Source organism: Ochotona curzoniae, unplaced genomic scaffold, assembly GCF_017591425.1.
Source record: "Ochotona curzoniae isolate NIBS_2020 unplaced genomic scaffold, NIBS_Ocur_1.0 contig_517, whole genome shotgun sequence".
In the NCBI taxonomy this organism is placed as follows: Eukaryota; Metazoa; Chordata; class Mammalia; order Lagomorpha; family Ochotonidae; genus Ochotona; species Ochotona curzoniae.
In genome coordinates, this window is record NW_024466454.1 from 1,781,779 (window position 1) to 2,070,136 (window position 288,358).

At 42.5% G+C, this 288,358-nt stretch overlaps 2 protein-coding genes and 1 pseudogene across 5 annotated transcripts; all 3 read right to left on the bottom strand.

The window, feature by feature from the left end:
* Window positions 1-104,490: 104,490 nt before the first annotated feature.
* On the bottom strand, window positions 104,491-214,877 carry INSC (INSC spindle orientation adaptor protein). Of its 3 annotated transcripts, XM_040988936.1 has the most exons (13): window positions 214,782-214,877; window positions 184,182-184,282; window positions 160,910-161,255; window positions 159,895-159,947; window positions 158,627-158,750; window positions 147,323-147,436; window positions 141,900-142,025; window positions 124,140-124,311; window positions 120,264-120,442; window positions 112,990-113,056; window positions 111,373-111,528; window positions 110,013-110,089; window positions 104,491-104,622 (listed from the first exon to the last, which is right to left on the bottom strand). In XM_040988936.1, the coding sequence occupies exons 1-13, from the start codon at window positions 214,875-214,877 to the stop codon at window positions 104,494-104,496; spliced, it is 1,740 nt and encodes a 579-aa protein (XP_040844870.1). In that variant the 3' UTR covers window positions 104,491-104,493. The 3 variants fall into 3 exon arrangements, with proteins under 3 accessions (XP_040844870.1, XP_040844871.1, XP_040844872.1); XM_040988937.1 differs by lacking the exon at window positions 214,782-214,877 and having other exon boundaries at window positions 184,182-184,295; XM_040988938.1 differs by lacking the exons at window positions 141,900-142,025; window positions 214,782-214,877 and having other exon boundaries at window positions 184,182-184,295.
* On the bottom strand, window positions 192,360-192,517 carry LOC121162245 (annotated as a pseudogene).
* Window positions 214,878-232,833: 17,956 nt separating the features above from the next.
* On the bottom strand, window positions 232,834-234,532 carry CALCB (calcitonin related polypeptide beta). 2 transcript variants are annotated; one of them, XM_040988941.1, is made up of 3 exons: window positions 234,444-234,532; window positions 234,050-234,187; window positions 232,834-232,993 (listed from the first exon to the last, which is right to left on the bottom strand). In XM_040988941.1, the coding sequence occupies exons 1-3, from the start codon at window positions 234,527-234,529 to the stop codon at window positions 232,834-232,836; spliced, it is 384 nt and encodes a 127-aa protein (XP_040844875.1). In that variant the 5' UTR covers window positions 234,530-234,532. The 2 variants fall into 2 exon arrangements, with proteins under 2 accessions (XP_040844875.1, XP_040844873.1); XM_040988939.1 differs by having other exon boundaries at window positions 232,834-232,996.
* Window positions 234,533-288,358: the final 53,826 nt, after the last annotated feature.

The following is a 288,358-nucleotide window of genomic DNA, read 5'->3' on the forward strand; positions in this document are numbered from 1 at the left end:
CTTAAGCATGCACCATTGCTTGGACATGGGCCCATTTAGGTATATTAATTTTTGCTCCACTTATCAGAGTGGTCACTCAATTAAATGTCTTCAGTTGTTTTATTAGAAAAAGACAGACCACCCAACCACCCCCTTCCTGGGCATTCCTCCTTCCCACTTAAGTCCTCTGTTGTGCTTTGAATTTAAACATACTATTTGTTGCTTTCCATGCAGTTCATTTGTAACCTCAATGCCACAGCATTTATAGGAACTGATATTAAAAAGTAATATCCGAGACTAAAGTCACTAGACTGTTTAGTAGATTTTTAAATTGAAACCAAAATTATACAGATTTTTCATTCTGATAATTCCACCAATTCACTAATTCTTTAATCTTTACAGGTCATTGAACAGTTCCACATTAATGAGATGTAGTTAAGAACAAATTTTACACTTTTCCTTTTTTTTTCTTGAAAAATGTTTCCTATCATTTGTAAATTAGAAAGAACTTGTTCCATTTATGGTCCATTTATTTAAAATAATCGAATGCATGGGATCTGACTGAACACTGTGTGTAATGATGCTTTTAAACAAATTACCATTTATTTATAAGCAAGAAATAGACTTTTGAAAAGCACCAAGACTTGGTTGCATTATGGATGGGTTTCTCCAGGTCCCACAGTTCAAGCATAGGCATGCGTGTATACAGCATATGTATACGCATGCAGGTACCTCCTCAGGTGTGGAATTCATTCCAATGAAAACACTAAGGATTTGGGAATTAGACAAAAAAACACTTCCAGTAAAGCATTAGCTTCTATTTTTAGAAAGTCACAAGCATTGGTGAAATCCAGTCCTCTATTCTCCCAAATACTCAATGTAAACATGTGGCTGTCATTACAAATTATCCAAAGCTAAAGCAGAGTTAGTGTAACTCACAAACAGAAATCCCTTATCCCAGCTAATGCAGATGCATGTGCAGGTATGCAAAATTCACCTCTTCTATCAGCAGGCTGAGTGTTCTTACTCAGAGAATAATTGCAGTCTCATGAAATGCTGGAGAGTTAATTGCTTGTATTCAAGTATTGTAAATTACTATTATTCCTAACCACATGCTACCGCAGGGAGGAAAATGTTTATCCTGTTAAGTGTTATTTAAAGAGCGTGAGTTGTAGAGAACCAAGGGAGATGGTTGACTATGCTAAGAATTAATGGGTAGAATTATTCTGGCTTCAACTGCTTTGGCCCTATCCATTGATAAGACGGTTTCCATTCTCTTTCTCTTATCCCCAGTTGAAGAATAAGAAAACAGTAGATGTTTCCTGGAACATGCAGTATTCAATTCCAGCCCCACTCTTAGCCCCAAAACACACACACTAGCATTTCCAGCACATATGCAGTCCTCAGAGGTCACTTGCCAATTCCAATGAAATTACTGAAATAGCCCTATTCAGAGAAAAATTTTTAATCTCTGAAAGGAGGATCTCTAAGTCTTGAAAGAGTTAAGGAATGAAACTCACATAAATGAAGGAAAAAGAAAATGAGAGAGGAAAGAGAAAGGATGAACATGAGTAGAAGGCAGAGGGGGAGAAGTACAGCTGCAATCTCAGAGGAAGGAATACTCAGTCTCCTAACCCAGAAGAATATGTAGTCATGTTCTTTCACGATGTTTTCTAAAAATCATGAAAAAGAGTAAAGATAAGATGACTGAATGCAATGACAAATCCTTGTATGTCAGCAACAAGAATAGTACCTGGCATAAAATAGGCAGTCCATACATATGTATTAAAAAATACATGAATGAGGTTGTACTGGTTTTCCTAAAGATAAGGAAGCAGATATACATGCTGGGGTTAACTACCGTTAAGAAAAAGAGAGGTTTATTGTTAAGATAATAGTTTTGAAAACTTAGAAAGCAATTGATAATGGCTAGACCCCTAAAAGACAAATCACACCAAATTGATTTTGTGACTTTTTTTTTCACCAAGTTTTCAGTAAGGCAGATATATCTTATTTTCACTTAAGTGTTTGCCAAAATATATTGCATTATTGCCTCAAAGAGGGAACAGTAGGAACCTGTTCCATGATTGATTAAACATCTATATTGAAGATGATAACAGTTATTGGGTAATATTGCATGGTAGATGCTTAAGGCCCGTTGACTATCATTTTATACCCACAAGTAAAAATAGAAGAAGCGAGTGTCTGTGAGTGGGACCATCCCCTCGTTCGTTAGACAGAAGTCTGGTTGTAAGCATTTGGACTGTTGATCAAGATGCTTGCATCTTGGGGTGGGCATTTGGCATGAGCATTAAGTCATCAATTGGGATACTTCCTCCCCTGTTAGATTGTCTGATTCGAGTCCCAACTACTCCACTTCTGATGCAGCACCTGGGTCCTCGACACCTAGGTCACAGCCAGACTGAGTTTTGGGGTCTTGGGGTTAGCCATGCCCAGCCCCCAGCTAGTGTGGCATTCGCTAAGGGAACCAGCAGATACAAGATAGTGGATTCCTCTCTACTCTGAATGAAAATAAAAATTTGTTAAATGTTCTAGATGCCCACATTCCATATGCAGTAACAGACTCCATTCCCAACTCCAGCTTCTCCACCACTTTCGACTGCAAGCTCTGAGAAGTAGCAGTAATGTCTCAGGTGCTCGGCTTCCTGCAAACCACTGGAGATGTCAATTAAGTTTCTAGTTCTTGGGCCCGGCGCAGTGGCGCAGTGGTTAAGGTCCTCACCTTGCACGCCCGGGATCCCATATGGGCGCTGGTTCTATCCCTGGCAGCCCTGCTTCCCTTCCAGCTCCCTGCCTGTGGCCCGGGAAAGCAGTCAAGGACGGCCCAAGGCTTTGGGAACCTGCACCCGCGTGGGAGACCCGGAAGAGGCTCCTGGCTTCGGATCAGCATAGCATCAGCCGTTGTGCTCACTTGGGGAGTGAATCATCGGATGGAAGATCTTCCTCTCTGTCCATCCGCCTTTCCAATAAAAAAAATAATAAAAATAAATCTTTAAGAAAAAAAAAGTTTCTAGTTCTTGGCTTTGGCCCTGTTGGTCCAAATTGTTGAAGGTATCTGGGGAGTGAGTCAAAGGATGAGCATGTTCTCTCTCGCTCTCTTTCTTTCTCTCCTCTCTGTGTGTCTGTGTGTGTGTCTTCATCAGTCTCTGCCTTTCAAACAAATAAAAAGTTATTTTTAAAGTCTGAAGTTTATAGCCAACCTTAGCAATAGGGTTCTGTTATTGGCCCTAACATTTAATATTGTACCAGTATTTTTAAAGAAGTACAGACAGTACATTCATCAAAAATCTGCAGATGCCAAAGGGTGGGAGGGTTGCTAGATAACTGAATGAAACTCAATATACAAAAGCTGTATAATACAATTACCACGTAACCACATGTTGCTGGTGTTTGTATTCACAGCGATGACCACCGGCAGATAACAGTCGGCTATAGAAAATGGAAGATTGTATTACAGAGGCAAGGAAAGCCTGTAGTAAGAAATGGCTATCATCTAAATATAAAGGGCTGTTTTCTACAAAAGAAAGAAGATGTGTCCTTTGCTGCCCCACAGAGGAATGTTTCAGGTAGATAGGTCAAGAAAAGAAATAATATAATTTGTGAGAAGTGCTATTCAGTAAGATGTTGGATGCCCCCTGGAGGGAAAGTTGAGAAGATGGCTTCCCAAAGGGTTCCAATTGGTTGCTAAGATCTGGAATGTTGTGAGAGGCTGATTCTATGGTTCATACATACAAGTTGGGTCTAACATGTGTTGTATAGAGTTAAATGTAGGTGGTTGCCAGTAAAATAAAAACAAATTAGAAAAACTGGCATCATGTTTTCAACTTTTTTATTTTCTAACTTAAAAAAAAAACTTAATTGGAAATAACAAGGAACATACTGTAAAACTTCTATAAATTTATAAAATTCAGGGTTTGAGGGTAAATTACATATCCACCACTAGAAACATTTACTTTTTCCTTGTTTTAGGAAAAATTCAAATATGACGCTCTTCTTTAAGATACAATTAATTATTGACAAGAATACTCACTCTAGTGTGCTGTAGAACATTGAGTTATTCTTCCTAGCCAAAAACACACCCTTATCTATGAACCACCCCCTCTACATCCGCCACCCCCAAACCCCAGCCTTCAGTAGTCACCACTCCGCTCCCTGCTTCTATGAGATCAACTCATCTTAGCTTCCACAAATAAGTGGGAATATGTGTCACCTTATTACACTACCATTTAATTATAAATAGACATTACCAAATACCAAATTCATCACTTGTCAGAGGAATATTTTTAATACTGGAATTTAAAATAAACAAAATCTTAGGAAAAGGATAATTTCTTAATTTTGTTTTTAATGGACAAGTAAAATCTGTGTATACAAATATTTGTGGTCTAAAACATGATATTTGATATGTATAAACATTGTCAAATGGCGCAACTAAGTTATTTAACAAATGTAGTATCTCAGACTTATACATTTATACTGAAAACACTTAAGATATTTTAATAGACAATTTAAAGTATATAATGCTGTTATTAACCAAGATTTTATGGATCTTTTTTAACTCATCCCTCTTGTCTAGTGGATATTTTTATATCCTTTGCCAGTATCTCCCTAGTTCACCTACCTCAGACTCTGCTAACAAACTTTTACTGTGTTTCTCTGAGTTCATTTGTTTAGATTCTACATGTAATACCTGAGGTCATATGGTATCCATCTCTATATTCCTGGATTATTTTACTTATAAACTAATGTCCTCCAAGTTCATTCATACAGTTCCAAATTAAGTTATTTTCTACATTGTAAATTCTTAATGATAGTCCATTCTCTCTCTCTCTCTCTCTCTCTCTCTCTCACACACACACACACACACACACACACACACACACTACTTACTTTCACTTTCTTTTAGATAAATATTTAGCTTTAGTTTGTATTTATCCCATCTCTTTGCTATCGCAAGCAATGCTGCTGTGATAACCCTTTGATGTGTTGGTTTCCTCTCCTTTGGCTCTATAGCCAGCAGTCAGATAGACAGATAACATGATAGCTCTTTGTACTGGAAAAACTGCCTCACAGCATGGGGCGTAAGTGTTACAGAGGCATGCGCTCTCAAAATGGTAGCCATGGTTTGGTTACAAGCAGGTTCTAAGTCTGGATAGTATGGAAGCCTATGAACTTTGGGAAGGTCTGACCATTAAACCACTCAGGGTCAATAGTGTGCAACCTGCCTATCCTATTTCCCTGGCCTTCTAACTACTGTCATACCACCTATCACACTTCAGTCCATGATAGGCTGCACATGTGACAATGGTCCTTTAAGATTATAACTGAGCTGGAAGATGCCTATCAGAGAATTATATAACAGCCAACATAATGTTATAGCCTGACTACTGCACATTACTTGCTTCTGTAGGAATGCTACTGTAAACAACCCAGTTTGAAAATGTTCATGCACATAAATATTTATTGCTATAATTGTCTACAATACAAAACAATGTTGTATCGTGCGTAACCTAAGAGCAATCAATTACATCCTATAGCCTAGTTGTGTTAAGGATGGTGTATGCTCTACAATCCAGGTTGGTATAAATACACTCTATGATGAGACACAATGACAAAATCGCCTAATGACACATTTCTTAGAAAGCATCCTAATTGTTAAGCAGTGCATGACTGAATGTAGTTCAGAATCAGCTACACTGACACTGGAAACCCATCCTGAGCATGTTTGAGACAAGAGTGCCATTTAGAGCTTAAAGTGGGGAATCTACAGTTTGCCTCTGCAAGGTGTGGACTAAATTTGCAAAGATACTCTCTGGTATAAACCATTCCACCTCTTTTTTCTCTCAAAAATATCATGGTGTGGAGGCCTAGCACATGCCAGAATCCCATATGAGCGCCAGTTCTAATCCTGGAAGCTCCACTTTCCATCCAGCTTCCTGCTTGTGACCTAGAAAAGCAGTTGAGGATGGCCCAACCCCTTGGACAGATCTTCCTCTCTGTCTCTCCTCTTTTCTGTGTATCTGCCTTTCCAATAAAAGTAATTTTAAAAATAAATCTTTTTTAAAATGTCTGGATGAAGGATTCCTTCATGCTCACCCCTGAGACATCTGCTCATCAGCCTATGGGCATCTGTCTAATGATGCCTTAGCAAAGCAATCCAGTGGGGGGGAGGCGAATGTGATATCACAGTGGCTAAAGTCCTCAGCTCGCATGTGCCAATATCCCATATAGGTGCCAGTTCTAATCCTGGTGGCCCCACTTCCCACCCAGGTCCCTGCTTGTGGCCTGGGAAAGCAGTTGAGAATGGCCCAAAGCTTTGGGACCCTGAAACCACTTGGGAGACCCAGAAGAGGTTCCCTGGCTTTGGATCGGCACAGCTCTAGCCATGGCATCCTCTTGGGGTATGAATCAGTGAATGGATTCATTCCTCCTCTCTGTACATCTGACTTTCCAAAAAAAAAAAAACAAAAAGCAACCCAGGACAAAGCTGAAAGCATCCCTCTGAGCTCCAGAATATGGCGGGGGGGAGGCGGTATGGGAAAAGGTGGGAACGATGCAAAAATGGCAGAGAATGTCCACCAAAGCTCTTCAAGATTACTTCTCGTCACACCCAAGGAAATCCAGCTATGTAAATAGGCATGTCTTTTGGTTCAGATGCTTGAGTATTCCCAAGATGGAACCAGATGAAGTGTACTAGGAAAACGCTTTCTACCATCCAAGGGGTTCACTGACTCTAGGATTCCCAGTAGAACTGAGTTGCATTTTCTCCAAGAAAGTGCAGGGCAGAAGTTGACACCTTCCTAGGTGCCACACCTTGCTCTTAAAATTGAAATATAGTTCCTAGTGATGCTGGTGTCATCTGAAATTCTAACCACGGAGTCTAACCAACCCAAATTCATGCCCAGCTTGAACCTTCAGTCTGGCTAAATACTAACTTTTCCAGTCATTGGAAAGTGAACCAAAGAATAGGACGGTTCTCCTGCCCTGTGTGTGTGTGTGCATGTGTGTGTGTGTATGTATGGGGGTGTGTCTTACTTTCTCTCAAATAAATAAGAAAATACAGAATTTAAAGAAAGGAATTGAGAGAAATGTAGCCTTTGCAAGTATAAGAATTTCACAAGCCAATTTCTCTGCTAATCTCATTTTATAGCATGGAATTTGGGGCCAGAGAAGGGAACAAGCCAAGCCAAGGCCAGGGCCAGCTTGAGAAATTCTCCTCCCACCCCTTCACGGTGTCTTTCAACTGTACCATCCCCAAGCCTGTCTTGGCATAACTCAATAACTGCAAATTGTGAATTAAAGTAATCAGAACCACTTGGAAATCAGTGGGAACGAGATGTATTGCTCTTGTCCTGATATTGTTCAATCTGCTCAGAGAAAAATCTCAGGAGATTTTGTGATAAAGTACTTCAGGGATGAAGCAGTAGCATAAATGGGGTAGATTTGAGGGTCTATGACTCAGGTGCCTGTGTACCTTACGGAGGCAGGCAACTCCTACTTGCCTCCAGTTGTTTGTCACTTCCATGCTGCTACCACCCTGGTGGTAGCTGCTGTCATCCCCTAACCTCTGCTACTTACTACAGTAGTTGCATCTTCTAACTGGTCTCTCCTTTGTGCCCGGTTGTCCCACAGTTAATACCCAGATCAATGATCAGAGTGGTCCCTTTCTAACATGAGTCAACTTGTGTCATCACTCTATTCAAAATCTAGAAAAGATCACTTTCTCTCACATCTTGGCAGGCTCACTTGGAATGGTCTGCATCATTCACCTCCATCCTCTTTTTACTTTGATGCAATGTACATTACTGTCAGATGTCTGCTGAGCCTGAGCTGGCAAAGACATCTTTACTTCCCTCCTGCTCGTTGCCTGACGTATAAGCAGCCCCAACAGAAACTGGCCTCACAGCGCTGAATAGAGGAGGACATGCATGGGCTTCTGCTTTTGCAGCTTTACGGCAGGACTGAAAAGGCTAAGGGAAATGGAATTAAAAGTTCAGGGAAGGGGTGTTTATCATAGCATTCAAGAACCCACTTGGGTTACTTATAACCCACATTGGACAGCTTGAGTTCAAATTCTAGCTCATCTTTTAATTCCAGTTTCCTGCTAATGCAGACCCTGAGAAAAACAAGGTAATGGTTCAAGCAGTTAAGTACCTGCCACTCATATGGAAGACCCTGTTGAAATTCTTGGGTTGGTTCCTGACTTTGGTCTGGCTCAGCCCTGGTTGCTGTGGCCTTTAGGGAGTGAACTAATGGGTGGTAAATATTTTTCTCTGTCTCCATTTTCAAGTCACAGAAACAAATATATATTAAAATATAAGTGTATTTGGGAGCAAAGTGATTTTGAAATCCACATTTTTATAATACATATTTTTCATTGTTTTTTTATTTTAATTTTAATTTTAATTTTTCATTAAGTTTTAATAAAGTCTCTTCATATGCATTTATTTCATTTTTTGTACAAAAATAAACATCATTTAATTCCATTTTCCACAAATTTTTAAAGACTGTTTCAGGAAGAATCACAGTTGAGGACATCAAGACATACTAGAGGGCAATGGTCATCAAATCAGTCTGGTACTGTTGCAGAAGCAGAGAAGATCAATGGAACAGAATTGAAACCCCAATAGTGAGCCCACACTTGTATAACTAACTAATCTTCAAGAAGATAACTGAAAACAATCCAGGGGAAAAGGTTGGTCTCTTAAATGCTATTGGTACAACTGTATAGCAGCCTACAGAGCTAAGAGGCAAGACTCCCACCTGTCACCTTATACAAAAATCAGCTTTAATGGATCAAGGACATAAATCTGCACCCAGAAACCATAAAACTATTAGAGGAAAAGATAAGAAGCATTCTCCAAGATATAGGCTGTGGTAAAGACTGCCTAGAAAAGAACCCAAAAGCACAGTCAAAGTTGAAAGAAACAGAACTACATGTAACTAGGAAGCTTTTGTACAACAAAGGACAGCCATTTTTCAAAAGAAAAAGTTCAAATGGCTGTTGAAATATGGAAAAAAAAATGCTCAGGCTCCTTAGCTACTGGGAAATACAAGTAAAAACAACAAACTCCAGTGAGACTGACCTATATTCAGAACTCTAACACCTGCTGGTGTAAATGTGTGGAGAGAGGTTCCCTAGTCACTGTGGTGGGAGTGCAGGCTAGTACAGACACTTCGGAACTCAGTATGGAGAATACTAAGAGAACTGAAATTTGATCTACTGTATAATCTAAATGTCCTGCTTCTAGGAATATATTTAAAGGAAACAAAGTCTGCACATGAGGGAGTGAACTGAATTCCTATATTCACAGCAGCACAACCTACAATAACAAAGATATAAACAACCTAGATGCCCATCAAAAAAGAGGATAAAGAAACTGTGGCACATCTACTCTATGGAATACTACTCAGCTATTAAAAAGAATGAAATTCTACCGTTCACAACCAAATGACCCAAACTGTAGCCCATTATGTTCAGTGAAATAAGCCAATCCCAAAAGCACAAATATCTTAAGTTCTCTCTGATATAAGGCAAACTTCATGCAAAATACAAGATCAATAACTATGTAAATTCATATATTCATCTAGAGGAACTTTTAATGGAGACTAGCATACCGAGAAGTAAAGCTATATTGCAGTATACATCTCTACTCCCAAATAAAAGATGGACTCACAATGAAATTGGTAAATATAGCTTGACACTAGGGTGCTGGACTTTCTACCATTAGACAATGGTATACATACCTACAATGTCATGATACACTTGAATAGCAGACTGATGGACCTTTGACAGTTGTTGAAGGACTATACTATTTTGATAATATAAGGGAAAATGGGTTTGGGGGGAATGAGGAGGGTAGAAAGAAAATCCCTGAGCCTAAAGAACTGTATCATGAAAAATAAAAAAAAAATTTTAAAAAGACTTTCACATTTAATAATGCTACATGTGGCATTTCTAGGCACCCACAGAATGCAGAACTTTCCAGGCATCTCTGAAACTGCCTATTATTCTTTTGTGCCTAAAAGTCAAGGGTAACTTGACTCTACTACCATAGTGCAAAGAGACCCGGGCCCACACTCAGGCCAGGTCTGCCTGACAGAGACAGAAGGAAGCCAAGAAACAGCAGAGGCAGTCTCAAGGTCAGAATCAGCACACGTGTTTCCAAAAAGATTCTTAAAGAATAAATACACTTGAAATTCCAGCATTTTTTTGCATCTGCACAAGATGATTCAGAATAAGAATAGCCATAGTGAAGATAGAAACCGTAAGATGGGAAACCAAAGGGAGAAAAGTGAGAATTAGTGAAGTTATACCTGTTTTCGAAAGAGCAACAAATCCTGCAAATCCAATAGAAAATGGAAAACAGAAAGGAGCATCTGAGAGAGCATCCATCTAAGATGGAAGAAGTTTAATACATTCAGAGACTGTGAGGGACAGAGATGAGTTGATTTATCCACAATAGGCCAGGATTCCCTAATCCCATATGAAGAGGGATTGGGGCTATGAGTACATGAAAGGATGTTTAAGGATCTCAACACTTAGAAAAACCACAATGAAAACCAAAACCACAACGAGTCATGACTTCACATACACTAGGACTATAGTAATAATCTTTGAAAAGACAATAAATAAATAAATAAATAAATAAACAAACAAACAAATAAATAATGAAAAATTGAACCACCTTAAACTTCGGTAGATCCTTAATGGACCACATCCTTCAATTTTATAATTTGATGAAATACAGATTCCTTGATCTACCAAGATCAGATCTACCCAGATCAACAAAATCAAACTGTATTGCAATCTGAGTGTTTAATAAACACACTGGAAGTTTCCAAGGCAGCCAGGGTTCATGTGGGTTCTGCACTTCCAGTTTGAAACATTCTTCTTTTTTTGTGTTTATAGACCCTCATGTAAAAAATGCAGCCCTGTGTATTGATGCTTGGTCCATGCAAATCATAGTTTTAGGTAAAGAATCACTGCATAAACTAGTTTCAGTGAGTACCTTCCAGGAGACAAAAAAGGGTAAAGAGAAAATGAAAGCATTTTACTGCAATTATTTCTGTTTAGTTTGACTTCTCTGACCTTGTCTGTGCATCACTCATAAAGCAGCAATAGTGATTACCTGGACAGGGAGTTTCAGGCCCATGATTTCCTGGTTTGTTAAAGCTCTTCAAACCACAGCAAATTTTAGAATTCATTCAAACGATACTTAATTGAATCTCTACTGTTGCCAGACATCACTTTAACTATGTTAGACGCAGCATTTATAGATGAATCCACAATCAGGCCTAAACTATTCGCTTTATAAATGACATGTAATTCAGACCCTGTACACAACCATTAACAAAATTTTCATTTTAATAATAGAGTTTCAAGTAAGAGTCCCACTAGGTGGGTGGGATGATCATCAGGATGAAGTAAGGCCAGTTGACAGGTACAGTCATAACCCAGAAACCACAGCATACTTCCCTTAAACAATGAGATATGGAAAGGGCTTATTCTTTCCTACTGTGCTGAATATGATTAATGCAGTAGGATCAGCTTGGATACTCATAATTATAGGCATTTAGTATTGGAATATAAGATAAAAATGAGGATAGAAAATGAAATTAAAACACAATATTACGTGACTGGCATGAGATATAAGAATTTAAATTTTCCTTTCCCTTTTCCTACAAGTAAGGTATCATCATGTACTTTCTTTGGAGAGAACAAATGGAAAATAAGCAGAAAATTTCCTATTTGGGAAAATTCCCCTCTCAATATGTTGCATCAGATCCCCTTATATAAGTACTTCTTGTTGTATGATTTGCATTAAAAGATGTAACTTTGAGTTTTCTTTCATAATACAGTACACAGAATTCTCAGAAAGTCTTAAAATTAAAAAGTAAATTCTAAGAATATCCATAAACATTATCATCATCACCCTCAATGATGTCACCAACAATTAATATCTGAGCAATAATCAAATGGTAGGTGGCACAATAAATGCTTATATAATATCAACCCTCCCAACCTCATGAGATCAATATTATCATGTTTGTTTTTTAGAGAAGAAACACATAGAAGCCATGTGATAAGTTCAAGGCCAAATAGCACACTCATTATCAACCATGTCTCCAAACTCTTCAGTCTCACCCCCTCCCGCTCTGTGCCTAGCTTCCTTTGTAGTCATGAATGTGTTTCTTAGAATAATAATCATAATTATAATAATAATAATAAAGGTAAATCTAAACATAAAAAGGAAGTGCAGAGTTAACCACAGAGTTCCATCCTGGTTACAATCAATTCTGCAAATGGAGATTACAAGCCCATCTTACAGAGATAAAGCTATCATCATTGGGTTCCTTCCTGGTAAAGCCTGCCTCTGTCCATCAGAGCTAGCCAGGCCCAGAGCAGCCAGAGTTTTGTCCTGTGGCCCATTATGCATCTCAGCTGGTTTTGTCTCACCCTTTCTGGCCTCGTTTCCTCTTGCCACTTCTCTCTTCTTCCCTCTCTCTTCCCTCTCACTCAGGAGAAAGATGAAGTGAGCCTGCACAGGGACAATGAAGTAGAAACAGCACCACCAGAATGCAAGTAAGGAGGACTTCGGAGAGAGCATTGAAGGAATTGTCTGCTCAAAAGTTCTCTCAGGAGAGTCCAAAGCTCATAAAAACCATCTATTGGAACACAGAAGTATCCCTGTTAACTGTCCAGTGTGTCTTTTTAAAGGAAACTCGCTGACATCACAGTCTTAAACTTGAGGATAAGAAAACACCTGTATATGCATCATCCTGAATCAAAATGCCTAACCCTTGATCAATGTCCCTTAAGCAAGATTCCTATGATTCATATATCCCTGCTTCTTACTTGCTCTGAGAATCATTGTCCCCTGAAAATGTATTACAGTCTAAGAAAAAGCTAAAATAGAAGGAACATAGTAAACGGAGATAAAGGCTGAGATTGGGGTTTTCTTCATTTGTTTGTTTTTAAGATTTATTTTCTTTATTTTAAGGGACGGATTAGAGAGAGGCAAGGAGAGATGCTTTCCATACTCTGGTTCTCTACCAAAATGACCATAACAGTCAGCACTCAGCCAGGTCAAAACCAGGAACATCTTCCTGGTCTCTCACAGAGGTGCAAGAGCCCAGACAGATGGAGTGCCTTCTGCTGCTCTCTCACATTGGCAGGGAGCTAAATGAGGAGAACCACCAGGACTCAAGCAGGCATATCCGGGATGCCAGAGTCACAGGTAGCAGGTTAACCCTCTATACAACAGCACCTGTCCTGATGGCCAAGTTGTCTATTTATTAATTCAATCAATAAATCTTTTCAAAACACATAGGAAGGAGCAGAAATTTGGTACATTTAAGATGATGCTTGCAGGACCTGGCATGAGAGCCTAGCAGCTAAAAGCCTCGCCAAGCATGTGCCAGGATCCCTTGTGAGTGCCATATTCTGGCAACTCCACTTCCCACCCAGCTCTCTGTTTGTGGCCTGGGAAGCCAGTAGAGGATGGCCCAAAGCCTAGGGACCCTGGACCCACATGGGAGACCCAGAAGAAGCTCCTGGCTCCTGGCTCCTGGCTTTGAATTGGCTCAGCTCTGGCTGTTGTAGCCACTTGGGGCGTGAGTCAGTGAATAGATATTTCTGTCTCTCTTTCTCTCTGTATATCTGACTTTCCAATAAAAATAAATCTTTTTAAAAATGATGCTTGGGATGCCAATATCCTTTGTTGGGATGTCCAGTCTCAAGTCCCAGTTTTGCTTTCAATTTCAGCTTCTGCTGATACAGACCCTGTGGGCAGCTGGTGCTGCCTCCATTAATTGAGTCCCCGCCATCTATGTGAGATTTGGAGTTCCCTGCTCCAAGCTTTGGCCTCACCTAGTACCAGCCATTGTGAACATTTGAGAAGTGAACCATCAGATAGGGTATCTGTGTGTGTGTGTGTGTCTTTCTCTGAAATAAAAGAACAATAACTTTGAAAAATACCAAAGAGGGAGTGCCTATTCGTTATCTCCTTCTAGGTACAAGTAATTTAGTGCTTTCTATTGGTTCAGATTTCCCTCTCAGGAGAGGGTTAGTTATGACAAGCATACATAAAGAAATGAACAAACAAGACTATTCCAGAGAGCAATAAAGATTTTAAAGACAATCAAAAAGAAAAATTGAAACAAAGTGACGTGAGGGCTGATTTCTGCTTCAGAGAGGTGAGTGGGTTTCCAGAAAATGGACAGAGTAGGGCCAAGTTTTCTAAGATAAAAACAGGTTCATTATATGCAAAGTTCAGAAGGAAGGGCAATGAGAGAGTACAGACAAGAATGGTGCAAGGAGAAACTAGACAAGTGGGAGGGGCCACATCTGGCAGGACCTGATTCAGGCCATGGTAAGACTCGGGTTTGGAGATTATTCTGATTTCAGTGGGATGTCATGAAAAGTTGTCTAAGGAAAGATGTGATTTCATCTCTTTTACATTTTAAAAGATCACTCTGGGTGCACCAAGGAGAGGAGATAGAAGCAAGGTTGAAAATGCAAAAGAAGTTAGAAGGCCAATTAATTTTCGCTACTTATGGTTCTGTGACAAGTGGAAGGTTGCTGAGAAATTTGTTAAAAATTCTGATAATACTTTTAATATATTCTCTCTCTCATACTCTCCCTCTCTCTTTCTCTTTCTCTCTTTACAAAAATATAACACAACTTTCCTGCAAAGAAAGAAAAACAATTTTCATTTTCTCCCAAGTATTTTCTCCTGTGTGAGTAGGTCTGATAAAAGGCCCCATTAACTAGGTTTTCCCCTTGGATCTTTCATGAATACTTCACTGGTAATTGCTTAGGTCCCTTCACAACAGGAAGAGGATTACCCAGCGTGATATCCATTGCTGTCAGGAACACACAGAAATTGCTGATATTGAAGAGATAAATGGGGTAAAAATCACTCCCACCACCCACCTACCTCTGGGGAGTGACTAGGCCTCTCCATGGGTGAAGGCACAAAGTGGGAAGAATTGTGGCCTGTCTGAGTTCTTGAAGCAGTCTACAGCCACCCACAGGAGGCCAGAGTCTTGTACTGCCCAGATTTTATTAACTGCTCCTAATATCGGGAATAGTCACTGACTCTTTAGACACGACTGGAATTGCAAAGACCACGAGGATAAATACTATTATTATTTCTCCCAAGAACTTATGTAACTCCACATTAAGGTTGACTAGCACAAGTCTTTGTAAAACCTGTTTTAATGAATAAAGAACTTGTCGAATAGCTCACTGATTTGATTCCGTTATTTCTTTGCTCTTTTTCAAACAAGAATTAAAAGTGGCTGCTATCACTTGATTTGGAAAAAGAGTAGGTTGTGGTCATGGGATTGGATCATCTTAAGGTGGTTTGCATTCTTCTTAAGTCCTGTTACACTTTCCACGTGCTGGGTAAACTTTCAGAAATAGCCGACATACCAAAATTAGCACTACTGTAGTGTAAATTCACCATTATTGATACAGAAAAATAAGTCTTATAGATAATATATTGAAAATCACTAGCATTAATGACTTTAATGAGTCTGGCACATGAAGAGTTGCCCAAATCTTTGAGAAACCAATCTCCAGCAAGGACAGTCAAATGTCCAAGGAAGAATGTACCCTGGACCCTACATCATTCTCGGATATCTATCTGCGTCACAGAAGCAATAAGAAACTCAAATATAATAATTCAATCAATTTTCCTGCTTTTACTAGATGGGCAAACTGAGATGCAGTTTGCCAAAGAAGCTTCCTCAGGCTTCCACAAGTGTATGTACACATGGCCAACCACCAGGATCTCCTGACTCTTAAGATTGTGTCACAATGCCATATTTTCTTTATAATCCCTCAGATTTCACACCCAACTTTGCCTTAGGCGGGTGTATCATAGGGAATGTAGGATTGTATGAACATCATTTGAACACAGAAACAACCACGTTCCTAAGACATGCAGGGAATCTTGCAGGGAAGAGAAATTACAGCAAGTTTGAAACTCCCTAGCCTTCCCCCCTCCGCCAAATCCACATGGAATTCTCTGCATTCTAGTCACTCAGCATTACAATTCACCAGTTCTTGGTGTGGGTTTATCAATGAGCTGGGCTTTCTAACTGAATTCTAACTGAAACTTCTAGCTGAAACTTTCTAAATGAAACTTCACAGAACCCAAGCGACCACATGGAGTGGTGAACTTCACAGACCGATGCCTGCATGTGAATCCCATCTGCCCCTTCTTAGTAGCTCTGTGAAACTACCTTCTCTATTCAATGGGAATAACAATGCCAATTCCAAAAAATTGCTTTGACAATTAAAAAACTGAGTGCGAGTGAAGTAATTTGGAAGACATCGAACAAATCACAAATATGTAGTAAGTGTTGCAATCATGATTTCTTTTTACGGATAAACGGAATGAAGCTAAGAGAGCAACCAGGTTAAAACTGCATAAGACAGAATAGTTGCATCTGCAACCAGCCTATATACATATGTATATAGGTATACATGTATACAGTGAAAGCCTCTTATTAGCCACCCTTCTACACCTGCTCCGTCTAAATTGAAGTGAATACAGTTTTTGCCCTGAGTCCCGTAGGTGGTCCCATAGGAAAATGACTCCCTGGAACCAACAAGGAGAGACACAGGCTGGAGAACAAATGTGAAAGCTGCCTCCTCATCTGACTTAGCCCACCTTTCCTCCCCTCAGCACCACTGAGATGCAGACTCACTGGGGTGCCTTGCCTTATGTCAACAACCTTCATATTTTTATGACTCCAAGTGTTTTTTCCCATGAAGTCCCCTTGCCTAGAATTTTCTGTGTACTTCTTCCTCTTACACCATTTTCTCTCACAAATTGCATCCCTGCTTCCTGTACCTTGGACAGAATCAATCACTGCCTGGAAGATTGACCAGAGAAGTTGATGGGCTCAGCCGGGGGAGGAGTCAAATCTCCTTTCCGATCTTTCCAAGCTTAGAAAATGAGGAAAATCACCTTGTCTTTCATAAACTGCTTGAGTAGCTCTCAAACAGGGTTAGTGTTGCCTTTGCTAGATTTTGTAGAAAATAATTAACATAATATACATAAAACTTCCTGGCATATGGTGGGGTCTCAAGCAATGATAGGCCTTATGGACATATTTTTATATAAGCTTTGCCAAATCCTTATTAGGGACTTGACATGTAGTTCAGATATTCACACGTAGTGCTTCATACACAAGGATATGAACTGCTAAAGTTCACCTTCGTGACATCTTCAAGATATAGGATAGCGCCTAACATGGAGTGGATGGTCAACATGTTTATTAAATTGATTGAAGCCATCACTTGCTTCATTCACCTTTCCATAGAACAGTCATTAGAGACTACAGGAAAAGGTGTTTTCAATAGAACTCAAATCCCTATGGAGAATTAGAATAAAGAATGTCTTACATCAGTGATTTTCATCTTTAATATCTAAATCACCTGCAAAGCTTTTTAAACTGCAGATTGCTGGCTCCTATTCCTAGAGGGTACGATTCAGTAGGTCTAAAATGGTGCTTGTTCAATTGCATTTCTAGCAAGTTCCAAGGTAATACAGAAAGGTTGGTTCACAGACCACACTAAGTGAACCTCTGCCTGCCTGGCTTGCTAGATGCTGTCCCTAAGCATCTGCTGACAAAACCAATTCAGTTGAGTTCAATTGAGCAGTTTCATTGAGAACATTAAGTGTGCGGACTGGACGCAAAAGGCAGCCTGCAAGCCTTTCTTAGCTCAGTAAAAAGAACAAACCAATATACAAATGAGGTTAGCCTTGTAATTTTAAAAGGCTTCTCTTGAAATAAAAGATCACCATTAAAAAACTACTATATAACTGCTGCAGGCAAGATCCACTGATAAATGTGGAAATTGGTGGGCAGAAGATTAAAGAAAAATATTCTTAATGTGTCTCCTCCAAATATTTATTTACGGCTGGAGTGGGTTTTAATGCTTGCTCCCAAGTTGTTTTAAACCCCTCCTTTCCAAAGGAAGACTTCCTTTTCCTCCCACTGGCTTGGCTGGACCTACCACTTACTACAAATAACTGTATGCAGAGAAAACTATAGTAACCTCATTTTTGAAAAAGCTAACACACCGTCCTCATCAACTGGTCAAGATAAGGCCCTGGCAATAAATTATGACAAGACCATCATGCATCCCTGATGTGCCTTCCTGAAGTCATCTCACTTCTGGAGTATTGTTTTCCAAAAACTCATGAGCTCCATCTCATCAAGAGAAAACAGACCAACCCAATTTAAAAAACGTTCCACAAAATAACATAACAGGAGTCTTCAGATGTTTCAACTTCCAACACAGAAAGATGAAAAAAATGTCATAAATTAGAAACTAGCAAGACTTGACACCTAAATGCAACATGACACCCTAGACTGTATTCTGGAACAGGGGAAAAAATGGTACAAAAAATGGTAAAATTGCACCATTCAATGTTAACACCTTAGTTTTGATAAAGGTACAATGGTTATACAAGATGTTAGCAGGACCAGACATAAAATTTGTAAGGCCCAGTATAAAACAAATTATTAAATCACTTATTGAAAAATTAAGATTTCAGAGCTGATGCTTTCAGATTAACCTGCTGCCTATAGCACCATCATCCCATATGGGTTCCAGTTTGATTGCTGGTTGCTCCACTTGTCATCCAATTCCCTACTCATGCTCCTACAAAAGCAGCAGAGGACAGTCCAAGCTCTTGGGTCCCTGCAGCTACACCTGAGACTCAAAAGAAGCTCCTGGCTTCAGCCCAGCCAAGCCCCAGCTGTTAAAGCAATTTGGGAAATTCATCAGCAGATGGAAAATCTCTGTCTCTTTTTCCTTCCCTCCATACCCCTCCCTTTCTCTCTCTTTCTCCCTCTCTGTCTCTTTCTCTCTCTTTCTCATTGGCTCTTTCAAATAAATAATATAAAAATCTTCTTAAAAATTGGGATTTTAAGATGGTAACCGCAAATAAAACCCCCACCGAGCGTGGTATAAGACTGCACAGGACTACGGCCATGAACCTGGCCCTTAAGTTGGGATAGCTGGTTAGAACATCCTGTCGTAAGCTTAGCATAGTTGGGAGAGGGAGCACTGAGATGTCAGGCAGTGGGAGCAGTCAATTAGAGCACAGGCCTCCCCAACCCCATAAAAAAATTGAGAAAATGAGAGTAAAGTAGTTGACTTAATATATTTTCCATCACTATAACAACCTGCCCTGGATCATGTATAAAGAAAACATCTATATTTAACTCACAGTTGTGAAGGTCCCAAAGCACAGTGCCAGTTTCTGCTTAGCTCTGTTGCAAAGACTTCTCCATTCCATCAGCAAAAGATGTCACAATAGCTGGAGCATAGCTGAAGAGATCACATAGTGAATTAAGAAGCCAGAGAGAGCTATTGGTCAGCCGCCCTCTCTTTACAACCCACTATCTTGAAAACCAACTTATTTCTCTAAGACCAGCATTGGTTCCTTCTGAGAGAAGTGCCCCATGGTGAGCTAAATACCTCTCCTCAGGCCCCACCACTTAAAGGTCTCCTCACATCACCACAGTAGATACAAACCTCCAACACGTGAAACCTGGTGCACATGCTCAACTCATATGGAAACACAATAGCCTTTAGTCACATACTGTGATAATACTGTTGTTGGTGGAAGCATAGGTTAGTGCAACCATTATGGAAGTCAGTATGGAGAGTGGTAAGAGAGCTGAAAATTGCCCTGCTGTATGACCCAGATATCCCTCTTGTAGGAATATATCCAAAGGAACTGAAATCCGCACATGAGAAAAGAATCTGTAATCCTATATTTGTAGCAGCACAATCTACAATAGCGCAGACATGGAAACCACCCAGATGCCCCTCAAAAGAGTAGTGAATAAAGAAACTGTGGCACACCTACTCCATGGAATACTATTCAGCTATTAAAAAGAATGAAAATCTACCATTTGCAACCAAATGGCCCCAACTGTAGACCATTATGTTCAATGAAACAAACCAATCCCCAAAGGATAAATATCCTATGTACTTTGATATAAGGCAACCTTCATGCAAAATATGATATCAATATTCCTTTCAATACTATTTTTGCTACATCTCAAGGAGTTTGATATTTTTGTTTCTATTTTCACTCGTTCAAAAAAGTTTCTGCTTTTCTTATTAATTTCCTCACTGACTCATAGCTCACACAATAGCATCATTTACTTGAGGAAGCTCTTTGATTTTATTTTTCATTTTTTTCAGCGACACATTGGTCATTCAGCAGCATGTTACTTCACGTTGTTGTAAATTTTCTATTTTTCTCTTTATTGCTGATTTTGTTTAATGGCTTTTCTTTTATGGGCATATATGGTAACTATGTAGCAATCGAGACTATCATATGCAGATGTGAAGATACACTGTAGTGTGCATCTCTACTTCCAAATCAAACACAGATTCCCAGTGCAACTGTTGAATGTATCTTGACAATAACATGCCGGGTTCTCGGCCATTGTCCACGTCTATAATGTCACGATACACTTAAATAGCAAAATGATGGACTTTTGACAGATTATGAAGGACTATACTGTTGTAATAACTTGGGGAAAATCAGTGCAGGGGTGGATTTTGGGAGGGGAGAAGAGAAATCCTGGAGCCTATGTAACTGTATCATGCAATAATTAAATAAAAACATTTTTTAAAAAGCAAGAGGCTGCAGCTAGAAACAGCTGTGAGCCCTGTAGGGCAATGCGGGAAAGGCCAGGTGGGACACTTTCACTGGGGCCAAGAAGAGGGTGAGATTTTAGAAGTACAGGTACCGAGTCTGAGTGAGGCAAAGTGTCACAAGTTTTTCATTCAATACATACACAACCCATAAAGAGGTTTAGCAAAACACACCTGAAGGGAAGATGGCCTCAGAAACCTGGAAAGAAGGTGCTAGAGTGAGGAAGACAAATATGGGAAAGACCACGACTGCCCAGGAGGTATAAAGCCCTTGACTGAGACCCTCTGCAGAGATGGTGAGGTGCTGGCCATGTATCCAGTCTAACAGGGCAGGACTCCTTTGATGCCTGCCAGGAGAGGCCTCTGTCATTGCCTATGGTCAAGTCCAAAACTCACATGTAGAGTGTTAACTAAGAAGAGAAATCTGCAGTATGTGAAACTTTTTTTTTTACTACTCTTGAAACTCTTATAAATCTAAAGTTAGCTCAAAGTAAGCAGCCTACAACTAAGAAAAAGACCCTTCTCTCCATTCCATCATCCTTCATCTCCCAGGCCTACACACAGCACTATTTGAAACCGAGCCTCCATAAGCTAGTTTCTTTGCCCCTGCTTTAACAGGTCTTTAACATGAATCACCAGGGCTCCTCTAGGGACCTTGTGAGTCCTTGGGCAATCTCCCACTCGCCCCCTTCTCCTCTCCCTACAAGCAAACTGCTTTCTGAAATGCAAATAATCAACCCAAATCATCTAACTTCAGAAGCCTTGCTTTTAATCACTGGGCTACCTAACAACTGTGAAAATGTGCATTTTACCAAGTATGATATAAATTAGAACATTTCTACTTAATAGAAAATTTTGGTTTCTGTCGAGGTACTGACTTGTCTTCTCACTTTCCTCCAAAATTCACACCAATAGACTTGAAGGAGCAAGAAAAAAATGTGAATTTCAAGAACAAACACCAACAAAATATGAACTCCCATGCAGAAATGCTGCTTGGGCCTGGCTTGCGTTGGGGTTGGGCCAACTGCATGGAGCTGAAGGCAGCCCTAGATGGATGAAATGCCAGCCAAGATGTGGAAAGCAATCTGGGAAGTGCTGTTTTTACCTCCCACTACGCTGCCTTGAGCAAACCGCCTTCTGCACCTGTACAGCTCAACCAGGCTAAAGCTTAGCCAGCAGGAAACCTTCTCACTAAATTGGTCAAAAATAGGTTAGGGAGACAGTGGCTCAACAGTCTAATTCTCCCACCTGCAGCACTGGCATCCCATAAAGGCATCAGTTCTGGTCTCAGCTGCTCCATTGCTGATACAGTTCCCTGATAATGTGCCTGGGAAAGCAGCAGAAGATGGTCCAAGGATTTGGGAAGACTCATGTGGGAGACCTAGATCCCAGCTTCAGTTCATCTGTACTCTAAGCACTGAGGTCATTTGGGGAATGGGCCAGCAGATGGAAGATCTCTCTTCTCTCTGTATGTCTCTTTTTCTCTCTATAATTCTGCCTTTCAGATAAAAATAAGTGAATCTGAAAGAAGAAAGAAAGAAAGAAAGAAAGAAAGAAAGAAAGAAAGAAAGAAAGAAAGAAAGAAAGAAAGAAAGAAAGAAAGAAAGAAAGAAAGAAAGAAAGAAAGAAAGAAAGAAAGAAAGAAAGGAAGGAAGAAAGGAAGAAAGAAAGAAAGGAAGAAAGAAAGAAAAAGAGAAAGAAAGAAAGAAAGAAGAGAAAGAAAGAAGAAAGAAAGAAAGAAAGAAAGAAAGAAAGAAAGAAAGAAAGAAAGAAAGAAAGAAAGAAAGAAAGAAAGAAAGAAAGAAAGAAAGAAAGAAAGAAAGAAAGGAGGAAGAAAGGAAGGAGGGAGGGAGGGAAAAAGGAAGAGAGAGAGGAAGAAGGAAGAAAAAGAAAGAGAAAGAAAATAGGTCTGGTCTGTTCTGTGGCCTGTAGGCTGTCACACCTGCGCCAGACCCAGCTCAGTCTAGGGAACACCCTCTACTTTGTCACTTCACCTTCACATTTACACGTGAAACCTCAACCTACGGGCTGAAGGGCTCTGGTTTCTGCCCTGGGACTAATCTGTTGCCCTCTCTCCTTGAAGCTGAACTTGCACTTTGCCCCAGGACATGTTACCAAAGCAACAGCCCAGGGGAAACTTTCACTTCTTTAACCAAAATCTCTACAGTTGAGGATATGATTACTCCCAAGAAAGACAAACAGAACAACCCCTGAAGTAGAATAATTGAAATTAATGGTCCAATTAAAAATACAAAGCCCATGTATCTGTTGCCTACAGGAGACATATCAAACCAAAAGAGATCAACAGAATCTGTATCTCACGGATTTTGATGTTTTTGTTTTTATTTCAGTTTCTTCAAAGCAGTTTTCTTTTTCTCATTAAATTCTTCACTGACTCATAGGTCATACCATGTCTTCAAGAAGGTTCTTGATATTTTTCATTGTTGCAGTTACATATTAGTCACACAGTGACAAGTTATTTAACTTCATTATGCTATAAATTTCTGTTTTTCTTACTGTGGTTGCTTTTGTATTATGGCTTTTTACTTAGTGGGATGTGGAGTAAATGTGAAATGGAGACTATCATATCCAGATGTGAGGACACAGTGCAGTATGCATCTCTACTTCCGGATCTTGACGATGGGATGCTGGACTCTACCACAGTACATGCCCTCAATGATGGATTTGTGACTGTTTATGGAGAACTGTATTACTGTATTAATACAATGGAAATCTGGGGGGGGGGCATTTTTAGGGAGGTGGGAAAGGGAAATCCCAAAACCTATGGAACTGTATCATAAAGTAATATTAATAAAAAGAAATTAATGGTCCAAAAACAAATTAGGCAGACTAAATACACTTAAAGAGATCTAGGAAGTAAAGTGAGCAAATAATTAGCAAGAACAAAGAATCTACAAAAGGTATCAGGTGGAAATTATAAGTACAAAAAGCACATAGAGACAATGTCAACCATGCAATTAGTGGGGGAACAAATGCATTAAGGGCCCAGCACAATAGCTTAGTGGTTAAAGTCCTTGACTTGAACACGCTGGGATCCCACATGGGCACTGGTTCTAATCCCAGCGGCCCTGCTTCCCATTTAGCTCCCTGCCTATGTCCTGGGAATGCAGTTGAGGACGGCCCAAAGCTTTAGAACCATGGACTTGTGTGGGAGACCCAGAAGAAGCTCCTGGCTTTGGACTGGCTCAGCTCCAGCCATTGTGGCCACTTGGGGAGTGAATCATCAGAAGGAAAATCTTCCTCTCTGTCTTTCCTCCTCTCTGTATATTTGCCTTTCCAATAAAAATAAATAAATCTTTAAAAAAAAAGATGAATTAAAAGGAAAAAAAAAACTTAGACCAAAAAAGGCTGGACTGAGAAAGTATAAGCAGAAAATATAAGCAGTGTAAGAATCCCAGGGACACTTTGAGAAGGTAAAACAGCATCCCAAGCTCTGTAAGGAAAACAAGGGGAAAGCCCGATATAGGTGGACATCTGTGATGTAAAGAATAATAGCAGTTAGACCTGTGGGCATGGAAAGGAAAGACATGGAGCTGGCTGGCATTGTGATGCAGCGAATTAAGTCATCACCTTGACTCCAGAAAGACATATGGATGCCACTATGAGTTCTGGATGCTCAGCTTTTGATCCAGCTCCCTGCTAATGCAGTTGGAAAAGCAACAGAAAATGGTCCACATTCCTGGACCCCTGCTACACGTGTGGGAGATCCAGATAACACTCCTGGCTTCAGCCCAGCCCTGGCCCTTGTGGCCACTGGGGGAGTGTACCAGCAGATGGAAGATGTCTCAGTTTCTCTCCTCTCTCTGTGAATTTGCTTTTCAAAAAAGGAAGAAATCCAAAAAGGAAGAAAAGAAGAAAGAAAAAATGGAGGGAGGGAGAGAGGGAAGAGAGAAAGGAAGGCAGGCAAGTATTAAGTGAGGGAGAAGTGAGAGAGGGAGGGAGGGAGGGAGAAAGGACAGTAAGTGCAATGCAGGGAGGCACACATCAAAATGATGAATATGATCTAGAAGTGGCTCGTACTCTAGTGTGTCTAGATCAATGACTATTTGAAGAAGTCAGTGAGAGATAATGTTGAAAGGTAAGCAAGGGGCAGATCAGGATGGGACTGCTCCCATTTTAAGTTTGAGGAGACTCAGTGAAGGTCAGATGTGCCCAGTGAGTCCCAACTGGACTCTTGCTCATTCTTGCATTTGTCCTTCCACTTAACAATTCTTGCATTTACATAGCTTAGGGATATTGGTATTTCTCATAGTCAGTTGAAAATTAAAAAGTAGGGACTGGCACTGTGTTATAGCAGAATAAACTGCCTCATAGGAGTGTCAGTTCAATTCCTGCCTGCTCCACTTCGGAGCTGACTTCTCGCTAGTGCACCTGGGAAAGCAACAGAGCATGGCCAAATGCATGAGCCCTTACCACTCACATGAAAGGCGTGAATGGTGCCAGGACCAGCCCTGGCTAAAGCAGTCATTTGCTGAGTGAACCAGCAAGTACAAGATCGATCTCTCTCTCTCACTCAGTCTCACTCTCATTCTTTCAAATTAATACATAAGTCTTAAGACTTATGAAGAGCTACACGAATCATCGGTTTAGGAACAAATGGGTGTTTTTTCTGATGTGCTGTGGTATACAGTTGATAATTAGTAGTTCAGGATTAAAAGAAAGATCAAGACTACATAAAGTTATAAATCTGGGAATCAACAGGATATAGAGGTATGTGTATTCATGATAGTGAATGGAGCTGCAACGGTGCCAAAAGGTTAGAAAACATTCTCTCAGAATAGAAACCCAAATTGAGAGAAGGAATCTTGAGTTTCAGATGTCTTTTCTTCAGGAAGTATCTATGATGACTTACATCTTACAAATGAGGAAACTGATTCTGACAGAAGTTAAAGTACTTGCCCAAGTTCCAGAGTTGCTAAAGGATAAGTGGATCGACTCCAGAACCTGTTAGGTGGACATGAAACATGACCAAGTGCTGAGTATACACAGCAACCATTCTCAAAGCCCAGTATTCAGAGTGAGTCAGGAGGTAGATGTCCATGTCCTTGGTCCTATGAAGTTTGAGAGTTGAGGTAAGCACTGATGAGGAAGAATGAGCCCTGAGCTGTAGGCTTTTCATAACTTGCTATGTGACTATAACCAAGTCACTTTTCCTATATAGTCCCCATTCTCTCTTTACATGGAAGATTCTGTGCCTAGCAAGAAGCTTTCCTTAGGTCCCAAACTCCACATACCAGGGCTATAGCTACCATTTCCCTTCTTCTCATGTTTCCCCTCCCCTCCATTTCAGCCAGCCATTGCAGCTTGGGCTTCCCAGCTGATAGTGGGTACGGATTGTTTGAAAAGACATATGGCATCCCAGTGTAGCCGAGAGTCCAATCTCAAGAGGAAACCATTGTTCATTCATCTGGACCAAGTGACATTCTTTATGCAAGAATAACTCTTGATTAAAGGGTGAGTTTTAATGGAAACTAATTAGGCAAACTCTTTAGCCTAGGCATAATGATCAAATGAGCTGTCACACTGTACCTGATACAATGATCTCACTCGCTACAAGATTTTATTCCTTAGCAATTACACTCCCACATGGCACTGCGTGCCGTTATTGCCTGGAGCACACATGTCAAATTAAAGAGCAACTTATGCACCTGATATTTAATTATTGCCTAGTACTACAGACACCCGGGGAATGTCAAAGTGAGCAATCCTGCACGAGAGAAACGAAAACTGAAATCTTCTGCAAGGGAGCAAAAAAAAAAAAAATAGGGATAAAATATGTATAGGCTACTATAGTTTCTTATTCAGCCATCTTACAATTCACAGCTACAAAACCAGCTCTCCCCAACCTTGAATAATTTACCATTTTTTTTTCTGCGTCCAGAAAAGTCAGCAGAAGGAGAGTTGCAGTTGAAATATCTATTGATACTTGTTTACTTATGTGACTGGGTCTGGTCAAAGTTGAGCTCTCTGGCCAAGACATTCTTTCCCTAACAGGCTCTGACAGGGAAGAGGATCCTCACTAGCCCAGAGGGAAATGCTTGCCCGCAAGGCTAAGCACTCGGGAAGCTCCATGTTGCACTTCGCTCACACTTGGTGGTAAACTTGAAAAGTTGACCAAAGTTTCTCCCCAGTGCATCTGTCCAAGATCTCGGACGGTGGCTTCGCACTGCGCTGTCAGGTTCAGTCTCAACTTAGGCTGCACACTAGAATAACCTAGAGAACTTCTCAAATATACTGATGCGCACAATCCCATCACAGATGTGTTCAGTTAAAATCTGGGGCTAGGTATCTTTGAAAGATCCTCAGACGATTCTCACAATTAAGTACACTTGAGCATCTCCAGGCTGGACAGCAACCAGCCAGACTTAAAAGGATGCTTCATATGGCAACTCTATTTGGTCCTCCAAGTGACAGGCTCCCATGCCTCTGTCCCTTTGCACATGGCTGGTGTTTTCTCTGGACTGGTCATTCCTCTTCCCTTCTTTCTACCTGGAAAAGAAAACATTTATCCCTCCTCAACGTCAAGTGAAAACGTCACTTTGCCTAGGAAGCCTTGCCTAATTACCTCAGGAAGAGCTGCTTTACCAGGAGTCAGACACAGGCTCCCTCCAAGGACAATTAAATCCCACTACCCTCCCACAGGAGGACCAAGAAAGGATTCCCTGTGACTCCAGCCACCATCTGTGTCCTCCAGCTGAGCAAATTCTGGGAGTGCCTTCTTCCCTCTGCTCCAGATAACGGAATTCAATTATCCATTCTCAGAATCGTACCGCCTAATACTAAAAGGCCTTAATAAGAGTGCTTTTGTATTTAGTAAACTGCACAGCTTGTGAAAACCCCCTCCAAACATCTGGCAGGAGGCCCAGCAGAGGTAAGGCTGGAACCTCTAATGATGGCAACATGTAAACAAGTGTTTTGTTTCGACTGATAGTCATTAACTTCCAGTGTCAGCTTTATCCCCAGAGGTCTGCTTCCTCAGCCTTGCAAAGGCTTCTGGGAAACAGCAGCCCAGGGCGGGATCTATGAACACCCAAGGAGGCTGAGGGAGGAGGGACGGAGGGAGGCTGAATGCCACTAACGGAAGGGGTAGATCTGAAGAATACCCTCCCCTTCCAGAGACTTCCATGCTAGATGAGGGTTGACCTCAGCCAAGACACCTCAATTTCTCTATCAAATGGTATTATCTAGGATCTCTGCTGCACAGAGCATTTGTGAGAAAATGTGCAACAGCATGGCTCTCAGCACAGTGCTGGCTTCCAGGAGGTCGTCAACCAGGGAAATGCCTCTCTCTGGACTTCCCTTCAGACATCTAAAGTTGGACGCAGACCAGTCACATGGCCCCTTTTTTCTAACTCAATCAGTTAAGGTTACTTGACCCCCATAATCACTGGGCTGGAGTCTGGGTGTCTGTGCACATGAATACTTAAATAAATCCCATAAGGGAACATGGTCTTTATCCTCTCTGACCACCACCAATGAAACTGCTCTTGAGTAATACTTCAAACTTGAACTTAGGTCCAAATACCAATGCATTCAACAAAGGTTAACCTATTAGCTACTACATCCCAAGTGTCATGCGCTCTAAGATCATCTAGAGCAAGTCCATAGCTTGTGTTGGAAGTCAGACATGGAGATACACATTAGGGAGGACAGTGAGGAAAGAATGTGTTTAGGACCTGGATCTGTGCAAGAGAAATGTTACTGCTAGAAATGTGTTCCCCTAAATCTGAATGCTGAAGATGGAGCCCATGCTCAATCAGGTGACACCGATGAGGGCCCTAATCCCATACAGCTGTTGTCTCCAAAGAAGGGAGACCCGAGAGCACCCTCTCCACCTGTGTCCAGAGGCAAGGCCGCATGAAGACTCAGCGAGAGGAAGCCCTCAACTGCAATTTAGGAGGAGAGGCCTCTCCCAAACTGTAATCTTGACAGCTCTTTCATCTTAAACTATGAGAAACTGAGGCTCCAGAACTGTGAGAAATTAAATTCCTATTGTCCACCTAGTTGTTGATAGTCTGCCATGGTCCTGGAAAGATTAACTATAATGCAGGCCTAGAAAAGACCTCTTGCTGATCCCATGGGGAGCCCTGAAGTTGGGCTCATCACTTAGTTGTTTCCAACTGCAGTGGGGGGCTGTGCTCTTACCTCCCTATCTGTTCCCCTAGTACATCAGCTGTTAGAAACGCATGGAGAAGCGGTTTATTCCAGCACTCAGCAGCCACAGGCAGCCTGTCCCTGGGATGTTATCCACAGAGCAAGAGACCCAGATCCTTTCTCCAGGGCCCGCCATATTCCAGAACCATCACCCATTTGAACTTCACAGCAGGTCTTTGAGATAATACCTGTTTTATAGAGACAGCCAAGTTTGTCCAAAGCCTCGAAGGTGACATACAACAAAGATGGTGTTGAAGGAGACCTCTTTTCCCCAATGACCCTACTCTGCACTTCATTGTGCTGCTTTTGACATCAAGCTTTCATTGTCGACAAGAAACACTCTGTCATCCCCAGCAGTTAAGTGTTCCAGTGTACCTTGTACATCTTTCTATAAAACCCATATCACTTGGCCTTAACACCATCATATTATTTGGTATCCATTTTTCACTTACCTGTCCTTGGCACCACATAGCACTTTTCATTTATTTCTTTATTTAATCTTCCTGACTGTCCTCTAACATTTGGTTTGTATCATTCCTATTTTATGATGAGAAGGTTCATAAGACACAGCACAGTTAAGGGCTTACCAAACATATCTGACCACGACTTAAACCCAGAAGCTTTGCTTCTGCACAGAGTGGCCACGTCCACTACCTGAGAAATGTGGTTGCGTCTCGTTCAGTTTTCCCACTCCAGTGCCTGACCTACGCTTCATACAAACCAAATTCTTTGTAATACTGCTAAAAAAAATTGAATGGTATCTTACACATGAACATTTTTGAGTAATTTGAGTTGATTTGCATGAACAAAGATTTGAAGAAAAAAGAAAATGTGTTTGCCCTGTCAAAAATGTTCAGATCATGAATGAATTTGATTCCTTAAATATCTGGAGATGAACACAGTATTGATTGTTGAGAGTTCAACACGCATGGTACAAATTTCCTTTCCATTGTTTATCATTGTTACGAGAAGAAACCTATTACATTCCTGATTGCATTGCTGATGGAGTACAGGCCCTACAGGATCTAATATAGGTAAGAATCCAAGGAGAACAGTACAGCCAAATCAGTTCTAATGGGAAAATATCAAAGTGCTTATCAACACTACAACTTTGAAGTGACATGTAAATTGACACCTGCATGCAAGAAATAGCCAACAATCTGGGGAGAGAGTCTTTGAGTCATGTGGGGTAGAGTGGAGTGGTGCAAAGGCCCTGAGGCAGGAGTAAACGTTTTGGTGTTCCTAGGGACAGAAGGAAGATCACTGTGCTTGGGGCAAAGGGGTAAACTTGGGAAGGAGGGGGAGATGGAGAGGAGTAACTCAGAAGACACTAAGGTCTGACCACATGGACCCTATAAAGCTCGGGAAAGATTGGTATTTTATTTATTGCCCAGTGGGAAAATATTGCAAGAATTTAACCAAAAGAGAAATGTAATACAGCTCAAAAGATTACCCCAGTGAAGAATCCATAATAGAGGCAACAAAAATGGAATAAGAGATTCAGTTTGCTTTCTCCTAGGTGTCCAGCCTGCTTATTTGGCTCCTGCTTCCAACCCTACTAAGCAATTTACATTCCCTGGGTCTTCCTATCCGCATCCAAGCTTTGCATAGACTCAACCCTGTCATGCTATTATTGGCTACTTCAGCCACCCTCCTGCCTTCCGACGTGGCTCTGCACAACTTGAAGCTGCATGGATCTTCTGGATTTCAAACAGTATCAAGGGTTGTATAAGATACACGTAAAAGCAGAACAGGAGTTGATACTGGTCCTCTTTTTTTTTTCTATTCCCACACAAAATAAAAACTCTGGAGATACTGGTCTGGTGAAAGATTGATAGATACAAGTGTGTGGCGTTCTTCTTGTCTGGATGTGAGGAAAGGAACCTCCAGGGATAGAAGAGTCCTAGGGAAAAGTCATAAGGGAGGTGCACCCCGGCAGACAGCACCTGCTCTTCAAGGCCCATGTTAACCGGGTTGGAGCTGTCCAGGGGTCCCTCTTGGAGTCAGGTGGGGACCCACTAGGCTGAATGGCTGGTTTATTAGCGGCCTGACATTACACATCCACAACTGAGTAATTTCTATGTTAACGACCACCTCCAAGCCATAAGGAGTGTTCATATAAAACCGATTATGCATTGGCATAGAATTCATAATAAAGGGGTAGTGATTATGAACTGTGCTTGCGAGTCCATGGTGTACTATTGTAATATTCAACACAGGCCTACCACCCATGTGGATGGATGTGAACTGACAAAGAACATGTAAGTTGGTAGGAGAGGGAGCTACGTGAGTGGGACTCCCATTGAACAAAAAATGTTTCTGGGATATGTCATTGTTGTGTCCTGGTACTAACCTGCAGGTGAGAACTTGAAACAAACTTGGAGCTTGAGGAGAGCATGAATCTAAAGGCAAAGCATATTTTAGAACTCTCTTCCATTTTTTAAAAAAATTTTTATTGGAAAAGCAGATTTACAGAGAGAAGAGACAAAGAGAAAGATCTTCCATCGATTGGTTCACTGCTTAAATGGCTGCATCTGCTGGAGCTAAAGCTAGGAAGCTAGGAACCAGGAGCGTCTTCCGAGACTCGCATGCAGGCACAAGGACCCAAGGCTTTGGGCAGTGCTTGACTGCTTTCCCAGGCCACAAACAGGGAGCTGGATGGGAAGTGGAGCAGCCAGGGCACAATCTGGTGCCTATAAGGGATACCAGGGTTAACTTGTAGACACATTGTGCTGATCCTCTCTTTCTTTTTTGTTTTTGTTTGTTTGTTTTGTTTTAAGGTTTTTTAAATTTTAATTAGAAAAATATACAAAGAGGAGGAGAGACAGAGGGGAAGATCTTCCATGTGCTGATTCACTCCCCAAGCAGCTGCAATGGTCATAGCTGAGCCAATCCGAAGCCAGAATTTGGGAGCTTCTTCTGGGTCTCCCACGTGGGTGCAGGGTCCCAAAGCTTTGGGCCATTCTTGACTACTTTCCCAGGTCACAAGCAGGAAGCTGGATGGGACACAGAGCCACCAAGATTAGAACCGGAGCCCATATGGGATCCTGGTGCATGCAAGATGAGGATATTAGCCACTAGGCTACTGCGCTGGGCCCTGGCCTGTTTCATCTTTTGTTTTCTTAATCTCTATTGTACTCACATGGATACATAAGTAATATATTTCTTTTCTAGAGTTTTACTTAAGAGGAGGCCATCTCTCATACCTGGGTTTGGTAATAGGGCAATAAAAGATATCAGAAGACTGCCATAATCTGAATCCATAAACTTGGGATTCTATCGCCTATCCTACCACTTACTATGTTACTATGAATCAATTGTATTGCCTTGCAGAGTCTCAAGTTCCTTATTCATAAAATGAGAAAACAGAAGAACCATTCCTCCAGTTTGGGCAGGGTTGTTTTAACAATTAGAGCATAACAATAATAGCATGATTTGGCACTTAGTTTCGGGCACTTTGTGTGTGTTTATTCATTTAAACTTCTCAGCAACCCTCTGGGGTGGGCAATAGTAGCATTTCTAGCCTTCATGTGTGGGTACTGAAAGGTTAGTTAGGGTGTTGGCTCGAGGTCACAGAGCTCGTTAGTCAAGGAGCTAGCACTGGAAGCTCCTACAGCCTAATTCCTAAGCTGAAGAACAAACCCAGTAGTTGAGGCAGAGTGAGATTAACTAAACAAAAGCACCCATCACCTTCCTATATATCAGCTGCAAACCATCTCTTCCACCATCATCATCAGACCTTAGGTATAGTTCATGATCATTAATAATGGAAAAGAAGTGACACTGAAGGCTTTGGTAAGGCAGAGCATGTGTCTAATACCCCAGGATGCTATGTGGGCCTGGGCTACTTGGGCAGCAGATACAGCCCCTTTCTTCAAAGTAAGATGGAGTCTAGGTTAGTGAAAAATACCACAGGGAGTGAAACAAGAGATCTGGGTTCCAGTGCTTGCCTGATTATCAGCCACCTGCCACAGGACTGAGGATGGTGCACACCCCACAGATTGCCCAGTGTGAACTGGCACTGGGATCTAGCTATGACAAGTAAAATGTTGAGGAAAGAAGCCAAGATGTTCTTATTGAAATGTGACATAGATCAAGCAAGGGGCCCTGGGCCCCATTTCACTCCAATGTTCCTTGTATCAATCATGACGCATATTTAGATAATATTGCCACTTGTCCTCTGTAGGCCCTTGGCTCAGACCTGGAGACCTAAGCGGACAAGATGGGAACCCAAACTCCATCCCTGACTTCCAGAGTCTTCAGTACACCCGGCTCCATCAGAGCTCCATTCTGGCCTCATTCTCTCCACCACCACCATGTGTAAAATGAGGTCGATTAAGCAAATTCTATTGCCTCCAACATCTTGAAAATTCCACATCCACAAGCCTCACTTCATCCACAACCATATACTAATATCCTTGGGGCAAAGCAGTTTCATTTGAGTCAAATGTTTTCCCTGCACATAAACAGGAATGTAACAAAGGCCTCCTTTCTCTGACTTGTTAGTGTTCTCACACACACACACACACACACACACACACACACACACACGCTCCTACACCCTTACAATGCTAGCACAGCCCACCCCCTCCGCAGTCATGCACAAAGGCACGCACACAGCCCAGGCGAGAAGAGGCACAAACACCTGGACTCTCCAAGCTGCTCCTACACCCCCACCCCCAATCTTACTCCCTACCCAACCCCCCTCTCAAACTCCCCTGCTGGGAAGCAGAGGGGGTCTTATGTGCCACTGTGAGCTACTTAACCTGATGGGCTGGTGCCACCCAATGGTCAGGTTCAGAAGTGCAACCTTCATTCCAACGACAGAACAGGTACTGGAAAGTGCCCAGGATAAATTCAGTCCATCTCTCTCTTTCTAATATGGCTGTATCACAAACTGTCCTAAATAGATAAGGCTGAATATGGTCTCTAAAACAATTCAGATAAGGGTTCACTTATTTGATTCCTCTAATTCTTTCCAAAGTTCAAAGGATTGCCTTGACAGGACAGCCTCGAGTTAGGGCCTAAGCATAATAGGGTGCTGACTATATATGCTCAGCTCCATGCTAGATGCTTTATCCAAGATGCATTTTTATGGAATACACCTACCGTGTGGAGGATATGCATTGCTGCCTTCATTTTTAAGACTACAACCAAGATGACTCCTGTTCTGACTCCAAAACCAGTGCTCTTTCTGGCAGCTGCGTGGACACCTGAATACCTGTCTTGTTATTTGTCCCTGATTGGTTCCAGCCATTCCTTCAGTTATTAATTACATTGATTATTAATTGATTGATCACCTTTTGTAGACCAGGGTTAGGGACCGAGAATTCAGTTAACACGAGGCGTGACCCCCGTCCTTAAAGAAAACTTGCTGTTTGGAAACCCAAGAACCGCATGTCTTGTTAACTCCCTGATCCTAGGACCTACGTGGATATTCTTTGCCAAGTTGGACAAAGATTCTAAGAAACGGCAAAGGGGAAAAAAGTGAGCAAGTCCTAGCTCAGGAGAGACAAAGCAGCTACCCACAGAGGAAGAGGGAAATCAGCAGCCTTGCCCAAGAGCCCTTCATCCATCCACACCCTGCTGGTTAGAAAGTGTCTCAAATCTTCCCAGGGTCCGACCCACTTGTGAAGCAAGGGAAAGGGAATGCAGGTGAATGGCTTCAGAGCAGGTGCTTCTCATACCATCCATGAGGGGTCAGAACCAAAATTATCAGAAACACATCAGGAGCTGAAGGACGCAGAGACGACAACTGCGGTTCTTACTTCAGAATGTTATTCTAACCTTCCTGGTCCCTGTACCCCGATCCCCACCCAGAATCTAGTCCTCTTCAACGATTTCTGCCTAGAGTTTCACTGCACCAGCTTTCCTTCCAATGCCCCAAACACACGACCAATGACTAACTTTTGCTCTTTCTTTTACTGATCAATACACACAAAAAAGGGAATATGGAATTCTGGAATGCCATACACATGACGAAATAATCCTGTCCAAACTTTTGTGGAGGAGAATGTCCAGAGAGGAAAAAGGACTTGTTAAAGATCTCACACCAAGAGTATAGTGCAGTCTAACCAATAGTATAATTGGGCCTAGATTCAAGTACTGCTCCCTAGTGTGAAGACCCCTTGCTTTCCGTCCATGCACAATTTGACATTTATGCAAGTCTACTTTCTTGACATTTATCCAAGTCTACTTTCTTTCTGAAAAGTTGTTCCATCTTCCCTTTTCCTGCTCCTAGTTCAAGCCCTGCTAAAGCATAATCCTTAAGGTAGAAATTATCCTTTGCTTTATGGCCTTAATTTTTAGCAGAATTATTGACATGTAAATGTTTAAGATTGTATGAATGGAAAAGCCTATGAATAACTGGATGGGAGGATGGATGGATGAGTAGATAGTTGGATGGCCAGAAAGAAGCATAGATAGGTATAGCCTTTAGTACTGAAATATCTGGACCCACATCTTGCCTAGTCTTCCTGATTCCAATTTCACCACAATCTGGCCTGTCCATCACAGTGGAATTTTAATAACCAGTTTGACATCAGGCAAGATAATACTTCTGAACCTATTTTCTTGACCTACTTGCTAGACTCCATAGCATTATGGTCCAGCTCTTTATATAACAAATAAGTTAATGATACCAAGATTAGAACATCTTGGATTAACTAGGTAGACCTAACTTCAATGACAGCTATCTGTATGAAGGATGAAATAGCAGATACAAAGGAAAAGGTTGTGTAGAGGAAACAGAGGTTGGAGGAACATAGTCACAAGTTAGGGCTCCCAGAATCAGTAGCAGCTGAGAAAAAAGAATCCTCCCCTAGAGCTTCCAAAGTTCAACCTTCATGACACCTGTTTTGTTTGTATGTTTGTTTTGCTTTTTTTGTTTGTTTTTTTTTAAGATTTCAAGACTCCAACACTTGAGAGTTTATTCCTCTTGTTTTAAACAACTGAATTCATGGCAATTCATTTGGGAAAATAATACACAGGTGTTATTTTCCTGGTTTAAAGAAATAATACAGCCAAGGCTATGGGAAAGTAACCCACATGGTCACTGAACCAGAATATGGCAGAGCTGAGTTTGAACAGAAGTGTTTATAACAGCCTATCGGGCCCGGCGCGGTGGCGCAAGTGGTTAAAGGTCCTCACCTTGCACGCCCGGGATCCCATATGGGTGCCGGTTCTAATCCCGGCAGCCCCGCTTCCCTTCCAGCTCCCTGCCTGTGGCCCGGGAAAGCAGTCGAGGACGGCCCAAAGCCTTGGGAACCTGCACCCACGTGCGAGACCCGGAAGAGGCTCCTGGCTTCGGATTGGCATAGTACCGGCCCGTTGCGCTCACTTGGGGAGTGAATCATCGGATGGAAGATCTTCCTCTTTGTCTCTCCTCTCTATATATCCGCCTTTCCAATAAAAAAAAATAATAATAAAAATAAATCTTTAAAAAAAAAAACAGCTTATCGGGCCCGGCGCGGTGGCGCAAGTGGTTAAGGTCCTCACCTAGCACGCCCGGGATCCCATATGGGCGCCGGTTCTAATCCCGGCAGCCCCGCTTCCCTTCCAGCTCCCTGCCTGTGGCCTGGGAAAGCAGTCGAGGACGAGGACGGCCCAAAGCTTTGGGACCCTGCACCCGCGTGGGAGACCCGGAAGAGGCTCCTGGCTTCGGACCGGCATAGAATCGGCCCGTTGCACTCACTTGGGGAGTGAATCATCGGACGGAAGATCTTCCTCTCTGTCTCTCCTCTCTGTATATCCGCCTTTCCAATGAAAAAATAATAAAAATAAATCTTTAAAAAAAAAAAAACAGCTTATCAGTCATTCTCCAGTGCAACGAGCAGCACAATGCACCTTGCACTGTGTCAGGTAGACATACAATCACAGCTTAAATTCACTTGTGCTGTCTAAACCTTTCCTTCCTGTTGTCCATCCTACCCATTAACTATTACAAAGTGGCTGAGAGTTACTCACTTAACCTGCTAAATCATGAGCTGTTACCTCATTTCTCCTGGAGGGAGCTTCCACCTGGGACACATTTACTCATGTCAAAAGATCCCTAAGAATTGACTTCTCTGATAAGTATTTCAACTCCATGGCAGCTGGTAAAAAAGACTGGGGCCTGTGCTTTGAGTTAATGTCACTTTAAATTGAAGATGTGCCAACCTCATCAGAACAGATTCTTTAATTAACCTGCTAATCCTGTCAGGGATTGGGTTCACTCCCTTTCTCCAGAAATGTGTTATGTGTCTCTTTCACCACTTCGTCATTTTCTCTATTTCAGCGTCAAGGTGTCCTTTAAGTTATGCTTAAGAAGACTGTTCGCAAGACAACAGCTTTTGCAAAAGTGGCCCCTCAAACACTGTCTCATTGCTTAACTATCAAAGCTTTTGTCACGGTACCTGCTCATTGAAAATAGTCAGCAATTTCAACTTAATCAATACGTATCCATCAGCAGTTGTGTGTCTGGCCCGATCCTCTGTATGGCCAGGTCCTATGAATGAGCTACAGTCAGGCGCTACCTTCCAGGGAGCGTAAAATAAAGGTGTGACCAGAGCGTTTTCCAAATTTTTCACTTCATTGCAGGCACAGAAAATAACAATAATTTTAAGGGACGATAAGGATAAATTTGCAAGCCTATTTGTGGTCAGAAGCAATCAGGTCAAGGTCTTCTGCTCTCCAGGGCCTGCCAAATCATACTGCAAAACTTGAGAAACAAGGAACTCTACTGACAAATCATTCCACCAGCGTGTGCTAATTTGGAAGATACGTTAGGAAAAAACTCTAGTTGTTCCTTGAGCTCTTTGCAGCCATCTTTGTACTGCATACAGATCCTGCAGCTGAAATTCAACATTGGCAGTACTTTTCCAATTTGTATAACCTAATCTATTAATGAGGATTTTTTTTCTTTTTTGTCAGCTACAAACTTCAGCTTCTTACTTTTTTTCTTTAAAACTTCAGACCCATTTACCTCTGGGCTGATAGACCGGGCTCACAGGAAACAAAATGAGTGAGAAAGAAATAATTCCTGGGTAAGCTTAGAAGAGATTGATAATGTGATGAAATCAGAGAGGGATGATGTACAGTTTGTTTCTGATGATGCTTAAAAAAAGAATCTACCAAAGATCCCCAATTCTGATTTCTAGGGATCCACCAATCTGAATCTTTTATTTTAAAATAGAACTAATTAATAAAACTAGTTAATAACAAATAATATAGTTGATTAATAGGACTAATTATTTCTGTCCCCAAAAAAGAACAAATTGGTGCTCTGAAGATTATAAAATTTCAGTGTATAATGAGTGAATGGGTGACGACATTTGCTCTCAAATTCATCCTTAGTTGTACTCAATGTTAACCTGTTGTTTTCATATACATGCAGGAGAGCGAGTAGGGCAATCAAGTCAGCATCATGAGGGACATCGTGAGAGGGACAACACAGACCCCAGGGGCTTCCTGGGAAGAGAACAGAAAAACTGTGTTCAATAGAAAATGTCTGATACGTCATAGCCTGCAACACAGATGACGTAATGTGATCTAGCATATGTCAGCGTCTTCAAGCCAAGGACTCCTCCCATGTAAAAGGAAAATAGAAGCTCATAAAAACTAAATGCAAGATATGATCTTGAATTGGACCCAAAACTAGGGGCAGGAAATAGCAAGGATACTATAAGAGACAATATATATGGGACAATGGGTAACAATTGAATAATGTCTTTGACTTAATGTCAATGTTACATTTTGTGATTGTTGATAATTGTACTCCAGTTACACCAGAAATGACCACCTTCTTAGCAAAAACACATCGAAATACTAAGGCAGAACTGTGTACATTTCCTAAGAAAGAGTAATATATATGTACACACACACATATAGAATGGTAACAGGAGGGTGGCAAATGTGACAGCTGTTAACAATTGATGAAACTGGGTGAAAGGCATGAGAGCTTTTTGTTACCAAAAATTCTCTATAAAATTGAAATGATTTCAAGTCGAAAAAGGTTAAAGAATTGAATGATTGGTACGTCAACCCTGAAAACTTACAACTTGCATTTTCTGATGCTTCTGAGTTTCTCTCCCACTCACAATGTCACGCTGCATTTCAAATAAATAAGTAAATCTTAGAAACAAAAAGGAGAACAATACTAACCTTGCAGTGGAACTAACCTGCGAGTGAGAGTGAGGATCAAGCTCACCACAGGTCTCTCAGTTGCAATGGAGTGGAGAAGGAAGAGGAGATGGAGATAGGGGTAATTACTTAAACTTGGGGCTATTCTGCCCACAATTAGGATGTGCCCTGGAGGAAGGCTGAGAGGGGAAATTGCTGTGAATAACTACTCCCCCAATCGCTCGGTTCCCACAGGCTTTCATCATGGAGCTCCTCTCCGTTCTCCTGAGTGTGATTCTATGACATTTTCAAGGGTTGTTTTGGTTCTGAGATTTTTGCCTCACACTTTAGGCACAGACACACACTTTCTAAGGTGAAATCCACTGATATGGCCAATTGGTGGGTTTATGATCAAGCCTAAATTTGGTGTTTAAGGGTGAGAGTAGTCCATTTATAGCAAACTTTAAAAACTCACTTTCTGTCCCTCGGTTCCTTTCACTAATGTTTCCCTGTTTAAGAAAGCAAAGTGTTTCAAGTGCAGGCTGAATCTATCATAGTTTCAAAGGACTTGACCAACCAAAGGAAGGATTACAAGGCGTATGAATGTAATCCAAACTATAAAGTCAAATGAAGCTGGACTAAAATAAAATCTAGCAATATCAGGGTTCTGTCCCAGTTCCAAGCCCATAAGTGGCACTCAGCTGCAATCTGTTGGCTAAATATATACATATATATGTATATATTGTGATGCATGTATTCATTTCTCTTCCATATAAGAGTGACAGTTTCCATTTGTGATGATCAGCCACAACATAGATGCAAATACGCTAAGTAAAATTAGGTATAACAGAGCAACTTTTCATAAAAGACCGTTTTACATCCTAACCCAGCCAGCCGAGAATTATTCCTGCTCTATGTACTATATGCAAATGCTCAGATTATAGCTAATTATAATGTTGCAAAGCAGAGCCAAGAAACTGCTACAATACTTGTAGTCTCCTTGGGGAACACACCATGAAAAGAACTTTTTTTTTCTCCTCCTTTGTAAATTACACTATGATATAATTGGGTCTCACTGTTCATGTAACACTTCGCTCAGGGATAACACAAGAGAAGCGAACAATGTCTTACTAAGTCCCTGTTAAGATCATTAAATGTGGATCACAACACACTTGCAAGTTCCCAAATCTTAACATGTCACAGTAACAAAACTGGGAAAAGGAAAAAGTGACAAGTTGCGTCATATTATTTTTCTCGTACAATGGTGTTTAAGGTAATAAAGTGTTAATGAATTCGGCCCTGTGTGGTTGGCATTGTGAGGGAACTTTTTTTTATACTTTTACTACATTGTAGGAAAAATTGTCATATTCTGTTAAGCAGCTGTTTAGAGAAAAGCTTTGACAGAATATAATTGACTCTATTTTTACTGCATTTTCATATGGCATTGTTAGGATTATATACTGTACTGAGTACTGCTTTTCAGTTTTACACACCAAGAAAATTTTCACATGGACAGTTTTTCAATGGGTGGGAGGGTGAATTAGCCAGTCAAAAACAGCACATCCACAGCTTCTCCCACTGGACTGCTTAACAGTAGATCTTGAATAACTCTCATAGCCATTTAAGCTGTAAGAGACCTTTAAGAAGCACTACCGGGAGAGAAATACAAAAATACATTCCTAAAATTATACACATAGAGCTAGCAAGGTGGTCACAGTTGTTCTCAGAGGTGTATTCTAGCAAGTAAGACTTTGAAAATTAAAGATGACATTTCCCTTTTAGTGTTTGTTCAGGTTTTTGCGGTCTGCTAACCTGTTTTAGGCAATAGCACCTTGCTTTCCTAAGCGAGCGATGTCCGTAACGAGTCGTCTTCTCCAATTCATCTCCCTGTTTGCTCCTCTTCTGCCATGCTGAGCAGGAATTGCAAACACACTCGCTTACTTCATTCCTAAGATCTTGGGCATTTTTCTTTCAGTTCCCTTTTATTTTTAGTTCCTTTTACACCCAAATCTGTGTCACTGTGTCCAATAAGACATGCCATATCTGTCTCTTCTTTCTACTTACCTCTGACTGCCATGAGGCAATGTGGCCTGCAGTTGAGAAGAGCAGTGGTGGTACAACTACCAAATAATCATGCCAGGGTATCCACCCATCAGACGCCACCTGTTCTGCCAATCTGGCTGAGCATCAGCCGCAGGTAAGATCATTGCCTTTGGAGCCAGACAGACTTGTGCCCGAGTCTGGTTCACAGTACACATCGGCCAAATAATCTCAGTCCAGTTAACTTCTGAATACCCTTTCAAATCATTCTTCCAAGTATATGACACTTAAATGGGTTAATGCGCTTATAAAGCACTTAGTAATGTGACCTGCACACAGTGTGAGCATGCAGTGAGTGAGTGTGCAGGCTGTTATGACCCAAAACGGACAAGAAACCAGGGCATTTTTAAAAAACCAAAACAAAGACATTCATTCTTATAGGTTGACAAACTGTAAGTTGATTGTCTGATTTTGCTACTCCCATACCATTTTTTTTCCCTTGCCGATTCATAATTTTCGGTAAACTTGTCATTGCCGCCAAATGTGTAGAGCAAAATGGGAGCTTAGTTTATTTGAAAATGCATATGTCATTGTCACACTATGAAAAAGGTGTCATCACTCAGGCCATCACTTCCCATCACACACATGAGTAAACACACACAACACCACACACATACACATGGACAAAACATATGTTATTTTTCTGAATCACTGTGCAGCTCTCCAAAGGAAAAAAAAATGCCGCTCTTTCTCACTGTAGGAATGAGCCTGTGCAGAAGTGAAGAGGTGATGTTAATAGTGATGTCAATAGTGACAACATGTAACATGTTTACGAAAGAGGACCCGGGTTGGGATTCACACCCAACTGGTCTAGCTTCAGGAGTGTGCTTTTACTGTTCCCAACAATATAACATCAGCTCCTTAGTGACTAGTATGTCTGTGTTTTTTGTATTTCATTTATTCAGACTTACTTAACCTCAAAGAGTTATTGAGGAATAAAACTCAGCTCTACACTCATGCCCACCTGATTCCAAAGCTATGTGGGTAGCCTCTGGCTTCCACTGGGTCCCAAGTGGCGGGCAGCTCTGAAAGAATCTCTACAAGACCCACTTTGAATGCTACTTCCCTTAGAGATGTTCCCATCGGCCATCGGCACCTGCCATGCTTAGAGCTGGGACTGTTGCTCTAATAATGTGATGTTGCTCTAAAGATGTGTTATGTGGGCTCACTAGAGCCCACATAATAGCTCAAGACTTGATGTCTTTTGGTTCCATGATTGTTTCACATAGGTTACTTAACACTCTCCAAGGAATAGATTATGTCACTTGAAAGTTAAGCTCCATTTCCTGTCTTGCATCCCTGGGAAAGTGGTATAAAATTTGGCATACAATGGATTATTCTCACGTTTGGAACACATCTGAAGCCTAGGAGCTGTATCTACACACACAAAAAAAAAAGATCTGGTCAATCTTTATATGATGAATCATCATTCTTTGTCCACGCCTTTGGATCAGCTCAGCTCTGCCCATTGTGGCCACTTAGGGAGTGAATCAGCAGACAGAAGATCTTTCTCTATGTCTCTCCTTCTCACTGTATATCTGGGTTTCGATGAAAAATAGATAAATCTTTATTTAAAAAATCTACACTATGAGATTCATGTTTGACTCCAGACTCTGCATTATGGACACCCTGAATAGAGTGGTCAATAGTGCAAAGTCCAAGAAGCTCCAGGGTGGAGGTGTGAGAGCGTGGAGAAGCGGGGTGTATCTCCTGGCTTTGTGGGAGAAGCCCATGCTATAGCTTTCTCGGTTGGGACTTGGGCCTGTGGCTCAAGGTTGGATTTGCATGGTTCTGGTCCTACAGTTCTGTGTGTGAGTGTAATCTCACACCCACTAACCTCAGCTGTCATTTTTGTCCTTTTGTGCTTGTTCGAATTTCCTGATACCTAGATACAGTGTTCCTCTGCCTGAAGAGTTTGCTCTAATCCTATTCTTTATTCAGCTAATTTCACATCCCTATAAACCCAACTCAATATCTCTTTTTCTGAAAAGTTATATATCAAAGTCTTGGACCAGAGTTTCTCAACAGCACTGTTCTTTTGGGCAATTTGGTTCTTCATTATGGGAAACCATCTTAGGTCGTAGTGGACGCTGAATAACAGTCTAAGCCTCTGCCTTGTAGATGCCAGATGAGAACTCCTACTACAGTTGTGACAAATAAAATATGTCTTCAGACACTGTAAAAGTCATCTACAGTTGAGGACCCCCACTTCGGGTAGAGAAAGATAGCTCTTCCCCATGCAGTAGCATTTATCATATTTGGTTGTAATGGCCAACTTCCCTTATTATCATGTAACAAGAGGAGAAGGCTCTCTACTGGCATATTGCACATAACTAGCATATAACAATCTTTCATACATGTGAGTGAATGTAGGAAAGTTAGACCCTCTGAAAATGCAGCAAATGTTTCTCATCTCCCCTTACTTCCCTTCAGTTCATCTGACATGACTTTCTGTCTATTCTTCTTCGAATAAATTCTCACTTTATTGGAATTCCCAAGAGGTTGGATTTTATGATTACAGGTGCTTTGGCCACAGTCTGCATTTTTGCTTTTGATGAGCATCGTCATGAAAATAGTTGAGATAAAACCAATTATGAAAGGCAGAGAATCATAAAGAGAAAAGATCTTCTGTCTGTTGGTGCACTCTCAAATGTCTGCAACAGCCGGAGCTGGATCAAGCTGAAACCAGGAACCCAGATTCCATAGAGAGCTCCGTGTGGATGACAGCTATTCAATATTCCATCCACCCGCTGCCGCCTTCCTAGATATGTCAACCAGAAACTGGATCAGAAGCGGATGAGCTGGCACTGTTGCTCTAATATGTGAGACTGTCATCACAACGAGAGGTTTAACCACCAGGCTGCCATGCCAGCCCCCAAAGTTTAAAACGTTTTGCTTTTTTAATGAATCTGTCAAATTTAAATTCAAGCTTATAAACTTTGCTTCTTCCCTTCCCCAATCAGGCACAGTGTCAATCCTTAAACCTCAGCTCCTTGAGCAGCCCTGTTCTATTCTCTGCTCACACCCAGAAAGCCAGTATTACCTTCTGTATATGCAGATGCACATGGAAAGTGAGCAGAGCCATTTTTCTGAATATTGAACAAACACATGCCACACTAAACCCTGAGAAAGCAAGAATGCTGTCTGTTCGCCACTGACTCCCCCAAGCTGTTAGCCCATAGGTGAATGAATGAATATTTCCTGAGCTCTGTTTTCATATCTTAGCTGCTATTAAGCACATGCATCCCTCCAGGGAGGAAAAGAACAAGAACACAGAGCCACCCTTGAAGAGCAAAACTGACAAGCTCATCTGTCTGAAGAAGCAAGCAAGATAAGAAGGGAGCTTGGAATGAGTGCAGAAGAGGACAAGTTGAAACTACATGGTTCGAGGCAGCAGTAACAGCCTGTAACTCCACAGCCACGCAGGGTTGCACGAAGAAGGCTTAGACCCATTTTGTGTTTTTCCAAAGAACAATACAGAACAGAAGACACAGGTGGAGGGTCAGTAATAGTATGGAATTTTTTGTAGTCAGCATTGAGGAGAAATGGAAGGAGAAGGAAGAGAAAGGAAACAGGACATGAGCTGTCTCAGGTGGGTCTCTCCAACAACTTCCTGAGGAGAGGGTGCTCAACACAGGCGAGTCACTCTTAGTCATTTGCTTATTGTTGGCTCAGCTGATTCTTCAAGTTTCTGCAATCCCAGGAATCCCTGATTCTCACTCAGAAAGCCCCCAAGTGTGATACTTCCCTTCTTTGCAGCAATTTTGTCGTCTCACCTCCATCGACCTTCACTGCTGTCTCTTCAATCCTTCCAGCTCACCAATTCAAAATACTCTCCTAACACATGACAATAAAGTGAAAATAGCAGAAATCAAGTCCCAAGTTTCTGTCAAACCACCTAATCATAAAACTGCCAAAGTCAAATGCAGAATGTCTGTTGATTAAAGTTCCCTATTACAACAATGAATTCCTGACCCAGCAGGGAGTGACATTGGTCCACAGAAGGCTGTACATAAACAGTCTTTCCAAAAATACTTCCCATATTTTTTGCCCCAGGCTAGCTCCCACAGTGGCTGTCCCAGCACCACTACTGATGCCTAGGTGGGCCTAAGCATGTTTCCTTCCCTTTCAAGGAAACAAAGCAGGATAAAGTCCAGACAGGTAGATGCAGCTTCAGGATGTAAACCCTGAGGAATGTTATTATGACAATAATCTCCACCATACATCAGGTTCAGTCAGGATATGTCCCTGCAGAATGGAAGCGCTCATAATTAATACTATTTTTCACATTATTCTCAGTCACTGTTTGTGCAGCATATATGCATGTACCCAAGAATAGCGCAGCATACTCAATCAAAAAATACTCATGAAGCAGCTACTGTGTGACAGGAAAATCCCTGCACATGTGTTATGCATATAGTGAACATACCTCTGTTGTTAAACAGGATTCCAAGGACATAGGTAGACACACCAAGCTGCACAGACACACACATTCCAAACATTGCGCACGTGGTTACATACAAATATGGTTACGCATGAAACATCACAATGTAATTCACCCATTTGTGCAATCACACAGAAGCATGCATATAATACTACAGTCTTGGTGCAAGTGACAGAAACTGGATTGATAATTGGCTTTATTAGATGAATTTGTTGCTTACACAATCAAAATGTGCTAAGACCAATCTCATTAGATTGGAGGCAAGACAAGAATTGTCAACTGAACTCAGCACTATAGGTTTAATCAACTCCATAATCCACTTCAATCTCTTTTCCTCTGATCTGTATTTCTTTCCTTGTCTGTTTAATTTTATCTATTTATTTTATCTATTTGAAGTCCAGAGGGAGAGACAGACACAAAGAAATTTCCCATTCACTGGTTCAATCCCCAAATGTCTGCCATAGCCAGCCAAGCAGACAGGAACCCACGACTGAATTCAGATCTTCCACGTCAGTTACAGGTACCCATACACCTGTGCCATCCTCTGCTATGTCCTTGGGTGCACATTATCAGGAAACTAATGGAGAGTAAGCCAGGATACAAACTCAGACACACACTCAATAACATGGGATACAAGTTTCTCAAACAGCAGTTAAATGCTGCTCTAAATTCTTGCTCCTCTGATCTCTGTTTTTCTCTGTGCTTGCTTCATAAGAAATTGTGGGCATAGCCAAATGCAGAAAAATAGTCACAGTCCAGCATGGATTACAATCGATCGAAATTACTCTAGTACAAGCTGGTTCCAAGACCAAACATCTAAGGTAAAGAATGATTGATTGATCTTAACACTCATCTGTTCTAGTCAGCTTAGTGCAGGTTATACTGTTGTAACAAAAATAATGAAAAAGGCTTAAAATATCTCAGGTTTATTACCTTAAGATTTCTCCCTTATGGCACCTGTTTATCATGAGCTCGCCATGGCTCTACTCTTGCCACCCAATGCCATCTCTTTTCTGGGATCCATGATCCCAGAACAGCCTTTGTTTAAATATCACAAGTCTCATGTCAGAAGGAAAGAAGAGGTAGGAAACTTCTGCTCAAGGATGAAATGTGGCATGTGAAATCTCATGTCACAGGCCAGAGTCACTCAGCCTTGCTTTAATGAGGGGAAGAAAGCAGTAAAACTGCTTTTTAAAAGAGTAATTCAGTCTACCACACCATCATCCCCTGACATTGATGACCAAATGGATGGGTGCTGGAACTGACTCATCCCTTGATCCAGGAGTCAGGATCAGATTGATCTACTAAAAATAAAGAAGAGAGGTAGTTGTGGTAAGTGGGGAGTGCTAGGCAGACAATTGCCCTGTGTTGCAGAGACATCTAAATGGGTTGGTGCGCAAAACTGCACTTGGCCCAACAAGCCACATCGCATACACATCACCCTTATGCACATTGACATAGTTACAAACATGCAGCCATGTGCACACATGTAAACCCATAGTGATGCCTATGTGAGATTGCATATATGCACACACTGGCTTCCAGTATACCTTCATTTACATGTGAACCCACACACAGTTGCCACCCTCAGGCACACATGCACACTCTAGCTCAGCAGGGAGTGGCTGCTTCTTTGGCTGGAGAGATCAAAGGCAGCTGCTCCCTCTGCATATTTAAGGAGCCCCTGCTGCTTCCCTGTAGCTCTTAGCTGAGCCCCCTGCCAAGCTAGAGCCCCACTCTGGGAAATGCCTCCCACCGCCCAACTCTACCCCAGGGAAAAGGCTTGGGAATCTAATCACTTCCTTCCCCAAGCCTTTTAGGAAAGACCCAGAGAAAGAGTCCAGGCAGTCCTGAGGAAGTGACCTGGTCCCAGAGTCCACTGGCTGTAGTCAAGCACAATGGGCATCCCCTCTGGGGCAGCCAAACTCTATGCCAGGGAAGAAAGGCAACTGGTATTGCCCAGTCACAGAGAATACTGATGCTGCCCAGAGGTTTGAAGTAGGAATTTAATCTTTGTGGAACAAATCCCAAACATGAAGCGAAGCCCTAGGCCACATTCCTGGCTTTGGCACAGGCTCATCTGGACAATTCCATTCCTGCTCCAAGTCAAATTCCTAGAACTGTAGAAATTAAGAGCTAATAGAAACTATCCAGTCCAGGAATAGCAAACACCTGGCACACCTATCCCTTCTACAACACGTTCTCTGTCAGACATCAGTAATAGCAAGCACAGTGTCCTTTCTAGCCATCTCTGGAGGTAGCCAACAAACAACTGCTTTTTTACAAAATACTTTTCATGTAGATACTAACTCATCAAAGCAAACACATGAACAGAAATTTCTCATCAATCTTGATGTGATTATAAGAAGTCATTGAATCCAGGAGGAAAATGAAGCTCCTAAGGAAAAAGGGGTCTTCTTTAAATCCCCTAGACATATGTTAGGAGGTTGAAATAGATGAACCCTTCCTCCTTGCCTCCTCCTACACTCCTCCAGCTTATTTCTTGTCTCTGATTAGTTGGCAATTGCTATACGAAATACCATGTTGAGAATACCCTCAAAACAAATCCTTGGCTCTGTAGAAAAGGGTACTGCGATCCGTTACCAATGCTGCCATCAGCACTAGCGTGCAGAGTGGCATGCCAGGCCCCATTCCAAGTGAAGCCTCTTGTTTATATGGGAATGAATAATACCTTCCTGTCTGCGTATCCAGCCTACCTGCAAGTAGAAATTTGCTTTGTCCCAGGAATACAGTCGTTGTGAATTGAGTGCTAGTGGTTTGTTAAGTGTCTGTTTAAAACGCTATTGTCAAGGACAAAAACCACGGGCTCAATAGGCAACTACCATGTCCTTATTCCTGAGAACCCGCAAAGCTCCATTTTCATTACTGACTCAATCTGCAATCAGAAAATACAGCTGCTGTACTTGTATCCACACTCTCCAATTCCATTAATGTGATGATATCAGCAAAACAATAATCATAACAATTTACTGAGCATCTACTTTATATTGAGTACTACTCTTGGCTCTTTACACACTAAGTTATCTCAACATCATCCAATTCTCTACATCACTAAAGCCTAGAGTTTATATTGCACTTCACAGATGGAGAAATGGTTCATTAAAGAAGTTATGACCTCTTCAATGCCATTAGGTAGTGAAAAGGTAGGATTTGAGTCCATATCTGTCTGATGCTAATAAAGTTTTCTTTTTCATTATACTAAATAATAGTCAGGTCTAGGTCAAAATGAGAGACATAATGAGATCTGTAAGAAACCCAGACAGCTTTGGAAAGAAGTGGAAAGAACATTGATATTGTTATCTATCTCTTGGTACTGTTTTCCCATGTCTTACTTCTTAATTGCTGCATCCATTTTCATGAATCCATCAGTATTACCAGATTGACAGCATTTGAGAAAATTTATATTATGAAACTTTCATTCAAATTGCTTGAAAACAGTACTATATAACTTATTTAATTTTTTTGTAGCAAGAGGTTTATACCACCTATAAAAATAGACAAAACACAAAAAAGCACGTAGAAAAAAATAAGAAACACTCCTAATTTCCTGCTCCCTCTATCAGAAATAATCAAGGTTAGAACATTGATGTACAATCCTCCAGAACCGTTCCCATGCATTTTGTTTACATGGTAAGCTTGTACCTCAATACTGTTGTTTAAGTTTCCTTTTCTTTTAATGATGTCTGATGTTATTCACTTACAGAACGACTTTATGTCAATGTTTACTCAACATTTACTAGCCCATTGTGTATATATATATATCACAGTTATTTAATAACTACCTACAATCGGCACTTGGGTTGCTTCCAATGAAAAATCACCATCATATGAAATATTATTATAACTAAATCTCCGTACATTTTCATAATGATTAATTTCCTTAGAATAAGTTGCTAAAATTTGGGGCTCAGATGCATGAATATTTTCAAAATTTTGATACTTAATCCAAATTACTCACAAGAAAAATGTGTATCAAATTACCAATTCTATTAACCCTCTAGATCTTTGCCCAAACTTGACATTTCACTTTAAAACTTTACTTCTTAACACTTGTGAACATGAAAACAGAGTGATGCACTTTGGAAAAGTCCCATGAGGCACCCACGGGCAAAGGCACTGGCTGCGGAATGGAAGTGTTGATTTATTTAAGTGGACAAGTGTCAGCACAACTTGAAACAAAGGTGTTGATCATGTGACAACACTCCACACAATGGCACTGCTCTCCTCAGATCTGACACACAGTGGGGTGCTGTCTTCCGAGTCAGAGACCAAGCCCTATGAGGGCAGAGTCAATGCCACATCTCCAAAATTTACTGGCGCTTAGAGTGGGGACCCAACAAGAGGTAGCATTTCTAAATACAGCATCTTTATTTCTGTCAATATTGAGACTTACAGCACTAGAAACACTAGAAAGGGAAATGGCTTGGTTCGGGAAAGCAGACATGGTATTTGTCTTCAGAAGTTAGGAACTCAAGTTCCGGCCCCTCTACTTTCTTTTGAAAAGTTCCTTAACCTTTCTAAGACTACCTGACTAGAAATCATAATAATGATAATAATGATAATAATTATTATTATTATTATTTCACCAGGTTTGGGTAATTAATAAGATAATGCAAGTGAAATTCTTTGCACATAACAGACACAATTCGTTAAACTGGTCATACTGATCATTGGCAATTGATTTATGGATGCCTCTCACCTGAGGTATGAGGGTAAACACAAAATTCATCAGTTCAAAAATCTCTTTTTTAAAGATCCAAATAGGATCAGGCATTTGCATAGAAGTAAGATGCCACTTGGAATACCTATATTCCGTACCAGGGTGCCAAAGGTCAAGTCTCACATTTACTTCCAACCCTGCTTCTTTCTAATCCCCATCCTGGAAATCATCAGGTGAGGGACGAAGTCTTCCATGTGGAAGGTTTAGTTTGCACTCTGGGCTCCTGGATTGATTAAACCCTGTTATTGCAAACATCTGGAGACAGAGCCAGCAAGTAGAAGACTCTCTCCTTTCTCTCTCTCTCTTTCTCCCCTTCCCTCTCTTCTTCTTCCTCCTCCTCCCTTCCTTCCAAATGAGTTTAAAAATATATTTTTTAAAAGTCTCCCCCAAATTTATCAAGGTAGGGTTTCTAGGTTTTGTGCCCTTGATCAAAACACATAATAAGTCTTTTGAGTTTCGGTTATTCTTAACTATAAACTGGGAAAGACAAAGAAGAGATAATACATCTGATATAAATACTCCTAAGTCACATAAGTGTGAAAGCTCAGCCCAGCCTGGAGGAGAAGCAAGAATCAAAGAAATATACCTTCCTACTTTCTAACAACTGTAAACTGGACATCCCCTATAAACTAGTTTCAAAATCCCAGCTGTAATTGTGTGTGTGTGTGTGTGTGTGTGTGTGTGTGTGTGTGTGTGTGTAAGAAATCACCCTAAAAGTTATGTGCTTAGAATAACAACCAGGCATTTAGCTCAGAATTCTGTGAAAGGGTAATAAGTGCTAGCATCGGTGGAGAGGTTCTTCTGTTGGTCTCCACCAGGCTCATTCTTGTGGCTGCAGTCAATGACCTGGAGTGTCAGCAAGAGCAAGCTGGAGAGCGGGGTGTTGGGCAGGGGGAACTGTGGGTAACTGCTCTTTGGGTCTCATCATCCAGTAGGCTATCTTGGGTTCATTCAAATGAAGTTGCCTGCAGATTTCCAAGAGCAACAATAGTAAAAGTCACTGAGATCATGCTTACTCATGCCCGTTGGCCAAAACTACCACACCACAAAGCCCAAATTCAGAAGATAAGGAAGTAGATATCACCTCCAAGTGGGAGGACTCCAAAGTCTTATTAGACAGTGGCCTACATACTGTGAAAGAATAATTTGTAGCTATTTTGTAATTTATTTTAGAGGTGAGTGCCTCTTCCAAGGCTATCTATAGTCTAGGATCTAATTGCTTATCCAGAAAGTAAATCTCCTTTGTGTTCATCAAAATAAGACTTTTACATCTTTCCCAACGTTCCCTCAAATCAGTTCCAAAGTGGTGCCATGATCTCTAGCCTAGAAGCCTGCTGCGTAGGAAATGGAGACAAAAGAACAAATGCTTAAATTATCTGATGAATGTCAGATACATTAAACTAATTTATGTAATAATGTAAGCACAGTGATGGGAAGGTAATATGAGAGACATAAATTATACATTATTATTGTCAGCTCTAGCACTTATCTTAGTAGCGTGTCAAAATACATCCTGATATGTTAACATTTATAGAAATGAACAACAAGTGCTTGTGCTCAGAGATCCAGCAGTGAGAAGCTGGATGTCATTTGCATGTGTGCACCAAGCTATCATTGTCTTTCCCAGGACTGACAAGGTGGGGAGAAAAGGAGTCCCTGTGTGTGTATCTTCCCTAGAAAGCCTGGGGCTGGAATCCTTTGGTCACAGGTTCCAGGGTATATTCATTGTGGGGAGACATTAAAGAATACCCCTTTAGAATCATACTCACAGTTGACCTGGTATTTAGTCCAAACCACTTCACCCCTCCAAACATCAATTTCCATACCTACCAATTAGAAATAGTAAATGCGCCTTTGAAAGATTCCATAAGGTTCAATAAGATGATTTTGCTTTTCTTTTCTCTGAGGCATTTCAGCGCAGTATATTAAAAGTGATGATAAACATTGTAAGCGAAAGGAAGGCTGTTTGGATCTATCTCAAGCTAACGACTAATGACTCTGGCTATTGTTTTGTTTATTTATCTCCACTACATCCACCAATTACTTTCTGATGGTCTCTATTCCCTGTTGTGTTATGGCCAGACTGTAATTCTCATATCCAGAATTTAACACCAGGAAGCTCCTAATTATTAACATCCTAGGCTGGCAACATCTACAGGGAACTGTGCATTTATCTTGGGCATATTCAGGTGGGACTTAAAGTCTGAGAAACAAAAAGCCCTAATAAGTATCAGAAAATAGAACAGAAGCACGGAAGCACAGCCCTGGGAAGAGAATCTGGCATGCAAGTTCAGACAGATGAGCAGCCATTCTCAGAAAAGATAACTCAAGGATGACAGCCCTGGCCCACACACATACTCTGACATTGGAACAGAGAACCAAGTACAGGTTTATAGCTAAAGCAAAATCAAACCGGGATCCTAATATGCCATGAGAAGAGGCAGGCAGATACTCAGGGGAGATCCCTAGAGGTACAATATCTATAGCCCCAGCAAGGATAGAAGCAGACAAAGCCACTTAACATTTTGTCTGCCCAGTATGCCCACTGATCTGGATATATATGAGGGCTGCATCTATATTGAAAATGGAAGGGTCAGTGACCCCAAAACTGAAGAATTGGGGAAGATAGAAGCCAAGGGTAGCACAGGAGGTCAGCGATGGTCTTGAGTTGGAGACTGGATCCATGGAATCTGCTGCCTTCCTCTATTGTTTTTTTAAGACTGCTCCCTTTAGGGTCTAATAGGGCTTCCTCAGTTTCATGTTGGGCCAGTCCAAATCCCCTTCTAGAACCTCATTTCTCCATTCAAAACATGAACTGAAGAGTTCTTGTCTCCTGGTCTATGTTTTCTTCTGGAGCAGGAGAACCTAAATGAAGTCTCCTTAACCATGGGAACTTAGAGTCCTTGTCTGCCACACACTATGCTGGCCCTGCCCCTCTCCAACTACTATGACTTGTGTGATGTGTCCAGGGATTGCAGGATTGAATCCTTTGAAGTTTCCAGAAAAACTCTTAACACCACTCAGGCTCTGCTCTACTATACACCTAGACTTTTGACTCAACAAGTTTTTAAAAAGCAAATACTGGCATTCGCTACAATAGTAGATTCTAAAGAAAGAACTCCATCATCAGGACATGACCTCTTCAAGATCAGGATTTTTTTTTTCTTTAAAGAACTATATATGTTGGGGTTGGTGTAGTGGCATAGCAAACTGTACCTGCAATGTCAGTATCCCCATGTGGGTGCCAGTTCGTGTCCCGGTTGCCCCACTTCCCATCCAGCTACCGGCTTGTGATCTGGGAAAACAGCAGAGGATAGTCTTAGTCCTTGGGACCCTGGACCCACATGGGAGACCCGGAAAAAGCTCTTGGTTCTTGGCTCCTGGCTTCAGATCAGCTCAGCTCCAGCCACTGCAGCCATGTGAAGAGTGAGCCAGCAGATGGAAGACCCCTCTTTATCTGTCTCTCCTTCTTTCTGTAACTACCTTTCAAATAAAAATAAAATAATCTTTTAATGGAACTATAATATCACCATTTGCCTAGTAGTGCTTTCACACTTGAGAAAAAATGTCTGAAACTGTTAGATTCCCAAGAAGCCATAATTCTTTCCCAAGAGATACTTAATTGAGAAGACACCTGTTTTTGTTGAGTGCCTTCTGATTAGAGTGTCCAAATCAACACATAACATTTAGCTACAGCATGGTTCAGCAAACTAACTTCAGTGAGGTGGGGGGAGAACTTCGTTTCATTTTTTAAATGTTAAAGAACAGCGATCCCAACTTTTAATCCATGGCTTCTTTCATACAACAGTGACAGAGTTGAGTGATTGCCATGTACAGAAAGTTTAATCTGTGAACCAAAACTCCTGGAATACAAGGCATAGTCAAGCGTAAAGTTGGCCATGAACAGATCCCGAGAGCTAAATATCTTCTCTGCTACAGCATGCTGGTTACTTCAGTTTTTCCAGACCCTGTGTTGGTATAAAGACCACAAACTCCCTCACTCCACAAGGACACACTAGCAGATGGGGATGCCCAGGAAGCAGGCTGTAGCTGGTAGGACGACAATCCCCCCTCATCTGATCTACAACCCCCCTGACACCCACCCAGCAGTATCATTTTCCCCATCCCCTAGCAAAGCCAAGCAACTTTGCCCACCCATTTGCCATTCGACAAAGTCTTTTAAACAGATGACTTTTAATAAGTTAATCCATTCATTGTCTGGCGCTCTGAAAACTGACATAAAAGCACAATGACGCCTAATTAAACTTGTTCTGTGAAAACTAATTTGTCAAACCCAGAAGCACAGTTCATAGATAAATGCTAATATTTGAAAGTCAAATTAAAGTTGAAAAGGTTTGTAATAACAGTTAATTAACTCTTGTTTTGTTTTCCTTCACTGCAAACTTGAACCAACTGCATTGCGGGCACCTCTTTAACATTTTGGACCACAAAGATAAAATTCAAAGCTTTGAGATACGCCTTTGATGTTGGTATTCTCTGCAGATTCGATATTATTTTAAGTCTCTTTGTTTAAAAATTCATTTTTGTTATCCCTGCATGAAATGCATGGCAATTCCCCAAATAACGAGCCATCAGTGCAATTAACATCGTCGATCGACACCAGCGTCCTGATAATTAATACAGACGCGCTGCCTCCCCAGCGAGAACTGTGAGGGCTTGATTTTTCAGAGCAACTGTTCATTTACAGACTCAGCTTCAACCTAATGAAAATGGATTGTGAAACTTTAATGAACAAGACTTTGCTGTCATAATAATAAAGACTTTGAAACAACGCGGAGGCCTCCATAGCAAGCGTCTGGCGCTGTGCTCGTTGCTACGGTACATCAAACCAATTAAGCCATATGATGAATATTTACACCGAGGTTTTTTTTCAACTCTATGACATAAGATAAACTCGTAAAAGTGAGCATTAATTCTGCATCAACAGTTTCTGACATTACATCGCAGCAAAAGACACATTCGCCTAGCCAAGAGGCTGTCTGCCCACCTCTGTTTTGTCTTAATAAATGTCAACAAAGGATTAGAACGTTCTGAAAATCCAATTTGCATACACAGGTTGTGGGTACAAGTGAAGGGAAATTATCTTCCTGGAGGGGTGTTGGAGTGTGTGTGTGTGTTTATGTTGCTCATGTGATATGTGTAATGTGCCTCCTGTGGGCTGTGTTTCAATTTGCATATCTCTGTACTTGGGGGAGGTGTGCCTGCTTTGTACCTGTGGCTCAACGGGTATGAACGAATCATCGCTTATGAACTTGCCCCTCTGGACATACATTTGTGTAAATATGCATATTGCAAGCAATGGGTATATCAGAGTGATTTTATAGGTTGGTCTTTGTGTGACTATTTGTTGTATTTAGTTAAGAGTTTTATTGAGTATCTGTTATATACCAGACATGCTGAGTTATAACAATGATAAAATTCTTGTAGTCATCTCTACTCAGGGAGTTATGGTCTGGAAGGGAGGCTCTACCTGTCAATTAACAATCAATAATAGTCATGCAGCAGAAGTGCTAAGATGGAAGAAGGAGAGTGTTTTGGATCTGTATAAGTGGAACATACAACTTAAACTAAAATAAAATGGTGAAGAGTTTCTCAAAAGAAGTGGTGCTTGAGCCAGGCCTTGGAAATACAAAAGATTATTCAAGTAAAAGAAAGGTGGCAGGTGAAGAAGATGTACTGAGGTGCCTTTGAGTCGGTATGTGTACCTGGGTATACATCAGACGGTGCGTGTACATACGTGCTCCTCTGCATACTCAGGTGTCAGTACCTAGGAATGGCAGGCCTCCTCACCAGACACCATCTCCAAACCAGCCACCATTCCTCTTGGTCATTAATGGTCACAGAGAGACAGTGCAGTGCCACACCTCAAGAAGGAAGCAGGAAACAACTCTGAAGATCTGTCGCTCCCGTTTCTGTCCTAACCCAGGTTTGCAAGTCAAACCTGTCCATGCCCACCACTGGGATGGCCTTTAGTTACGAATGTCTGAGCTTCCCAGGGCTTAATAGATGAATTTGTTCTCTGGTGTCGAAAACAAGCTCATTAGCTTAGGATTTTTCAAGTCACATATTTCCAAACTTTTTCTAGAAGTGTCATATATAAACCAACTTCCGTTAACTTCTGAGCCCAGCTGTATCCCAGCCACACACAACTATGCACATGTGTGGACATAAATGTGAAAGTCCCTACACTAGTACAGCTTTTAAGCAAATCAGGGAGTTATCACTGCTGCTCACCTATCCATATGCCACTTAGATAAACTGCATCAGATTCATCTAATATTCCATAATTTATTTTCCAGTTGGAAGTTGCATTATTTACCCGTGCATCCAGAGTACATCCAGGCACAAGGAAGGAAGCAAACAAAAGCCAAACCATCCAAAAGAGTTGTCAGGAACCCATGTACTTTATCCAAAGGGAGCCTTTCATGCATTTGTAAACTAATTTGATTCACAACATTCTCGCATGTTATTTTCCCAGCCTACAAAAGAGCAGAGGCAGCCAATTAAGTTGGTCAAGAAAAGCTACAATTCACAGATGCAATAAACAGAAGCGGTGATTGAAAAGTTTGTTCTGAAGTCATCTATCATAGAAGCCAAGACCTCCCCACCTTCCCAAGTCACACTAAGCAGTAGTGGGTGTCTATCATGACATCCCTGAGCCACCCAGAGGCCATTGGTCACACTCAGTTTCCTCTGGCATAGAAGAATATAAAGATCTGTAACAGGATAATTCTTTAGTCTGAAGGTTTATCTGTTAGCCATGAAGAAATCACAAATTTAGCTTCACTAGCATATACCAGTGTCAATTCAGCATCCGGCTCGCTATTTCCAACAACACCTTGCAAAGTCTTTATGGAAATACTCTGAAGTGGGATTTATTACTCCCCATTTTAGAAAAAGGAAAACAGATTCAGAGAAGAGCTGTGTGGTAAAGGACCGGGCTGGATCTAATTTTTTAGTTTCTGCTCTTTCTACCTCCTAATACTTCTTCCAAAGCAAGTGGGCTCAGGGTACTTACAAAGTCTGCTTACAATCTCCCTGCACATCACCTGGCAATGCCATCTTCTCAAGAGGCTCTTTTCCTTTTCATTTATACACGTTCTCAGGAAGCATCCCAGTCCCCACACAGCGCCCCCATATCAAAACCAGCATAAATGGGAGCTTCTAAAAGTTGAGTGTTAAGAAAGACATGAAGCTGGTCATAGTGACATAGCACAATGGCTTAATGAGATCCATGCTTCCCTATTCTCCTATTACTTCACACAATATAGCTATTGCACTTATGAGAGGTAATCAAAAAATCATGGAAAACATACATAGGAAAAATATATATTCATTGAAAACATATAAAGGAAAAAATACATGGCTTTCAATTTCTTTGTACCAAAATCAGATTGTCTTTGACTTCCCTTTCCTAGGAATATTTAAAAATACGCACACATGCTGATGTGCTATATGAACTCATCTATGCATTACCTTTCATCTTCCCACTCTAGCAGTTGTATCTCTACTCTTTAGAATTTAGATAGTATGACTCCAAGAACTGTGAGATACAGAGAAATTTAACAAGCCGCCCAAAGTAGTAAAATTATAAATGTTAAAGCCGGAATTTAACATAAGGAAGCCTAACTGCAAGATAGCTAGACATATCATTCCATGATAATCATTCTACCTCTCAGAACAAGTCGTACGTCTGAAAGGGATAAGTCCAGCACATCTACACAAAGTCCTTCCAGTTCTGTGGTCATGGCACAGAGAAAGAAGGTGGATTGTCACTTATCATGGGCTCCCCAGGTAAGCCCACCTCCCCGCTGAAGGCTCTGAAATCTGAGAGGGTGTGGACAAAACACCTGTTTCTACACTTCCTGAAGGCAAGACATCTTATGAGGCAGTCTTGTCAGATCCAAGGTCTCCCAGAGTCCTGGGAGCTCCAAATCTCTTATTGTCTAACACCTCATTGTCCAAGCTGCCTCCTTATTGAAAAAAAAAAATGTGGGTAGTTGAGAACTCACCTTGATCATGGTTTCTATCATTTAGTGTGACTAAGATGAGGACAGGTGCTCTGGTCAGGTTAGAGCCTTAGCAGCCTCCAGCGGTCAAGACTTCACCTCCCACACCCCATATAATGTTGCTTTCCATCCGATATCATCTCTCCACCTTCAACACTGCGGTACAGGACCCTTAGGAATCATCACCCTCAAGGGTTGAGTATCCACAGAGTGTAAAGTACCCCAGAAGGAGAATCCACTTAGTATATATTATTGTTACTATCATTGTTATTTAAATAGCATAGCAAGGTAATTAGCAAGGAGTAAAACTGATGCTTCCTGAAGACCTTAACTTGTATTTGATGAACACAAATTTGCTGAAAAGGGGTTCTGGGTTTTAATCACAATTCCATCATCAAGATGATGAAGAGGAGGAAGTGGAGAAGGAAAAACAGACGGAAAGTGTTGATTTGATAATTAGAGATACAATTTCATCTAAGAAACCGGCATATTAAATAGGATGCTTGTATTCAATTAGAATGTAAGAGCTGGTAATCTTATTTCCCCTCATTTTACAGATAAGGAAACTGAGATTTGTAGAGTTAAGGAACTTGCAAAAGTCGCATTAACCGTACGAGGTGGGATCAGAATCCTGGTGATCCACGAGTCCCTGAAACCTACCTGTTAACTGCTGTGTCTGTTTCCTGTCAGTCACTGCTGTGTGAGTTTGAGTAAAACAGTTCTTTCTGGGCTTGAAGTTGCTCATAATCCAAGATTTTTTTTTTCACAGCTCCAACAGGCAAAAGAATTCCCCAGAGTCAGTAGGGGAATCCTGGGGAAGTCAAGTTGTGCCAATTGGGTGCACCGCCCTCTACTCTCCCGTGTATGAATTCCCTTCCCGACTGCCAGGGCCGCTATTGGTCTCAGCTGAACATGCAAATCAAAATGAATTATTCAAAACCAGGGCTACTTTGCATACCAATTCCATGTTCTTCTGTGTGGGAAGGTTCTCACCCCTTTTAACAGTTTAGAATAATGTGCATCAAATCTCAAAAATGGAAATAAAAGTGTAACTGGAAACTGCAGCAAGAGGAATAAGCTGGCTGCGTTGCTAGTTTCTCTCTGGCTGGGGGCTGGGCTGAAACTACCCAAAAACCAGAGGGCAAAGGACCTGCAGGATGGCAAGACTGATCAAGGATATCTTTGAGAATCAAACAAATAAATGAAGCCATGGACTCTTCACTTCCAGAAAAAAAAAAAAAAGCAAACACAAAACATGTCACACAATGGTTGGATGTTCTCTGAAACACTGAAGCACAAAAACAAACCCCTGGCTCAAGTGAGAAAAAAGGGCTCAAAAAACAAGAATGATGGAATTGAAGGACCATCAGACTACTGAGCATGCAGCTGTGACAATGAGCTTTAAGGAGGATGCGTGAGGCTGTGACATCCCACCGCCCCACCGCCCAAGTTAGACATAGTTCACCTGAGTGGCCTAAGACTTCTGCATCTTTAATTGAGACAAAGGAGTGCTCTCCAGGTAGCAGAGCCTTGATGTGCTCAACAGAGAATATAAGCTTCATGGCAGGTGTCTTCAATCAAGCTTTACACAAAAGATATAGAAATATTAAATCCGGGCCCGGCGGCGTGGCCTAGTGGCTAAAGTCCTCTCCTTGAACGCACCTGGGATCCCATATGGATGCCAGTTCTAATCCCAGCAGCTCCACTTCCAAGCCAGCTCCGTGCTTGTGGCCTGGGAAAGCAGGAGAGGACAGCCCAAAGCTTTGGGACCCTGCACCCATGTGCGAGACCTGGAAGAGGTTCCTGGTTCCTGGCTTCGGATCGGTGCAGCTCTGGCTGTTGCGCTCACTTGGGGAGTGAATCATCGGACAAAAGATCTTCCTCTCTGTCTCTCCTCCTCTCTGTATATCTGACTTTGTAATAAAAATAAATAAATCTTTAAAAAATATTAATTCCAAATCATACTCTTTCATATCACCACAACTACAAGAAGATCCACACAGGAGCAAAGGTGAGAAGTAAATAAGTCATTTTCATAGCAGTTACCTTTGTATAGAGTTAAGAATGAATCCTATTTTTCTTTTTGCTCATTCTGCAACCTTTTTTTCTAGCTTTCCACAATGAAAGTTTTATGATAAAAAGAAATGATCAAGTTGAAATTAAAAATTAAAAAGTAAGACCTTTAGGTGGTACAAGACTAGGCTCTCAGATCACATACAAATGGATTCCACTATAATACTATGTAGTACAATGAAAGAAAATGACAAATCATAGCATGGAGTTAGCATAGAAGAAAGCTATTCTGAGATGAATGGAAAAGAAACATGAAATGAGTAATACGCTCAGGGAGAGATGGGCAGAAGGAACGGCTCTCTGCTCTCCCTAGAGAAGAATGGCACCCCTGGCTTCTAACCCTCTCAGAAGACCTTGCTATGATTCCCTCCAGAGTTCTATAACACAGTTTGAATCTTTCTCATAAACCTTTGCCCAACCTGGTTTGACAAAATAATACTTAAGACGGTGTGGAGGTAAATAGAACCAGCCTGTCCACATGGGGTGGAGTGTCAGTGACATCTGCGTGAGTGAGGGTGAAGTCTGAGAAATTCTGTGTAACATCTGCCTGCGTGTGTTTGCGTAGCAGGCTGAGTGTGTGTAACATCGAAGCATTTGTGACATCTTGAGAGGGAGTGTGTGCGAGATCAAAGTACGGGCATGTAACACTGGAATAAGTATGCATACTTAGCTGGAGTCAATAAATGTTTAAATCTGTGACCTGTCAGTTATGATTTCTATCAATTTCCTCACTACAATCTGGTCTTATCCTCAGCCCAACGGTCCCTCCCATCTTTTCAATCTTCACTAGGGCAGATGTTTTCTGGAAGCTTTTCTGCCTGGACTCATGGACCAGCACAGAGAAGAGCATCTTGTCAAATCCCCCCACTCCTTGCTCTTCAGCCAGTGTCAGCTGATTCCCTGTAACGCTTTTTGAAAGCAGACAGCTCAACCTTGGTCATAGGACCAGGGCAAGGTCACACCTGATGTGCAAAGCAACCTTGGATGCACTCAGAGTAGAGGTAAATATTCTGAGTCACTGGTACACAAAAATGAGGTGCATGGCCATGAGTGGAGTTGTCCATATCATGCAGGTTAGGAACAGATAGGATCTGGACCCTGTTCTGAATCTAGAGTCTTCCCATTTTGTCACATTCCTTTCAGGTAGACTCTGCAGATATACTGGTCATCTTTCTTCAGCCCTCTCTAGGCCTTAGCTCACTTTCAAGTTCCTACCAAGAGACTTAATTTGCTGGTAACTTTGAGCCCATTAGTACTGAGGTTGACACAGGAGTGAAGAACACTGCACCTGCCAAATGAGCAGGGCCGTACCTGAGAAACACTGGGAAGTCAGGTTCACTCTGCTAGTTTCTTGGGATCTGGCTTCATTTGGAAAACAAGTAACTTAGAGGTTGCTTCAAGGAAAGCCCTTTCCCAAGGGCCACATCAGCCTTGTTTCAGTAAGACTGTGCAGAATCCAAAAAGCCCACAAAGCAGGTGGCTTGGCTGAGCACTTTTAGTGGCTATGTTTCTAGAGCTCTACCTGAAAACTGAGGAGACTGTAGCGATGCCCCATAGACACTAGAGAAGCATCTTTCTTGACAGAGACCTGAAATAATGGATGGTGTCACCATGTGTTGAGATCTCTTAAGGAGTGTGGCACGTGGAGTTGACCTTATTGACTATTGCCTCCTCCCAGTTAGGCCCAAGAAAGAACCACATTGCCCATAGGCGCACCAACAATTGTGTGGGTTAATTCCTAGTTCATTCTCCCAAAAGTGTCTGTCATTCTCAGAATTTCTCAATGAGACTTCAAACTCCCAGGAGTTTCTCACTGCAAAATGAGCTCTCTGATTTCACCCACTGTCTCCCACCAGGGATTATCCAGAACTATATACATACCTGATACTTCACCTGATGCAGTCATGGAATAAACACATCAGCATCTCTCCTGGCAACAGAGTTTTATAAAAGGTTGTTGGGAACACATTCCAAACCTGGCCAAGGTGAGGGAAAAGTAGAGGACATGGAAACCGGAAGGCCACAAGCTAAAAGTCCAGAAGCTAGCACTGAGTAACATCTGAATGTGACGGAGGCCTGTTCATTCACACAGTGGGGACACTTATGATCGAGCCGTAATGAAACAATTTCTGTCTGTTGGACACAGTTTTAAACACTTCATGTATATTGACTCTCTTAATATCTTTTCTATTCATTTCTTGGACTCACTGCTTTGCTCCAATAAAGTAATTCATGAGCTAAAAGATAAAGTGGCGAAAATGAAATGATATTGAAGTCAGAAAAAAAAAACCCACAAAGAAAATAGCCTACAAATTAACACATTTGTGTCATTTTTATTAGTTTGGAAAACATTTTCCTATTAATATATATATAAACTATTTTCACTATATCTTTTTTATCCTGTATTTTTTTTCCGCTTGGTTACAAGACCATAAATTGAAAAATGGTAGATTTCTATTAGAAATAAAAGACAAAACCACCAGTACCACTATTAATGAGGTGCTTTAAATATATACATATATATTTTCAATCAAGAGTAATTGAGGCTGAGCAGAGTAAGTCATGGAAAATTATAAACTATGCCCATTCTAGGGCAAGACTGACTATTAAAATCTTTTTCACACCATTGCCTAGAGCAAGCAGCTGGGCACGATGCCACCATGGAGGTAGCAACAGAACGGCCTCATTCCCTGGCCAGCTTAGCAAAGAAGAGGACAATCAGATAGGTTACAAATTCAAACTTAACTCTTCTCACACCACACCAAAATGTATTTTTTTTTGACAAAGAACAACTGAGTTGATTTCTCAAGAGTAAATCTTGCATAGCTTAGTTATTTTGGAAACATTTATCAGATACATTCATTAGTTAGCCACTATGTGATTTTGTATTAGTTATCCTGTTTTATCCTCAAAAAGAAGGACATGCGGCCCATTTTATTCAATCTCATTTAGAAAAGCAGAGACTGGAGTTAAGAGAAGTCAAAGTGCCCCATCCAGTGTCACAGAGTCGATTTGTAGCGAAGCAGGCAATTACATCCTTATATCTCAACTCCATTCCCAGAGTTCTCCTGACCCCACAATTGTCCATCCCCAACCGTGGCTCAAGCCCACCAAATCCAAGTTAACCAGAAATTCCTGCATTAGAGATTTCCTTTCACTTCACTTTGCACTTTACTCAGACATATGAAGACCATTTCTGTTACATCTTTGATAGCTGAACAGCTAACAATGTCCAGATCTCTTCTGGTACTGGCTAATACAGAGTATGTGGGACATTAAAGCATTGCTCAAAAGGAACTATTTGCAGAAACCATCTCTTTGCAAGTATTTGCCACTGTCCAGGACTGTGAGTGGATTTGAAGGGAGGGTGGGAATCTCAGGACCCCAAAATATCCAAGTTTCCTTATGTAGCCCCTTATCTTCTTATCAGCCTCCCCTTCCTCCTGCCCATACTCCCCATATTATAAATTGGGACCTACAAGGAGACAGAAGCCTAAATTACTAGGATGGCAGCTGATTATAGCATGTGTGCTTTGTTTCTTTTTAAAAATTCCTAAATATAAACTGATTCATTAAATTATGCCCTCTGTATGTTAAAAAAAAAAGTAAATTTCTACTTACAGGAACTATTTGAACTATTTTATTAACTGGAGCCTATTTTGTCAAAGTTTGAAGATCCATTGTATGGTGAAAAGAACTCTGAGTCAAGCATTAATTAACAAAAAATTTTAGCCTCAAATTCACCCTTGATTACTTGTAAGATCATGGAACATGCATTTTAAAAATATACGTCTTAATCTCTTCAATTTCAGGCAACAATGAAAAAGGTGGCCATGAAAATCAAGTAACACAATTAATATGAAGATATCCGGAACATTCACAAGGTGTGTGAAACTTGCACATATCCCAGCTCAAGTCAAGCATTACCTGAACCATAAGCAGAGCAGCATGAAGAGCAAAGGTTATGGGATGAGACCAATGTTGGTTCAAGTGGGGATTCTGCCGATGACTATGTTTGGATGCCGTGAAACAAATCAACTGCCCTGAGTTTCAGTCTTTTCACCTACAAAAGCAAAATAGCAATGTTTTCCCTAGCCCTATGGAGCGTTACAGTTGTGTGCATAGCCGATCAGCAGCAATAGCAAAAACTGCTGTTTCCAGCTTTTACTGATGATTGTGGTTTGAACATTTTCACCTGCCTGACCTCCAGTCATCAACATGGTGACACTGTCAGATTAGAAAATGGAGGCCACAGCTGGCACGCCCAGGTGGTGAGCCTGAGTCCCTCAGATCAGATAAATTCATGAAGACCTGGGACAGGTTTCGCTGTCAGGGGAAATCAGTAACTGTTTGTTCACTTTATGCTGTTTGGACTTTATTCTCCACAGGTCAGAATCTGGGGCAAACCATGAAGCAAACTGAAAACAAATCTAGACTCATCACTAGAGTAAAGAACATGAGGGTGATGACTTAGGTGGCGGGGAATCCTGGTGCCATTAAGAGGACTAGACAACTAGAGGAGGATGATCAACAGAACAACGAGAAAGCCCCTCCCATTCCCTGTGCCTAGGCACAGTGAAGGATCTGGAATTCATGCCCAACTCTCGGAACCATTCAAACCCTCCTCATTCTACCATCACCTAGGTAACTGGGGCAGGGTGGGATTTGTTGCCCGGCAACAATGCCTACCTCTCCACTCTTCTACAAGCCATGTACCCTGACTTATAGTGACATTCCTTCCACAGACTACTGCATGGTTCAGCTGCTCATCCCAGGCTTAGCCAGACCCACGGGCCATTTTCCAGAATCTGCCTACCCAGAAATGAACAGTTTTTCCTGTTTGCCTACAGGCAAGGCTTCAGAGATTCTAGGCAAGTAACCACGAGACTAGCTCCACACAGGACTGGCTGCAATGAGACCCTGAGCAGGTTGTTTGCTCTGAGTTTGTGTCAGCTGAATGAGGATGCTTCCTCAATCTTCACAGTGGAGGATTCTTTATCCTCTTCTTGGAGTGTAGTATCTGTAGTGCCCCCACACAAAGGCGTCTTTGAACTCATGTGTGTGACCAGTCCTCTTCAGTGTATCAAATGTAACAAAGATAAACTCCAGCGTCTCCTGAGTTTCCCCAAACTTGGCTGAGGCCTTGGGCACCAGGAAACCAAGAGACAGTTGAAGCAAAATCTCTTCCAGAACAAAACAGGTGACATGCTCTAGTGGACCCTCAAGAGGGTGTGTGCTCCTGCCCTGACCCATTGTGGAATCATCTGTCCTGGCAGCCCGGATTCCTGCCCAACAGCTCTTTCTGTCCGAGAAGGAAATTGGCAGCCCAGGGAAGTGAGCAGCTCTCAGGTTGGACTTGATTAGGAACCAATTTGGGCCTGTTAGCCAAGCCTCCAGTATCATCTCAGCCAATTACTGACCCAGCCTGGCCTGCAGCTGGCTGCTCCCTTCCAAGCTGGACTCTTTTTATTTCCAGCAGAGCTCTCTCATGTGCCTGAGGCAAGAGACCAGGGTGACTGTGCCCCATTAACAAGATGGAGAGAGAAATAACTCAGAGAAGTAATGGTGTGGGTGGGGCTTGAGCTGGAGCTTTAATTAAAAGAAAATTCTCAATAAACTGTCTTGTGGCATGCACATAATAAGTATGGGAATTTATAAACTCTCCCCAGCTATGGGGCTCTGATGGCTATTAAACTTCCCATCTGGCAGAGAAATTTTGGCCTGATGGACTAAGTGTGCTATTCCATCTCTGCCAAACCAAACAGGCTGGCAACCCAGGAGGGAGGCCCCTGAAACACTATTCAGACCTCCTCTGTGTCTCCCTCCTTCAAGGGTTTCTTGGGTTGGGCTGTCCCTCAAACAAGGCTGGCCCTTGGAAGAACAACTGTCTGCCAAAAGACTCTGCTTCCTGCCCCTTTCCCAGCCATGGAGGAATCTGTGCTCATTCTTGCCTCCCTTCAACAAGCTATTACTCCAAGGAATGCAAGAGAGAAGCACCAAATCTCACAACAGCCAGCTGTGTCTTCTCCAAGGCTGGTGCTGCCTGGAGGGCTTAGCATCCCTTACTCTTCAACACACCATTCAAATCTATCCAATGTCTGGTGCCTTGTTACTCTTTCTTGCCACCCTCTGCTTCCTATCTACCCACCCAGGTACTCTTGTCTTGCCTGTGAGACTTCGCTCTTACTATTGCTTGTAGAATATCCACATCCTTATATTTTTGTTTGCTGTAGAGAAGCTGTTAAAGGTATGGACTTCTGGGCCAACCATCTCTACCACTCATCAACTGTTCAACTAGTGGGCAGGTTGCTTCATCATTAGTGCCTTGCATCCCTCAATGAGGAAACAGACATGAAGATACCTGTATCATACGGTTATTACAAGGATTAAAATGAATGTATGAGTGTGTGTTATATTTGATACATGTTATATTTCTATCTGTGTATTATTATTATCCTTTAAGACTTTCCTGTCTTCATCCAGATGATTTCATTGGAGCAGAGCCACACACCATATGCTTATCTATGACTACACTGCTGCTATAATAGCAGAGTTGAACACATATGACAGATTATATAGACCAGAAAGTCCATTGTTGTTTGCATCTTTTCCAAATAATCCCATTGACTTTTACTTTGAGATTCAGTTCAAGAAGATGTCAAAACAAATGGCTCCTATCACACAGCATTACAGAACCTCCCTCATGCTGCTGTGCCCCCATGCCTTTCTCCTTTGCATGCTTTGTTGCAGTAGTACAGTGGCCCAGTGAAGCATCTGCTCCCAATTTCCACCAGGAGCCCTTCAAGGGAAGGAAACATGGTTTCTTCATTTATTCCCCTACCCAGGGTACACTGTGTGCATTCTGTACACTTGACGACCTATGTAGGGGCCACATAGAGACATGAGCACAAAGCTGGAGGGCTAAATGATGCTGCTGGATTTAGAATGAATCAGGTCCACTTTGTTGAGTGAGGACTCCAGTGATATTTACATGAGGAACCCTGGATTTGTCTGTGTTCCCCAAGTCTAAGCCATTTCAGAGTAGACGTTTAAGCACACAAGTTGATGAGGAATGAGGAATAAAATCTTGATGTCCACACACATTTTTCATTGGTATTAAATAAAAAGATTTCCTTACTCTCTCTCTTTCTGGACATTAGTGTGATACTCAGAGGAGCTGCCCAAGCTTTTTGTATGCTGCTGAAGGAATGGTGATGATACAGCAGGAATGGGGCCAGACCCTTAGAACAATAGCAAAAGAAAAATTAACATTCCTTATACAAAATCTGAGTAAATGAAGAAACAACCTAGGATGAAGTTTTCCAGAACTGCTTTCTGTCTGCCCGTGTCAAGAAAAAGAATGACATGTAAGCTTGAAGAGAAATATGACCTTGATGTACACACCTAATGTCAGATGTGTACCTTCAAACAGGAGCTACTAATTTACAGCCTTGGAAGAAACCACACACCCCTGACCCCACCTACAGTATTCTACATGCACAGCGGTTAGCAAGGAATTTGGCCATAGGTAAGAAAACAGAAAATGAAGCTCAGTCTCTGCCTCCAGGGAGTCCATCATTGCATGAGTTTAAAGCCAGCAGGACTGTAATGGCCTTCATAAACTTAACGGAAACCCAAGCAACACAGTACAAAAAACTCTGACTTTGGATAGTTCCTGTAACTGTGAAATCTCAGATTAACCAGATTCTCACCCAGTGATGCACTCATTGTGAGCACTATCTGAAACAATAAAATCTCCCACAACAGAGAAACAATTCAAAGATGCCCTTGGGATTTTTTTGCAAAATAATTGAGTTTAGATAAATGCTTGCTGCATAAATTGAATATTCGAGAACATTGAACAAAGGACCAAGTGAGATATGATGTGACAGTTGCCAAGAGAATCATGGGCAGCAGCAGAAATCACAGAACTAGAATTCATCATAATCTCTGTATTTCTTTCTAAGTATTTTCCTTGGGATATTTCTAGACATGTTACCTGGAAATTGCTTAAAAGAGTCTTTGCAATGAAAGTCTTAGTGTTCTGTTACAGCATGATTCTTAGAAAGAGAGGGAACATAGATTATTCCTTAAGTATTTCTCATTAATTGGGCCAGTAAACATTCTTCTGTAGAGGATCACCAAGCTCTCATATTCTGTGCATAATTGGCAATCATGGTGTTGGCAACACAGTGAGTTCTTTAAGGAAAGGGTGACTCATCTTTTTTTGGCATTACCGCTGCCCAGGACAGAACTTGGAACACACAAAGTGCTTATAAAATGTCAGTGTTTGGAACTGACGTAAAGTAAGAGTCTGATGCCCTGTATGTAAGTCATGAAACTTACACCTGTATGGATCCTCCCTCTCTCAGAGAGGATAGAGACAAATGTATTGAGGATGCTGCTATGGTTTCTGGACTCCAAATAAGCTCAACTGAGAACACTGGGTGATTTCCAGAAGAAATTTGGATAGCCCAGGTACTTATTCCAACCGCTTTAGAGGAAGGCTATAAAAGTTCCTAAAAGATAATCAGAAATAGTGAGGGCCTATGGCCCTCCTTCAGAAAGCCCTGGTGGTCACTCAGCTCATGTGTCAATTTCATCTGAAATTAACAGATTTTTTCCAAACTGGAAGCATTTTATATAATGTTTTAGCAAAAATGCTCATGCCAGATACAAATAAGTTTCAAATGATTTCCACAAACAAGATTTCACAACATTCTTCCTGTAACCCTTACATACACTATTGAAGTCCCTGAAAATTATAGAAACTCTTTTATCAGCTTGCATTAATTTCCTCTTGAGACATCTCAACACATCAATTCAAAATTACGCATCGAGATTCTGCTGTTGCATTTAAATATATTAATAATCATAGGTAAACAAACCCAAGGCTGAAATCGTCCACAAAGAATGGAGGGCAGCTTGTTGGAGGTTCAAAACACAATGTAGGATAATTATATGCTAAAACACTTAACCTTGGGAACACACAGAAAATTTACAAACATCAATTGCTCATAGAAAAAGAAAAAGTTTTTAATCAAATGAGAGAGTTATCTGGTAAATGGTTTAGAAAATTGATGGGAATTCCATTTTGATTTGATTAGTTGTACTATTTTTGTATCTTTCGTAAACAGAATTTGATTATACCACTGAGCTCCATTTCTGCAGAAATATTACAAACCCATTAGTGGCTAACAAGCAAATGTAGATGGAGGTTTTAGAAAACAATTTTAAAATTACAACCCACCTTGTTATCTCCTCTCCTTGTTTTCCAGCTGCATTAATTTGCTACGATTGCAATAACAAATACTTCAGGCTGGGTGACTTCAACAACACAAAATGATTTGTTCATAATTCGAGAGTCCAGAAGTCAGAGATTGAGGAGTCAACAAAGTAGGTTCCTTTGTAGCATTTCTCAATGACAGCAGTCGTATTAGCTGTGAGACAACCCATACAACCACGCCTTATTTTAATTATCTGCTTGAAGACCTGACTCAAAATTCAATCATATTCTAGGTTGGGACTTCAACATATGAACTTGGGCGTGACACTAGCGGGCACTAATATTTTCTTGCCCTCCTTTGTAAGCAAGATTCTCACTGGAAAGAAGTTTGTGTATTTACAAACCTATCACCCACTTCAAATGACATATGTCTCCATTTGTCCTTCCTCATATAGGTGTTTGCTCAAAGCTATATATTCAAATATCCAAAAGTCCATAAAAACTATCAGCTGTATTTCTTTAGATTTAACCAAAGGAACAAGGATCAGAACACCACACACACACTTGGAAGGATATTTTTGTAGTATTTTTTTTCCAACACAGAAAATTTAAAATGACCCAAATCTCTAAGATTAGAAGACTAGTTAAATAAACTCTGGATGTATGTCCATGCATTATGATATCTGTAATCATATGAAAGAAGCAGGGAATACACTTACCGACAATGAAAATGTATATGTTGTCATTTAAATTTTTTTTAAAAAATAGCCTTATGGTTCAGATGTCCACACCCCACCTCCAACTCCCTTGTGTGCTCTGAATTCCCATGTAAGCCCTGGGAGGCCAAAGTGATGGCTCAAACCAGTAGGCCTCTGTCAGCCACAGGGGAGACTCAAATTGAGTTCCAGCTTCCACCTGGCCCTGCACCAGTGCTTTAAGGCATTTGTAAAGTGAGCCAAAGCATGTGAGACTTTCCTTGTCCAAAAATCAAATAGAGAAATAGCATAACTTTTTTAACATGGAGAAATTTCCTTACATAAAGTGGCCTATACAAATTTACGAAGAATAGAATTATAAATAGGTATAGACCAAATTGTTACCGGTGGTTGCCTTTGTTTGAATGTGATTAAAAGTGAATTTTTATTCATTTATCTGCATTTTCCAATTATTTAAAATTACATATTGCTCATGTAATAAAGAAATTAATGCTTAAAAAACAAAACTTCTGTTTCCTACATCTTCAACCTGTAAGTTCAAATCTGATATCAAAAAAGCATACAAAGGTCTTCACCTGGAACCAGTCTATTTCCCAGATGCAGCTCCGCTGGGTCCATCCCAGCGTTCCCTGTTCCCCTAAGTGTCATGCTGTTTCTTTCCCAAGTTTCTTCTCTCTGCTAGATTGTTTTTCCTCATACTCTTTGACTAGTAAACTCCTAATTTCTTTAAACTTATTCTTTAAGACTCATATCAAATGTCATTTTCATTTCTTCTGAAGTTTTCTCTACCCTCCTTCTAGATGCCCACAGTTCTCTGTTTATGCTTCTCCAAGTCCCTTCTTCCATTTTGATTATATTCTGTTCCCCACTCTGTGGGAACTTCTGAGACCATATTGAGAACCTGAGAGTTGAGTATCCCTGGCGGCATTGGTTCCCTCCACTACCGAGGTAGCCTTGATGTAGAGTGGAATGAGATAACTGAATAAAGTCCAAGCCCTATCACAAAGTGGAACTTCACATCTCCTTGTCCTTAACCACCCAAACTGGATACATTCAGATTGTGGACCAAGGAAATCTAACACCATGTCTACCATCAGCCATTCCCCTTGGAATAAAGAAACCAGCACATAAAAACCTGGCTCCTCGTGAGCCATTCTCTCAGCCAATATGGGGTCCATTGAGAGAATCTTGCAGCCATTATCTATACACCTCTTATGATGCTGGCTCCAAGTCACAAAGATTAGCAAATACTGTACACACTTGATGTTAGCCACAAAAGTACTTTAAATGGTATGTGAAAACACTGAATTAGAGGATAACTTTATTGTGGTGCAAAAAAAGCTGAAATTCACACATGATTTCCTCTTCATAATATACCACCTTCCGTAAATATTCTGAAGACCCCTCGTGCACTCTCCAGATACCTGACTCCATTCCTCACCTACAGCCATTCTCCCTAATTTTCACAACGTGGTTTCTGCTGTTGAAATGTAGGAAGAGTCTCATCAGTTGCTCTTACAGGGTGATGTAATTACTCTTTCTCTTCTTTATTATATAGCAGATCTGTTATTAATGTGCATCTCCTATGTGTATGATCTTAGGCGCGCAGGTGGATTTCTCTGGGGTGGGAATGGGCCCTGGAAGAGTAAAAGAAAGGCAGTGTGGGCCATTCCATGTAAATTACCACATTCCCACTTGCATTTGAATGGACGTTCACAGATTCCCTAAAGGAGATTCGGACAGGATAGGATCACCAGACAAGAAAAAAATAGACATCTGTAGGTCTGAGATCCCATCCCTGTATACTTAAACTCACACAGAGATGGGTCACAAAGGGAATCAGGGAAGAATGGTGAGAAATATTAAGCCAATTTAGTGAGGAACAAAGGAAAAGGATGTATTGAATAACTAACCAGAGACAGCCTGTATGACACGTACCTATAGAAGTGTATGATGGTCTTCCTAAATCCCAGCAACAATATCAAGAGGTATTGTTATCCCCTCTTAGGATGGAGGAAGACCAGGCCAGAACTCAAACTCCACTTGGTCTAAGCAGGAGTGGGTGAAGGAGACTCCCAGCTCAGCTTTGCAGATCCCAAACCTTGTTCTGTCCTACACTGGTGCTTGGATCTAGCAACTCTGCATGTATTCTCTGCTGGGATCTAGGACAGAAGTAGATACGGTTCACTCTGAAATCCTATGTATCTTAGTTAGAACAGAATCCTTGAAGGTGAATTAAAAAAGAGTCATCTTGTGTGCACATCTTTATTGCCCCTGAGCACTGTAGTGACCTGAAGGGAATATGTCTATGTTAGTTACAAAAGAGAGGCCAGAAGGCTGAGAGAAACATATTCCAAGGTTTAGACTGCAATCACCATAGAAGCATCAAAAGGAACCTACAGGATATCTCCAAAAACCCTCAACAGCCTAGAGCTGCTACATATACGTACTCAGCCCCAGACAAGTCCCTAAACAGCTCACATCCAGGATTGCTTCCTCACCAAAAAGGACGTATAACAGGAAGAAGAGATGCTGCATGTGGGACAGCAAATAAAACCAGGGGCTGTGGAACAGACGTACGGAATTCAAGTCCTCCGTGACCCCAGGAAAATTCTCTTTAGGTTTGATTTTGCTCAACCAATATATGGAAATATTAAGAATGTTTACCTCAAGGGGTTCTAGTTAGAAAAAGCAATGGAAGGTGTCCTGGAACACTTGTTTCAGAGGCTGTTTTCCAGAATGCTGGGGAGACACTGAGCTGTGAATTTGGAAGCAAAACAAAGCTTGGATTTTCTGCTGGAGAGCTGCTTTATAACAACCTTGTCTACAGGTAAATGCCAGAGTGTTCTTAATTATTTCTTCAGAAAGAAATGGTGATTTGGAACAGGCTGTTCCTTACAAATCACAGGCACTTGGATTTGATATGTCATTATCTTGGTCCATTTGGGCTGCCATAGTAAACTCTCAAAGACTGGGTGATTTCTGAACAGCAGCACACTTACTCCTCTCGTTCCAGAGGTTAGGGAGACCAAGATTAGGTCACTGGCAAACTTGGTGTCTGCAGAGGGCTGGTTTTGCAAGTGATAACTTATTTGCTCTGGAAAGGGCAAGGCACTCTCTAGGGTTTTTTCAGAAGGGTATTCATCCCAGAGTTCATGACTTACCTCTCAGGGGCTTCTCTTACTACCATCACATTGGAGGTGAAGACTTCAGTATGTACATTTTGGCAGGACACTAATGTCCAGATCATAATGATCACGTTTCTCAGTCTGCATTTACTAATTTGTAAAAATGTCACCTTAAAACAAAACCAATCCTCATGGGACTCTCATTAATATCGCTCATTCTGCATTTCCCACCATCTGTCACCTTGGCCAGTGGGAGGCCCAAGTACACGGCTGAATTCAGTCATCATTTTCTTGTAGTGAGACTTCTCAGAGAAAGATGTAACTCTCTGGTTTTCATTCTGGGGGAGTTTTCTTACCTACCTGACCATAGGTAGCAAAGAGTCCATAGGGCAACACCAGCCCACGCATCTCACTTTGCATGATTTGTTAAATACATTCCACCATAGACATTCATTTGAAGTTGAACAAAACCCTGAATGTGCTGCATAAGGGACTGTGACATTTCTTCGACTCCTTTCAGGACCATCGCAAGGATGCAGACCAGAATGCAAGCACAGAAAGAAACGAGTCAGGATGAAATGTTAACACTGGCTTTCACAGGGCAGCAGGACATAAGATATTCTTTCCATAATTTACTGTGGTTTCTAAATTTTCTTTATTGAGTGTGCATCGTGCCATTGCAACAATATGGCATTGTTTGTTTTAAGGAAAAACACAGAACAAGATGTGCGCAACAGAACATGAGAAAACCTCAAGCTGAGTTTTATCATGGATGCATGCAGTCATAACCCCATGGCCTGCAAAAGATGCACAGCGTCATGGGAAGCCAAGGGAGTCCCAATGGCCAGTCTCTTTCAGGGTTCACAGGACCTTTACCCATCTGGGAACAATCAGAAGTCTTTGGCCCAAATAGACTGCAGAGTCCCCTGCTCAGCAAGATCCCTTGGCCTTCAGGAGCAAAGTAGCTGCACCCCCACGCAGAGGAAGGTTTCAGAGTCCCTCCTGCTAATTGAGAACAGTTGTCTTGGCCTCAACTGTCTGTTTTGCTTTGTCCTCAAATAACCTGACTTTAGCATCCTTGCAACCTTCATCTGAAAAGCCCTCGGTATCAACAGTCTCTCTTGAAATACACTTGCAGCGGCTGACCACGGCCCCTAGGAATGACTGCACTGTGCAGGTCTGTATAGGGACTATCATGTCCTTTTTTATGAATGTTATAGCCTCATTAATGCCAGTATCCAATTACAGTGGAAAAGTTCAGAAGAGTCTCAAGCCAGACTGCCTCCCTTTATTTCCGAACCAGTTGCATAATGTTGGTCAAGATCTCTGCTTCCTCTGTGCCCATACCCCTCATGTAAAGTGGTGCTGATGACAGCACCAGTCTCAGAGCATAGATGGAGAGAGAAGAGGTTCATCCACGTAGAGTACTTAGAGCAGCACCTGGCACAAGACCAACATCATGTACCTGCTCACTGTGATCACCATCATGACAGAAAAGGCACTGGCTTTCTTTCAACCTCTTCTTTTGTTGTTTCTATGAGGAGAGAGGAGACTAGCTCCCAGGATTCCCCACTGGTAGACACTAAGATTAAAGTTAAAGTGCCTCCAGCCCCAGATTCTCCCCACCTAAGGATTGTGTGATTGATTATTGAACCTACTAGCAACAAAACGAATTTGCATTTTTCCCAGAGAAATTCAGGAGAGAAAGTGAGAGGGAGATGAGAAGCAACGGTGATAGAGAGGCAGGCGGCTGAGAGGAGAGGCAGAGACACAAATGGTGCATTGAAACTGCTAGCTTGGCCTCAGGAATGAGAGCCTCCTCGGAAAAGATGTTCATTTCCCAGCTGGATTTTGTTTTTGTGGATTTTTTTTTTCCTTTCTTCATTTGTGTTCACACTTCCCCCTCTTGTGGCGCATCAGAAAAATCACAGGTGCTCCTTATCTTTCCAAAGGATCTGTAAACTAGCGAACATTCAAGGCTGGCAATCCCAACCAAGGCAGCTGAGTAAAGCCCTACCTGAAGCCAAAGGAGAAACAGGTTGAGAAAGAGACAAGCTATTACCTTCTCCTTACTTTTGCTGTAGCCAGAATCTATTCCTTCTCTCTGTTATAGGGGAGAATCCCCAGAATGACTTACAGTGCCAAGCCTTCTCAGGGCTACCACCCGAGCCCTTTGAGTGAGAGGTGGGTTCAGTTGGGGTCAGATCTAGAAGGAGAGAAAAACAAACAGGTGCAGCGAATCCATCCTCACTCCTACTAACCCTGCTCCAAGCAACTTCCTGTCTTTCCCCATACTACATTCTTACCAGAATTGCCCCTCATTCAAGGGCTAGGGTGTCACCTTTTAAGATATATTTATTTTTATTGGAAAGTGAGATATACAGAGAGGAGGAAAGGCAGAGAGGAAGATATTCCGTCTGTTGATTCACTCCCCAAGTGACTGCAACAGCCCGAGCTGCAGCAATCCGAAGCTTCCTCCAGATCTCCCAAACGGGTGCAGGGTCCCAAGGCTTTGGGCTGTCCTGGACTGCTTTGCCAGACCACAAGCAGGGAGCTGGATGGTAAGCAGGGCCACTGGGATTAGAACCGGTGCCCATATGGGATCTTGGTGCATTCAAGATGAGGACTTTAGCCACTAGGCTATCATGCCGGGGTGTCACCTTTCAATAACACCTTTCACCAACCTGTTTCCAGACCTTCATTCCCAGTACAAGCGTTTGCTCTCCTCCCTCCCCTCAGCACCATATCTGACACTAATGTGGCACTGATCAGGTCTTGAAAACTTTCTTTTTTTTTAAGATTTATTTGCTTTTTTTTTATTAGTTCGTTTTCATGTTTCTATTTGTTGGAAAGACAGATATACAGAAAGAAGAAGATACAGAAAGAAAGATCTTCCATCTGCTGGTTCACTCTCCACATGGCTGCAATAGCCAGAGCTGAGCCTATCCAAAGCCAGGAGTCAGGAGTTTCTTCCAGGTCTCCTGCATGGGTGCAGGGTCCCAAGGTCTCTACTACTTTCACAGGCCACAGGAAGGGAGCTGGAAGGGAAGTGGAGCAGCCTGGACAAAAACCAGCAGACTTGTTCAGCATGTGCATAGGCTGATTTGGATGATGGACGGTGCTGGACCCTGTACCGGCAAGCACTACGAGAATCAGGTCTGGGATCACCTCAAACGAAGTTTCTTTGGAGATCGCTCCAACTGAACTGAACTGCTGATCTCAGAACCCCAACCATGAAGAGACTATGTTAGCCAGTGGATTCTGAATAGATTTCATCGTGCTTGGAACAACAAGATTGGCAGCAATTCAGAACTGTTGAACTATCAAAACTGTTTGACCCCAGATAGAGGGGGGGGAAAAGTGATGATATTAGTGTGGAAACAATGGTATTACCCACTTTCCTATAGCCCTTGACCCTTTGCATCCTAATCAACTAAGTAAGATTGTTAAAAAACAAACCAAAAAAATTGAAGTTATGAGACTAAAAGGGGAAAAATTCATGAACAAAAACAAAACAAAACAGAAAAGACAGAGGGAAGGGCAAAGGAAGAGAAGGGAAAAGAAGGGAAGGAGAACAGAAGGGGGAAGGAAAAGGAAAGGAAGGGAAGGGAAGGGAAGGGAAGGGAAGGGAAGGGAAGGGAAGGGAAGGGAAGGGAAGGGAAGGGAAGGGAAGGGAAGGGAAGGGAAGGGAAGGGAAGGGAAGGGAAGGGAAGGGAAGGGAAGGGAAGGGAAGGACAGGGGAAAGGTAACGAAAAGGACAGAGGAAAGAGGAGAAAGGAAGTCAACAACTGCAACATCCCAAGAATCTAGCTGCAGGATATGTGATCACTCTCTTGCTTTTTCTGTAATTTTGAAATTCAAAGCAAAACACTGAGACAAATAAAAGGGAATGAATGGAAGATCAAAAGCATGGTAAATACCAATGTAAGAAACAAAATGAAGACACACATTGAAATGAGTTTCTCACCCTAGAGGCCACATATGGCTTAAGCAGTTACAGACCTCAGAAAGTTTACGTGCAAGTCGCACATTAGCACATTTTTCATCACATTCTGAAGGGGGTTATTTACCATCTCGTGCCCACCCAGCCCCAGAGTGGCAGCATAAATGGGGTCAAGAGAACATATACCTTGGAGTTCATATTACCCAGATCTGTGCTTCCAGAAGGGAAACTAAGTCTATAGAAGATCAGGGAGTTTGACACAGACAAATTTAACATGTTTCACTACCTTATAACTGACAACTAGGCCCACAGTGGATGCCCTCCTTGTGCCAGGGGTAAGTTTCCCCAGAAATGTCATCCTAAAAACCCTCCCAGACAATGGCCATCTTGTCAGGCCTCCTAGACAAGAACGTGCATCTTCGTCCTGAACTGAGGTAACTGCAAAAAGAAGCTTTGTGAGGGAGCTTATTGGTGTCTCGGTAGGACCAGAGGTGCTCCCAGCTGTAGGGGAGAAGGAGCAGGCCACTAACTAAGATTGATGGATGATGCCAGCCCTGGCAGGCCAAACACAATGCAAAGATGGCCAAGTGGGGGAACAAAATTAGTTTGCAAGATTAGGACATATTAACACAAGTCAGACAACTGTCATGTCACAGCTCTTCACCGTAATGCTGATTGGCAGGCAAGCATTTCTGATTCTGATGGCTACAGAGGCGAGGCGTCTGCAATCTGTCTCGCATGACATCGCGCCGGCTGGCAAATCCCCACTGCTGGAGAAGTCAGCTTTTCTTAGAAAACAATGTCCCCTGGGTCATGTTTGGCAGACATCCCCTCCCCACCCCCATTGGCCAAAGTTGCGTGGCAATGTGGAGAGGGCAGGAGGGAGGGAGCAACTGTCAAGAGTATCAGCTGAAGAGGGAAGGTAGGTGCTCTGGACTCCATGCAACAAGTACTTCCAGAAAACTCACAGGCCTGGTGCTGGGATGAGGTAAGAGACATCATAATCCCTGTCTCACGGACTGTTCACTTGCCTAGGCATCCCACACCAACACATGTGCTCAAATTCAATGACACAAGGCAAACCAGAATCCACAGGACCATCTCTTGGCGAAATCCCATCCAGTGGATTGTAATGAATGTCCACTTAGCTCTGTCTTCAACCACTCTCCAATGGATCCTACATGCACTCAGTGTATATCAGCATATTGATTTTCATTACCATTTTAATTTGTGGAAGCCAGTTTTAACTGATTTACACCAAAGTTCTCTGTAACACTCTTTATGGATTTTCATTGTTGGAAATACTGAGTGTGGGCCTTCTAAATGTTCTTGGTAAATAGATTTTTTTGTTTATACACATTACATTTTAATACATTGGTTTTATTCAATTTTGAGTCAATTTTATAGTATTTTTAAAAATAATGTGTATTAGTCCAGGCTAAGTTACGCAACAATGACAAGCAACCCTAAAATGTCAGGGGCTTAATACAACAAATGTGGATTTCCCAATTTTGCAAAATTGACCACAAGTCCAGTCACCTCTCCAGTGTAGCTCTCCTTTGATGACCCAACAATCAGGGTTAATTATTCTTGCAGCTTCTCTATCTCCACTTGGAACCATTTAAGGACAAGAATACACTTCTGATAGTTCTCCATGCATTAAAACCACACACACACACACACACACACACACACACACACACACACACAGAGTTTATAGGCTTAAGCCAATCGCATAACCTTATCTATGACTTGAAGGGAATGGAGACTGAGAGAGAACAAATGCAATGTCTTTGACACATTATGTGAGCAGAGAGCAAACATCACCATAATGACCAACTAGTTTCAGAAAAGTAACAATATTATTATGTACACTCTGTGTACTCTTCTCAAATGCCAATTCTTTCCCTTCCCTCTCAGAGGTGATATTGTATTTATCATTTCCTACTTTTACCATGAACCATTTTTCTTTAAAAAGCCTTTTATGATTTGCATTTTTTAGCTTTACAAAATTAAAATTATATGTCTTGTGGCTTGACTTCCTTTGCTTGACATTATTTTACTAAGATTTGTTCCTTCTTTGCATAACTGAAATTAATTTTCACTGCTTTATAGACTTCCACTGAAAGAACATAATAAAATATTTGTTCATTACACTGTTGAGTAGACAGTGTAGATTAGCTCTAGGTTTGGGTATGGTAGAGGACATTGCTATACATGTTTCTTCACAGACTTGAACAAAAATTTCTCTTCAGAAAGGTGTCTAAGATGGAAAATGGGAGCTGCAAGGAGCAGCAATGGGCAAAAAAGGAGTGAAGGTGTGAATCTAAGTGGATTCTGGCTATATAAAATAAAATAATAATGTCTTGTGGATTAAAAAGCATGTAAGCATAAATACATCAAAGCAAAAATCATTGTCTGGCAGGGATTGATTAAAGAGAGAATATTCTAACGTTCCTGTAATGCTTGGGAGGATGGTAAGTATGTTATTTAACTTTTGACTTTGAAACGTTAATATACATGACATGTTTCCAAGGTAACCATAAAAAGAAGAGAAGTAAGTAAAGATGAAAAATACAATGAGGGGGAGGGGATGGCAAAATACTCAATTCAAAAGCAGGCATGAAATATAAGAAAAAGAAACAAAATGGCAAGATGCGCAAAAAGCACAAAATCAGGAGAAAAAATGAATACTTATAATAAACGTAAATAGACCAATCCCAAATGAAGACAAACCATGTCACAGTAAAATTAAAAGTCAAATATTCCTCTCTAATTAGAAGGATCATCCAACAGTAGTGTGGGGGTTGCTGGGCATGATTTTTGTGACGCCACATGACATGTGGTCCCTCAAATGGTGGATTTAAGTATCAATGCTACATTTACTTCTTGAATACATTGCATCATTTCTGTGTTTGTTCCTGAGCTGCAATAATTTCAGCACTACTGGACTTATTTTCCATTGAATGTTAGCTCTTATCCAGCTTTCAGGTTGTTGTGGTTGCAACTGATAAACATTTCTCATGAACATGATAAAGACAAATTATATCAAAAAGAGCCAAGAAATGTAAGGATGCAACAAATTTTCTGGTTATGAGTTGGAATATAAGGAAGCAATGAGGCATTAAAAGTTTTTAATCAGGGTTGAAAGAATGGATGAAGGAAATGCGTCTTATGATAACATAAGGGAAAAAATATGCTGGAAATAGGACAGCATTCAGGCTGTTTGATATATAAGTCTCCTCAGGAAAAGTGTTTGTGTAAATACATAGTAAAGAATTTTACAATAATGGAAATGAAACACTGATCACACCTCTTGAAGAAGATCTCAGGAATGATTAATTATACAAAAATCAAACAAAAACCAGAGCCTAGATCAGTAGCCTAGTACCTAAAGTCTTTGCCTTGCATATGCCTGCAATCTGTTTGGATGCCAGTTTGTATCCCGGCTTCTCTAGTTCCCATCCAGCTCCCACCCTGTGGCCTGCAAAAGCAGTCAAGGACGGCCCAAACCTTGGGACCCTGTATGCACTTGGGAGACCTGGAAGAAGCTCCTGGTTCTTGGTTTTGGATTGGCTCAGCTCTGGCAGTTGCAGCTGCTTGGGGAGAGAACCAGTGGATGGAAGATCTTTCTCTCTTCTGTATCTCTTTCTGTATATGTCATTCTCCAATAATGCCAAATTACAGATATATAATTATATATATATATAATATATATATAATTATAATATATTTATATATTATAATATATAAATATATATATAAATTTATATATATAAATATATATATTTATATATAATATTTATATATAATATAAATTATAATTATAATATATATAATTATATAATATAATATAATATATATAATTATATAATTATAATATATATAAATATATAAAATATAAATATATATAAATTTATATATATATAAATATAATATATTTATATATAATATTTATATATAATATAAATTATAATTATATATATATAATTATATATCTGTAATTTGGCTCTGGGAAGCTTGAGAATAACTTGTTCCAAAATGTTGGGTGGGATAATGCCAGAGCGCATCTTAACCTGTGCTACCATATGAACAGCACTCCCTGGAATTGTGCAACCAGTAGCCATGATCCAACCAATGTAATTGTCTTTGGACGATGAGTCACAGAAAGGGAGAGGAGAGAGACAGTGAAGCTGGGCAGAAGGTGTTATAAAGAAAAGTGCTAAAAATTAACTCCTCTGGGACGGGCACTATGGCTCAACAGGATTGGCCTGCAAGCACCAACATTTCCCATGGAGACCATACATATCCCAGCTTATATCCCAGCTGCTCCACTTCAAGTCCAGCTTCCTGCTCATGGCCTGGGAAGGCAGCAGAGGACGACCCAACTCCTTCAGACCCTACATCACATAGGAGACCCAGAGAGGCTGCTGGCTCCTGGCCAGGAAATGAGGCTATTACCAGGAGAAAACAAACAAAAAGCTGGAAGCAGAGCTGGATCAGGCCAAAAAAAGTATTCAAGCATTGAATGACACTATTAAATGGCCATGAATAAGAATTTTGGGAATCCCAGAAGGTACTGAAAGAGAAGCTGGGTTTAAAAACGTATTTAATAAAACAACACACGAAAATGTCCCTAATCTAGAGAAAGAATTGGGACACAACATCCAGAGTTGCATAGAACTCCCAACAGGCTTGACCAAAACCGATCTTCACCACAACACAAGGTAATCAACCTCTCTTCATTCGAACATAAGGAAAAGATCCTTATATGTGCACATGAAAAAAAATCGATTGACATATGAAGGAATGCCAATTAAACTCATAGGAGATCTCTCACAGGAAACTCTAGGCCAGAAGAGAATGGAGTGACACATTCCTGAGAGGAGGAAGGGGGAGCAAGGGGGAAGGGAAATCCCAGGGCCTATGGAACTGCATCATAAAATAATAATAATAATAATAATAATAATAATAATAATAAAGAAGCAACATTTTTAAAAACTGTGGGGAAATTGATAATTTTTTAATGCATAGAAAACATGTTACGTTTATAGTCAATTCTTTGATTGCCATAGGACTGATTAGTAAAGAATAACAAACAAGAGGTTGTTGTGCAGGTTCAACAGACAATGTCATCTACCCATGCAAACCATCTTCATATAGGAGGCTCCTCCTTTCCATTATTCAAGCAACTTCTCTGACCATCTTGAAGAAAGTGACACAAAAACCAAAAGATAGAAGAAATTTCATTCATCCACAGGTAGAGAATGATAAAACAAAAAAGCAAGAAAACATCATAACTCTGCCAAAGAAAGGGGCAGGGGAAGACTCCAGAAAATGGGGCGGGGACACTGAAAGCACCACTCCATAGGTGCCTACAGAGAGTTAGGGGACCCATTTGATGAGAGATGAGATAAAGGGTTATTAGTGTCTCAAAGGTGGATCACAACACGTCAAAAAAGCATACATCTCAGAGCTGTGATTGGATATTTCGTAAGCTATTTTAACATAAACAGGCAAAATTTTTATCAAAGTACCCATTCCAAAAAGGATAAGAGAATATTTGAGCACCTGGGGAAAGTCATTACTATATTGATAAAATAATCACGGCTAATGAAATTCATATGCCTTTGAAGACAAAACTGTTGACATACCAAGCAGACTTCTATTGTCTCATGAGCGATGACTGCTAGTTAATTGGGATATTTTATTATAAGGAATTCAGATTCAAATGAATGCAAAAATATAAAAATTGCACATTGCTCTGTATCTCTCTGTATGAATAACAGATGTTACATTTTTTGTACCAATTTGAAGTTGCTAATGTAGGTATTTAGGATAATTTTTACTTCCAAACAGCATATTTTCTAGAAACTAGAACTGGAAGAAAAACTGCCTGCTATAGTATATGCTATTTCAGCTTCCATGATCACTGTTCAGAAGTTAGACTGAAGTTCTATACAATTTTTAAACTGCTGTAGCCAAATGAGGGGAATATAACAGACTCAGAATAATTTGAAAATTTGCCCATTCCTAATATGGACAATTCCTTAGAACTTACAGTATCTGACTTTTTATTATCACAGCAACTGTTTTCTCAGCCACATTGTTTCTTTTACATGACTTAAGACAAGCAGCCCTTACAGGCCACTGTATGATTAATTTAAAATTTTTTTTTCAAAATATTATCTGATACAATTCCTTTTTAGTAGATGAATACCCAAATTCCTTTATTAATGGACAAGCAACTTCGGCTTTTGGCCAAAACGTGATAACAGGGACTGGGACTTGACTTCTTCCTGAAATGATCAAATAGTTTAACCAAACATATAAGCCAGTTGTTTTCAGGTTCCTGTCATCAGCTGATGTCGAAAACTATGTTCTCTAGGAGGAGATAAAACCGAGACCTTCAAGCACTCCACATGGCTAACTAAGGAGTGTTGCCATTCTATAGTTCAGGAAGGTGGAATGCAGGCAAATCCTGAGAATCTCTCTGAAACATCAAATGAAATCAATGTAACCAGAATCCATAGAACAGAGTGACAGAGCAGAGAGGGTCACGCAAGCACAAACACAGAAGCATCCACACCCCTGCAGCTCCAGCTGCGGCACTCAAAGTGGGCACTGGAAGAAACAACACAGAGCAGGGAACTGCTAGCCAAAAGGATTGCATCAAACAATTACTAATGCTCATCTAGGAAGCAAAATCTTATCATTCATAAGACGGTGGTGATCCTGTGTTCAGGCCAGTATTGATGCAGTGGTTGGGGGAAGTATACACAAACTAAAGTCTACTCTGGTTCTCCCTCACAACCAATATAAGCAGTCCTTAAAAGATGAAATTGCTTTGAAAGAACATAACTGCATCAGGAATAAAAAAAAATATGCAGCACTAAAGAAGTAAAATTCATAATGCTCACACCCAAATAATAACAGTACAAAGCTAAGACTCACTATAAGTAAAAGCAGACAGGGCCTGACGTGATTACCTAGTCGCTAAAGTCCTTGCCTCGTATGCACTGGGATCCCATAGGAGCACCAGTTGGTATCCTGTGTGCTCCACTTCCCATCCAGCTGCCTGTTTGTGGCCTGGGAAATCAGTTGAGAATGGCCCAAAGCCTTGGGATCCTGCACCACATAGGAGACCCAGAAGAAGCTCCTGGCTCCTCGGTTTGGATCAACTCGACTCTGTCACTTGTGGCCACTTGGGAAGTGAACCAGAAGATGGAAGATCTTTCTCTCTCTCTGTAAACCTGACTTTCCGATAAAAATAAATTAAAAAAAAAAACAGTCGGAAGCAACTGATCACAGAATACCACAGATGATTGTTGAAGGAGTTACTATGAGTATGTTCTGCCTGTGAAATTAAAAAGATTGAGCAAAGATTTAAATATGTGAAGATACAATAGGCATTTTTAAAAGATTCAAACTGAAAATCTAAAGATAAAATCTACAAAGATGAGAACAGTTGAATGCCACTAGCAGTAAAGATATTCCAAAAGAAACCATTAGCAAACTTGAAAACATGGTAATGGAAATTGTAAAACTAAAATGCAAATTTTAACAAAAACTTGGAAATAAATGAACAGAATATGAATGAACCATAGGAAATTTCAAGGAACTCAGGCTAGATGCCTTGAATGAGAGAACATTGAGTAGATCAGTGAACTTGGTAATTACCAGAACCTTTCATATGAATAAAAAGCATAAACATGTCCCAGAAGCTGAAAGAATTCCTGTTACAAGAATCATGTGAGAAAATGCATCAAGGAATATCATAATCAAATTACTGAGGACAGAGAGAATTTTAACTGCTAGAAATGCATCTGTACCACATACAGAGGAGCACAGATAAAAACGACGGCAGCCTTTTCATCAGAAAACACACAAACACACACACAAGCCAGAAGTGATTTTGAGGACATGATGATGAAGACATTTCAACAAAGAATTCAATATACAGGGAATTGGACACAGTGGTTCAGATGTGGCCTGGGAAGCCGGCATCCCATCTCAGAGTCCTGAACACAAGTCCCAGCTCTACTTCTGATTCTAGTTTCCTCCTCTACACAGCCTGGGCGGCAGGTGGCAGGTGATGGCTGAGATGTGAGATCTGCACTGAGCAAAGACTCCTGGCTCTAGCCTGGCCCAACAAGGGCTGCTGTTGGCATTCGGAAAACGAACTGGTCATGTTCTGTCTCTTCTTGCCTTTCTCTTGTACCTTCGAAAATAAGAAAATAAAATTCCATTTTCTGCAAAAATGCACACAATCAAAAGCTGATATAATCAACACTGTGTGATGAACATTATAAGAAAATTCTTCAGGTACAAGAAAAAAATGACATTAGTTATAAATATGAATTGACACAAAGACATGAAAATTACAGGCAAAGGCTATTTTTTTTTTTGCTTCCCTGATTAGCAGAGACCAAGATGTAGCATAAATCTCATCATTCCTGAGTGTCTTGCTATCCTCCATTCTTCAGTCCAATCAGGAAATCTTCACTTTTATAAACTGTTTTTTAAAAATAATAAAGAAAAAGATATGTAGGACCCAGAAGGATAGCCCAGTGGCAAAACGCTCACCTTGCATCCTCCAGGATCCCATGTGGGTGCTGGTTTGTGTCCCGGCTGCTCCACTTCCCATCCAGCTCTCACTTGTGGTCTGGGAAAGCAGTACAGGAAGGTCCAAAGCCGTGTGAATCCCAGAAAAAATTCTGGCTTTGAATCAGTTGAGCTCTGGCTGTTGTGGCCGGCCACCTGGGGAGTGAACCAGCAAACGGAAGATCTTTTTTTTCTCTGTATCTCCTTCTCTTTGTAAATCTGTCTTCCCAACAAAATAAATTTAAAAAAAAATTTTTTTAAAGAGATGTAAAGAAGATGGGACAGTGAATTGAGTGCCAAATTTGAGAATCATGAAATATATGGAAAAAAATATAACTGCCCTTTTGGACCAGGGCTCCAATTCCCCACCTGCTGTATGTTCCAAAAGTGTCTCATTGCTCACTAACACAGGGCACATCATTCTATACCGAAAGGGTGAACGTAAAAACATATCCTAATTTGGACATATGATTCAATAGTCTGTAGGAACAATCAAGATAACTAACCAAGATACTGTCCTTTCTCCTGAGCGTTAGTTCTATCTAAGAACAGTTTTACTTGCCTTTCTAGGCTCACTTCCAGTCTGCTCCATTCCCAACATGTTAGACATAGCCTGGAATTCTCTAAGTGATCTGAAGATTTTGCTTGCAGATCACTGTGAAGGCCAGAGCAGCTTCCAATACATCCAGAAAAGTTTTTATTCTGGTGCATGTCCCGGCCATTCAGGCTGTGAATACTGAGTGAAGTGGATTTCTGGGAACACATCATGTCATCCCTTGATTGAGTCCCATCCCTGATTGAAGATGAACACAATGTGATGTGTCCCTTCAACACACAATTTAGAGTGTGAGTCGAGGACTGATCTGGAGAATGCGAATGTTCCCACCACCTCCAGAGGAACATCTGGGTTGCATGAATCCCCTGCTGCCTTTGTCTGTTTCAATGCTTCCTTGATCACTGCTACCCACATTCCTTCTTTGGCACACCCTCTGTGAACAACTGTGGCATCTCACTGAAGCTCGATCCAAATCCAAACTTTCCTTTTTCAGTGTGTGTGCCAAGAATAGAGGCTGGACAAAGGCTTCGCTTCATTCTAAGGATGTCTTGAAGAAAAAAAAAATCTCCCTCTTATCCTGGTGCTGCAGTAACGCTGATGAGTGGTGATCAATATTCCTCTTGGCAATACCTACCCCTTTATTCTCCATATTCTGAAATTCCATACCCTGGTCAAAAACATGGATGCACAATACACAATATGTGGCTCTTACTCTGGCTCTACAGAAGTTTGAACTAGTTTATAAAAGATCTTACTTGCATTTGAGCCCTAGTGTATCTCTTTGGCAAAAAAAAAAAAAAAAAATTGAAATACGCTGCTTTGGGGCTTGATCTGAATGACATAAAACTGTGATATTTCTCTCTTAGTAGCATAAAAATACTTGAACACAATGTTAAAATCATCACACTGAATTTCATTGAAGCATAGCAGGCTTACTGTCTCTTTTATCCCTTCTGTTACTGTTAGAATGCTTCTCTCCATTAATTACACACAGATTTGTGACATTTTCTGTTTTCCTCTAAATAAGAAGTATACCTTACAATTTGCCATGAGACTACAAGTTGGACTCCACCTGTCTACACATAAGTAATTTTAGATCTGGTAAAACAAATTTGCTGTTCTTGTTCTCATTCCAAAAAATACTGTAATATTATATTGCATTCTAAAAATATACATATAATATTTTATAAAGATAAAATTAACTATTGGATAAGTTACTTTTTCTCGATATCTAAGAAGCATGTTGATATTAACTCTTGCATTCTGGTATAAAATCCCTCATTCACGGATGTCGCATCCCAAGTCAAGCAAACACCTGTTTAGTGTCTCTCCTGGTGTACTAGGTTCCTATGTGTGCCTGAAGAAACGTCTCACCTGAGAGAACCACAAGACTCTTAAAAACTATTTAGAGAAAGGATTTTATGTACTTCTAACTAAGCTTTTGATACACTTTGCTGTGCTAATTGGGGGAAAATGCTACAATAGAAGGGCACTGAAAGATAAAAATTGAAGAAAGAGAGATAAAAAGAAAAAATGCATGCCTTGCAAATGTCTGTCACATAGAAAATTTAACTAAACATTACAAACAGTACAAAAGTTATGAGCAACTTCCTTGAAGATACTAATACAATTTACAAACTTCTACACATGTGAGCAATATAAAAGATATTAACTGTAAAGTATGGAACTTAACTCAGATTCAACATAACTTAAAAGATCATAAGCAGACAGTTCAAAAATTGTATGTGAATAAAAAATTGAAACATGAATTTTAAATTACTCCAAAAACACAATTTACTAAAAAGAACTTTTGAAAAATAAGAGGTGACTTGTTTAATAATTCTCAAATAAATTGTATTTTAAAATGTTTAAAACTTATAAAGAACAGTGGAAGCATCTTACAGTTTTACTGATAATTCAAAATAATCCTATTCTGCAAAGTGTTCCAGAAAAAGAGCTATATCAGCTATTTTTTTTAAGAGGGAAGCTTGGCTGTGTCTTCCAAACCTAACACAGAAAGACATTTGCAGAAGTCTTCTGTCTCAAGTATAGGAAATAGGAACCCTTTATAGGAAATAGGTTTGTATTCAAAGAATTTATATAAAATGTTAGAACTCATCCATTTTACCCAACATCCATATTGCTACTTTTAGTTATTTTCATTTAATCTTTTCTTAATCCATAAAACACCTCCATTACTATTTTAGACATATTTATTATGATTTTTCAAGATATTTCTCACTTATTTTTTCATTCCTTGTTACATCTTAGATATTTCTAGAGTCGTAATTCCTCTATTCAAAAAACTTTACAATGGCAGTGGTTTAATGGTGAATTCTCTGAGCTATTATCTGAAAATACCATTCTTCGTTTATACTTAAGAAAAAATTTTTCCAAATATATACCTTCCCTCATTATGTGATAGGCTGAAAAAATGGCCCCTCCTTAAAGAAATGCACACCCTAAAACATGGAACAGTGAATACATTAAATTAAATGAAAAAAAAAAAAAGGAGTTTCCAGATATAATCAAGGCTGCTGACCTTTCAAATGAGAATACTTTGGAGCCTGCAGCTGAGCCCATTCTAACCACACGAACCTTTTCGAGCAGAGAGCAACAACGCTAGAGTAATTAAGAGATACAGCAAGGGGACCAGCACTGCAAGATTTTAAACAAGAGAAGGATGTAAGATTCTGAGATAGAGGGGCCCATTTGCCAGGACCAGGACTAAGCCTTGGGGAGCTGAAGCATTGCCTGTCCCCCCTTGACAACCAGCAAGAAGCAGAAAATCCAATCCTGTAGCTCCAAGCAACTGAATTACCTCAACAACCCTGAAGACCTCTCAGACCATTCTTCCCAGAAGCTGGTGGGCAACACTCTGCTTTTAAATTTTCTGAAGCTCAGAGAAACCAGCTGAACCCACTTGAAATTCTCTAGCCGCACCCCCCAAACTATGAGATAGTGCATCCGTGTGGTTTCAAGCTGATAAGTGTGTGATAATCCATTAATAGGAATAGAAAAGTGATGCCCACCACATTAACAATATTATTTCACTTACAGCTTTCACTTGGCTGTTTGTGAAATCAGTTGCTCTAATTGTCATTTGTAGTAATCCAGTTCTTCTCAATCTGCCTGTAAGACTTTCTGTCTCCCGTGCTCTGCAGCCTCAGTTTCCTAGATCTGTGGGTGCCTTTTCCCTTTTCACTCTGCTCAGAAATCATTAGCATCTCTGAATGTCCTTCACGAGTTCTGGACACTTTATAGCCGTTAGTTGTGTCTACAGACAAACTCTCTGCCCAGCTCTTTCGTCCTCTGCAATTGTACTTTAATGTGTGCTGACCCTGATGACCCTGTATATTCCAGTTATTTTAGCATCTCTTCCATATTTTTTCCTCAAAGACTCTCAGATGTAGACTCTTTTCAAATATAAATTCATCAGCTTGGTATTCAATTACCTCTGATTTGCTTTTAAAACCATCCGGCAAATCCACTTACATTCTTTTAAAAATTAAATCGAGCTCTATTGTTTATATTAAACTCACTCAGTCACTTTTTATAGTCTTATTCTTTTCAAATATTGTGTAACACCTTTTTACTTCTCTGAAAACACTAATCTGTATTCTGTATGGATGTTTGTGTTCAAGGCAGGTCTAGTGATAATTTTTTTTTTCTTGACTCTTTCTTGTGGTTTTTTGGATGGAGTTTATATATCTTGGAGCTTTATCTGTGAAACTGGTTGAGGCCTTTGAAATTGTTTCTTCCAGAGAGAATTGCACTTTCATCTGATTAAAAGACCACTTTCATCAAAATTCCTGGCCTGGAGAATTTTCTTTGGATCACTCAGAGAACGTGAATCCAGGCAGAAAATTCACATGAAGGCCATCTTGTGGCACACATTTTCCTCTTTATTGCTGCCAAGAATTCAATCAGGAAGTTTCCCCTCCAACCTTCTGAGTCAGATATTTGGGTTCATTTGTAGCTCGCCCTTACACGGAATAGGAAATCCTTTACAGACCCAACTTTTTCTTAGGGCTTTCTCTTTAGAGACCCAAAATGCAAGAAGTTTTGAACTTTGTTTTAACAGTATCATGTAGGAATCTAAAAACCAAAACTCTTTTCTTTTTTAATAGGTTGTGCAGAGACCTCCTTGGCTAAACCCATCTCGGATTTCTGCTGGCCCTTGCTTCATGGTTTCTTATTCTTTTGCCAGTTCATCAAGGTCCTTAATAGAGCATTATATGCATAATTTTAAATTATATATGATTTAGGTCCTTGAACCATTTAGAGCTGAATTTTGAATAATGTGACATGTGGGGGTCTTGCTTCTTTATTCTGCAAGCCGCTGTCCAGTTGTCCCAACAGCATTTGTTGACTAGACCAGTCCTTTTCCCTGGATTGTTTCCAGTTTTCTTGTCAAAGATTAGATCTTCCATCTTGTGTCATTAGTTAAATTTCTGAAGCCTCTCTTTCTGTAAGATTTCATTGCTTTATTTTAGGCGTATCTGTCAGATGACTGGAAGTGCCAGACATAATGTCTACAGTGTTGAATCCACAGTAGGAACTAACAGGGTGGGCTTTGGTGCAGTGACTAAGATGCAGCATGGGGTAGTGCCTCTCACATTAATGTGTCTGGAATCAAGTCCCAGCTCTGTTCTTGGTTCAGCTTTCTGCTAATACATATCTTGGGAGACAGTTGTCAACGCTCAAGTAGACGGGTCCCTGTTTCCCACATGCAGGATGCAAACTGAGGTCCCAGCTTCTGGCTTTGGCCTGGCTCAGGGATCAGCAGGTGGGAGTTTAGTCTGCATTTGTGTCTGTGTCTCTCTTTGTCTCACTCAAACTCGTCCTTTCTTTCAAATAAATAAATGTACAACATGCAGCTTAGATCTTAAATGCTAAATTGATAGAACAAAAAACATATATATATAATGAAATTTGTGAATCAAAACTGTGAAGACTAGACAATTACAGTAAGAATGGGATGTCTCTACAGTCATAGATCAGCATGATGCAATACAGTATTTTAAATTATCCTAGATGAAAATAGAGCATGGGCCTCTGAGGGGTATAGAATGAACTAAAGGTAAAAACTATTAAACTAAAACTAGAAGAGAAATTGGATCAGAAAGAAGCAAGCAATAGCATAGGAACCAAAGATAAGCACTTTTTTAAAAATGTAACTTGTTTTTTTCTTAAAAGTAAGATTACAGAGAGAGAAGAGACAAAGAATGATCTCTCATTCACTGGTTCACTCCCCAAATGGCTACAAGAGCAGAGCTAGGCTGATCCAAAGCTGGGAGCCAGGAGCTTCTTCTGGATCTCCAATGTGGGTGTTGAGGTCCAAAGATTTGAGCCATCTTCTGTTCCTTTCCAGGCACATTGGCAGAGGGCTGGATCTGAAGTGAAGCAGCTGGGATTTGAATTGGCACCCAAATAGGATGCCAATGCCACAAGTAGAGGATTAGCTTGCTACATCGTTGTGCCATTTTTTCCACTGTTCTTCCCTCACTCACCACTGCAGAGATTACTAATTTATAATAGTGACAAATATTAACTATGTTGAAAATAACATCAGCTAATATTGGCACCATTCTGAATTCTTTAACAAATGAATCCTAGTTACAATCTGTGGTATAGAAATTGCTATTACTAGCATTGTGCAGACAAAGTCTTTAAAACAAAAGAAGTTAGAAATTTTGTTTAAAATCAAGCAAGGGAGAGAGAGCTGTCTGGCTCCAGGAGTGAAGCCTTCCTTGCCTCTCAGATACACTGCTTCACTGGTCAGAGCATCCTTTTCTGGAACTATCAGATTCCCCACTAATAGAGTTGCACCACAAGTCCCCACTGGTTATCAGGGTGGACCCATGAAGTGAAATCTGATCACCATGTTGTGTTCTGAGATTCCTGGCTTAGAGACTTAGCTTCACAAGACAATGATGAAGGCAACAAGCACCAGGTACCAATGCTTTTAGACCCAACATTATTTGTAGCTTCTCTACATAATTATGTGTAAGTTAACGAAGTATATTATAAGTAGTTCTCCTAGAGCAGTTGACCCTTGCTTTAGTCGTGGAACCTGTTTCAGTCACAGAAACTTTCCCATCGAGTCACCCATAAGTGTTTGTAGGTCTGACTGCAGGGTTCAATGTGCCTTTCTCAAAAGCAGGGAAGCTCCATACTACCTCATTCTTCTGTCTCTGGACCAATCCTGAGTCCAATAAATCAGTAACAACAGCAATAATACTAGCATTTTGCTTTGTACCTTCATTGTATTAAACTTTATAATACACATCTCATACTATTTCTAATCATTACAACAATCGTTGAAGCCTGATGTTATTCTAATTTTATAAACAAGGTGCAGGAATGTTGAATAACATTCTTGAGCCAAATAGTAAGTAGATTCCTGGTATTTGCCTTCAGACCTAGATGGCCCTCACACTGCTCTGTGTCAAGAAAAGACAGTAGGAATGCTACGAAGTAATAGTTTAAACCACTGCTTACAGCGCCCTGCAGCCCATATGGGTGCTGGTTTTAGTTCCTGCTGCTCCACTCCTGATCTAGCATCTCTGTTTAGGACCTGGGAAAGCAACAGATGAGAGGTCAAATGCTTGAACCCCACAACCCAACATGGAACACCTAGAAGAAGCTCCTGGCTCCTGACTTCAAATCTGCTCAGCTCTGGCTGTTGTGGCCATTTGGGGAGTGAACCAGTAGATGAAAGAGTTCTTCTCTCTGTCTCTCCTTCTCTCTGAAAATCTGCCTTTCACATAAAAATAACACTAATCTTAAATAAAGACACTAAACGTTTAAAAAGGATAGAGCTTTCATTTTACCTTTCATCCTGAGTGGTTCCTAACCACATCTTACTATTGTCTTTTACAATGCTCAGTCAGTAGCACTGCAGATGGATAGTGCCAGGTGGATAGCGCCACTACCCAATATCCAAGGAAAGCAGGACTGGCTGCAAACTTGCATCAGGCATTTACATGATGGAAGCCAAGCAGGCCTGAGGCCTTGAGAGTGTGAGCTGACCTCCTTCCTTAGCCTTGGCCAGGAGGAGTTCCATCTCCTGCCCTATGGCTCCCTGCCTATCAGTGCTCTACCAATTTGACCTTCACTTCCTGCCCACTGATCATTCTGTCATTTTGTTCTTCTGATTCTCTGCCATGTCAGAGTACAGAGAGGTGCTTTAAGATTGAACATCAGGATCACAGGCATTTACAGTTGCTCAAGCAGATAAAAGAGGCCTCAGTCAAACTTGCATACTTTTACATCTAGCAGTTATGATCCAGCGTAGGCACTACTGTGTGAAAACAGAATATAGGCTTTGGGGTCTAGGAAATCTGGATTCCTATCCTGGATTTGGTGTTTACTGGTCAATAAATTTGAGGCAAGATATTTAACCTCTTAGAGACTAAGTCCCTCTTTTTTTTTTTTTGTAAAATTGGAATTATATCTGTAAGAATGAAATCCAATGTGTATGTAAATTGTGTAGCACCTCAATTGATGTCTATTTCTTTCCATCATTCTGTTATTTAAAATCTCTCTCTCTCTATACATATATATATATATGAATTGGTTTTTATCTAACAATGCAAAATAGGAGGGAAAGTTGCTTGCAAATATAACTTCAACTCCAATTATACAACTTATCAATGTAGGGAAAATATGGAACGTATGAGATTCAAAAAATGATTATATTATGATAATATTTTTCCTGAGGAAAATATCATTCTGTTATTATTTATGGAGTAGTTTTTAACATTTATGCTATAATAGCTTCCCTTAATTGTACTTAAGACAAACCCACTCCTAAAAATAAATTCTGTCAAACTGTAGCTATTAAATAATACTTCACTTTTTTTTCTTTATCAACCAATAACAAAGTCTGGTAATTGTCCAAGATTTTCATGGGTAGGTCCCCATTATACCCTAAGCAGAAAGATTTAGTGTCTTAGTAACAAAAACGACCTCCTCTGAGCTCACAGATCTATATTTGCATCTCCACAGACTCCAAGCCCCAGAGACCTAATTTGGATTAGAATTAGACTCTGGAGAGATGAGCAAGCAGCGAACCTGCATCCAAAGGCCACTGTATCAGAATCTGCATGAGCGTCCTCCCTGCTATGCAAAGGATGGAACAATGGCTGAGCTGGGTCCTGAAAACAAGGACTTTGTTTTGTGTGGTTACCACATGGTCCCTTCCTCTCTCTTTGGAATTTGACAAGCAAATTGGCATTTGTGTTGCTGAGACTGTCAGAGAATAGTGATTGTTAATTATACCCTAGATGTCCTGCTTCATTCTGCCATGGATGTATTATGCTAAATGTGTGCAGTGAGCAAAAGATCTTAAATTTGATTTCAAGTTGCATATCTCAGCATGCTGCCAGACCCGCCCCAGGTCAGAGAGCCCCCAAAGGGGCCGACTGTGACTTCTCTCTCAGAATTCCTGGTTCTTACTTACACCAGGAAGTATTCAAAGGGTCCACCAGATGTCAGTATGAATTCTTAAAGTCTCTCCAGGTTGAATATTAGCAGATCAAATTACATCACTCACTGCCCCGGAGAGCTGTCTCTAGAGAGGGTATTGTATGAACCTTAGCTTCAGAGGCAATATTTTCCATTAAATTCTACTTCTCTAATTGGTAAAATTTCAACCTTACATCTCCACCCCAAAGCCAGATGAATGATGCAGTTGCAATTATAAAGAGTCTTCAAGGCATGAGACAAGTTCATAAGGTATTTGCTAAAAATGAATCTATGTCAGCTATCCAGTTTCCTCTGCATAACCTGTCTGGATGGACTCAGCATCGTCATTTCTGACCCAGCAGGCTCTCCAATTATGAGCAGTGATGAGCAGGACCATCAGTACCCAGAGATGAAATTGCCATGTTGATCTTTAGTGTATTCATATGCTCCTCTGATTTTTTGTAGGGTATTTAACACAACAAGAGATGTACAAGGAACAACATGACAGACATCCACATGTGCAGATTTCACCCATTTTGAAATTTTGTCATTTTTCTATGCATGTTTTTAAATTGTTAAGTGAGTAAGACACTCATTTACCAGTCCTCAATTTCATTTCCTTCTTTCCACCCCCAGGAGAAGGTATTGTCTTGAAGCTCATGTGTATCCTTCCCACCTGTATTAGTTTTCTGGGGTTGCCTAACAAAGCACCACAACCAAGTGGCTTAAAGAACAGAAATGCATGGTCATACAGTTCTCCGGGGCTCGACATTGGAGCGCCAGGTGGAAGGACCATGATTCCTCTGAAGGTGCTACAAGAAGACTGCCTGAGCCTCTCTCCTAATATCTGGTAATTTCTTGTTTTATGGCAGTAAAATTCCAACTTTACATGGCATTCCCCTTAGCATATGTTTCTGTGTCCAAATTTGTCCTTTCTGGAAAGGACATGAATCTAACCGAATTAGAGGTCCCTCCAACCCCAATAAGACTTCATCGGAAAAACTTACAACATTATTTCCTAGAAAGGTCCCTAGAGGTTATGAATTCAACATTCAAAATTTAGAACAAATTTCAAGTCAAAACATGTAATTCAGGTGTTAATATTTTCACTATATCTGACTTTTCCATGAACAAATTATAGTATTTTGAGTGTAATCAAGTTTTTCTATAAATGGTCTTGTGATTTATACTTCTTTTTAAATCATTTTTAATCAACAATACATTTTTTAAATGTATACATAGGACAAAGTTTTTTAGTTAGTTTATCATTCTCTGCATTAATTTATTACTATCAATCTCTTGTTTTTGTTTTTGCTAAAACTTAAAATATCTACAGGGCTCAAAATTCTCTGGACCTGTGAAGATGGATGCATTATGGGCTTAGGCCGCATGAGTTTCCCAATTCTAGCCCTGGCTAAGTTGACGTTTCTCTTTACTTGTGCTTTATGAACCTTTAATTTTATAATTTCAAGCTTTGGCAGGTTCCATCATTATGAAACTTCCAGATGACAATAGGGTGCTCATGTTACTGTCAGGAAATGTCTTTAAACACACACACAAAGATTTAATTGATGGGCACATTTTGAAATTTGAATTTATACAAGGAGATGAATAGCCCAAGCTAAAGGGATAAACCTAGAGTGATAGATGGATAAGGGGCTTCCTCCTGGAAGAAGAGATGCATTCCCCATCACTGAGGGTCACTTTCTCCCTCTTTACTGGTGGAGCATCCAAGGACACACGGGTGTGACTACCTTCTGCTTTTTTGTATTTCCATGTCCTCTGCTCTCTGAAGAATCCTTAGGGGAGAGCTCCAGGTATCCAAATTTAGAGCTCTAAAGGGTAACGTTAGATAACTTGATGGACTCCGTCTTCCAACAGCAGAAAGGAGGTTTCAGGGAATGGTCAGCAAAGATCTCTCCTTGGCCCACTAGCTATCTGGGCTTTTAGAAATCTTTGCTGCAGGAAGTTTGTTAAAAAAAAAAAAAGGTAACAAAATGAGTTGAATAAGAAATGCAGGGCAGACTGTAACTGGAATCTTGAATTCATGGATTTACAAGTGGGCCAAAGTCCAAGACCAGGGTCAAGGTCTGCAGGTGAGGTCTGCTGCTGGGCAATGATCCAAGACCACAGAACTCTGTTTTAAGATATCCTTGAGATAATCACCCACTGACTTCTGTAGTTGCACACTATTGTTTGCTGATCATCAAGCATTATCTAGTTAACATGACTATGGGGTCGTGGCTACCAAATTTTATGCTACATCAATTTGATTTTGTAATTTGACTTTCCAAGCAGCTCAGTGTAAGATGAGCTTTTAGGTAGAACCTTTAGGTCGACCTCCCTCCTCGGAGAAGGGGGCTTGCCTCTAGTCACCTGCTTTTATAGTTTTTATCTTGTGTCTGCCTCATTTCTTAATTTTTTCAGTTGCTTGTTGCCTCCCCTCCAACCCTGTTCATGCCGCACTGGGTATGGTGGTCTTATTGTTAATTCATAAATTCTCTCCATGCACCTCCATACAGAAATGCCTCGCTTCTGTGAGGTAGTGAATTACCTCAGGCAGAGGAAATTACTCTACCTTCTCCTACCTCTTATTCTCCAGTGCATTTGTGGATTTAGTGGAAAGCACAGCACAGTCAGCGGCAGGACCATGAAGCGGTTTGACACCTCAGAGTTTGTTCATCCACATTACTGAGATTACGTGAGTGAACCTGATGTCATCACAGGCACCACGCCTTGCACCGAAGTGAGAGACATGTCTGTGTTTGTGCTGATGATGGGATGCACCTGCCATGCAACTGACTCAGTCTCAGGGTAAGGAAGACAGAAGCCAGGACTTACTCTACATCACCACATAGGTAACTGGCAAGGTTCTTGTATCTGTGTGATGCCAAAAGTTGGAAATAAGTATATAGTCCTTTATACAGTCTTCTGTGCATTTCAAGGTAGGCTCCATGGTTTCTTTTGAGAATATCAAATCTGAGACATACACATTCATATAGCAACAATTTCTGCTTCTATCAGCCATGCACGGCTTCCAAAGCAATAAAACTTGCAGTGAAGCAAACAATAAGAGTGTGGACATAATTAGAATCTCCACAAAGCGTTCATTGTCAGTTTCTAACAAAAAGAAATTTAAAGCAATTGTTCTCAAAGACTGTTTTTGCTTTACAGACAGAGATACTAATGTATAGCCTGCATTTTTATTTGTCTGTGATGATGTATTCTGAAACGAGAATAAGGAGTAGTTATTTTAGAGATATTCTTGATGTTGGCCAGGAATTACATCTGTTTTTGGTTTTCATTATTTAGACTATATTTTTCTTATTCCTATTCTCTTTCTCCCTAAAATAATTTTTCATATCTTATACTGTATTTTTTACAAGTAAGACATTAAAAATGTTAATGATCTGTGCTTAAAAACTGAAGAATCTAAAATGTAAGTCCTAAGAGAAAAATTATAATTAAGCCAGAGTGTCTTGCTTTTGAGATCAGACACTGTGTTTGGGCTTAGGAGTACACAAACCAAATAAAATATGTATATCTAGCATAACACTGTGGACCTTTGTTTCAGGCAGTGTTTGATCCAATCCTGTCTACTATTACTAATTAGGCGAACTTGGACAAAAGGCAGAATCCCTCTACACATCAGTATCTCATTTGAAAAAAAAAGGATAAATAATAACTATTTATCAAGAATATTTTGGAAACAGTGTAGGTACTACATTGCACAAAGCGTATTCACAAATGCTCATAATGATGGCAATAGCCATTATTTCTTGGATCCAAATGCTGGGTCTTCCATTCACTTGTTTTGTTATTTTAAGCACATCTCTTTACTCCTAGATACAGGACTTAGAGATGGGCCAAACTGTCTCTAAATTTGCAAGATTCCTGCCACATTGTGGGTCTACATTTATAACACTGTCAAATGAACCAGACAACCACAATGAAGGCAAAGGCAAGACTTGGCCAAATTTAGCAGTAGTCATGCTTTGAGCACTTGCTGTAAGGCATTGCACGAAGCCTCATTCTCACCACAACACTGAGGATTACAGCAATCTTTATCTAATGTAAGCTGATGTAACAGAGCACAGAGAATTGTGTATCTCCCAAGGTCACACACTTGGTGAGTTGTACAACATGGCTTCGAACTGAGATCGTCTACAGTTTTAATAACTATGTTTGGCAGCTTTTCTGAGGAGACTGACTCACAGCTAATGCACCATCTCCAAATCTAACATCAAAGATAACCCCAGCACTTCCCATTTCTATTCTTTCTTAAGCCTAGACCAGCCCCTAATGGTAAGTTTGCTAGAGGATGATGGCTCTACAATGGCCCAGAACCATATCTAACTTCCAGTGAGGATCTAATCCAACATTCCTACTTCCTTCCTAATTCATTTTCGAAAACAAACGGATGTAAGCTCAGTCCCTACATCCATACCAACTATTTGATTTTTCGCAATGCTCACTAACCTCTCCAAGCCTCAATCATCTGTAATGGAAAGTATACATGGGAGTTTTCATAATAGCACTTGACTCATAAAAGTGAGAGTGACACTAAAGAGAGCCAAGATTGGTTCCATGAAGGTGAGCAGAGGGGAACTTCAAATGCAGCCACTGAGCTAAGGAAAGTCCCCTTCAACTCTGTCTGGCTCTGAAGCCCAGGGTAGGATTATCTGCCTCAGGGTCCCTGTTATGATTTCCTTTCTTAGGCTCAGAAGCTGCCTCTCAACATACCCCAAGGCTATTTTAGAATCAGTGTGACTGGGGGTCTCATCAACTGAGGCTGAGTCATGTCATCACGTCACAGCTTTGGGAGGTAGGATGAGACAGCCTCATCCCTTCTACAGATTTAAACCATGAATTCCACCCAGGGCTTGATGTCATCCTTTCATTCATGTTTTCAACTCTATCCTTCAAAAGTTTTACTTTGAGGATTAATATTATTTTTAAAAATTCAACTCTTGGTCCAAGTTTTCCATTTTTTTGTCCAAATTCATTTTCTTCCATCTCCTCTTTTGCTTATTAATAAAAGCTTCCTTTGTGTGTAACACCATCTCTCCATGCTATGAACTTGTGGGTGTTACAATATGACGTTCTCGAAGGAACAGTAATTATTCTGAGGTTTAATATAGCCAGACTACAGATGTGACAAATTTGAAGGTCCTCTGAGGGCAGGATTCTCTCAGAGAGGATCTTAAAATGAAAGCTTACAAGGCATCGTGTATGCCCCAGCACCTGTGAATAGAGCCTGGATTCTCTCGTTTTTAGAGCTTTCCTTTCTATTCTTTATCACAATCTATGTTACAAAATTAGATTTATACTCTCCTTCCCTTAAACAGAAAACCTCAAAGAACATGCAGAAATGTGTTTCCGTTTGATGCATTTTCCTCTGCTTCTCTTCTGAATTCTTCCCCCTTGAAGTCAAAAACTAGTAAAAAAAAAAAAAATCACCCCTTTTCCTTTCATCCCTCTAAACAATGCAATTGTTGATGGCCATTTCTACCACAACTAATGGCTGGCATGGTTGGAGATACGGAGCAAAGGTGAAGAGAGAAAGGGAATGAGCATGCTTTACATTCTCAGTATCTCATTTTGAGGGAAGTAAGGAGATGAAGAGTTTACGAGGGATTCTTGACACATTGCACTTTCCACAATCGAATCTTGGACTCTCTTCCTGGCTCGCTCACTCTGTGGGGAATCAAGTGTCCCAGGACATTCAAGCAGCTTGTGGGAAGGTCTGAATGAAGAGGAATGATGGTCTCCCAGCAGCAATTCCCATCAACTTTCAGGGAGCTGAGTGAGCCACGTTGAAGTGAATCCTTCAGTTCCAGTCAACAGTTTTCAGAGAGATGTGGTTCGTATATCATAAAATACACCCTTTTAACTTATGTAATTCAGTATAATTCAGTGGTTTTAAATATATTCAGAGCTATGCAACACTCACCATTAACTTTTATCTCCTCCCAAAGAAATCCTGTACTCATGGACAGTTACTCTTCATTCCTATTCCCCCAAATATCTGACAACCATTTATCTTGAACCTTCATAAGTGATGACACTGAATATTTTTATGTACTTTTGGACATTTTCATGTCTTCTTCGGAAGAATGCCTATTCAAACATATCTTGACTCGGGCCCGGCGCAGTGGAGCAGTGGTTAAGGTCCTCGCCTTGCATGCCCAGGATCCCATATGGGCACCAGATCTATCCCGGCGGCCCCGCTTCCCTTCCAGCTCCCTGCCTGTGGCCTGGGAAAGCAGTCGAGGACGGCCCAAGGCTTTGGAACCCTGCACCCGCGTGGGAGACCCAGAAGAAGTTTCTGGATCCTGGCTTCAGATCGGCATAGCATTGGCCATTGTGCTCACTTGGGGAGTGAATCATCGGACGGAAGATCTTCCTCTCTGTCTCTCCTCTCTGTATATCTGCCTTTCCAATAAAAAAAAATAATAAAAATAAATCTTAAAAAAAAACATATCTTGACTCTATTTGGGACATTTTGTCTTTTTATTATTATTGTAACTTTAGTATACTTATCAATCCTTTATCAGTTACATGATTGAAATATATTTTCCCCATTCCGTGTGTTAACTTCTCATTTTCTTGTTGATGCTGTTTAAATAAAAAAATTTAATTTTAATAAAGTCCAACTTATCTGTTATTTTGTCATTTGTAGTTAGGTGTCATATTCAAAAATTCATTGCCTAACCTACATCCATGCTGTGTACTTTTAGCCTTTATTCTTAGATATATCATGTACTTCCAATAGTCTCTGTGCATGAAGTAGTGATCCAGCTTGATTCTTTTGATATAGACATACAGTTGGAGGTTTTATGAAAATTCCCAAGTAAAATAGATGCTAGGCTGCTGGTAGGCATAGCTACTGTGACTTTCAGTCTACTGGCTTTCAGCGATACAACATAGCTATAGTAAGGAGTATGGAAACAGCCAAGTTAAAACACAATAAAGCTCACTGTTCCTTCTCACATTGATTCTTTTTCTTGCATAAACACTGCTTAAATTATTTCAAGGCTTTGATTAATTCCCAGAGTTCCAAATAATCTGGTTTTTAAAAGATTTATTTATTTATTTGAAAGTCAGATATACAAAGAGGAGGAGAGATAAAGAGGAAGATCTTCCATCTGATGTTTGACTCCCCAAGCAGCCACAATGGCTGGTGCTGCGCAATCCAAAGCCAGGAGTCAGGAGCCTCTTCTGTGCTCCCACATGGGTGCAGGGTCCCAAAGCTTTGGGCCATCCTCAACTGCTTTCCCAGGTCAAAAGCAGAGAGCTGGATGGGAAGCAGAGTTGCCTGGATTAGAACCAGCACCCATACGGGATCTTGGCACATGCAAGGTGAGGACTTTAGCCACTAGGCTACCAAGCCAGGCCCCAAATAAGCTGATTTTAACAATCTCTGACAGTGTTCTCATTCCTTTTATGGAAGAGAATATTTTGTGAATCTTTAGTCTGGTCTTCTGGAAATACTTCCAACATCTTGATTGAAAACTAATGAGAAATCTTGCCCAGATAAGTAATTCCTGAAAACCTGACCTACAAGAAATGCAAGAACAAATCTGTTGTTTGAAGCCACTACACTTGAGGTTAATGTGTTTTGTTTTGTGAATAATGTAGTATCAGTCGCCACCTTCCAAGTTTTGTGAAGAGAAGTATCCTCTGACATCAAAACCAGAAGCCTTTCAGATTATGGCTTCACCAAGTGCAGATCTCCATGACCTTGAACATTATTCAATAATAGAATGATATAATGAGTTTCACTGAAGGCATACAAACAATAATGGAGGATTATTTTAGAAGGGAGATTGTCAAGGAGTTTAAGGCATAAAGAAAATTAACTCTGAGATGACGATTAAATGATAGCAGAATGATAATGACAACAGCTTATATCACCTCATCAATCTAACTCAGTAAGGTATATCAACCTATTTCCTAAAAGCAAAAGCTTTCTGTAAGAATTCAGAAGACCTTGACTGGAACCCAGCACCTACTGTTTTCATGCTACTTCTGTTTCACTGTCTCAGCTCCAAAACAACTTTTCTGCATTTCTTCATATGTAGAACCAGTAGAACAGCTATCACACCTGGAAGAACTGAATAAATAATATATTGCAATAAATTTTGATGTATAGTCATAGATTAACATATAGAAAGATACAGAACAGGTGTTCAGCAGATGAAAGTATTCTACTAGTGTTTTTATCCCTATCATCCACATCATATTAGGTGATAGGCTATAGACACTATCCTAACATACAGCATAAGGCATGAGAGCAAACACTACAGGAACACGTCTTGTCAGACTCAAATGAGATTCTAGCACTACTTAGGCAAGTGATTTGCTAATATCATCATATACCATGACACATTTGGATATACTGATAATTACATCACTACTAAATAGAATAAATGAAGTATTATATTCTGGCCCAAGACCTGATAACTCATTTAGACTGGTAGTGGGAATTCAAGAAATATTTCCAGAATTATTTAAAGATCACATCACAGTATGATAGCATTGAAACTTTTAGAAGGATTCAGAGTTTTTTTCTAAAGAAAGACAGAAGTGCTGTTTTATAACATCTGCCAATTTCACAAATATACATCATCTCACCAAGGTCAGTTTCAAGCTACCACATAAGGTCACTAAATGTGGAGTTGGTGGAGGGTCAGTATGAGTCAGCACTAGCACACCACGGCTTCCAGGTAACTTTTGAGGAGCAGTCACTCAAGAAATCTCACCTTATGACTCTTACCAGCAGCAGAGAGAGGCTAAAAGAAGCTCAGATGCTGGTGTCTTTGGGAATATTTAAAATATTTAAAAATATTTAAACCTTGTGACTTCTCATTCAGTCACTCTACTGATGTACCTATGAAAACAAGGCAGCTTCCCATGCAATTTTCACAGTTGGAAACATTTCCATGGTATAAAACCTTGGGAAACAAGAATTTAGTTGAAGACATAATCCAATACGAAAATCCAAAGCGCAGTTTTGGACGAGTCTGTTTATTAAAGAACAAACCTTCCTTCTAATATATTCTGTTCAACTATGAAGTTCATTTTACATTTTTGAAAACAGTGAATTCAACTTTTAAAAAATTGGGCATTTAAAATACTCTAGTTCCAAAGTTTTCAAAAATGAGCCAAGGTAAGTGAGCTGAAAAAGCAAGATGAAGTGAAATCACCCATGACATTCTGTCATATAAGCCATTATGCATTTCAACATCTGCAACTGAAAAGCCATAGAAGTCAAAATGTAAAACCAAAAAAATTCCAAGGATCACAGGCTGTTTGAAATCATCCCCGGTCAGTTGCATGTAAAAATAAATTAAATATAAATAAAGAGGTGAAAAAAATAGAGGTGAGGAGAGCTTGTATGTACTCAGGTGTGTCCCCAAATGCATATTCTGAAGGGACATGAGGGTAAAGTGAACATCTTTCATCTTGTGAGATGTGTCGCTACACGAAACTCTCCTCCATGTTGCTGCAGAGTAAGAAGGAATCCACAAGTCGGGGCTGCACTAGCTGCTGGAAGTCAGAGTCCTGCAGGCCTTCAGGGCAGACCCCAGCCAACTGACGCAGAGCAGCCTAGGGAGAAAACACAAGAGGATGGTCAAGCCTTACTCAAGCGCATCTATTTCCTTCTGCTGTCCTGAGAGATGCAGTTCAAGAACAGCGCACTCACCAGATGACTTGAGCTGAGCGTTATCTGGGCCATCTGAAACCACAGTGATCAACCTGATCATAGGTCTCCACGGCGGTTTTATCACACGCTTACCCAGTTTCATTTGCACCTTGGTTACTATGACACATTTCATCAGGAATCCCTTAATGATGGATAATAATAGCCTGGTTATCTCCGCTTTTCAAGTCATCTTCAGAGCCTGGTCATTTCAAAAAATTTTCTATTTTAAAAATCTCTTTCACTGAATGATAGATTCAAGTTCAAGGTACACCCATTTTAAGGATTGTAACTTTCAGAAGCATCAAAGAAATTATATTTTTAGGTTGTAAACTAACGTTAGAACAGCAAGAACTATTCACTGATGTAGAAATTCAGCAAAGCCTCGTGCAAAACAATATGAAAACAAGGAAGAAGACACAGACACTGGGATATTTAATGTCAAGCAGAGGGAGAAATAAGAAAGACAGGGGCAGGCAGCCTGAAACCGATTTCCCAAATGCCCCCGTGACATGAAGTCCACTCTCTTCCCTGGCCAATGCATTCATTCTGTAAGGCTGCACTATTTGCACCTCCCATGTGAAGCCTTCCCTCATTACCCTGAAGCAGAGACAGTTCATCTAGATCCTATATACTCAGAGTGCCTGGGCTGACCTCAAGTTTCTCACACATGAATATAACTGGCATCTGGGTGTTTGTCTCAATCATTAGACTCTGAGCTTGCCAAGGGTAGGAATCCTGTTCTATAATTCATTCTCTCTCTTCCTCCTATGTATAGTAAGCACCACAGTGTTTTACATGGGTTTAATATACATGAACAGCTTAAGATAGAGCAACCTGAAATGGTAAATGTGAGTTATGCACTCTCCAAGGTCTATTTACATGGACTGAAACAATGCATTCTAAGTGTTCCATGAATACTATTTATTTCCCTATTGCTGTACAGGTACACAGCCGGGTAAAAGGCATCCATCACTGGAAATGGAGAGAGTTGGGAGAGTATCTGGAATGGCAGAGGCAGCACAGAAGGAGGCAAGTCAATCCTCACATAATAACTACATACAGTAGTTCATTTAATCCTGACATTATGCTATTCCTCAGAGAGGAAAAAGTGGCTGTCCTCAGAATCACTCAGCAATCTCAGCCCAGGGCCTTCCTACTGCACACACAGGTAATATGTGACAACCTTAGAACACTAAGTTATACTGAGTACAAGGCAGACTTAGAGCTCATTACCTATACATGACAAGTAGCCTGTTGCTGAGAAATCAGGCCAGGAAAGTGAAAACAGAGGGTGATTTGAGCTGATTGATGGAGTCGCAGCTGCTAGCATGTCTGCCAGATCAAGCATAAGAAACACGTGTTTCTGAGCATGTCTGAGACAGTGGTGGCAGGGAGGTGACTTGCCGGAACAGACTCTACCAAGTGTGCCTGCTTCTCCTAGGAGGTAATTTGCTCCAAGGTAAATACAGCACTTTCACCTCCTCTCCAACTGGGAGAAATATCCAATGGGGACAGAACTGGGAATCACTCTCCAGATGTGGATTGGAGTCTCTGGGGCATTTTGCATCAACAAACAGAGGTAAAAATAGAGGGAGAGAGGACAAAAAGAGACAAGAACAGAAAGACAAAACAGGTCCACAGGACAGGAAAATAGCAGCAATACAAAGAAAAGGAGGCAACAGAGAAACAAAACACAAAGGAAATGCTAAACCAGATGAACTTGATAAAGGAAAGATACTAAGCATGAGAGTGTGATGGAGAGAACAGAGAAATTAGTGACAGAGAAAGAGAAACAGCCTTTGCTAGGAGAGGGACAGGAGAGAGGCAGAGCACGGAGTGAAGGCAGAGACAAAAAGGAAGTAGAGGGAGCAACCGGGGATAAAAGATGAGGGAACAACAATAAAAACAAAACAACAAACAGAGAAAGGGGAAAGAAGCAGAAAGTGCTAAGAAAACAGATAACCCCAGGAAGAGGGAAAATAAAATGAAAGCATGAATAAAGAAACAGATCTCTTCTTCCCAGAGCCCTCCAAATGTTAGTGGAATGCAAGCCCCTCATCGGCATAGAGCACCCCCTTCCTCTGCATGCACCATCCTCAAAGGACCCTGCCTCCTTCCAGGCCCTTTCTCAGCCCCTTCTTTTCTGGGAGGGTGAACAACTCATTCTCCCAGAACCTCATTCCCAGACAGCCTGAAAACACCCAAGTATTAAACAAGCTCACAGTCCACTGACAGCTGCTTCATTAAGGAAAAATCAATTCTGTCTGGGAGATGCGATCTGCGGCATCACCTTCCCAGACACGGTGATGATAATGGAAATTTCCACCCTCCACCTCAAGAGAGCCCTTTGAAACAGAAAAGCCAGGGGGCCAGAGTGGGGAGGAGCAGGAAGGGTAGCTTCCAACTCCATCTGCCAGGCAGGGCTCCAAGTGGAAACTACCTCACCAGCTGGGGATAGCACCCAAACACTGGAGTCCTTCTAGAGCCACACCATGGACACCCTCCCTCACTGGCAGCGGGGGTGAGTACACAAGTCTGCCAGTTCTCAAGTGAGACAATATAAAGTCACCAAACTCAACATTCTATGGCAATACAAAGAGCTACACAGGGGTCCTTGTCCTAAGATGGTTTCCAGGATAGAAGTGGGAAGAGTGCAAATCCTTCCCCAGGAGGCAGCATAGCGAGACTAGGGCCATATAAGACCAGAAGAGAAAGGGTGTTGTCCCAAAATCCTAACTGCCAGAGGCAGGCAGGCCTGTGTCTGAACTCTGAGACTCACCCTTACATCGCCCGGAGCATGAATAATACAGGCTGTATCAGACAGGGTAGGATAAATCCCGAGAAGGAAGCCTGGGACCTACAGTGTGCTTGTCATCTTAGCACCACAGACAGCTTCTGGAAAGGTTGAAGTAGGGTGGGCATTCAGATTAGAGGCAGGGCCAAAATAAACAACAGTGTGGAAGATACTTAGCTTGGGGCAAAGGCAGGGCATATTTCAGGCTTGGCCAAAATGGGCATAGCCTGGAAAGCACAGATCTTCAGACCCAAAGCACTGGTTAGGGTCACAACGTCAGGGGCTGAACAAGCGACAGTGGCCTATAGAGAACAGGCAACCATGGTCGCATTTCAGGGAAGTGCTACAACTATAATCTGTCATTTGGAAAATCAACCCGGCAGTCAGCTAGAGGATGGACTGGAGAGGAAGGGGCATCTACTGACTCATTCATAAGAACAAATACACTCCCCCTCCCACCTGGAAGTCATTTTACAGATGACAAACAGAAGCCAACCCCCTGTGAGCTCTCCATTAAGTTAACAGCACAAATGACAACAGTCATAAGCCATCCTATCTAAATAGGACTTTATGGCTTCTAAAGTGTTTTCACTATTCAGACTCAGGATGTCTCTGGCTCCCGAGACTGTGGGGAGAATGGGAGTTGAGGCCATCATTACATGAGTGCCAACTGCTAATTTCCCCCAGTTTTACTTCCAAGATGTGGCAGAATTAAGAGACTGTGAACCTGGCTCAGAAAAGTGCATTTTTATTTTCAATAACCTCGAACTGAAACTTAGAAACAAACAACAAACAAACTTGGCAACAAACAAAAAAAAAGTAGAAATCACATGTTTTTATATCCCATAACAACTTCTGAAAACATCTTCAGGTATCATTTATAGGTGTTGCTAGCCAGGATTACAATGTTTATTAGATTCACTGCTAGATTTTATTTAGTGTGTCAACTGAAAAGCAGATATGAATGTACTAGATGCTGAAACATCCTAATATATTTTGTTTCTTCTTGATTCTACATATTTTATTTTATGCATTGAACACATTATTTTGGGATGAGCACTCAACAAAACTGTCAAGATGCCACCGGGGACACCTGCAGTGCACAAAGGAGTGTGTGGGTTCAAGTCCTGGGTTCCACTTCTGATCCGGCTTCCTGCTAATTATATTCTGTGAGTTAGTAGGTAATGTCTCAACGTAGCTGGGTTCCCGTCACCCATGTGGGACACAGCTCTTGGCTCCTGGTTTTGGCCTGGCCTACTCTGGCCTACTCTGGCCTACTGTAGGCATGTGGAGGGTGAACGAGCAGATGGAAAACTTTTGTCTCTACCCCTCCTCATCCATCTTTCAAATAAAATAAAAAATAAATCTTTAAAGTGCTCTAAAAGGGGTCCATAAGCTTCAGCAGACTGCCAAAAGTACAGAGTGCAGAGTGCAGAGTGCTTGTGTGTCCCGGAACAAAAGCCTTAGGAGAGCTGACATCGTTGTCTCCTCCCGCCCCAAACCCCAACTGCGTCCACAGAGCTTACAATAGCCAACAGCATATCCAGTAAATATTTACTGAATGAAATAGCATTTAGTGACTGCCCCAATACCACACAGCTCAGCAGTGCTAAGACCAATGCAGGGCTATCTGACTACATTGTCCTGCTACTTCTGTATCTGCACAACACAGCAGGACCTCCCAGAAACGAGAAGCAGAGTAAAACCTTGAGTAAGGAGATAACTGAAACAGCGCAGAGGAGCTTTAACTTCCTAAGTGGCTCCTCCTTCGTGCTCCTGAGGACCAATCATCTGACACTCTTCTGAAAGCTCAATCGCTGTGACGACACAATGGCTTCCAAGTTACTCCAGGAAAGCGGAGAGGAGTGACAACCATGTGCCCCCACCTGGTACTGTTGAATCTTTCATGGTATCCTCAGCATCAAGTAGCTGACTAGGCAGTTGCCAGGGCATTTGGATTCAAGGTGAAGATCTTGGTAGCTGGCTGAGTAATCCCTCTATCCGGTAGTGTTCCCGCCCTTTCCATCCCACAAAGGAGGAAGAAGTTCTAATACTGGAAGATCCCAGGAAAGGGGTTTTCTCCAGGGGTGAAAGGAGACTTTTCTCAGCATGTCCTCCTTGCAGGGGACTTCCATGTGCCAGCACCCCTCTTCTGACAGTGCCATCACGTCAGCACCACCACCTAGCATTTCAGCCACCTGCTGCTCGGTTTTGATCTGCTGTTAGGGTCTTCCAGAACCTTAAATCTTGCGACTACTAAAACTGTGGTAATAGGACAGAGCCCAGTTTCTTAGGCCCTGTCTTTCACAAATACAATCTCACACAATTTTCATCAAAATTTTATGAATTAAATGCAACAAGGGTGATACATTATCACCATTTTGAAGAGAAGAACTGAAACCAACAGAGGCTTTTGTGGCTCACCCAGCATATGCAGGTCTCCTAGCCATCTCTCTGCATTCCCACAGACCTAGGCCACAGCTGTGGGAAGAAACTTACCAGGCAGGCCACCAGCACGGCATCACTGCTATTCCTCTCTGATGGGGATCTGCAGAGCTCGATGAGACGGGACATGCCTGCAAAATCCAGGGAGAGATTGATGCCTGTGATGCGAGGACCTGGCCTGACATGGAAGTGTTGACCCCTCCCTATGGAGCCCGATCTGCTGAGGAAGGGGAATGAACTCACTCAGAGGAGTCTGTGGCAATTTTCTGCTAATCAGTTGCAGTGGCAAAGCACACAACCCACAAGTGCAACCTGCAGCAACTCAGCAGACTCAGTTAAAGCAGTGGCCCAGGGACTGCCCATCTGTCCTGTCTGAAGACTTCCGACTTTACCTATGCTGTGCATGACCTTTATGTCCTTCTGGAAGGGACTTCTGAGCCAAATAGTACATTTGCCACAACTGCATATTTCAGGCAAAAAGTGTTGTGGTTAAGATTGTGGAAAACCACAGATTTTATGAATGTTTCCCAGAGAATTACTAAGGTAAGTTAAATAAGTGATTTTTTCAATATACATTTAACTGTTGGTTAAGAAAACGTAAGATAGTAGCAGAAGTTACACAGACAGGGGCTGCATGTTTATCCTGCATCCAGTCTCAATAAAGCAGGAACCCTTTGTTGCCCTGGGCCACCTGCTAGTATCCATGGTACTTCACTATGTGCCTTTCCCTGCTTCTACTTACAGTGCCTTCCTCGGCGTTCACGCCAGAATGACTCCCACTGGCCCTTCAAGCCACAGCTTGGAAGCTTACTTCATGAGTAAAACCCCTTGCTTCATGGAGATAAACATGGGCTCCTTCTCCTGGCTGCCTAATTTGCATTGGACACTCAGAGTGTTGCTCCTGTACCCAGCTGCAGATAGTTCTCACATCTCTTATCCCCAGAGGGTTGAGAGTCTCTGGTCAGAACAATATGATCATCAGTGTTTCCTGTCAGGAGAGAACTTAGCATAGGGTGAGCGATCTGTAAATACCTGGTAGGCAAATAAGTGACTAACTAAATGATAGAGTGATATGCTGAATGACTTAATAAATGAATGCATAGGTGAAGAAATGAAGTAATGAATCAACAAAAGGACAAGTTAGTGATCAAATGAGGCAATGGATGAGGAAACAACTCATTGAGTAGACAGATGAATGAATATCTGCATGGAAGCACAGGCTTCCGGTTAACAGTCATTGTCCAACTCACACAGTCCTCTCCAGGGCCTCCGTCCCTCCAGGCACTGCCCCCTGAGCCTCCTCTGTCAGCAGTCCAGCCAGCCTCTGGGCACAGCCATGGCTGCTACCATGAAATCAGGGGCAGCTCTCCTCATCCACCTCACCCCAGCCACAGCCACTGCCACCACCACTCACAGTTGAGACGCACAGCCTCCCGGGCCACATCTGGATCTCTGCTGAGCCGGGCCAGGGTCACTGCTGCTTTCTGCTGCACTCGCTCACAGGCCGCTACCTCGGCAGGGGTCCCAGACCTTGGCTTTTCAGACAGCATGCCCATGATGAGCTGAACCCCTAGACAAGAAGCAGTGAACACTTGGTAACCACAGGCTGCAGGCAGACGGATGGCTGCAGGGTTCAAACACAAACTGTCAGATGACTTGGATGGTATCAATCACAGAGACCAAGGAACCTCTTCTTTTCCCTAATTTCATGTGGCATGTCACCATACTTGGAAGGGATATCAGAGCACATATTTGTTTTTCCCAATGCTATGATAGCTTCTGCTGAATGCTTGGCACTGTGCTAAATGCACAGTTCATGCACGGTGCTCTGAAAGCTCCTGGGAGCCTCATGAACTAGTCCTACTAGGATTCCCTTCAAGGGCCAGAGACAAGTAGAGTGCCTTGCATACAGACATTTAGTAACTGGGAGAACAGATATGGAACTCAGGTAGCTGGTTGCTCCCCATCACCTTTTTGATATCTGATGTTGTAACTGTTAACTGAGTCAACCAGCAGTACTTCATAAACAACAAACCCTGTACAGCGCCAGTCATTCCCATCTCCAATTCACAGATCCATGGAGACACACTCTCACCGACCACTTGAACTTGACACCGACAGAACAGTGCACAAGTGATCCCTCTCAGCCTCTTGGCCTCAGCTGGCTCAGCAAAGTTTCTCATTATTAACTCAATCACACAAAATTAGCACAAAATTATGTCTTTCAATTAGACATGGAGTGATGGGGGAAGGGCAAGCATACATCTGTTAAAGACAGCCGGGCAAGCTGGGTTTCACCAGAGCAAACGCAGCGGTAGAGGCTCCCAGCTCACTCAGCCTCATTAGCATCTCTGGTTTCCAACCAGCTGATAATTGTTGCTTTATTATCCTGTCACAGGTAGCCCTCACTGCTCCCTGCTTCCAGCTGCAAGGCAGCAGTCTTGTTTTCCAGCATAAGTAGCTTAGACCAGCTTCCAGGGCAAGGAAACCCGGCCTCACCTCTGCTGGACATAATCAGTACAGATGGGATCAAGGGAGCAAGTGGAGGAAGAGACACTCTCATTGAGGACTCACGGCATTCAGATTACCATGACCGGAGACCCACCCTCACCGCTTCCCAGACATTTCAGGCTTCTGGTAGGGTTAAGCCCAGTAAGATGGGAATGATTTAAGATTGGAATGTATTCCCTTTTAAGAACAGATGCTTACTTTGGGATCACAGTGACACAAATGCTTTTTCCTCACCATCCCAGCCTACCTTACCCTCTCCCTGATTTCCTCTCCCTGGGGTACTATCACCATCTGACACTCTTTATCTTTTTGTTCATTGTCTCTCAGTAGATTTTAAGCTGCAGGAAAGCAAGCAAATATTCATGTATTGGTCCAGTTGCACACAAACATATGCTAGCGCAAATGTGGAGACACACATACACATTTACACATCTCTGTATTGACATCTACACAAGCATGAAGGCACCTGGCTCTGTTCACCCAATTGACCCATTAAGCATGCACATTGCTGCACACATACCATTCTCCTGGATGATGTCGGAGGCACACTGCTCAAGGACGGACATATTGGCCAAGATGGTCACAATCTAGAAGAGAAAGTGGTGAAAACTAAACACCAGCTACAAATGGTGCTCTCCACATAGGTCAGTCAGGGGCTGCAAAGATTCCCTTCATCCTGTAACTCCTTACTGTCCATATAGCCAGCCCTTTTCATGGCATTTTCTTCCCTCTTCTTGGACCCCTCTTCTTAGACTATTTTCCCAGTGACTGATGTCCACTAATCAGCATGTGGCCTTAAGATGTCCCTCAAGGGCCCCAGGATCCAACTCTGTGGTGCTGGCTAGTCTTTGTGATGGCAGGTGCCTGCCCTGGTTTAGGTTATCCCTTCTCCACTTCTCCCTGATGTTGACCCTCACCTACTTTCAACTTGAAATGAAGTGAAGGTCAAAGCAGAGCACGACACCCCCAGCATCAGATGTTGCATGGAATCTGACAGGAGAGTTCATGCTCGGCTCTACTTGGCTAGTTTGTGGTCAGAAAGCCTTGTATATCAGTCCTCATGGAAGGGTTCTGCCTGTAGGAAATGGACACCGGCAGAAGGTGGAGAGGGAACCATACTTAAAAGCCTATAGGTTGCAATACATTTTCCTTGCATGTCCTGGCATATCCAAGAGAACACCAGGGACTCAACCCACAATTAGATTAAGAAGCCAAGAATTGACCTATTCCAGGGACCCCAAAACATCTCTGGAATACATTAGAAATATAGTGTCTATTTGCTCTTTTGCCACTCACGACATTACTCCTGGCATAACCAACAAACTGAAAATTCACCTACTTTCAGGAAGCAGACAGCACTCCAGGGTGATAGTTAAATAAATAAGTGAAATTAAAGACTCTTCTCACAGATGTCTCTCTCCTTTTTTAAAGATTTGTTTCATTCATTGAAAGCCAAAGTGACAGAAAGAGGGAAAGACAAAGAGATTTTTGCATCCACTGGTTTATTCTCCAAACAGCTGCAACAGCCATGGCTAGGCCAGACTGAATACAGGATCTTTGTACTCCCACCTGAGTGGCAAGGATTCCAGCACTTGAGCCATCTTTCACTGCTTTCCCAGGCTTGTTCCCAAGGAGCTGGAACAGTAGTAGAGTAGCCAGGACTCAAACTAGCACTCTGACATGGGAATGTCAGAGTTGCAAACAATGGCTTAACTTGCTGAGCCACAGACCAAATAGATGTTCTCTCTCAAAATGTTTTCTTCAGAGTATTGGGCAGAATATTAGCCCAGGCAGTGGTCCCATCTCTAGAATGGTGATTCTGTAGTCTTTTGAAGATAATCTAGGCAACAATTCTAAAACTGGGTAATAACATGGAGCTGTGTCTGAACCAAAAAGAGAGGAGTGAGAAACATAGCCCCCAAACGCCATGTTCCTAAGAGGCATAAAGTGCAGAATCTTCAGGAGAGAAGAAATAAGCCAAGTTCATGTCAAGTTAGAGTTCATTTGTTTTCTCTGGGCTGTTAGTAGCAGCAAGGAGCACAGCCTCTGTTTCCAAGACACAGGAGCGGCTGCACCCTAGCTCTCATCAGCCTGGCCTCTCTCAGCAAAGCACATGCTTGGCATCCAGGCTCATTGAGGGAGAGAGAAACGAAGGAGGGTAGGAGGGAGTGAAGGAGGGAAAGAGAAAGAAAAAGAGAAAGGGAAAGGAAAGGAAAGGAAAGGGAAAGGGAAGGGAAGGGAAGGGAAGGGAAGGGAAGGAAAGGAAGGTAGCATTTGTCTGCAGCAAGGGGTTCATTATACGGAAATTATTAGCTGTGTCACAGGCACAGGTAGGTCTTTGTGTCAGACTAATTTAGATCCTGTTAATGAAAATTACTTCCTCTTTACAGAGCCTGTACCCCATGTGGTTTTCTGAGGTGTAGATAAAGTATTCAATTAAGCACCATTTGAATAAATGCCAATTACGATCTGTGTGGGGTCCCCTTTCTGCCACATCCTCATGTGTACCCTGATGTGGAGGGGAAAGAGGGCAATGCCTCCTCTCATGCATGGCTGGGAGTTTAAAGGCAACTGGTTTACCTGACAACATGCAAGGGAGCCACAGTTTGAGAGAAAAATGAGCAGCAGTCAGGCAAGCAGCTTTCTCTGGCCCAGGTTAATTCAGTCCTGGCTACTGGCATCAATGAAGTCCTGCTTCTAAATGAAAAGGCCCTGTTCTCCCTGCAGTGACTTGGTGAACACAGAGGCCCTAGATCAGAGACAGTGCAGTGCCTTGGCTAGTCACACTGATCAGCCTCAGTTCAAGTTCAGCCTTTCTTCACTTACTGTCAGCATGACTTGGCCATATTATCTACCTTCTGTGTCTTGGTTAATGAAAGTGTCTCAATTCCCAGTACATAACAAAATTCCACAAGCTAAAAGACTTAAAGCCACACATTTTATCATTTTGCGATATGGGGGATCCTAATGGGTCCTAAACAGGTCCTAAATGGGTCATAGGGAACTGAAATTAAGCTATTAATAGATCCACATTCTTCCTGGATAATCTGACTTCTAGAGGTTACGCACACTCCTTAGCACTTACCTCTGCCTCACGCTCACATGGCTTCTTTAATTGCATCTTGCTCTCCTGACACTTATTCTTCTGCCTCCCTCTTCTAAGAATGTTGGTGATTACCTGGGGCTCATCTGGATAATATTCTCATCTCAAGGTCCCTAACATAATCACAATGTGTCAAACCTCTTTTGACACACAAGGTAATTGACCCACAGGTTTGGTTGAGTAGGATATGGCATGGGGCAGGGAGCACTACTTGGATTTATTATAGATGACAGAAACAAGGATTGCTTTAAAAATTCAATGATTGACTCTCTTAGCTCTCAGAATCTGTGCTGAAATGAAAAGAACATAATTTGCCTCAGGAAGAAAAACCTGGAAGGACATAGGCCCTGAAGAGTCTTGCCAACTTGCACTAACCAATATAACACAGCGGGCCAGGCACTGGCGTGGCCCAGATGTGCTGCTTAGCTGGAATCACTCCCAAGGAGAGGAAAGATCTTAGAGCAGGAGCAGCCCTTCTGAGTAAACACTACCTTTAGGGGCACCTTGAAAGCCCTTTTCCTTTGTCCTCTAAAGGACTTGGGAAAACTCAGACAAATAAAAAAATGGATCCAGGATAGCAGGGTAAGCTACCTTCTGTCCCAGTATGCCATTACTTCAAGGATAAAAATCTGTGAGGGACAGGAGGTTGGTAAAGCCTTTTGATACCAGCACATGTAGAGGAAAAGGCTGGCCCTTACAGGCCAGAGCGGGTGTTCTGGAAACACCTGTCCACAGACCACTGTGAAGACATGGCTCAGACTCACCTCACCCCCTTGGCAGGCCCTCAGTGGTCAGTCAACTTCACATCCAACTCTGCTTATATTCCTTTTCATGTGTTATGTAGGACACTATTACTGCACCAGATGAGAGGTCTGTGAAGAATGCCCTTGGACATCCCAATAGAGGCAGGTGCTCTTATCCGACAGAACTTACTACACAGAAAATTTGATATACAGTTAATGCAAAGCTTTGATTACTTCCATATAGGTTAGGAATTAGGGCAAACAGCAACTCAAATTAATGTACTTAGAATTATTCTTTAACTGCCAGATAGAATATTTTTTAAAGTTTTATTTATATTTTATTGGAAAGGCAGATCTACAGAGAGAAGGAGGGTCAAAGAAAGATCTTCCATCCACTGGTTCACTCCCCAAGTGAATGCAAAGGCTGGAACTGAGCCAGTTTGAAACTAGGAGCTAGGAGCCTCTTCCAAATCTCCCATGTAGGACCAGAGTCCCAAGGCTTTGGGCCATCCTCTACTGCTTTCCCAGGCCACAAGCAGGGAGCTGGATGGGAAGCAGAGCAGCCAAGACATGTACTGGTGCACATATGGGAACCTGGCAATTGAAAGGGGAATATTATCCAATCGAGCCATTGTACTGGGCCCCAGACGGAATATTTAGATTTCTATTATCACTGTGTTAATTATGATTAACAATATCAACCATGGCATTCACTACAGCAGTTTCTACTCTTTTCTTACATGTCATCATTGACATATGTGACATGTCAAACTGAATATTTTAGTAAGCCTAGATTTCAAAAATTTGCACCAAAACATATTTTAGTTCCCTTTTCTATTAATTCTTTGACATATCCATGTATATGCTTGACAAAGCCTTATAAATCATAAAGGGCTTTTGAGATGTCAGTGAAAATTACAAACCCAAGTTACTGGCATTCATGATAAGTGAATTCCTGCTAAAAATGGTAACCACAGTGAGTCTTCAAAATGCTACAAAGTCTACTTAACCTAAAATGCTAGACAGGGTAGGCATGTTACAATTGTTAGCATATTAGTTGGGATGCCCATGTCCTGTATCAGAGTTCCTAGGTTCAGTCTCAGTCCCGCCACTTCGCATCCAGCTTCCAGCAATGCATACTCTGGAAGGCACCAGGAGATGGCTTGAGTATTTGGGTACCTGATTGCATATAGGAGACTGGACTAAGCTCCAGGCTCCTGGCTTTGGCTCAGCTCAGCTCAGGCTGTTTTAGGAATTTTAAAACTGGACAAATGGATAGAAGACTTGTGTCTCCCTGCTTTTCAAATGAATTGAAGTAAATAGATTTAAATTTTAAAATAAGCAAAACACAAAATGATGTATTTCTATCAGAAATGTATATCAGCATCCTCTGTGAAAACAATTTCTGAAGGTCACTGAAAGGTATCCTAAGTGACCATTCAAAATGCTTTTTAGTATGTTCTTCATGTTGAGCACATCCACCTACAGCCCTCAACTCTGTCCTCTGGATTGGAAAAGGGAACAGATAAACACAAGATCCATGTTTCCCTAACCACAATCCAAACACCAAGGGTTGATACAGGATAGGAATGAGCAGTTAGCTCAAGTTGAACAAACAAAGTGTAATGGCTCTTGTTGAGATGACCAAACAGAGGTGGACAAAGTCTACATTCAAGGCCAAGAGCAGAGTTGGCAGAGTTGGCAGATTCATTACTGGAAGCCTCATGGGACATTTACTCTCTTAAGTATTTGAGGGGGCAGTGAGCACTTCAGAACCCAATTCATCTTTTTTGTCTTCCCTCTAGTCAACTGCATCCTCCTCCTGCTGGTACAGGAAAGAGCCATTTGTTTCATTAATGGGTACTCTCTCACTAGCTAAGTGGTTGCTCAGAGCCAGGGCAGAAGGTGAAGCCATCTTGAGGACAGCAGGAGACGTGTCTCGCTTAGATGGGGGCAGGAACAGCTTCCCACTCAGGCTGCAGGCTTCTCATCTGGAGTTGGTCACATGCTCCCCATGTTCTGAGCTCCCTCTTTCCTGGGAATCAGTGAAGCTTCCAGAGAAGGCCAGCTATGCCTAGTGATCAGAAAGGGTCTCTGCACAGAGCCACAGGATGGCTGAGCTGAAAGAGGCTTGACCAGTTGCACAGATAAAGCAGCAGTATGAAGGTTCCCACTCAGGGCTCTGTGTTACACAAAGGCTAACACCAGGGCTAACCTTGACAGTAGCTTCCACTGATTTAATAGTTTCTATGCACTAGGATCTGTGCCAAGGATTTATACTCATTAGCTTCTTTAATTATTACTTCAGATTTGTAAACTACATGTTCTTCTTTGGAGCAAAAGTTTTAAAAACTAATAATATTCACCACTCATGTAAAACTTAGTAGGGACTAAGCACTGTTTCAGGCCATTACAGCTATTTTCTCACCAAACCCTCACCACAACCCTATAAGGTAGGCATTCTTGTCCCCATTAGTAGATGAGAAAACCAACACCTAAGATGCTGTGACCTGCCCAAAGTCACTCCATCAGTAAGTGCCCCAGCAGAATCAATGCCCAGTTGTCTTGCTCCCACAGCACACTGCATCTTTCACTTAACTTCAAACACAGCAGCAGATGAGAATCAAAGGTCAAGGTCCAAGTCAGATCAAGCTTTAAATGTTAGCTAGCTATTTGGCAATCACATTGCTTGGCCTCCTCATTGCGTATAGCTAATTTATAATTAGGGCAAATACCACAACATCACAGTATTACTGGAACCCTCTTATACTTAGAAATGTTTCTCTGAATTGCAGATTCTGGGGTCGGCTGCCCTTTCACAAGAAGCAACAGAAGAAATGTCACTCCACCTCATCCCTTTCACGAAGCAAGCAGGCATTTAGGGAACTAGGCCAGGGTGCCAGCTCCAGGCAGAAGTCCTAAGTCCTAAGAAAGTCTAGGGTAATACAGAATGCAGACCATGCTCTTACAAAGAAAACTGCCCATGAAATATCGCTAGACAATAGTGTACTGTGAGATAGGGGCCCTAGAAAAAGAGGCAAATCTGGAGAGTGGGGGCCAACGGGGTAGGCCTTCCTTGAGAGGCTCCAAGAGGAGTTGGAACGCAAAGCTGTGGCAGCTTCAACTAAACAATAAGGCAAAGAGAAACAGGTGGTAGTTGAAACTGAAACTGTGGCAGAAATCAGGTACCTTGGGGATTGGCAAGAACCTGGTGAAACTGGCAGCTGTAACAACCAGCTGACTTATGCTGGATGGTGGTGGTGTGTGTGTGTGTACATATCCTTTGGGGTTGGGGGAAATAGCCTCAAGAATGGCCAAGGGTGGGATTGGATAAAAATCTAGAATATCAGAGAACAAAAGGTTTGAATACTCCTTATCATGAAAAGCTTTTCAAACCCTTTTCATAGGAAAATCTCCCCACCACCATCCAAACAAAACCAACATACTTTGTTTGGAGCTCAAATATATACTTATACAACTTAGTAGGGATTATATACATATAAATGACTGATTGATTCAGAGGCTGAGGCCTCTTTGCTGCAAGCCCCTGATTTTATGGAGGCAGACTGAGAAGCAATTCACTGTAGAGAACAGTGTTAGACAGGTGCTGACATGATTGGAACACAAAGCTTCAGAGGAAATTCAGAACCTTCCCAAATGTTTCTTCCTCCTAAAGTACACAGCCTGAGTAGAGATAAAGAAAGGCCCTTGTGTAGTTGGGATGGGCAAGGACATTGGGAACTCAGAAAAGGGCTTCACAGCCAACAGGGGCTGTTGATAACGCATTCCACTACTTGCCTAAAGAATGTAACGGCCACGTGTCAAGAAAAAGTGGCACCACCTGCCACTGGACCATGCTGTCCTCCCTTTACCAGAACTCGAATCCTGCCCTTCAGGCTTGGTCTCTATGAACACAGGCCCTGGCCTGGGCCCTCCGGAGCATCTCACCTGGTCCCGAGTATAAGGTGTATCCACTCTCTGCTTGTCGCTGCAGGCTTCCAGGAGGACGCGGATGGCATTCAGCTGTAAGAGCATCTCACAGGCCATGGTGTCAAAGAAGGTGATGTTGGCAAGGGCCGCAGAGGCCAGCAGGAAGACTTCCCCAGAAGAGGCCTCTTGGCACAGTTCTGGATGGCAAAGAGGACGAAAACAGTTTCAGTGCCAAGTGCTTCAGATAATAACCTCAATTGGTTCCCACAACAGCTATGGTGGACCATTGGGGCATGCAATAATAACACTGGTTTTATAGTTGGTAAAAATGATTACTGCAGAGGGTAAGGTGTCTGTCTGTATGGGTGGCAGATCTTGGATTAGAAACCAGTGTGCCTCCTATTCTTTCTGTCACCAACTGTGTCTCAGGTACTGCTAGTGGCATGGTGAACAAAAACAGAACATCTTTGCCCCCATCAAGCTTATACCCTAATATCAGCCAAGAGAAAAAGAAATTTGAAAGAAATTTGTAGAAATAATTTCAAGTTCTGATTAATATGAGGAGGAAAATAAAGAAGCACTAGGACAAACAGTAACCAGGTATCAAAAAAGGTATATAACGAATGGGCCACTAAGAATGTGAATTTACAGTTGAGTCCTCAAAAGGAGAAAGAAGTTAGTTGGAGAAATATTTGGGGGGGAGAAGATACTCTCAACCAAAGGCTCAGCATGTGCAAAGGCTGTGGGGCAGGAAAGACCTTGTCCATTCGTGTCTCCAGTAATGTACACTAGACTGCTACAAATATACCTTAAGGAAGAGGCTAAAGGTAAAATAAAAATAAACTTGTCCTCTCTAGCTGTCATTAGCAAAGCTTCAGTACTTCCTTTTGGTCCCAACATAAGGCTTATCCAGCTACAATGCCAGGCTCTTTCTCCCTAATGCCAGTGCGGATAGCCAAGATCTGTAACCAAATTTTCACACTGGAATTTTCCCATCTGAGTTTATACTATGATGAGAAGTCCCATCCCTCTCTCCTAACACACTGCCCTACAGGCTCCACCATGGATGGACTCCACAGCACAGGAAGAGGCATAAAGGGCTCCGCACATGGTGCTACTCATCCCCTCCACCTGACTTCTGATACTTGGCTCCAACTTAAAGAAAAATTAAGGCATTTCTTGAGACCAAGATCTTTCCTGTTTGAAACATCTCTACCAAAACCACTAAAGGAGAGGCCATAGTTCAGGAGAATAGCCCCAGAGAGAGAAATAAGTTTAGGAGACACGGGTATGTTCCATCCTTGCCCCCAGTTCTTGACTCCAGCCATAGTGTCAAGATCTGGCAATTAGTACCTCCCAGTATCTTCTAGTGAATGCAGTTACTGGTCCCTGCCTAAACAGAGATGGATAGTGACCTGCAATGTGAACCAGGACACTAGAGTCTGAGCAAAAAGTACAAGGTTGTTGTCTCAATTTACAGACATGGAAGCTGAGTCTCAGACAATATAACAGCAGTTGAAGTTACCATTTATAGGAGTTTACTCCCTGCAAGGTGCTGCTATGTATTTTAATCTCATGAAGTTATTCAATCTTTATATTCTTATCATAATCTTATAAGTGAAGGAAATGAGAAATCAGATGGTATGTAACTTGGCCAAGGTCTTGTGAACAATAAAGTAATTGTTGGGGCTATGACACCAAAGTCCTCATTCATCCTACACACCAGGTTGCTCCATGTCAACCCCACACTGAATCACTGACTCAATCTCAGCTCCTAAAGACCTAGATTCTAATTTTGCTAGAAGGGAAAGCTTATCTTTGGGCAAGACTGTTCTTCACAATCCACTCTTGATCTAACCACCCAGGAATAGGACAACAGAGTGGCCAAAAAATTAAGGACTCCATGATTCCCTTCATGTAAAACTCCATCTTCTGGCTATTAGGAAGTCACTCGGGCTATTCAACCCCTCCCAGGTCATCTCCTTACAACCAAGTAGGGCTGAGACTACAGAATCCACTGGCCTAGTTTGCTGTAAGATTTCTTTTAGGTCCAAACTCTTTCTCTCATTCTCATACAGTTGCTGTTGCTGCCGACATAGCAATTATTAACACACCATCTAAGTGCCTTTTAATTTTGCTGCCCATTTATTTGAACTACAGTCTGAGTCACCTGGGATGTGTTAGGGAGATTAAATGGATGATTCTAGTGACTCATTTATAAATGTTTCCAGGGAATGGCAAGAAACTGGAGGACTATTTCCCACCAAAGAACAGAGATCTGGATTTCCGCCCAGAAGATATATTCCATTTGCTGCATTTCAGAGTGGACTCTACAATGTATCTTCATCAGAATGAAATACATAGGAGAACCACTCTTCCCCAGGGGAAAATCCAGCCTGGCTGGGCAAAGAAGGAGGGATGTACATGTGACAAGAGTGCAAGGTCACTTGGACTGTATTATGCTGAGGTTCATTTATTTGAATTTTTATTTGATTATGTTTGTAAATTGAGTTATTTCCTATAACTTTAACATTTGTGTCTTACCTTTAGAATGTAGGCATTTCCTGCCTGCCACAATCAAATGGGTTGAACAGCAACTATTTCTTTTACGTGCTTTTCAATTCCATATAGAACCTGAACACCCTTATTTTCTTCTTCCATCTGGCTCAAATCATTTATTTTTCTTATTGGTCTCTGGCTGCTGTTTGAGCGTGAGACTCTCCTCTTAGAGTGGACATCGATCTTTTTGATCTCTTGAGCTCCCTCCAACCATGGCTTTCAATAATTGATTTTCATGTTTTCTCAATTTAAAACAAATGTAAGGTTGACAAATGGAGTTCTGCAAGCCTGGCCTGTGGGTATCACTGCCCTTGCAACTAGAATCACCCACAAATTCAACTTAATCTGTGTCTCTTCTATGTGAAAAGCATTTGCATATCTTAAATTCTAGAGCAAGGACCTTTGAGAGAAGCAGGTTGCAGGCTTTCATTTAGCATATAAAGGAAGTTGTGAAGCGGGCTTATGATACAATATAGTCAGTGATTGGCAGAGTCTCACATGGTACCTGTCCAGGGTTGCTACACAACAGCTCTTGGCTGAATGGATTAGTGAAAAGCCAGAACCCAACAGTATTATATGCTGACCCTATGTTAATGCAGATATTTTCAGCTCTGATATGTTGACTCCAAGCACAAGCCTTAAATATTCAGATAAATGTAATTATAATTCATTTTCAACAATATGTAAATATGGAGACATGACAGAGTTAAGGGTAGAAGTAAAAGCAAACCACTACCAAGCACAATGGAAAGAAAGAATGAGGGTTTCAAAGAAAGTACCCAAGGACCATCATCTAGATAAATCCTTCTACTTTCTGCAATTTAACCAATGGAAGCTAGAAAAAGAGCCTATTCCAGATACTGAACTATGCTTCTCTTACCAGGAGTACACACCTGATTAGAGAAATCTGAAAGTATCAAAGCTTTCCTGACTGCAGGATGAGATAGCAAGGATAAGTTTTCAGTGGGGGATTCTGGAGAATTTTATTTGCTGCTGTCACTGTTTTCTGGTCAAGGATCTGAATTCAAGGACCCCTGCTCTGCAGGCTCCCTCTCCCTAAACTCCTATCCCAAAGGCTAATTCATCCCAACCCAACCACAGTCTAACTGGCTTCTTAAAGGGCTCTATGCAGTTTTATGGGAGGCTTTTGACAATAGAGCTCCTCAAAGCCTGGCTGTGATCCATGGACGCCTGAAGATACCTAGTGTGGTCTTTTAGGAGGTATCTGGGCTTCAAGAAGTAGCAGATATGAAGGCCTTCCTCATCCCTCCTAAAGACAACCACCAAGGCCCTCTCACACACTTGAGGGAGGCCTGCCCACCGAGGGTGACTCACTGACGAGGGCCGTCACGATCTCCTCCATGCTCTCCAGGAAGCTACTGAGGTGCTGGGTGAAGGGCAGGTGTGGGGAGGTGACCTGGGCCACCACAGCAGCAGCCTCAGCCCGCGTAGCCTCCGAGTGGCTGTCGTCTGTCAGGATGTCAGCCAAGCACAAAACGCCATCCACCTGCAGATGGAGAGAGGGAGCTTCCCTGGGCATCCTGAGAGAGTACCACGCTCGTGACAGCAATGGGACACTCCAGACTCCCTACAGGGCCAGCCCTGACTTCCCAGGACAGCCCATAATCCACTGTGGTACCAAGGACAATCCAAGGATGAGGTCCCAGAATGACCCAAACTGGAGCCACTTGAGGTTGTTCCTTTGAGTCCACCAGACATTAGTGACCGTCCATGGACTCTATTTTTAAAAAAGATTTTTGCTTTAAATTTATCCTTTTTAAGGAGAGACAAAGAGACCTTCCACCCACTCGTTCATGCCGCAAATCTCTTCAACAGCCAGAGCTGAGCCTATCTAAAGCCAGGAGTCAGGAGATTCTTCCAGGTCTCCCACATCGTCAGGGTCCATCCTCTGCTTTTTCAGGCCATAAGAAGGGAGCTGATCAGAAGTAAAGTAGCCAGGACTAGAATCAGCACCTATACAGGATGCTGGTACTGGCATAATGAGAAAAAGTCCATTGAGCCATTGCGCCAGCCCTACAGTGTTATAGTGAGAGAAGGAAAGAGAAAGAGAGACGGGGGGCGGGGGGGAGAGGGAGAGAGGGAGAGACAGAAAGAGAGAGAAAGGAAGAGAGAGAGAGGGAGACTGAGATGCTTCCGTCTTATCACTCCCAAAACAGCCACAGGCAATGGAGCTGTCCCAGTCCAAATCCAGGAGCCAGGAAATTCTTCTGGGTCTCCCATGTGTGTACAGGGCCCAAGGACTCTGGCCCATCTTTTGCTGAGTTCTCAGGCACATTAGTAGCAAGCTGGATCAGAAATGGAACAGCCAGGAATCAAACCAGCATGCAGAGTATGCTGGTGCTGCAGGTGGAGGCTTAACTACTATGTCACAGTCCTATCCCTCTCCCCCATTAGACTTTCTAAGTAGCAGACATTAACACAGTGTTTTGGGGACTAGATCATGGTCACCCACCACAGCCAAGCACTGTAAAAAGATTATGTAGAAATCACACATCCACAAACTCCAACCTTGGCTCTCTCTTCCTTGTTACATGATTTGGCATTAGTCACCAGCCTCTCTAAGCCAGCTTCCTCCCATATCAACAGAATGTAGAGGGATCAAAGAAACAAGGCAAGCAATGACTGATCTAGAGGAGACTTCCAGCAATGCTAACTTCTTCTTCCCTTCCCTGGATTTAGCAGCAGGCCGAGTACCATCTTTCCTTGACAATCATCTCCTCTACAACTCTCCTCAACGAAGGGGCCGGGGAATGGCGCTGCTTTCCTGGAGAGAAAGATCTCTCCACTAGGTAGGCACAGTGGGGCATGTACACCAGACTACCTTCCTAGCTCTGCCATGATCATACCTGCCCTTGGCATAATACTACACTTAATGAATACTTACAATGTGCCAGGCACTGTCCAAGGTAAAAAGCCTATGTGACTATTCCAACACTCTGCCATAACCTTTAAAACCAGTATTATAAAACCTTTAAATCCCTACTCGACAGGCACAACCTTCAAACATCGTTGGTTCAATGGATGTAAACTCACTACTTCAGACACCCACATCTCACACAGTAGAGCCTGGTTTGGGTCCTAGGCGATCTACTCATGACCTCAAGAAGCAAATAATGTTTCTAGGACTGGGGGTCCCCATCACCTACATGAGAGACCTGGATGAGTTCTAGGTTGCTTGGACTCAGTCTGACCCAGGCATGACTGTTAAGAGGTTTGGGGGGGGAGGGGTCTGCACTCTCTTCCCTGCATCTTGTTTCAGATAAAACATAACAATAGAAAAGAAGATAACTTTTCAGGAAAATCATGAGTCTGGCATTTGTACCCAAATGGTTTGGATTCAAAAGACAGGTTTTCAACAGAACTGCTGCCTTCCAAGATGCAGCACCTGAACTCAAACCTCAGCCTCTACTGACACCCAGGAAATTTACTGGATGAAAATGGGACAGAAGCCATCCAAAGCGAGGTCAGCAGTGCTCCTGCTGTGCCTGGGATGCCCCAGGACAAGAGTCTGCCTGAGCACCTGGCCACCAGCATCAAGGAGTCCCTTCCCAGTTAGGAGTGGCAGACAGGAATGGGGCAGAGGAAGATCAAGAAAAGGGCAGTGAGAAGCCTGTGCTGACACTTCCCCACCTACCCCAGGCCCCCAGTCCCTGTGCATACATTCTGTTTCCTGTCACACAGCCCCAGTGGATCTCCTGAGGACCCACGTTCTGTGTGACTAATTGCCACCACTGAGTTCTGTGCCCATCTTAAATGGCTCTCGGGAGCTGTAAGGTCCATTAGCTGTGAAAGCCTTTGGCAACCTCAGACTCAAAGGAGACAAATGTGGAAACAGGAGCCCAGGGAACTGTCTGCAATAAAACTCACCTGGATGTGCTTAATAAATGGGAACAAACAGCAGGCAGCCAGCCCAGCAGCACTGAATGCCTGCCAGATGTCTGAAGAGCAGGTCCTCAGAGAAGGGTCTCATGTGGGTCCAGAGAAGAGCAGAGGGCTCTCAGGACCCAGAAATAAGAAACATCCATATTGCCAACATAGGAAACCTTGTAGGCATAAGAAAGCCTCATTCTCTAGTATCCTTCTGGCATGATCCAAGCCTGTTGCTTACAAAAAAAAAAAAAAAAAAAAAAAAAGCTATGGAGTCTCTAGGGGGCAAATGTCTCAATCTCATCTTGGTTGTACATCTTGGATTGCCATCCAGGTTCCCAATCCAGGTGCAAACATTAGTCAAACTCCAACCAGTGTTCTGCTCTGCTCCCTCCAGATGCCAGGTGATAGGCCTATCTGAACAGAGAGGCCACGGCCGGGATGTTCCTTTCCTCCAGCCTAGAACACTGCTATCTGCTTCATAAACACAGCAGGCAAGAACTCCCTTACTGCATGCTGCATGCTAGGCCTGGTACCAGAGCAAGGGGAAAGGATGGGGAGAAGTGACACCTCCACAGATAAACAGCAAGCAGTGTGGCTTCCCATGAGGGTGCTCTGTGGGGAGTCTCCTGGAAGGACTGGGGGAGATGGCCCTCTTCTGGTTTTCTGGGACCAAGTACTTTCAGGTTTTTAGCACAGCCCTACTCAGGGCCCTGCTGCTGTAGGGAAGGCCTGTGAGCCAGATGCATAGAGTTCACTGCAGACTTCCTAAGGGCACACTCCTGTGCCCAACCCTGGACCTACAACAGTACTATAAAAGTTCATGGAGGGTCTGACATCATGGTATATCAGGTTAAACCTTGACCTGCAGTGCCAGCATATGGTTGGGCACTAGTTCAAATCCCAGCTGTTCCACTTCTGATCCAGCTCCCTGCTAATGTGCCTGGGAAAGCAGTGGAAGATGGTCAAAATCCTTGGACCTCTACACCCATGTGGAAGACCCAGAAGAATCTCCTGACTCCTGATTTTGGAATGAACCAGCTCTGGTCATTGTGGTCATTTGGGGAGTGAACCCAAGAATGGCAGACTACACCTTCCTCCATTCCTTCTTATCTCTCTCCTTCCCTTCATCCTCCCCCTGCCTTCCTCTCTCTTCTCTCTCTGTATAACTCAAAAGTTCATGGGGAGTGGACATCTGACACAGGGGTAAATCGCTGAGATGCCAACATCCCATATGAAAATGTCTGGGTTCAAATCCAGGCTCTGCTTCTGATTGCAGCTTCCTGTGGATGCACACCCTGGGAAGCAGCAGGTGATGGCTCACAGATGTGCATCCCTGTCACTCAAAACAGAGACCCAGATTGGCTTCCCCACTCTTGGCTGCAGATGATCCAGCCACGGCATCTGGAGAGTGAACCAGCAAGTGGAAAACTAACCTCTCTCTCTTTCTAAAATAAATATGTATTGTTAATACATGGAAGAATAAATTATAAGATTTGCTTTGATGTAAAAAGTTTTGAAATTCATATATAGCTTTCTTATGATAAACATTTTTCTTGGACTTTTTTGAAGATTCTGTACATATGCAGGGAGTTCAACAATTTTTACATAAAAATAAACTTACCTTTCAATTACATTTCACCCATTTTTTTAGATATCCCTGTATGGATATGTGCATATTCCAACAATTTTAGTCTTGAAAATAAAATGGCCCTTGCACATCCTGGTTTTCCTCTGCTGCAGGGTCATTACCTTGAATTTTGTGCTTATTGGTCCCTTGTTCACTTTAGAGATTTATTGTATATGCATTATTTTTAATTATGCTTTTGTACTTGCCATAAGTGCTATCATAGTGTTCACAGCCATTTCCTTTTCTGCCTAGTCAGTATTATGATTACAAAATGCCTTCTGTTGGTTTTTGTGGCTACAACCCATTTATTCTCACTATTGGATAACAATTGTATAAGTCAACTGCAATCCATTTTGTTTTGTCCTGTTGATGGACACTTAAGTAGTTTTTTTCCAAGTGTTGTTATTACAGACAGTACTGCCATAAATATTCTTCCATGTAGATTCTAACAAACATATGCCTTTCTTAAAGGATCTCAAGCTAAGAGAGAAATTCTCAGGGTGTAGGTTCCATGTCTTCACCTTTACTGGTATTGACAAACGTCTTGCAACATGGTTGTAATAATCTACACTCCCATAAGCAATATGTAAGTTCATTTAACTGTATTCTTGCCTTGGTATTGTCAGATGAGCATAAAATTATATGTGTCTTTAATTAAACAATTAGGTTGAAAGTCTGTATCTTTCTGTGTTGCTTTTCTTTAGTATGCTTGGGTTTCTGCTGGTTTTTTTTTTCAAGTCAGAACTCTTCTACCATGAGTTTCCTGTTCACCTGCTTTGCTCATTTTCCATTTCATGGCCTCTCATAAGAACGAAATTGTCCCATCCCTTGACTGTGACGCTGCTGACCCATAAGCTCCCTGCTGCCAGCATGGTGCTACCAGGTCAAGTTCATCTCTATACCCACCACCATCTCCACAGGCACAAACCAACCCAGTGCTACGGTAAGTCATTGAAGGGCTCTACTCTTCTGAGCTCTGGGCTTTTCAGCAGCTGAACCAATCAATTCATAGAAGCTAGACTTACCTAAGTCTTAATCCTGCCTCTATCCTCACTAGCTGAATAATTCTTTTACCTATTTTAAATATAAAATTGGTGTAATAATCCAAGTCTCATGAGGTTATTTTTCTCATGAAATAGGAATAAAAATATCAGCCTCTTTAAATGAAGGACTAAATGTGTAGTGCCTATTACAAGAAACATTAGCATCCCATATCATCTCCAACTAAGGGTGAGCTGTCATCTCTTCTAGTCCTAGAGCCCTGGGTATGAGCCCACCTCACCTCTGCTTGTCCCAAACTCAATTCTGGGCTTCTCTCCAGGACTGAGGTCCCACTGAGAAGATCATCCATTGGGCCCACAGGATCATACACTTTTTTGGACTTTCTTTAATTATGCAAACCAAAGATGGGAGTGATTCCTGCTTTAATTCATGGCCAGGGACTCTAAAAGGGATGACTACACATCCACAGAAAAGAACATAGGGAACTTCAATATTGTCCCTACATTTGGGTGGCTCAACAAGTGGTAACTAAATGTCTTTACTGAACACAAAGATGAAACAGAAATGAACAGAATGAAGACAGAGACACACAAACAGAAATAGAACATCATAAGTGAAACCAGGGGAAAAAAGAGAAAAAGAATTGCAGGGTTAACGTACTGGCTAAATGGTGAGGACATAGAAACCAAGAGACTGCCAGGCCATGTGACAAGTCAATGCCAAAGCCAGCACTCCAATCCTGGTCTCCCTGCTCCTTGTCCTATGCCTTCTTCAGCAGAGGAGGAGGGAGCTGTTGAGAAGGCCAGCTTGGCAGGAGATGTTGAACTCAGCTCCTATGGTGGCTCCAAGAGGAGCCTAGCCCAAGGCCAGCTTTCTCCAACTGATTCCATTTTCAGCAATGTCTCCATCCTCAAACTACCCACTTCCCATCCCCAGTCATAAATGTAATGATGCCAAGAGAACAGTCTGATCAATGTGCCTTCAATCCCTAAAGAAATTGCTACTGGAAGCACTTATGGATAATTAGCTTTTACACAGAGCGGAATTGGCCTGGGCTGAAGGCCAGACTTTTCTCATGAGAGTTTGTGCAAGCGGTGAGGAAGCCCTGGCTTGGCCATTACCTGGGCAGCAGGACCAAAGCACCTGAGTTTAGATACAGACAGAGTTGGAGAATGCTGAGCCTTGCCCTGGGGAGAGAATGAGGCACATGGGACCCGTGCAGCTGAGGAACCCGACATGTACTGGGAGTACTTCAGCATGGCTTTATGCAAATATCAAAGGTAAACAGGCTTATAGACAAAACCCATCATCTACACTGCTACTCTGCTACTTCTTATTTAGGGGACTTCGGACAGGGACTGTTCATGTGTTTTTCTGTATATTTTATCTTTAGCAAAAGGCAGAGGAGTTCCCCATATGAATGCAGTCAACACTCAGCTGCAGGAAGTAGCTGGCACTCCCCTCTCTACTTGGACATCTAAAACCTGCAGAAAAACACTAGACAAATAGGAAGCCCAAGGTACTTAGAATGCTGCTGGTGGGTTCAGGATAAAGGGTCTGGTTGCACAGGCTAGTCAGAAGGAAAAATTCAATCCTACTCAGAGAACAGAGGGCATGTTCAAGGAAGTAAGGACAAGCGAGGGACCAAGTGACAGGGAAAAGCACTTGGTGGAACAAACAGACCCAGAGGTCAGAAGCAAACTCGGAATATGGCAGTGGAGAGGCTCGGGCTGTCTCTCTAAAGTCATGTATTTATTTCATGGCACACTAATAGAACTAACGGATCCAGAGAAAGCTATAGAGGCTAAAAGAGGATTCAAAAGGATAATACTACTTTCCTGTAAGCTAATATATCCCAGGCACACTCTTTTGTTATTTCAAAGCAGACTCGAGTTAAACACTAAATGCCAAAAAGTGGACAAAGACAAATGTTAATATGTAACAGGGAAATGTCGGATCAAAGGGATTATTCTACGGGCAATCAGCTGGCGTGTGAAGGCTATGGTGAAGGAGAGAGAGAAGGAGAAATAGAAAGAGAAGCCATGATTGAATCACTTAAGAGCACAGATAAAATTTCCCTGTCAAACATGATTTTCTCTAAAACAGATGTTCTGGAAGTACCTGGGGGTGGGCCTGCCTTTAGAATGTGCTACCACAAAAATATTACCAAAGTTCCAGTTGGCACCAGATTAAACGTAAGATCAGTGGTTCTCAGTCTACTTCTCAGATGATTAGACTCATCTGTGAAAATATTAATATCTGGGCTTTCCAACCAAGAATTTGAGTTTGTTATGGTGGACTGTTGGCATTTAAATAATAATTTAAAAAAAAAAAACCTTAAATAAGTTTAAGGCAAATCCTGGATTGAGTATTGTGGTTGAAGAGGCACCCATAGTACTAGAATTGAGCATTGTGGTTGCAGAGTCACATCCATAGTAGCAGAACATTGCAGAGTTCTGGAGTGAGGGGAGCCTAAGCTGCTTGCTAAGCTGCTGAAACACACAAGTTACTCCCATTCTCTGAGCCTTTGCTGCCAAACCTTTGCAATGATCATGGTCAGGCTTAACCACAAAATCATCAATGAAGTATTGACAAAATTAATCCTGAAATAAGTATCAAGATGGATATTCATAATCACCACTCTCACTTAACACCGTATCGGGCAAGCCAGTCATGCATGAAAAAGAAACAGTGAGGTGTATAATGACAAAGAAGAGGCCAGAGTAGCATTATTTACAGATGACACGATCACATACACAGAAAACCCAAGTGTCTACATACTACTAAAATTAATAAGCAAAATTACTGGATGCAATGTCAAAATTGCATTTTCTATATAAAAGCAGCAACAATTTTTAAAAATAGCATTTATTGAAACCACATGCAGTACCATAAATATATCCAGGAAAAAAATTCTATGAAACAAAAGATCTGCAAGATGTCGACACTAAAAACTCACAATGAGGCAAGAAGGAGGATAGCCTATGTTCGCTGACCTGGCCACTATGTATTATTAAGACATCAACTAACCAGAAACAATCTATAAATGTAAAGAAAATCATAAACTCAAGACATAGCCTTGTGAATGTTGCCAAGTTGAGCATAAAAGAGAAAGCACCTAAAAATTACCAAAAAAAAGAATCTTAAATTGGAACTAAGTGATAGGATTTAACATTACCAAATTGCAAAATGTGTAGAACTAGACATATCCAGTAACATTATCACAGAGTGGACAAAAGACTAATGGAAGAGAAAAAGAAGTCCACAAGCAGAACAACCTGCCCTCATGTTCCTTACAAAACAGGTGTCACCTGAACTAGCAATGAGAGGCTGGCAGGCCTGTCCAGTCACTGCTGCTGGCTTAATTGGGTCTCCTTATGGAAAAACTTGACCCCAGAATACCACTAAAAGGTTAATTTGAAATGACTCATAAGCCAAAATATAAACGGCTAACAGTAACAACTCTAAGGATAAAATAGAATTATCTTTGCGATTTTGGAGAAAATACAGATTCTCTAAATGGAAACAAATCAGTGCTAACTATAAAAGATTAAAAAATTGAATTCAACAAAATCAAGAATCTTTGCTTGTCTAGAGACATTTGTTTATGGTAAGATTGAAAAAGCAAACCATGGGATGATAATACATATTACTTACTGTATATGTCAATATAATTTTAAATTTTGTTTCAAGTTTATAAATCATAAGAAAAAAGAATCAATCATGTTTCCAAGTGGGCAAAAGTCTCAAACTGAATTTTACAAAAGAAGACACACAAATGATCAAAAAGGAAAGTGCTTAAAACCACTGCTCATTAAAAGAAGAAAAAATAGAACCACAATGAAAGATGACTGCACATTTAAGTAGATCACAAGCCAAGGACTCCACATCAAAAAGCTACTAGCAGCTTGATTTGTGTGTTTGAAGCAGCCAGCAAGAGATTGAAATTTTGCAAAAACTGTGTTCATCGTCAGGGGTGTGTGGGTGTGTGGCTGTGTGGCTGTGTGGCTGTCATCCCTTCTCCCCTGCGTGCGTGCGTGTGTGTGTGTGTGTGTGTGTGTGTGTGTGTGCATGTGTTGCCTTCTCTCCTGCTTTCTTGTCCTTTTGTAGCTCCCTGCCTCTCTCTCATTCCCTCCTCATTTCTCTTTGTCTCTGTGGATATCCAAAGACTCAATACTTGGTGTCAGGAGTGCAGAATGCTACTTCGGTTCTGTCCTTTGAGGGTAGACCTGCCACACACACTGTGCTGTCAGAACCAGACAATACCCAGGAAGTGAGTCTGCCCTCATCAACTTCTCCCAAACCTGCACCACCTTAATCCTCTCAGTCTCCCCATCGCTTTCTGCCCCTGTCCCTGGGAAAGCCCCAGGATGGTCGGCAGGTTCCCCTCACCTGCCCAGCACCCCAATGGACCTCCACTTCCTTGCAGGATCAGCTTCCTTTCTCTCTGGGGCCAGTATCATCTTTACTCTCCGCTGCTTTCTGTTTCCACCACCTTAATTGCAGTCCACTCAAGCTAACATTCCACCCTGCCAAACTCCCTCACACACAAACTCCTGAAAAGCCAGCCTCCACCTATGAATTCTTGGGAGATGCAAACCCCAGCTCCCAAGAGCTGGCACCAGAATGCCCAGGCACACAGCTCTGCATCTGCCCACTCTTATTCTTCACATCACATTTTACAAAATGACTTTCCAAGTCACTGGATACCAGTAGGATAGACATCTCTGCCGAATGAGAGACTTGAGATCAGGGGGATTAGGAAACTTCCTCACAGGGCTCACCATGGCCAAGGAACCTAAGATGTTGGATTCTAGACCACAGGAGTTAGAAAGCGTGCAGAGAAACTGGTGCAAATGATCAGAGCTGAGTGGTACAGAGGGGCCTCAGGACAAGCCACAGAGCATGACGTGCAGCCCCTGGGTCCTTGCTGAGCCACTCTCAGCACTTCATTTCCCCTGTTCCCACTCCACACTGTGGCCTGGCACTGATTAAGGCAGCATCGGCAGACCATCTGAAGTCAAATCCTGCCTTCTGGTCCTGTCCCAAGCAGAGAGGGATACGGTGGGTGTAGGGTCACTGTTTCTCTCCAAGCCCCACCCTCGCCACATTCAACGGAGAACAAACCAGACCTCCTCCCCATGTATTTTGTCAGTGTTGTGTGTGTAAACCCACTCTGTTGGGCTCACAGGGCTGATGAGTGAGTGTCTCAGGGCTGAGGAGCTCAGGCAGAGTGCGGAGGCCAGTGTAGATCCACTCCAGGTGTGCCACCCACTCCAGGTGTGCCACCCACTCCAGGTGTGCCACCGCAGAGAGCGTAACCTTCAGGCAGGGACGAGAGCATGGGGGGCAGGAGAGGGAGGGCCCAGAGAACAGGCATCTGAGTCAGACGCCAACACCTGGCTGGGACATGCTGGCATAGACGTGCCAGAGCAAGGCAGCCCCCAGGCCCTTCCATATGTGAATCTGCAGGAAGGCAAAACAGCCCACAGCAGTGGAGCCCTGACCCATTTCAAGTTTTGGATCTGCAAGCTACCACTCCACTTTTGCCCGTGATGACATGGGTAAAGGTGCGGGGCCCCACACCTGCTGAAGCTGTGTATGGAAGCCAGGCCTGTCTCCAAGGTGCACACACTGGAGGCAGCTTTCTCAGGTGCACCTTCAGGGCCTGGCAGAGGGCTTGGATTTTGCCAGTTGGAACTGCAGGACCTAGGAGGGTTTTCATATCAAGAAGACACGAGACTGACTTTCAGGGAACGCTATAAGTCAGAGACACTTTCAATTCCAAGATTTATCCATATCCTCTCTTTAACCCAGGATGCTCTGTTCCCCGCTCCCTGGTCCTGCAGCCCATTGCCAGAGCTACTCTAGAAAGCAGCCCCAGGCAGCCTGGAGGGGCTGCAGTTGCCGATCTTGTCCACCAGAGGCCGCTGTTTCACAGCACATGGGGTCCCGCGGAGCCCCAAGGAAAGCCTTGCTCCTGAATCCCCACCAAAGTTCTTTGATGTCCAGAGGGCTCCTGCAGCCCTCCAGCTCACTGGGCGATCCTTGAGTCTGGGCAGTGAGGGCAGCTAATCTCAGCCTGGACCCTTATGTAGGGCAAGAAAGCCAGACTGTATGCCTGATTTTGGTCCTTTCTCTTTACATCTTCACCCCTCTCCTGGTGTAGACTTGACTATGGTGACACAAACAAGGCACAGGCCCTCTAGAAGGGCCACTCCCACACCCATGGCCCCATACAAGGTTGAGGAAGTGCCAATGACAGTCCCTACTCCTTTCTACCTCTCAACCACAGTCACAGCAGAGACATCTGGCCTGGGACACCTCAGCCCATTTACAAGGCAGCTAAAGGCCAGTCCCTGGGATTATGAGGGATAAAGGAAGGTGAAGAGCTTAGATGGGGTGAGCCCCAAGGAGAGATGGGGAGCAGGTGGAACCTCCATTCTGAGCATGTGATCGCTCCCTCTCTCTAGGAGCTAGCTGTTCACCAAATTCAGCAAAGTCTTCTTCCTTCCTCCCTCCCTTCTTTCCTAGCAGAGTTACAGAGACAGTGTTTTCCATTTTCTGGTTCACTCCCAAGGTGGCCACGAAGGCTGGGCCTGGACCAGGCCAAGGCCAGGAACTTCTTTGGGGTTCTCCCATGCAGGTGGCAGGGGTTCAAACACTTCCTAGGCCATTATCAGGGAGCAGGATTGGAAATGGAGCAGCCAGGACTTAAACTGGTGCCCATATGGCATACTGGAGTTACAAACAGCTTTAACACAAATAATTGTTTCTAACAATCTGCAACACAGGGTGCAGGCAGTTGAGACAGAGATCCCAAAAAAAAAGCAAATGGAGCCAAGGAGCCTCCTCTACCCCCACCCCTTGCAGCCCTGACCCTCCTGCCAGGCTCTCCGGGGTTTCATCAGCAGGGCCGTTGTCTTGTTTCCCACCCAGCCAGCCCCTCAGGTGGCAGGGCAGATGAATGCCACCGGGAAGCTGCCCCTGGGACAGAGGGGGTGGGGGAAAGAAGAAGGCAGGTGCTGTGAGGTGATGGGCAGTAATTTTCCCATCTTCTTGGACTTGAAGTTGAGCCCTCCCCCTTTTCCCCTGCTCATCTTTAATTTCTTTATCGATTTTCATTAAACTATCCCCTTGGCTCCAGCACAGGGAAAAACTAACTCCTTGTTTGAAACAAAGGAAACACAGAGGAGGAGGTGAAAATAAAAGGCAGGTCTTCTGAAAGGGAGGTTGTCTCTGCTGTTAAGGCTGGAAGAGGCAGTGACCAGAGTGTACGGACACTGTCCAGGCATCAGACTCTGAGTAATCTCACCCTCATTCCCTCGGCTCTGAGGGTCCCCACCCGCCCCACCCTGGTGGGCTCCCCCGTGCTGAGCCAGCAGGGCCCTGACCATCCCTTTAGCCACTCAGGACACCAAGAATCCTCCTGTGGTCATGGCAAACTCCCCATACTCAGGCTCCCTGGGGACAGTGCAGGGTCCCTGCAGACTCCCCAGAGGAGGCAGACACATTGGCTTGGAAGGAGGAAAGAAAGGCAGACACAGCCAGTGCTTCCTGCATGCAGGTTCCAGGCTGCAAACCCCAGCACAGGATGGTAGAGCATCCCCAGGGCAGCTCAGCGGAGGAGATGCACAGGGTACCATGAAAAATGACTTGCCCTCCCAGGTACATTTGGCCTCTCCCAAACTCTGCACCCTGCCCCTTATGATGCCAGCTCTAGACCTCCAGGATGGCATCCCCACCCAGACCACCTTGGAATACATGGATCCCTTGGTTCCCATGGGACTGTGAAACCCTGGGGCCCTCACTCACTCCTCATCCCCTGGTTTTCTCCTCTAGACTTCTCCCAAGTGTGGGTCACAGAACACTGCCTTTCTCTTTGGGGGCTCTCGCAGGTGACTGAATGTAAAGTTCCTTAAAGACCTGCGGCTCCCACAGGCTGACCCTCCAGCTGTATCTCTGCCAAGGCTGCCCTCCCTGGCCCAGCTGGGAGCTTCCCCCATGCCAAGCTCCACCTCCCCTCCTACCCCTTCCTGTGCTGTTAAAGCTCTCCACCTGCCACCTTGGGAGGTGGAGACCAGGCCTGTTGGGTCTCTCCCTAGGAACTGGAGCTGCAGAATGAGAGGTGTAGGCCTGTTGCAGACACAGGGAGGATAGGACTGGCTGGCCCTTCTAGAGAGAATGCTGTGGATGAGATGAACCAGGTTACCATGGAACCAGGCTGAAAAGAAAGACAACTTTGCAGGGCCCTTTGGATCTTGCCCACTCCAGTCCTGCCTTATAGGTCCCTATGTCTACCCATGGCACAGGCCGAAGCCTGGCTCCCAGGGAGCTATTTCCTCTGTGCTCACGGGGTAGCAGACAGTAAAGAGCAGGGGCTTGGAAGCAGCCAGACTTGGGGTGGAATCCAAGCCCTCCTTTCATGAGCTGAGGGAATGCAGTTCAAAATCCCGTGTCCTCACCTGGGAAGTGAGGAGACCATGAACACTCCTGCTTCTCCATGCTATGCATTTCGTTGCATTTGGTTATGCTGGCTCCTCCACTCAGCAATGCCAGCCCTCCCTTCCTCACCAAGCTACAGCCTTTCCAAGTTCCTTCATTCTCCAACTCTTGTCACAACCCTAACAGCTATCATTTCTTCAGCACCTCCTATGCGCAAGCACCACAATACCACACATTCATTGTCTCCTGTGACTACAGGAGGTACATTCTACTATGCCCATTTTACTGAATAAGAAATTCTAAGTCTGATGAGCTAAGCAAGTTCCCCAGGATAACACAGCCAAGTTGATGAGAAACTGGGTTCATACCCAGAATTTCCCAGCTCTGTAATCTCCCAGTCTCTCCCCTGCACTGCTTTGCACCACGATGAAACAATGAATAATTCCTTAGAGCGAATCAGCTGAAGCACAATATTGAGAAGCACCAAGTGAGTGAGATCAGAAGTGACTGACTGGCTGGTTGCCTGGCAGACAGGAGGGACAGAGAGGCAGAGAAAGGACTTCACCTGAGGCATGGATGAGATCGTGGTTACATGCCTGACCACACAAGCTCTCGATCCCACTGAGACCTGAGCATCACACAGCTGGACTCTGGATGGGTCAGATGACTGAGGACTGGGCTATACTCATGGCTCTGCTAGAGGCTGCACAGGATACAATGGATAGGGAAGGAACTTGCAGGATACCGCTGCAGTTCACCAAATCCAGCACGTTTCTCACCGCCTTTGATCGAACAAACCTCAGGAATGATGCTAAGCCAGTAAATCAGGAAAAGACGGCTGGGACTCTGACAATATCTAATTAGGCCAGGAACTATGAGCTGTGGTGAGTTGGTGGCGGACAAGTGCTCCAGGACATGGTTCTTCCTGCCTGCCTTCACCTGCCTATCATTCTGTGGTTTCCACAGATCAGCAGATGCCTGGGCCTCTACATCTCCCATCCCAGATACTGGCAGCTGCTGGTCTCCCTGGAGCCTTGGAGGTCAGCACTGAAGCAGCTCAGATCAGAGAGAGCAGCAGGTAAGGGGCACACCAGAGAGGGGTGAGCATGAGGGAGATGAAGAGTCTCCTGGGTGTCTCTAGAACTTCTCGGAAGCAACACGATACAGACGCAGCAGGTGTAGGTGTTGGTATTACATCATATTTGGAGTGCTGGGGTTGCAGGATGGTTCACGGGCCTGGCTGTGGCCCAGCAGAGTTACTGCCAGGGCCATTCCACAGCTGTGTTCTACGTACTGTTGAGTGAGTTGGAAGTCTCCCTTCCTTCTGCAAACAACAGCGACGATGACAGTACCCAGGGAAAGTAGCTGTGGCAAGGACAGAATGATGGTACGGATCTGACAGATGTGAGGCATTGTCCTGTACGTTATTGTCCAAGCACCCTTGTCACCTGCTAGAACAGGGGAAAATCCATTCTGTCCATGGCCACATGGTCAATACATCTGGGTTTGGGGATGTGGAGACTGCCACAATGACCTAACTGTGCTATTCTCGGGTAAGAGCTGCTAGAGACAATACTTGGCCAAAGATCACTTAAATTTCCCACAATTTTTCATGTGATATAAAATGTGGTTTTTCCAAAGGCTTTTCCTACCACTTAAAAAGAGGTCATTCTTAGCTACAGATTACACTACACAGGCAGCAGGCGGAGTGTGACCCAGAGCAAGCACCCTAGGATCTGCTGGACCAGGACTGGAGCTCCAGGAGACCATGGGTTTGGCCTGTTGTGTGTCCAGCACCTAAGTAGTAGCTGGCAAACAGCAGATGCTCTGTAAATATTTGTTGAATGACTTGAGCTACATGCTGTGTGAGTCTGTGCAAGAAGCTCTTATTATGGCTTTGGGCCTCCATTTCCTCAGCTGTGCCACAGGGAAGTTCAAGATAAGTACCAATAGAAACAGGAATGCATGTGGGCTTCCTGCCAACACCCTCAGCTGCAGGACAGCCTAGCTCTATCTGTGCCTACCCAACAGCCCTTCTCGGGGGTCTCACTCTCGCTCAGAACCCAGCATCTGACCCACAGGGGTAGGGGCTGACAGCGAGACCGCCAGCCTCTGTGCCAAGGACAATAAGCTACTGTGGCTTCAAGCAGTGGGGATGCATTCTGTGCTCTGAGAGGATCTATTAAACCAGCAAGGCAGGAAGCTACACTGGGTTTTCAGTCAGTGCCAACAGCAGCTAAGTGATTGTAGGGAAGCTGCTGAAACTGTCTCCGTTTCCTCATCTTTAGCATGCGGAGTGCTCATCTGGTCAGGTTCTGGGGCATTAGCCATGGGTGTGCCTACTGGATTGGCTCAGCAGCTGGCACAAGGTAGCCCCTCATGATGAGCACCCCTTCCTACTCTAGTTCAGCTGAGCAGGGCCTGAATTTCAGGCCAGGGTCAGCCTGTCTGCCTGGGACACATTCCTGAAATCAGGGTTACAGCAGCAGCCAAAAAGTGGAAGAAAAAACTGCCTGCACCTGTCCAAGCTGCACAGCTTTTCAGCTCTAAACAGAAAGAATCCTTACTATTTTCCTTTGCTGAATTTGAAGCTTCCTGATGTTCTGAAAACTCACTAAATTAAGCCATTCCTTGCCTTTGCATGTCCAGTGATGCCAAGCACCTACTCCTTCCTCTTCCCATTCATCCCGCAACCAGACAGGACAGGTGAGAAACAAACCCCATTTAGCTATTTGTCCTTTATCCAAGGGGGATGTTTTAAGAGAAGAAATTATTCAGCTCATAAAACTGAAAGTGCTCACTGCATGACCATTATTGAACTCCCTTGGGCTCTGGTTGGTCTTTCTCTCTCACTTTTTCTTTCTCTCTCTCCTAGACTGACATCTAAGATAACATACTTATTTGCATTTCTGTGTGCTCACACAATCTGGAAAGGAAAGAAGTGTAAAGGGTTTCACTCTTAGGAGACCTAAGTTGATTCTGGCTATTGCATTTTGCAACTCTTTGACCTTGAACACATCACATCCCTCCTTGGAGTACATTTACCCACTGTGTAACAGGACCAGGACAGCAGCACTATCTTTTACTAATAAATCCAGTGTTCATTGCAGCTAGAGGGCACTCTATCCAGAGGGCCAGCACCAACTCCGATACTATCTTCATGTATAGCTTTAGATACACTGATTCCCCATGCCTAAACACAGACTTGTCAACAGTAAAACCAGTAGACTCCCATCCACCCTCCCTCCTCACTTGAAAGCCTTAATGAATCCATGCTCCTGTGAACTTGACCCAGGACATTTAAGAAGAGACAGGGTAGAAAGTAAGATAAGCATTTTTTCTAGGAGCCTAGAAGCTTGGAATAGGGTGGGAGTTATCTGGCTAGCTGAGACCAAACAGAAGAAAGGGAACAGTTTTCTCATCCCATTCCACTTAGACCAAACCATAAGAGCCGTCCCTACCCAGGATTCCATAAGTAACTGACACAGCAGGCTTACCTGCTTCTATTCCCTAAGGGTTCTCAACTACCTTCCTTGAAATTTGGTTGGGAACTTCTCAAACATCAGACCCAGCTGCCCCAGCCACAGCCTGGGCTTGAGCTGAGGAGCCTTGGACCCAACAGAGCACCACACCCCTTTGCTGACCCATCCTACTCTGTGCCTCACTGACTCAGCAGGCACTTGCATTTGGACTTTAGTTTCCCTACCCAAGCCCTGTGGCCCTCAATAAAATGCAACCGAACCGTACCTGCCTCCCCCATGTACTGCTCCATCCCCAGAAAAAGCGGATCCCTTCCTTCTCTGGTATCCCACTATTGGTGAGGGACCAACCAGCCTGAGCCTCAACACCTCTCCCCATCCAGGTCACCTGCTCCTGCTCTGTTCCACCCACTGGGCTGTCCACAGCTCATGCAACCCGGGAGGGGCTGAGTGCATTTTGGGGCTTTGCCTTTCCTGGTCATGCTCTTTGGTCTCTGTCCCCTTTCCCTCTACATTAACTGACCATAGCCCAGGTTCCAGCAGCCACACCTGAGGGCGCCTGGGAAAAATAAGGGTGCCACTAGGTGGCATGCCCTCCCTCTCCTCACCTGGCTCAGGGACTTCTGGTCCCACCCAGCCAGCTCACCTTACCTTCTCCAGCTGATGGACACCCTCTTCCACACAGCAGATGGAAGCCAGCGTGCGGAGTGCCTGGGGGTACAAGCACCGGAGATTGTCTTGTCTGCAGACCTTGAACAGGGCTACCACGCCACCTTCCTGCCAGGAGAAAGAAAATGTCTTGTGACCTCATTGTCTGACCTTCCCCTCAAGAATGACTGAAGTCCCACACCCAGCAGATAGCTTCTGCATGCAGACAAATACAGACACACACCAACACTCACACACTCACACATACGCTACAGCCAACAGCTGGTTCCACAATGTCACTTATCACAATGCTAGTCCAAGATGGAGGAGCAATCTCTCAAATGCCTCTGCGCTGGGAGACCAGGGCCAGAGTCAACACCGTTCAATACCACTCCCACATCTCTGGCAACCCCCCCTCAGCAATACCCCTATGAAGCAAGCCTGTAATCACCAGGAAAAAAAGGATTAGGGGCTGGTTCAATGGTTCAACTGGCTAACCCTCTTTCATCCCTACTTTCTTCCTTGATTTGACAGGAGAGAGGGTATACCTGAAGGCAAGTAACGTTTTCATCCCTACATTCAAAAACAAAAAAATACTAATGTATATTATATGCTGGACACTGTGCTGGGCCCTGAGTAAGACTGCCTCAGTCCCCATCCACATTACATTCACGGTCTGGCAGAATAGGAAGACAATTTTAAAAGCAGGTACAAAGCTGAGAAGGGAAATGAATGGCAGAGTTACAGAAGCACAGAGCAGGAGCCCCTAAAACCACTTGGGGAGTGTTGGCAGAAGGAGCAAGACAGGCCCACTCCAACAGAAGTAAGTCTGGCGCAGAACACTTACCCCTCTGATCCCTTGTTCCTTTATCCCTGCCCTCCCACCTTCCCTCAGGACAGGATTCCATATGAAGAGCCTACTCAGAGATTCAAGGGAGCCAAGTCAAGTTGGTCTTTAGAGTTAGAAGAAAAGAGACAGGATTCCCAAGCTCCCCTCACCCTGTCCTTCCTCTAGTCATTAAAATAAGCTCCCTTTAGATGAAAATTCATGTGCACATCTATTTATATATGCATATGTTTATATTTAATCACATAAATTATATAAACATTATATTGATAGCTACTGATTGGTAGTTCCATAGGGAACAAAGCCAGGACGAACGTGGCTGCCTCCTTGGCTCAGGAAACACTGAGCTCAGCACACTATCCTGCACAGAGTGCACCAGATCCCCATCGGGTCCTTTCCCAAGACTTTGAAAAATGTCCTCTTTAGCATTTTCAGCTTCTGCAAGATCAAAGAGGAAATGCTAGGTCCTAGACTAAGACATACCAGATTACTGTGATCCAAATCCTGGATTTGCTGCTTGTTAGCTTTGGCTAAAAATGGGGTCATGAGTAAAGAGGGGAGCAATTGGGTTGATAGATGTGGACGACCATGGTGCCTGGTTCTAGCCACTGCAGTGAGGGTCAGACCCTGGAGAGCTTCCTGGCTACAACGGTGTATCAGACCATCACAGCACATCTACCAAGGGTTGGGATAAGTAAGAGGGAAGAAGTAAGGTGGAGTGGTCTCACAGACCAGTCTGAATCCCCCAATCAGGACGCAAGCACAGCAGTCATCCTTGTGTACAGCTGGAAATTGCCTGAGCTAGCAGAATCACACTGTTGGCTGGAGCCTATTTAATTTTATAGAAAGCTCTGGGCTCAGAGCCCAGCTGTAAAACAGTATGAATTATTCACACAGGCTTGGGGTGAGCTGTCACAAAGTTGGAAGAGGCCGCTTGTGGGTGTGTGTCCTGGTGGTGGCAGGAATAACTGAGGAGTGAGGGTGGGGTAGGAAGAGTGGTTTTAACGCAGTACAAGGAAGGTCTGCTACCATCATGATAGTGAGATTTAGCTTCATTCCATGGTCTTCAGAGGAACCCAAGAGATGCAGAGGTCTAACCTGAGACAGGCCGTCAGTTTTAGATAGATGCATGATACAAAGACTACAGTGGACCCCAAAAGAGGTGGGTGACAGAGGTTACTAGGACTGCCCCACGTCTGTCACAAGGTTGGGACATCTACTGAGTATCCAACATGGGAATTATGTATGGGGCATGCCAGGGACCCCAGCTCCTGCACCACCATCAGCATTACACACCAACCTAGTGATTCTGCTGGGAGAACCAACCTTTCCTTCTGCAAGGCTGCCGAGAAAAGAAGCAGCACCACTGCATATTCTCTCTCCTTCAGCAATCAGTCCTCTCTACCCCAAGGGTCAGAGACCCAAGAGTCAGCAGACCTCGTTAAAATTCCAGCTCTGTATGAATGGGTATCACCCTGGACAAGCTATTTGTGTTCTTTCTGAGACTCTGTTTCCTAATCTCAAGAGGGAGCTCTTAGGTCCCGTACCTCAAGGAACTGTAACAAGGATCTTCTGAGGTAACTAATGGAAACATTAGCACCAGGCTTGTATGTAGGCAGACTCAATAAATAATGATGGTCGTAGAAGGAGAAGAAAAGCAAGGAGAGGGAAAGGGTGAGAAGGCGAGGCAGTGCAGAACAGTAACCAAGAGCATAGCTGTGACTGCAAAACAGTTGTTTCAAATCCCACTCAGTGTGTGACCTCACTGCCTCAGCCCTTCCACCTATGCAGGGTGGATCTAGGAAGAGTCTGCCACAGAGGACCCTCAAAAAGTTCAAATAAGTTCTATAAAGCACTTAGATCCTTGATTGACACAGTGCTATAGAAATGTTAATTTGGGGGCCAGCAATGTTGCACAGTGTTGTACTAACTGCTCCTCTTCTGCTCTGTACCCTTGCTAATGCATCTGGGAAAGCAGCAAAAGACAGCCCAAGTCCTTATGCCCCTGCCACCCACATGGCAGATCCAGATGAAGTTCTAGGCCCTGGCTTTGGCCTGGTCCATTCCTGACCTTTGAAGTTATTTGAGAGTGAACCAAAGGATAAAAGATCTCTCTCTCTCTCACTCACTCTATCTCTCTCTCTCTCGTGTGCGTGTATCCCTCTCTCCCTCTGTAATTCAGTCTTTCAAATTAGTGAGTACATTCTAAAGGGATGTTGATTTTATTATTATCACTGCTACTACAGCTATCATCACCTCTGTCATCATCAAGGTTGACCACTTCCAGCCTTGAGAAGTCTCAGATCCCATTTCTCCCTCACCCCTGTCAGCCTCACACTTGAGCAGATGAGCTGATCACCATGTGCTTTATGAAGGGTGGAGATAGATGACACACTGATGGAAAGAGGTGGATATTTTGTTGCAGGAGTTTGTGCAGAAGGAGGAAGACTCTTTTTTAGCCAACTGGGCTTGGAATACAGAAAACAGCATTGATCCCAGAAGTGATTTCAAGTATCAGCTGTTCAAGACATTTAACTGCTGTATACTGCAGTCCTTAGCTATAAAATAGGATCGCTAATGCCCAGCTCAGACAGGGATATGTGGACAAAAAAGTGTCAGAACAAGGCTCAGCACAGGGGAAGTTACCAATACACATAATTCTCACTATTCTTGCTGTTAATATTCAGTCAGACTCATACATCCCTGTGTCAGGCACTGGCAATGCTCAAAGATTCACTCCAGATCTTCAAACAACTTGAGAACTAGGATACACAAGGAGAACTGAATAGCTGACACTGGGTGGGACACGTAAGATTAAAAGAGAAACACAAAATGTAATGACCAAATGTGGAGAAGAGTTCACCTTACCTTTATTTTATAACATGAGAGAGGATAAAACTAAAATTGCAATCTGAGTATTCCCATAAAAGTACCAACAAAGAGTTGGAATGACTCTTAAATACCATAGTTGTGCCTCCTCATGTTGTAAACCAGGAGCTAGTGTCCCAGTAGCCTGACCAATCTCCCTTGGCAGGTTCACAATAGAGGTGGGATAAGGGCTGGTCTTGGGCCTCAACTCCAGGCCTTGCTTCCCTGTTTTCACTTCCAATCGCTGGAAATGTTCGGTAACATTCATCCACAGAGGAAATGAACTCTGCAGCAAACACTAGCTATGGATTCACCCTACATGTATGTCACCTCTGCTTCTCTGACAGAGGAGCACAATGGCAGACAAGGGAAGACAGAGCAGACGTGCATGTAGGGTGAAGCACTTGGAGATGAGCCCTTGAATGTCCAGGACCTGGAACAGGAGCCCCCAGCTTCAGAGCCTGTATCCAGGAAAGTTTTATCCCGAGGAACCTCAAAGGCCTTTGCTTTTCACAGAATGCTTTCAGATCGCATGTTCCCACTCAGAGCAAGTCTCACCCTTTCCAGGTCTCATAGCCATGTCCAGAGCCCTAACCCAGCTAGTATTTGCAACTTACTTTGAAAGGTCATCATTCCAAAAGACATTCAGGTAACCTTGCTTGAAACTTATCATTAACCTGATGCTGAGGGGTTGAAGCAGTTCTCTGCTCCACCACAGTGAAAGGACAGACCTCTGCAGGGTCAGCTTGGAGGAGAGGTTGGTAGAAAGGGTTGCAACCAGTCTGGATGAACTAGGGTAGGTATTCAGAGCAAAGCTGAGGCCATCACCAGGGATGCCACATTGCATATTAGAGTGCCTGGCACACAGTCCAGGTCCACTTTCAATCCCAGCTTTCTGCTAACATCTACCCCTGGGAGGCAACAGATAATGACTCAAACATTCAGGCTCCTGTCACTCACAGGGGAGACCCAGATTGAGTTGCAGGCTCCTGACTTTGGTGTGGTCCAGGTCCAGTTCCTTTGGACATTTGAGAAGTGAACCAGGTGATGCAAGATTTATCCGTGTATCTGTGTCGATCTTTGTCTCTAAAATAAGGTGAAAAATAATTTCCAAAATAAAAATTTTAGATGAATTTCTGGAAGCAAGCCTTCGGTTGTTTAGTTTGCACCTGTTGCCTTTGTTGTTTTCCTTGGAAAAGCCCTTTCATTTCTTGGCATTTGGGAATGTACGCAGCCTCCCATTCAGTGAGGCGCAGTAAAGCTGAGGACAGGCATAGCCTGGGTGGATTTAGGAGCCTACCTGGTCTCAATGACTGCTAAACACTGGCAAAGTTCTTTGCGACAAAATAATAAAATGTCTAGTTTCTTTTATTTTTCCAGGGTTGATAGGCAGGTGTTGAGGTTACCAACACCTCCATGGAGCACCAGAACGGAAGGTACTGCCTAGCACCCTCGGGAAAAGTCATATTTGTAGACCCATCCCTCCTGTTTCTTGGTGCACAAGTTGTTACAGGGATCAGACTAAGAGATATGGAAGGGGTTAACCCTTATCCTTTGAACTGGGTTGGAAGCATGACATAGTCCAGGATATCACAGAGCCACATAAATCAAAATAGCAATTTTCAGATAGTCTTTGTATCAAGACTTCATCCTGTGGGTACTAGGGATACCATGGTTATCACAGAAGAAAGAACATGGATATGAAGCTCACCTTGGCTATGATGCGGCACAAGGGAGCCCCCTCTTGGGTCAGGCTGAACAGGTTCCCTGTGCTGGTCTCCATGGCATAGATATTGTCTGAGGCATCAATTTTTCTCACCAGTGCCTAAGAAGAAAAGGGAAAGTAAGACTTTATTCACCCCATCCGCTCTCTGTTCACTTTCATTGTTGGAATATCAGTGGACCCATGCTCCCAACAGTCTCATGGGAACTACACTCCTGCTATTGAGGAGTGTGGGGCTGCAAGGCTCTGGCCTTGGGGAAGACACAAAATCAGGGTGAAATCTGAGCTCCATTTCAGAATTCAGGGATGATTTCAAACCCCTGAGACATGGACAACCTAAAATTGATCCTCATTACTGGTAGACCTGGCAGTTATTTCACTGGGGTACTGATTCCTCCTGAGAATGGAAATTATCAGTAAAATAAACTATCATATAGCAAGCCAACGAGTCACAGCTCTATGATGAAAGCATGTGCTCATTTTGTATGGTTGTTAGCCAACAGAGGACTCCAAGTGAGTTAGGATGAGGGGGAAGAGAAGCACTCTACAGTAACTTTGTATCTGGGAGACATGTGTATCAAGTGTATAGGCAGGCCGATACAGCAACACCAAGAATCCTGTCAAAGAGCAGGTAACTCAGGAGGAATGTCATCCTGACCCATTATATCTAGTGATGAGAAGCCCTGGGAATGTCCAACCATAAGGCCAAGAGAGATCCAGGAAGAAAAGCAGATGGAAGACTCATTAACAAATGAGATATGAAGATTATTCCTAGAAGAGCTTGGCAGATTTCTGGAAAACAAGCTGATCACGTATCTTGAAACCACTTCATAATCAGCCGTTTGCTTTGAAGCATGTGATTTATTGATTTAAATGATTTCTGCCTGCTAATGAATGCAAGTTGCTCAAGTCTCTCCTAGAAGGCATGGAGACACAAGCTGGAAAGCCTTGGAAAGCCTCAGCCAGGGCAGCTAAGACCTCCTGAGCTGAGTGCTCCAAACAGCTATTGGTACCATTTCATTTTCCATGTTTATTTTTAGATACTATGATGGATTTGTTACTAAACAACCTTGGTGTGATGCAAATGACACTTAAAAGCAAATGAGAAACTCAGGATTCCTTTGCACGATGATCATAAACAACATTATTATACTATGTATTTCTCTATTTTAAAAAATAGAGATGTTTCCACCACAAATGGTAAATGCTTGTAAAGATTATTAGATTCATCTTGATTAGACAATGAGCAATGTATACATGTAACAAGTAACACCACATTGTACCCCAATTGTACCTATAATTTGTTTACATCTACTAAATGTGTAAAAAGTTTTAAAAAGAAACAGAAATAGGATTCTGAGTTCTTAGCCCCAGTTTGCCTTTAGCATTCTTTGTTAATAACGTACATACGTGATTCAACTCCCAGGTTCTGCCATTTCTATCTCAATGTCCTAGAGCAAGCAACATGGCCTTTGTTGGCCTTAGTTTTCTCAAATGTCAAAAGACAGATATAACAGAGTCTATCTATTAAGACACTGGTGCTCATTTCTTACAATTGTTCATGTACTTATTAGCCATGTAGAAACAAAACTGTTAGAAGCTGCTGTTTAGTGCTTTTGGATGGTCAAGACAGATTCCATATTCTTTGGCTTTCTCATCTATAAAATTATTAAAATTAAGGGAGTTTGGGGCTCAGGGTAAACGGCTCTTTTTTCTTCTTTGTTTAAATGCATGGGAATTCTTCACACACATAACATGCTGATCTTCTACATATAGCAGCCTAAGAGTAAGCATGTATTTAATCAAGTTACATTAAATATATTATTCATTCCCTAAGATGGAACAGATGCCTCTAATAAGAGATTCAACAAAAGGTAAAATTAATAAATGTGAGTTGTCACTACAACCTTCTATAATGAACATATTTCTTAGAATTCTCCCCATTGTTACTATAAGCAGCTACACATGTACTACCAGTGCTCAAGTGAAAATGCACATTTCATATATTGGGGTCCTGTACCTAAATGATAATTACCTAATGTTCCTGATTAGTGTTTGCACTTGAAGCAAATTAGCATTACATTAAACAATTCAAGCCCAATGTCTTTTGCAATCAGCTGCTAATATTAGGCCATTTATGTTGGAGAATAAATTCATGTTAATATCTACACACATATATACACTAATTACATCTCAGATATGCCTCATTTAATCAGTTCTCTGACAAAAAAAAAGTTGCAAGCATCTTTTTCAGAGCATAAATTTGGAAAGACACAAATTAAAGGCTCCACTGAAATACCACAACATGTCAGAGTAGAAAGTCTTTTGTCCAATTTTCACTTCACAGTTGAGACACAGAAAATTGACCAAACCACATATGTATTCTGGGGTGGAGCTAACCTTTACTGCTGTGCATCAGTGTCCTGGTTTAGATATAAGTGACTCTATCTCATGTCTGCAGGCCACTCCATGTCACCTGGTCTAATGGATGGATGCCTCAAGGCTAGGACCCCTCCTGGCCTCCTCAGCAGTTCTCACTCTCACAAGAGTGGTTCTCCACTCTGGCTTCTCACATTCACATCTAACACTGTGCCCTAAGCCCCAGAGCTTCTGCACCAGGAGGCAGACCTGACTGGGAGTGCCACTGCTACCTCTGGATCTTTCACCAGACCTCGCCGAGGCCACAGTTTTCCTGAATTGCTCCAGCTGTGACCGAGAACATATGATTATAGGCAGGGGCTTCTCCTAACATGGGACTATCTGGTTCCCTTCCTATGACACTCTTCCTTCCTCCTTTTCTGAGATGTTAGATCTACTATGTGCTTTCTAAAGTTTCAACTGCTTCCTCCTCTTCATCCTTCACAGGAATTTTCTATTCAAGTCTATCTTCATCTCTAAATACTCCAAATTAACAGCTTCTAAATATCAAAGATCTTATTTTCTTTCGCCCAAGAAATCAAGAAGTTTCAAAAATATATTTTATTTTATATCATGAGAAGGCTTAATAGGTTAAATGATACATTCATAAAAGTTTTTGGATGCGGGGACATAATGTAGCTTTCTGTCCTAAGGTAATATGATGGAGAAATACATGAAGATTGCAAGTATGGTAGAAGAACGAGGCAAAACAGTAACTGAATCCATATGTGGATTAGCTATTGTTCTAACTGGAAAGAATTTATGTAGATAAACTTATGTAGATAAAAGCAAGAATTTATGAAGATAAATGTGGTAAGATCTGATAGAATTAAAATGAATTGGAAGACCCAGAACTTAACTGATTACATTTCTCTCAATGAAGGAAGTCTCCAAAACTAGAAAAGTTTGTCAGAAAAAAAAAAAGAATACAAAGGGATATAAAAGTGAGGAAAGCTCCTCAGACCCAGATATGTTTACTCCATGAGTTAAAGACAGAATAATCCGTGTGGGAAGGAAAGTTACAAAGTTAGCTGGTCTCTCTGCACAACTAACAAATCAAGAGAAAAGAACACAAGAGACACTACTCTAGTTTTTCTTCCAGCTCACAACTGAAAAAATAAAATAATAAAATAAAAAGTTGTAGCCCAAAGAAACACTACCCAAGGCTGAAATATTCCAAGACTGTGGAAAGAGTGTGTGCTCATGGAACTCATGGAAGAGGTGTTGATCTTCATTAGGCCCACGGGAGCAGATTTCAGGGGCATCAGTTGTGGTCTCATCTCAGAGTTCTTCTGGAGGTGACTATCCAAACGCAGTAACGTGGGACCTTCCTGGAATTTAGGATCTTTTAAAGGCTAAATAGTCTTCTAGCAAGAGGCAGGAACAATGGCCACCAAGATACAGAATCAGAAGTACCTGTGCATTCTATTCCAAAAGGACAGTTTCTCACTTGTCCCTACAAGAATCACCAAACACTGAGCGACCCCTTGTGCTTGTTTAATTTGACAGCTAAAATTGTTTGTCATAAATTTAAAACATAATGTTGGAAAGGATACAATTTCCAGAAGATAATAAATATGGACATAAATAAAACCATTACATCATTGTTTGAGATGTATTCAACGGTACTTAAAAACCAAAACAACTTGGTACCATCATCATCCATCTAAAATTACATAACCTATTTTTTCATTTTGCATCCTCTTTTAATCATTAAGTGCATATTCCCATTCTAATTTTCCCTCAGAATTCTACCTTAATGTAATACATTTATACTTTAAAGTATTTTAGTGATCACCAATATCATACTTGCCGTTGAAATCCAAAATTTCACCTCATTTCCCATTATTTATTATAAGTCTTAAAGTGTTAAAAAAAAAAAACTCATTGATTGAGTTACCACTGCAATTATTGTCTGCATAATTGAACAAAATAAGCAGGTTATAAATTTTATTGAATGATTATAAATTATAAAGATTAAATTTTATTATAAATATATCTTAATGAGATGAATGGGGCTTTTATCCCTTTTAGACTTTCATATTCATTCATTTATCCTGGATTCAGTGTTGGCTTTGTGACATATTTTTTTAATGTAAACACTGAAAAACTTTATTCCCATAACTCAAGCGGGAATAAGACTTTACACAGCTACATGCTCAATCCTTTGAGCACCTTTTAAATTAAGTAATCACTCAGTGATTAGTCATCAAATGCTGTTTTCAATGGTCTGGCAGCTGATAACTCCTCTCAATTGCTCCTTTCTACTGGTAAAAGCAACAAACTGGAAACCATTTGATTTGATTTATAAGAGAATTCGCTACTAATGATTAGCCACATTCATTTATATTCTCAAATTCTAGGACAATTTACAAAACTGCTTTACCAAGACTTATCAAAAAATATTAGTGGAAATCATAGATTTTTAACTAAGAACACCTTTGATCACCAAATTATTCAAAAACAATTTGGAACAATCAAAATAATATTCATCTCATGAACAATTCTGCAGTGGAATAAATTTCAAATGTTTCCTCAACATCTTAAAGTTACATGACCTTTCACTTCTTCAACTCACAGGAAACACACCAGTCTCCTTGGTAAAGATTCCTTTCAGATCAGTCACACTTCATCTTACACAAGACCTGATAGCATCCTTCACTACAAAACTCTGATGCACCTCAAGAAATTCTAAAAACCACTGATGATCATGAAATGATCCTCTAAAGTTAAAACTTGTTGATGTTAAAATAATACAGACCTAAAATAAGATATATTGTATATATTATGAAGCTGAGTTAAAACAACTTCCTAGATTTGTAACAATGCAAAAAAAAAAAAAAACTTGTGTACGTAACGTAAATTAATCATAAATCAAGACTATGACAGGAAGCACAGACTTTAGTAAAGATTTATATACATGAATTGAACTGTGGTATTTGTAAAGGATAAATAAGAAGGAAAAAAAATCAAGATGTTAAAAAATAATTAATTTCGGATTTCCTCATGGTCAAGCTCCTTACATATCTAGAAAAAGATCTAGAAACTTAAATCTAATCAGTACAGCTTAAGCAATAGTTTTATCTTTCGCTACCAGGAGGTACAAATGGATATGAAAATTAAGAAGAATATTTACAAAACGAGCTTTCATTGCTTTCTTAATCAGTAGTAAATTTGAGAAAAATCATGCAAATCTTATATTCATATTTTCTCCAATACATTTTGAAATAGTTGGTTATTTTCAAATACATGCCAGTTACATTCAAAAGATTTTAATTCAGAGTCTGACTCTTCAGAGATGCTTTTCCTACCAGCTATTACTACAGCCTAAGGCAGAGCTTTGGTCAAAGAACACTGCAACTCAGTGTCAACACACTCCAGCAGTCACTTCGTCCATGGGGTATATGTTCCAGGCTAACACCGAACCTTACATATATGACCTTTCTTATGATAATGTTCAGTTTATAAGTTAAGTACAATTAGAAATTAACAGCTAATAACATAAAAACAATAATCACAATACACCATGGTAAAAGTTATGTGCAGGTAGCTTTACTCAAAAAAAACAAACAAACAAAAAAAAACACCTTATTCCTCATTCCACCCTAGTAGTATTTTCAGACCATAGTCAGCAGCAGGTAATGAAACTTACAAGAAATAAAATCTCAGATAATGGGAGAAGTATGTATTTGAGAATAAATAGATAGGAGAGATAAAATATATTGGAAATTGGGCCTGGTACGGTAGCCTAGTGGCTAAAGTCCTCGACTTGCACGCACTAGGATCCCATATGGGCACCAGTTCATGTCCCTGTGGCCCTGCTTCCCACCCAGCTCCCTGCTTGTGGCCTGGGAAAGCAGTCAAGGACGATCCAAGGCCTTAGGACCCTGCAGCTGCATGGGAGACCTTTAGGTAGCTCCTGGCTCTGGATCAGGTCAGCTCCAAGACTGCGCTCACTTGGGGAGTGAATCAGTGGACAGCAGATCTTCCTCTCTGTCTCTCCTCCTCTCTGTACATCTGCCTTTCCAATAAGAATAAATAAATCTTGGGCCCGGCGCGGTGGCGCAAGTGGTTAAAGGTCCTCGCCTTGCACGCCCAGGATCCCATATGGGCGCCGGTTCTAATCCCGGCAGCCCCGCTTCCTTTCCAGCTCCCTGCCTGTGGCCTGGGAAAGCAGTCGAGGACGGCCCAAAGCTTTGGGACCCTGCACCCGCGTGGGAGACCCGGAAGAGTCTCCTGGCTTCAGATCGGCATAGTATCGGCCCGTTGCGCTCACTTGGGGAGTGAATCTTTGGATGGAAGATCTTCCTCTCTGTCTCTCCTCTCTGTATATCCGCCTTTCCAATGAAAAAATAATAAAAATAAATCTTTAAAAAAAATTTAAAAAAAGAATAAATAAATCTTTTAAAATACTGGAAAATTTGTAACAAACTCTCCAAGTATACATGCTCACACAGTTTACCATGTATCTGGATTCAGAAACCATCCATGCTGGAAAAAATAGAAAATTTCTAATATATCTCTCAACAGAAATACATTTAAAAAAAAAAACAAGGAAACAATTCAGTGCTAAGTGTTCAATGGTTTATGCATGAAGGGTTCTCCTTTGTTTCACTCACTACTCTCTTCCACTCCCCAACCACCAGCTTTTTGCACAGTAGCACACCGTTGTACAATCTGAGACAGGCAGGGGCCAGTACAGCGGCCCCTATAGTGCCAGCTTCCATATGGGTCCTGGTTCATGTCCCAGCTGTTCCATTTTTTACCCAGCTCCCTGCTCATGGTCTGAGAAAGTAGTGGAAGATGTCTCCAGACCTTGGGCCCCTGCACCCATGTGGGAGACTCAGAAGAAGCTCCTGGCTCCCGGCTTCCGATCAGCTCTGCTTGGGACATTGCAGTCAGTTGGAAAACCTCTCCTCTCACTATAAAATCTGCCTTTCAAATATAAATACATAAATAAAGATAGGTAGATAGATAGATCGATTGATTTTGCTTCTCAACTATGCAAAAGTCTTCAACAATAAAACTTAGAAAAAAAAAGATTTGGGACAGGTGACAAAGACTTCTTTGGAAAGTGATAGAAGAACAAAAAACTCAATATATTCTGGAAAAGGACATAAATGAGGACTGGAGATATGGAAAGAGATTTATTCGATACTATTTATGCTTTAATTTCTTTTAGGAAACATATGGGACCCAGAAGAATGCAGTGAATTTGAAGTGGATATGAAGACCACTGGCCAACGTCTTTTCCAGGAGCTTAAATCAGTGCAGCACTGAGAGGGGCTGGAAATGAAGACTGCTTGGACCGGCTGGATGGGAAAGAATGCAAGTCAAGCAAGCCCTTGTGAACTAACTGCACATTCCTGACTTTTCAGGAAGATAAAAACCTATCAAATGCCTCTCCAAGAGAAGGGGGACATTTTCTCCCATATATGGCAAACATAATGTCACAATTAACCTATAGTGACTGCTTTCACAGTCATGTCTACCCACAAATCTTTGTGGAGTGTGACCAACAAAAATAAACTGACATCTTGCTGAGGCTGCAACCAAAGCCACACCCTCCGTCATACCCTCTACTCGTCCACTTTTCTCAGCCACAAACAGTGCCTATTAGGGCCTTTGGCAAATCCTGAGGCTGAGTCCCCAAGCTTAATGTTGTTGCCTGGGGTCTCTGCCCTAGGAACCGAGGATGCGCCTGCTTTAATTTTATGAATGTGGGACTAATGCTGTGATAACATGATGTGTTAAGAGCCCTTTCAACTTTGTCCAGGAAAAAACTGAGAATTTCTGCTGCAAACTATGTTGTTACTGTACAGATAGCCTTGGCTGCGGCTGCTGGAGGACTTTTACAACTCCTCCACAGCATGGAAGCCCCTCCCAGCAGAACAAGAACTGCATTAACCTATGGATTTAAAACTTATTCCCAAGAGGAAAGGGATCTTAGATTTTTTTCCCCTTTATTTTCTTCCATGAAGCTTTAACATGGGACACAGAGCATACCAAAATTTTGCAAATCTTTGTTTTTTCTCATCTGACAATTTACATTTAGATTGTGTTTGTGTCACCATTTAATCTCATTGCAGCCCTTACTAACCGTATCAGAAAACAGCTGAGTAAAATCTGTAAGTAAAACATACATGGCAATTTCAACATGTTCATGGAAAAACTGCTGTAAAAAGGCAAGTGTTTTGTGTATGTTTGTTTTGAGTTGAGAAGCAGAGAGAAACAGAATTTCCATCCACTTATTGACTCCCCAACTTCTTACAAGGGACAAGATCAGACCACGACTGAAGCTGGAAGCTCAATCCAGATCTTCCATGTTGCACTTACACCATTTTAATAAACAATTAGTAAGCTAGGAGTCCTTTTAAACCAAGTTTAGCACTGATTTCTCTTAAGGCAAAGCAGGTCAATTGTGAATAGAACTGATGACATAACTAGGAGGATGCCACCAATCCCACATGTGCTATTTCATTTAACTCAAACTACATTCTACCACAGGAGCAAGGTGAAGAAATAAGTAATCTGCCAAGGTTTACCTAAGCAATTCCACAGTGCTTGAACTCATAGAATTACATCCTACCAAGACTACGGGAGACTTTACAGGTCATTAGTCTAGCATCCATCTATTGCACACAGCTTGTTTATCTCGGTAGTGTATAATTCCTAAAGAGGCTCCTTCCATTCCTGGGCAGCCCAGTTGCTACACAATTGTTAATGTCTTGTTTTTATGCCACATGGCAATAATAGATATTCATTGCCAATCGCCCATCTAGAGCCCAAAATTGGACTGGATAGTCCAAAATGGGGCAGACCAGTATAGAGCAGTACTAGATTAATACCACCTTCATTGTAAGCACTGTACTACCACCTTCATTTGTGGGTGAGGGAATGGGAGAAAAAGACAACAGTCATGGCAGGGAAAGATTATTTCATCTGCTTAAGAACATACATGGTTCCCCACTGCCCTAAGAACACTTCCTGAATTTTGTCTCTGGAAACATCATCATCTCAGAACAAATAGGTTAGCCATTCATTAATAAAATGATAAAATGTGAGCTTTTGTAGGTTTGTGACATATTACTGAATATTCTATGCCAGACATTGTATTATCTCCTAGAATATATGCAAGAATAAAACAGACCAAAATTTCTGCTTGTGGAAGCTACAAGTCAGAGAAGAAGTGCTAAATCAAAAGACCTTTTGGAAGATTTGCAGCAGCTAATTGCTTGCCATAAGAATTATGATGCAAAGAAATGGGTTTAATTTAATTAACTGATTAAGACGAATTTCTTTAATTCATGTGAAAATATCCCAGGTGCGTAATCTGGCAGTGTTATTAGCATCCTATGGGACAATATTTGAGGTATGAGATTAGGAGACACACTTTTATAATACTGAATACCACCCTACATGGAGTTTCTAATATAAAAAGACACTAGCAGCAGGCACTCGGCACAGAAGCTAAGAAATTTCTTAGAACTCCTGTGTCAGAGCACCTGAGCCTGCTGGCTCTGCTCCCAGCTCCTTTCTCCTGGAGTGCACCCTGGGAGGCAGCAGTGGTCTCTTAGGCAGGTGGGTCCCTGTTTCCCATATGGCACACCTGAGTTTGCTGGAGTCCCCTCCACACCATCGGCTCTAACGTTCTTTGCTCATCACTCCTTTGATTTCATCGCCTTTCTTTGGCCTCCACATCCCACTGGTTCTTTAGGGACTTGAGGACTCAGTTTGCAGCACTGTAATCAACTTGAATCACCACCTGGCACTACATGTGATTGCCGACTGAAAGTGCCTGCCTCAGTTCGCAAGCCTTTGGCCATTCCTTCCCTTTGTTCTAGACTTTCAGAACAGGCAGAGCAGCCTTTGAGGAGCATTCTGTGGTCAGGAGTGGCACTGATGTAGGATGCAGGCCCAGTAGCATGGACTGAGCCAACATCAGCCGGTGAGTTGAGCCAGAAGAGTCTGTGCCCTTGCTAAAGGAGTTGCACACACAGAAAGAAGAAAAAGGAAACCATGGCTTTGGGAGAATAACTGAGTTTGGAGAGAAGCCTACATGGAAAGGGATTTGTTATTTGTGGGAAAGGAATGGCAACTATGTAGCACTAAATTTCTGTATCTAAAAATAACATGTAAATACCTTTCTTAATGAAAACCTTCTGAAATCTGCTATACTGAGAGGCTTTAAAAATAGCAGAAGGCAAGAGGGAGAAATAATGTGTATTTAACCCATGCTACATGGATGTGCAAAGGGCCTTCCACATACATTCGTTCAGTCTTCTCTCTTCTTTGCAGAAGTTCCTCTTTCAGTGGATTTTCTTCCAGCTGTGACAGACAGGTTAAGGAACTTGACCAAGGTCCCATGGGAAACCAGTTTGCAAGTAGATCTCTCAGGCCTCAAATTCTTCCTTCTTGCTGGAATCAGGCATAAACCTGCCTATGAGCAAGGGGTGGAATTCATGACCTTTCTAGATTTCTGTCGCCAGAATATCCAGTCTTATCCCCTGCAGGTGTTTTATGTAAAGATCTTCTGGGTATACTGTGAACAGCTCACCACAGAGATAGTTCAGAGTTGGGTAACCACAATGAAAATGTAACTGGGAGATGTCCGACTCTGCCATCACCATATTGTGGGACCTTAGATTTTATTTATTTATTTATTTATTTATTTATTTATTTATTTATTTTTCCATTTCTGAGCCAGTTTTCACACCTGGGAAGTAGAGTTGGGTTGGAAGCTCAGGAATCCTCAGTCCAGCTGTAAGGGATTCATGTTACAGAGAAGATTTTGGTGGGTGTTGCTCAAAAAAGGTCAGTTTAGCCATGTCCCCCAGCCCGAGGCGGCTCCTTCCCCATCCTAGCTGCACTGACCTGCACCTCTCGAGTCAGGGCCAACTCCAGAAGCTGGCCAAAGTGCTGCCCCAGTGTGCTCAGGGTCTCACTCACACAAGCCTTCATTGACCTCAGGACTTGTTCATTCTCCACTTTGAGGCACCTGGGGAAGAGAAACCAGGGTGGGGAGGGGAGTGACTGGAAGAGTCAAGGGGTCAGCCCAGAGGCCTCATAGGTGCCCAATATGGACCCACTGCAGACCTGGAGGAAGTCGGCTGGAGGGAAGACATCAGCTCCTGAAGAGGAAGAAGTTAAATATTCCATCTCCACCTTACTCCCAGATCCCTTAGTGTAAAAAGAGGCACTGGTCTGAGACAAGGACTCGTGGTCCCTGTGGGGGACAAAAGGCCATGAGAAAGTAGTAAATCCATACCTCTAGGCTTCTCCCTTATGCAATTTGCCATCTTTGTGGTCAGGGTTTATCTACATAGTGATGTCAAGGGATGGGGATGAAGAGGAGGGAAGAAGAGAGCAAGGAGAAGAGGCATTGCCACTGCCCACTCGGAAGGCGGACATCTGTACCTACAGCACCCGCTAAGAAACGGCTGCGTGTAATGTACACAAAGCACTCTGGAAGGTTTTTTCCCCTGATAGGAAGAATAGAGGAGAAGTAAACTCACATTTACCCCTGTGAGCTGAAAATGTCTGCCCGGGCCAGTTAAATGCATGGGGAGCCCTGTGGGTAGTACGCTCCAGGTTTTTCCTCCAGGACGGTGGTAGGGGGGCTGGGAAGGGTGAGGACAAAAGTCAACGGACACTTGGAATTGTGTCCACGTGAACAGCAGTGTGTGTATGCAGTTGAGTGTGAAAGGAGGTATGTTTATGTGCGTCAAACATGGCAAAAGGGTGGGAGTGTACTTCTGTGACTCTGCATGAGGGTGTTTATCTATCTGTGCAGGAGTAAATGAGTGTCTCTGAACATCCATGTCTGTGGAAGGGTGTACATGTCTACCTTCAGCTTGCCCTGACTCTGGGTGGCTGTGGGAAATATTCCTTGTTACCAACTCTTCAAAAAGTCCTCTTTCTTCCTATAACTGAGCTTTTCCCCTGCTTTCCACTGTATCCCCTGGGGTAGAAAATTACAAAGGAATCCTCTAAGCTTTCTGAAAAAAAAAATGTCAAAAAAGAAACCCCAAAGCCCCCCACCGGTCTCCCCATTGTGGTTCTGAGAGAAGACGGAAGACAGCAGCTTCTTCCTGGGCAGAAAGGTGGGCCCACAGAGCAGGGAGCCTTGAGCCCAGATGTACCTCTCCGTGACTGCTGAGAGTTCTGAGCACTTCTCCATCAGCAGCTTCTCAACCTGCAGGAAAACACATCAATTGCACTCAATTCAGTAAGCACGAGTTGAGGACCAACTGCTGCGCCGGGTGTCGGGGACTCAGAGAGGAGAAATCAAGAGCTCTCACTCGGGAAAGGAGCGCACACACTAGAAAGAATGCAGTGCGATGAGGTGGCAACAGATCACTGTCAGCTGCTTCAGAAACCCCCAACAAAATCAAACTGAGTGACTCAGTAGGCCAGGGGGCCTCGGATGCTTCAGGAAAGGGGGCTCGGAAGCATGACTAGAAGTTTACTGTCTGCAAAACTGAGCCAGGAAAAGTCTGAAGGCAAGGGCGAGCAGTAAGGTGAAAACATGATGTAATATCAGTGGGGCGAGGCACGTCAAAGGTTCCCTTTGAGCTTTGAGAAGAAGCATCCAAGCCATGGGCCGTGGAATCAGAAAAGCTTGAGCTGAAGCCTGCTCACAGCACCCAACGCCTTAATTTTGGCCAAGTTACTTAACCTCTTGGAGCTCTGTTTCCTCATCTATAAAATGAAGACAGTGATCCTAATTAACATATCTGATCAACTGCTTGAAACAGTTCATATGTGAGAACTCATGGAGTCCTTACAACAAAGTGGTGAAGTAAATACTATTATAATATCCAATAGGATGAAGAAACAGGACTTTCCAAGGTCACATAGCAGGGCTGACAATTGGACTCAAGCAATCTTTCCTTAAAGATGGTATATATAACCATTAGTAGCTTCTCACAGCGGTGTTGCCCACTTCTCAGGTTATATGGTATAAATGAGATGTGCAAGCACACCTAGCTTGGGAATCAACTCAGATTTTAACAGTCTTTCTCCCCTCCTGTACTAGAGAAGATGCAGGGAAGTTTCTGGGGCAGGAAAGATTCAGACTCAACCCAGTTCAGACCCAGACATCTCAAAGGCATCCCTGTTCCCAGCAGCCACCCACTTCCATCGAGAGCAGCTGACCTGGCCCATTTCCTGTGAGGAGCTCCTGCTGGCAGCAGTATACTCGCTGACCATGGAGCGGGCATGGCAGGTGAGACGCACACTCATGCTGTGCACACGAGCCCAGCGGTCCTGGGCCAGCTTCTGCCCGATTCTGCGCAGTTCAGTGCTGATGACCCAGCCCCTCTTGAGCAGCAACTGCAGGGGGTCTCCAGGGCTGGGACCACCTGCCAGGATGAGGTCACCTTGTGTGTCCTCCTCCAGGCTAATGGGCTTCGCCTGTAAGACGCACATGCACTCGCACTCGGTCATGAGCTTCAGGTCCTCCATCCAGCGCTGAACTGAGTCCACCTGCATCAGGTGCAGCCTGCAACCAAGGAACATCACCAGAATGACCATCAGCATCCGCACAACTTCCACACTTTCCAATTCCAAGCCATCTGGTGTTTGCTAAGCATTTGCTATGGAAGTTTGGCATTGTTTCTCTCCTTCATGAACCTTATTCTCAAGTAAATTTCATCTTTGATTTACAGATAATAATACTGGGACATGAGGACACATAACTAAACTAATAAATAACAAGCAATGAAGTCTGCAGAGCAACACTTAATCTTTACCAGAAAGTCAAAAAGGCCCAAGTATCAAACAATACACACACTGAGTAAGCTCTGGCACAGCAGCATGGCTATATAGCATACATACAGTTAAGATATGGCTTTCCAGAAGTTTATGGCAAATAAGAATACGTACAAATAAAGCAAGGAAAGCAGTATACAAAAATGCAATTGCATACACATTATTATGAGAAGTTAAATATCTATGTCTAGAAAGATATTTAAAGACTGAAATGCTAAAGTCTCCTTATGGGTTATAAAACAAATCTTTCTGAAAGATACAACTGTTTGAGTATAAAGCTTTTAAATGTAATTTTTTAACCACAGTGCATATAACGTCTAGCCATACAAATTATATGCATGTTTGTATAAGAGGATATTGTCTCTTAAACTGTTAAAAAATGAGAACTCACCAGTGATCCTTCTTTCTCATTCTTCCTTTACAACGCTATTGTATTTTTTTAGAACTTGAATATATACATATCTACATGTTTCTGTCTATACATATATATGTAGACACAGATATGGAAAGAGGAAAGACTCCTAAAATGTGAAATCACAGCATTCTGCTTCCTATTCTACCTTTATGAACATACATTTAGTTTCTCCTAGGTAGAAGTGTACCACATGCACTCTTAGACAAATGCTAGTCTTGCATAGTTTATCATCACTTTGCTGCCATTGTACAGCCCACCCGACCCCCAGATGGCTCATGCCCCACATTCTTACACAGATTGTGTTTAAGAATATACATACATTTATCAGGATTTCAGACCCACTGATTATTTTAGATGTGACCGTAATATATACAAATCTTGCTGTACTTTGATCTTCTTACATAACATGAAAATCTCTTCAAGTCAACAGAATTCTAAAACATCATTTTCAATGTCTAAAAACTATTTCATCTTTATATATACACCACAATTTATCAAATCATTTTCCCACTGTTGGGTATTCATCTTTTTCCATGTCTTGACAACTACCAATAATGCAACAGTACAGGCCTTCATACTTATGCCTTTAAAAGCCAGTATCTCAACTCAATGACATAAATCTCCAAAAGTAGAACTGTAGCCAATAAATATGGCCGTATTGACTTCCAAATGCAGCAATGGTCATATTCTCTAGAGTGTTAGGGATTTCTCCCTATATTTTGAAATATGCTTTTCCTCTGCTCAGCACTGTCGCTGTCCCACCACAATGGACTTGGTGCACGGAGCCTGATAATAACACACGCGGACCCTGACTGATGGTCAAAGCCAAAGTTTATTAGTGGCCTCAGACTTTATACACTGAGGGTCATATGGGATAAGAGAGGAAGTATTAAGCTTATCAACAAAAACCATCAACTGGCTCTATGCTTTTGTTTGGAACTCCTTTTGTCTTGTATATTCCACCAAATGTTCTCATTCACATGCTGTCCACTCAACTGTTCTCATACAAATGATATCCAATCGGGTATACAAAAGGTATCCATTTGGTTGTTATCATACAAATATTTTCCAATCAACTGAAGAAATCTGAGCGACACAATCTTAATTAAGTGATGCAGGTTAATCTTACCAAAGAGGTCATGTTAATAGCATGTATCCTGATTACAATATAACAAGAAGTCCATTTCACGCCTGTGGTATAATATATCGCTTTAGTCACATCAAGACAAAGGCACCAAATAAATCCAAACAAAATAATGGTCTACAAAACACTAGGTCGATTCTCCTCAAAGCTGTGTGAGGTCATCAAAAGCAAGGCGAGGTTGAAAAACTCTTGTAGACTGGAGGAGACTAAGAAGTGATGGTTAATGTGATGGGAAGAAATAGTTGGAATCATGAAAAGAAATAAGTCACACACTGAAAAACTAGTGAAATTCAGATTAATATCCTGAGCTGGGTTAACAGTAATGGACCAACGCTGATTCGTCAGTTGTGACCAAAGTATTAGGGTCATGTACAACATTAACAATCGAAACTCCAGGTGAGGGCCACACAAACATCCTGCACCATCTTTCCAACACTCAGTACATGTATAACTACCCTAAAGTTTTAAAATTTCTTTTTAAAATACAGAATAGATAGGAATACAAGAGAAATTGTCTCCCAAAGGAAGCATTTCACTTCCCAGAACACAAGCCTGGCAGTCTCTCTAGTGTTGGTGGTGAACCTCACAGGAGGAAGGCCCAGAAAGCGCATGCTCCAGGTAACATACAGGGACAACCTGATGAAACTGTGAGGATGGCTCCTTCCACAAAGGACCTGGGAGAGGAAGGAAATAAACAGGACCTTTGCTGGGCTAGCAGACAAAAGTTGTTCTCTCCAGGGAGGGCAACAGGGCAAACCCCACTGATTTTGTTCTCAGATTGACCTCCATCATCTATCCTGGAGCCCATCAATGGCTGAATCCCAAGCAGACCTGTTGTGCCTGTGCCTTCAGTGCTTGACTGCCTTGGGAGCCTTTCCTTGCTGGCCCTCTGATTGGTTCATGGTGACTATGACTCCTTCTTGATAATCTGAACAAACAGGCCTTGAGCAAGAGCTGCTTCAGGATGGAGCAACCCTATAGTTCACAGCCAGGAACAGAAGAGGACTTTATCCAAGCACAAGCCAACAAAGATTGACCATGAGCCTTTGGGAGCAGAAAGATCTGACTCTGTTTCCTGTAATCTGTATGACCCTGGGCAAGCTGGGAGAGTTTTTTTCTGAAAAGTTTACTGAATATACTATTTATACATCAAAGTGGGTAAATGGTCACATCAAACTGCAGCATGACAAATTTTCAGAAGATCATCCCTCCATGTGCCCAGAAGTCAGACAGAAAAACAAGATAATTACCAGTAAACAGAAGTCTTTGCCCCCTTCGGTTTACTCCCAACCAGGCTCACCAGTACCTTGATTTTTAGCAACATAAGTAGTCTTTTGAATACATTTCTTAAATTATTTGAGTTTTGATGTGCTCCACTGAGAAGTAGAGCTAACAGAGCCTTCTGCACAGAGCTCACAGAAGAATAAACTGGTAAATGGGATGAGTCTCACACAACACATAGCACAGAGGAGATGCCCAGAAACAGCCCTCCTTGCTGCTCTTTGTCACATCAACACTCTGACACCTTCAAAGACCACCATGAATACAATGATGGCTAACATTTGCTGAATACACACCATGTGCCAGATATCATGCTGAGCACTTTATATGAATTATTTTATTTATTCTCCAGGTCAGTTTCTGAGGTTGGTATTATCGGTATCCCCATTTTACAGAGGAGGAAAAGCAGATGCAGAGAAATAAAAAATCACCCAGGTAGTCACATTGACACTGAACCTTGACCTCTCTGATACCAAAGACAGCTCTTAACCTCTGTAATTTATTAGCCCCACCCTGTCCATTTCTTAAAAAGGGGGAAGGTGAAAAGGGTAGAGAGCAGAATGAGGCAGCCTTGACACACGGAGATGGGAAGGACATACTCCCTTGCCAGGACTTCAAGCTCCATCGTGAGAGACAAGAGGCTGAATGCGTAAGTCACTGATTACTAAAGCTCTGGGAAACAAGGTAGAGGAGAACAAAAACAGCAGTTGCTGCTTCCAGGGTGAACCTACTCCAGACTGTCCACTTGCAGGAGCCACACTCCCGAGTGACAGCCTCTGAGAGGAGGATAGATCAGACAGAATGGGGAAATCGGGATCTGGTCTCCTTTACGAATGAGCTTAAATTAACATTTATTTTGAGATATTATTGACATGACTCTTCCTGTTCCATACAGGCAGCAATCAAGTATACTGAGATGAAGAAACAGAGCAGACGAGTAAGCTCACGGCTCCCTGCCTTCTCCTAACCTTACTCTGCCTACTCCCCACATCTTTGCCAGCACACACATCTCACTCGGGTCCAGGGACAACAGTGACTGGGGAAGTAATTAATTACATTGGAAGGTTCTAGTCCACCAGCAGGTGAGGGGAAAACAGATTGTTTGGTCAAGTTCCCCATAGGCACCCTATATTCTCCCAGGATGCCCTGTACCCACACCAGCCAAGTTATAAATAAACCACAAGGTTGGTAACTCAATAAATCTAAGGAGGCGTAGATGAAGAACAGCCACAGTAAAGAAAATCTATTAAGTTATAAGAACTTGCAATTACTGAATGCTTACAGGACTTCCCAAGGGCTGTACACTGGCCATGCACTGTATTCTTCTCACATCAAGGTGACTAGGAACTCACTCTGACCATCTTCATTTTACAGACGAAAATACAGAGAAGGAGAGGCTTGTAAGACTTAGAAGAATCAGAACTCTATGAAGGCACCTACCCAGAGACTGGGTGCGTACAAACCAGAGCATTCAGTGGCCACCACGTGTCCTCTCCACCAGCAATACCAGCAAGAAGGCCTGACACATACAAGATATCAATGCAAACATGTCATGAAATCAAGTAACCCTGACCAGGACACAGGGTAAGCCTGGACAGGCCAGCTGAAAATAATTTATGCATCTTCTGCAGCTTCCCCAAGTACATCAATAAGGAGCTTTGGCTGGCAAGATCACATAGCCAGCTAGTCCTCCACCTACAGCATTAGCATCCTGTAAGGGCACCAGTCACAGTGTTTTACATAAAATGAGCACATGTGCCTTAAACTGGCACATGGGAATCCCCTTAATTCACTTATCCTCTATTCTGGGATCACAACTCAGAACACGTTGGTTCTGTCTTGGCCTGGAATGTCAGTGTCTAGGTGAGTCCCTGCCCTGGGATAAAAATTTAAGAATTGGGCAAATAACTGCGTCCCACAAAAGCAAACAAACAAAACACCATGATGATAAGTATTTTGGTTTTACATAGAAAACTTAAAGCAGATGTCAGCAGAACCAGAGGAACATTTCATAACACATATTTTAAAAAACATTTTTGTCATCTACAAGCTATACTCCAGTTGGGTAGAACTTGACCTTTAGCAACCACTCTAATTCTGCATCTGACCTGAAGTTTCAGGTGAATGATGTTCTAAAGACGTGTGGCTATGAATACCCCGGGTCTCAGGAAATGTCTGATGGGAGATCTGAGTTCCAGTGGAAGTGTCTGTCCCCACATGACACTAGAAGGAACTACAAAAGATTCTCAACCAGTTTCACAAAGTTTAGAACATTAATCAACATCTCTCAAGCCATTCCTGGTTGACTTGGTTCAATAAAACACTGTTGATGGTGAGCAAGGGACAAGCCTCATGCTGGTGAGCCTTATCTTTAGGAGACAGAGACACAAAGACAGCCCAGCTTCAGTTCATCCTACCACCATGAATCCTAAGTCTCAGGAACTTTCAGAAGTCTCCAGAGCTCATTTTACATGCGTATAGTCAACACCGCCCAAAAATGGATCCAGCAACCACAACTCAATGTCAATTTAATGTTACTTCAGGCATTACTAACACTCCCAGGCCTTGCCATTGCTACCCAGAATGAAAACCACATGAAGAAAGCATGCATGTATTTTTTTTTTAATTATACCAGAATGAATTGCCAGTGAGGAAATGAGGCACATAGGGCTTTTCCTTCTGGCTATGTCATGGGATCCACGAGGACACCTCAGGCTGTCCCAGTCACCACTTCTCTTGCTGCTACTTCTAGGTCCCACTGAAACATCCCTGGATGTATCAGCAGGTCTTTCTGGAATCCCTGTGCCTTCTGCTGGGCACTACTGCTCCCATCTGAGCATGATCTCTAGACTTCAAGAATTCAGATTTTAGCTCTGTCATTTGCTGTCATGTTGAGCAAATTACAGAAGCCCTAAGGTGCCTCATTTCCTCATTGGCAGTGAAAAAGATAAGAGAACAAAATGCCTACTTTTTGATTAACTTATGTATAGCCAAAATGTGTGTCAGTTTAATTTTTATTCTAATTATATATAATATATATTTTAATGCATAACATTTCAAAAAATTATGCAATATAGATAAAAAGATAAATTAATTTGGGGGGGTCCCAGCATGGAAGCCTAGTGGCTAAAGTCCTTCCTTTGCATGCAACAGGATCCCATATGGGTGCAGTTTGTGTCCCATCTGTTCCACTTTACCCTTCCAACTCCCTGCCTGTGGTCTGGGAAAGCAATCGAAGACAGCCCAAAACCTGTACCCATGTGGGAGACCCAGAAGAAGCTCCTGGCTCCTGGCTTTGGATGAGCTCAGTTCTGACCATTGCGGCCACTGGGGAGTGAACTGGTAGATGAAGGATTTTTCTGTCTCTCCTCACTGTAGATCTGCCTTTCAAATAAAAATAAATACATCTTTCCAAGAAGTTTATTTTGGTGATATTTTTTGAAAATATGTGTATACTTTCTCCATAATATATATATTTTCATTAATTTTGGGATACTTCATACATATTTATATCCATATGTACATATATATTATATATTGCCTGGTCAACAATATTGTGTTATTTACTATCAGAAAATTTTTGAATTAATTATTTAATTTTTTTGGAAAGTCAAAGTTACAGAGAGAGGCACAGGGAAAGAGTGAGAGATATCTTCCATCAGCTGGTTTACTTGCTAATTGATTAAATGGCAGAGCTAGGTCGGGCCAAAGCCAATATCCAAGAAATTTATCTGGGTCTCCCATAGAGGGTGTAGGAACCTCATCTTCTGATGTTTTCCCAGGCACATTAGCAGGGAGCTGGATCAGAAGCAAAGCAGTCGGGACACAAACCAGAGCCCATTCAGGATGCCAGCACTGAAGACAGTAACTTAAACCACTATGCCACAGCACTGGCCCTATTAGTGGAACTTTAATAAACCCACATTATCCTAAGTTTTTAATATTTTAATAAAACCCCGTCATCCTAAGTTTCTTACTGTATCACGAGCAAAATGAGGGAAATGTTAGGAAGAAGAGAGCGATGGTAGTTTAGTGTTAACTCTCTACTGGTCTCACACAAAAAACAGAACAGCTACACAACCAGGCTCCCCCTTGGGTAATATTTACAACACAGCTGGAGGGCAAGGTATCTCCACAAGCCACAAAATACAAGCAAGCGGAGACCAACCACCACCAGCTACACTATTTCCTTGGTATCATCACACAACAAGGAGGAGGAAGTATCAAGCTGGCTTCTGACGAACATGAAACAAGAAAACCCCAAAATAGAAACCGGATATTTACCAGAAAGCAACATATGAAAATTTGAGAGCAATAGTTGGAACTACAAGGGAGCTGGCCTCTTCAGCATCGTGTGGGTACAAGGGGCCTATTGTAATTCTCCAACCTGGTCCACCAGGAACGTCTGCTATAGCCAAGTACCACACTACTTTTCTGGGAGTAGAAACAGAACTGAGCGGGATAGGTACAACAGAGGCAAAACATAGAGAGATTTAGATCAACATAAGGAAAGGAAACAGAACAAGAACTTTCAGAAAACAGGAAACTAAATCTTTGGTCCCTACATAACAAAAGACAGGAAGAGGAGCTCTATGAAATCAGAAGAGCTTTCCTGAAACCTGTGTCCCTCTAAAAGCTCATGAAAATCAATTTCACTTAAAAAATAACCACAAAAAAGTAGTTGAAATATTGTCGCCTACATAGTTATTTTTTTAAAAGAATAGAATTATAGCCCTTCAATAAGAAAATCCCAGGAAAATGTATTCGTGAAATAGATTGTAAACAATAAGCTACTATTTCAAAAGTTTGATTTTAAGAATATTATATAACGCATGAATGGAAGAGAAGCATACGTTCTCACAAAGAAAATGGTCCTAATTCAAGAAATGATTCAAAATTTTAAAAAAATATCATTTTAGAAACAATGACTCAAGATAAATTTACCAGAAATTGACAAATATTAAATAAAGATAGATAAAGATGATCCAACATTCACACAGAAAAGTTGCTATGGAAAACAAAGCACAGCATAAAATAAATACTAAACTACATCAGGAAAACTTTCCTTCAGAAGTTAAAAATGTAAAGCTACATATTAGGGGTCCTGGTTGTAACACAGCACATTAAGTATCTAAGGTCAAGCTCTGCTTCCACTTCCAATCCAGCTTCCTGCTAAAATGCCTAGGGGGCAACAGATGATGCCCAAGCACCATATGGAAAACCCAGATCACATTCCTAGCTCAGACCCTGATGTTACAGGCATTCGGGAATTATCAATAGATTAAAGCTCTCTCTTTTTCCATCTCTTCCCATCACTCTGCCTTCCAAGTATATTAAGCAAAACTTTAAAAATTATTAAATTTTTAAAATACATATTTAATAAATATAGGAATACTTCATACATTAAAACAAACATATAAGATTTATCCCACTTAGACTAACGGACAAGAGGAAAGAAGTTAGGAAAGAAAGGCAGGAGGAGATGGAAAGGGAAAGAAGTCCCCTGTATGTCTAGAAATAAGTGCATGCGCTTGAAAAGGCATAGAAAATTACAGTATCATCATATTTCTTAGAATAATATTTTGCCATAAAAATAGTTATTTATTTAAAATACTCAAAGAAATAAAGTGAGATCCAAGGATTTTATATTCATCCAAAGTAACTGTTGAGTATAAAGTGAGAAGGAATCCTGAGTTCAAATGGCAGAAGTGATGCTAGTCAACACCCCTTCATGAATAATTAGGAAGAGGAAAACAAAAATCACAAACCTTGGATACTGATCCACATAGATGCTGAATGAGAAGGAATAGTCAAAAATGATATCCCGATCTTTAATGTGAACAGTTGAAGGCACAGGAGGAACAGGGTGAAAAGTCAGATGGAGACAGAGGTCAGTCTGGCAGAATGACTGCCTCTTCTTTTCAAGGATTTCAGTCCCTCTGAGTGGGCTGCTCTCCCATAGAACTTCATTCGGAAGTTCCCAGGCACATCCAGCATCCCTGGAGAGTGTAGCCTACAAACTCTCCTAAGTCCCACTCTAAATATTTATTCATTTGTTCAGTAACTATTTACTTAATGCCTGCAATATGTCATGAACTATTTGAGCTGCTTGGGATCCTTCAGGGAACCAGGCAATCCAAATCCCTGCCCTGTGGAACAGGAGATGCAGAAAATACTCACCAATATAATAAATGCAGAAGTATTTCTGATATTGAAAGCAGATACCTCCTACTAACAAATAGAGATAGATTAAGAGAAATCAAATATTGGAAACAAAAGATAATTACTACTTTTTACAAAGTGTTCAGAATAACATCATTAGGTAAGACCTGAGCCAATAATTGAAGGAGGTAACAAAATTTGCCATGCCGCGATGTGTATATGGAGCAGCCCTGGAAGAGGCACCAGCTAGTGGAGGCCTAGAGTGCCTCGTTGGTTTGAGAGACATGAGAGCAACATGGCTGGAGCAAAATGAGCAGAGGAAAGACCTTGAAGACGAGCTCAGAGAAGGGTTCAGATCAGATCGCAGATGGCCCTGCAAGCTGTTGTAAGCACTTTGGGGTAGGATTTTTCTTTGAGTACCGACAGATGTCAGCTGGGTCCACCTAGCCCATACACCTCTCTGTAATGCTCCACAAAAACAACACATAGGCCTGTCTATTTAGTGATATAACCTCTGCCATGCACTGAACCATAAACTTTACCAAACATCTAATTTAAGTATAATTATTTATATAACAAGTTATAAATAATTTACAATACAGCCAACGTATTAATTTCCAGCCTGTCTGGAAAAACCTCAGCCAAGTGTGACTAAAGGAAATGCTTCTGCACTGATCCGATGAATTTTTTCCAATATTTTCATTGTTCTGTTTCCAACCCTTTCCTGGATCTCACGCTCATCCATATAGGACTTTTCATACATGGCACTCTGAGATCACATTTTAAGTGCAAAGCCTACTAAACCAGTTCACAGCAGCTCTGCTTTTCTACAATGCCAGAAACACAGAGGAGATTTTCTTCCACAGTCTCTAGAGAATGCAATCTTTATGCACCTTTTACTCTAGGAATAGCCAATTTTCTTCTGTTTCTCCAGGATCTCTCTCATCTCCAAGCACTGGCCTGCCCCAAGCTGCAGCAGTAGAAACAACTTTCAGATGAATGCTACTCAGCAATCTCCATTTTCACTACTCCCTCTACTCACATATGATATACGTATTCCACATCACTTCCTATTAGCTGTACAGTACAACATGGAAAGAGACTGGCCCTTATAGTTTGGATAACACCAAGAGTTTTGGGGAAGTAAAAGCATGGTCTACCAACACACCCTCAAAACTAATCCTAGGAATAAGAGGGTATGGACCATGACATGGCACTACTGTCACTTTGTCACATCCTTTTCTCTGGGCTGGGCTGTGTGTGTGTGTGTGTGTGTGTATCCATGAGAGAGTTTGAGGAGTGACTATTCTAACAAATCATTTTTTAATGTAGCATAGTTCCAAGAACGCTGTAAGAGAAACTATTTATGAATCGCCACACATAAGACACACAGTACTAGCACATACTGTATCAAACTTGTATTCATCAAAATATTAGCTGTGATTCCCACTTAAAGATTTATTTATTTTTAGTGGATAGGTAGATCTACAGAGACAGAGAGAGACAGATAGAAATATCCTCCATCCACTGGTTCACTTCCCAAGTGGCCGCAACAGCTTGAACTAAGATAATCCAAAGGCAGGAGCCAAGAGCTCCCTCCAGGTCTCCCACATTCGTGCAGGGTCCCAAGGTTTTGGGCCACACTTGACTGATTTCCCAGGCCACAAACAGGAAGCTGGATGGAAGTGGAGCAGCCAGCACATAAACTGACACCCATATGCGATCCCAGTGCACGCAAGGCAAGGACTTCAGCCACTAGGCTCCTGTGCCAGGTCCTATGACTCCCATTTTACAGAGAAAGAAAAAACCAAAGCTCAGAGAGATTCCTTCAACTAGCCCAATGTTAGTGCCAAAACTTCAACCCAGATCTACCTGATTCCAAAGCCTGAGTTCTTACTACTCCCTAGTCTGTCCAGCATTCTGATTGGATTCATAGCTAGTTCTATTTCAGACAGCAAAAGAACTGAATGTGGCTGCAGGTAACTTGTTCCACTCCAAACAGGCCAGTGTGCACATTTGAAAGTTGCTTCCTCTGATGACTCAGAACTCCATCTTGCTAACTCTTTTAAGTGCTGCCATTTTAAATGGTCACTGATTGACATAAGATTATATTAGCACTGCCTGGCCTTTCCTGAAACCAGGTATAACTTACATATTTTACTCCTTAGGAAGGTATATGTGGGTGGATGCATTGCCAGTGGATTTATGGGTGTCAGTATCAGCAGAGTAACAGCAAAAAGACCTGATAAAGAACCATCACTGGCATCCCATCCCATCCTCACTTTAAACACTGTATGCCAGTGCACAAGACCAATGCTCCCTGGTCTTCAGTTTCCTGAGCTGTGCACTTTTCCCTCATTTCCAAACACTGGTCCAGCTTCACTGAGTTCTTCCAGTGTCTGCACTTCCAGCCTTTCACCTTCTGCACCAGCTGGTCTCTTCCCCACTTCCTCTTTTCCCTGTTGACACATTTGCATCTTTGAAGTCTTCACGTCTCCTCTGAAGGTACCTTCTCTGATTCTTAGATGAGTTCATGTCCCATGTTTATTATGAAACTATAGCAGCCTTTTTCCTGTCATATCCTAACTCAATTGCTTACTTGTAGATGTCCGTTCTATCCACTAGACTATATGCAAAGCCAGCATGTGCCTATCCTGTCCTAACTACCTGCCAACCCTAACACCAGAACTGATGCTTGAAAATGCTCAAGGCACATTCATGGAAACAAATTTAGTTTAAAACATCTGTCAAATGGGAATGATGATAGATACATCAGAAGCTATGCTATTGTACTGTTGGTCCCATTGGATTGTAAGAATTGAGGGAGATTATATCTGTAATCATCATAGAAACATTTACTGAGGATGTGCCCTGGGAGAAGCATTTCTGTGTTTTCTCATCAGTTCTCACAGTGACCCTATCTGGGTACTCATGTGATCTTATTCTTACATATGAGGAAACTAAAGCGTGGGAAGAGGAAGTAAACTAGCTAAGATTGCATAGCTTGTAAGTGGCAAAGTTTGGCTTATTAGACTCTGGACCCAGTGTTCCTAAATTCTTCACTAACACGTGAAGTTTAGTGCTGAACTGTGCCCTGGTCAATACTAGGTTCAGTATGGTCAGCTGCAACTTCTAAATGCAGCCTCCTGCTTGTGAGTTCAGTTACTCCTAGTATTTATCCTCAGTCTTCCTTTGGCAGCTACATAGGAATTAATGCTTATACAAAAAAAAAAAATAGCAAAGCAGGCATTTGGCCTGATGGTTAAGATACACTTTAATATGCCTGCAGGTACATTAAAGCACCTAAGTTTGATACCAACTTCTAGCTCCTGACTCCAGACCTACTAATGCTGACTCTGGAAGGAAGCAGATGAGATCAAGGGACTGGGTTCCTGCCATTCATGTGGGACTGATCCCCAGGGACTGTGGGCATTTGGAGAATAAATCAACAAGTGAAAGCTCACTTACTCTTAATTGCATACTCTCTCTCATAACTAATTTTTAAAAGAAAAGCTGTTAGGGTTTTTTTTTTATTTCTGTTCTGTTCTTCCTACCTGAGGAAAAACATTTTTCACTTATCAAGCGGAAAATTTAGGAGATTCTCAGATCTAATGACTCCCTATCCTGAGACCTTTGGGTGGTTCTATGAAATGCAGGGAAGACCAGTGCAGAAGTCACCACCAGAGGGTTTCCAAGGCCTGTTACAGCATCATCTGCAAGGTTCCAGAAACTGTCCATCAGCCTCCAATTCATGAGTCTCTTACCTCCACCAAATGTTCAGTCCATCTCCAAGCACCAGGCCCTTACCAGAGATTCTTTCTAATGGGGGGACTGCAGGGACAAAAGATCTTCCTCATAGGCCACACTGGCACCTCTGTCTCAAAAGAACCCCCAGATGCAGGAGCTTGAAAGTTGTCTTCCCCTCCACATGTAACAGCAGGTACACAGAGAGGCCTGGAGCCTGGATCTCCAGATGCTTCCCATAACTCTGCTACAACCTCCTTGTTCCAAGAGCTGAGGTTATAAAGCTTGAAGGATAAAAATCCCTGCCCTCATAGAGTTCAGACAAAACCCCAAATAGCCAGGAAAACACATGAACTGACCATTCAATCCGTTAATATTACAGTAGCAGCTAATGTGCTGAGTTCAGCATTGATCCAGGTAGGGTTCTAAGTCTTCCCAAGTACTTTATTTCCTCTAATACTGAAAAAGGATAACTGTTACTCCTATTTGGGCATCAGGAAACTACTGCTAGAGAGGTCACATGGCATGCATGTGATGGAGCCATCACTCAAACTCAGGCCCCCAGAGTCCAGTATCTCAGCTTTCATCAACAAATGCCACGTGTTGTCAAGAAGCTCTGAGAAGGACAACTTGGAATCACAGAAGGCAAATGGCATGTCTTTGCCTGGGAATATTTACACAAAGAAAATAACATTTACCCTGGTTGTTAGAAGAGAGCAGATGGCCAGATGACAAGGGCCAAAGGGCTTCCACATAGAGAGAACACCGAGTGCAATGGCCTCGAAACATGAAAACAGTAAGACAACAAGAAGTCTCATTGGCTGAATACATCAGAGGCCTCTGGGTAAGTGGCAGGAAGGAGTCTGAAGAGAGATGGGGACCACTTGATCCAAGATCATAAATGCCATAATTAGGAATTTGGATTTAATCCTGAAGGTAATTTGGAGCCACCGAAAGCATCTAAGATACGGGTGGTGAACTAATTATGCAAAACAGTGGTAGAAAATGAACCAGAGCAGAGTTTAATACTAGACAGCAGGGTGGCCTGATGGAGGATGACGATCATAAAACAAAGATGATAGAAGCTTGAGCAAAGGTACTGGCATGGGAAGGAAGACATGGGGATCTCAGAGGGAGATGAGAAGCTCTGAGAGGCAAGAGAGGGCACTATCAGAGTGGACTCCTAGGGAGGAGGGGAGGGTCTGCCTGGCTCATATAGGAAACAGTCCCAGGAATCAGCCAGCTTCCATTTTGTTTGGCCTCTGGTTGGGGCACTTGTGAGGTGCATAGACCACAGCAGAAACAAGGACCAGTCTCCTGAATGGAAGTTCGCCTCAAAGAAGGCCCAGGCAGTCCAAGAAGTAGAACAGGCATGGTGAACTCCACATGGCCCTGCCACGAGCCCACCAACTCCCAGCCAGGGTCACTGTGCCGCCACATAATGAGCTGCTCTTCTCAATTTTGGAGTCTACGGACTGTGGCTCGTTAAGGTTTGGACTGCGTTAGTACTGAACATCCCATAATTGCATAGCTCGCCTGACTCTCTGTCATTAGCTCTCTGGCTCTCTGTACTCCACCTATCCTATTGGATTTGATGATTGACCCTAGCATAGAACAACTGATTCAACAGGGCGACTCTGGCTGTGTGGCGGGTGCTGTCAGTGGTTCAACTGTCCTCAGTGATCATCTTCAAGTAGCCATATCTCCTTACATGAAATTTTCGCTTGACAAGGACAGTTGAATGATCCCATGACTCACAGTGAAGAGATGAACTGAAAACTGGGGTCAAGGCAGATGGACTGGCAATGAATCACATTCCCTTCATAGTGGAAAACCACCAGTTCAGAGCCTGCAGGTCTCTGGCTAAAGAACCAGAGGGGTTGGGGGCCAGGACTGGGATCACCGGATTTCTTCCTTTTCCATGATGAACTGGAGCCTTAGCTTGATGCTAGCAAAGATTGTCCCTGAACCTGGGGAGCAAGGGAAGCCTCCCAGACAGGGACAGGACTCTTAAGAGCCCCACCTGGCCCCCAGCACAGGCCTACTCCCTGGGGAATCTCACCATTGCTTTCTGATGGAGGTTTTTCTGGACATCTGGAATGAGGGATCCAGGCCCCCAAATCTGGACTTGCTGGAGTCTGGCAGACTGCAAACACAAAGTCAGATGCAACCACAATCATCCCCACATGCCACACTACTGGCTGGATGACATTTTTTAATATACTGGAATTATCTAGGGTGGAGTTGGGGTGACAGAAAAGAGCATCTAAGTCTCATAGCAAAGAATTTAGTATGAAATAATGCTCTCTCCAAAATATTTCTCCAGGACTGCTCAAAATTCAGAATGCATTAACTACTCACACAATACAAAGGAAGGATCACCAACTGTTGTGCACCTGTTGTGTACCAAGGTTCATCTGATAAGAGGTATCACAAAATTTGCCCTAGACATTACTGCTTACAGGGATAATAAAGCTAAAATTGAGAGCTCATTACATTAATACTCAATACAATCCTGTGAGGTTTCATAAGCAGAAAAGACATCTAGGCAACGTGAGATCAGAACCTTGTTCTTGGATTTTGGAGAGTTTCTAGCAACTTAACTGATATTCAAGACTGCACCTTTAAAACTGGGCCTTCTATTAGGAAGACTGCTCTTGTATAACTCATCACTGCTTTTTTTAAAATATAATTTATGTATTTATTTTATTATTCCATGATACTAGGTTCTGGGATTTCCATTCCCCCTTCCCCAACTCCCTGCCCCCATGTCATTACAATAGTATAGTCCAGTTCAGATGCACACATCCCACATAGGAGTCCTTAGCTTTAACTGTAGGATCCAACTCCTGGCTCCTGTCCCCACGGATGCAGACACTGGGAGACAATGAATGATGGCTCAAATAACTGGGTCCCTACCTCCTATATGGGAACTCCAGATTATGTTCCCTTCAGCTATCTGAAGATATTTGGACAATGAACCAATGGAAGCGAGCTCTTGCTCCCTCTCATTTTCTCCTTCTCCTTCTCAAACAAATGACTATTTTTAAAATCTATAATGTCTTCAAAATCTGAAATTTCCAGCTATTCCATTCCTCTGAGAAGTTCTTCGCAAATGAGCACTTTATATGTCAACAACACTTTATAATGGGCTCCAAAATATTTACTGAGTCACAATTCAGCTACCAAATTAATGATGGCTCACTCTGCTGCATTTTGACACTTCAATGTCAACTAAAAGGATTATGGGACCACAAGGAAGAAATACTCAGTCAAATTTAGGGTATCTCAACAGGTTTCCCAAATCAATCCTTAGGAGATGCTCTCAAGTTCACCAGGAAAAGAAGCAGAATTAGAAGAGGATAAAGTCCCAGATAAAAGAAACACTGCAAAATTGCAGGTGCCAAACATAGCCAGAGGAAGAAGCACAGTTGAAAATAATCATGCCAGATCCTGAAGCAGGCTGGATGTGGGGATCTCTGTCTTTATCTGTATCATCAAAGCAGGATACTTCATGTTCCTGAAGACAATCAGCCTGGCCAGACCAGGGGCTCCCTTAAAACCAAGCAAGACTCATGGTCAGAAGTTATGAGGGTTGCTAAAGCATTATACCTGCAACTTCCACCCCAGCTACAAGGTAGACACTAGGAAGGAATCAAAAGACCTTGTTTTAAGCAATAGAATTTCTTTCCCATTTGAGGCACTAAACTTTTTTTTTTCCTGTCCAGAGAAGGGACAAGGCCATACAAAATTCACAGACAGACACCTGGAACATTAAAGCTCAAAGGATTCAAAGGAACTATGGTCCACTGCCTCATCCTAAATAAGGAAGCCACAGCTCAGAGAGAAAGAAGCACAACCCAAGGATACATGGGCTAGTGGAAGCCTGGCCCTTGGCTGCTAACATGCTTTATGTTACATTAAGTTCTCCTTCAAGCATTTTGATGATAAAAATGTGAGCTCTTCTTTCCCCAGAAGTCAAAGACAAAAATATTTCTGAGTAATTTTTCTCCAGAAGAAGAAAAATGTATCTCCAATTCTCTGACTCCTTCAACCAATTAAACCTTTGGCTCCCACTCAGACAGAATGCTAAATCAATTTCAAGATCTATCTTATCCTTTCCATTCAAATTACACTTTTATATGAAAAACATGAGAATGACTTGCTAGACAGAGAGAAATGACTTGGAGAAAAGAACAAAATTAAGATATTCAATTTAATCTCTCATGTTCACCTGAGACTCCGAGCCAAAGATTTGTTATCCATTCATCAAAGGTGTATCATTAAACATTTGTTCACACAACAAACACCTATTAAGTTCCTACTGTGTGCATTCTAACCATGATCAGAAACACAAACATTAATCAGGTATCAATTTAGCCCTCAGGACATCTGTCATTTTGTGGAGAGTATGGCATATACATAAATCATTGTTGGGTTATCAAGGGTCTGGTTCAAAGTAAGTATTCAATCCAAATAAATACTATTTGAATAAAAACTAAACAGATGAGATGGATTTCTCGTTTCCAGACAGTTGTTACATGAAAACTGCCTGGGAAGCAGAGGGATGAGATGGTTGATGGGGTGGGGAGCACGGAGTTTCTAAACTTACCCTAGAAGATGGATAAGAGAAGGAGCTCACGAAACATAGCCTAAGGAAGACAGACACCAAATAAGGGGAAGGATCCTGAAGATCACTGTGACTACTCCAGCCTGTCATCACCCTCCCTAGGTTATAACGGAAGGACTGCAGAGATGGCATCACTGAGATCTGAGAGAACTTCCAGCCACAATTTTCAATGTCTCCATGATCCCAGTTCCCAGCCCTATATGAGAATTTCAATTCAACTTCTCTTCTTAAAAATAACTACTGACTCATTGTCCCTTTGCCTTCTTAAGGTCACACCCTATGTTTCTGTGGATTTCTCTTGGGAAATGGGAGAAGGGAAGGAATAGGATTTTTGCTTTGATTGGCCTTCTGTTCAGCTTAAACAACAGAAAAAAAATTACAATTACCACATTGACAATTACAGTCTGCACATTTCACCACAGACATAGAAAATAACCTAGCAGCAGAAAGCCAGCCACAGACCAGAAGTGCACACATGCAAGCCATTATCTGCTTGCAGACAGACTTGCCTGCCCTGGCCACCAGGGCTCAGGAAAGCTGGATGCCTCCCCAGCAGGGCTGTGGCAATTCAGAAGGCTGCCTGTCATCAGCGGCATCTGCACCCAGAACAGGCTCATCTCAGACACCAGGCTGAGCAGAATCCATGTGAGGAAGTGATTCATTCACAGAGACCTCACAGATGAAAGCCAAAAGTTGCCTACTTGCCATAAATTCAGACCTCATCAGCCCAACAGAGAGGTAAATTAAGAAAATGTAAGCTCTGTGGGGGCAGAAAAATGTCCAACCAAGGCTCCAGTATGTCTCTGGACACACAATGCAAGATCTGCTCTCGAGAAAGATTTATGAAATTCTTTTGTTGAAAGGCAATGAACAAATGACTACCTGGATAAATGAGTAAATGATTTGCTGTGTAATGTCCCCAAAAACACTGAGGAAAAAAACTGAACAGTGTATCAACCAGGTTAAAGTACCACCTAGTTATAAATATCCTCACTTTGCAATCTCTAAACTGTGTCCTTGAGCAAGTAACTTCCTCTGAGCCTCCATTTCTGCATGGGATGGACATGTTGATGTGTTGCCCAGATTCTTACTTATGGAAGGACCTGTTACCCTAACTAATGGGAGCATCATTAGTGAACAGTGTTCAACTGTCAGGTGCCTCAGTTACTGTGTCAGAGCTACTTTGCCTGAAGTCATGTCCTTCCTATAGCTGCCAACAGGTTAAAGGAAAAGGACTTAGCAAACATAACAGAATTTACCTGAACAAAGACATGAGCTAGACAGCACTCAATACCAGAAGAGGTTCAGAGAACTCTCGTATTATGGTGCAGGCACCCTGACTTAAGGCTAGCTGGAGAAAGGCAAAGAAAATAGAGTCGATTGATTTGAGTGCAAAGACCGTAGTTAGGGACTAGTTGGAGGATTCTGATTGGTAGTCTCTAGCTTTTCTTTACTGTTTAAGATACATTGAACTTCATTTTGCTTATTAGAAACTTAAAATACTGAGCCTAATGGCTTCTCAATGAAAAAAAAATGTTAATGTTTATTTGTTAGTCTGTTTTTATTTGAAAGGCAGAGAGAAAGAGAGAGACCTTCTATCTCCAGGTTTACTCCCTAAAACACCTGCCACAACAAAGGCTGGGCCATGTCAAAGTCAGGAAATCCACCTGAGTCTCCCATGTGGGTGGTAGGAGCACAAGTGCTTCAGACATCATCTGCTGCTCCTTGGATTCATTAACAGTGAACTGGATTGGAAGCAGGGGAGCTTGTACTTGATCTGGCACTCCTATATGGGATGCAGGCATTCCAAGTGGCAGTCCCACGTGCTATGCCACAACACTTAACCCTTAACTAAAAGTGCTTAACATATTTCAAAGGGAGGCCAATTTGGATGGAAAGGCGCTGGTCATTTTGGACAAAGCTCTCTGGGTGGTCAGTTGAGATTATCAAAGTGCCAACATCACAACTCAGTCACCTTCTGCCCAGGCCTGCATCTTGCCTCTCCCCTCCAGGGTGTTGATCCCACAATCGCTCCCAAACAATCATCTGAATTCCAAACTCTATCTCAAGGGCTACTCTCCAGAGAAGTTCAACCTCTCATTTGCAAAATATAGTGATTATACACATGGGTTATGGTGAAGATTAGATGAGTAACTGTGTATAAAAATACCCAGACCTCACCTCCCATCCACCAATATGGGTGCTGGTTCCTGTCCTGGCTGCTCCACTTCCCATCTAGCTCCCTGCTTGTGGTGTGAGAAAGCAGCAGATGATGGCCCAAGGCCTTGAGACCCTGCACCCATGTGGCAGACCCAGAAGAAACTCCTGGCTCCTGGCTTCAGATCAGCTCAGCTCAGCACCAGCCAGTGTGGTCACTTGGGAACTGAAACATTGGATAGAATATCTTTAGGTCTCTCCATCTCTCTCTGTAAATCTGACTTTAAAATAAAATGAATAAATCTTTAAAAAATCATCCTCCCCTGCCTATGAGGATACTAATTTGATTTCTACATCATTTTTGTGTAATCAAATTTCCACTTACAATTATACCTCCCTGAGGAGGCATACAGTAGCAAGAGAGACACTTCAGCAGTTTCCAGGGGCCCAAAAGTGTGATTTTTGCCTGCCAGTCTCAACACAGAGCACTTGTTCCTCACCTGACGGAGACGTTCGCGTTGACAGAGCAATGTCTGTGGGCTACAAAGCAACTTCATATGTATTATGCTAAATTCTCATAACAACTCAAACGTGTGAGATAAGGAAACTGAAACCCTAAGATACAGCTAGTTAGCAAAGTCAAGAATCAAGTTAATACAGCCAAGACTCCAGTCCTCAACTACCTAGTGACCAAAGCTTTCCCCCTGTCTTCCCAGGCCAGAGTTGGAAGACCCTGTAGCCAGGGCTGCTTCACACGTCTGGCTCCACAGTTCCCAACCACGACCTGGGCAAGGTAGGGCAGTTCAGGAGAGCTGTAGACTCCACTTCATCCAGAATAGGTCCTAGTTCTCTTGGTTTAAAATCCTAGGCTGTTAGGAGTCTCTGCAATTTCTCACCTTCTCAGTGAGGCTACCTTCTGCAAATAAGGATCTTCTTGGGACTTCTAGAAGGAATCTCTAAGAACACCTGCAAGAACAAGCCCCTGCCACTGAACCAACAACACAAGCAACAGTTCCCCCTAAATACTCCCCATGCATGCCAGGCATGTTGCATGTATGAACTCATTTACTTCCCATATCAGTTCTATGAGGTGGACACTGTAGTCATACCCTCATTTGATACAGGAGGGAACTAAGGCACCCAAGGGATTCAAGACCTTGCACAATGGTATACAGCTGGTAAGAAGTAGAGCCCAGCTTGGAAGTTACAAAGTCTCATGTCCAAAGCTGATCACAGACCACTGACCATTTCATGTTGAGGTGAGCCCCATCTCAGAGAACACATCTAGACCCACAATTCTGTATACCATCACATCTGAGTTCTACCTTTCAGACACTGCATGCAGAGAAAACTGAATCCATATGGCTTTGCTTATGCTTCGCTTCCAAATGCACAGAAAATATTAATTATGTGCTAAGTGTCCTGAGTCCTAAGGAACACACTTGAATTAATACCATATCCTTATTCCTTTATATATCTTTAAAGGTTTATTTATTTTGCTTGAAAATCAGAGTTAATAAGAGAGAAGGAGAGACAGAGACAGAGACAGAGATCATCCATCTGTTAGTTCACTTCCCAAATGGTCATAACAGCCAGATCTGGGCTGATCCAAAGCTGGGGACCAGGAGCTTTTCTGGATTCTCTGACATAGAAAATCAAATGCTGATTTTCCAGGAACATTAGCATGGAGCTGGATTGGAAATGGAGCAGCCAGGACTTGAACTGGCATTCCAATATGGGATGCCAGCATCACTGGCAGTGGCTTAACTCACTGTGCCACAGTGCCTGAAATCAAGTACTTGAGCCACCATCTGCTACCTCCCAGGCAACAGGAAACTGGATCAGAAGCTAAGGATCCAGGGCTCAAACTGGCACCTTGATGTGGGATGCCAGTGTCCTACATGGCAGTTTAACATACTATGCCACAATGTTTACCCTTTAAACCTCTTTATTAACATGTCTTTGGGGAGCAGACTGGGTCCTTAATAGAGAATAATTGTCTTCAATTACCTTATAGTAAATAATTTTTAGAATTTTCTTAAGAGCAGAAAAAGACACAAAATAAAATGCCCAGAATACAAACAGTATGAAAATGAAGGATGGATAAGCTGATATCTCTGGTAATTGTGAGGTGCAGGAGGATAAGCAGAAAATGACAGCAAGATTTCAGTAATATATTTAATACCTAAAACAAAACATTACAAAGAAAACCAATGATCCCATATTCTCAAAAACATTACTCAAATTTTGTCATCTCAAAACAACCCCATCAAAATATCTCAAGAAATAGCAAGGCTAAGGAGAAGCCCTGAGCAGTCTAAGGCTTCTTCTGTGGATCAACCCTACCTTAGGATGACCAGCTCTGGCATGCCTGGCACCTAAGTGTTTCCAGGAACCCAAGACTTTCATGCCAAGATTAGGACAGTCCCAGGTAAGCCAGTATACTCGGTCAACACAGAGCTTGGTTCTGCTTGATGCCCTCAGGACAAAGCAAGCTAAATCTACAGATTCTAAGTACCTTTCAGCTGTATGCACACACCTGTTTCAGCTCCACATCTCCTTCAGGCTAAACGCTCCCAAACACTTCTCTCATCATTTGCTTCACCTGATGCTCAGTGGCAACCTCCTTCCCACTCCCCATACTGCTCAACTCAGGGCAGCAAGTACTTTCCAATGATAAGCTCTGCATTCAATTACCTCCTTGGTGATTAAGGAGAAAGAGAAAACCTCTGGACTGACACTTCCCAAAAAGCTCAGAGGGGCCTGCACTAACCTCAGAGTCCTCAGTGGCTGGAACCCCATGACCTAAGGGGGATCAGGAACCTTCTCTGGAGTCTCTTAGCAGCACACTCCTCTCAATTCTTTGTTCCACCCTCTGCCTCCACATCAGACTGAGGCTCCCTGGGGGATGGGATGGGATGACCCTAATGACTTTCTATCCCAAGGTCAGAGCCATCCATATTAAGCTAATTAAATGCAATACCCAATATCTCATCCTGGGTTTCCAGCAGGGACAAAGCTTGCAGAGCTGGGGCTGCCTGCCTCCTCATGATTTGGGGGTTCAGCCTCAGCCAGAATCCAGATTGGTGCAGGTCTGGCCCTGAGAGACAGCTCTAGAACTTACCGCTGCCCTGGCAGGGGGAGGGAGTCCAGCTGGCGGCCCCCAGGCAATGCCATCATGTTGATTCCAATCTGTAGCAAGGCCTGCCCACAGCAGTCGGGCCCCTGAAAAGCAAGGGTAGGACAGGTCAATGAGGATCTCGCAGAGATGAGAGGCAATCACTCTGTGTCAAGCACCCAGGTCACAGGTGCACACTAGGTACCTGGAGAAGGTCTCCCAACCCTCCTGTCCTTTTAAACTGATTTATACTCCATTGAGCTCTCACAAGTAAGGCAGGACTCAGATTTGAGCTTAAGTCTAGGCCTCTAGCTCACTATAGCCTCTACAATATTTTCTGATGTCATATAGCTAAGCACTTATCTGACCATTTTGGTCTATGCCAAATACCAGGACACAAAGGCCAGTAAATATTGGCTAGTACATAATTGTACTAAAAAAGATAAATAAATAGCCATGGTTTATCTGAGATTCACATTTAACTGTATGTCCTATATTATTTTCTAAATCTGGCAACTCTACATGCTAATTCTCTAGGTAGACACCACAATAGCAGTGGGTTACTCACTGTGATTAAGCTTAAATCTGTCTTGGAAAATCTGGCCCTATAATGGCTTGGTGATTGCTTTCCCAAATCCATTCCACTTCAGATGATGTAATGTCACCCAAACTGCCAGCTATTAGTTAAAGAAGAGAGTGAGACTCAATTTAGGCCAATGACCCATATTAAAATTGCCCTAAGGAAAACTTTCCTTTATCCTAACAGAGAGCCATGAGATAAGACACTATGTCTCCTACTGGATTTGAAGAAGGAAGTAGATTCACTTCATTGCTGCTGGAGACCACCTTGCAAACAGGATGGGAGTCATTTGGGCAAAGATAACTAGAATTTGGAGCAATGACCCACTAACTGCTGGAGTGTGGTCTCCCTCTAGTTTCTTTATTATCTAAGACAGTAGGTCTTCTTGTTAAAGTGAGTCTTGGTGAAGGACCTTGTTCCGTGCAGCCACAAGCATCCTGGCAGGTAAAGGGGTGACAGGTTCTAAGGCCTCTAATTCCAGCTCTGAGAATACATTCAGCTTATCTGTGCCTCACAACCCAATCCAAAACACAGCCTCCTCTTTCCTTGTAAGGCCAGCTGTTCACCCCTCTGTTCCCAAAGGGCTTTTTCCAAACTCCTTTTCATTCCCTCCCTCTCTGACAACTCCTCTGAGCCAATCAGTAAACCCTCCTCAGGAAAGTGGATATTTTATCTCCTTTATCTGGATAAATCAGTACATTCTAGGATTACAACTGACCAGTGGCCCCTCACAAAGTTCACAAAGTCTGAAGATGCTGAGACTAAGAAATGAAATCTAGAATCTGCAAAGTGTAGGGACACAGGAATCCAGAATAAAAGCAAGCATTAGATAATTCCAGAAATCCATTGTCACCATCTTCTTGGGAACATCTTGGGGGAAGGGACTGTGTGTATTCCTGGCCCTGAGTGAGGTGCTAGGTATTTAGCCTAGGCTCTGCTGAGGAGTAGAATGACTATTTAGTGCTCTTGCATTGAGCCTCATTTATTCATCTGTAATCGAGGATAATATTACCTAATTTACAGGATTTTCTATGACAACAAAAGTTAGGAATGTGGAAATTAGCCAGGGTGAAGGCCAAATACATATTAGCTATTATTGTTAGTATGGTCTGAAAGTCTGCTTATATGGTCAGTCCTGCAGTCAGCTGCACTAAGAGCGATTCATAAAAAGAGATACAACATGTAAAACACTTGGCATGGTGAGTCAGAAGAAGCAGTCAATATCACGTGTTATCTCCACCCTGATTCCTATCATTGTCGCTATTGAGAAAGTACATTTTTGAAATTTAGTGAGCTGGCAATCCGAAAAGGACAGCACAAAAGAAAAAGCTAAAAAGAGCAAAGTGAACTGTTTGCTCCCTTTTAGATATGTTTGAGGAAACCACAGACAAGGAAAATAACAACTTCTCAGAGCCAAAGCTAAGATCTGATTAGATGGCAGTGAGCGAGTTCCTCCCGGGGGAACAAAGACACAAGGTAAAAGTGCTGAAGAGTGTCAGGTAGCTGAAGAGCCCGGAGGGCACTACAGAAGTGCCAAGGCCCTTTCAAGTTCGATTCTGTAGGAGGAGGTAAAACACACCAGGGAATATTGGAGGACTCTATGCAGTTGATCCTGGTCACATCTGTGGGATGTGAGCCTCCAGTAACAGAAGCCTGAATGCAACACAGTTCTAAGTTCCTAAGAGGCAGACTTCAGAAACATATCTTGACAATCACTGAGTTTTAGAGCTAGTTCTTAATTTTGGAGCTAAACCTGGTTTCCAATCACCGATCTGCAAACCCTTGGGAAAGAAGCAGTGAGCACATGAAGCCAGTTAGAACAGAGGGCTCCCTTCCCTTGGGCTCTCTGGGCTGTGAGCTTAAGGGATGCCCTTGTAGGCATACAGAGGTCTTGATCTGCTGCTGAGAGCCCCTTTTTCACTTATAGCTTCCAAGCAGCTTCACAGCTGGAGCTTCACAGCTAATAAAACCTTGCTTTGCTTGCAACTCATGTTTCCAAGGATTGGGGAGGCCTCTTGGTGATATCTAGGTTGCATGTGTATCAATGCCCTTTCTACAGACTGTTCTACTTATGCCTGCCTCTTTCCGACAATGGAACAAATTCCCTAATGTTGAAAGCTCATCTTAATGTGGAAATGGCTAGAGAACCCTGCACAGTGGTCAGTATGGTCAAAGGACTGGATCACAATCAAATCAGCTCGAGAAACCACAGCTCATAAACACTGAGGATGAATAACAAGAGAGGGAGAATAACTGGAAGGTGATATAACACCAAATTAGCTCATATGATATTTATAAAGAGCCTATAATTAATAAGGACAGTTCACATTTCTTACATATGCATTATGTGTTAGGTACTGTTAAGGCTTAAAACAGCATTAACTCATTTACTATTTTCATCATCTCCTGATGAGATCTCTGAAATACGCTACATACTATTAGGCGACAAAAAGACTAAATCCAGGTTTATGACTATAAAGGAGATGCTGGAGCAGGTGAGAATGATGGAAACAAGCGACACGTGTGCAGGCCTTGCTAGCAAGCAGTCTACTTTCATCCCCAGGTAGCAACATTCAGCCCAATGGCCCTTCAGTGGTCCTTCCCACCAGCACCCTCCACTGCTCCCACCTTCCAGTCCTCCAGCTTTATCCAGTGTTAGCCTTCAGTGACATCCTAAGCATAGCAGTAGAGCCCTCAGATGAAAAGCAGAGCAAACGTTGCACTCAAATGTTGGGAGGCAGGGGGCTACAAGAAATTGTGGCATTTCTGTTTTGTCTTCATTTATTGACACTTTTTGTGGATTACACAGACAGGGATAAGACCTAACATGGTCAGGGGGGTAAGATCTTTAGCAATCAGCTAAAGCATCAGTAGCTTTATAATGAAATGTGTTTCAAGCATACAACCTTTAAGAAAGCTCCAAAAGCCAAGCTCATCTTCAGTCCAATGCCCTTGCAGACAACCCCATCCCACCGCCCAAAGTCTGACTCATCCTGCTCAGCTGTACCTCAGAGAACAAGACTCCTCCAAAGCTACAAAGCAGGTCAGAAAACCAAGAACGAATTCAAGATGACCCTTTGCTCTACATCCTATGCCCTTGCCTGTGTTGGGGAAAAGTAAAACTGAACTGCAGAGTTCGATGCATTCAAATCCAGACTCTGTAGCTGATTAATGCATGACCTTGGGAAAATCACTAATCTTCTAACAATGCATTTGCCTTACCTACTTTCCAGGAGCTTCAGGAAGATTCAACGAGATTACTTGTAAAGGTCCCTGTTGTTGTGCTTAATGCACAATATCCTCAAGGGTGGAGTGTCCTTCCACCCTTGAGGAAGGACACTCAACAGAAATGCTACTTGAACCCAGTAAAATACATAGAGAAGACACAGGTCAGCATGGGCAAGGAAGAGAAAACTTGTCCTTTGCCAATCTAACTCACTGAAAACTGCCCCATAGATCCCATAGCCTGGTTTCTTCAGATCTCTGAGCTGTGCCTTCCCCATGAGGAATGGCTTGTTTGCAAGAAGTTGGTACCATGACAGAGGATGGAGGGTGGAACAAGTTGGACAGTTTTTCTGGCCAAACTTTGACAGCAAGTATTTGGGCAAGTGGAAACTTTAAGGAGGACTATGTCAGCCAATGAATCTTAGAGGGATTTTTCTCAACCTTGGAGCACTGAAATCAACAGCATCTCAGACCTATTCAAACCACTTAAGCAATACCCTTGAAGCATGCTCTGCACAGGGGACCCTAGGATGACATCTAGTGGCTGTCCCCATTACTGTGTATTGATGTGGTTGGGCTGCTAGAAGCAGCCCTCTCTCCTTCTCTCCTTCCTTCCCCCAGATACAGAAAAGGAAAGAATTGAAAGTAATTATCTCATCCACTTTCCCCCATTCTTCAACCCTTCCCACCCTGATCGATGGTCCACTTGAGTGTGCATCCTTCTCAGCTATGTAAGGATCATCAAAATTAAAATAAATGTCTTAAATAAATAAAAGAACCTGGATTCTTCGATGTCTTGTACTTGATTGAACAGCTACAAAGACAATGGTTCCATTTGGACAGCTCGGTTCTGTTCCCACATTCCATTAGAGGCAGCCCTCCCTTACCTCCCTTTAGCTCACTGAGGCTGGGTTTGCAAAGGAAATGGAGACTATTTACAGTAATTATTCTATTAGAACCAGGAGCAAAGACACTTTATGCTATTATCTAATGAGCCAATCTAGATACTGCTCAAGGCTTGGCAGGGATGTTTAATCTGGAGACACCATTAGAGCTGTCCACATTGCAGCAAATAACGTGGGGAGTAGTTAAGCTCCAGTTGCAAGGAAAAGGCAGCTGGGGGTGGGTGGGGAGGTGTGGGACTGCACCAGGAAAAATGTGGTTCTTTAAGTGTAGGGAAAATCTGCCTTCCAATACAGTAACAGAGATAGCCAGGCACTTGTTACTCTGCAGTCATTACAGCTGGGAAAATCTACGAGCCCTCACGACAGACACACTGAGCAACAGCACATAACATAGTTTTCACCAATTATAGACACAGGGCCACTGGCTTAAAGCTAGGAACAGGTTTCTTTTTAGATCCTGTAGAGGCTTCAGCAAAGTCAAATATCTCAGAGTACTTGAAATAGCCCTGCAATTTATGTGGTTTCTTTTTCCAATTTGCATCTGCAAATCTGTGCAAAATGTCCTAGAGCCCTCTTTCCCTCATCTTCCATATATCTCCATCTGTTGCCAGTTCCCTGGTCAAAGACACTGTTTTCTCTCATTTCAGCCTCTGCAAGAGCCTGCTGGAGGTCTCTGCCCCTCACGTATTCTCTAGACTTTCCCCTCTCTGAACGATTCACACATACCCGAGAGAAATCTGAAACGTAGATCTCATGACCCATGGTTAAAATCCATCAGTGACATCCTGTTGCAGCCAACACAAAGACCTAACCTCTCTCTGGCTTAACTGATGCCCTCTGATCTGGTCGGTCTCTCCCATCATGCTCCATCCTCTAGTCATGCTGCCACACACCAGGTCATGCCTCCCCCTGCCACACACCATCACAGTTCTCTTTCCTCTGTCACAATGGTCTTACTCCCTTCTCCCTCACCAAGTTAACTCCTGTAATCCTGTAGAGCTCAGCACAAATACCACTTCCTCCAAGATTTCCCTGGAATCATTCGAGCTCTCCATTATAAGGTCCTCCAGCCTCCTCTATGTCTTCTTTGGAAGTAATTACCCGTGACATTAGTGGAGCAGCATCTCTCTCCTTAAAGGTTCTTGAGCAGGGATTACAGGTGTTTCCTTCTTGCTGCTGGCTCCCCAAGACCTAACACAGTGTCAGTTATGATTCTTGACTGACTATGTGAGTTCAAATTGAAGGAACCTCAACTTCCTCATGGATACACTGGAGGCAAAGGAAACTCTTTCACCACATAGTTAGGAATATTAAGTGGGACAACTGTGGAAGAACATTTGCATTCCACACTTGTTCTGTATCTAAACAGCTCTGCATCTGAACACCCGTGAGACAAGGCCACCTGCACCTGCTGAGTTCTTACACCCTTCCCCATCTGGTCATGCCTGGTGGAGGAGCTTCACTCCCCATTCAGCTCCATGTTCATCAAGTTCTCTCCAACGGACAAATGGGACCAAAGAGCATTGGTGAGAACTTGATGAACACAGAGCTGAGTAGAGAGGGAAGTTTCTCCATTAGGAGAAGGCTATTGAAAATATTCTCAGTACATGATTCTAAATGGAGAGAAGAATGTGGAGGTAGCAGAGAAAGCAGTCCGGGCATGGAGAGGAGCATATGAAAGGCCAGATTGTGAACATGGTAATACTGAAGAACTTCAGATATTTCTAGGAAACTGGAGCACCCTGGCTAGGTGATGGAATTTAGTAGAAACTATATCTGTGGCCTGGGAAGACTGAAAGTGGCTACTTTCAAGTGAAGAAGGAGAGACTTCATAGAGAAGGTGACATGTAAACTGGGCCTCAAATGCAGGATGGAATTTTGCTGGATAAAAATAGGACAAGGGCATGCTGATGTGTGTGAACAGTGAGTTAGACTACCAACAGTAATTCTAGCATCCCATGCACATACAGAATGGAGGCCCAGCTGTTCCACTTCCATGTCAGCTCCCTGCCAATGTGACTGGGAAAGATCTGGAACATGACCCATGTGTTTGAACCCCTACCCCCCAAATAGGAGATCTGGTTGGAGCTCTGGACTCCTGGATTTGACCTGGCCTGGCCTTGGCTGTTGTCAAGAATGAATCAGCAGATGGAAGATCTCTCCATCTCTCTCTGTGTAATTTTGTTGTTCACATAAATAAACTAATTAATTAATTAGATCTTTAGAGAGCAAGAGAGAAAAAGATGGAACAAGGACATTCAGGGGCAAAAGGGAGCAGTGTGTAGGAGTGAGGCACAGCAAAGAGATCAGAAAATGCAGCAAGTGCTTGGAGACCCAGGTCTCTCAGGAGGCTAGAAGGAAGGTGCCTCCAGGGCTCTGAGTATGACAGGAATTGATTCTTTAGACACTACCCTGGGTGATACAGAACCATCCGAGGTGTTTATGCAGGACAACAAAGTAATAAGAGTGGAATGTCAGCAAACAACCAGTGACAATGCCACCAACCAGTAAAGCGAATAGGCCCAGGAGTGGCAACCAGAGGCAGGGGTTCCTTCAGAGGCAGGTAGGAGTGACCAGAGGGGAGCAGTGGGGAAGGACAGCAGAAACCTGGTAGTGGCAAGACATCTGCAAAGGGCTTTGGGAGTCTTCCTCCCTGCCATGATTCAGAGCCATTGCTTCAGCAGTGCAAGTTTGACAACAGCCTTCAGAGCTATCTCAGCATGACTGACTATGATGACCAGCATCCAATAGTAATTGGATACTTTAAGAACTTCCATTCCCAGGAGAGGTGCAAGAAACCAGGCAAAGCAGCACCCAACTTGCTGAATGGACTGAGCCTTATGAAATATGGACAGTGCTCTGGGTCTCTGGAGGAAATGCCAGTGGCCTCCCACAGCTGCCAAAGGACAACAGACTCTGGACTGTCAGAGCTGGGTCTCATTTCCTCCAGCCCCTGAACAGCCTGGTAGGACAGCCCAGCAGAGGTCGTAGCATCGCATGTCAGGGAGAAGGCACCCCATGAGATATTCACCTCAATCCTTCAAATCTGGATGCACAACAGCATCAACAAAGCTCAGACGAGACCCTGGGCCTCCCCTTCATGAAACAGACTCACTGATCTTCCAGGTCTTACCTAGAAGGCAACAAGAATCCCACCTACACAAATATGCCCAGGAACTCATCAGGGAGAACACAACCGATTCTGGCAAAGATGCAGGCAGCTCTTCTTGGAGGAGAGCACATGGTGCTCTTAGGATACTAAAACAGCTGGAGGTCTCAGAGATAAGCCCCTTACAAAAGCAATAATGAAGAGGAGGAGGGAAGGAAGTAAGCCTTACTGCATGCTTACTGGGTAAAAGATACTGTTCTAAATGCTCTACATTGAGTCCTCAAAATCACCCCTGAGGTAGATTAATATTGTTTACCCCAAGTTTTCCAATAAGAAAGTAAGCACACAGAACAGTTCATATGGACAGATGGAGAGACGTTTGGGCAGAGGAAGAGACTTGCCCAAGGTCACACAGCATCCCGAGATACATAAAAACATGCATATGGTGCCCTTACTCCCATAAACACTCTCATGAGAAATTCAGATACTACACTTGATCTTAGCCAAAAGGCTGAGAAATGATCTCATGAGAAATTCAAGTAAGACCCTGCCTCCTGGGAGGGAGCCTCAGAGTGGTTCACCTTAGGAGGCCACTGGTGCTTCATTCTCCATTGGTCAAGCAGGCATCATGATGTCATTGAGCAAAATGAAACAGAATGGACAAGGACATACAAGAGTTCTAGCTGAATTCTGCTCAGCCCTGAGACAAGACAAACAGGTTGACTCAGAAATCAGAGTGAAGACTCCAGTGTCAAGCTCAACCCCACTGAAGTCCATGTGTTCCCAGTTTGCATGATCACCCACTCTCTAAGCAGCTCCAGCTTACCCAAGCAAACTGCCACGAAGCCTCCCCAGAAGGCACTTATGTGGCAGTCCCTAGGCAAATTCAGGCTCCCAGAGTTAGGAAGGCTGTGGCTGCCTTCACTAGTGCCTCAGGGGGGCTCCTCCATGGCTCTGGGTCTCTGAATGCCTAGGTGCCCATCAGAGGCTCTCCCAACCCTGCCCTGTGCAAGTAAGATGCAGCTAACTACATTTTGGGAGCTGACCCTGACCTGGGGATTTCTTGGGGGCCAAAAGTGAAAAGTTGCTGCCCAGTTCTCCAAGACTGTGGTACAGGATAGCCCCACCCCCCCAGGGAAGACTCAGCCAGGCCTTTAGATCCATCAAGAGCACTGTTGTTTAAGATTCTATGTGTGTCTATACACACACACACACATACACTTATTTTTATATATATAACCATTATATATAATGGTTATATATCATATATATGTATATTATATATATTATATATATGTATGTGTATATTATATATATATATATATAATGGTTATATATATATATATATATCCAGGGGCCAGTGTCAGGGTCTAGCAAGTTAACCCTTCATCTGTGACATCCATAATGTGCACCCAGTTCTAGTCCCAGCTGCTCCAATTTCAATCCACCTCCAGACTAATGGCCTGGGAAAGTAATGAAGGATGGCCTAAGTTCTTGGGCTCTTACATTCATGCGGGAGACCCAGAAGAAGCTCCTAGATCCTGGCTTTGGATTGGCCCAGCTCCAGCCTTTGTGTCCATTTGGGTAGTGAACCAAAGGAAATAAGGTATTTCTCTCTTTCTTTCTCTCTTGTAACTCTGCCTTTCAAATTAAAATAAATCTTTCTTAAAAACAGAATATATATTCAGGACATTCATGTGGTATAATAATTAAGATGTTGCTTATGATGCTTACATCCCCTAGCAGAGTCCATAGATTCCAGTCCTGACTCTGCTCTGATTCCAGCTTCCTGCTAACACACACCCTAGGAGGTACTAGGTCATGATACAAGTAGTTGGGTCCCTGCCACCTGTGTAGGAGAACTGGATCAAGTTCTGAGTGTCTGGCTTCATTTTGGCCCAGCCCTAGCTATTGTGGATAGTACATGGAAGATTTTCTCTTTCTATTCCAATAAATATTTTTTAAAAAGAATATACCTTAAGGAGTAAAACGTTCCAGCTTCCAACTTCTATTGGTTATTAGTTATGTGGCCCTGTGCATTAGGTTTCTTTGTAAAATGAAATATGTAACATAGATTTTAAAAAAATGTTTGCAAATCAGTGAGATCAGCGGAGGCCTGATATACAGATGGGCTCTGTTCCTCTTCTGCTGAAGATACTACCTAACAGTATGGAAGTGACCAAACAGCCTATTTTGCCACCTCCTGAAATCCAACTATTCAACTGCTTTTTACTTTTTAACCTTTTAATTATTTCATCTTACTTTCTAACATTCTCTGTTATGAATGTTAGCCAACTGCTCAAACATTCCTTAGCTTTGATTTGCAAAAGCGAGAGACCTCTCCCACTGGGCCCCAGTCCCACAGTGCTAAAATTAACAAGCAGTATACTTTAAGTTAATGACTTACTGGTTGTGACTGCCACGAACAGACATAACTCTCAGATAAAGACCATTAGAGAAAATTGAATAGCTCCAATATGGTGAAAATTTGGATACATCCTGTTTCATAAATCACCCTCAAAGGTCACATCGGGAAAGCTCTTTTCCTCTCTGAGTCATGATGAGGACCCAGGAAGAAACTGTCTATACACCCTTGAGAAAGAAAACAAAGAAGGAAGAACTGTACAATCTCTCAGAGTTTCACAAATATAATTCCTTGTCACTTCTAAAGCCATGAGCAGATGACAGTGTCACATCAGTAATTAGGATAATCCAGTCTTTAGTTTGGTTTTTCCTACCCAAATCTTCCAACTTGAAATTTTCATAACATTTATAAGGTTATCAGATTAGATTACAGAACACCAAAAGCTCAGTATTGGGAATCTATCCAGTCCCTGTTCTGCCTGCTCCTAGGCTTCTGGCCTTGGCAGCTTCATCTATGAAATGGAATAGAATCTATCCTTGAGGTTATTATCAGAGCCACATACACCCATGTATGTCATATTTCAGAGCAAGTAAAATGATACTACAGGGTACTCTGCCTCAGGAGCTGGCTAACAGTGCTGCATAGGAAGTTTCATGATATCCATCTATGTACCCATAAAGGAATCATTTCCTACCCCCACCTCAGGTTCAAAGAAGTTGTTGCCATAGGGGGATTAAAAGGCAGACTACATTAGATATATGGGGAGAAAGCAGTCTCCCATAGAATGGATGTGATTTTGAAGAATCTGTTAGAGATGACTATGGCCTGACTGCTGTGTCTCCTTCAAAATTCAGAGATTGAAAATGAATCCCTCATGTGATCATGTCAGGAGGTAGGACCTTGAAGAGATAATCCAGTCATGAGGGCAGAGCTTCATGCACAAAGTAATGCCATTATAAAAAGGTGTTTGCAGAGGTAGACTCATTCTCTTGACCCTCTGCCAGGTGAGGATCCAGACTCTGTCTCTCCAAAGGATGCAGTGTGCAAGCTGTCAATTTGGAAGAAGAGAGAAGCCTCACCAGGGACACCATGAGATTGGGTTTCTTGGCCTCCAGAACTTTAAGCCAAACAAGGTATTCATTATAATTTGCCAGTTTGTGGCATTCTGTTATAGCAGCACAAAAATGGCCCAGGACAGAGAACATGCTGTGAAGAATACAGCAGAAAATACTAAGATATTTTCTTTAATTAGTGACATTGACCTCAAAGAAACAACATCGTAGCTCACAATCTGTGTGACAAAAGTAGATTGGGCCAGTCATGGAAAAACAGGCTGAAAAAGTACCTTGGCTCAGATACTAGCCTGAGGGGTTCCCAGAGTTTATCAATGAAAAGGGATGAAAAATATGCCACAATTCCCTGGAGAATCACTGTTTGGAAATGCATAGCCCAGACTGTGAGCACAACTTCATCATTCTCAACACATTCCATTGTTATTGTCATTTTACTCCCATGTACCAAACACAATGCAATGTGGGACCATGGATCATAGGCAAATGGAAGCGAGCTTTTGCTCTAGGAAAACTAATGAATGCTGTAGTTCCTGAGCTTCTGTTTCCTGTGTCTGTGTGTAGGCCAGGGGAGACAACAGGAAAAGCATAAGGCTTCCCAAGAGGTAGGGTCCAAAGGCAAAGCAGAAGACCAGTAAGCATGTAATATAAGCATGAATGAGAAAGAGATTCCTGTATCCAACGTGTCAGCAAGAAAAGTTCAGAATTACTTACCACAACAGGATCCCCATATAGGTCCATAGCCTGGATTTACGTGATCCAAGGGTAGTGATGGAAACAATTATAAAATTTCATTTCAAGTTATGAAAAAGAGTCTTGGAAACATTCTCAAGGAACAAAGGTTATAAAATATGACCAAGCAAACTTGAGAAAGAACTACATAGAACACCTAAAAAATAGAATACAATGAAAAATTCATTGGTCAGATTAATCACAACAAAAGAACATATTGGTTTATTGAAAGACATAGTAAAATAAATTATTTTGGATGGATCTTAGAAAGATATCTGAGAGAACTAAATCTCAACAATAAGAGTAATGAGGTTCAACAAGCATTTATCATATTCCCAAAGAAAGCTAAGAGAAAATTTGTGGAGAGTAGATAATACTCAAAGAAATGTTAGGTGAAAGTTTCTCAGAATTTTTGAAAGACAAAACAAGTTTCAAAGTCAGAAATCATTATGAACTTCAAGTAGGATAAATACAAAGATATATATACCCTTCACCATCCATAAGATTATATCTACCTCAAAGACAAGATTTTGAAAACATCCAAAGGAAAATAGCAATCTGATTAATAGAAGATCACTAAAAAGCTGTGATAAAGTGAACAAATACAGAAAAATATTTGATTGCAGAAAATAATTGTCAACAATGAGGATGAAATAAATGCAACTCAGACAAGCAAAAATCCTATACTAAAGGAAACTGGGAGAATGTACTTCAGACAAATAATGTAATGTCAGATGGACATTATGAGATGCCAGAGAGAATGAGGAGTACCTTTATTTGAAATGTTGTGGGTAAACAGAATCTTGGTTCAACTTTAGCTCCAAACAAATTTCAACTGCATGAAATTACTGTTTTGGGGGGGAGTGGTCAGCACTATGCATAGTAACTACAGTTGCAGTTTTTGATACCAGCATCCAATAATGGCAATGGTTCCAACTTCAGTAGCTCTACTTCAGATCTGGCTCCCTGTTACTGTACCTGGGAAAACAGCAGAAGATGGCACCAGTGCTTTGGCCCCTGTGCCCATGTGGTAGCCCTACAGGATACTCTGAGTGCCTGGCTGGCTTACCTCTGGCCCAGGCTCATTGTGGCCTCACAGGGAGTAAATCTGCAAATTGAAAATCTCTTTTTCTGTCTCTCCTTCTCATTCTATCTCTCTATAGAAGTCTACCTTTCAAATAAATAAAATAAATATTTTTAAAAAGAACTAACTATTTCATTCATGAGATAGGGAGAAAAGTAATAAATCTAAAACTATGCACATAAACGTAGCAGACGACGACTAAAACAAGGTAAGATGTCTTAACATCTTCTTAGGTTCTTCTGTTTGGGGAAAAGAAGAATGAATACGCAAATTAATTTTAGGTTTCTTACATTATTGTTAGTGTCACTAATATCTAGGATGACTAGCTAAAAGAACAGGCCTGGAGATAGAACAAGAAATGTTTTCCCCACATATGTAGAAAGGAAAACTAAATAATAAAGAAATACTGTCTAAAACAAAGAGAGTAGGGAATAATTCCAGTAAGGAGAAATGAGCTAAACCAGCCAGCTGTAATTACAGATTGTTAAGAGCCCATTACAATCATACCTATGGAATGCACAAAATCTGATCTCTAATTAATAACAAATTTAAAAGAAAAGAAAAATATTTTAACAGCACAAAGAAACAAACAAAAAAGAACCCGCTACAGAAACACCAAAGAGAGAGCAAGAGCCCTGAGCAGAGCCGAGGAGGGGAGGGGAGAAGGAGGGTCTCAAATACCATGTGCTGGCTGCAAGACATACTCCAAAACAGGAAGATCAAAAACCGCGTCAAGTTAAAGGATACACCAAGTATCCCACAAAAATGCTTACCTAAAACAAGCTGGTGCTAATGTAATCATATAATACAAAATAAACTTTAAGACCATTAAATGAAGAGATTTCACTCCGTACAAATAAAAAGCTCCACTCATGAAGAAGGTATGAATAATTAGGTTGTACCTTACCGCATGGTCTTAGTATACAATGTAAAAATTGAGAATATGCAAGAGGAATGAATGACACAGAAACATTGCTGGAAACTACAACATAATTTTGTCAATAATTGAAAGAGCAAGCATGAAAAGTATCAAGAAGGATAAAGGAGATTGGAACTGAACAATGAAAGTAGATTTAACATTTATGAATACAACAGCATATCCTCTGTTAGAAATACACATTTTTTTCAAGCATTCTTGAATCAACCTTTTTTTAAATTGACTAGTTTCTAGCTTTTAAAGCAAGACTCAGCAGATTTCAAAAGACTGACACTCTATGGAGTGCAATCTCTCTGGCAATATAATGCCCCATATGTTTGAGTATTTTTTAACATATAATTAATTCAGAGTTCAGAAACTAAGTAAGAGAAGAAATTAGAAAACAAACCTAAAATTAAGAAAATATGCAAATAAAAATCATGCTATATATAAAGTAGAATTGAAAGCAAAAATTATAGCTTGTATGCTTAATTTAGAAAATGAGAAAATCTGAAAATTAGGATATTTAACAACACAAGAAAATTTAAAAAGAAGAGTAAAATAATCCTGAAGATAAAAATCAGAAGAAAATAATTAAGGTAGGAATGAAACAAAACACAATGATCAGTTCATCATAAGAGGATCCTTAGATTAAATGTCATTTTCATTAAACCCTTGTAAGATTATTAGAACTTGACAAGTTGAATCAGAAATGTAGAGTCAGGAAAAAGAGTCTGAGAAAGAAATTGAAGTGGCTTTGTGTGCCAGATAATAAGATATTTTGTAATAGTAAATAAAATGCGATATTGACCCAGGAAGAAATAGCAGGTTAAACCAGTTCTCAGGATGTGCACATCTAATATTAGATCACTTTGGATAGGGTCCTGCCTGCTGATGGGAACCCTGGGAAGCAGCAGATAATAGTGTAAGCATTTAAGTTCCTCCCAGACTCAGATATAGTTTTTGGCTCCTGGCTTTCGCTGCACCAGCCTTAGCCATTGAAAACATTTAGAATGAACCAGCAGATGGAAGATCTCTTTCTCTCTCAAATTCCCTCTACCTGTTTAAAAAAAAAAACCACAAGCTTAGAGAATTGAATAATAGCCCCAAGACACATCCCGGCAGCTATGAAATTCTACTTGACAAAGGTGAGGGAGACAGAGGATGACAGATTCAGAGTTCATACACACCTCAAAGCACAAGCCGAAAGTGACTGGGGACAAAAAGAGGCCAGTGATGCCATCTGTTGCTTTTGCCTGCTATGTGAAGAGAGAGCTCCATTTTACCCAAACACCTCTGCCCTCTGTGTTTCCATCTTAATCCACAGAAAAGATATGGTTGCATTGAACCAGAAAGAAACAAGCTAACTTGAAGGAGCCAGCCCAGCGCTAAGACAAAGGAAGCAAAAAAGCTTCTAAAAATAATGAGGCAAAGTTAATTAACAGACCCTTAGCTTTGCCAGATAGCCACCACCCCACTTAAACAGCAGAAAACAAAGCAGATCCATTTTCATGCTACAGAGAGTCTGCTGCTGCTGCTGCTGTGCCCTTGTACATTTGGGCAGAGAGGCCAGGCTAGCCCTTCACCCACCCCTTCATGGTACCAGCCCTTCAACACTGTACAGTACAGATGTACGTGCCAGATGCTTTCATTGTGGTACCTCTGTCACCTGGTAAACACTATTACCCTTACCCCAGGCAGTCTCTGTAAAATGCCCCTTCCCAAATTCAAAGGATAACACAAAAGAACCTAGCCACAATACCTGCACTCTAATCAGACCTGCCAGTAATGAGCCATGACCTTAGCAAGCAGTTCAACTTCTCTGGGTTCCTTTCTCCTATGCTAACTGGGGAAAATAATGAATATTTTATTACTTGCCACAGTTGTGGTAAATATTGAAATGTAGTAATGTACATAACACTGTGACACTACTGTATTGCTTTATAAAAGGCCATGAAAATAGGAGGGACTTTGTCAAGCACTATGATCTACAGAAATAAGAACGCCCAAAAAGATCCAAAGCAAGGAATTACACAGGTAGAATTGCAGGCAAGGTTTAAAAAAAAAGGCACATAGTAAATTCATGTTCCAATCCGCATTTCTTCAGTGTCCCTGATCCCACCTCTGGAGAAGCCACCACTGCCTTCTCCAGGGCTTAGAACTGAGAGCATCTTTTCCCTGTGTCTGCATGTTGGCTTGCTCATAAGTATAACTTGCTCTTCACCATGTGGATCCTTCTGCCAACTCCACAATGCAAGACAAACAGGAAGTGTTGACCAATCACACACAATGCTGATGCATACCCTTGGACCTAGGCTGGCAGGCTCTCTGATGCTTCAACTCTGATGCCAACCATAGGGATAGAGGCACCCCAAAGGAGGCAACCTTCTGAAATCTCGCTGCTAAATCACAAACTCCTGTGTGCTATAGAGAGAAACCGCTCCTTAAGAAGTGGCCACAGCAACTTGGGACAGTGCAGGAACAATTTAGTGAGTCTTGCAAAGTCCCTGGGGCTCAGTCTTAGGTAAACCAGGCACTAGACCTAGTCCCACATAGTTGTTCCAGGTGCTCACGGCAGGCTGCAACTCTCCCTGTAGGATACTTTCTCTGGAGCTGAACGGGGACTTTCTTCTCTTATAGCAGCAGCAGGCACAGGACACCTCAGCCCCTCACCAAAACCATCTCTCTTCTCCTTCTCAGTAGGCAACATCACAACAGCAGCGTCCAAACCACTCGTGTCCACTAGCAAGTCATGGCCAAGGGCTGAAGGTGTAACTGAGGCAGACACTGGTCACAGGCCATATGAATGCATAAGGAATTGGGAGACTGTCTCTGTTCTCAACAGGTGGCTCTTTCTGATCCCACAGCAGGCCAATTCTAAGACACATCTAACATCCTGCCTTGGTCTGGGTCAAGAGCAGAGACCAGTCAGTGCTGGTGACCAGAAAGAGCATAGCATCTGCTGTATATCAACAAAGATGATAGAGCTGGAGGTGGATAAAACAATTTTGTATTAAAATTTACTCTTCTATTGAAATTGATATGCAAATATGTAATTAAATAAAACCTAGTGATTCCTCCAGCATGAGTTCAATGAGATACTTGACCTTTCTCTGCCACAAGCACTGTATATGGCCTTGGACAATTTATGCCCCTTCTCTGGGCCTCCAATTTCCTATCTGTGAGAGTAGAGAGTCGGGTTAGTGAACTCCTGCTCTGAATCTAATGTACCCACAATGTAATGACCTCTCATCATTTCACCCCCTGAAGAAGCTTCTAGAGGATCCATTTATGGCTAGAGGCCAAATCCAAACCCCTTTCTCCAGCTTTTTCTGCCCTGTTACAGGCAACACCAGGGATTCTGCCCAGGAACAGAGGCTCACAGCTGTTGCTTGTGTTGGCTATTAGAATCCACACACTACTGCACCCCTGGTCACTGCCTAGCTGAAGACCACCCTTAACACTGCCTACAACCTCGGTGAACCTGCTGGTCTCAAGTCTGAAAAGACTCACATAAGACAAAAGTCTTCTTGCTGGCCTCCTACCCGCAACCTAGTCCTCATTCTGCTGTCAACTTCAGTCTCATTTTTTAAAATCAATTTTTACTTAAAAGGCAGAGTTAGGGAGACAAGGAAAGACACAGAGAGGTCTTCCATCTGATGATTCACTTCCCAAATGGCTGTAACAACCAAAGCTGAGCTGATCCAAATCCGGGATCCAGGAGCTTATTCTGGGTCTCCCAAGTGGGTGCGGGGGCCAGAGGACTCGAGTCATTCTTCTCTGCTTTCCCAGACCATAAGCAGGGAACAAGGTAGGAAATGGAGCAGCCAAGACACAAACACCCATAAAGGATGCTGGTGCAAAAGGTGGAGGCTCAGACTCCAATGTGTGGTACTGGACCATCTGATGTCAATTTCAGTTTCTTATATCCTAAGCATCATTCAATCCAGATAAGAAGGCCTTATCTTGGTGCTCATGCTTCTTGAGATCCTATATTCAGTCCGTCACACAGTTTTTTTGGCATTACAATCCTGTATGCTGTCTCTTATGTTACAATTTTGGGGGAAAACCCATGCTATTCTTTGGGACTGACCCACCCTCCCCACAGGCTGAGATTCATTTCAAGCATAGCCTCTACCAGCAAGATTATTCTGATCCCCAGCTCCAACATTCCCAGAATAATGAAGAGCTGACACCATTCAGCCTGGGATTTCCAAAGCCTTATCGGTCTCATAACAGAATGTCAATCTCCCACAGGTGTATTTTGTCTCACTCTCAGGGTAAAAGTTCACAATAATAGGCCTATATCACCCAGAAGGTAGTATAATACTCTATATGTAGGAAATAATCTTGTTAAAGTTATAAAAGTGGCTGGACAAATAGAAGACAAAAGGAATAAATGACAACTAATGAAGGAAGGGTCTCATGATAAGCAATGATACATAGCCACTTGTACAATATCAAACTGGATGCATGTAGACAGTGTTATGGCATAACTAATAAAACTGTTACCTGCAACAATGGTACCCCATATGGGTACCAGTTCATGTACCAGCTGATCCATTTCCATTCAGCTCCAAGGTACTGGCCTGAGAAAAGCAGCAGAAGATGGCCCATAAATTTGGATCCCTGCCACCTACATGGGATGACCCACATGAAGCTCCAGGCTCCTGGCTCCAGCCTGGCCCAGCACTGGTCATTGTGGTCATCTGGATCTGTGGATGAATTAGTGGAAGGGAAACCAATCAACCTCTCTCTCTCTTTCTGTGTGTGTGTATTCCTCTCTCTGTGTGTGTATGTGCATTATACATGTCTATCTGTCCCTCATTCTCTGTAACTGACTTTTGAAATTAAAAGAAAAAAATAAATCTTCTAAGGGCCTGCTGCAGTAACCTAGTGGCTGAAGTCCTCATCTTACATGCCCCAGGATTCTATATGGTCATCGGTTCTAATCCCAGAAGCCCTGATTCCCATTCAGCTCCCTGCTTATGGTCTGGGAAAGCAGTCGAGGATGGCCCAAAGCCTTGGGACCCTGCGCCCATATGGAAGACCTGGAAGAGGTACCAGGCTCCTGGCTGCGAACTGGCGCAGTTCCAGCAGTTGTGGCCACTTGAGAAGTGAATAGTGCCTGGAAGGTCTTCCTCTCTGTCTCTCCTGCTCTCTGTATATCTGACTTTCCTGTAAAAATAAAATAACTCTTAAAAAAAGAAAGAAAATGTAAACACTACTTTTCTTAACAAAAAATGGACAAATAGAAGAGAAAGTAGACCTTGGTCCAGGCCATCATTATGTCTCATTTAAACTACAATAGGCTCCTAATTCATCTCTCCTTTGCTTTAAAATCTATTATCTCCTTAGCAGCCAGAGCAGATCAAAACTGCTCAAAATCTTCCAATGTCCACCCATCTAATCCACTCAGATTAAAAGCCAAAGTTCTTAAATAACAAGCACGTGCAGAATCTGGCCCCTATTTTGACCCCCCCTAACTGGCCTTAGTTCCTTCCACTATGCCCTTCTCTCACTCACTCTAGTCATACAGACACTCATTCTCCTCCTCAAACACAACTCAAGGCCTCGTCTTTACTCTTCTTCCTACCTGACCTCCTTTCCTTCCAAAATATTCACATGTCATGTCCTTTCACTTCCTCTTGACCTCTACTTAAATGAGTGCTGCTTATACAGACCTTCTAGTATAAACACCCTCCCCCACACCAAAACTCCCTTTCCATTCTTTATTCACATTTCTCCAATGCACGCAATACAATTTGGCCTTCTCCATATTAATCTGCTTCCTGTGACTCTTCCCAATTCAAAGAGCAAACCCTCCAAGTACATGGAATTTGTGATTTGCTCCCTGTTGTATCTCCAGGGCGCAGAACAATACACGAAACAGAGCGTATGCTTAGTGAGCACTTGTTGAATGAACAGGTGAGGGGAGTGTCAAGGGAGTAAGTCTGTAACTTAGACCCTTGGCACCTTCGGGCATTGTTCCAAGATGCTCTTATCGGATGTGGCTGTCATTGTCTTGTGTCTGCTCAGTTTCAGACCCGTCTGCTGCTATAGCAGATGGATGGCATGCGTTCTTGGGGAGCTCTTTATGCATAACAACCCTCAGAGGACTGAAACAGCAGCTTCTGAAGGTCCGGGGCCAGGATTAGTCTCCTGCCTGGTTTCTAAATGCCACACTTTAAATTCTGCTCTCTCAGCCTTTCCCAGACCTTGCTGTAAATTCCACAGGGTTAAAGTGCAATTGCGCTGGGAAATGGAGAAAACAAAAGCAACCTCTTCGCCAGTCAGACTCACAGGAAACGATGTTTCTCTCCCCCCCGCTTCAGGCTTTAGCTGTCAGTGCCTCTACAGAGAGCAGTTACTACCTTACATCTATCTGGTCAAGGAGCTCAATTCTTTAGTTCTCAATACCACCAAGAGGGAAGCCGGAAAACAGAGCGGGAGACAAGCAGGCAATCAGCGTGATAACTTCTGGTCTTCACTCTTTTTCTAGCACCTGCCATGACAAGCGGCCTTGCGAGCAGCACAGTGACACCTCCCCTGCCTCAAATGATCTGCTCACTTGAGCTTCTGGGGTGTGAGGCCCATAGGAGACAGTGATGACAGAAAAGAGGGTGTGGGTGATTCATCAGCTTTGAGTCCTGCCAGAAATCCAACATAAATAAATCCATGCATAGACCCAAGAGTGACAGATGGGCCTGTAGGTAGCTAAGCGATTAGATAAAGAATAGATCTTTTTTTAAAAAGAATAAATAATTCACGGAGTGAGGCAGAAATTTAAGATGGAGTGAGGCCGAGGAATGGAAAGGCTAATCTGTCCTAGTGTCCTCTTTGCAAGGATGGCTCACTGGGTTCAGGAAGACCCACTCTGCATTGTCTTTCAGGTCTATGTTTAATGCAGTGGCTCCTTTAACTGTACAGCTGCATCCACCCTTCCACCTGTGTAGCACTGAGATTTTTACCATTTTGCAAAGGATGAGATGGTGAGGAGGCTGGCAACTCCTGACCAAGGTGAATCAAACAAGTAACAGTCAAGCTCCCAGGGACCTTCATGGGGTTCATAAAGCTCTTTCATACAAAAAGTCAATGAGCCAAGTCAGGACCACTTGGAGATGACCTATATCCTCTTCAAACCAGAGAAGGAAGTAAACGGAGAAAGAAGCTGAAGTTCAAGAATGCCACATGACCTAGTCACATTCTCTACAGAGTGCTTTAAGATTATCCAAGAAATATATTTTATCCATTATCAGTCACCCAAAGCTTCCAACTAGACAGGCCTTTGGGAATTTACAAATAGCTGAAAAGTGCCTCTAATATAACATGTCCCTAAAGAACTATTACCTTCCTCCTAAAATCCACTTATCTTTAGAATTTTGTTCTAAAAGATACCCTCACCTATCTGACTGCTCAGTTGACAAAACTTCAGTCATCCATTCCTTCACACACTCAGTGCTACTGGCAGCATGGGTCAGTGATGTACTGCATGCCACAATGAAATAATGGGCAAAAGTAGACAAGGTCCCAGCGTCTGTGAGTGTGTCATCAAACAGACAAGAAGAAGATCAATACTACAGAAACACACGTGAAACTGTGAAGAAGTCATGTGCGGTCTGAAAGCCCTGCAAAGTGGTCTTTGGTCTGTCATGGAGGTTATGGAAGTGTGTTTAGCTGAGGACTGAAATGTAAGTAGGATTCAATGATGGCAGATAGGAACTGAAACACAAAGGTGTCTGGGGATGGAGCCTAGTATATCTTAGAGATAGCTGTGGCAAGTTCAGCAGAAAGAGCAAGGAGGGGAGTGCTATGCCAGATGATACAGGAGAGAGGGTGGCAGAGGCAGACAAGCAAGAACTAGGAGGACTTCTAAAAAAAAGTGTGGTCTTTACTATTAAATCAACTTAAGGAAGAAAAGGATGTGAACGGAGTCGTGTTTTGAAACATACTCTGGTTGCTGTGTGAAGAGTAAATGGGAGAAGAGACATTGTGGAAAGAGGTGGGCCACTGAAAAAGACTCTGTGGTGCAGAAAAATGAAAATGGACCATGAACTATAGGGATACTAGTGGGGTTGGAAAGAAGTGCTGAGTTTCTTTATGAGCTAACAGCACAAAGAGGTGGGGATAGGTCGGAGATGGGCTTTGAGAGAGACCTGCTGAGGATGACTTGTGAAGTTGCGCAGAGAAAGAAGTCATTTGATGAGATCTGGGATCATGGGAGACGCCCAAGAGCAAGGAGGATTGGGTAAGCAGAACCCAGAGATTCTGTTTGGACACACTAAATTTGAGCAGTTTTTAATGTCCCGGTTTGGCAGATCTCTTAATTCCTTTATTGCCCTCATTCTGCATTCAGTAGCCATTCTCTTCTTCAAGGGTACAAGGAATCTTCAGACAAATGGCTCATTCTAGAACAGCAGCAAGCAAAACACAAAGGAAGCCTGTATTTCTTGCTTCAGCAAATAATAAGCAAATGCTCAGAAGGGCACTGGGAAGAATCAGAAAGCAACAGGGGCTAGCTTACTGAACCTCCTCCTGATCAAATCTAGGACAATGTGAGTTTCAGATAAAATAAAGGCAGTAATTGGCCATAACCCTTTGACTAAGGACCCATGAACCCTTAGTGATAAAGGAGAAAGAGGGACCAAGACAAAGATCTCTCTTACTAAGGGATGACAACAAATAAATATAGAAGAAAAGGCACATTTAAAATTATCAATGATGATAAAATGAACATATAAGTCTGGGAAGAACAAGATATATACATAGCCTCAGATTACCTCTTTGCAAGTTACGCACAAATTGCAAGGGGAAGCAGTGATTTCACAGGGAAGCAGCCAGTGGACATCACCTCAAGCATCCATCACCAGCATGAGGACAATCCCCACACCACATGCTTTCTGACGTGAAGATCAAAGAGTCTATAGCCTCGTTTCACTGGCATTCCCGCTGAAATGTGCAGCATGAGTCTAATCATGCAGAACCATCAGACAGACTGAGGGACATTCAACATAACAGCAGGCCCAAGACATTCAAAAACACAAAAACAAAATAAAAAAAAAAAAAGCAAAGCGTGGAGGGCCCTCTGGACTAAGGGAGACTAGAGGAATACTAGAACCAAATATAATCTGTGGCTTGGATCCTGAACAAGGCATGGTGAATGGGAGCCACAAAGACACTATTGGGACAGAATTATACTGTGGTAAGATAATCTCCTTCGTAAAACAAATGCGTGCGTAAGCATTAGGGACAAAGCGAAATCATGTCTCTGTTTTACTCTTAAATTGACCAGAAGTAGAAGTACTGTTGCCCATATTCATTTGTGAGGGTGCTTCAAAAAGCTCATGAGATTAAAAAGTACATTTATTTTGATATTAAAAAAAAACATTGACATTCATTCTGGTTTTTTTCACAAGATGACTTTGCCACCAACTTTCTGAAGACACCTTATAACATGCAATGACATGTACATTATATAAATGTGAAATACTGCAAACAGCATATTCATGATATTGTCGAGAGAGGGGAGGAGAACAATCAAGCGAGTGAAGTGTCACGTAAACCACCAAGGGATATGGGTAAAGAGGGATTTCACACACCACTTTTGCAAATTTCCATTGAGTTTGTGATACCAAAATTTAAAACAACTTAATATAGTGGGCCTACAGCAAATGTTTGCTGAATGAAAGAGTGCACCTACATCCAACTGCAGCCTTCCCTCCTTGCTTAAAACACCTCAGTACTTGTCCATAAACAACATCATAAAAATCCAAGTACCCAAGTCCAACAATGAGGGCCTGAAACACACTGAGCTCCTCCTTCCTACCATCCCCACCTCATCTCCCACTCGTACTGACCACCGACTCCTAAGCTCCAAGCATACCGACGGTCCAATGGCCCCCAAGTGTACTTCTACTAGGCCACACTTGGTGTTGGTCTTTCTTTCTCAAATGCCTTCCTCTTACCCTCTGGGGTAGCTCCCTGTTGCCCTTTCACATCCAAACCCAGTACTTTCACTCCAGTAAGGCTTCTTTGATCACCCCACTGGAGATGGAACACCCAGGCCTCCTTCGACCATGCCAGTCAGCCAGGCTCACTGCTCTCTGAGGACTGGGATTTTGCCTTATATGTGTTCTAGCACAGCCCAGGGGCACCACGTACTGCCTCACAATGCAGCTCACAGTGAATATTGTAGGCACGAGTGATTCAGTATAGACAGAACTCTTGTTATTTCAAAAGAGCCTTTGACATTTTTATTATCTTTGAAAAATAGAGACAAGTGAGGGGAAAAGGTTATTTTCTCACTTTATGCACAAGGAAAGACAGAGAGGATAAGTTCCTGAATCCAAGATAACCCAAGGTGCCAAAAACAATCAGAGCCAGAATTCAATCTCTCATCAGTCCTGCAATATTCCTGCACAGGGCGTGGGGTACGTGGGATAGGAAGCAAGCATATTGCCTTTCATGGTCTGGCTATGTCATGCCAGACATTATGCTTCTGATGCACTTCATAATTCTCGTATCACCACTCAATTAAGAGGACCTCCACAGATGAGGACGCTGAACTCCTACCAGACCTATCTGGCGGCAAGCCTGGTTGCTTTCTCTGCATGTGGCCAGTGTTTGCTGCTGGCTTCTGACCACCCATCAGAAGGGAGAGCGTCTGAATTGGCTCTTCCATCCCTCAACATTACCTTTAAAGCCAGCACCACACACCGCCCCACAATGCAGCTCACACCCCTAGACCACAGGCCACATTTCACAGGGCCTCCAAACCCACGATATTTGGTTTGTAAGACAAAACCCCTACTTCTCCAGCAGAGAGTGAACACTATACACAACGACCCAGCCAAACTGCTGATGCCTGCAGACACTGCCGCATGCTGAATAGGGTCTGGGCTGCCCAGAGACGTCCTCATAGGCTCCAGTACTCTCCCAAAGCTTGGCACTGAGCAGAGTCCGGGTGGAGGCCTGGTTTCCAGGATGGAGATGCCTTCAGGGCAGAAGTGAAGCCACAGGAGCCCAGTGCTGCCCACCAGATGGGGTACAGAGGAAAAGCGTCTCCCCCAACCCAGGAGGCCTTCCCAGCTTTACCTCCCGTCCCTGCTCCCACAGAACACACACTCCCATCTAAGGCTGGAAAGGCCACTCAAGCTGACCATGTTTAGGGTCTGGGGTCAGACACAGACTCAAGCACCTTCTCTTCTTTCTTCCAGCTTACCCAGAAGCATGGTTCTTCCCATTTGCAAAGCCTCTGCCTCAGCGGACTTCCCAGTCACCCTGTGTGGTCGACCGGACATGCACTGACAGCTTCTGGAGTCAGCTCTGACATCTGATCATCTACCCCTGCTGGGCTTCCATTCCTTTAGTTTTCAAATAAGTAGTACCCATTTCACACAGTTTGTCAAACCAAAGATGCAAAGAATCTAAAAAGGGGGCTGGCCTTCAGGAGACAATAAATGTGAGCCACGCACACCCCCAAACCAACAGAACTGTTGGGCATCTCACACAGTATTAAAACTGTTTCCACTTGACTTAGTTTACAATCCATGAAGCAACAGTATGAGCCCTCAGCAAGAGGCAGTCAAGCCTTGGCCGAAGCTTTGCAGATGTCATTTATCTGGGAGAGAACAAGGCTGTGACCCACACACTGGTCCCTTGGTCTCTGCGACAACTATGTCCAGCACACCTGACAGACAGCAAAATCTGCTCATACTCAAGTCCCCTACATAAAAAGTTGTATTCAGATAGCTCATACACATCCTTCTGTGAACTTTAAATCATCTCTAGTTTACTTATAATCCCAAACCATGTGAAAGCCACAAAAATAGCTGTTATTCTGCACTGTTTAGGGAGTAATCACAAGGAAAAAGAAGGCTGTATGTGTTCAGTAGAGACATATTTTTTTGAATTCTTTTCCATCTGTGTTTGCTTGAATCCACAGATGTGCAGCCCAAGGATATAGAGACCCAGCTATACCGGCCATGGGCTTTCCGGGGTTTTGAACCATTGTTGCCGGGAGGATTAGTCTTGAACATGAGCAGCAGCCACTGGCTCGGGTTGAGCTGATACACACTGAGAAGCAGAATGCCAACACGAGGTGTGGAAGCCCCCATTACCTTTGTTATAATCACTCCTGGCACACAAGCATTGCTCTCCAGCACTGCTTTCCCCAAACATCCATAACAGCCTAGGGCAGGGTAAAGTAGCTAGTCTTCAGCTGAATGATCTAGAAGCATAATCAGCTTCACACTATGGCCTGCTCTATAAGCAGATAGCATACTCCTCTCCACACACCAAGTGACACATGAGTCCCTAACCATTCGAATGACTTGAGATCCCTTATGACCTCATGGGCCCAGCCAAGAGGTAGCAAACACCCCATGTGCCCACATACACTCAAAGGTCAAGTTCCAAAAGGGCCATCCCTGATCAGACTTGCAGAAGCCCATGCAGCGAGAGGCAGAACTCAAGAGCTAAGAGACAAAGACCCCTTGGCAGAGCCCTGGGCAAGGTCATACTAGGAAGCATTGGCCAAGGGACAGGACCAGACTGACAGCAAGGGTCGAATGCCTTGGGGCACTCAGACACTTGAGCTTTTGAGACAGGGAGAAGCTGGCAGCTGAAACACTCAGAGAAGAGGGTGCTGATCAACAGCCCAATTCATTCTCAACAATTCCCATTGTCTGAGCCAGCACAGAGACAGGCATTCTCTCTTAGAGCCACTAGAAGAAAAGCCCTAAGACATGATTGCAGATGAAAGTCAAGACATACAGAAGCCAAAATTGAAACATACGGTTTAAAAACCAGATGAAATACTTGAAATTGGAAGGCTATCCCCAAATATGCATGCAATACACTTCTCATCCTCAGAGACCAATAGAGTGCACAGTTACTGGCTGTTCATTTATCAATCTAGTCTCTTTCTATGAAAGACATTCGGGAATTCAGTTAAAGATACCTATTCTGCAAAGCTGTTAACAAAAATTAAAAAGCAAAGCCATGACTCCAACTAGCACAGTTACTTGAAAGGGGCAATACGATGACCAAGAGTCTCCTAGCAGCAACAAAAGGGAAATGGCAGAGAAATCTCTCCTCCTCCACCATCATGCTGCAGGAAGACTGCTGCTGAACTGCCCATGGCCTGTCCTTATTCAGTCACCATCGAGGGCCAGACCTGGATGAGACTGAGAGGAAGACAGGCTCAGCACCCACCTCAAGGTATCACTGGAGCCAACTTGCCCCCTACATGTCCGTGGAGCCAGTAGGTGAGACTTCAGTACAAATCACAAAGATGCCAGTCAGTACCACATGGGCAGAGCACATGGTCTGGCACCTCATGGAAGCCTGTACAGAAGAGAGTGGCCAGGATGGGAGATGGCTGGAAGCCGTCATCACTGCAACAATGGTAACCACCACCAGCAGATGGCCTTGGGAGGCATCTCATCTCCTGCAGGCCCCGGGTATGGTGCCCCTGCAGTTCCAGAGGGAGCAAGTGCTGCAGATGAAGACTGATAAGAGATCAACCCTGAGAGAGAGAGGGAAGCAGAGCCAAGACACCTTCTCTGGCTGCAGGTGGGAGTGCTACTGGTTCCTGAACACAAGGAGCCAGCCCCGCTCAGCCCTCTGCTCCTGCCTGTCTGTGTGTGGCCCCAATCCTGAAGACCCAGGAAGATGCTGGCTGGCTGCTCCCCTGCCACAAGGTGCCTCCAGAAGTTAACAACAAGCAGCAGCCAACTGCAGAGGCTGAGCTCCACCTGGGACCCCAGCCTGGCCAGCTCGCCTTGTGGGAACGGCCTGTTTGCCTCTCAAAGGCCAAATGCTCCCCAAGTAGAGAGAGACCCAAGGCTGCTCTCTGGCAGAGCTCTGCTGGGGGCAGCCTCAGCTCCAAACTGTTTGGGTCACCTCACAGGCAACATGCCACTGCCTATCCTGACTCAGCAACCAAACCCCTGACTCCAAATACTCCCTACTGGGCCACTTCATGGCCCTATTGCCATGGGTACCATACGTAGGATACAGTGTGCTAAAGAGCGAAGGGAAGGGAACAGAAGCAGGTCTGCAGGGCCAGGCCAGGGTTACATGTTTGTACCTATGCATTTTGCAATGTGGGTGTGTTACAGGCCTGCTGCCTTCCACCAGTGTACACACTGACCATGTTTGCATGGGTGTCCCAGGAGGGAGTATGAGCAAGATCTGACACATGGGCAGCAGGAATGTGTGTGCACATGAGAAGCTGCGAGTGTGTGGGTGCACAGCGTGTGGGGTGTCTGCGCGGGCCACTCACCCCCTTGTCCTTCTGGTTGGAGAGTGAGGTACCCTACTTCATCTCCCCCACCCTGGTCTTAAACGGAGTCCCATTCACTTCCCCTGGTTCAGTGAGGGCTGGCCCTGCCCTGGGAAACCAAAGCTGCTGCCTGACCCACAGAGAAGACACTCGGGCAGGGCAGGGCACGTCGGGACGCTGTAGAAAGCTGAGGTTCAGATAACGCCCCTCACCTACCTGCTGCTTGCCAGACTCAGCCACTCAGGATGGAGAGACACTAGGCTCCCTGACCCCATACAGGAACGTCCCTCCCTCCAGGCAGGGCAGCAGGTGCCACGCAGAACTACAGCCACCTGTAGGCACACTCCAGGGCCCCACGGGCTCACACACAGCTAGAAAATTCCACGAGCTGGCATGCCAGCCCAGGCTCACTCTTCCAGGGACGCACACTCTCGTAGCCACCCTCGCCCACTCACACCGACTTTGCAGACAGTCACGAGCCTGCTCTGTTGTCCTCAGTCAGCCTGGCAGCCTCACGGCACTCCCCTGCATCCCTCCTGCCCGCCCGCCGCCGGGCGGCGCGGCTCCGCTCACTCACCGGGCGCGTGTGTGCGTGCGTGCGTGCGAGGGGCCCGCGGTGGCGGCGCGCGGCTGCAGCTCCCGAGGCCGCGGCGCAGAGTGGCCGCTGCCGCCTCCCGGGCCGGCCCAGCCCGCGGCCGCCCGCTGCCCCCCGGCCCCGCCCGCGCTCTCCCCCCGCCGGCCGGCTCCGAGGCGCGCTCCCTGCCAAGCCTCCGTCCCGCGTCAGGCTCCGGCCGCGCTCCACTCGGGGCCGGCGCCCCCCGGGGCAGGGGAGCGGCGCGCGCGCCCGGAGGGGCTCGCCGGAACGCGGCTGCGGCCGGGTCTAATTAGAGACCCGGCTCCCTCCTGGGATCGGGCGGGAGGCACCCGGGAGCCGCCGAGTCAACCCGGCGGGGGCGCCCACATGTGCCCCGCGTGCCAACATCTGGAGAGGGAAGAGGGAGTGCGAGGCGGTGACGGGTTCCCTTGGAACCGAAACAAAACGGAGAGGGATTTGGGAGCAGTTCAGTGGTATGGGGAAGGAGCCGCCCAACGCCAAGCAGCCCCCAAAGCCTGGAACACCACTCGGTTTCCGCATTGACAGGTGTTTCCTTTTGGAATCCGTAGCACACACGCAAATCACCTCCTCACCAACCCACCTGCCGAACAGGGCGGCAGGGACTCCGGATTGCTAGCTTCCGTGGCAAATGGCGGAATCTCCACAGGAAGCCTGGTCCCGACCCCCACCCCAGGAAGGCTGCATTCTTGAGCTGGAGGAACCCTTGGGGTCTTTCCATCCAGCTACCTCCACCCTGCCACGACTGCGGTATCCCCAGGAAAAAGCCGCCCTGGCCTCCCTTGGACCAAGCATGAGCTCTCCCATTGGCGGGAAGTTCTCTGGCAGCTTATCTAAATCCCTCAAGAGCAGGCAGTCTGCTCACCACGTGTGTAAAGAGGGCGAAATCAACCCATTCCCATCACATACGACACTCCACAGTCCCACTTCAGCGCCTCCTCCTTTCTCTGCCTTCTCTCTTTTCCAGGCTTCCATCTGGCTGCCTGGCCTTGAACTCTTGGCAGCTCCTGACCTTCGCTCATCTGCTTAAGCTGTCAGAAGGCCCAAGGCTGTGGGGTGACCATGCCATTCTGCTTAGACGAGCCGGCTTTGACCCCAGCCTACAACCCCAGGGCAGCCTGATTGTACTCCCCAACTTCTTGAGCAGAGCTTGGGTGTGTATCTCAACCAGGACCGCCACAGCCACTGGGCAGGGGCCTTATCACAGCAGCCACCATGTGTGCCTCAGGCGGCCAGTTTGCAGAATCTTCTCTGCCTTGTGGTGTGGTGAAAGGCAAGTCTGGACGTTGTGGGCTCACAGCTCCGGCTGTGCAGCGGTGTCTACCACTCTGGCCCTGTGTGGCCCTGGATACGTCTCTGGACCTCTCTGAGCTGAGGTTGCCCCTGCAAAATCTCTGTCTACCTCATAAAGTTATTGAAAATAGGAAATGAAGTCAGGCATTAAAAAAAAAAAAGACCTGGAAAGCAAGCGTATTCTTAATATGCTAGAAATAGAATGCGGCCCGGAGCATAAACAGCATCAGTGTCAGCCAAAAGCCTCAGAGGTATTTTATTTCCAGATCCTGATCCTGTGGCTGGATTTTAGGTGTGGGGGAAGAGGGAGGGGAGAAAGGGGACAGAGAGCTTGATGCTCCCTTGCAGCCTTTCCCCTCCCCCACCCCATTCCCTAACATATATCCCCACACACTCCCCCCTATCCCACCCCACCCCAGATACATACAGCACAACACAGCCGCCTGCGCTCCTGGGCTCCCCACTGGCCGCAGCCACCTGGACCCTCGCCGGCTGCCTCTCCATTCCCAGAGGGCCGCCTCATGGCTGCAGCCTCGGCCACAGCAACTCCACGTCTCCTTACGGAAGCCCCTGTGCATGGCTGCCTTCTCCCTGCCCATCCTTCTGGGCCATGGCCCCTGGAAGGCCTATGGCTCAAGAGAAAGCTTGACAGATGGCTTCCTGCAGGCAGCTCAGGCCCCAGGCTGCCCAAGGCAGTGCAACATGTCCTCCCTGTCGACCCCCTCCTCCACACTGCCTGGCTTCCCAATGCTATCCTGCTGAATTCTTAATGGAAATTCCATCTCCGGCGCCGGCCCAGGCTGGCTCAGGGAGTCCAGGTCTGGGCCAACAGCAAACTCCATCCACACAGAGGAAGCCTAGCTGGCCATACAAGCACATAGAACACACACGTATGTGTACACGTAGATGCAAATATGCACAGGCAGAATCAGAGATTCTCACGCTAACGTATTCTATCAAGCTTTCGACCACTCACATTTACCACACAGTGCAAGGCATGTCCCAGGTGTCAGTGTTTCTAACAGCTCATAACAGCTCTGGTGTGCCCCATTTTACAGACAAGGAAACAGAGGCACAGCAGCTCCAGTAACCTGCATGTGGCATGTGGCACTAGGCTAAGAGCCTTATGTATCGTGTTTTGTTTTGCCACCCAAGGAGAAGTTACTACTCCTGTTATACCAAGGAAAATGGAAGTCAGGTCATTTGACTTGTCTGGGACCTTGCAGATGAGAAATGCAGGAAGACTGTACAAGTAAGGGCACACACATACACACTGAGAGGCACAAACACAAATGGTTGCTGTTATCTAAACCAAAGTCAGAACCCCCAAATGGTTCGGCACCGCATCAGACACAGTTCCTGCCAGCTGGAATCCATGTTCTCCCTTTTCGTCTTCCATGGCCTATCCCAGAACTACCAGCTTCATGCAGCACTCCAGGAGGGCAAGTTCAGGCCAAAATGGGAGATTTCAAGCATACACTCCAGCCAGGCAGGTCTGTGAACAACCGCCCGTCTCTCACCTCTACATCTCCAAATCCAGATTCCCCAGAATGCCCTACTCAGTCACTGAGAAAGCAAGCTCAGCCTCACTCTTCTAAAGTGGGCACAGCCAAATGTAGGGAGCACCCCCAGACTGTGAGCATTGCCCAGAGGAAGGAGGTGGCCAAGCAGTCTCCCACCTGCCCCTGCTGGTGTTCTGCCTGCCCTCCAGACCGGGGTGAGGCTGGGCAAGGCCCATGGGACCCAGCATCAGGAAGAACAATGCAAGGGTCATCTGGCTGGTGTCACACTGCAGTGAGATGGCAAGACCATGATATAATAGGAAGAGAAGGGGTGGGTGGATCAGGACCACAATCTAGGACAAGCAGTAAAGTCTTGAGCCTTGGGATAGCCATACAAAAGGTAATATTGGGAAAGTCTATCGGCCTTGGCATTTAACCCCCGTTAATAGTTCCCCTCCTGTCCTGGACATGTCCAAGCAGGCGTGGGAAGTATGCTGGCCAAGAGCCGCCTTTCAAGCAGCACCAGGGGAGTGCCCAGGAAGACCTGTCATAGCCAGAACTATCTCTGCTGTCCCCTGTGGCTTCCCTGCTCCAGAACTCCAGAATTCCCCAACTGTTCCCATTGTCACAGTTTGCCATCCACGCGGTAGCAGGAAAAGTTCCACAGGACAACCCTGCAAGGCATCAGCATTGGAGAGGTTTTTTCTAATCTTTTTACAAAGGAGCACTTAACCCTTACAAATGAACCAGGAATCCTGGTGGGTCAGGCAATGACTGACTGACCCCAGGACTAAGAAACATTCTAAGCACCCCCAAATTTACAACTCTAAAAGGTTCCCTGGTGATGTAGATGTCGCTGGTCAGCAGATCTTAGTTTTAGAATCACTGCCTTCTAGAACAAGAGAATGTGAAAACTAATCTCCAACTTAACATCAGAGTATAAGTGGTTTTTCCTAAAAATTCCAGAATTTGTAGGCCTGTCAGAACCCCCAACCTCCATCCACTCACCTTCAGCATCACCCTGTTCTATTGATGGGTCTTTTGGGGGCTTGTGATAGCTCGTGACAGAGATGGCATCTTCCAGCTAGCAATGAGCTGTAGCAAATGAAGCTGCCTCCTGAGATGCGCCATCCCATATGGATGTCAGTCCATGTTTCAATGGCTCCACTTCTGATTTAGCTCCCTGCTAATGACCTGAGAAAAGCAGCAAGTATTTGGTCCCTTTTTCTTATACAGGAGGCCCAGATAACAACTCCTGACTTCCGCCTTGGCCAGCCTGGCTGTTCCAGCCGTCTTGGAGAATGAAGCAAGCACATAGAAGATCTCTCTCTTTCTCTCACTCTGATTTGCAAGTAAATATATAGAACATTAAAAAAAAGGAGAAACAGCATCCTCCATACCTGCATGGAGAAGATCGTCCAGATAAGAGACCTTCCTGTAAACAGACTGTCGGTCCTGAGAATACCAGCTCAGAAGGTCCAGATGCTCACAGCTGAGATGCCAGCCCCGCCTGGAGGGAAGAGACACGGGCAACAGTCCCTGACTGCACAGCTGTGCCCTCGAGTGCTGCACACAGGTGGGTTTTACAAGACAACTTGATGCATTTAAGACCAGAATTGACAGGTTAGCAGCACCCAGAAACTGACAACAGTGTGAGTCCGTAACCAGCTAGAAGGCTAGAAAGCAAGGAGAGAAATGGCTTCCTGGTTTTCCAGGGGGCTCGTGGAGGAGGATACCCAGAAGGAGCCATAATCGTGAAACCATAGCACCAAAGCAGGGAGCCCGTAGAGAAGAAATCCCCTAGCCCCTCTTGGCTGGACTTTTCAGTCAGATCTCCAAGCAATGCCCTCACTGCCTGGACCCGGTCAGAGAGCAAGGGGCCTGCATGACGGGGTCCAAGAACACAGCTTCTCAAGACGTGGAGCAGGGAAAGTCGGAGAAACAACTGGGGCAAATGCATGGCACAAATAAATAATAGTGTCAACCCAGGGAAAACCAAAACCTGTGAACTCTCTGAATCCACACAGATTCCCTTTTGTTTAAGCCTCTGCAGGAGCATGGCACTTTCAGGAACCTCCAAGTTGTCATTGTGGTCTGGACAGGGTCTTGAGAGGCCTGGATTGCCATCCCTTGGCTAAGGGCCTGCTGAAGACAGAGGCAAAACTACACCCACAAGCACGCACAGCAGTTGCCATGGGAGCTTCCAGAAGAGTTGCAAATGAAAAATCTGATCATTTGAATAATTGAAGAGCCTAAATGTCAACTTCCAGATACATTATTGAGGATGGAAGTGTAATTGCCCAGAAAGGATCCTTCTAATAGAAGCCATGCCCAGCCCAGGACCTTGTAAGAAAGAAGAGAAAAAGATGTACTTTAAATTCCCTGCAATGCTCCCCATTGTTTAAAAGGGCTGACCTCCTAAATTCATTCAATCCCAGTGCCATCAGGACGGGGTGGGCGAGGGAGCCAGAGACGGATGGATTTCAATCCGGAAACATAGACTCTTCTGAGGCAAAGAGCATTCTCAAAGCATGTACTACTTCAGAACATGGTGCTCTCACTGGTTATTGCTGATGGAAGTTTGATCCGGTAAACCCTAATGAAAAGACACCAACCCACGCTGTGCCCACCACTATGTGTGCCACCTGGGATATAGTAAGATCGAAACAGGGCCTTGACTTCACAGTGCTCCCTGTCAAATGGTAGAGAATGAGATATAAAAAGGCCACTCTCAAACAGAGAATTAATCAAACAAGCAGATTTAAAATGTCCCACTCTAATTATGAAATTTTGCTCTATATATTGTGAGATTGTGTTATTAAGTAAGTCCATATACATTTGGATTCTGTAATCATACTGCAGATCTTTAATCTTTTTAATTATGAGGTGGCCCTTATTATTTCTGTGACATTTTTGCCTTAAAGTTAATTTTACTCAGAATTAATATGACTGTATTACCATTATTATGGTGAGGGTCTGCATGGAATTTTGTTTATCCAGTCATTTCTTCTACCATTGCTGCAGTCTTCTGTTTTAAACAGCTTTTATGAAGAGCCTGCAGTTAGATTAACTTTTTTTTAAGGTTTACTTTTAAATGCAATCATTGTAAATGAGGTCAGTTTTGTGTCATGCAAATGGTTGTCTTTTAGAAGAGCTTTTCTGCAGATAGGACACAAAGAATGTGGCTGAGACAGGCGTGTGCCTGATGTCTGCACAAGAGTAGAAAGGCCAGCGAGATGGAGCAGAGTTCACAGGGAGGTGAGCAGAGGATGGGGCGGGAGTAGAGATGAACTGAGACAATGGCTCCAGGGGAGTGGAAAGGGATGGGACCTGTTGCACCAGTGGTCTCCCTAGGAGCATGGAAAGTTCAGCTGTGACAGCCAGTGAGAAAAGAGCACCTGGGTGCAGAGACCAGTAGATATAGAAGCGTGTTGGTGGGAGTTTGTGGAGCCTCCCTCTGGTGGATGCCATTCTCTCAGCAATAGGAGCCAGGAATGAGGATGGTAGAGAGGAAGTGGTGGGACGCTTTGAGGAGCAGGTGTGAAATAGTGGTTTAGAAGTAAAGGGTAGAGTGATTGAACTGTAGATATGTATGACTGCCCGATTAAGACTCATGGGCATGGGTTCGTGGATTGGCAGTCAGGTGATCAACATGGCTGTGAGTTTTTCTCTAATCTTAAAAGTCCTTGATCCGGGAGCCACACTTGTGCTAGCACCTCCTCTACCACATCGTGCTGAATTGTCACCTGGCTTCTCCTTGAGCATGTCCAGCGGCAGGCTGCCTGTCCCTTCCTGGGAATCCCATGCTATCCTTCAGCAGATACGACTGCTACAAAGTGAGTGCTTCCCCGTGTTTGCTTGACAGTTCTGTTAATACTATTTCTCCCTAATGGGAGCTAAGGGTCTGTTCCCCTTGTCTGTGGTTTGTGTAGCCTATCTTCGCCTACCTCTCAACCTCCACAGCTTTGACGGCGTATCTAGTTGTTGCGGCTTGCAGTAACAAGAATCCTATATGAGGCCAGTAGGAACCAGAGTCCTTGACTACACACTCCTACTTCTAGAAAGGATTAAAAATGGTGCCATAATAAAGTTAGGTTGTTGTGATCCCAGATTGTGCCAATTTGTGCTGCTGCTATCAATAAAATAAACATGTCTTTTTTGGGACCAGCATGGTAGCCTAGCAGCTAAAGTCTTTGCCTCACACACACGGGGATCCCATATGGATGCTGGTTCTAATTCCAACAACCCCACTTCCCATCCAACTCCCTGCTTGTGGCCTGGGAAAGAAAGCAGTTGAGAATGGTCCAAAGCCTTGGGACCCTGCACCCGCGTGGGAGACCCGGAAGAGGCTTCAGGCTCCTGACTTCGGATCAGCTCAGCTCCAGCTGTTGTGGCTCCTTAGGGAGTATATCAACGGATGGAAGATCTTCCTCTCTATCTCTCCTCCTCTCTATATATCTGACTTTCCAATAAAAGTAAAATAAATCTTTTAAAATATATAAGTATTTATAAAATTTAGCTACAAGGGAAGGCATTTGCAACAGCAGTTTAGTTGCCCCTTGGGGTGTCCACAGCTCCCATTGGAGTCATTATACCAAGCCATGCCTCTGCACTCCAGCTTCCTGGCAATGCAGCAAGTGGTGGCTCAAGTACTTGTGTGCCTGACAGCAGAGTAAGACACAGAGTCCCTGACTTGTAGCTTAGGTCTAACCCATATTCTAGCTTTAGGGGAAAAAAAGTCTTAGTTATTTTAATTGAAAGTCCACGTCACTGGGAGAGATCTTCCATCCACTGGCTGTTTCCCACGTAGTCGCAATGGCCAGAAGTCAGCTGATCGAAAGCTGGAAAGCAGGAGTTTCTTCCCAGTGCCTCACGTGGGCTCAGGAAGCTTACTCCCAGTCTCAGGGCACCACCATCATATTCCCGACGTCTCACGTGGGTTCAAAGTCCTGGACCATCCTCTGCTGGTTTCTCAGGCCTTCAGCAGGGTTCTGGAGTGGAAGTGGGGCAGCCGGGACTTGAATCTTTGTCCACATGGATTGCCAGCACCATCGACTGAGGATTAGCTTACTGTATAAGCACACTGGCCCCCGTCCCTAGCTTTTGAAACCTTATGAGGAGTGAACCAGTAGGTGGACAGTCTCTCTTTTGGTCTATCTTTCTGTCTTTCAGATAAAATGAAAACAAAGAATTTCTTTAAAAGGTTGTAAATGTTATCACAATGATGATTGTCACAGAATTTATGATAATAAATATCTGGAAATAAGTTACATGTGTATAAGGGACCGATTAAATAAATTCAGGCACACTTACCACGTGGAATGTCAAATGGGTATGAACACTGCTGCTTCAGGAACGCACGGGGTATCCTGGGAAGACATATGCTAAAAGAACGATACTTGGTGTGATAAGTTTCCTGGATGGGGAATAACCAGGAAACACACATACCTTTTTGGGGGAGGTGGGAGTGCTTTCTTGTATTTTCTATGAGGAATGTGTGTTACAATAAGAAAAGCAAGTTGTTGATCTTTTCATCAAAAAACAAACCCCGCCAGCAACAGTGAATTTGAGGCTAACTCCTCCATCAACGCCCTTCCTTTGCCTTCTCCCACCCCTCCTTCTCCTCCTCTGAGTTCAGACGACATTTACAACAGCAATCTTGGTGATTCCCAAGACATGCTTGAGAGGAAGTGCAGCCCTGTGTCCGTGTGCACATGTCGTATGTTCTGTCTGATCTAAGGCAACCTCAATACATACATAGGTGAACACGCGTATACCTACGTTCTCATAGATGAACTGCAAAGTGCAGACTAGCCCACTGGCAAGAGAAGTTATGTTGCAGTATTCATGTCAATGCCCCAAGAAAAGGAAGACTCACCAAGAAGCGGTTAAGTATACTTTGACAATAGGGAATTAGATGATCTACCATTGCTATAGCTACAATACCATGGTACACTAGATGGCAGAATGTTGGACTGCGACTGTTGCTGAAGGACTGTAACAGTATGGAAGGGAAACTGTGTGTGTGTTGGGGCGGGGTGGGGGGCCATGGGGATAAAGAAGATAATCCCTGTGCCTATGGAAGTGTATCATGAAAATAACAACAACAACAATAATAATAATGGTAAATAAGTAAATAGAATCATCTGGGGAAAAAGAAAACAGCACCGCAGGGATCCCTGTTACGCCCTGAAGGCCCCACCATCGCCCCTCCATCCTAGCCCTAGCCCCAGTCCTTGGAGGACAGTCAAGAAACGTATTGGTCTCAGTGTGGTTGCCCTTTGCTCTTTTCTTCAGGGGTCTCAGATAAGGTCCCTGAGACAGAAGGAAGCTTCAAACGCCCTCCAGTCTAAGCGCTAGGCTTTACCTCCAGGAACCCGAGAAGCCCGAGAAACTTAGTTGTGATGGGGCCTGAGAACCCAGAGCTCCCAGAGAAGGATTAGACTGGAGGAGTCGCTGGCAAAGCCACTGAAGCGCTGCTTTGTGCGCCCTCTGGTGGAGAAGATGCTGCCTCGCATGCAGCCGGAGGGACTGGGAAACAGAACCAAAGATCTAGTTAAGATGCTGCCAAGACTACCATACTTCTCCTTTTGAAACCCTCATCCCCACATCCTACTAAAATAATCGATATCTCCCGCTAAACATAATTCTCGTGCAACTATATGAGAATTGATCTGCTTTAAATCTAAGGACATGAAAATGTTTAAATAAACACTTGTGTTCCCATTTTCTATATTGAAGTCAATAACATACTTTGCAAGCTCAAACATTTTCCATAGCTCCTCAAAAAAAAAAAAAATCCAAGTGCTCATCTCATGAGTGGTAACAGTTCCAGACCTTACTTGAACAGGCTGGTATCCTTCCTATGGGACCCCAGGCCAGTTTGGAGCGTTACCGAGGCACAACAGCAGTGTGAGGACAGCTTGGCCTGCGGAGGCCTACACAGACGGGGTGATGCTCTGGACACAGACTCCGGAGCACAAGGGAAAGCGCAGAACAGAACCTGCTCGTAATGCCCTCTGCATCGCCAGTGCCAACACCCTGCTGGACTGCGGCCTCTGCCTCAAATGTCCAGCTCCTTCAGGATACAGGACACCTGCCCTGAGCACCCTTGGACAACTTCCAGCCAGTTGGAGAAGAGCAGGAGCACAAACACCAAAGGGACATGGGTCAAGCTTTTGTGCTCACGCTGGTGTTTTGCCACCAGGAGCTCCTCCGACATTTCTCTTCCATCTCAGAGAGACGGCCATGGCCCAGCTTCAGGAGCACCTTCCCTGTTCTCTTGGTGCCTGCATCTTCCGCTCCCAGGCTGCATACACAGACCCCATCGCCCATGAGCCTCTTTCTAGGTAGCTGACCAAGCCAGACCAGGCCAAGCTTGAGAGCGAGAGATCAGTTCACTAAGGACGAGCAGGATCTCTTCTTCCAGGTTCCGTTCTCTGATCTGAGAACCGGGTCTGTTCTGGGAATTCTTCCAAACACGTTTATGAGTTCTTATCATTTATTCGTGTGCTTTTGGGGATTCTCTGTATCTAATGGTAAAAAGGTTTCCCCTTGAAATAGCCTGGTTTTTGCTTGTTTTAGTAAACTATCTAGAATTGCTTGTGCATTACTGACTAGAACTAGTAACATGCAGCTTCTTTAACTTTATTTGATTTTAAATGGAATATTGTTACTGTGTCTTTATTAAGACTGATTAACTGTTAGGTCTTTGGAAGGCACCAGTAATCAGTGTAAGTATGTTTTTATTCTCTGATTTTGCTGAGGTTTCCTCAGGTCATTTCATCAAGCTAAAATAATCTTTTTTTTTTTGGCAGTTTGTTAATATAACTACTTTTAATGGGTTTTCAAATGTCAGATCTCTTCTATATTTGGGGAGTAAGAAAGCTGTTTATGGGACCAGTGCAGTGGTACATGAGGCTAATCCCCTGCCCTGAGGTGTCAGCATCCCATATGGGTGCTAGTTTGAGTCCTGTCTGCTCCACTTCTAGATTTAGATCGCTTCTTGTGGCCTAGGAAAGCAGAAAAGGGTGGCTCAAGTCCTTAGGCACCTGCACTCATGTGGGAAACCTGGAGGAAGCTTCTGGCTCCTGGCTCCTGACTTCAGATTGGCTCGGCTCTGGCCATTGCAGCCATCTGGGGGAGTGAGCCAGTAGGTAGAAGACTTTATGTCTCTCCCTTTCTCTTGGTGAGAATCTGCCTTTCAAACAAAAATATTTTTCAAAAATTGTGGTAATGTTGTACTGTTTCATATATAGCGGTATATTTTGTTTGTTACTGTTTTGTACAGAGTAATTGCACTGCTGCTCACAGGTAAAAGTGAGCTATAATTTTTCTTTCTCATGCACTCATAACACAGGCTTATCGATATCATGATGGCCTCGAATGAGTTTGAGCAAAATTGCTTTTTTTTTCCTGTTTGGGGGAAATCTTCATATGTAAGTAAAATTTGTTTCTTGAACATTTGGTAGAATTCATTTGTGAGTCCATTAGGCCTAGTGCTATCACTGTGAAAAGGTTTGATAAAACTGTTTCAATAGATTATGTTGAAATGACTCAAGTTTAAATTGCTTCTTTAACACACGTGAACAGGTTTAATGTTTTCTAGGTATTTATCCATTTCATCCAAATTGCAAACATCGTTGGTATACACTCACAATTTTTCTGTCACTTAATTTCTTCTGTATTTGCAGACATGCATTTCATCTTGATGTTATTAGTGTCTGCTCTATATTTTTGTTGTTCAGTGTCGCTAGATGTTTGTTTCTTAATATTCTTTTCTGATTGTTCATTAATAACATCTAAAACACAACTGAAAAGAATTATATATTGACTTTGTTTTGGACAATCTTGATGGACGTGTTCATCTCTAATGGGCTTTTGTGCGAGGATGGACTTGGAGGTGCAGCAGGTCAGGCAGCTGCTTGGGATGCCTGCATCACATGTTGGAGTGCCTGAGGTCCAGTCCTGCCTCTGCTAACGCTCACCGTGGGAGGCAGCAGACGGTGGCTCGAGCCACGCATGTGGGAGACCAGGATGGAGTTCCTGGCTCCTGACTGTGCCCTGGTCCAGCCTCACAGGTCACAAGAACTTAGGGAATGAACTGGTAAATAGAACATCTCCTCTCTGTATATCTGACTTTGCAATAAAAACAAAACAAATCTTTTTTTTAAATAAAGGTTTCCTTATATAAAGAGAAACCAAAAAAATTGCAATCAGAGTTGGAAATATCTATAATCTTGTCTCAGTAACTGACAAAAGTCATAAAAATTCTAGGCCATAAAATAAACATTATAAAATTTTTCATATTGAAATCATAACTAGAATAAAACTATAAGCAATAACAAGAAGACAGTTTTTAAATATTTAAAAATTATAACTGCACATCTAGAGGATCTATGTGCCCAAAAATGTGCATCTTGAGAGAATTAGAAAATATTTTGACTTCAGTCAATGTTAAAATATGCCAAATTTGTGAGATACAGCTAAAGCAGTGCTTAGAGGGAAATTTATTTTCTTTTAAAAATGATTTATTTGAAAGACAAAGTTATAGCGGAAGAGACACAGAGAGAATCTTCCATCTGTTAGTTCACCCCACCCTACCCCCAAAGGCAAATACTACAAGGCTGAGCGGTGCTGAAGCCAGGAGCTTCATCAGGGTCTCCCAGGGACGTGGCAGAAGCCGCAGCACTTGCACCATCCCCTGCTGCTTTGCCCAGGCCATCAGCAGGGAGCTGGCTCGGAACTGAAATAGCCAGGGCTCAAACAGGTGCCCATGTGAATGCTAGCCCGGGAGGTGTTCTCTCAGCTCCTTGTACCACAGCACAGTGCAAGCTGCTACTGGGAAAACTGTAACACAATGTGCTTCCATTGAGGGGAGAAACAGAGAAAAATCATGAACTAATAAACTGTATCTGTACAATACAGGATTTCAAAACAACCTAAATTTCCTCCCTAAGAAACTAGAAAAAATAATATCGTATAATACCTGAAGCAAATAAAGGAAAGAATAATAAGGATGAAAGTGGAAATCAATGAGACAAAACAGTAAAATAATATAAGGAAAACTCATGAAATAAAAAAAATCTTCATAAATATCACTGAAAGTAATACCCTCTAGCCAGAATATCCAAGAAAAGAAGACAAATAACTAATTTCATAAACAAAAAGATCACTCTAGATCCAACATAATTAAAAAAAGGAAATAGTATAAATAACCATGTCTCTACGCCTGCTGACCTACACGAAAAGGAATCCATTCCTTGCAAGGAATAACCGAAACTTGTTTAAGAAAGACAAGTTGATTGGTATTACGTTTAGGGGCCTTATATGTATGTTAAATAGACATCATATGGCTTAAGATTTTTCCAACAAAGAAAACACCAAGCCCAGGGAGTTTTACTAACAAGTTATTTCCACCATTTAAGAAATAAATAGCACTAATTCTAAGCAATCGGTCTTGCCCTCCAACCCAGTGTCCTGGTAATAAGCACCTTAGGGGGCAGATGATACCTCAGGCATTTGGGTCCCTGTTACCCACATGGACACCCAAGTTCAGTTCTGGCCTGCTTCCTGGTTTAGCTTGGCCCAGTCCTGGTGTGGTAAGCATCTGGGAAGTGAATGAATACATAGGCAAGCTCTGTCCATCTGTCTCTCTGTCTTTCCAGTTAAATAAGTAAGTACATTTTCAAATAGGCTTGCAACAAATTCACTAGAAAACAGATCCCTTAAATATATAAAGATTAAACATCACAATTAAATGTGGGTTTATACTGGAAACAAAAGACTTTTTCAACATTTGAAAATCAGTTAAAGCAGAACAGTTAAAGTAGCTGATTTTAAGACTTTGAAATTCAGTATACTATCCAATACACTATTTTAGGGCCCTATGTGGTAGTCTAGCAGCTAAAGTCCTCACCTTGAATGTGCCAAGATCCCATATGGGTACAGGTTTGTATCCCAGTGGCTCCGCTTCCCATCCAGCTCCCTGCTTTGGATCGGCTTAGCTCCAGCTGTTGCGGCCACTTGGGGAGTGAATCATTGGACAGAAGATCTTTCTGTCTCTACTCCTCTCTGTATATCTGATAAATAAATAAATAAATAAATAAATAAATAAATAAAAATTTTAAAAACCAATAATGCTATTTCACTATAGCAACAGACTAAGGGAAAAATACATATCCACTGATTGTATCAACAGATGCAGGAAATTCACTTAATGAAACTCAGTATCCATCCATGTTAATTTTTAAAAACCCTCAACAAATGAGGACTAGAAAACAACATTCTTAACTTCACAAAGTACATACATCTACAAACATGAAAGTTAACATAGTTCATGTTGAAAAACTACTATTTCCTGATGCATACAAAATTATTCCAAAACCTAGTGACTTCAAACAACAATTTTTTTCTGTTTCTGTGGAAAATACTGAAATCTGGCTTAGCTAACTCTTAGCCATTGTGAACGCGAAGGGGGATGGTTCAAGTCCTTGGGCCCCAATACCCACATGGGAGAACCAGAAGACATCTTGGCTTCTAGCTTCAGATCAATTTAGCCATGGCTGCTGCAGTCATTTGGGGAATGAACCAGTAGATGGAAGATCTTTTCTTTCTTTCTCTCTCTCCTTGCTGTAAATATGTCTTTCAAATAAAAATAAATAACTAATAAATATATTCTGCTAGAAGAAAATTGTCTACACAGAAAAATTCAAAGGAAACAATGGGAAAATTCATAAAGTGTGATCAACAGGATCATAAAATGTGTAGCTAAAATTTCTGAAGGTTGTATTTTTATATACTAGCAATGAACAATTACATTTTTAAAATTTTTTTACATATTAGTACCAAAACATGAAATAATTATAAATTGGATGATAAATATGTAAGGTATGTTGATAGGTACATCATAATCAAAACGGGGGCAGGCATTTGGCACAGTGGTTAGGATATTACTAGGAATGCCTGCCACCCGCACTAGTGACAGACCTGGCCAGGCTTTGCTGTAGTACCCATCAGCATATGTGTGAGCCAGGTCTGGGACCAGGCAAGGTTAAGTAAAGCTGCAGCACCCATGGGTATGCACAAGAGCCAGGTATGTGTACATACTGGCACAAGCAAGAGCCAGGACAGATTGCAGATCAGGCTAGGTTGTCAGTTCACATGAGGGCTGGAATGAGTTGCACTGAACCAGGCTGCTGTACCTAGCAGTGAGAGCCATCTAGGGGCAGGCTGGCCTGAGCCAGACTATAGTACCTGCTGTCAAATGCTGAAACTGGGAGCAGGCCATCTAAGATTAGGCCACATCATCCAATGGCACCTGTAAGACCCAAATCTGGGAGTAGGCCTGGTAGGGGAACTTCAGGGACTCCTTTGCTGGGCCCTACTTCCACTGGTGAGTGTGAGAGCTGGGGTTACGGGAGGGCCAGTACCACTGGCAGGTGCAACATCTAGGACTGGGAGCAGGCCTAGTAGGGGAACTGTTGGTACTCCTTTGCTGGGTTGCAGCTCCTGCTGGTGAGCATGAGAGTCAGGGATGGGGGGCAGGTCAGGTTGGACAAGGTGGCAGCAACCATTGGCATAAGCATAAGCTGGGTCTGGGGGTGGGTCAGGCTGAGCTAAGCTGTAGCACCCATGGGTATTCATGGGAGCCAGATGGAGTATGGGATGGACCAGGCTAAACCAAAGCATATATCTGCAAAAGCAAAACCAGGGCTGGGGGGGGGGAACCTGGTGGGAGTTATTGGGGTTTATCTCGACTAAGCTCCAGCACCTGCTGGTGTGCCTAAGGACTAAGACCCATCATTATACATAAGAAATGGGGCTGGGGTGTAACTAATCAGGCAGCTGTATCCACTGGTATGTGCATTGGCTGGTGTCAATAATAGATGGAACTTGACTCTGCACTGGCAGGCACACACAAGACTCATGTCAAGGTCACCCCAGGCAAAGTTTCTTGGGGAACTCCCCAGCTAGATGACTGGACTCAAAGCCCAGCCACAGGAAAAAAAACACAATATATGTATATGCATGACTTTAGAGTGCATATATCGGGTCTGGGCCTGCTCAGTTGCTGATGCCTATATAGGGGACAGGATGTCCAGATGCACACAGGGGACATGACAACCAGCTCATCTAGGCCAGTAGTGGACACTGAATGCCTCATTAGAGGATGGAAAGCAGAACAGATTAGATAACCCTCCTGGCCAAGCTTTGCAGCCAGTGTCTAGGTCTGCAATAAGGTAGACTTGGTCAACCCGTAGACCTTGTAAAGACTTCCTGAACCCTGGTGTAAAAAAAGCTGATGTTTCAAAACTATCAAAACTACTCAAGTAATATCCTCAGAACTCTCATCTAAGGCATCACCAAATGAGCACCGCCACCCCCTGGTGTTGATGCAGTTTGATAGCAAAGACCAGCCCCCTTCCATTCAATTTTCTGTGGACATAGGAGAGAAAAAAAAGAGAATCATTGCCCTACCCACCTTCCTCCATACCTCAGCCCTCCCCATCCTAATCAGAGGCCCATATAGGTGTGCATCCCTCTCAACTATGTAAACAACATTAAAAATAAAATTAAAAATTACAACAATAAAATGAGTTGCTTACTAGCACTGGTTTGTTGAAGTGCTGAAATGTGATACATAGCTGTTTGGAACACAAAAGGACCCACCCACTCTGTGAAATAATTTAGCCGTTTCAAGTTCAATACACGCTTGCCAAATTACTCAGCAATTCTGCTCCAAGGTATTTCCACCCCCGAAGAAATTAGGATTTATTGAATAAGTTTCCTCAGGCTTGTACAACAAATTATCAGAAGCAAAGGGATTTAGCTCCAAGTTCCATATGCCAGAAGTCCCCAAACCAGGTGTTCACCAGCATGTGCTCCTTCTGCAAACTCTGCAGAGTTAATTTTGTGTTCACTTCTTCTTGCTTTAGGTACTTTGTATCTTCTTTGGCCTCCTTGGCTTATGCCTCTTTGCCTTGGTCTTCTTGTCAGCTTCTCCTCTGTGAGGCCTCCTCTGTTTATCTCTTACTTGACTCCATCACTAGATCCACCTGGGTAATCCAAGATGATCTTGTTGTAAGATTCCCTTTTCCAAATAAGATAGCATTCATAGGTTCCAGTAATTTGAACATGGGTATGTTTTGGTACCTCAGTATCACTCAACCTGCTGCACTATCCTCACACAGAGGTCTACCCATGAATGCTTATTGCACTTCAAGTCATAAATGCCAAAAGCTACAAGTAAGGGTCCTTAGAAGGATAAAACAACTGCAATACTTCCTGCAATATAATACCACTTAGCAAGAAAAAGAGACAAATCACTCACACATGCAACAACATGTTTAAATCCCAGATGTGTTGCATTAAGTAAAAGAAGTCAGACTCAAGATTCCATGATGATGCCATTAGTGGAGCATTTTGGAGAAGGCAAAATTATCAGGACAGAAGAAGACAATGGTTACTACAGGTGGAGAGATGAGAAAGCAATTGACTACCATGGGGAGCACGGGGGCTCTTGGGGGAGCAAAGGAACTGCTTCATACCTTTATTTTGATAGTAATTCCATGATTCTCTATACACCTGAAGGAGTGAGATCTTCTATAAGTGACTTGAAAACCACCATGTTTAAAAGGAGACTTTGGGGCCAGGATCCTACAAGCCTCATTGCCCTTTGCCTGCGTTTCCCCTTTAGACTCTGCCAATTGGGGGTTCCAGAGACAAGAAGGCAGGAGGAGGCAGGACCTGGGCACTCTTCGTTGTGATTTCTGATTCTTTCAGCATCACCCACAGGGTTGCCTTACTCCCTGAGCAGTCTTGTTGCAGTGTCTCTGCTGACTTCCTCTCTCTGTGGTCCGGCAATCAGCTTCAGTTTGCAGATTCTCATTTCTTCACCTCTCCTCTTTGTTCGTCCAACCCTACGGACAGTATGTGCTTCCCACAGTTTCTAGCTCTTGTACTATCCCATTGTTTCCTTTTGGCTTTCCACTTGCTTAGTCTATCCTTTACAACCACTTCTTTCTGTTACAATTATTGAGGTAGTTTGCTTTCCTGACTGGACTGGGGACACAGACTGGACTGATTGGAAGCTCAAGTTTTTTGTGTCCCACAAAATCCCACATGATCTGTGCTCTCTGTCCTTGGCCATCACTTACTCTATGTCTTACGGCCAGTTCATAGGAGTATACGTTAAATCTGACTTCAAGGATAGTCATCAGAGTTTGGAGAAATTTTATCAGATAAATCACCTAGTGTCTGTAACAAGTAAGTTGCAAGAGGGGGAAAAATGGAGGGGAAGCTTCTAGAACAGAAATTCTAAAATATACCAACTAGCAGCAATGTTGAGACTAAAGGTGATATTAAAATTTTTAAATTACCACTATTTACTTTAGCTTCTAAGTGGGATTATTGATATACATGAAGAGTCCTCCAAATGTAGAAATATTCATAAGAATATTTAAGGATCATTAATGTAATAATGTCAATGGGGTACGGGATTAGAACGGAAATGGATGTAATAAAATTGACCACTGGTCATTGCTGAAGCCAAGAAACAGGTACAAAGATTCACTGTATTATGTAAAGACAAGGTTGTTGGTGTAAAATTCTACTTGTGTTTACATAATCTAGGCATTTATTATGTCAGGCAGTGGGGGCAAAGCATGGCCCATAGGTGTCTGCAAAATGTGACAAGACTGTTAAGAAGTATAAGCTGCAGTGATTTCCACTGCAAGGCCTGAAAGTCACTGGAGAAGCTTCCATTGTCTGTGTGTGTGTCCATCGGGTCTCCATACCTCCATTGCCTCAGACGTAAAGTGGAACAGTAAGATCTACCCCATTGTTTTGTCACACAGGTAAATTCACAGGTAAAAAGCATTGCCTTAGCATATCATCTGGCTCACGGCAAGTACTCAAAAGGCATGAATGATTATGTTACCACTATTATTACATACGAAAATAAAATAAAACACAAGGGTCTTAAACAAATGTATCCAAAATATGCTTTTAATCTTGATGAAGTTCACAAATGGCACAATATTGACATTTCCTTAGACAAATTTTAGAATCAGGTTCTTAGACATCAAGGCACAGCATCACCATGACCATGTGTCCCCAGAGGCCACAGAGGCAGTGATTTCACGTCTCCCCAAAGATTGGCAGAGCTGCCATGGTCAGCAGGATGGCTCTCAAAGAACCAGTTTGCTACCAGATAAGCCCAAGAGAGATGCCATCGTATTTACTGGACATAGAATCAAATACAAAAGTGATATACAACAAATATGGAATTAACTCATTTGGCATTCAGTTTCATTCCTTTCCAGTGACAAAGGTGGTGCTTTTTTTTTTTTTCAGTATCTATTAGGATGCAAACATGTATGTCTTCCATGGGGCATTCTCATCAAGCTGTGGTCAACAGAAATGAATAGAAGTGGTGAGTTCACGGTAACCTGAGATGAGGAAAAACGAAGGAAAAAGACAGCAGAGAGGAGCAAAAGAATAAGTGCAAGATAGACAAGAAGTGAATAATCACAATTATCACTGAGGGCAATTTTTAATTTACAGAAGTGCTTCTTTAATGGTATTGATGAGTTATGGTATACAATATAAGCAGGCTTACAAAGCAAATGAAGACGAAAAATAAATTTAACTGTGATTATTCGGGTCAGTGTGAGTCTGAGTCTCTGACAGCTGATCAGGAGCTAAGCCTTTCGGACCCTTGTTTTATTCATGGGTGACCCTGGTTGAAGTTTGTGAGCCGCTCTTTGAAAGGGGTCCTGACATTCTAATTTCAAGGTCAGTTCTTCAAGGGACTCACTACCTCAGGGGGCAAAATGTTAGCAAGAAGCAATGGACTTGAAGAACTCAACCTAGTCACTGGGCTTCAAAATGAGCATCTTAATCCCTGAATCCCTTCCTGCCCCTGTCCTGTAGTATAAGGGCAGCCTCACCTTCTTCCCAGAGTCACCCAGCTGCTCAGGCCCCGAGATCCCTGCGACGCCGGCCAAAGGTGTTGGAGCCCACATCAGTGGGCACATAGTTACCCTTCACAATTCCCCCAGACCTGCTCAGCAAGCCTGCCAGCCGCTGGGTCACACAGGTGGCAGTGTTGCAGCCTCTCTTCTGAGCACTGCTGCTGCTTTACAGGATGCAAAAGAAAAAGGAGACCTGTCAGTGGGAGGCTGGGAGAGGTGTCTTCCCTTCTGGATTCTCATAACCAGAACTGAAGCTCTTCAACACACTACTTAACAATAAGTGTTTCTCCTAAATGTGATTTTCAAAGCTGTTAGGAGAAATGGCTGGCAGCTACATCCAAAACCCATCATGTGCACATGTGTATGTGGGCAAACACACTCACACGGCACTTCTCAGCCAGGGGGTTATGCTGAGGCCCTGGGGGAGGGGGGAGTGGCAAGGCCCATCCCACCTTATGACATATAAGGAATTTATAGAGATTATCTTGCACCTACCAGCCAACAAAAACACTCTCTATGGAAAGATGCAATTTCTTTGAAGCCTTGCTTAGAAGGAGCTCATAGAAAAGGTTCAACTATACCCTCTTTCAGAAGTGGTTACCTGCTCCTTAGCACATTGCTTCTGCTGCTTGCATGAGGTCATGGAAATCAAGCACACCATCACCACCACCCCCCCGTGTGTGTGTGTGTGTGTGTGTGTGTGCGCGCGTGCGTGTGTGTGTGTGTGTGATTCTGACCTTCAACAGCTCAATAAACCAGTCTTCAGAATGGGTGCATATCTGAAGGTCCAGAGCTACTTCAAACACTTCTGCCTGACTCTAACCTCCACATAGCTTCTGCCTTCACTTTGAAAAGGGTGAAAGGAATGTTTGTTGCAGGTGCAAAAGAATGATATACACAGGGGCTACTTCACAAACCTCCAGAGGCCCCATGTACAGGCGCTAGCTTCACACTCACCAGTAATAATTCACCCAGTGCTGGGAGGTCTCCCCAGTGCTACAAGACATACTTCCAAATTGAGCCGTTACATATACCCTCATTTTATTTCTTAATCCCTTCCAGAAGCATGTCTTTTTGCTGGGTCTGACCACCATCCCTCCAGCTGCAACATGGAAGCTGACAACCACTGGGTCCCAGGTCCTGATGGATAATGATAGCCTGGGCATGCGTGCTCTCTGGGATGTGTCCTCTAGTCAGGGATTGGTGGGCAGTCTTACCTGAAGCCTTGTGCTGCTGGATCCTGTTCCAGCTCACTGAGTTTCAACTGCACATAGTCCTTCATCAGTGCAGCCAGCAGGAGGCGCGCTTCCTCTTCACTGACTGTGACTAGATCTGGGTTGCTTTCCAAGGCTGACCTGTGGAGCACAAGCAAACCCACTGGGAGTTGTGAGACTTTGCATGCCCCCTATCCCGTGAAAAGCAGCCAGGCTTGCCAGTGCTTGCCTCTTCCTCTGAGCTTGTGGTTGCCCTGAACCCCTCCCCCCACCCCCACTCTCCAAGTGGACAAGGCATGAGGCCAGTTTTCACCTAAGGGAGTGAAGCTTGAGAGGCACGGGACAATCTGATCCCAGGGTCAGAGGGAGAGTGCGCTGCCGCTTAGGGCTGGCTCACCTGAAGGGCGCCGCCTGGAGGCCGCCTGCCTGGCACAGGACCAAGATGCTGAGAGCCAGGAAGGGGCAGAATCTCCCGAAGCCCATGACGCCTTTCTGTAAAGGAAGAATGACGTTACCAATGCACCAAGACCACTGATGTAGGTTCTAGTCTCTGCCCTGCCAGACCTCGGGCCGCACTGCACCTTCCCGTGCCTGCGTTCGGGTTATTGACCAGACGGTTGCCGTCAATCTCCCAAGATGCATTACTGCAAGCAGCATGGCAGAGCAGAGCAGACACCAGCGCCACTCTGGAGAAGCGGGAGTTTTGGATTTGAATTCTGTCCCGTGGGAGACCAAGAGAAGCCACGTGTGCCCAAGCACAGAAACCAACACTTTACACCCAGATCTATGCAGAAGCCAAGTGCGGACTCACCCTAAGGCAGACTTCCACCCATCTTTCTCCATAGAATCAAAGTTGCGAGACGACTTTCCCCTCATGTGCGTGTAAGATGCGAGGGGTAGATGGGAAAGAGCAAATTTTGCAGCCTGAAGGTTTCGAATTGGAGACATTTCTTACGTATCAGGTACAGGTGTCTCCGGACTGCCACCCCTGCCAGCGCCCTGCAGGAACTCAGGCTAGGAGCAGGTGGTGGGCGCCCACCGGTGGAGATGCACCCGTTCCTGCAGTCGGCAGACAGCCCTGTCTCAAGTTCATGGACAAGACATTGCGGACAGGGGCACGTCTCAGAAGAAAGTTCCGGTCCTCACTGCGCAGGGGACTGATCATAATCCCCAAAGACACAGATGGCGTGGACACTTTTGCCCTAAACTTGCACAGGTTTACAGATCCATCTACCTGAGCTCGCAGATCATCCAGTACCCATATCAAGTATGCTCCAGGTTCAGCCGGCACGGACTAGGGGGAAACACCCGGGAGAACCCCAAGCCAGGAAAAGAGCCAGGACCAACCTGCAGCATGCAGGGCCAGAGGACCGAGGTGAGAAGGAGAGGAGGATGAACAGAGCCAAATGAAAGGATTAATAAAGCAAGCAGGATGATAGAGTAATCCAATGGAAACTTTCTCACCTGGTGATGAGAGGCAGCACAACCGACAGATCCACCTGAGATGAACACAACTCCAGCTGCAAGGGCCTTCCCAGCGGAGCCCCAGGCTCTTATTGCAGTGACCTCGGGAGGGGAGTGTCCCTACCAGCAGGGCGGCCAATCCAAAGTGGCCAGGACCAGCCAATCAGAGGCCCGACCGAGCTCTGATGGCGTCATCGCTGGCGCTTCCCGCCTCGGGTTCACCGGCAAGGGAGCCGTGGACTCCTGCTGTCATTTGCTTGAGGTCATTGCCCGGGAGCCAACGCCACCCAGAAACTGGGGATAGTGGAGGAGGGGCAGAGGAGTTCTGTGTCATCTAAACTGAGGGACCAGAGCTTCTGTTGCCTCCCAGGAGCCTGATGCCCCCTCACCGCCTCGCCAATGGGACCCCTGAGGCTAGTCACCTGGACCCCTCCTCCGCCCCTGGCACTGAACAGCAGTCCTGGATTCTAAAGTGATCTCACTGAAACAGTAAGAGAGAAGGCATGGTGGGGGGATGGATGCGGACCTGGAAGATGGATGCCTTTGAGTTATCTGGGTGTTCCCAGGGTATCCCTCTGGAGAACGCGAGGCTTAGGACCCAGGATCCCAAAGAAGGCTGCTTTGCTTCCTCTCTGGCAGCTGAGACTGGGAGAGAATCAGAAGGCACCAACAGGGGACTAAGCGGTGCGCGCCGCCTGCTCAGAGAGCCAGGCATCCCCCGACCCTGCCCTCCCCCAGTGCCGAGACCCTCCATTGCAGCTCTCAGAGTTGGATCCCACAGGTGTGCCTGGCGCCTCTGGGCTGTGCTGGCGGAGCAGCCAAGCTCCAATGTCCCAAATCCAGGTTTTTAATCTGTTGCGCTCTACATCCCCACCCCACGTTCCTGAAACATCTGAGAGCTTAACATCCCAGAGTCCAGGGTACATCAGCAGGTGGGGAAAAGGTGCTGCCACTGGGGGTGTGGCCGGCGACTTACTCACACACTCCCCTAGCAGTGTCAGGCACTCGCATGCCTGGACCATCGCCTCTGCACCTATTCTGCGTTTCCCATTCGTACTCACACTCCCGCAGCTCCAGTGTTCGCTGTGATGCGCGCAGCGCGCCTCTGCAGCCACTTGCAAAAGGGCGCGTGAGCGCGCACCAACCACGCCCAGACCCTGCAAACTCCGGTGTTTCTGCTTTCTGGCATAGGCGTGCCTTTAGTGTGCTATCCAGCACACTGGAGCACTGGCACACACGGCTCCACGTCCGTCAACTCACCTCTCTCCCTTTACTCTAAAGGAAAGGTGCTTCCTCAAAGTCTGCTCCGCGCGCTCTCCCTGTTCCCTGGTCTGGGGGAGATCCTAGCTCTAACCCCATGGGCTGGGGGTGGGGACAAAGGGAGGAAGGGAGGAAACTCCCACTCCCCGAGCCTGGGACCCTTGCTCTACCCCTCACTCAAAGCAGTCACCTGCAGGAAAGGCTGGGATGGCACTTTCAACCACCTCTCCAGGGACAGCAGTGTGAGTGAAGCCAGAGGCTGGCGGATCCCCACGGCCAGTGCTCACAAGAAACTCAGGTGTATCTGTCTAGTCCCTCCAAAAACTCACACTTCTGGGACAGAACCTTACTGGTGGGGCCCCACTGGTGGCTTGACCTCCAGCAAAAAAAGTAATGCCTCCACGGGGGAGGAGGGGGGCTGCATCCCCACGGCGCAGGGTGCTCCTAGGTACCGTGGCTAGCAGCCACACTCTCCCCTGAGGGAAAGCAGGTCTCCCAGGACCTCCAGCACCCGCACACCAGAATCCCTGGCCCTGGCTCTCTCTACCCAGCTCTTGCCCAAAGCAAGTAGGGTTCGTTGAGTCTACATTCTTGGGGATGCAGCGAAGGAAGGGTACATAGTGGCCCTCTTTTAAATGCATGGAGTCCTAAACCTTGCAAATGCTAGCCTAGTTCCGGCTAGTGAAAAGGGCTGCCTAGGGGTAAAGCACAGCCCGCCTGAGGCATCTCCCCCGCCCTCCATACTATCAGAGGTCTGTAACAGCCCCGGGTGGGAGCTACCCTCTGGTAGGCTCTGGGGAGGCATGGGTGGTGGCTAGAGAGAAGGTGAGGGAGGCACAGGGCTCTGGTATCCTGTAGATACTGTGGGGGGAACACAAAGCACAGAAAGCAGGCAGGGAGCACAAACCCGATTGGTCTTTGGACTGCTGGGAAGCCTTTTAATATCAGCTTGGAGAATTCTATAAACTCTTAGGGCTGAGGGCTGGAAAGCCTGGACTGTCTCCAGAGATCCTGATTGTGCCAATAGGACTCTTGACCACCATATTGGCACCGCAAAGGGACACAATCTCAGGCTGCGGAGCCTGCTCTGCCGGCGGGTGCTTAGTGTCTCTTAACACATGCCAAGCTCCTGGTGCTTTCTACCCAGGCCGCAGGATTCAGATCTAAGCACTCTGAAAAGAGCTTGAAGACCCCAAGAGAAAAGGGACAATTTCACCACCCACTTACTTGGTTCCAGGAGTTGACTGTCTTCTCGTATGCCTCTGCAGGAGACTGGCCACGTCAGCTCCGAGCACCCAGAAATGTTGGACCTGGGTCTTCTTCCTCTATCAATGCCTTTGCATAATGTACAGCACACAGTGGGAGCACAGCAAATGCTTGGGGAAGGAGCAAGGCGGTGAAAGAACGGACAGTGGCAGAGCAGGATCAGCCTGAGAGTCAGACAGTAACTTCACAGCCAGCTGTGAATGCAGTGTAGACGTAATTTAGATCCATTATAAGGGAGAGCAGAAGTGCAGTCAAGGGCACACCCCTTCTTATGTATGAAAAGGAATCCAAGTCCTGGTGAAAACTTTCTGGAATCTAATGTAAGCGTAAGTGTAGAGAGTTTGTCTTAGGTAGTCCACGGCTTTGAAAAGCAAAACAAGGTCGTTTCCCTCTGCTCATGTTTGTATTATATTAGTGAGTGAATGGGAGGAAAAGTCGATAAAATGATTTGCCTTCTAAATTGAGACAATTGAGTCCTGGTTTCCCTGGAAATGTTCTGGGCTTCAAGGTATCTCACTAGCCTAGGTGGGGTGGCTTCCTGGAAGACACGTGGCTTTGAAAATCATCTCTTAAATGTTTTGATGCTCAATTCAAGTATTTAGGTAATATACCTTAAAATTTTGATGGCAGTCTTAAAATTGTTATGGAGAAATAGGTGCCTCAGACTACAGCTTTGGAAGCTGATTTTTATTTATTTTGACATACTTCATTTTCTTAGCAAATTGCCCAGAAGAATTTCCCTTAGGAACAGTTTCATTCATTCAGGACCTACTACATGCCAGTCATCATCCAGACATTGGAAACTGCCAGTGTGCAAGCAGATCTCCTGCCTCCAGTCCTTTCAGAGTAGCGTACTTAACAAGAGTCTCTGAACACAACAGCTCTCCCTTCATGAAGTACATCCTACCTTAATCCACACATATCCGTCTGTCAAAGATACTCGGAGTGTACGTTAAGACTATAAAAATGTAATTTCTACCTGAATCACAAAGTGTATTCAATTGTATTTCCTTGCTTGCTTGCTTGTTTTGAATATTTTTATTTCCTTGAATAAAATTTCCCTAGTTTTCTTCTCCCTGTCACATATGAATCCCTTTTTTTCCAGGTCCTATTTGTGCCTCACTTTGGTGGATTGATGTGATTGACAGCTCATCTGGGAAGACTTCTGAGGTTGGAAACTACTTTTACTCAGATTTTTGGAAGTATTCACTATGTTCTATCTACAGTGTGACTACTGGAAAACACCAAGTTTTTGCTTTCTCTTTTTCATTACTATTATTCCTGTTGTTACAGACTCTCTGTATCCTCTCATCAGTGTTCTAGAAGATCATGGTGATGTCCCTTGGTGTGAACTGTCTGTTGTTCTGAGCACTGAGGCAAACCTTACAACATAAAAGTTCAGGTCTTTCACTTCAGGAGAATTTTTTTATGCCTTGCTTTTAGAAAAAAAAATCTCTTTTTTTTTGAGATGAATTCAAGTTTGGGGGAGTTGCGGGATTTGGGGTTTGTTTTTTTTTTTGTCTTTTCTTTTTGCAATTTCATATTATTTTGATTCTATCATTTGTAACTTAAATTTCTGAGAAATTTCATTCAATGGATATGACTTTATATGACCTTCTAACTTTCTTTATTGGAGTACAACATCTTCTCAGGCTCCCTGAGATTATTAAATACATATATACTATTAAATAGGTATATATATTTATTTATTTTATTTTTACTGGAAAGTCAAATGTACAGAGAGGAGGAGAGACAGAGAGGAAGATATTCCATCTCTGATTTATTCCCCAAGCAGCTGTAATGGCTGGAGCTGCACCAATCTGAAGCCAGGAGCAAGGAGCCTCCTCTGGGTCTCCCACACAGGTGCAGCGTTCCAAGGATTGGGCTGTCCTTGATTGCTTTCCCAGGCCACAAGCAGGGAGCTGGCTGGGAAACAGGGCTGCCAGGACACAAACTGGTGCCCATATGGGATCCCGGTGTGTGCAAGGTGAGGACTTTAGCCACTAGGCTACCGTGCCAGATCCTGTATATTTTTTAAATATTAGAGACTCTTCTCATACTTGAAGTCCTCATTGGCTGAGGATTTCTGTTTAAGAGGGAGGTGATGAAGTGCTAATCAGAAGAGAGGGATGCACTGATGGGCCAGACTAGAGAGTGATCAGATAGGAAGTGACTTTGCAATTTTATTGGGAGAACTGTAAACCATAAGTAACTGTAATTGTTTTCTAAGTTTCCTTTTTTTTTTTTTTTGAGCCCTAAGAAGTGTCCTCCAATCTCCTCTGTGGGGTAGCAAGGGGGAGGTTGGGTAAAGCTAATGAATAGGGATGGACTCTGAGACTTGTGCTGCTCATTATGGCAATGTCCCAGTTCTTGCTGGGACCCAAGACTGCGAGTCATCTAACAGTCTAGGATTTAGAAGGAAAGCCTACAGATACCTTTTTCAAGGGCTTACAAGTACCCCTACTTTCAGCCCATTTTCTTGCTTGACCAACAGAGGCAATATCGGCTTACCAAAGCCCTTAGCTTTTCTTGCATTCCTGCTTCTTGATGGCTTTCATTACTTAATCAGAGTTTATATTAGAAATGTTTATCTTTACTCTCTTCTGCCAAATCAGGTAAGAATCCTGGCCTATGTCTCCACGGGCTCTGAAATTACCCTCAACCCCTGGAGCACCTTTGCTATAGCTGATTCCCACTCCCCACCACAAGGCTACCCTAACTCGAGGTTGCTCTCCCAAGCCCCAGAGAAATACAGTTGCCAACATCTATGCTGCCGAAGGCCCTTCTAAAATATTTTTAGAATTGTCTGTGTCTGCCAGAGCATGAGCAAAGCATGGTGGCCCAGACCCAAGCTGGTCACTCTGAGAGATGAACAGTATCAGGGAGTGACGTCAAGGAATTACTCAGGTTGGGTTCCTCTGAGATGATTAAAATTCTCTCCTGGCACACAATTCTATTACAGGACCCAAATTGACTCTCTCCCTGTCTGAGAGCATTGTTCTGCTCTGAAAAGGAAGTAGAAATACAGATCCTTAAAAGTTCCTTTTAAAGGTAATTAGAGTAAAATCTCCCTCATTCAACACTCTCAGAAAATGTGAGTTCCTGTGGAAGGTAAATCCCTAGTTAACTACAACACATTTTATATGGAAAACACATCTTTTCAAAAGCCATTTGGGGTAGAAACCCTCTTAAAATGCATTGCACTCTCCTCTTTCACCTTCCCTGGATGACTCACAGTCGTCACCAAAAGAACATCAGTCGCCTTGCTATATCCTGAGTGGACAGCCAGGCTGCTGACCTCGACACCTGCTGACCCCCAACTGCTGCGCTCTGGAGCTCTTGGTCCACCGTTTGCAGAGCGCTTGAGTCTTTTGGTTCCTTTTGATCACTGTTAGGTTAATTTATCTGAGCCCCAATCTACCAGAACTTTCACGATCTAATTCACTGCTTAAGGAACACAGCAGAAATGTGCTACACAGAATTCACTGGAGCAAATTAGGAGGATTAAAGGAAGGATTAGAGTATCTCTCCCATAAGCACTGCTACAAGATTATAATGCATTAGGGCTGGCACAGTGTTACAGTAGGTTAAGCAACCACCTAAAATGTTGTCATCTGATATGGACATTTCTATTCCCGGCTGCTCCACCTCTGATCCAGCTCCCTGCTAATGTGCTTGGGAATGTCCTAATGAGAAAAGCATAGTAGCCCAGACCCAAGCTGGTCACTCTGAGAGATGAACAGTATCAGTGAGTGACATCAAGGAATTACCCACATGCTTGGATCACTTCACCCATATGGAAGATCTGGAATAAGCTCCTGGATCCTGGCTTTGACCTGGCCCAGCTCTGGTTATTGCAGCCATTCTCATCTGAACTAGAGGATGGAAAATCTTACATCTCTCCTCCTCTCTCTGTAACTCTGCATTTCAACACCTTATAATTTTTAAGAAGATTTGTTGATTTATCTAAACTATGGAGTTGGAGATTTTTCTATTTACTGATTCACTCCCCAAATGTCCACAATGGCCTATATTGGGTCAAGCTAAAGCCAGAAGACTGGAAGTGTACTTGGATCTCCCACATGGGTGGCAAGGGTCCAAGTCCTTGGGCCATTGTCCAGTGGTTTCCTGGGTGCATTAGAAAGGAGCTGATTTGTATGTGGAGCATCCAGGACTCAAACCAGTGCCCATATGTGATGTCAGTGACACAGGCTGAGGCTTAAAAAGCTATGCCACAATGCTGCCCTCTGACTGATGACTTCTATTTCAGCTTGATGAAGGACATTTCATTGTTCTTGTGGTGTTAAGGAGGTTTGAGACACATCGTAAGTCTAAAAGAAGATCTTGTATAACAGGGCTATGCAATAGAACTCTGTGCAGCAATGGAAGTATTCTGTATCTACATGTCTAGTATTGTAACCACTAGCCACATGTGTCTCTGAGCACATGGAATATAGCCAATGCTATTAGAGAGAGATTTTTCATTTTATTTGGGTTCATTAATTTAAAATCAAATACCTTTAAATGACTGGTGGCTGCTCTACAGAGCAGCACATGTCTATGTTACAGACAAGCTGCTCAGTGCACAGATGGTGGGGACAGACTGGCTGCTGTTCAAATTCTGGCTCCTGTATTTATTAACAAATCACTTAAACTTTCTGTGCCTCCTGATTCTCATTTGTAAAATAGGAATGTAACAATGTTTCTTACTTTGTGGGGCTGTTAAAAGGATTATATGAGGTAATTCATATAATGTGCTTAAAACAGCATATGGCAAATAGTACTATATAAATGCTAACTATTGCCTTTGTTTGCATTTCTAGAAGCAGACACTAAGATTAAAATTTGAGTATAACCTGTTTATTTGGAAGTTGTCCCAATATCCCAGTAAAAGGGGGGAGCGGTGGTGGGAGAAGGCAGTCATTACAGAGTATGATAATGAGTGGGTTAGTGCTATAGGGAACCTGGTCTTAACCCTTTGGAGACTGGCTGGAACACTGCAGGAGGCATGCCTCAGAATTAACCCACCCAGGGAATAATACGTGATTTACCTACCAACTCCTGTCCATCATCAGTTGAGGGGTGCTCCCATGGATATTAATCCCCAATACATCTAGTCATGCTACATGGCCAAGTTTCTGTGAAAAACCCCTAAGCAGAATCAGAGTCTGATAGCAGCAGAGTGAGTTAAGTCCCCTAAGCTAAGAAGTCTATGTGAGTTTGAGCTCATGTTGCTAGGTGGGCTATTTTTATCTCAAATCATAGCGCCCGATTAAAGTCCTAACTTTTTTTTTTTAAGTTTTATTTTTATTATTTTTTTTATTGGAAAGGCGGATATACAGAGAGGAGAGACAGAGAGGAAGATCTTCAGTCCGATGATTCACTCCCTAAGGGGCTGCAACGGCTGGAGTTGAGCCAATCCGAAGCCAGGAGCCTCTTCCAGGTCTCCCACGCGGGTGCAGGGTCCCAAAGCTTTGGGCCGTCCTAGACTGCTTTCCCGGGCCACAGGCAGGGAGCTGGATGGGAAGCAGGGCTGCCAGGATTAGAACCGGCGCCCATCTGGGATCCCAGGCGTGCAAGGCGAGGACCTTTAACCACTTGCGCCACCGCGCCAGGCCCAAGTCCTAACTTTTAATAGGATACACTAACATGCGTCCTTGGAGCTATCAGATGATGCCTCAAATTCTTGAGTACTTGCCACCCACACAGGAGACCAGCTAGAGTTCCAAGTTCCTGGCTTTCAGCCTGGTCTAGCTCTAGCTATTAACAGGTATTTGGGAAATAAATCAATGAATGAAGAGTCTCTCTTTTTTTTTTCTTTTTTCCTCTCCCTCCCTCTGTCCTCTCCCTCACTCCCCTTCTTTGCCTTTCAAATCAAATTAAAATAGACAAATAAACAATTTTAAAAGAATAAAGATTTTTATTTCATGTAGCTTACATATGGGATTCCAGATCCGAATAGGTGGACAATCCAGATAGAAACTGCAGTAAGGTCACCCTCCTAAGAGGTGGTCCATGCAGAAAATACAGCAAACTCTTGTGTAACAGGAAAGCAGATTGGAAGGGCTTTGTTTATTTTTTAAGATTTATTAATTTTTATGGGAAAGGCTGATGAGATTTATGGACAGGAGGAGAAACAGAGAGAGAAAGATGCTCCCCAAATGGCCACAATAGCTGAAGCTGGGCTGATTGAAAGCCAGGAGTCTGGAACTTCTTCCAGGTCTCCCATGCCTATTGCCTTCCCAGGCCATAGCAGGGAGCTGGATGGGAAGTGGAGCAGTTGGTACACAAATCGGCACCCATATGGGATCCTGGCACTTGCAAGGTGAGGATTTAGCCACTGAGCCATTGCACTGGGTCCAGATGGGATTTGTTATACTTTGAAATTCAATAGGGAGATGGGGGTAGGAGCTAGTTTCACAATAGTCCTTAAATATCCTTTAGGAACTAACTCCTCTTGGGATTTTTCTGATCCTTATGATCTTATCAGGAAGTCTTGGTGACAGCAGTTGGGCCTTATGATTGGGCAGAGGATTCAGCTAAACCATCAGGTGATCAATGCGCTTTTGAGGTAGAAGGAAAGATGAAAATGGAGGAGAGTCAAGATAGCATTTTTGCAGTTTGCTGTCATAAACATAGGCACTTACAGCAGTGAGATTTAAGTTACAAATGGGAATGGGAAACACTGGCAATATTATTTTTACAAAGCATGTATCTCTGTATACTGATCTTCCTTGCAAATGGGCAGTAATATTCCCCATCCATAACATGTTGAAAAACATATGGATATAGGCTATGATATGTTGATGTGATCTCATCAGAAACTCTGGATCACCTTATTCTCTAGGCTTTTTACTAGAGCATATGGGAGATCCTTTGGTAATCCTAAATACCAAAGCCAGTTATCTCCAACACCACTTTGACCAGTATCACAAAGTAGGAATAACCAGTGCCCTCTATATTCTGACAGCAAAAAAATCAATCCCATACAGACAGCTTTAGTTTCAAGGGAAACAGAAGAGACATTGTGCCAAAGACTCACTGAAGGTGAAGGCTGGCCTGAACTGAAGAACGTAGTCCTCAACCCCAAAGGATATGGTTTTTACACATCATTCTACTGGGTTTTTTGTTTGTTTGTTTCTCAAAGCTAGTGTCTTAGAAGACTCCCTTAATCAAGATGTTGAGGAATTTCTTCAGTTTATCAATGCAGAGCATAAGATTGGGTTTATTTGTGTGATTTTTTTTTACTGCTCTCCAATTTGATTGGTTAGAACTAAATTTTCACTCACAGTCTTAAAGATGGAAGAACAAGAAAGGAAGTTGGGAATGTGATTATGAACAAAAGAGTAACTGTTAACATTTTACAGTGTGATGTCTGGATGTTTTGTGGCATATATCAGAATCCGCTAGCATAATTCAAGTAGAACAGGAGACATTATATAGCTTACAAACTTATCAACAAGTCCAAGGACTAAGATCTAGGTACCATACATATAGGAATAATACAGATAGGAGGAAGCAACTGCAGCATCAGGCTTTCTAGTAAGAAGTCCTTTGTTACCCTCACCTACAGGAGCTTTGATTCCAAGCAACAAGATAGATGTGCCCCAAGACAGCCAGTTTCCTCTTGTGCAGCCACAATCCTAAAATGCTAACTTTGTCTTCCAAATTTCCACAAATGCCTCCAATTACCAGAACCCACAACTTGTACAGAACTAAAATCATAGGAGAAATCAAGTTTCTAATTTTGTACACTATATAGGAAGGCTTGCAAGGAGCCTTCTGTTGGGTCCTGAGTAAAGCATATATGGTTTCATGTGGATATCTAGTAAGTCTCTCTAATAAGTTCAGAAAAAGGATTTTGGGGGCTTTTTTTTTCATCTAAATATACCCCCACTTTTACCCATTATGGTAAATTTAAGCACTTTCTCTCACCCATATGGAATTCACTCCTTACAGCCTAAACAGCTCGTTCTTGTCTGTCAAACGTTCCCCCTCCACCTCCATGGCACCACACACATTGCATCAACACCACTCGGGGTAGTAGCCTCCAAAAGCATGGAATCACTGATCAATTAAACAGAATCACATTTCAGTTTACAGCTTATAAATCGATGTCATCTCCTGGAAGGAGGCATTCACTTACCCCCCTCTCTCAACATGTGTCTTCAATCTCCCTGTGACATTAAGCTGTTTTATTTGTGTTTGAAACTTACAGCCTCTGAACTGTACTTTTTGGATATTATTTGTACACTTTCACTATAATGTGAGCTCTTAAGAGAAGTTTCCTTGAACACTTTCCCTCACAGTATCTCAGTACCTGGAACAGTGTCCAGTACCAAGATTGGGTTAATACTTTGAGGACTGAGGGAGACATCCAAATGCTTACTCCACAACACTCAGTGTGCTAGGGCCTCTATTCAAAACATTTCACAGAATCCTTACAACAATCCTATTGAGTATATATTATTAACCTAGCTTTTCTGTTGATTAAACTGAGGATGGAGACATTACGTTATAGCCCAATGTCATATTTATTGAACCTAAAAGCAAACTCCAGCAGTCTGATACCACAGCATAAATACTTACATGTATTTGCTTCTTTCATAGCAATTGTGAGTCTTTAAGAAGAAGCAGGTGGTTTCTGATAAATCGCATCATGTCAAACTAGTCAGGAGGGCACAGCAAATTTCAGGTAGTTCCAACCATCCATCCAGATGCCTGGCCATGGTTCTTTGAGTACCAATACAAGTCCTTTAGGGCCAATCTCAATCATCTGATCAGCTCTGCTCTTCAGTGCATCTGAAGACCAATATAATGCCCTGCTTGACAACTTTCAGAGAGGAGGCCTCCAGAAGCCCACCTCTGTTTCATGGACTACTTTTTCACAGTAAGGAATGTAGATGGGACACAGGCAAGGTCTACTTTCAGCACTAAATGAAAAAAATGAATGAATGTGTAAGGTTCAGGAGTCAAACCTGACCAAACATCCCAGCCCAAGTGCAATCAAGGAAATATTCAGATTGAAGTCAGGCACAACCTTAGAGGGTAAAAGCACAATGAACCATTTTGTCTAGAGACAGATAGCATTTAGAGCAGTGCCTAGCATGTAGTCAATGCTCAAAAATATTTAGAAAGTGAATAACAGTGGAGCAATATTCCCTTTTTTGTTTTTGGTTTGCTATTCATTCTTACTGCTGCTTTGCTAGGATGCTTGATGGGTTGGATACCCAAGCTATAATAAAGACAGGAAATATTTTTCCCTTAGAAAATTCTGGAGTGGATTAAAAAAAAAAACAGGAGAGACAGCAGAAACCTTAGAGCTCACAGGGGTGAAGAGCAGGTGAGAAATTTCCCTTGGTCATTAGGACATGAAATAAGAAAAAAAAATAGGAAAGAAACACCCATTGGGAACATTTAACCTTTATTTAACCTCCAAACTGAAATACCTTATTCTGCAACCCTCAGTTCTTCAACAAAAATTTGACTTTTTTTTCTGTTTTACGGAATTAAATGGATAGTTTTAGAGAAAATCAAGGAAGGGTCTGAGTTTTCTCTCTCAAGGCAAGACGAAAGCACACACACAAATGGGAAGCTAGAAATAACAAGGCATTAAATAGGGTTTGAGATAACTCTATCTTGTGAGGGACTGGCACAGTCCTGCTCATATACAGGCTATGCAAGCATTGGCACAGTCCACTTGGAAATGGGGCCTCTTGGGGTTATTACCTTCCATTCAGCAGATATGGGGGTCAGTCCCTATCCTTGGGCTCTGTGGGATCCTATAAGGAGTTATTCACTCAAACACTTTTACATCATTGCATCCGTCTCTTTGATCTCACTGTACCTGACTCCCCACCCCCACTGGCCCCATTCAGCTCGTGACTCAGAAGCACCTTGTTCCCAGAGAAATCTGCTCAAGGGCAAAGTCCTCACCTCATCTTACCTTCCTTTTTAAAGACATTTGATGTTCTTGTGTCATTTTATAATTGAGAGTGTCAATTACTCGCCTCTTCTCTGGTCCTTACTTTTCTCCCTTCCAGCTAAACTCAACCTTCAGCCCACACAATGGAATTGAACAGAATGAGCTAACAGTTTTCTGTGTGAGTCACTGCAGGAGACTTGAGAGAGCACTATGGAGAGAGCAGGAAGAGCCCAGGCAAGTGTTCCAGCCCTCCAAGAACTGGCAGGCAGCCCAAGAGACACTCTTACCAGATGACAGACTAGCGGACAAGTCCTATAGGAAACAGTTTCCAACAGCTGCAAAGAGTCTCTTGGCTCATGCACAGCAAAGCTCTTCCCAGTTAAAAACATTGTCATCATTCACACTGTAATATGAAATACTTTTTTTTTTACTCTATGCTTACATTTCTACATGCTTCCATCTACTCTGTGTATTAAAGATAAGGCCCTGCTACAGAATGGTGACATCTAAAAGTCACTGCTCCACACAAACTGCCTGCATAATGTACAGAAAATGGTTGGCTGGTCCTCCAAAAGCCAATATAAGGAAGGACATTGCTTCTCTTTTCTGAGAACTAAGACGAAAAATGTGTGTGGGCTTTCTTTTTTAAAAGATCTTTTGTAAAAAAAAAAAAAAAAAGAAGAAGAAGAAGAAAAGAAGAAGAGAAAGAAAGAAAGGCAGAAAGGAAGGGAGGAAAGAAAGCAAGAAAGCAAGAAAAGAAAGAAGGGAAGGAAGGAAGGAAAGAAGGAAGGAAGGAAGGAAGGAAGGAAGGAAGGAAGGAAGGAAGGAAAGAAGGAAGAAAGAAAGAAAGAAAGAAAGAAAGAAAGAAAGAAAGAAAGAAAGAAAGAAAGAAAGAAAGAAAGAAAGAGAGAGAGAAAGAAAGAAGAAAGAAAGCTCTGTTATTCCTGAGAAATTCCTTCACTTGTTCCCAGAGGAAGTCATCTCTTAGAAGCTGTCAGTCAGACAGGGATTGGCAGGCAAAGAGAGGCACTCAGAGAGGTTCCTAACCAACGTGGCCAGAGGAAAGCTGCCAAAGAAGCTGGGCTCCTTAGGATAAGTAAACTGAAGGATATTTTGGAAAATAAAATATATTTTTTTTGAAAGGGAAAGGAAAGATGGAGGGGAAGACTGATGTATATTAAAATTACCAATTTTGAACAATGATGTGGCTATGGCTGGCCTCACAGACCAAAGACGTGAAGATTTTCTCAGATACATGTGATGGCCCTTTCCTACAGAGCATCTTATGCTCACAGGACTTGCTATAGGCTTCTCATAAAGACATCATTTCCATCATAATCCTCATGGACCAGGCTGGGATTTTCAGAATAAGAACTCCCATATAGGAACTGGGGATACCAACCTGACTACAGTACTTGCAATCAAGAGTATCCCAGGCCAGGGTCTAAAGGACACACTGCCTCTTATCATTAGATGAATTCAGATGTAGTCATTATTGAGTGTCAGGTCTTGTTGGGGAAACAACATGATCAGAAATCCACAAAAGGAGACATCAATCAAGAGACTGGAATATTTTAGGTTATAAAGTATAGCTCTCATCCCAATATCCCATCAGAAAACTGGAGGAACTGGAACACAGAATCCCCCTCCCACTGTGGAGGGATTAGAAACAAGAGTGTCAGAATTCTGTCCTGTTGATGGGGTAGATAACAAAGCATGAGAAATCAGTCCCAAGTATTAACTCTTCATAAAAGTAGTAGAGAATATACCAATCTGATGCAGTATGAAGATACTAGGATGTTGATTCCTAATTACAGCTACTAGCAATCTCCAGTGCCTACATCAGGTCCCAGAAGATGGTAGCGTAGACATTACTGGAATATATTCTACCTCCAATGCGACTATTCAATCATGGTAGACTTACAATCAAAATAGGCAACCAGGAAATATAAGACAGCATGAACAAAAGAACTGAAATAGCAAATTCCAAGTGACTCTTAAGAACTCATGACTAAAATTTAGGTATTTAAACAGACAGGAGTTTTGTAAGTCTTCCCCACTCTTCTCTCCTCCAACCTCATCTCAATTATTCTGTCTCTCAATAACCTGGAAATGTAACTTACTTGTGTTCAGTACAAAACAGGTAGTTCTAGAAAGTATTTAAGGCAGATTGGCTTGGTTATTTCCCAATGAATGCAGTTACTTTGAGGTAACATTATTTTAATAATAATAAAAAAACATTTCTTTCATAATTTATATATATATATATGTATGTATGCATGGGTCTTATATGTACACCTGTACCAAATGCTACATGTCTGATTAAAAAGTATTATACATCATAGAATGCATTTGATTAAAATGTAAGCAGGTTCTAAGTGGTTTTCATTTTTATATAGCTCCTTATCAAACAAAATTTTAAATATCAGCCCTGTTCTAATGCTATTATTCTTTCTTTTTTTTTAAAGATTTATTTTTATTATTATTTTTTTATTGGAAAGGTGGATATACAGAGAGGAAAGACTGAGAGGAAGATCTTCCGTCCGATGATTCACTCCCCAAGTGAGCGCAACGGCCAATACTATGCCAATCCGAAGCCAGGAGACTCTTCTGGGTCTCCCATGCGGGTGCAGGGTCCCAAAGCTTTGGGCCGTCCTCGACTGCTTTCCTGGGCCACAGGCAGGGAGCTGGAAGGGAAGCGGGGCTGCCGGGACAGAACTGGCGCCCATATGGGATCCCGCGCGTGCAAGGCGAGGACCTTAACCACTTGCGCCACCGCGCCGGGCCCAATGCTGCTATTCTTTAACACCTGAATGAAGCAGACCTAACTGAAGTCTTAGTTCTTGTACTGGTGCTCTCATTAGCTAAACTACATGGACATACACTTACATTTCCATACAGTTTACAAAAATGGAGATCTGTATTTAGTATAAATTATTTTGAATTACTGGTACAACAAAGTTAAGCCATTCCAGTAATTTATTACTTTCAGCTGTTATATTAGAAAACAAGTAGCTCAAAGGATATAACTTACTAAACTGGAAGGAATTTTACTAAATGATAGTTCAAGCTCTTAAAACAATGACAGAAAAAACTAGTTTACCAATGTTTATAAGTACTCTTAATACCTAATTGGCAATTGTATAGGAAAGAGAAGAAGCAAAATATTTTCTCCAATTAAAAGAACAATTAAGAGATCTACATTTTTCTTTGGTATTTCCCATTGTGTTCCATAAATGAAACACAAAATAGACCTAGTAAGAATAGAATGCTGGAGAGCATTTTTTATTTATTGTTTCAAGACCAAGAATTAAATAGCTCCGAGTTATTAAAAAGGTCTGCAAATACAAAAGTCCTTCCCTAATCAGAAAATGGTTTAAATTCCTGTATTCAAGAAGCATGTAGGGCGGGAATAGTGCAATTGTTTTACAGGTAATAAAAAAGTATTTTTAATACATTATGAAACTAAGTTATAAAAATGAAAAGTAATTAAGTATAAGAGACAGTGGGGTTTATTTTTTTGGAAAATCAAAGATAAATATAAAAGTGTTTTTTTCTTATTCTCGTATGTACTCTGCCTGAGAAGATAAATCCACGGTCTAGTGTGGTAATTTCTCAACCTAGTACATCAGATGCTAGACACAACCTCTTGAGAACTGTATCCAAACCATAAGGTTTCTAATGAGCCTTTATACGAATGCACTTTGTTAGGTAGGCTCCTAGAGAAAACAGAAAGTATATATGTTTTACAGGAATTCATGCTGACAATTCATTCTTGATTATTCTTGAGTAAGTTTTAGGCAAAAAAGAATCCATAGGTCAACAATCCAGGTTGTTCACTACACCCTGAACACTCCTTTACCAGACTCGGTGTGATAATGTAAATGTATCCCCCCAAAACATGTGTACAAAATTCCTAATGTAACAGTGTTGGGAGGTAGGATTAATGAGACATGATCATGTCATGAAGACCCCCGCTCTCCTGAACGGATCAGCAGTATTTCATTGCAATGGACAACTGGCTTTTCTCTCCCTACATCCCCACCTTCCACAGTGGAAGGATGCAGTAGAAAGGACCTCACTAGATACTACCTCCTCAGTCTCAATCACGTAAATTAATTTCTGTTTGCTAAAAATTACTCAGTAATAGCATGCTCTGGCATTCTGTCATAGCAGCACAAAACAGACTAAAGAAGTTTATGCATCACCCCCAATTTCCTATGGTTATGTGTACTTGTTACTGTGTTCACTCCAACCAATCAGCCTTAATACAGACCTCCATGCTCAGAGAGCCAGGTCACTGAAGCTGCTCACCTTCCACCAGCCACACACATATAAATCAAGTGACCTCAGACATCAGCATGATTGGGGAGTACGGATCAGCAGGAGCTCTGCTTCTTTAGAACTGTCCTGATGAGAAGAGGCAAAACAACCTGGAAGTGCAGGAGAAGAAATGTCTCATGGGATACGGGACAGGGGAAAATTAGATGGTGATACAAACAACTACTTCACTCAGTTGATACGATTTTATGGAATTTATCTGTTTTGGTGTATAAAAATGTGAAACACATTTATCCTCACTGCACTTGATATGTAATTTCAATTAAAAAATGAAAAAAGAAATAAAAACCCCTCATATTTGACAGCTAACAGAGATATTTCAACTCCTTATTGGAAAACCTTGTTAAGTCTTGCCAAACAACAACATTATCACACCTTTACTTTCTCTGTTGAGCACCATTTCTCATTAGCTTACGAATGTCTGAACTTTCGGCATGTCCTACACAGCATTATCTAAGACAAAGATATCCATGTACCTCCAAGAAATGTAGCACTTGATTTCTGAACACATCCCACTAAGCATCCAATTTATAGAATGGTACAAAGATGAGAATGCCATCTCAGGAATATTTCATAAAGTAAGGAAGCGGTCCTCCAGAATTCGAGAAACGTGTTAGGTTAGATGTTGTGGGTGTTCTCAGTGACTAAAAAACACAACTAAGTGGTAGAAATGAAATTTGTACTTGTCACCATTACTGCTAGTGACCTGCTTATAGAGTTTGTGCTTCCTATCCCCCCAGCCTTAGCTCTGCAGTGGAGCTCATGAGATTCTCACATAGATATTTGCAGATATCTTGACTGAAAGAAGGACACTGAGCAAATGACAAAAAAAAAAAAAGGACAAAAGCAATCTCTGGTGACATGTTGCAAGTCACATGAGCATTTCCATTAATAATTTGTTTGCATCTATTGAACAAGGTCTTTATCAGATATGCCTAAGAACTCAAAACACTGCTGGCTCTCAAATGATAGGACAGCTATCATTAGATAGCTATTGCTGCTAGCACCAGGAGAGGCTTCACCTTGGCACTTTGGAAAATATATGTTAAGTACTAGGTCTAGGGTTTTGCTTAGTATCTTGATGTCTCAGAACACATATTTTGTCTGTTTGGAAAACATATTATTGAATTCTGCTTTTTAGTACTCGGTGCACTTCACTATGACTTTATTTGAGGAATTTTTTAGATATAGATCATGTAACTAATTCACAGGATATTACTAACACTGCTCCTGTTACATACATCACTAAGATACCTGGATGATTGGTCTCTGATGTTTCAAGGAAACGTATATAAATCTAGTAACAACGAGTAAGAACGAAAGACAGAGGAAAGAGTAACAAGCTGTTTAAAGCAGAGAGATCATTTGAACTACCACTTGTAAACATTCACTAATGAAATATTCATGGATACAGCTGTTGTAAGGACAAAGGTCTGTTTAAAGTTAAGAGCTCATGTTAATATGTGAAGTTCAATGGAATTATACCCTGAATAATGGCAGACACTATACCTACAGGAAGACTCAGTTTACACAATGGGAAGAAATCCAAAGAGACGCAACAAAAAGAGTGATATGAGAAAATTATATCAAATGGGTTAATGGCTAACAAATACCAGGCTACCAAATTGGTAACACAAATGAGTGAACACATCTTTTATATAAGTTACCTCAAAGTTTTTGGCTAATTCCCTTCCCCAAAACAGTTTCTAACTTCAGACACTGTATATTGTGCTCAGAGATACAGAGGCAGCTGGGTTCTGTGGTAGGATTATATCTACACACAACCTTCCACTCAAAAGAGAAATACACACTTGTATTCAAACCTTGTTAAAGTTTCTGGAATTCTTCACTGATTCTTGGTACAAAATGTGTTCCTTAAAATTAAGCTGTTGGGAAAACTCTAAGTAGATAGGAAATTGTGTGTGAAGAATTTATCAGATATCCTGAAAATACAGCTCTATTTTATCTCCTTCAGTATTGTGGCATTACTGTTGTATGTGCTGCCAAGTTTTCTATTCACAGGGCAGAGTTGCCCTGTGGGGTTGGCAGAGGGAATCAGCTCTCTGTGTCTGTGAAGATGACACCATTATCTGACAGGTGGCAACTGGCATGACTACCTTATGTGCCCATGCAGATGAATTCAAGCAAGAGAATAAAAGACATGTTGATACACTGGCTGGCAATTCAAGAAAGGCTTCACTATGTTCGGTTCCTTGGTGCGGTCTGTACCAAGCTCTTGTTCTAAGCTTAAAAGTTGCAAAGCTCAGACTTTTAGTGCACCCAGTGGTGACCAGACTTGAACCGATTCCCATAAATGGAATTCATGAAATGCTGATGATGTAATTTACGAAGGTTATGCCTACCTCTTCCCAAGGATCATGCTTTTATGCCACTTTCTGGAGTTCAGTCCTCTTCGTATTAAATACTTGAAAAAGTAAAATAGTCATGGGGAGCTTTCTTAGTGAGTAGAAGAAAATGAAGGCCCTTCATGTGACAGCTAACAGAGATATTTCATCTCCTTATTGGAAAATCTCGGTAAGGTCCTGCCACACAACAAAGATCAGAATTCTCTGCCAAACATAGTCCTGGTACCCCTGGGATAATGTTGAGCTGACACTGGAAAATTTTTGTCTAACAGTTTTCATTTTTGGCAGACTTCATGTAGGATGCTTGAAACAGCTTGTAAAATATATTATTATTTATGTAAAAACATATTATTTATCTCAAGAATTCATGCAAATATTCATATATTACAATATTATGCCCCCTTTTCAACAAGCCAAGGTAAAATGCCATTCAAAACCTCACTTACCAGTGAATAGGTGGTGACTCAGTGATTGGATAAATTCTAATTTAATTATTTGATTCCGAGGTAGAAGTTGTTTTTAAATTGCTTTGAAGGGTTGGCAGGAAAGGAATAATTAAAAATGGGATAACGAATTAAATTTGGAGTGCAGAAGTGAACAGTCAGATGGAGAAGGGATTGGTGGCTGTATCATCCTGTCTTCTGAAATTCCTTACTGCCATCATGAGTGAATTTTTGTGTCCTTCCAAGATTTGAATTTTAAATTCCTCACCACCCAATTTGGTGGCATTTGGCGGTAAGGCCCTTGGAATAACAATTGAGGTGTGGTTATGAGAGTTTAGCCTCTGTGCTGACAGGCCCCTATAAATGTCTTCATCAGAGGAAGAGAAGGTCCAGCACAATAGCCTAGTGGCTGAAGTCCTTGCCTTGCATGCTGGAATCCCATATGGCTGCTGGTTCATACAGTTCATATCCCAGCTATGCCACTTCCCTTGCAGCTCCATGCTTGTGGCCTGGGAAAGTAGTGGAGGACATCCCAAACCCTGGGATCCTGCACCTGTGTGGGAGACCTGGAAAGCTCTTGGCTTCAAATCAGCTCAGTGCTGGCTGTCATAACCTTTTGGGGAATGAACCAGCAATGGAAGGTCTTTCTCTCTGTATCTCCTTCTCTCTGTAAATATGGCTTTCCAAAAAGGATTTGTGCATACATTTAATTTACAGAAAAAGAGGAAGAGAACGGAGATCAGTGTCTCCTTATGAACACAAGCAGGAAGTCATGTGAGCACAGAAGGAGAGGATTGTTACTACAAGTCAAGAGAGTGGGCCTCACAATGAAACTAACCTTGTGGGCCCAGCCGGACAGTCCAACAGCTAAATCCTTTCATTGTACACCAGTTCGTGTCCTGGCTGCTCTACTTCCCATCCACTTCCCCGCCTTATGGCCTGGGAAAGCAGTAGGGGATGGCCCAAGTCCTTGGGACTCTGTACGTACATGGGAGACAAGGATGAGGCTCCTGGCTTCTGGCTTCAGATCAGTTTAGCTCCATCCACTGCAATCACTTAAGGAGTCAACCAGTGGACAGAATATCTTTCTCTCTCTGTCTCTCCTTCTCCCTGTAAAACCTACCTTGCCAATGAAAGTAAATAAAATCTTAAAATGAAAATAGACACGAGACAGCTGAATAGTACCCTATAGCCATTTTAAGGTGTATAGAAACCGGTAGTATATAAACTAAAATTGAAATGTCAGTGAAGTAGTCACAGGATGTGGTTAAGAACTTGCATTTTTTTTTAACATATTGGTTACTCAATACCATGTCAATTAATTCCATAATGTTGTAAATTGTCATTGATGTTATGTTGTGGCTTTAAATTGATCAGGATGATATTGTGCTAGCTCTGCCTTCAGACCAGAGATGGTCTCCCCAAGAAACCGTTGAATCTACCCGGACAATAAGATGCTGGATGCTGGACTCTATGCTTGGTATACGCTTGCAATGAAAGAATCTTGACTGAATTTTCATTTTTTTTTTTAATTGGAAAGGTGGATATACAGAGAGGAGAGACAAAGAGGAAGATCTTCCGTCCAATGATTCACTCCCCAAGTGAACGCAATGGCCGATGCTATGCCGATCCGAAGCCAGGAGTCTCTTCAGGTCTCCCCACGCAGGTGCAGGATTCCAAAGCTTTGGGCCACAGGCAGGGAGCTGGATGGGAAACGGGGCCACCAGGATAGAACCGGCGCCCCTATGGGATCCCGGGCATGCAAGACGAGGACCTTAACCACTGCGCCACCGTGCCAGGCCCTTGACTGAATTTTAAATGTAATTCAGCAACAAGGTGGAGGAATCCACCATGGGGGAAGGGTATGGGGAGGGGTTGGAGGAATCCCAGAGCCTATGAAACTGTATCACATAATGCAATGTGATTAATAAAAATATATACATATTTTTAAAAAGAATTGAATGAAGAATGTTCCTGATACAAATAATAACCTCTATGAATTTTTGGATATATGATTGGATGTGTAAGTAAATAAATACATTTTGTGTGGGAAAAAAAAGTAAATAAAATCTTAAAGAAAAGAAAAGTGACCTTGCCACCGACTTGATCATGAGTTTTCCTGTTTCCAGAATCATGATAAATATACTTTAAATGATTAAGTGATATTTGGTTATTTAGTCTGAGCAAATTAAGATAAATGTCACCTGCAAGATGACCACACATATTGTTATATCCACCTTCCTTGAGTCATTTTTGCAGTTTTTTTATGCCACCCATGTGGAATAAGCAGATCATTTTTAACCACTGTTCCTTGGCATGGTGAGTCAGTGTTGAAATTCACCAATAAGTAGCTGCAAGTCCCTTTAATGGCATCTTGGAAATACTCCAAGAAAAAGCATAAATGCCCTAGGTTCATTTACAGGTCATAATTTGTAATTTGTCTCCAGGGTTTTTGAAAAGAAGTACGTATTTATGTTCAGGGTGATGGTCCCGCATTTCCATCCCTGACTAAATGGCCCAGTCCAATGTCCAGACTATTAAAATATGGTAGATATATTTCCTGAAAACCTCTTAGAGTTCTCCATTGAAGGAATTCATGTAGTAAAAGACCAACTCTATGGAAATTCATCAAAATTCTAAGCTACAGGTAAATCTATATGGATACTTGTGCTATAGCTAAAATGTGAATTTCTTTTTTCTATAATCCCATGACAAGTTTTACCCATTCCCAAAGTATTTGTTTATATAATAAAACGTGCCAAGAGTGCCAAAAGCATATTTCTCTGCTTTATGGTTCAAAGCAAACACTTGCAGTTGCCATTCTATCTACTTTGCAGCCTGGATTATTTGAGAAAAATAAATGTCCCAATAGTTATGTACAAGGCTTATGGTAAAGCTAATATGAGAACTCATCGTTATACTTGCTCTTCACTCTCTTTTTTCAAACAAATTTGATGCTTCTTAAATCAACCAAAGCAATTTGAAAACATTCTAAGTAGCCAACTGGGTACATACTTTTAATAAGCATTCATTAAGGATTTCTCCATCACTATTAATTAACAGAAAAGTAGGTTTCTTTCTCCCTCTTTTTACCTAGAATTGCTGGAAGAGATCCTTAGGAAAAGGGCAGGAACATTTTTATTGGGAAATTAGTTTTTTCATTCTCCACAAATATTTCAGAGTATACAATGATATTTTGTCACTATAGATCTTCCATAATCTAAGAACAATGATTAGCAGCCTACTTCTCTTTGAGAAAGAAAAAGTCATTCTTAGGCAGCAAAAAACAATATTCAGATCCCAAGGACCTGAAAGATTTCTGTGTGACATTGCCGTAAGATAGCACTAATGTCAGAGATGGTCGAATGAGGAGTTGACAGGACAGCAGACTTCCCGCTGAGACTACAGAAAGGACCATAAGAAAAAGAACTATTTTTTTTTAAATGAGAATTCAAGAGCTATGGCATGTTCATTTTGGCCATGTGGACTGGGTACCAGGAACAAACACAGGAACGGAAGCCTCTTGGGCTTCTACTGACTTTCCTACTCTTGATCTAGACATTCCTGGGATCTGGCTAACTTCCTGCCCTTGGGCTACAGTTGTAACCATTGCCCTTTTAAGCCCATCACTTTTTCCTAAACCAGATAAATCGGTACCTATTGTATCAGTCAAAAAGCACTAACATACAGGAATTCCAAAATGCTGAATTAATGATGATTTCTCAAATATTTCACTGTTCTAACCATTTAAAGATGTAAAAAATGATTCTGTATGACTCATAGGTCATACAGAAATAGGCAACCGATTGAGTTTATCCATGGTTGCAGTTGAGCAACTTCTGCTTTACATGACTTTTTTTTTACAAAGAATTTAAATCGATTTTTATTCTTACTTAATCATCTAATAAGGACTTTTCCTTACAAAAATATATTTCTATTGTCTTCAGAAGTTAGACCAAAGCTATCACTTCCTTATTGCACATATACTATAATTTTGCCTAAGTGTAGAATCTTTATACAATTAAAAATTACTGACTGCCAAAAAACACTTTCAATTTTTAAAAAGGATTTATTTATTTGAAAAGTAGATTTATAGGAATAGAAAGCAAGACAGACAGTGGGATCTTCCATCCATCAGTTCACTCTTTGAAGGGCTGCAATAGCCACTGTTAGGCAGGTCTGAACGCAGGAGCACTTACACCTGGGCATATCCTCTGCTGCTTTCCAGCCCATTAGAGGGAGTTAGACTAGAAGTGATCAGCCAGAACTCAAACTGGTGCCCATAAAGGACGCTGGCACCACAGGAGGAGGTTTACTGTGCCATGCTACCGCATTGGCCACATCCCAATTTTTAACAATGTTCTCTAATAAGATACTGGAAAGGGATCCTAAAAATGCCTACTAAAAATAACAAGGTTTGGGCCTGGTGAGGTAACCTAATGCAGGCCTGGGATCCCATATGGGCCCCTGTTCATGTCCCAGCTGCTCCAATTCCCATCCAGCTCCGTGGTTGCAGTCTGGGACAGCAGTAGAGGTTGGTCCAAAGCCTTGGGACCCGGCACCTGCATGAAAGATCTGGAAGAGACTCCTCGCTCCTGGCTTCGGATTGGCTCAGCTCCAGCCATTGAAGCCATTTGGGGCGGGAACCAGTGGATGGAAGATCTTTCTGTCTCTCCTTCAAATTCTGACTTTCCAATAGAAAGAAAGAAAGAAAGAAAGAAAGAAAGAAAGAAAGAAAGAAAGAAAGAAAGAAAGAAAGAAAGAAAGAAAGAAAGAAAGAAAGAAGGGAGGGAGGGAGGGAGGGAGGGAGGGAGGAAGGAAGGAAGGAAGGAAGGAAGGAAGGAAGGAAGGAAGGAAGGAAGGAAGGAAGGAAGGAAAAGAAGGAAAGGAAGGAAGGAAGGAAAGGAAAGGAAGGAAAGGAAAGGAAGGAAGGAAGGAAGGAAGGAAGGGAGAAAGAGAAAAGAAAGAGAGAAAAAGAGAAAGAAAGGGAAGGAAGGAAGGAAGAGAGAAAGAAAGAAAAGAGAGAAAGAAAGAAAGAAAGAAAGAACAAATTAAGTTCAAGTCCCTAGAGCTGAGCTCATCTCAGCTCCAAGTATGTTGTTCCTGTCTGAACTGTTTCCTTTCGTTAACTAGACCCGTCTCTCTCAAGACTGGGGAAGGCATTGGAGCACTTCAGGAATTCAGGTCAGGCCTACTCCTTGACATTTTTCTGAAGGCTCGTTGATCTGACCTCACACTCCTACAGCCCATCAGGGTTTCAGTCCTTCCTTCTGCGGAGCTCAATCAGTAAGACTGGGAGCAGTTCACAGCAAAGCCACAGGCCCTGGGCTGCGTTCCTCAAAAATCTGGGCTCCTAAGAACAGTCTTTCCATACAGGCTCCTCAGTAGTTAAGATCTCCATGAGGCTGGAACTTGAGGAGATGGGTCCTCCAGCAGGGTCCCGAGTGTCCCTTGTCTTCATAGGTTTCTCCTTTGGATTTCCTTTATCGCATCCTTTTTAGGTAGCCTAGAGGAAGCTTACTGGGTAGAGCTTTACTCTTCAAGCAGTAGCCAGGACCCAGGACTGGCACCCTCTCTCCAAGCTCTTGCTCAAAACACCTTTGCTAATACTTTTACTGAGAAGACTCACTGAAATAAGGTTCATTGTTGAAATCAGTCTTGTTATTAACTCAAGACTAGAATAATTTTCAGAGGCAAAGTGGTGATATACTTGACCATGCAGAGACCCTGTTCTGTCATGGCACTGGTAATGGGAACTGATCATTCCCTCCATTTGCTGTTCTGACAAATATATAGCCAAAGGCAAGGAAGGCTGAGTGATCATGGGTGGCATGTGCTACTCTCACCCTCACCTTCTCCCTTCCCTGTGGGCTTCAGTGCACATCTGGATGCCACAGACTAGCTGTGGCAGTTTTGAGAGATGCCTCAAACTCAGGAGGGATAAGAACAAAGGGATGCTTCTGTTTTTATTCTCTCAGTTCAGTATTCCCTGCATATGCTGTCTGAAAATACCAGGAAGAGTCTTGGTTCTAGCACCCTGCTGGTAAAGGGAACTGAACAGAGACCCCCTTGGTGTCTTAGACATTGGAATTCCTCTGACCACCAAGATGTCTTCTAACTGTAAAATTGTTCCACATTATGGGATAATTGCACATGTTCCTATCTGCAATAAGAGCATTGTTTGTAAGATATTTTGTCCCATAGGAGAATGGCTAATTCTTAAAGGATGTGTGGTATAATTGATCATACTGCTTGTGCCAAGTAAAGGTAATCTATGCCAACCAGATATTTTACGCCTTCTTGATATCCTTGACAGGTATTCAAAACTGAAAAAGTTAAAATTTGGCATTTACAGTAAGGCCTCCTGGAAATGTCAAAGTATTTATCCCTCTTTTGGTAGGAATGACCATTGATTAGGCTATTTGGATTATATTAAAGGTACTGTCAAGTTGTGAAACAATGTATATAAAATAATAAAATGTTGAAATAGCAAACTGCTGCTGATACAAATGTCGAAAAGTTACAAAAGCCTAATGATCCTATTGTGTTATTAGTTATAATTGTCATCTTAATGAGAAAGGCCTAGAGGCCTAAAAAGTACAAGTGTTTATAAAATCTTACAGGTGGTTTCTTGGTGTTGTGTGAAATAAACAGGTATCACTGCTTGTTGATTAATTCTAACCATGGATGCTTTATCTTCTAGGTTCCAACAGACCTCTATTGTATTCATCGCAGATAAAGCTACAGCTTCACAGTAAGCTACAGGCTCCAACTGAAAGTCTGGTTTATTCAGGTTACTAAGAGCAAGACGTAACTCTAAGCAATTAATTTTAAAAACAGAGATTTAAAAAATGCTATCACTGAAACTGTTTTACCATCCGGTAATGTATGTTACTTATTATGCATGTACATGTCTTTGTGATAAACTACTAATTAGTCTATTTTAATTGACATATAGGTAAGAATCTTCATAAATGAAGACTGTTAAACTGACAATCTTTTTGGGTTCACCTGACTTGAACAAATCTGTGATAGATTATGGCCACAGAGAAATCCCCCACCTTCTTAGAATGCTTGAGGATGACTTTAAGTATACTCCATTAGATCCTAACTGTAGAAGAACAGGCAATTTATAGATGACAGACTTATAACTGCCTTGGACACTAGAAAAAGCTCCAAAGACTAGCAGTGGGACCAGAGAGCATGCTAGACAACCTGTTAAAGGAGACCACTGTGGTCTTTTATCACAGGGATCAGGAGGGCATCCCATCGCAGAGCAGAAGGAAAACAACAGATATATACTCCTGGTCCCATTGAGATAAAAGTGCTTTTGCTGCAGAAACAGTGAATACTTGGCTAAGGATTGTCAAAGTGCACCAGGAGCCATGGCCCACCTGCCAAGGGGATCTGTGAAGATCTGACTGCCCCTGAAGGCTAAGAGCTCCAGTGTCAGCCATTTCCTACTGGATCTTGCACATGGGACTGAAGCAGCCTAGGGTCCTCCACAGAGGACAGAAATAGACTAACTCAAATGTTTAGACCTGCTAGGTTATTGTAAATCTTTTGCCATCTACAATATAATTCATGTAGGTCTTGCAACAATGTTTTTGTTACTGTGCATTATGTTCTAGGCTAAATGCCTTCCTGAGACTCTTAGAGTTTACAATTGCTAACGCACAATTGGTTTAGAGAATCTAACACTTGCCTATTTCCTGCCTAGATGCAAAAACTGTTTTAGCCTTTTCAAAGTTCAGGTAAGTTCAAATGATTATGGGTTAAAATTCTACAAATTATTCCAAAAGAATTTTCTTAATTCAGATTTGCCAATGCTAGACAAGATGTGACTCACGTTAGCTTTTATGGCCACAAACCCAAAATCCCAATGCCGTAAGTCACACAGGAGGTCTTCATTTCAGCAAGGAAGGTGGCCTCGACTGGCATGGAGAGAAGGAGAAGGGAGAGACAGAGAGAGAGAGGGAGAGAGAGGGAGAGACAGAGAGAGAACACAAAGGGAATGTATCCCCTATGTCAGTGGGGAGAACAGTGGGAACATGGGGCTGTTAATTGTTGAATTAACTGTAATGGCCTTGAAGAATGGATAGGAAGTCCCCCTTTTGGAAGCCTTACTAGGAACCAGGAGGTGACTTACAAAACTCCTTAAGAATGGGGAACTAGCAGAAGCGAAGAAGGAGGGGGAAGTGAACATCTATAATGGTGCTGAGTCTCTAATGGCAGGGATCTTATCAGTCTTCTGAGTCACGGCTTACAACTACATGGAAACTTTGAAGATAAATTGGTATTTAACTGTTCTATGTGATGGGTTTATCTCCTGGTGTTAATGCTAATGCTTTTGTTGTTTCTGTGCCTTATAAATGACACAGGCTAATAATTTTGTGCAACTCAAAAAAACATTTCATGTGTTCCATTGCCTTTATTGAGCTTAATTGTTTCAAAAGTTTGAGCTTAAAGGAATTAATTTTAAACTGACAAATCTAGTCCATAGTCATGAACTAAATGCTCAGGTCTTTTACTCCGACAAAGTTTTAAACCTGACAGTTCTCTTACATCTAAGCTCTAAAGTTCAAGTATTCAAATTGGGGTTTTCAACTGAACCATGACATGCTACATTGAGAGAAATGATAATTGTCTTATGTTTTGTTACCTAGTCTTAAACAAAAAGAAGCCTTCAAGCTTCAGGCAGTACTTCAGACACCTGAGGACTCCTACCTTCTACCAGGAGCCTCTAGATTGACCCCCTGAAGAATAACCTGCTGCTGTTGTCCCTCTATACCTTTTCAGCCTGAAGCAGCCAGAGTGCTTGTTGCCCCTGTTGCTAATAGCACTTAGGGTCCAGTCTTCTGGGGGAGGGAATGTGAAGCAGTAGTTAGGGCCTCTGGTCTTGCTTCTCCTCATTTCTTACCCTTCCAGGGGCACGTTCTCCCTAGCTTCATCCTCTAGTGCTCTGGAGGGAAAACAGATAGAGAATCAACATATCAACTCCTATCTCTTAGAGTGGCTGTCCTGACAAAAGCCAAGAAGATAGCCTAAAGAATCCCCATCTCTGAGTTACGTCAGGGAGACCAGTGATACACCTGAGATTTCAGTTTATCAGAACAGGAAGAGGAGACTACCAGTCAGTCACACCTTTATGATGTTCACTCTTTCCTGAGCAAAGTGTCAGGCCTTGTTGCCGAAGGTGAATGAATTGGCCCTGTTTTTTTTCTCTACCCTTTGTCCCCCTCTCTGAGACGGTACCTGAAAAACACCACTGCCACCATTTCTTCAGGTCTTCCTTCCTTGGAACCCCCTCTTGCTAGGATCTCTCTCTCCTTCTCTTCTCCTTCTCTCTCTTTTTTTTTTTTAAAGATTTTATTTTTATTATTATTTTTTTTATTGGAAAGGCGGATATACAGAGAGGAGAGACAGAGAGGAAGATCTTCAGTCCGATAATTCACTCCCCAAGTGAGTGCAATGGCCGATACTATGCTGGTCCGAAGCCAGGAGCCTCTTCAGGTCTCCCACGTGGGTGCAGGGTCCCAAAGCTTTGGGCTGTCCTCGACTGCTTTCCTGGGCCACAGGCAGGGAGCTGGATGGGAAGCAGGGCTGCCGGGATTAGAACCAGTGCCCATCTGGGATCCTGGGCGTGCAAGGCGAGGACCTTAACCACTTGCGCCACCGCGCCGGGCCCTCTTCTCCTTCTCTCTTACATTTCCTTGGGATCTTCCTCTTTTGGAGTCCCCTCCTGTCACTATGGCAGGAGATCTCTCTCTCTCTCTCTCTCTCTCCCTCTCTCTCTCATTTTCTTAAATTAATCTTGTTCTGGGTGCATATGCACACACAGAGAGAAGAAGAAATAATAAGGAAGTATATTTAAAAGCTCAAAGAATTTAAAGATGTAAAATTTTGTGCAAAAAATTGAAGTCCATGCACAATTTTTTCTAAATAACCATTTTCAATGAGATTTACGAAGACCCCACATGGGTTAGGTGCTGTGGAAAAGTGAACCCACCCACGTAGAAGTTTCCACTTAGCAAAGTAACTATTGTGCACATAAAAGCGAATGTGAAGTGATAAAACAAGAATGCCCCCAAGTGGCAGCAGCCAAGGGAGAGGGAATCTCAACCAGGAATTTCTTTACACTAAAGCTGGCCAAACTGAAGGCCTGCATTGCCATTTCCAATGCAAAATGCTAACCCTTTTCCATGCTCCCAAAGCCAAAAGGCTGAGATTAGAGGACAGGAAGTAACAGGCAAATAGAGGAGTAGGTCATTTCTAGGGTAATTAGAAATTATACTTTGTAAAGTATGTTGGAGACAACAATATTCCTTAGTACAATTGATCAATATCGGACTCTACGTGAACTTTGAGCAGGTTCCTAAGCAGATTAAAAATGGATGCTCCAATAAAAATAAGGGACAAGCCAGGGAAATAATCTTCATACTGTTTGTTCTTGAGACTCAGTGCAATGTGATGTCTAAATTCATGGATCTCAAAGGCATACTGCCTGGGACAGAACCTGAGCCACTTGTTAGCTGGGTAACTTAACCTTCCATGTCATCTCCATGCTATTATGAAGTAGTGGTATCTGTGAGTCATAAAAGAGTCATATTTAATAATGAAAAATTTCCTTAAATGATGCTTGGTATAATAAGGGCTAAATTGGTGTCAACTACTGTTAATAGTTTTTAAGCTTTTTTTATTTTGAATACATATTTCACATCATGTACAATGCTGAGATTATGAGGGAGATTAATTTACTTAATTCTCACAATAATCTCATGAGTTTCCTATTTTTTATATTATAGTTATTTCCTATTTTATAGGTGACAAAGTTAAAACAGAGAAGTTAAGTCAACCAAGCTTAGAGTTGCACTGGAGACTAGGTAACCACACTGTGGAGCCAATGCCCCTTGTTGCCTCCAGGTGGAGAGGGATGGCTCCAGGTGGCTGCAAACTGAGAAGAAAACCCTAGTCAACTGTTCTTCACTCTAGCCTACCCTCTCAACCTCCATTTATATATCTAACAGTCCTTATAAACTTTCAATAAGTTTAAAAAAGAATTCCCAGCAATCAAAAAAAAAATGAGATCTTAGGTTTACAACAAAATGGACCCAGCTAGAAAGCATTATTTTTAGTGAAATAAGCCAGTTCCCAAAAGACAAGTATCATGTGTAGTCTCTGATATGAGACAGCTAATACACAGATCATAATACCAGGTGCTCTCCCATGGATACCACGCTAAGAAGCAACTGATGGATACAGCATATATCTACTCCCAAGTAATATTGGACTAGGATTTTTATTTTTAATTATAAATAAAATTACATTCCTTCATTTACTTCCTTTTCCTATGCTTGCCATACCATGATACATTTATCATGACTACACTATTATAATAACTTGGGGACACATAATAAGAGGGGAATGTAAGGAGGAAGGAGGGGGAGGGAAGATCCCCATGCTTCTCAATCTGTCTCATGGAAAATAAAAAAATCTATTCAGGATACATACATTTTAAAAGTCATAAATTAAAAATATGGATAGGGCCCAGTGTGGTGGCCTAGCAGCTAAAGTCCTCGCTTTGAATGCACTGGGATCCCATATGGGAATTGGTTCAAATCCTAGGGGCCCCACTTCCCATCCAGCTCCCTGCTTGTGGCCTGGGAAAGCAGTTGAGGACAGTCCAAAGCCTTGGGACCTTTCACCCACATGGGAGACCCGGAAGAGCTCCTGGCTCCTGGCTTTGGTTCAGTGCAGCTCTGGCCATTGTGGTCACTTTGTGGGTGAATCATCGAATGGAAGATCTTCCTCTCTGTCTCTCCTCTCTCTCTCGATATATATATGACTTTGGAATAAAAATAAATATTTTAAAAAATATGGATAACACTGAAAAAATAGAGAAATAAAATGAGCTCTAGTTTCCCCCAAAATCTGCTTCTCCCATATTTTTCTATGTCTTAGTTACTAGAGATGCCATCATTCTAAATGCTCAACCAAAACATGTGGGATCATCTTTGAACTCTCATCATCTCACTCCACACAATTTAACAACAAATTCGAAATGGCTCTGCCTTCTATGCAGCTCCAAGCTGCTGATCCCCATCGCTTTGGTGACCCTCAGCCTGCATGCTGCCTTCTGCTGCCTTGGTTATCATCGAAATCTCTGACCTGTCTCCCTCAATCCACTCACATCCTCCAGAGTTCCACAAGGATCTACTCTCAGTATGGCAGCCTAAATGCACTGTGCCCCTTTCTTATTGTCTCTTGTCCGTCACCTTCCATTCTGCAATTTTACTTACATTCTAGTAGAAGGAGACAAGAAGTAAGCACCATAAGGAGAGGAATTTTGTTTGTTCTGTACACAGTACATTCTCTCTTTCTCCCTAAGTGTGTGCATGATTACATTTCAAACAAAATAACTTTGGTTTAAAAAAGCAGTAACAAGTTATAAAAATAAAATATTCTAAAGCCATTCATGTAATATAGGTTAGATTGTATCACTTCTGTGCACTAAGGATCCACAAGTAAATGATTTGGCCAACATACCAGTCATCTCCACATGTTCCCAGCTCTTCATTCTGCTTAGACCTGGCTTTCTCAGTAAAGATCAGGCCTTATTTGTTTTTTCCTTCAGTCCTTTCACACATTAATTAGTCCCCATAATATCATATTCCCTGACTTCCTATTCACAGCATCTCCTAGCCATTCTTTCTTCTTTATCTTTCCTAGGTAGCGCTAACTACCATCTGCGTTTTACATTTTATACACTTCTGTATTTTACTCATTTATATTTTCTTGGTCTGACTTCCATCCAAAAACATATCTCTATTTTGTGCAATGTTACAGCTGTAGTGCTTAAAAGAGTCTTTTGTACAAGTAGGTATCCCACAGATATTGAATAGTAAATATCCACAATGAATTAGTGGGTAAATAAATTAATAAATCATCTAATAGTGGCCAAAAAAGTATAAGTAAGAAGCCGCATCTCATTTTGTCATTGTCATGGTTATAGATGAGCACTGGACTTTATTCAAAATTTCATTTAGCTTTGCTAAAAGATTAGACAAAATGGTTGAGCCTAGACACCACAATGGACTTTTCCTCCTGAATTCGAGAGGATTGGTTGACATGACATAACTGTCCAAGCACAAGTGAAGAATCTGAAACCTAAGGAGCAGAAATGCAGCACTGATTCCTGGAAGAGGACTCAGCACTCTTTAAGGCACACACTGGGTCCTTATCAGCCAGCTGGAGGGAGGGAGGAAGACAGAGGACCCCCATTTGGCTGTAGTGATACAACTCCACTAAAACAAGTGACTACTGCTGTGAAATTTATCATCTAATTCATTCCTCCCACTGTGGGAAGAAAAAAAAAAGGAGCTGAGAAGGCAAGGCTGTGTCTTCAGAACTTCCCTGAGAAGATATAGAGGTAATGATAAATTAAGAGATGAGTGCTTGGCACAATAGTTAGTTACAACACTCCCTGGGATGCCTGCCACCACATCAGAATCTCAGTTGTGCTCCCCATCACAGCTTCTTGCTAGTTCCCACTGTGGGAGGCAGTGGTGATAGCTAAAGTCCTTGGAATCTTGGGGCACATGGGATACCTGGATTGAGTTCTGGACGGCCTGCTTGGGCCTTCTGCAAGCATTAGGGAGTGTTGCTGGAGGAAATGCTCTCTTTCTCTCTTTCTCCCTCAATGTGTGCATGTCTACATTTCAAACAAAATAACTTTGGTTTAAAAAGCAATAACAAATTATAAAAATAGAATATTCTAAAGCCACTCAAGTAAGAAAAGTATATACCTCACTCTAATTTCCAATTCCATTATGTACAATTGGCTAATCTTTCTTAATTTAGCCTATTTTCATTTTCCAACTCCTCAGTTTTACAATGATACCAAACAATATCACAAATAACTTTTTGGAATAATTGGCTCCACCTACAGTTACAACCAAGATATTTGTCCCTAAAATGAATAATGATATGTAACATCAATTAAGCATTTTCCATATGCCAGGCACCATTCTCAGATCTCTATAAATGGAATCATTTAGACCTTACTTGGACTTAAAGAGGTTAATGAGCATAACCAAAGGTGCACAGCTAATAAATGATGGAGAATGATTTCAAGTCTGTTTGATGCCAAAACCTATATGTTTAACAATTCCTTGCAATTGCCTCCTAATCTCAAAACAAAGTGGTTCACCGCTTATTAGGGTTTCCCTTAGCCAGCATTTCCTCTATCAAAACACACAAATTGTTAGTTATGCTCACAAGCTCTAGGGATGTTCCTACCTAAGTCAAAACCATGCCAGACCTTTTTGTTATAAATTGGGAGGTTATAGAGTTTAAGAAGAAAATTGACAATCTAAGTATGTTCATTGAAAAGAAATATAGACAACAAGAGATCTTAAAGTATAAAATGATCAAACAGTCATGAGTCTATAAAGGAGACTGAGGAATGAGAGAAAGAAAATATTTCTATCTCAATTATTTGACCAACATTTGTTTGAAGGAAAACAGATTTATTCTGCCTTGCCTCCAAATAGTAATCCAAGCCACAGTGAATTACAGTTACAAGGAAGCTCATCTCAAATGGTGAAACAATAATCTTATTTTTAAAAGATGATATGTTCATTTGACAGGATAACGGCGGGGAGGAGGGCATAGAGAGACCAAGAAACTGATCTTTTATCTGCTACTTCACTCCCCAAATGGCTGCAATAGCTAAGTCTGAGCTAGATAGAAGCCAGGAGCCAGAAACAACATCTGGATCCCCCACCAAGGTGGCAGAGGCCCAAGTACCTGAGCCATCTTCTGCTGATTTCCCGGGTGTGTTAGCAGGCAGCAGAATCAGAAGAAGAGCATCCAGGACTTGAATGGACACTCCCAAAAAAGGATTCCAATGGCTCAAGTAGCAACTCAATCTGTTGCCTAAAATACAAACCCCTCCAAGAATAATTTTTAATTAGCTTGTTCAAGAATAAACACCCTATCTTTGGAGGAGTTTCATCAAAGGCTCAGAGGGATTTTAAAGGAAGAAGGAATCTTTATTAAGTGTAAGATGGGCCTGGACAGAAAATACACCTGTATACTTTATTTTTATTGCTCAGTGTTGAATGAGAAGAAATCAGAACAGTAGATTAAATACCTCAGAACTCCATGTTTATTAAAGCAGCATATTTTGCAAAGATGGGGGCAGGAGAAGAGACAGCATTATGCTAGGGTATTCAAAGCTGCCACCTGTAATGCCTGCATCCATGTCGGCAGCGGTTTGTGTCCCAGCACTTCTGATCCAGCTCCCTGTGAGACACCTGGGAAAGCAGTAACAAATGGTTCAAGTGTTTGGGCCCCTTCCACACATCCATGTGAGATGCTTGGCAGAAGCTCCTGGCTCCCGGCTTCTATCTGGTCCACGCCTGGCCATTATAGTCATTTGAAAAGTGAACCAGAGAATGGAAGATTTCTCTTCTCATCCCTCTCTAAAACTCTCACTTTCAAATAAATAAATCTTTAGAAAAATAAGACTATACTATTTTAAGATTGCATCCTTAATTTCAAGGTTTTAAATATATTTAACTCACATTTAACATGATTAGAGTTGTTTTTGTGATTTTTTTTGTTTTTGTTTTTAAAGATTTGTTAATTTACTTGAAAGAGTTATAGAAAAAGAGGGACGGACATAGTGAGATAAATCTTCTATTAGAAGGTTCACTCACCAAAGGGCCACAATGGTCAGTGCGAGTTGGGCTTCATCTGGGTGTCCCACATGGATGTCAGCGGCCTAAACTTCAGCCATCTTTAGATGCTTCTCCCAGACCATTACCAGGGAGCGGGATCAGAAGTGGAGCATCTGGGACTCGAACCAGAGCCTACATACCAACATCATAGTTAATGGTTTTGCCTTGCCTGTTAAGCCACATTGCTGGCCCATAGCTATGTGTTTATTTTTTAAGTGACCTTACTTTTGCAAATAAAAACCAGGTACAACTACCTTGATCATAGATTTGAAAAGACATTTTTTTTTTGCTATAATCTAAAAATCAATGGACTGTATAAAATCAGGATCCCACGGATCTGTGAGCTCTTTGACAAGGAGAAAAACCTATGAATCTAAGAAGCTTTATATTGTTCAACTCATTTCATTCTAATAGTTTTGTTGCTTAGATAATGTTGACGTCTTCCTAAGTTACTCAATAGTTAGGTCATCTGCCCAAGGACACACCTTTGGAACAGTAAACAACATCTGAAATCTGTGCTGTTCTCCAGAATGAGGTCCCTTGTTTATGATAAATTGCCCTTAAAACTTTCATCACTTCCTCCTCAAATCAAACAAACAAAAGGAATTAAAGCAAAGTAAAGAAATAAAAATTCCTGGCGCTGGCATTGTGGTGCAGTGGGTTAAGCTGATGCTGATGATGTCAGTATCTCATCTCTGAGCACCAGTTCAAATCTGACAGCTTCATTTCTGTTCTGGCCTCCTGCTAATGTTCCTGGGAAACCAATGGAAGGTGACACATGTGCCTAGGCTCCTGTATCCACTCAGCAGATTCAGATGGAATGCCAGCCTCCTGCCTTCTGCCTGGCTCAGCCCTGGCAACTACGGCAACCATCTGAGGAGTGAACCAGCAGATGAAAGCTCTGTCTTTCTCTGTATTGCCCTACCCTGTCACTCAAATAAAAATTAATTCTTAAAAATGAAATAGAAGCCTTACCAAAAGCAAAAGAAAATTAATGAATTAAGAATTCTTCGTATGAATATTGTGTTGATGGCAGAAAGTAAGAGACATTCTTTTTAACATCAGGATCCAGAAAAGAAAAATATCCATCATTGCACCTATTCAGTATAACAAATAATATATTAAGGCAATAACAACAAAGACATGGAAAGCAGAAGAAAACATCATTATTTGTGGTATGCTTTTTTTGCACAGAAGAAAATCAAGTGGCAAACTCTAACACTAAAAAGAGTTAAAAGATGTCCAGATAAAAATTTGATTTTCCTGTTACTGAAAACAAACAGTTAAAAATCCTAGTTTCAACTCTTCCACTGATTCTCTCTTTCCCTTATCTTTTCTCAGACCTAATTCCCGCCTTTAACAAAGTTTTGGGTTAATTTGCTCTCTACCTATGCCACTGTCTCTTGTGGGCTGCCATTGGCCCTTCCATCCAGATTCCTCTGCTGGCTAAAGGAATGATTTAGGAGAATGGAAGACCAAAATCAGCCATAGGAAGTTTTCCTTTGTACATGCTCAAGGGGACACAGGTGTTACATTTTTTGAAACTTCCTGGGCCCTCCCATGTGCTATATTTTTCTCAGTAAAACCACTGGCCCCATTGTCGACTACATTGCAAAACTGCCAAGGAACTGGGTGGGTGTATCAAAATGCAGAGAAGCGAAAGGCATAATAAGTATTCTCATTCTATCTCTGGTAATAGTGCATCATCACCCCTTCCTGCAGCGGGTGTTGTGGGGATTGCCCTTCTGTGTTACACATAACAATCACAAGTCTTCAATTCCAGCACAGCAGTAAGCTTGGACCTGAATCGTGAAGCAACACACAGCCTCCAGTTATATTTCCAAGATGAGAGAATATATCTCATCTTGTCTTAGTCTCTATATGCTGGTACAACAAAATACCAGAGATTAGGTAATTTATACAGAACAAATATTTTATTTTCACACATTTGAAGGCAAGAAAGACAAGACTGAGACTCCAGCAGACTTGTGTCTACTGAGGGAAACTCTCCACCTGCAATGCAGAGTCTGGTTGCTGCACCCTCCTAAGGGTCCTCGTGGGACCAAAGGCTAAAGAGCAAATGCTAAGGATGCCTTAGCACCAAGCCTAAGGAAGAAATCCCATAGGTAATCACCTCTTAAAGGTCGCCCACCTCTTAATTTCCTTCATACTGACAACACCAACATTTTAGAGGGGCCACATTCAAGATGCAGCAGTAGCCTTGGATAAATGGGACTTTTAGAGTCTAGACACAATCTCTATCACTAATGCTGCCTATGTATACGTGTTGCACATGCATTTCAATACACAAACACAAAGGTTTAGGAATAAGCTTGTCCCAACATTGCACATCAACTTCGTAATGACTTGAACTGGTATCCCAACAGACTGGTGAAATTCTGTCTCAATCACATATACACCCTAAACCCCAACTACAATATTAGTTTCTGATATCAGGTTCCACAGAGCCAGAATCTATGAATGTTATTTATTTGGAAATCCACCAAGGGAAACTGGTAAGAATATGAGATAGAAGCATAGCCTTGTAAAAGTGTTGCATCAAAAAATCAAAAAAAAAAAAAAACCAAAAAGAACAAAATCCAGGATAGGCATTTAGCCTAGCCAAAAAGGCATCCATGTCTACATCATATTTGCACAAATAAATTACTTTAGTACAATAAGCTCATTGATTATATAACTAAGATCTTAAATAGGTTTTTTTTGTTAATGTAAGCTGTCAGACTAATACAAGTATGTATTTAAATGTTTCACTAATATCACATGTTTCCAAGGATTCTAAGTGAATAAATAAGGAGTTGAACCAAGATTTCTGCATTTAAGTTGCTCCTTGAATGGTTTTAGTGATAACTCTTTGCCACGATGAGTGAAATTGATTTATTCATTAGGCAAATATTTACAAGCATTGAATATTCACTTCATCCCGATGCATTGTTATCAGTGGGACACATGCAGAAATAACTCATGATCAATACAAGTAACTTATAAACTACTTTAAAAGCACAGCAAAATTATGAAAAACAGAAAATTAACATCAGTGTATCATTTATGTCTAAATGGTGAGCATTCTCTTCCTTTTCTTTGTACCCTAGTTTTCCCTAGTAGCTTTTCCATTTCGCCTTATAAAATCTCCTACTGAAAACTCTGCTTTCATCTATTTCCTTGAAAGTACAAAATGAGTTATATTGAGATTTTTTTCTATTTCCCATAATAAGTGCTCCAAAATGTTATTTCTAGTGGCCTTTCTGTATGAACTGTCCCTTTAATCTTTTTTTATGTAGAATGCTCATGTGGTTTCCATGCTGAATATTTTCCTGCATATTTCTCTCATAATATAGGTGTAATATTTGTCTACATTTAGTATGAGTAAAAACCCCTTGAACTCCACGCTACATACTTGAGCATTATTTTAACCTTACCATTAGCACTGGACTGAAGAGATGGATTTACTTTTTTTTTTTTTTAAGATTTATTTATTTTTAGTCCAAAGTCAGATATATTCAGAGAGGAGATAGAGAGAGGAAGATCTTCTGTCCAGTGATTCCCTCCCCAAGTGACCACAACCGCCAATACTGTGCCAATCCAAAGCCTGGAGACTCTTCCAGGTCTCCCACACGGGTGCAGGGTCCCAAGGCTTTGGGCCGTCCTTGACTGCTTTCCCAGGCCACAAGCAGGGAGCTGGATGGGAAGTGGAGCTGCCGGGATTAGATCTGGCACCCATATGGGATCCCGGCACGTACAAGGCGAGGACTTTAGCCACTAGGCCATGGCGCCAGGCCCAAGATGGATTTTCTCTTCCTTGTGCCTGTCCATGATGGATGAGTGGATTAGCAGGAAGGGAGATGCATCACTGTGTATATGCAGACTAACAAATCTGACTCTGTATTTTCTTTCTGAATATATTGAAAATCTTTCATTATCATTGATTTTGCACTATCTCCTATGCTGTGAGGACATCCCTTAAATCTGGATTCATTTCATCAATTCTGATACAGAAATTATTTCAAATACTTCTTTTTAGTGTACATTTGTGAATCAATACTATTATTTCTGGCCCACAGCTGTAATCAAGGTTTGCAAATAGATCTCTAGTGCTTAGTCAGGAGAGAGAAACATAATGGCAGCACTTAGTCACCCAGTTTTCCCTTCAGCCCAGTGTTTCCCACCATCCTTTCTGCTGCACACTCACGATGTCAGTATCTGCGCCCCTGTAGGCATGATGCCACTGGGAATCTGCTGTACCATCTCCACCCACTTCTCTCTATTTTCAGATTTATTAATTTGAATGGCAGATTTTTACAAAGGGAGAGACAGAGAAAGAGAGAAAAGGTCTTCCGTTGGTTAGTTTACTTCCCAAATGGCTACAACAGCCAGAGCTGAGCTGAGCTGAAGCAGGGATAAAGGAGCTTCTTCCAGGTCCCCCACATGGATGCAGGGTCCCAAGTAGCTGGGCCATCTCTAATGCTTTCTCAGGCCACAAGCAAGAAACTGATGGAAAGCAGAACAGCCAGGACTAAAATCAGCATCAATATGGGATGCCAGCAACACAAGGTGGAGGATTGCCCGGTGTACTGCATCTGCCCCTCCAACCACTTTTCAAAGCCCAGACCAAAAGCACTAATGAGTATGAGAATCGTGTGCCTGGATTCTTTCATACAGAGCTTGGAGTAGGAAAATATACTCGCTATAGTTTCAGCATTTATCAAGTTATCTTCATTGCTTCAGTTGCTTCGTTTTAGTAAAGAGCATGCCTGAATAAATGTGCAATTATGCTGCCACCCTTCCCATTAATCCCATTACTTCCGTAAGCACAAACAAAAAGACTTTTTCATTTTTAAAAGCAAAACCACTTAAAAACATATTTGATGGTAATTCCAATGCCAGGAAATGGGTTGTTCCACTGAACAAGATGATGTTCCTCTGAAAACACACTCAGTGTGTTTATTATCATTTTTATCCCATGTTGATACAGTAGGATGCTTTAAATTTGTTTTTGATAGAAATATTTCTATCTGTACTCACAACTCATGTCAAACCTTCAATAAGAACACTTCAGAGTTTAATGATCATTGCAGTTCACTTTGTACTATACTCTTCATCCTGCTTGTCACCATACAAAATTTGTTTTCAACTGTTTAAAGAGGTAATATAAGAGTGTGTTATTAGATTCCAACACTGTGGCATAGTAAGTAAAGCTCTGCCTATGGTGACGGCATCAAATATGGGTGCTGGCTGCTGTACTTCCAATCCAGCTCCCTGCTAATGTACCTGAGAAGCAATGAAAGATGGCTCAAGTCCTTGACTCCCTCTGTACCCACATGGGAAACCTGGAAAATGTTCCATGCTCCTAGGCCCAGCACAGTGGCCTAGTGGCTAAAATCCTTGCCTTGTCAGGATCCCATCCTGGGATCTAATCCTGGGAGTCCCACATCCCATCCAGACCCCAGTTTGTGGCCTGGAAAAACAGTCAAGGACAGCCCAAAGCCTTGGGACCCTATACCTATATGGGAGACCCAGAAGAGGCTCCTGGCTCCTGGCTTTGGATCAGAGCAGCTCTGGCATTGCAGCCACTTGGGGAGTGAATCAACAGATGGAAGATCTTCCTCTCTTTCTCGCCTCCTCTCTGTATATCCAACTTTCCAATAAAAATAACTGAATCTTAAAAAAAAAAATAAAGGGCAAAATATGCAACTCAATATTTTCTCTTCTCAGTTGATTCCTGGGTCTCCTGAGATGATTAACAACCAAAGAATTCCAGGGACAGGTTATTTGAGCTACTGAAATCTTCCTCTTTGTGGACTGTTCTTGAATTGCTACCATGGAAACAGACATCTCATTATTTTTTAACAGGCCTGCTTCAGTTTAAGCTAAATGCCATTTAAAAAGAAGAAATTCTTTTTTGTGTGAACACAGCAAAAGCAAAATAATGTGACTTTCAGCCAAGTTAAGCTGTATTCACAAGCATAGATCAAAATAAAATTTTCAAATTTTTGAATCATCCCAAATCACACGACTGTATAGTATCATTTGTATTATAACTATCTATATATTGTCTTGTCTGAAAAAAAATGCCATCAGAATCATGGATCTGACATCAGACATGCTGGTGAAAATATACTTTAAATATGCTGAGTATTGCACATAGCACAAAGCAGTATCTTGCAAATATTCATTGTCCAGTGTCCCCCTCACCGCCTCCCTCAACTTTTTGAACAATGTCTGGGACCTGAGGGATCATCTGCTCATAGGAAATGGATTGATGCAACAATGCATGAGGATTTCAATGACTGTTTAGGACGCTAGGAGCAATATCACTTATTCAAATCTCAAATGTTTAATGAATCATATAGATTTCTGAAATCTCTATAATAACTTTTCAGATTCGTTATGGTCTGTCACTCCAAAATTAAATAACAATAACATAAAAAGTAGCCTTATCTTCATGCAATGAACTGTACCAAATGGAAGCTGTACCAAATATACCTAAATATCTATTCTCATTCAAATTCGCCATTTAAAAACAATTCAAGGAAATCAAGAAGTAGTAACTTCTTCTTTTGGTTTCAGAAAGAATTTCCTGACCTGAAGATGGGATGTAGCAAGGTAATGGCCTCAATGAAACTATAGTTATCATGGGGATGGAAACATCTATCCTCATTATTAAAACAAGTTTCTAGTACATTAGCTCAAACTTAGTTATGATAGTTAATAACTATCAATAGCCATTGAATCCCTGGATAAGTCATATACCTCTTGGGTTCTACTTACAGGATATTTAGGCATTGCAATTATGTTGAACTTCATTTTTAATGGCCTTTGAACCCACATGAAACAAGTATAATTACCACACAGTAGACTATCATTGTTCCAATGGAGTCAACCTTTCTCTAAATTAGATTTGCAATCCTTCAACCTCCCTTTATATGATGTGACTTAGAATCTCTTCACCTGAAGATCTGATATCCAGAATCAATATACTGCAACAGTTCAGAGTAAAATGAGTATCATTTATCTTGTCAGTACTCACATAATCGTGACTTAAAATTGCACACACTTAGCCTCCACATGAACTGATGGAAAGCTAACTCAAATGAGCTTAAGCAAAAATAAAAAGTCATTTAAAAGATAATCTATTTTGAATAAGAAAGAGTAAAGGAAAGGATTTTGAAGTTTGTACAAAGACCAATAATTGTGATTAAAAATTTATTTCACCACATAGAAAAGTTAAAATGGCCTGAGGGAAAATTAGAACAAAGATCTGCCTCTTGCCAGGACTCTTAACCCAGGGCCTGGTGGGCGTATCTCACGCATCAGAATCAGAAACCAATAACTGTCTTCCTCTAGATCAGAGCAACAAATTCTGGAGGCAGATTGTCAAAAGCCACACTTTCACAGGTCACCTGAGCCCACTGGCTAAGGTAACTTGATCAGACATGACCAGCGAAGGCCTAACACTCTCGATTATTGCTGTCAGAGAGAAGAAAGGATCATCAGACCATCATCCTAGTTAGCACCTGATACATTGTCGCATTGCTGCAACATCCTGAAATGAAGAGTAACAAAAACACCTAGATATTATCACAAATGTTGTCAGTTCCAATCTCTCTCTCTCTCTCTGTCTTTCTGCAAATGTGCACAGATAGCTTTGGGAAATGTAGTTGTCAGATCAAACACTTATTTATCTGACATTTATTTACTAAAACCAACTTATCTTGTAAGGCTGCACTTATTTCCATTTTCCCCAAGGCCTGATCCAAAAATGCCCATTGTCAAAGCGCTGGTCAAGAAGATATACATTACAGGGACCAGCTCTATGGCATAGTGGGGTAAAGTCACCACACTGGGCATTGGTTCGAGACCTAGCTGTTGCACCTCTGCTTGAGCTCCCTGATAATATACCTGGGAAAGCAGCAGAGGATGGCCCAAGTGCTTTGGTCCCTGCACCCATGTGGGAGAATCAGTCACTCTAGACTCCAGCCTTTATTCTTGCCCATCCCTATTGTTGTGGCCATTTGGAGAATGAACTAGCTGATCTCTCTCCTTCCACTCTCCCTCTTGCCCTTTCTCTATGTTAACTCCCACTTTCAAATAAATAACTAGAAAAAAGTACATTACAATAAAGTAAAGGAAATTGCTGCATTAATGAATAGAGAAGGGCATTGTATAAAAGATTCATCATGTAAAATACATAATTATGTGGTTATACATTGCTAGCAGTTTTTTTGTATGCTGTGTTTTATGGTATAAATAGAATTAACTGACTCAGTGGAAAGAAGTAATTTCATTTAAGCATGAAGCAAAGTGTCTTCCAGCAGGACATCTGATGACAACAGTGTGAGAAGAAGAGTTTACATTTTGTTACACCATCAAGACAAAGAGTGCATTTTAGGCAAAGGAGGATGGCTAGGATTTTAAAAATCAATGGTTACAACAGCCAATAAAAGAGGACTTTTTATTGCCTCTTAGATATTCTCGATAAACACTCTTTGTCTTTTTTATTCTTGCATCTCTACCATGAATCTCCAACCTGTCTTCAAGTTACTTTCCTTTGAGTTATCACTAGTATTATACTCATTGATATCTCCAACAGTTACATTGAGCACCTAATACAAGTCTTATACTCCTAGGTACTGGATATAGTGTAGTGAATATAGCATGTCATGATTTCTACTCTTACATGCCAGTGAGAGCAGACAAATCAAAAAGTGAGTGAGGTGTTGGTGAGTACTATGAAAGTGATGCACAATGGAGATGTCATGCAGGGAGGGTCTTAATGGAAATGTTTCATTTCACCAAGACTGAGGAAGCTGAGGGGGAGGGTGATGAAGATAGTCAAAGACCTTCCCAAGGTAGAGGGCAAGTCAAGTGCAGAGGTTCTGAGGTCAGAACTTCTTTGTAATGCTGGAGAAACTTTCAGAGGCTGAGCAGGGTATGCAAGTGCATGGGTACCAAGACAAGAGATCAGGGAGGTTTCAGGGGTCAAAACATGTAAGGATCTCCAAGCCATAATACTGAAAGCTGTTCATTTGAAAGATGTTAACCAGAATAACATGTTCACCTAGTTTCTGTTTTGAGGACCACTCCTGCTGCTGTGGTGCAAGTGCACTCTGAGTTTCCCCAGTAAGCATAGGAGTAGCCATTCAGGAAGCTATTGTGATCATTTGCCTGTGAGGCAGAGGTGGCTCCTGAGCAGAGCAGAACAGAGGATGGGGAGAGAAGTGATGTTGCTGATGTTGGAGGTCGGAGCTGAAGCACCGCCACTGACTGCTACATCACTTTTGTTTTTCTTCTGATTTTCTTGTGGTTAGAAATTACCGACCTATGTCCTCAGTAGAGAATAAAACAGAATTGCCTTATTAGCTTCTCACCCTGACCCCCAACCTTAATACAAAAAAAAAAAAAAAAGAGCAGCTACATGTTTATTTCTCCCCTTCTGTTCTCCAGTCTACAGTCAGATTTCCCAGAATCAGAATCTGGGGCGGGACATCTTGGAGAAGTGAGTCCCTGAGGGAATGTTCTCTGGAGAAGAATGTGGCAGAAGAAAAAAGCTGGGCCAGCGTGACTCTGCTAGATGGCAGCTCCAGCTTGCTCCCTTGGGGAGCTTCTGGGCAGGAGCCATACCCAGAGTGGCTTCCTCCTTAAAGCAAAGAAGCCTGCTCTCCACACCCCCAAAGGTTGGCAGAGGGAAAGGGACTCCATCCACAGAGAGCAGGCACTTTATCTCCCATCTGGATCATCCCCTCTTTGTGTAACAACTGTACAATGTAATCAATTCCTTTTCTCTGCAGTAGATTGGACAGCTTGTAGCAATTCTCTCCCTTCATGTTAGGAGTGCTGGTTTTCAGAACTCACAGCCAGGTCTTCTCCGAGAACTGCTCTCAGCGCTGGGCTGCCACCTGGCCCAGAGACACTGGAGCAGGTGAACCCACAGCATTCAGCTGCTGGCCAACTGATCCAGTCCTCTTGTTCAGGGCAGGTCTCATTTCCCTACAGGATTTTCTTGATAAATCACATTCAAAGGAATCCATAACTGGGGCTCTACTTCTAGGGACCTCTGGATGGTATGTTCCCCTTTTACCAAATTAGATGGCAACCATTTCAGGCTTAAACCCAGATTCTGTTGGTGAGCCTTGACATATCTGTCTCTCCACTCCCACCCCAGTGGTAATCAAACACAGTTGTTTCCACTTAGCATTTTTCTAATCTGATGATTCTCCAATTTCAACGTACATGGAGATCACCTGCGGTGCCTGATGAAACAAACCGTAGGGTTCTGGGCCTTGCTCATCAAAACTTGCTCCTCTGATTTGCTAAAACTCTGCACCTCCAAGTTGAACTGAAACTTAGAGAAGGTCTGTCACTCTCTCCTTTCTGAGCCCACTGCACTATCTAAAATGGAGTCCTTATCAGTGGAGTCCTTATCAATCTCAAAAGTGAGATGCATTCACTCTGTGCCCTAAAGTATTCCATTGTTCACAATCAGCATTGGATAAACCAAACCACTCTATTTAAGGTCCTCCACCCTCTGACCTCTGCTTTGCTTTTTAAATTTAAACTGATTTCCTCTCCCTTCTTCCCAGGTCTTGATATTCTCTTAGCAGACTATCTGCTGCTCATCCTGCCAGGATGGCCTCTTCCCCATCCTCCTCTCAGTCCTATCGTGCTTACCTTTAACTTTGAACCTACACATCAAATCATGATGATAATCAAGCCTTTCCACAAGAATGACACTTTGAATTAGGATTCTGGCTTTAAAAAAACATGTCACTTACTACATGTAGAGACCAGGTCAAATTTCCACTGGGGTGTGGAGCTATCTAAGCCTGACCTGGGAGAGAGGGTGCATTCTTTCCAGGCAAACAGGCAATAACAAAAGTTTAGAGCTGGAGTCCAAGTGGCAGTTCTGTAATCCAGATTCCCGGTCTGCATCTGATCAAGAGGTATCCCTGCCCTTCACCTGGTTGTACTGCCCCTTAAGCCTGTCAATCTGCAGCCCCAGAGGCTCATTCCTAGAAGCCAAGCACCAATTGCCATAGTCTTATCTGGTGCAGCCATCTCAAAAAAAAAAAAACCAAAACAAACCATACAGAACAAAGAGAAGCAGAGAGTTTGCCTGTAGATTAGATTATGTTTGGGGACAAGCACACCTGTCTATGAGTCTTACTTCAGTCACTTACTAGCTTGCCTGTTCCGGGCGATTATTTTAACCACCCATAGTCATCTGCAGTCTGCAAATAAATCTTTTGAAGAATAAAACATACATAGATTTGTCATAGCATTAAATTACATGATGACTGATCTGAGTTAGATATAGCACTGGATAAAGTTTTCAGTGCACAGAGCAGGGAGTGACTTGTCCTGGTCTTAGCTGGGTAAGAGGCACCCAGATAAGCCCTTTTGTCCCTTTGGGATTTTTGCCCACAGCCCCTTATTAGACTGCTGACCCAAGGCACTGCTTCCATAACCCTTCTCAGTCGTGCTGGAGCTGGACCCATTCATCTTTCTTAAACAGGTCAATTCAACTAGGTGTTTTCATTTAGGAAAAAAAAAAAATGAAGAGCAGAGCTAACAATTATTGAGAGCTTATTTCATACAAGGGCCCCTTTTTGCATAGTATTTCACTCTGTAAATTCAGTATAATTAGGTCTACATTTTCAGATTAGAATATTTCAACTAAAGATAATTACAGGTCTCTAGCTTAGTGCAATGATGCTCACTTCCCTCCGTGATATCTACAATCTCTCTCTTAGGCTTAAATGGTTGTAAAATATGAACTTTCCTGTGTATTATAAATATTGGTATTTTAAGCTATTACATTGCTCTTGACAAGACAGCCTTTGGGATCCAAATACCACAGCGACTTGGTAATGACATCATCCATTTAAAATAAAAGAGCAGGCTCTTCCTTAATGGTTAAAATTTTGTACTTTTTTTTTCCTTTGAATTTCATCATAATGCATCATATTTTATGCCCCCAAAGTTTTTTAATTCATTCATTTTATTCTCCCTAAAGAAAAAGACATGGTTGTACATCTTTTTATTTAGAGCATCTCTAATATCCTATAAAATTATCTTCTGAAATGAAACATCAACACGAAATTATGAACAGAATACAGTACATTTGCTACATGTTTTGTTAAATAATTATTAAATATATAAAGCACATTTTTACTGGAAGTGCATTTGTTAACAAGATGGATAGGATTTTTAAAATTCAGTTCCAGTATCCATAGACAATTCTTCCTTAGTACCAGGCTCAGAAGCCTTCTAGTTTTTCAGTTATTTTTAATGAATAAGAGCTGAGAAACCTAATTCTTGTGAAAAATGAACACGAGAATGGAAGTTTGTCATAGCAATATCACAATTCTTTGAACTACTTCTGAGTTAAATGCCAAAAAGTACCTAATGATGCAGCTTCAAAATTAATTTTTATTGATCCATAAGAGAACATCTCGATTAGATTTTCTTTCACTTTTATTGAAAACAAATAATTTAAAATCATGTGACATGCCAAAGATTTTTTTTTAAATCCAGTTCTTTGGCTTCTCAATGCCAATGTCAGAAAATAGAAATGAACTGTCGTGGCACCCACAGCAAGGCTTTTTATATCTTAAGATAAATGAACCCTGGTAAATAAAAGATTTTTTTTTTTGTTTTCAAAATGATTCTGTTTCAGAATAGAATATGCAAGGTCGTTGTCTAGTGCAATAATTTCAGCAGTTGGTATTCTGTAATGTTTTATGCAGGTTGAGTTAAATGAATCACTGTTCTACTTAATAGAATTTTTATTTTATCTTTTCAATGGACAAAGTTTTCTTTTCAATTTACTTAAGATACGTAAATGTACTTTGCTCAAACAATGTAAAGTCTTCTCCCATCTTCTCCCAACCACAGTTCTTAAGTTGTGCTGATGGCAGTGAATACAAAATAAAAAACTATGTCTCTCTGTGTTGAGGGATGTGTGTGTGTGTGTGTGTGCATGTAAAGAGCCTGGAAAAGATAAATTCAAAAATTTGTAGAATTTACATGGAGTATATGTGGAGAAAGCTGTAAAAAGTGAGCAAAAAGGTTTAAAAAATACTTCAGCATTTTCTTTAATCCATTCATTTTGTCCTTTTGAATCCCTTTTTTGTGATACTCTGAGACCATTCTTTAGTTGGTGGGTATTGAAGTGGTAATTTAGCACCTGGTAATAATTTCACTTGCAAAAACAAATAGAAAAGAAAAAGAAATTCAAACAATATTATATGCACATTTAAAAAAAAAAAACTAGAAATTACCTGGACAGACAGGAAAAACTAAAATTGAAATGAAAGCATGCAAAAAGTACCATATGGTATAGGGTGAAAAAACACAAATAATAATACAAATTACATAAAAAAATAAAGCCAAGAAATCAAAGAAATCTCACATGAGGGTATTTGGTGTCCCAGAAAAAGTAAGCTCAACAGATAGAACCCCCTGAAAATTTATTTAGAGTCAGAATACAGGAAAAATTTCTAAAAATTAAAACAAACCCCACAAATAAATCTGCAGGCTAAAAAAAATGCACCACATACTCTCCCACTCACAAACAGATGTTTACAGGCACATAACTGATAGATCCTGGATACTATTTAACTTCAAGGATAAGAACAAGAGTCATCTGAGCTCTGAAAAAAAAAAAAAGAAAGAAAGAAAGATGAAAGGAAGAAAGGAAGAAAATGAAATCCTTAAAAAATAGGATCAAATACCACACTAAATACGCACAGTAACATTCAATGCCAAAACATAGTGGAGAGACATCTATATGTTATAAAAGTGATTAATGGGGCCTAGCAGCTAAAGTCCTCCATTTGAATGTGCCAGGACCCCATATGGGCGCCGGTTCTAATCCCAGCAGCCCCACTTCCCATCCAGCTCCCTGCTTGAGGCCTGGGAAAGCAGTCAAGGACGGCCCAAAGCCTTGGGACCCTGCACCTGTGTGGGAGACCTGGAAGAAGCTCCAGGCTTCAGATTGGCTCAGCTCCAGCCATTGCGGCCACTTGGGGAGTAAACCATCAGATGGAAGATCTTCCTCTCTGTATCTCCTCCTCTCTATATATCTGCCTTTCCAATAAAAATAAATAAGTCTTTTTTAAAAAGTGATTCACAAAGATTAAAGTCATCTAATTTTTCATGCCAAATGAAATATTAACAGATATTTTTCAAATATGAGAAATCTCACTACATGGTATGTTTATGAAATCCTCAACCACAGCAACAACAACAAAAATTAAACTTAATAATATCCACTAACCAAAAAGTGGTTCAATATTAAAAACTGTAAAAGGAAAATGATAACTGGATGATCTTGTAATAAAAAAAGTAAGGCAAGACAACTAGAGATAATTATTTCAGGATACATTCAAATTATTGTAGCTTTAAAAAAATGCTTATTTTTATCTGAAAATAAAACAGAGAGAAGAGATTCTCCATCTGTTGATTCACTCCCCAAGTAACCATAATGACCAGAGCTAAGTTGATCCAAAGTTTGGGGCCAGAAGTTTCTTCCCAGTCTCTCACAAGGGTTCAAGGTCTCAAGGAGTTGGCCTATCTTCTGCTGTTTTCCCAGGCCATAAAAAGAGCTGCATTGGAAGTGGAGCAGCCAAGCCCAGCGTGGTAGCCTAGCAGCTAAAGTCCTCGCCTTGAATATGCCAGGATCCAATATGGGTTCCAGTTCATATTCTGGCTGTTCCACTTCCCATCCAGCTCCCTGCTTATGGCCTGGGAAAGCAATTGAGGATGGCCCAAAGCCTTGGGACCCTGTACCCACATGGGAGACCCAAAAGAGGCTCCTGGCACCTGGCTTCAGATTGGCTGAGCTTCAGCCCTTGCAGCCCTTGTGGCCACTTGGGTAGTGACTCAGCAGAAGGAAGATCTTCCTTTCTGAATCTCCTTCTCTTTGTATTTAAAAAAAAAAGGGGGGGGGGGAGTGGTGCAGTCAGAACATGAACTGACATTCATATGGATGCCAATACTACAGGCAGAAGATTAGCTTGATATGCCACCAGGCCTCAAATTACTATGGTTTCTGCTTACAGCAATGAAGGAGTAAAGGGGTTGGGACTTACATTCTAATCGTGAACAATTAGAAAGAAGCTGGCCAAATATTTCTGGATTGTGGAAATTCAGTGGAATGTTATGATACCTCAAAGAAGGAAAGCAAATGAAATTAGTACCATGATAGCCCCAGATTTCAGTCTAGAAAAGGCCCATAAGTATGATGAATCTAATCAAATGTGAAGAGTCTTTCCTAAGAAAACAGGGATTAAAGTCGTGGTAACCCAAGCAACTTGAAGTTATAGGTAGAATGCTGCAGAGTGAAGCTACTCAGAAAAACAGCTCTAAATATTTGAATGGGGGAGAGGCCCTTTTGAGTTTTTGAATATTAACCAATCCATGTACAGTATAAAATACAAGGCTGCACAGGGACAACATGAAAAGAAAGAAAAACTGCAGAAGACTGGAATCCCCCAAACATCTACTGTTTATATAGAATAAGTATTCTTCAAGTGCCTCCATAAAATGCTAACTACACACATGACATTTCTGTTTCCTTTAGCAGGAAGATATTGCTAAATTCACTGTCATATCTGGGTCTAACCTGACAAAACAGGAACATCTAATCTAATCACATTCTCAAAAAACTTAAAAACAAGCTCCCCAAATGCCAAACAGAATCACAATTTAATTATTTGCCAGAACAGAATTAACACCTTTCAAAGAAGTGCTGCAAATCAGCACTTGAAAGTGAGAGTTTACAGTGTCTAACATCCAATGAAAAAATGCTGGACATGAAAAGAAAGAGAAAATGTTATCAGTGGAAAAAAATTCATAGAACGAGATGAAAAAGTGATCAATTAATTTGGATTGTTTTTATAAATCTTCAGTAGAATTCAATGAAGAACCACTTGAGTTTCATGTTCTTTACGTGTGAAACTTTTTAGTTTCACACTGGTTTTGTCGGTTTAGGTTACTATTAAGAAATCCATTCATTTAATCTCTTTAATTTGTTAACACATGAATGGTGATGATATATTGGTATTATTATTTATTATTCTTTTACTGTCAGAATACCTACACGGATAAGTCTTTAATATTCCAGATATTAGTAATTTGCTCAAGTTTGCACAGTGAGCATAGTGAAACCAAGTGATATTGTGTTTGGTCACTCAAATAATGGGTTGTTTTTGGCCTTTCAAGTAATCTTGCTTTCTCATACTCTTGTGTGTTGTTTGAATTTTTCATGATGTACATGTCCTATTTTTATAATCAAGAAAAAATGAGAACTTTTCCTTATTTAAACATAATTCTAATTAAAGCAACAGAGGTTAGATACATCCAAGCTCCCATGTTGAATGAGGCCTTCCCAACTACCTCTACCCTCACTATAGTAAGTTACTGGTTTGCAAGAGAGGGTCAGCAGATCCTCTTCCAAAAAAAAATTCCTCAGAGGCCTGAATCTTTGGGACCTCTCCAGGCTTTGTGAAAACCTGTTCCCAGTCCTAGATTGTTCTCACTCCGGCTTGAAGTACAAGCCTGCATTGTAACCAGGTACACCTCTTGTTTTCTGGAAGACAAAAAATCTGGAGCCAATGAAATAATAAACTGAGTTGCCTAGAGTTCTTAAAAAATAATTCCCCTATTACCAATCCTAATAAAGGTGAGCATGAATCACAACAAAATGAAACAAAGAAAGTGAAACTAAAAAGGAAAGGTAAGTTAAAACCAGAAGTTGCTGTTATGTAGAGTGGTGGCTTAAAAGTCATTCTTTCCTGGAATAGTAAAAAGTGGCTTCAAGAGGTTAGAGAATTTGGAGACATTTGGGTTATACTGCATTCAGCTTTATTTTAAAAAAAAAAAATCTGATTGACTAAAAAGATAAAGATACATGACTGTATTTAAATAATCCTGCCTAATCACATCTATAATGTTTGATGACTCCAGAGGGCAAATTGCTATACTAGGAATAGCATACATCTTCTTCCAAATTAAAGAGATAGGGAAGAAAATAGATGAAATCTCTACTGTTTTGTTTAATGTTTTTAACTTTTTTCTGTAAATGATAGCTCACTGGTGAGTAATCTGTATGAGAAATGCCTCTTAAACTCTCCCTGCGTGGGCTTCTCAGTAATTTTCTTTAATGGACCGGAAATTAAATACTCTGTATTCTCAGTCACATCAGGACAGGGGAATCCCCTACTTAAAATACAGAAATACGATCTAACCTATATTTACTTTAAGTCTAAAGCAACCAGAAGCTTTGATACATTAGATTTGGTAATGTTGGAAGAAGGAAAGTAGAAATAAAAGACTCCACATGATACCTAAATGGTATCTGTTACCAACCTCAATGAATTACGTATCAGTTATGCCCCCTGATCTCTGGGAGCTAGGCACAGGTATGCCATATTCTATCACTATAACCACACACACTAATCTCTTGACTGAGCAAATACCTGTCT

What these genes read in the sequence shown, in the direction of transcription:
- INSC (XM_040988936.1), bottom strand. Translation starts at nt 214,877, where the DNA reads ATGAGGCGGCCCTCTGGGAATGGAGAGGCAGCCGGCGAGGGTCCAGGT. An exon ending in CACCTTATACTCGGGACCAG is followed by an intron (nt 113,057 to 120,263) that starts GTGAGATGCTCC and finishes TTTCTCTTCTAG; the next exon opens with ATTGTGACCATCTTGGCCAA. An exon ending in CCGTGCTGGTGGCCTGCCTG is followed by an intron (nt 104,623 to 110,012) that starts GTAAGTTTCTTC and finishes TTTTCTCCCTAG; the next exon opens with GCTGCTCTGCGTCAGTTGGC.
- CALCB (XM_040988939.1), bottom strand. Translation starts at nt 234,529, where the DNA reads ATGGGCTTCGGGAGATTCTGCCCCTTCCTGGCTCTCAGCATCTTGGTC. An exon ending in CTCCAGGCGGCGCCCTTCAG is followed by an intron (nt 234,188 to 234,443) that starts GTGAGCCAGCCC and finishes TGTGCTCCACAG; the next exon opens with GTCAGCCTTGGAAAGCAACC. An exon ending in CCAGCAGCACAAGGCTTCAG is followed by an intron (nt 232,997 to 234,049) that starts GTAAGACTGCCC and finishes CATCCTGTAAAG; the next exon opens with CAGCAGCAGTGCTCAGAAGA.